Source organism: Mugil cephalus, chromosome 11 (genome assembly GCF_022458985.1).
Source record: "Mugil cephalus isolate CIBA_MC_2020 chromosome 11, CIBA_Mcephalus_1.1, whole genome shotgun sequence".
Taxonomy (NCBI): Eukaryota; Metazoa; Chordata; class Actinopteri; order Mugiliformes; family Mugilidae; genus Mugil; species Mugil cephalus.
The window spans coordinates 23,680,076-23,923,868 of NC_061780.1; the positions used below are offsets into that span (position 1 = coordinate 23,680,076).

Consider the following 243,793-nt stretch of genomic DNA (forward strand, 5'->3'; position numbering starts at 1 on the left):
GCCGTCATGTTTATGTGCGTCTGGTGCACACCAACGATGTACACGATGAAAAGCAAAATGCTAAATTTGCCCATATGCTTTTGAAATTTACATTTTAGATTTACAAGTTATAAAAATGGTTCGTTAAACATGTTTGTGGTTTTCACGGTGAAAACTTTTTCCTACTTGGATTTATTGATTTTAGTGTGGTTTAAGGTCCAATGTGTTTATAGAATTTGTCAAAATGAAAAAAATGTTGTAAAATGACACAGGTGAGGTTGTGCTGAAAAGAATGACACCAAACAAGGCAAGAATGTAAACCGCTTTTAAGATGACATATAAAAGATAGTAAAAGTAGTCAATTATATCAACAGCCAATTATACTCTGGATCCCAGAGGATTATATAATAATAAAGAAATTTCACTCAGTGTTTTCTGAACCCATCCATCCAACCCAACAACCTCCCTATGAATGGAACAAGGTCGGTGTTAATCTGACAACCTGCACAAATGATGTAGCCTTCTCTAGAGAAGCATAAAAAAAATGGATTTTAAATAATCAAACCTGTCAGCACTGATTAAGGCGCCGCTGCTGTCATGTCAATGGAGTGGCCCCAACTCTGTTAAATCTCTTAAATATCAACAGCCTTGTTACTAAACTAATTTACCACTGTTAATATAGAATCTGAAATGACTTCACATGTTACATTAGGACCTTTTACATTGTATTCTGTGCATAGTGATTGTGTGTTTTGTGCAGTTTTTGTAGCGTGACATCATATGCATCTCTGTATTTTACAGATGGAAATTAGCTTTTTGCTAAATGTGATGCACACACCTATTCATGTCTTTAACACTGTTTAATGTATGTGCATATTGTCTATAAACCTAAAAAGAATAACATTCTTTGGATGAATAAACTGCTGTGGTGGTGAAGTTTTACTTTTTTTTTTATTTAGATTTTTTTTTAACTTAACACCTGCCAAACAAGACCTAAAACAGCCCAGAAGAAAGGCATACGATTTGATTCCCATCCCCTCCATATGTCAAAAGGTTCCTCGGGCAAGACACCGAGTTCGAAGGTATTCCCGGCGGCAGCGTGGCCGTTGGTTAACAAGCACACACTATAGTTTGTACAGTTTTAGAATGTAGAACCACTTTTATAGCATGGTTAGCTGCATCATAGGTTAAAAGGTGACTCCCATTTCTGCAAATACCACTGAGCATGTGCTCATTCAGATATGCTCTAGTGTCTAATAAGAAATGGGTGTTCAAGCCAGATCATTGGAAACCACAGAAATGTTTTTTTTTTTTTTTTATAAACTTATATAACACAGATCTTTTATTTGTGTGTCTTAAATGAAAATGTGTTAAAAAAACGACAGGTATCTATGTAAAATACTGTTGATCGCCTGTAAAAAAAAAAAAAAAAAAAAAAAAGCTATAACAAAGCGCTGGTATAAATGTGAACCTCCAAGCCTTAATCAATGGATGGACAGAGTGAAGGAAATGAGTTCAATGGAAAGGACGACTTTCTCTCTCAGATTTAGAGGAGCGACCTTTTCCAGGAAATGGGAGAAAATCGACTGCTATTATCAAGACAATAGAGGACGCTACACTACACATGTAAAGATGTATAGACTCTATATTCTAGAGGTTATGCACATGACGTCACAGCAAGTGAAGTCTCCGTGGTTACGGCCACTGAGCAGCAAAAAGTGGCAGCTGAACATGGAGAGTAGCAGCATTAGCTTGAAAATACATGAAGAGAGAGCTGTTGTGCGATTGACTGTACCAACTGTACTAAAATTTAAATTAAATGAAACTGAGGCTAATCCACTTTTCCAAATCCATAGTAGTTTGTGTGGTGTGATTTTGTGGTTTTCCTTCCTTGACAGCTTGTTATCAACTTATTTTTCCTTAAATTGACTAAATAATAAATAAATACTAAAAGAGATAAAAGATTAAACACAGCACGTCATGTTGAGACTAAAGATGCCATAAATGCTTATGAATGTAAACCCACCGACTAATCTAGTTTAAAACACATGACTTTGCAGAGAAGGGGACTATTGGACATTTGTTTGAGCATTTCAAGTCACAAAACCATATTTTTTAACATTTCATGTATCTCCAATTTACTGTAACATAACATAGGCAGCAGTCGTACTTTGTTTTGGGGATGTATGTGTTTGCCACAGAGATTATTCCATGAAAAGATGCAGTAAATGTCTGGACTCTCTATTTTCTCCTTTTGTGTTTTTAGCCAAAACAGTATTATAGCTCTGACTTTTAAATGAGATATATTTAGGTCAGGTGTTTAATTACTGTAGTTAGTTATTTAGCTTTATGATCAATTAGCTTCAGAGTCACCCTCAACTTTACTTTAGCACATACAGAAGTGGGATGAAGGTATTGTAAGCCTCACACCTGGTAGAATTCATTATCAGGCACATTTTAGCCGTAGACTATAAACTGTAAAATAAAGATGGATGAGAAAAGTGAAGCCAAAGCGAGTAGAGCTCCCCTAGTGGCTGGCTGCAGTACAGGTCATAAGCTCCAACGTCTCCATGTTATTGAATGGGACTTGGACTACAAAAAGTTTATTTTGATGTATATTTTACAGAATGGTTTCTGTCGTTTTGGTTAGTTAATATAACTCCTTTGAGTAGCACTGATCTCAACTGGCTCCACTCTCAGACTATACTGTGCAGACTTTGGCTCCAAGATGGCGACGCCCATAATCACTGCACTGCAAAAACAGCATCACTAGAAAGAAGCAAAATATTCTCATATTCAATATCAATCATCTTGTGTTAAGAAAAAAAAATCTGCCAATGAGTTGAGCTCTTTTAGCTTGACAACTTATTAAAATAAGCACAAAGTTCTTGTCTCTGAACAAAATATAAGATGTATTTCTTTGATACAAGGGTGTTTTGCTTTCTTGAAATTCCTTTTTTACAGTGTGGAACTCTATTTGACATTGGAAGGAAGTGGAGATGCATTGTTCATATTCCACCTTATACAGAGAAGAAAGGAAAGAAACAAAAACCCTTTGGCGGCTCTGATTGGTGGTCGGACTGTCCAGTTGCACTCAAACTATTTGACTGGCCCAGCAGATATTTCCTGGAGCATAATCAGTTCCCATTGTTTAGCGTCTAGACTAAAAGCCACTAGCATGGCCATATATTTATAATACAATATTTCTGATGCAACACGTTGTTGTGACTGTGTTGTTGGTGCTTCTTCATAGGGTTTAGGGTCACATCCACATCCTTGTTTAGGTTTGACAATGTCAGCTGAAGTAGGTTTGCAGCCACGGGGGCCGGTACAGTATGTAGTCTATCACAAAACACAGAAACTGCATGTGCATCATCCTCAAACAAAGTGCTTACCTTTTTTTTTGCAAAGACCCTGTCCCCCCTCTGGCCTTAAATCCTATTATGTTTTAAGACGGAGATGAGAAGAGGCACTGAATATGTAGGAAGGTAAAGCTGGAGCAGCTGCCTTCTAAGAGACGGAAGGAGAGACAGAGACGAAGAGAGAGTCAGACTGACATAGTGGAGGATGAAGGGGAAGAAGGTTACAGCAGTGGGAGACGATTAGCATATTGCTACAGGGACCGAGTTACTTTTCCTCACCCAAGTGTGCTTTGTTATTCATAAGTTTGGTTCAGGGAAAACACGCTTTAATGTGATTTTAAAAAAATAAATATTAGTAATCGCAGTGCATGGTCTTGAAAATGTGCCCCGGGTTATGGTCTGTGTGAGAAAGCTTTTAGAAAACACTAACAGCCTACAACCTAAAGTTTAAAACACTTTAATAAACTCGGCTCCAGTACACGGTTTCAAAATCAATACGATGCATCTTTGCGGCTGTATACATTTAACCTTATGCTGAGGTTAAAGCACAGTACTATGGATTGATAAAGTATTTACATATATTGACAAAAACAGGCATAGTTATTACCATCATGGTGTCATTAAACAAGCTCCGTACGTGTGTTAATTTTTATTGGTATAATAAAACAAGCTGCTATTACACCAACAAAACAAAGACACGTTTAATGGAAATAATGCTCAAGGCAGCAGATGTCCTCACCTAGGAGGTTACACACCATAGTTCCTACGTTGCTACAAAAAAACACCGCACAAATGTTTTCACATACACCGATCCGCCACAACATTAAGACCACTGACAGGAGAAGTCATCAACATAGACCAGCTTATAGTCAAGGTGTTGATCTGGCCTCCAAATTCACTAGATCCTTAAATATCTGTGGGATGATCCACAGAGTCCCCTCAAAAGTTAATAGACTGGACCTGATATCGTCGATTTTACTTCTGAAGACGGCGTCTGTTGGCGTGATGGGGGACTTATTTAAATGGTGCTGGTTAAAATGTCGTAGGTTTTGAGTTGGTGACATAATATTTCATAATGAATTGTTTTTCTACATTTTCTTTCCTGCATTTTCTTTTCAATTTTATGCAATCCTCATTTCTCCACACAGGTGTAGGAGAAACGAGGTGTAGGTTTTGCCCTTATTGTTTTAATTAAAAGTGGAACCACAGAGTCCAGCGTTCTCTTTAGTTTACTGTTAAAATTGTCCACAACTGCTGGTAAAATTTCAGTCAGAGTGTTCTGTGAAACGTCAATAAAATTAGTTTTTTGTAACTGGGGAATTCCGATGGCTAAAACTAGTGATAAAGACCGTAGTGGTCAGACAAGCAGAGGAGAGACCATGAGTTATGACCAGGTCCAGAGTGCGTCCTCTGTTATGAGTCGATCGTGTGACGTGTTGTTTAACATCCATACAGGTTAAAATGTTCTAAAAGTCAAAAAGTCTCTGAACATCAGATCGAGATGTTATAATAACTGGTGATTTTAATCTGCACTTTCATAAGTGTATTGTAACCGGAGTGTGATTGATAATAACTCTGCAGACCACCCCATCATTCCACTTCTTTTATGATTGAATTCTCAAACTGTGCCCCACTGTTAAAAACAAAAGCATGAAATTTAAATGATGAGTTCAACAAATTCATGATGATTGATGCAGTTCTGTCTCCTTTTTTTACCTCCCTAGTTGAAAATAAGAAATTGAAATCAGGTGAGCAGGCTCTGGTGAGAATAACTGGAGCGCCAGTCTCAAGCTATGTCTCTGCTAGTAATAAAATGTTTATTTTACTTTATTTGTAAGGATCAAAAGGAAATAGATGCATCAAATGGATATACAATTGAAAAAGAAAGAAAAGACAGAAAAATAAAAACACTTCCAATAAGCAACTTAAATTACTGTAATGTTTGAAAAGGAGTGTGTGTGTGTGTATATCCATATATGCACATGCTTTTGTGTGTTGTGCGAAAACAGCAATGTTTAAAGTTTGAATTCCCTCTGAGATTAGCCAAAATGTCAAACTTATTACCTAAAATCATATCATTTGTGATGAAGGTTTTGTTTGACGTTCAGCACGGCCGGAGATCAAAACATTGCAGTGGAACCATTTCAGAGTGGAAAAGAAGAAGAAAGTCCTGTTTCAATAACTGTTGCTTTGGGATATCATTTGTGCATATGTGCAAAATTATTTTGAGCTTCAGGGTGAGATTTTAGTTTGTAGATTTTTAGTTTGTCCAAGAACAGTAGCACCTGAAAACGACAGGGTTTTTGTGGTTGTAAGTTTTGGCAAACCTTTGATCGCAACTGCACGTTATGTAATTCAGAGCCTATGTCCGTAGCTACTGTCTCGATAGTGCTTGAACCAACTGTGCTGAAAACGGAGAACCCCATTTGACAGTTTCAGAACTGCAATGTTTAGCTTGAACTCTCCTTTGGCTGCCACCCTGCCTGAGCGTATCACATAAAATATACTAACTACCAACACACACTAATGCTTAGGCATCGTACCGAATAATAAAATGAAAATGCACTTTCCCCTTGGTAAATACGAGACGCCGGAGGCACGATTTAATTATCGTGCATGAGCGCGAGAGGGAAAAAAAAAAAAAAATGGAGTCCCATCCCTCCCCCACCCACAGTCAACGCTGCTCATCTGTTTCATAGACCCGCATTGTACTACAGCCTAGCACATGTGGGCAAGAACAGGAAAGCTAGAATTAATAGAGACATGGAATAAAGAGGAGGGACTTGTGGTAGAGGACGACTTGTGTCAACTGTTGCGAATGGACCGTTATATTTTAATTGGTCATCATGATTATTGATCCCCATCTAATTCTACACCCTTGCTTCTGTAAGGTGTGCACTTATACAGATCAAAAACCACCACACATACGTATGTGGTCAAATAAAATCCCCCCGAACTGAGATGGTGGCATCCTACAGACATCCCTTCACAGTTTGTAAACAGTGACGTTTTGAGGGGCGTGGCTTAACTGGAGGCACTGTAGCTTGTAAACACCAGTTAGCATATTTCAACGGACTGTTTTGGTACGGATGGACGAGGAAAATGTATATTTTAAAGAATATACTAATACACTCACTGCCCAAGACTGTGAGTGTGATTTTAAAAATAAAAGCCGTACACTCACTGGGTGGACGATTTGACAAAAGAAGGACACAGAGGGGACAAAGTCCAGTCTGTCCTTATCAAGTGAAGCCTCTCCAACAAAGATTTTACGAGAAGTAGAACAACTATGGAGAGTAACATAGCAAATGCAAGTTCTGCTTGGACACACCTGAAAACATACAACTAATGTAGTGCTAGCTCGCAATTAGCATTAGCATATATCAAGAATCCTCCAAATAACAATTAACTTAATTTCATGCACAATTTAGTCTAACCCATGACGTTATCCAGCCTGTATGTGCTGCAAATAGAGAGTTGTTGAGGATTGTTTCACTCAAATCTTTTCTTTTAATCACATTCATCCAAAGTTGTCTACGACTGCTACAACTGTTTTTGCTTTTTTGGTTTTGGCACCAAAAATGTGGTTGCCAGTGACAGTGTTCGCCTCAAGCCTCCCTCCGCTTTGCCTCCAGCTAACGTCATAACGTCACGGTGGCGTAGGCCGTGAAGGGGTCTATAGAAGCTGATAATGTACCACAGAAACCACTGGGGCCTGTACCCAGTGCACCAGTTCATTAATCCATGGCTTTGAGGAAGCTAATTGGTGTTTAAATTAGTTATGAATGAAATCTATTGAGTTATTATTTTTTCATATATATATATTAGAGGCACAGAATAAATCACATGAATACTTGTTCTGTATCCATGCCCCGTGGGGAACTTTTCCCACCTCTCTTTTGTTTTGTTTTTTCCTTGATAAAAAGACACAGAAACCCATACGGTATCATATTTTTCATCAAGTAACAGACACAGTGGGGACAGACTGATGCTGTAGAATCCTCCGTGCTTTGAGCACAGCAAGAAACATTTCATTTATGTCGAGAAAACGGAGCATCGACACAGATTTCATTTCAACAAAAAGCAGATAACGTTTGGATGTGGAAATCTGAATTCCCGGCTGCCCTGTGCCGTCACGTCTTTTCCCTTCTCGCCTTGTTCTGCGCGCTCTGCTGAGAGGCAGCCCTTTAAAATAAAAAAAGAAAAATAAAATAAACACTGTAACCGAACAAGCCACCGGAGGACGCTTCCCCAGCTACTATTACTACTACCAGCACTGCTCTATCACGTTTTTGTCCACACATGAGCGACTGTATTTGTCGATATCTGCAGTGAAAGCAGCCACAGTTTCATCGTTTCCACGGTGACATTTTGATAGACATGCTTTATTTGCTTGCTGGGGTTCACTCATCATTTTCTTTTACCAGCATTGATTTTTTTTTTTTTCCTGATTCCTTCTGCTCCCGTGGGGCCAGAGGTCAAACACTAGGAGGAAAGCGCTATTCCTCCTCACCATTTTGAATGATGCATTTGTTCACAACAGATAAACAGGTTGACTATTAAGCGGACATGTATCGGGTAATGGAAGTAATGAAAAGTGCAGGTTTAACAGGCTTCAGTTATCTTCTTCCTGCAACAATGGCTGAGCTGCCAGGCTGATGGATGACTATTCCACCTTTCCATCTTCCTCGCAGTAAAAGCTTTTTTCCCTCCCTCACCTCAGAAGTCAATTTAACCGATGCTGCTACTTAAATACACGTCCTGTAATCCTCATAGTCCTGCAGAAATCTGAACAAATGTCTTATACATATTGTATATGCATTTACAGATTTAGTTTCGGAGTACAAGTATTAAGAGTGCAGCTTCTTCTCCTTCCTCCTCCCCATATCCTCCCCTGCCCACCGCTGTTCTGTTCTAATCCAGGGACTGGTCTGTGCTCTGCCGTCATGGTCCTCACTGGGATTGGCAGTTTAATTAACTTCATATCTCTTGCGTGCTGCTGGAGCAGCCACTTCCCTCCACACAAGAGCATGCGTGTGTGGGAGCCGCTATCTGCACGTCTGTTACGTGGAGATCTCCTGGAGCTGTAACAGTTTAAAAAGGTACGGTCGCGTATTCAGACGAGCACAAGACGATTGCTAAACTTCACCGCTCAGTGTTAATTCAGTGCACAGATACATGTGACTAAAAAAAAAAGAAAAAAAGAATGTGCATCAGGTAGGATGTAGAATCCTTTCACAGAAAATTCATCACTGCTCACATTTGGAGACAGAAGAATAACCTGCAACATTATGGTCTGTGGGGAGATAAGAAAATACCCGATCCTCTGGGACGACTCCAGTCTACTTACAAGAAAAAAAAAAAAGCTCAGTCAAAGGATGTGTGGCAGTTTGCTTTAGCTGTATAAAACGAGTGCACAAGCTGCAATGGTTTCCTCTTTTTTTGTGGAAATCTCATATTTATCTTTTGCAAATGTGTGACAGAATGAACTGGTTGAATGTATGTTAAAGGATCATTTCATCCAGTAAAACGGGCTTTGGGGGAGTTGGGATGTCTGGGATCTTTATGTAGACAAAATATTTATTGCGTAAGATTAGCAGACAGAGGCCCTGTTCACACATGACTGGTTTTATCTGGGGAGGTTGTCTATGATCTTAATACTCTGCGAATCATCCGTAATTAGTAAAATAAAAATTATGCAGCAAAATACCTACTCTAGTTTTCACAGCAGAAGTCCTGTGGCATCCATAATGTTGCCGTTTTGCACAAATTCATTCCGTTTTTCCTTTATCACTTTTATTCTTTATCTGTATCGTTTTTATTTAGTACCCGTCTACTATAGTTATAGAAATAATAGAAATAATCCGGGACCTGAGTGCATCATTTCATTCCATCTCATCCCATTAAATATCCTTGAATCCTATCAGCTACATATTTTAAATAAAAAGAAATTAGAATTAAAAATCTGGCCATTTTGATAAAAACTAAGAGAGACAAAATGAAAAAATGTGGAAGACTATTGGTAGATTTTACATGCAAGAGTTTATGAATCATTACAGACCTACTGTTTGGGATTTAAGGGGCTCTATGGAGAGAAATGGAGCAGAATATTCATCATAATGCTTTAGCGTATGATCCCCTGTAATTATGATTTTCCAGCTCAGAAATGTTTCTGCATTGGAGCAGAATGAACCAATGAAGCAGTAGATGTTTCCTTCCCACCTGGAAAAGGAGCGTGAGGTGAGGCTCGTCTCCCAAGAAGTTTTTCTTGGATCTGAAAGTGTATTAAATGCAAAATGTGCAGGATTTTACAGCTTGGACCTTTGTTCAGAACCCAAAATACGAAAAATGTGTCATTAGCCGATTTTCCATTACAGATTTTTGCAAAATAAAAGTGATATTTCTGAAATTTTGATAAAATACAATTGCATTTTGTACTTGTTTTCATTGAAAGGTGTTTTGTGAATGAGCTGTAACTCTCCTAAAGTCTCATAATACAGTTCTTGTTTGAGGAAGATGGACTTCAAATGAACTGGTCACATGCGTCCTGCGTCATCTCCGGTGAAAGGGAAATGAGGAGTGTTTCCATTGTAGTTTTGCGATACGCAAATGGAAGAAACCCCCTTATAGGTGTGTAAAAATGTTTTAGCGATATGAGGTTTTCCAATTGCCAGTTCATTAAAATTTTCCCTTTGGATACCTGTGATTAATGGACTGAATCACGTTGGCGTCCGCGGTGGAATAAGGAACTGAAGATGATTTCAAAGACATTTTAAAAAAACGTGTTGAATCGGTCAAATTTGAGTTTTTTCGTCAGAGTGGGACTCTGAATTTATACAGGATGAAACATTTGTTAATTAAACGTGAGACACTTTACATTCATGATGGTCTCTTGAGGGCTAACACAGTTCTGGTTTGTATTTCTCGTAAGATATTAAAGGTTAACTACAGTCCTGAAAACATCCCCCTTGTGTGTGTGTAACTTTGACCTGAAAAGGTTACATGTTACAAAGTTAAGCCTCCCCAACAAAGATAATACAAGTAGTAAGTGGAACCAATGTGGAGGGTAACGTAGTAAATGCAACTTCTGCTTCGACACCACTGAAACATACAACTAATGTTGTGTTAGCTTGCGGCTAGCATTAGCATGTACCAAGAATCCTCTAAATAATGATTAACTTAACTGAGAGGTTTTTCAATTATCAGTTGTTTGTGTTATATTTAGGTTTCTATAGGGAATGGAAACACATCATCTGTTGCCTTAGCTTTTTCCACTACTGCATTTTTCATGTCACATGAGTTTGTAGAGACGTGATTCTCACCATTTTAAAATCTGTAAGTTTTGGAATCGATTACCATTAACAACTTTGAGTTGACATGTAGCGCAGTACATTACGTCCTCCACAAACTCAAAAGATCTAGGTAAGAAAATGTTGACACATTTCTATAAAATCAGTTGTGGCTGGTGGAAAAAACTGTTTTATCTCAAACCTTATCACATTGCTGTAAGAACCTAACCAGAAGCTGCAAAATGAATAAATAAACGTTGATATAAATCCTTATTTCCCCTTTAACCCCAACGTAATGGGCAGCCATGACGACAGTGCACTCTGCTCTATAGTCAGCTCCATCCAAGATCAATATCTCTCTTAGCAACATCATGTAATTACCCCCGATAGCTCCATGGACTCACTGACAAATAGTCTGATGGCCTCAGGAAACCATTTTTCGCCCCCTTTCTTTTGCCGTCTGGAAACCTGTAAATTATTAACCAATGCTGTGAAGTTGCAGCAAGATAAAGAAAGACAGGCAAATGTTTCCACTGGTAATACATTCTATACATAAATATAACACCACAATACTCAGAGGACTGAACCCATTAAAGGCCGTTGACCAGGTTTTCCCACAAGGTTCACGTCAGGTAACGCTCCATTTCTAAGAATGAAAAACAAAATAAAAAATTGTCCACTCAGACGCGGCGATAGAGAGATCAGAAGAGGAAAGAGACGGCAGCCTTCTGCGAGGACGACATTAGGTCAACATTCATCACAGAGATATTCCCTTATATCAACTGATGAGTCTGTTCTGGGCTTCAATCCTCCAGGCCAACTCCCAGCTTATCAAGAGGAGAAAGAGACACGGAGAGGGGAGGATGGGGGAGGAGGCGCAGGATAAGGGGCGAAAAGGAAGGAAAGAAAAATCTTTGTAATTAAACTACACTGGCTCCTAATTAAATATTGCGTGGTTTAATTAGGAAATTACTGAAGCTAAATCCATCTCCTCAGACGTGCCATGAGAGCCGATTGTGGGCAGTGGAAATAAAAGAAAAAAAAGGAAAAAGGATGGGGTGGGGGCAGGCGCTAAAGAGCCGGTCAACTACTGCGAAAATGTAATTTCCTCCCATTGTCCAGAATTGTCATTGTCATTAAGAGGGGAATTAAAATATGAGGCAATTAGGGGGCAGCTTGTTCTTCAGCCGAGCACCTGACAAGAGGCGAATGAGTGAAGGGGACACGGGAGGGACTGAAGGGTAGCCTCGGATAATTCTGAGCCAGGGGTGTCGTATTCATTTTGGTTCGAGGGCGGGGGGGCACGCACAGCCCAAGTGAGGTCATTTTGTGGGAACACATACATCAACATGTTTCAATTTAATGAACATTTCATAAAACCTTAAACATCCTGAAGTGCAGACATCTACAGTTTAGTTCTGGGTCTCAGTGTTTCATTATTTCCACAGCTCTTATGAAAACAGTGCCCCTAGTGGACAAAGAATAGCAGTTACTTGCAAAGCAAACACAGAAACAAAAAAAAGAAAAAAAAAAAACATCTGATGTACATTTTCACCCTTTTAAAACTGATCCAGAATAGACCCTCTAAGGGTCTTAAACATTTTTCAGCCCACATACCCCCAAACTGATGGAGAGATTAAGTAGGGACCCCCATCTATTGTATGTGTTCTATATTAAACTCGACCTAAGCTATTAATATATGTGATCATTCAGTATTATTTATTTATTATTATTATTTTGCATTCAGTATTAAGCTATTCAAACAATGTACAGCTTCAAACAATTATTTTTTTTAATTTCAAAACGTGCAACCCCCCCTGCAGTACTTCCGCGTTCCCCCTAGGGGGCCCTGTCCCCCTGTTGCAGACCTATGCTCTAGCAATCTGCAAGTTTGGGTGCGACTTCCGAAAGTAGCAGTGAGCCATTGATTGCTAGCAAGTTTCGTTTCCCGTAGTGGTTTATTTGAACGTTTGACTGTTTTACAAGGACTTTGAATTACACTTACAATTAATCAATGCCTACAAAAATAATAAGGTTGAAAAGAACATCAGCAGGTGTGATTTCATGTGTGTGGAGGTAGCATCAGTCAGGCAACAGTATTACCTCAACATTTAAAATAACATGCGTTTGACTGCTGGTCAGTATTCACCTCAAAATGACATAATTTCAGCACAGACAGACATAACAAAATGTTCAACAATGCAGTGTTTTAATCTTAATCTAAATAATAAATGCAACAAGTCTTATTGTTACATCTCGGAGCTTTTAAGATTGTTCACTCCCTGACTGATGAAGTGACAGGGTTAAGAAAGCAGCTAAAAATGCTTCTGTATGTCACCTTTGTCCACATGTCATGTCATCCGCCCACTCCTCTGCATTAGGAGGCAGCAGGATTGTAACGTTGTCCTGTTTGAGCTGCAACAACTGGTGTTTTCTCATGGTTCGCTCACATAAAGTGGATTTATCACAAATAGTTAACATGTAGATAAACGCTGGTTCCGGTTCATACTCGAAGTCGCACATATAATCCACGCAAGGGCTCATGGGGGCTGGGAATAAGGTGGATGGTGAAATACACTGTGTCTAAGTGTTAATTTGTCAGCCAGCTCTTTTGTCAAGATGTCACGTAAATAAACCATTTAACAGCATTTTTTTTTTTAATAAACAAACATCTATATGCATTACAAATTGACTGAAATGTAGTAGGTGTAAGGGAAATAATGAAGCCCGTCATCAGACAGAATGTGATAAATGCAACGCGTGTTTTTTTTTTGTGTAGTCCAGAACTAATAGCACCATTTTTCAATGTTCAGTGTACCATTTATCCCCCCATTGAGAATTTCTGCAATATTTCTGCACAGCATGACAGCGCTTGGCCTCCTCATTCTTGCCTTGATTGGGGGAAAAGGTCACTTCCTTGGGTAAACTCCACTTTTTAGGCCCTTGTGGGCAGCGGAAACAAACGCTGAGTGCAACACTTATATTTCCCATCACTTTATTATTTATGGAGTCTCCATCATAATACGCAAGTCAACTATGAAGTTAAATAAATCTAATCCAAGTACTTTCTTTTTAAGTTGTTGATGCACTTCATGAAGTTATTGTCTTATTTTATTTTTTTAACATACACATTTAAGCACTGTGCAGGACAGTGTACAACGTATAAATTGTCAGATTTGCCATGTTAGCATCATGTTAGCATCATGTTAGTGTCAGTTGGGTTCCAATTGTTGTGTGCCAACAAGAACAGCTCAGAGAAAAGAGCATATCTCCATGTGAATGCAGCCATTCATTGCATTCCTTCATGTTGACTCACAACTAACACAGCTCAATTGACATGAGAACAAGTTAAGGTGGAGAGATGGGACCCAAATGCAGAATTCAAAGTTAGGAGGAGCACAAAACAAAATATATAAAAGAACAAAAGGTGCCGCATGGCAGGCAAGTAAAGTCAAAGAAACAAAAGAAAACAAAGGAAAAAGCAGAAATTATAAAGAGCAGGAGCAAAACAACAAGTAGGGAAGAAAACACAGGCAATTCAACAGAGACAAACTCACAAAAGATTTGACAAAGGAAAAGGCAGAGTTATATACACACACACACAAGGGCTGATGGTAACGAGAGACAGGTGAGACCAATGAGAGGGAGGAGACACAATGAAAGACAGGTGAGTGTAATCACAGAGGAAAAGGCAGAGGAAATAAAACTTAAATGCAACAACACGACATACTGGCCATTCTGATATTAACATTACCATCCAGTCAGAAACTTGATCAACGTAGTGTTTTGACAGTAGAAAACAGAATAGAAAAACAATTGAATTAGAGAAACGTGTCACAAAGTATTATCACATTTGATGAGATGCACATACGATGAAGCATGATGTGGCATATACATGGTGGAAAGGCCAAATAAGAACCGGGGCCTCTTTTCTTTTATTTAACTGACATGTTGGTACAAGTTTAAGTTTAATTTTTTTTTAATGTATTTATTCAGCCCCTTATTTAATCAGGTTAGTCCCATTAATATCAAATACCTCGACGTTGGCGGCAGCTGCACAGTTTCAACAAGAATTAACATAAAAACACACAGAGTTACACAAAATAAATATGCCCGCGTAAAATGTTTGCACACAGACAAACATCTTTTTGAACTCGTTCGGGGACACCAGGCGTCGAAGCCTGAGATCAGTGATTACCACATGGCTCACGTTGGAACAAGGCTGAACAGGGTGAACAAGGCACAGTACAAGATGTGCTGGCTTGGCACACAAAACACACTCCACATTCTCCAAATTGCGAGCACAATTTCGAGACAGATGGAAAGTGAGTCTTAAATAAATGGTGGCGGTTACAAATACACTCAAAAAGCAAAGATGTTTTACTCAGTTGGTCCCAAACCTCAGGCAGTAGAATCACCAAAAGCTCTGAAGCAGCTGAATGTCTCATTTGTGCCTGTTTGCTACATGAAATCTTGATCATGATCTTGTTAAATGTATTAATCTATCCCTCAATACAACTAGAGCCATTTCAAGTGCATATTACTTATATCTTGTCTGGGACCTGTTTGACCGGTTCTAATTGTTAAAGCTGGAAAATGTGTGTTTAGTTCTTGTCCTGTCTTACACCCTGTTTTTGTAAATACTTATTACCAATAAAATGTTGTGACAAGAAAAAGAAGCGAAGATCAACCGGCAGCTCCTCCACTTTGCAGACAGGTGTGATTTGAAGATGCACTAGAGCTGAAGTTGTAGCCTGTAGGGTCTAAGCAGCTTTATTTTAGAGCTGGTTTCAGTTACAGATGATGACTGAGAAGAAACGCTCTTTCTTGGCTCTGAAAGCAACTTTGGGCAATATTAGGGAAAAGTTATGACCACCTTTCTAATATTGTGTAGATCTCCCTTGTCCATTCTCTGACTCATCAGAGAATGGACATGGGCCTTCTGAGGGCGTCCTGTGGTGTCTGGAAACAAAATGTTGTTTGTGGGGCCTTTGGGTCCTATAGACCCTTCATGGCCTATGTCACTGCAACATCAAAACATTAGCTGGAGGCAAAACAGAGGGAAGCTGGAGGCGAACACTGTCACTGTCAGTATCGTCTTGCTGTATTGTTGGTGCCAAAACCAAAAATTCAAGAACACTAACTTGAGCTTTTATCAAGTAACGTTAAGTTGATCTGATTTTGGATGTTACATGTTAATGCTAATGCTAACCACTAGCTAAAGCAAGTAGTTGCATGTTTCAGGGGTGTCCAAGCAGAAGTTGCTTTACTACATTACCCTCCAAAGTGGTTCCACTTACTTCTTGTAATATCTTTGTTGGAGAAGCTTCAGTTGATAAAGACAGACCAGACTTCATCAGTCAGTCAACTTTTTAAAATAACACTCGCGGTCTCGGAAAGTGAGTGTATTGGTATACTCTATAAAATATGTGTTTTCCTCGTCCATTCTTGCCAAAACAGTCCGTTGAAATATGCTAACCAGCGTTTAAAAGCTACAATGTTTGAGATGTTTTTCCTCCAGTTAAGCCCCGCCCCTCAAACACTGTTTTCAAACTGTTAATGCGTTTGTAGATGATAGTAACAAATTACGCCACGCCCCTATTTGGGTGAAAACAAACCACTATAACTAAAATACAAATCCCCTCGTAGTCAGTGTTAATTTTGCCTTGCTAGCATTCATTGGCCGGAAAGCGGACAAAATGGCTAATGTCAGAAAGACACAGGGGGGTCGCAAAATTTTTGGTTGATATATTTTTAATTTTCCCCCACAAATTTAAAGAAACTCTATTCAGTCCCCAGGTGAAATCCCATGTGTGTATGTTCATGTCAGGTATGTTTATGTTTACGGCAGTTGCACAGCCACCCTAATGTTTGAAATAATAAAAAAAAACTATTTTTTTTTAACCTGTTAAATGTTTGAATAGCTTAATATTGAATGCAAAATGATAATAATAATATATATTTATAAACAGCACTCAGCCGAGTTTAATATAGAACACATATAGTAGGTAGGGGGTCCCTACTTAATGTTTGTATCAGTTTGGGGTCCTTGTTGGAGTGAATTTGGAGGCCAGGTTCTTCATGTGTTTTTTTTAGTTGTTCCTAAATTTTTGTGTGTGTCTGTGTCAGGCTGCTGCCATCAAGGAGTACCATTGCTATGGGGTGGGGGTGCCTGGTCTGGTCTGGTCGGTTCTGGGTGGGTGCTACATGTCTAAGTAACATCCACACATATGCCATAGAGGACAGTCCTCTATCTCTAACAACAGTGCGAAATGTATCCTGGCAACTACAAAGTCGTGCAGCAAAAGGTCACTCTGGACACGCACTAGGATGACTCACTACCATGAATTGTAAACATGTCGTCCCACTGATACTCTGGCAACAGTTCCAGGCTACAGAAGCCGTTCGCTATCATCACGTAGATGTTCAGTAGCTCTGCCTCGTAACAATTCTTGCAATTATTATTATTATCATCATCATTATTATGCATTTTATTATAACTGAAACTTACATGTTTTGTTATGAGCAGCCAGGACCCTTAAACCTTCTTAAAACAATAAATGTCTATAATCCCTGACTGCTCGTGATATAACACACACGCACAAGATTACAAATGAGGCTATTCAGAAACTGGATTGCAAGACGGACCCACAAATAAACTATACTGTGAAATAAAGCATTATTGTTTGGAAGTAATTCCACAAAGATCCAGACACTTCAGATAATATCCATCCATCCAAGTATTAAAGTTATTCACAGAAGCATTTTAAGACAAATAACTAGGAAATTACTTTTTTCGAGGGTCCTCAACAAATCCTTGAGCAAATAATGTGCTTTTTTATCCTTCCAAAAAACAGTAATTGCATTTTTGGGAAGAAGCAAATTGAAATCCTGACTGAATGAAGGTTTTCTGCCCGTCCTCCCCTGTAAGACGGGCGGAGGGAGACACATGGCGACAACATCAATGGGCCAATCTTTATAGGCCGTGAATGAATGCCAATGAGATAATTATGGTTAAGAAGTCAAGTTTCCGTAAAATGCTTCGAGTGCTCTGAGCGGTTTGATAAAGTGTGCAGACACACCTGAATCAATGGAACAAACAATAAAAAGAGCAGCCGCCCCCCCTCCCTGAAGAAATAAAATCTACACCCACCGTATAACAGCATTATATAAATTTTATTACATTGAGACCTCCGAAAACTCATTTCAGTCTGGAATTGCTGTCTCCTTTTATCATATTTATGAGCTGAAACATGTCCCGTTAAATCACATGCTGAATATTGTCTCCTTCTCCTCCTGTCCCTGAAACGCTGTCTTACAGTATGCTTGCTGTTACCTCTTTCCTTCATGTAGCCCACCTGGAGTGCAACTGCGGCGATACTGATAATTTTAACAATGTGTGTCTAGACACTGTTCATCATCATGAAAGCCGTGCGAGTGTGTCGATGGTTGTCTTTTCTTCTCTAGGGGTGGTTTGGCGCTTTAGTCCCGGCTGCGCATCTGAAATCCCAATAGGTGACCCACCATGGATTTTTCTATCTCCTGCTGATAGCTTAAAGGCTGGGTTTTCTCCCCCCCCCCCTTCCTTCACCATCAAAGATGAACACAAGAGAAGAGCACAAAAGCTATGGCCAGGCGGACCTACACTCCTCACCCACAAAGACGGGTCAAACCCTGGTAAAATCTCAGATTTGTCTTATCCGATGGCGGATGTGACCTATTCGGCTTTCTGTTAGAGTTGTTCACTGCTCAGGTTAAAACAACACCATGACATTGACAGTGTAAAGATGGAATGGCACAACTGGTCCTCAAAAGTGAAGCCAAACCTGCAGTACAGGTCATAAACTCCATGTTAGTGGATGGGACTTGGATCAAACTGAAACACAAAAATACACGTGAAATAGATTTTTTTTCATCCAAAGATGGCTTCTGTCATTTTGGATAGTATTAGTTTTGGTTTAGTTATTTGACGCTAGAGAAACAGGATGTGACATAATGGCGACCACCAGTTGCTATGTCAACTGCTTTGTGTGACCGTGAGAGTTGTAAAACAAAACACTTAAAAACAAGTAAAGTGAATAATCCAACATTTTTCTTCTGACTGGTGCTGGTAGAGCTGAGCGTCAGGCTCAAAACCAAAGCACAAGATGTTGTGGTCAATGTTAGGAAGTGGCCACATGTTGTCCATATTTATATACAGTCTATGCACTTTACACACAGTGAAACTATGACACAAAGGCCGAAGCACTTGATAATTAAAAAACAGTCTTCCAGTTAACGTGAAGCTATATATATATATATGTATATATATATATATATATATATATATATATATATATATAGATATATATATATATATACACACACACACACACTACAGGCCAAAGATTTGGAAGCAACATCAAATTTGTACATAAAAGACCAGTTTCACTGGTATACTTTGCATCAAAATAAACATGATTAACTTGTCAGAAGGCATTTTTATTATAATTATCAGGTATTGGAGTTTTTCTTGCTTAGACTTTGCTTTCCTCAGAGTAACCTCCTCTGGCTTTAACAGCATCATGGCATATACAAGGCATTTGTTCCACAAGGAATATTTGTATGCAGACTCTCAAAAGCCTTAGATTTTAAGTGAGTAAAGCAAACTGTGATTTGTTTTGTTTTTTTACTTTTGCACTGAAGTTGTGACTCTTGCAAATCTTCTCAACCCTAAAACTAAGCCCTTCTTTTCTTTTGGTGATGTTTATTCAGCAATGGTCTGATGACATTAATGTACACCTAAAGGTAAATTGAGGAAAACTGTTCATATCAATAAAAGCAAAGTCTGATCATGCAGTAAATACGTCCCAAAATACATACAACTCATGCTGTTTTTTTAAGAAAGACATTGCGAGCAGAAACTTGAAGATGCTTCCAAACTTTTGGTCTGCAGTGTATATATACACAGAGAGGAAGCATTTAAAATGCATAATTTACAGTGCTGTGCAAAAGCTTGAATTCAATCCAATTCAGTTTTATTTATATAGTGTCAAAAACAACAAAAAATGTGACCTGAAACCCCCAGAACCAGCATGAAGGCAACAAAGGCTTTTTGAACTTTCTAACTTTCTAACTCATCTCATATGAGAGGACTCATCTGCTGGAGATCAGCCGGGTAGAGAGAGAGCAGGAGGTAAAGCTGCCGGTGACAGTAGTACTTCTATCTGAGGTGAATTAGCTGCTATAGTGATTGAATATCAGAGGCATCCTAGGCCGATTGGAGAATGACGCGTGACTAACTGCAGGCTGTGAAGACTGGGCAGGCTGATGAGGCCAGGACAACAAATGAGTAAGTTTAGGAAGGTGTAAAAAAATGATGTAAACAAAGTTTGCCTTCAAAGCAGCTTTAGTTCTTATATGTGCACTTGTGCAACGTCAGAGGTTTCGTAGGATCGAAGGTGCAATGATCAGCCGAAGAAACTTCAAGCACATCAAGCTTATTTCCCTTAGAAATCCGGAGATGTCCAGCAGTGCCTTCAGCTCAAAACCTGCAGGAACAGGTGGGACCAAGGTACACCATCTACTACATGGAGAAGTCTGCCCAGTCTGCAGTCAAAAATCCATCCCTCTGACATGGAAACAAGAGACTCACTTATGCACAAAAATGTAGGAACTGAGGTGCAGCAGGTGCTCTGGACTGATTAGTCAAAATTTGAAACATCTGTCTTTGGCAGAGTAATGAGTGTCTGCAGGGAACAGTGAAGCATGATGAAGGTTCCTTGCATGTTTGTGGGCTGTATTTCTGCAAGTTTGTCCAGGATTAATGGTGTCCCCAGTCCTAAGAAGTACAGGAAGATACTTATCCACCATGCAAAACCATCAGGGAGAAGCATGATTGGCCCCAGATTTATTCTGCAGCAGGACAAAGACCCAAAACATACAGCTAGGGTCATTAAGAACTATCTTCAGAGTAAAGAAGAACAAGAAGTCCTGGAAGTGTCATGGATCATGGAGTGTGTCTAGGATTACATGAAGAGACAGAAGGATTTGAGGATCCACAGAAGATGTGGTTAGTTCTCCAACATATTTGGAACAACCTACCAGGCAAATTCAAACAGAAACTTGGTGGAAGTGTACCTTGAAGACCTGATGCTGTCTTGAAGGCAAAGTGTGGTCACACTGATACTGATTTGGTTTAGATTTCCTTCATCTTCATTCATTTTGAAAATAAGCTATTAGCACTTCCATTTTTGAAAACATTCCCACTGTGGGATAAGGAAAGGATTAGCTTACCTTTTAGTGAAGGTTATTTATTTGTATATAAAAGCTCTGAAACAAGTGGTTGGGCCTTGAATGTGGCTGTTTCCCAAGCTGGGATCAAAATGTCTAAAAACAAATATAAAATAAAGCCACAACATTATGACCACTGACAGAAGAAGTGAACAACATCGAACATCTCGTGACAATTCAGTGTTCTGCTGGGAAATTTTTAGAGCTGGCTTTCGTGTGGATGTTACTTAGACATGAAGCATCCACCTAGACCAGACCAGGCAACCCCACCCCATAGCAATGACCCCCAGCAAGATGCAGCCTGAAAAACTAAAAAAAAAAAAAAAAGCACAACAGCACAAGGTGTTGACCTGGCCTCCAAATTCACTAGATCTCGAACTGATCAAGTATCTGTGGGATGATCTGCAGAGGCCCCTTCCCTCAACCCATAGCACCCAAAGGCCCCCACTAACAACATCCTGTTTCCAGACACTACAGGACACTCTCAGAAGGTCCATGTCCATTCTCTGATGAAAGTGTTTTGAAGGCTTAAGGGAGACCTACACAATATTAGGAAGGTGGTCATAATGTTATGCCTGATCGGTGTAAATGGAACTTTTATAAAAGTGAAAATGTGTAATTTATTTTTTATTTATTTGCCATTAAAAGGCTTCTGTTGTTGTGCCTTTTTTACTAACACATCCCTGAACATTGATTAATTGCCTGAATTCTGTGTTGTTTTCAAAAGTTGTTTAATGTATTTATGGACTTTTATTTTATTTTCATGTTATATCGTAATGCAAAGTGTTTAACCTTTGTCAAAAGGTAGCCATGCCCCATGCCGAATAAAACGTAACCTTTAAGAACTATTGCAACATTAGCTTTCCTCCACTGAAAGTTTGCCCTGCACTCACTCTGACATTTGAAAGAATAACAACAGAAATAATATGCTCTTGTATCTATTTGTAACATGCAGCTCATTTCTCATTTCTTTCTGTTTTTTTTTTTTTTCAGTTGTTTTGGAATCAACAGCTTCACAACTCATATTGCGCTTTCTTTGATGGTATTGCTGAAAAATGATTGCCAGCGGGGAAATGCTCCTGTCCTTGTGAACTCCTTCGTGCGTCTGGACCTCATTTATTTCTCTTGGGTGCATTTCAGACGTGATGTACATGCATGGCTCTAAAAGAGGTTCATCTAAGGACCCACAGACAGACAGAGAGAGAAAATAGAGATTATCAGGTGCTTTATTCACATTTTTAACTTTATCTCAGAAAATAAAAAAATATGAATAAGTGCAAATCAGCCGTACAACTGAACTTTGACCCTTTGTCTTGTCCATTGGATGGTGTTTTTACAGAGCGAGACAGACTGATGATGGTGCAGGTATAAATGGCTCACACCAGCGTAGACTACATTCGTAGGTTAAGCTATCTATGTCGTGCAGAGCTTTTAAGCAGGCTTTACACTAATTTCCAGCACCATGCACACGACAAGTTACTGAATAATGAGGTACATGTTGCGGTTTCTGTGCATCTGCAGGACCCTAATCGCAGTGCAGTCCACTATAATGTACCTCCCTTAATATATTCAGATTATTTTTTGAGAGCTTAAGTAATGGTGTGACCTAAAATGTCATCAGTAAATACAGAGAGACCAGGAAAAATGTGGATTATCAGATAAAATTAACAATGATCCGTACGAACTACCAAACAACAAATGGTCCATGAACATTGATATGTGTCCAGAAATCAGTTCTCCTGATATTTATATGGACCTGATTTCAACAGTGGGAAATACTATACTTGTATAAAGTACCAAAAGATTATACTTTAGTATAACACAGCTCCAACGGCCTTGTACTAGAGTACCCCCTTATTTGGAAAAGTGGATTAGCCTCAGTTTAAATTAGTTTAAGTTAGTTTTAGTTTATTTCAGTTACGATAAATGTAGCTAAATAAAAGATGCTAACGCTAAGAGCTTTACTGAGAAGTAACGTAAGCGATTTAATACTGTAACATCTGACAGGATGTTAAAAGGATGACGAGGAGTGATCACAAATATTCTGTTTATTGTTTTATTGTTATTTATTGTTGAAACTGAAATAGTTACTGTCAAAACAACAACATCCACAAACTTATCTGACAGCCCTGCAGAACTTAATTTAAGAAGTAACTTAAGGTATGACTTCATCAAAAAATACAGCATAAACTTCTCTTTCCTTTAGCTTTCAGGAGCCTGTAAAAATATATCTGACTGATTTTCAAATCTATTGGTACAGTCAATCACACAACAGATCTTCCACAACAGATCCCTTTTTTAAAATTTAGTTTTACAGTTTAGACACTATTAAAGCCTATGATTAAAACTAATGCTGCTAATCTCAGCGGCTGTAACCATGGAGACTTCGCTGTGACGTCACGTGCATACCCTCTATAGTATATTACATGTTCATGTGTTAACTTTTCCTAATGGCCAAACATAGTCTCTACCATAGACTAGTATAAATATGGTCAACGTGTCGCCACTTCCTTGTATTGGCTGAACTTAAACTACTTTCCCGGGGATATGGAGCCACGATATCGATGACCTGACCACACTTCCTCCAGACTCACTCACATTTTTGTTCAATTAATACCATGCTCTGCTCTACCTCCACCAGTTACAAGGAAATGTTGGATTATACACTACACATCTCACGATTTCACAACAGAACTGGTTCATGATGATGTTGGCATGGCAACTGGTAGTTGCTTTTATGTCGCATCTTGTTTCTATAGCATCAACTAACTACCTAAAACGAAACGTATCCAAAACTAAAAATGAGCTTGGACATGAATCAACATTATATTAACTACCTAACGCGACAGAAACCATCTTTGAAAAAAAATGAAAAACGGAGGAGATGGAGCTTATGACCTATACTGCAGCTAGACACCAGGGGGAGCTCTGCTTGCTTTGGATTCATTTTTGAGGAGCAGTTCGTCATCCATATTTATATAAAGTCTACGTTAGAACAGCTGAAAGCTAGTCCATTCAAACTGCTTCCACAAATAGCTGCAGTTGTTTTCTTATTGTCCATTGTTATATTTTCTTGTATATGGATCCCTTACTGTGCAGGAGGCCGCACCCGTGTCCTCTAAAGAAGAATGTTCTTGCTAATCCCTGCATTTCTATTATATACCCACATCACTTTATAATTTGTTCACATACCACTGGCATGAAGCTGCCATGCAAGGTGCTGGCTGACCATCTGGAACCATTAGGCTTCAGTGACCTGCCAAGGACACTTTGAGATGAGAAGAGAAGAGGCAAGGGACTGAAACACAGTTTGGTGACAGGACGCTTTACTTCTTGAGCTTGGTCCAAGACAATTATTTTTATGTCTTAATTAAAGCGCAAAAAATATATTACCAGAAAGCATGTATGCGCTGCAGTCATAGTTCTTTTTCTCGTGTCTTTCTAAAATATGTTTTGAGTCAATTTGTCAAATTAATACATGTCTAGACGCCACTATATCACACTTTCCCCTCCCAGCCCCCGGTCACCTTGACCTGTCTGACACTCCTGCTGTTATTCCTCACATTTAAGTGGAGAGTTTATAGAAATACGGCTCTCTGATTAATATATTATATAGTGCATTTTAAGCTGTTTGGGTAAGAAGAAAAAAAAAAAACACGAGACGACCCTCAGCTGTGATGAGGACATGGAGCTTCTGTGACAATGTGCTCATTATATTTCAGCTCATGCATTGTGTCAGCGCTGTATTTTCACGCTGCCCTTCGTATCATTGGGAAGAACTGACTTTTTTTTTTTTTTTTTTACGCACATGGGTACAATTAGTTTAATCAGGTCACCCACATTTTAAGATTGCAGAGCATTTCGCTGTAGCGATCCCATTATAGCCGCTGAATACGCCCCTCTTTCTTAAGATTCATTTTAGATCAGTCACTGATAATCACTAGGTGATAAAGAAGCCACTGGGAGCAAAGAAGAATACACAAAGGGCACGAAGAAATAGAGGCTTTGCCGTAGGTAGAGCGCCGGATTAGAGCGCTGCTTCGACTCATTTCAGAGGAACTAATCAGTGCAGATGTACACTTCCACTGACAATTGAGTCTTCCACAATACAGCTGATCAATCTTTTGAGTGTTTAAAAATATGGTTAATGAAGTAGAATAGATATTTATCAAACCCTCTTATGATTTTAAGCTAAATTAGATTTATGGACTCTCAAAACCACCAGTATGAAGGACGTCCTTGGAATATTAAATATGGGAATAAAATGTTTGTATTTATGATGTTATGCCTGATCGGTCTGTGTGTCAGAACTACTTTTACAACTTTGTAACATCAAAGGATTTTTCCCGTCACAGTCTTCAGTCACACATGGAATTATTCAGACCAGATGTTGCAGAGACATGGGGTTCAAGATGAGCACTGTATGACTCGGCTACAGTGGCCCGCAGTGTGCAGCATAAACACGCTAAATACATTTTTTTTTTAATTCATTCCAAAGCTGTTATATAAATGTGCCATGAAACTAATATTCTGTGGTGTTTAACTTGGAAGTCAGAACCAATTGAGCTGTGAAACCGTGACAGATCAGTGAAATTAAACGAATGTCTTGTTTTTTTTCTGTTTGGTTTCTGCGTGCAGCAGCAGCAGCAGCAGCATTTCTCAAAAAGCCAGTGATGAGAGCATGCGTGCAGCCTGGCACGCTTAAACGGGAGGCGAAAGGTTTTCCAAATAGCTCTTCTTCGCTGTTCTTTGGCAACTCACGTAGCTTCATCTGACTCTCCTTGACACATGCAGATGTTCCCCCCCCAACCTTTTAATCTGCGGTAATTAATCAGGTAGAAGGGCTGTGCTCTGTCAAGTGGCTGCTTGGAAACCTCCTTATTATTCAAACATGGATGTGGAGAAAAGGGAAATGAGGACACTGTTGGAGACAAATCCTCAAATATAAGTTTCTTGTGATAGCTACTGAACTACTGATAAAACAGGCACGTTTTCTTGAATATTTCTCTTCACAAAGGAAAACCTATTAGGATCATATAACTACTAATATTTTCTCTAATAATCACGGAGGAAATAAAAAAATAAAAACACAATCTGTTTCAGTCAATACTCGTGTGCCTCAAAATATATAACACACATTTTTGAGGATCTTTGTAGATCATCTCAACACTCTTCATCTCTTTATTTCTCCATTTCACATCCTGTAGCCGATGGTTTCCAGCCCAAAAGTTGTTCAAACAAAATTGTCAAAATGTGCACAAATGCGCCCCAAACAACGGAGTGATACTACGGAATACACACAGTTCATTACTATTATAAAGTTCTACATACACAGGATTTTACCTGAGGGTGTTTGGCACATTCACGCAAACTCAAATTCACGGTCCGTTGTTGTGGCTCTGCTACTTTCCATCCCACTCCACTGGGTGTCAGAGACAGTTTTAATTACTTTGCAAATTATAAGGGATAATAAAAATAGATATTTGGAAGAAATTACCAATGACTGGTCAGTTTTTAAATGAGCTCCTCCTTTGTTGATGAACACATTAATGATCGATTTATATTTTATTTTATTTTTTATCCTTCATAATTCTTAAGTGACAAGAGGCAGGAAAAAAGCTGCGAATCAAACAAAAGTCACAAATACGTAAAAACTCAACCCAAAGTCACAGAGATGTCAATTCGCACTGGATTTGTTCAGAGAACCTCTGTGTGAAGAGAAAAGGGTAGGTAATTTGTGGTATACACAAATTACCTACACAGACGATCTCTGTGATTATTAGAAATTACTGTAGGTCCCCAGGTAAAACTAACGAGGGCCACAGTCTCTCTTTAGAAAGATATGCAGTAGTGGCTTAAAAAGCATACGCTAACTGTAAACACTCACTATGGAGCCACTACATGCACCACTGATAGGCCCATGGAAATCGTCCAACAGCATTCACACTTGGAAAAAGTAAATGCTTTTTGTTTTGTTTCGAATAAGACACGATAAGATGAGATAAAATTTGCCTTTATTCATCACACAATGGGGAAATTTTCAGTGTTAACAGCAGCACATTCACCAATCAAACTATAAGAGAGGAGAATAAAAATAAAAAAAATAAAAAAAAGTAAAATAATAATAAAACTTAAAAGTAATTCCAATGAATGCATTGACTTTGATTGTATTTGAGAGTATTAATGGAAAAATAACTATAAATGTGGAGCTTTTGACCTATGCTGCAGCCTCCAGCCACCAGGGGGAGCTCTGCTTGCTTTGGTTTCAGTTTTGAGTGGTTTTCAGTTTTGAGGAGCATCCCATAATGTACGGTAATTTGACCCCTTTAATACATAGCTATTAGCAAACACAAACAGTGCCATTAGTTTATTTATTTAAGGGTAAAACTGCATTATAAGCTATATTAGATGGTCTGTGGTAATGTTTTACTGTAGCAGATGGTCCTGAGCAAGGTCAAATAATAATTTTCCTCAAAATATGATATTGTACAATAATTTGTCATTTCCCATCTGGCAACACTAAGGAACAGCTCCACCATTTATATTTATTCTATCTATGGTGAAAACTGACTGCAGCTTCTCTCTCCATGGAAAAGTATTATTGGGGACAGGAATATCATAAAATATTTAAAAATAAATTATCCTGACGATCCCTATTTGATTCCATCATGAAACTGCAGAACCTTGGAATAAGCTAATACGAGTACAGTATCATAAATTATAACGTAACTTCCGTAGACATACATCCAGTCGTTCATATCCACCGTAACGCGCTCAATGTGCTACGCTCAGTAACACTCTCACAAGAAATATCCACCTCATCACTGATTCCGCGCACGCTTTGTTTAGTTCATATGAATCCAGACGTCTTAAGGTTTAATTGGGAATTTTACGTCACCTGCAGATGACAGAAGACGTATTATTCCCCCCCTCTAACACCTGTCGTCCACCAAGGTCATCCTCAGTAAGGCCTTGCACGAGGAACCGGAGAGGCTGCCTGATTTGCATGCATAATGTGGCATTTCTATGTTAAATGCCTTGTCAAAAGGGAACACTTTCTTCAGGAAAAAAATAAAATAAATAATGGCATCACTTTCAATGGCACAGCTGGGTATGTTCCATACACTGCAGAGAAGTCCAGGCTCCTCCTGCTCTGTGTTTTTACTCTGACAGCCTTTTTTTTTCAGGAAGGAACGGGTAGGAGCTGGAGTTTGAATATTAATGAAGTTCTAAACTTTGAACAATGTACGTGAGATATTAAAAGCCTGCTGTTCTAAGTATTAAATTGAAAGCGTTCGCCCCGGGCAGCATATTTTCAGAAGGGAAATGAAGCTTAGTCACTGTGGCGGTATAGTGCAGGCAATGAAATGCCATTTTAGCCCACCGAACGTGACAACTTTTTTATTTTCTTTTTTTTTTCCCTTCCATCCACCTCTCCGTACCTCTCATAGAGGAAGTTTAGAGGCATGACCTTTTCTAGTTTCCTTGAGGCTTTGCTCGGGCAAAATGCCCTTCGATATTTTGCTGCCGCATCTGAGCTAATTGAATCTAAAAGACTGCGTGTTGGACCCAGGGCTGTGGTAATGAGAGCAGAGCTGCCGGCACACAAAAGGTCTGTAAATTGATAGAAAAGGTGGGAGAGCCTTCTGACAATTTGCCTCAGACGGAGCCTCCAAAGGGCAAGCTCCCACCCTGCCAGATCCTCGGCGGGAGCCAAAAGGGCACCGAGGGACGAGCGTTGAGCCGCAGCCTCTAACCCACTGATCCAGCAGTCCGCCTCATCAGACATCATTCTCATGCTCAATAGCAAATTCACAAGTGAAATTATCGGAGCAACAAAGCTTAAATCGGGGTATTTACTCTAGCACAGCAGGGTTAAGACATGTTCAATCATTTTCAATTGACACAATGGCCGGGCAGCACATTTACTGCATTCATCCCTCTTGTTTGTACTTAAAGCTCAAAGCTCTTTTTTTTTTTATTGTTGTGTGGTTGTGACGCTGCTCTCTGATTGGCTTCTTCAGCTTTTTTGGAATGAAAAATATTGTCATGATTAATAATGTCTGAACCTACAATGCAGACACCCAGACACAAGTAATAGTTTCATTTTTGTCGCTTTGCTGAGCTGGAACCGAGGCCGGAGCTGGAGAGTGGAGTTGGTAGTTTAAGTCTCGGGGAGAAGCAGGCGAAGGCAGGAACTGAGGACAGCAAGCGGCGGATTAGTTGGATGAAAATGCAAAAACGTGGCGCTACAGAGCCGACAACCTCCGGGTCTGAGCTCATACACAAGTGCAAAAAAATTGCAGTTCATCAAGTTGCCACTTGAGACTCAAAAAGGGAACAAATCCCTTAGGTTATGTTGTTAGAGTCTGCATAGACCTTAATAAAACAGCCAGACGTGGACCTCACCAGAAATGTAATATGATAATAATAATGATAAGAATGTTATTTGTAAAGCACTTTCAATCAGAGTGCTGTACAGGCAGGTATAGACTCACATGAAGCAGTAAACAAGTGGGTCTTTAACTTTGCTTTAAATACGTCTATAGAACATGCCTGCCCAATGTCTTTAGGAAGACTTTTCCATAACGTGATCCATTGAAAGGAAAAGCAGAAAAAGAATGGTTGTGGGTTGTGTGAGTGGTTGTCATCCCTTCAATAGTAAGGGTGGGTATTGGTAAGGACTTCACGATACGATACGTATCACGATACTTGAGTCACGATACATTATATTATGATATTGCAATATGTTAGCATATTCTACATAATTCACTGAGAAATTTTAAAAGCAGCTTAAATACATACTGTATATGTGTTCATCAGGTGAAATTCACATTTCCAATTTATTGAAGTCGTTCACGATCGGCCCAAAACATTACTTTTTCTTTTTCTCTTAAAATCGATATTAAGACATTAAAAATCGATACTTTATCGGTACAAAAAATATCGCAATATATTGCCATATCATTTTCCCGCCCCTAATTAATAGACCAGTATAGTAATATTTGGAAATTTGTCTTCTGGTCAGAGAGATCATTTTCAAGCCTGTTCAACATGTTTAATGAAGAAAAGAGATGCTGCCTCTCACATCTGTCCACTTCCACAGCAGACCTTTATGGCGGCGCCTTCATCTCTCAGCCCTGAAAAGGAAGTGTCATTCTGGGGGGGTATCTTGCTGGAGGGTTGCAAAACCCAACGACAGTGGGGATCCAACTGTGGATCCAAAAGTGCCAGCTCAATAAAATACATGTCATTAGTAGGCTCAACTTTACCTCTGTTTACTATGGTGAGAGTTGGCAGTGGATAACAATATATTATAATATGAGATATAAACCCCTTCAAGGATTCAAGGATTTTTATTTGTCATTTGCAGCCATACAGAAGTACATGGAACGAAATAATACACTCAAGTCCCGGATTATTTCCCGTAGTAACTATTTTTATTCTTATCTGTACTGTGCTTTGTATCTATATATTGTAAAGTGGAAATATGAATAAAAACGGCAACTAGGCAGCATGAATTTGTGCAATTTTGTGGATAGGAAATTTGTGCAAAACAGCATGGGTTGTGCAATTCCACAACAAGAAATGTGCTTGGTGGAACTAAATAGAACCATTTGCGCCATCACAGGTCTGCAGATGCCTCTCAGTGTTGCCAGATGGGAAATGAAGAAATACCAAACTGGTAATTTAAATTGATAGTATCTTAAATAACCTGAAAAAATTAAAAAAAAAAATCACACAATAGGACGTTGCATTTAAAATCAAAGATACACGTGCATTGAACTGTAATAACTCAAGAATAAACATTGTCATTTGACAGTTGTTTCATTTGAAAGGCCAAACTATTGTATATTTGCCCATTTACATCATTTAAATACAATAATTATCGTATATGTGGCAACATTGATGCCTCTACTTCCTTTGGTGGATGGCGTTGCTGATTATCGTAGCAGCAACAAGCACTTTACTTTGAAAGAAAACTTCTACCACTACTTACTTTTCAAACAGGTAATACTATGTAAGGAGATTTTATGTCCCTGTGCCTGTTGAAAAGCGCAGTTACAGCTCTGTCCTCATTCATGTACACACTGGCCCAGTGTTGTTAACTCATAATAACCATGTTACCTTGAATGCACCGGCGTGGGGAGATTTGCCAATAAAGGCTTTGTGCCCAGTCCTCCCAGAGTAGCACGGTAACCTGTAAAACACACTGCAGTAAACCAGCCTGCTGCCGCTGACCGTAAACTCTCCTTCAGTTATTACACTCGGTTTGACGTCGGCAGGACACACAGGTTCAAAAGCAAAACCCCGAGCTCTTCTCCTGGCAGGCGAGGTTATGATACAGTGCAGCTGAACATCTGTCCCTCTGGTGTAGTAGATAGAAGGAGAAACACAGCTCATTGCTGAGTAAAGACATAAAAATCCCATTACGAGCAGACTGCCCTCACATACACTGAGACTTGTAATCAGGCAGAGAATCACAGAACTCCTGCTGACCCCTGTCCACCTGGACCAACCTCCTTATTCGCCTGCAGGACATTGGATTCTGATACGACCGCTTCCTGCTCACGTGCAAATGACGATGAAGAGAGAATTTGTAATAACTGCACATTATGATGCATTAATAAAACATTAGTAAATACTTTATTCATCATTTATAAAGCATCATCTACTTCCACTTTTAAGGTTGGTTTAATATGAAAATACAATTGTTCGACACCTTATAGAGACCAGTGTTGTTTTTAGCAGCCATTTCAGATTCATTCTTAGTCTTTTGGACGAAAATACGTATTGGTTTTAGTCACATTTTACTGATAGTTTAGTTTTAGTCAATAAAAACACAAAAAGGTTTTAGTCAAGTTTTATAGCAATTGCGATCATTTAGAAAATAATGTTTTTCCATTTTTCTTCATCAAATAGATTAGATTAGATTCACCTTCATTGTCATTGCATATAGTCAAAACAAAATGTTAACAATAAAAAGGAACAAACTACAACTATTGTACAGGTAAGTAGGTATTTTAGATGCACCGATCAGCCACAATATCAAAACCACTGACAGGAGAATAAATACTGTAACACTGACCATCTTGTGACGATTAAATGTTCTGCTGGGACGAAAAATATAAATATTGCAGTACTTACTATACTATTGCATCAGTGGTTCACTGGGTCCGTCACCTTTGAGCTACATCATTTGATAATAGTGACTTAACTGACTTTCAGTCGAGTGAAATCTTCAACATTTCCTAAGTAGCAGCAGAGTGTAGAACTTGTCAGTAAGTCAGTAAAACAAGAAAATGTAATGCAACATGCAAAACCTCTGAGATCCTCCAGCTTCTCCCTTATTTCTCTACTTCCATGTGTAGCTGGGTGAGAGAAGAAGAATGTGGATTTCTCATCCCAACCACTGGCGTACAGGCAAACACCCAGGAACCATGGCAGGAATCTACATCGGTCCATCAAGGATATCTGAGATCTGCTTGGTGCTTGTAATATGCAGCAACGTGAGCAGACACCAGTGATTAAAATGACATCAGCACCATGGAAACTGTGCATCGTGCTATTCCCTCAAGAAAAATCGCGGGCCTATTTCCAGCTACATTTCACTCCAGATAATTTAATATGAATTTCAGCGCCGCAATTAAGGCCCGATGTGTGTTTTGCTGAAGAGCACAGAGGAGCAGAGTGGTCCAGCGTTTACATAAAAATAATGATGAAACATAAGGAAGTAGACATATAGGCAGAAATTACAGGCAGAAAAAGTAATTATTATTTCTTCCAAGGGGCTGTAGACGCATCACGCCTTTAGAGAAAGATGAAAAATTATCATTTAGGAATTGCACAGACTGCAACTCAGCCAACTGTAATTTTGGTTCATCTGTAACTCGTTGTTTGAAACATCAATGTTTGCAGCAGTGTTGGTATTTTAATATGTGTTTTCATAACTTTAGAGGACACAACACTAACTTTTATTCATTTTTTGCGGGTTTAAATCGTGCATAATCCCTAAAGTTTAATGATCTATGCTATAGGCTGTCCCTCTAATGTAAGTAATATCAGTAAACATGCACACACACTTTAGAGTCTAAATGGCTTGAAAATGAGTGTGTAGTGGTAAAAAAATAAATAAATCAGCTGAAGATGGAGGAGACTAAAAGCAGCGCTAAAACAGACTCCAAGTCTTTCTCTGTAACTGGTGTGGAAATACAATAAAAAGGGGGCGCTGTGACTAAAAGTAAGCCATGTGCACTAAGTGCCTTTCTGCAGTCCAGACTAGCCACATGAGTCCAGGGAAATCATGTGGAGCACCTTCACTAAAAGGCTCAGAGGACTTCAGCTACAGGAAATCTTTCCTCCTCATCTTAGTGCGACAGATGACACTGGACTGATTGTAACTGGAACATTTTTGCATTTTTCTCCCAGTCACATTAGGGGATGAATTGCATCCAAGAGCAAATGTATGGAAAACTGTGGATTATATTTTTCTATTATTTCTATTTTTGCATTGAATTGACAAGTATAAGGATTTGTCAAAATATGTGAAAATATTAGTTTGGTACAATTACAAGATTTTATTTCATAGTTTCCACATATTATATCGTCTTATATCTTTACTGCATTAAATACACATTATTTCTGTTGAAAACACATGTTGTCCAACTGAGTGGACGTGTAAATAATTCTATGAAAAGTGCATGTGTGTGTTTTTTTATTCATTTATTTATTTTTTATAGCCTTTAGTGCTTTAAAAATAAAGATATTGACAGAAAACCATTCTCCATGTATACAGAAACCAGAGTAACATTTTCTGGTCTTATGTTGCTATTTCAGGATATTCTGAATTTAATTAGATCCCAAATGGTGTCAGACATAAAATGTCAAACATACTTTTTATGGCACTTTTAAAGTACTGTGGGACTAGAGACCGTAGCCTACGTACGTAACTTACGCACTTAGTTTACATACGTAGTTTACGCACTTAGCTTACTTACGTAGCTTATGCAAGTAGCTTATGCAAGTAGCTTAAGCAATCAATTTATACTTGTACACTAGGGGTGGGCAATACTGGGAATTTTGTTATCGATCCAAGTAAATACAAGACTAGTAACGCCGATACTTTTGACTTAAAATGCCACGATCATTGAATAACTTCGTAATTTTGCCTTTAGTTCATTGATTATGATAAAATACAGGACAAATTTAGTAAAATTAACCTGTTTTCATTAAATAATTATAATATAAAACAAATTAACAGTGTAATAATTCCTCTTTTACTACACACAGGCCATTAGTGCAAAATAAAAAAGAAAAGGAACAATATAGCAATATACATGTAAAAATTTCATCCCATCTCATGCATCCTGTCTAATCAATCTGACACCGATGCAAGCCATTTTATCAATACCATTGATATTTAGATCCATACACCCAGCCCTATTGCGACTCAGTCTGTCTCTGTAACAACACCACCCAAACACTAGTCGGCGCTGTGTCTTTTTTGCCAGTTGGGTTAATTTTTGTTTCTACTTCCTGCTTCACTTTCAACAATCAGTTAACTTTTCCTTGATGTTTTCAATTTTAACTGATCCAAAATAATCAATTCAAAAATTGCAGAGATGGAGAAGGAACAGAAAAGTGGAAACATGCTACTACTGAGCAAACCAACCACAGCTCTTGTGGTCTGTGTTGATGTGAGGCGTGTTTACATTTCTGGGGAGGTGCACGTCAGTCTAAACTGCCTATTAGCCCTGTGTCATTTGTGCGCTTGAAGAGTTGAAGAGTTCTTCCTGCACTGTCAAAGACAATTTGCTGGAGGAATTTGCCAACGGTTCACAGATCCATTTCATTGTATTTGTTGCATCATCTGCTTTTGGAAAGTTAACAGACAAATCCTGTTGTCAACAAAGCTGGTTAAATACACAACCAGCTCCCGATTGGCCCAGCCTCACTGTCTCACAACCCGTGTCAAATATGTCCGCTTGCCTCCTCCATAATTCCAATTTGGCTTTGAATGCAAACACTTTATCTGTCAGCAGACATTAGTGATTCTCCGCTGCAGTAACAAATTGAGTTCAGTGTGCGAGCTAAAGATGTCAGGTAGGCAAATTTACCCATCTACTCCTTGTAGTGTTCTCTAAAATGAATCTCTGTAGAGCCTCACAAATCCTGTCAGGTACACTCCACCACCACCACCACTTTGTGATGAGGGGAGAAAGTTTAGCACAGAAAGAGTATTGGGTGTTCAATTCATGAAAAGCTAATAATGTGATCAGGCATAACATTATGACCACCTTCCTGGTATTGCGTAGGTCTCCTTTGTCCCTTGTGACTCATCAGAGGATGGACATGGGCCTTCTGAGGGTGAACTGTGGTGTCTGGTATCAGGGTGTTAGTTAGTGGGAAGCCTTTAGGTCCTATGGATCATAGTTTGGGATCTGGTGAATTTGGAGGCCAGGTCAACACCTTGTGCTGATCTTCATGAGTTGTTGGGTGTCATTGCTATGGGGTGGGAGGTGCCTGGTGTGGTCTAGGGTGGGTGCTACATGTCTAAGTAACATCCTCCTGAATACCAGGTCTGAAAGTTTCCCAGTAGAACACTGAATTGGCAAAGGATGGTTAAAGTCACAAGTGGTCATCAATTTATGGCTGATCACTGCATTTATTATTCAGTTGTTTTCAGCCAAATGGATTTCTCACGTCCAGATGGCAAATGCTTTGCCAGTGGTATATACAGACATCTATGCGATAGTTAACTTCGGTCTTAAAACATTTCCATCTTCATCATTCTCATTGACCTTTGATTGTATTTTATGATTCTCTTCAGAGTGTCAGAAAGCATCTGGTCCCCGCTGTTGACATCGTACTTTAAACACTGTTAACTGGTCCAAGGTCGACGTTATTAAAGTTCTGTAGCATGCCCATATTCCAATCTATCCTCGGGGTAAATTACGGCCCTGATATTATTACAGTATAACTCACTGTTGTAACTTTATCTATGTCCTCACCGTGATGCGGCCACCCATGCTGACCACGAGGCAGGCCGACTCATTACCTCATTTTATAGCCTGTCACAACACCGACAGCTCCAGGGATCGCACCCGACACCGGAGTACAGAGAAGGAAGCAGGTGAGTGGTTTCATAAAAACTAGATTATATCTGTCAGATTTTGTTTTGCATGGCGGTTTAGTGTCTAAGTGGAAAATAGCAATTACACACACACAGTTTGTGCGCCGCATCGCGCCGCAATTACAGCTTCTCCTCCGAAGAACTTTCCGGGGAAACTAAGACTGTTAGCAGGAGTGATGCCGGCCGGATGGCTTTCTGATCTGTTGTGGTTGTGTGAGAAAGCAACAGTGATTATTTAGGAGGAGAGAGGCATGAAAGTCAGTAAAATACCAATTTGAAGGTCACAACCTTTCGTTGATCTGAGCAGATGGACCGGTTTGTGGTGTGAACCTTTGCAACGGAGGGTCGATGAGTGTGAGTGATGCTACACTGCACATCCAAACAAACAGAACCCCCAAAGACGGGGAAGTGTTTCTCGTGTGAAAACTGTGAAAACGAATGAGCCCCATTACGCCCCGTTTAACCGTAATGGCCACAGCAATGGGACCAGTGAAACAGGGTTAATCCACTTTGTCGTGAAATAAAAAGATTCATATCGTTGCAGCCCTCTGTGAGAGAAATGAAACCCTGGCAGCCAACGTAACCCTAGAGTCTGCATCTTATTTGTATAACAGCACTCAAAAAGTGAAATATTAAATCTCAAAATAAATTATCTTGACACTACGACTCCATTCACGGAGCCATACACAATAAAAACTACTTGTCCTTCAGATTTGTTCTTCTTGGGCATCATCGAATGGAGTGGACTGCATTCAGCTTCCGTGGAACTGCTTAATAATCCTTTAACAAAGTGAGGAGCTCTTATTGTTTTCTTTCCTGTGCAAGGTTGGATATATAAGTCTTGTTTTTAATCTGAGTTTACGGGTTTGCACGTGTTTGCTAATATTTTCAGGAAAGGTGAAGGTGGATGGTAAGTGGTTATATAGTAGTTTACGTTTAACAGGAGAATAACAGTTAATAACAGTGACCATCTTGTGACACTTGTGAAACTTTTGGACCTGACATTCATTCATGTGGATGTTACTTAGACATGTAGCATCCAGCAGGACCAGACCAGACCCCCCCAGAAAATGTTGTTTCAAACACTCACAAAGAAATAAGTAAAATACTAAGACCGTTAACATAAATTATTGTTTAACTATTAAGAACTACGATGAAAAAGTTACATCTTAATTGTGAATCTGTTCTCTCCTCTTCTGTCCTTCTCATCATAAATGTCTCATATTCTGTGTTGTGGTTTAACCTGAGGTGTTTCACAAGATTAGTTGTGTTACCACAACTCAATAGTTTAGTTACTTTCCACTGTGTTCCTACATTACCTTGAATGATTGAAGTATTGAAAGTGTTGATATTTTGATTTAAGAATCGATTTCAGAGCATAAAGACTTGGTATCAGGAAGTATCGATATTTCAGCATCGATCAGCACATCACTACCATATTATCAGTGTAATCTTTCTTAATAGTTTGTTTTTAATGAGACACAAGATCAAATATCCTGCACTTAAACATCAAAATAATACTTCCAAAGATGATACAGACTGACATTACTACACAGAGATTGCTGGAAATATCACTATATACGTAAGCATTGCCTACTTTAAAACTTCCCTTGTGTAATCTATAAAACCCAACATACAGTCTAGTCGTTTAGTTTAATTATGACTCATTCAGTCGACTTGTGAATTGCGCCTTTTGTGTAAAGCCAAATTGAGAAAGCTGCTAAAGTCCAATCATTTTTTTTCTTTTTCTAAACTCAGAAAAGCTTCTCATATGGGTAAATATGTTTTATTGGAATGCTTGGGTTTTGTAACAATGAATGCCTCCTATTACATTCTTAAAGCTTAACTTGAGGAGGCATTTTGGAGAAATTGTAGACATGCCATGAAGGCAAAAGAGTGGCACAATGTCATTTAAACAAAACACAGCTTCTAGTTTGGATTACGTGAGTTTCTTTCTATTAATTTGAACAAATGACATTAATTACCAACTTTGTTCAATTCATTTGATAGATTAGTGTACACAGGGGGCGACACTAAGTGTTTCAGAAGTCGCCCCACTGAGATATTCTGAAATGTTAGCATTAGCTGTTGAGTAATTCGAATCATTTATTTAAGTGCGACAATAACTGTCATATTTTTTCAGTTATCTGAATGTTTTTAGTCTGGTTTTCTTTTGATTAGGAGGCAGCTTTTCTTCTTTTATTTAGTTTTACTGGTAAAGTCACAAATAGCAGACTGATGGAGTCAGCCCGGTGGATCTCATTTTCAGCCTGTGCCATTACGTGCTGCGACAGCCTCGATGCAACTTTTAATTGCATCCCTCTGAGGTTTTTCTCTGATGCCTGAGAAAAATTGACTTTGGGCCAAAAGTCAGATGGTGTCATAGATTTTCACTGCAGTCCCCCAGAAAATAATCTTTTGTCAATTTGATCTGTGGCCCACAAACAGTGAAGAGTGGGCCACAGAGGAGCAGATTTACACGCTCGTCCACCTTAAGCCCATCCATACCTGTCTGTACGAAGGCGACAGAGCTGCAAGTGAGGAATATACAGCAAAATAAATAAATAAATAAATAAATAAAAAAGAACAAAAGGAGCAGGTAAAATACAGACACATTTACGAAGATGAAAATACATCCAAACCTGTTCAAGTTCATTGTATCTGCTTCTGCCTTTCAATTCTTTCATTTTGGAAGTCTAATTTATGTTTTATATTTTTTTTGCTTTTATTTTCATGCTTATTTAAGTGCTTTGCACAGTTTTCCATTGTTTACGCTTTAATTTTTACGCTTATTTAGGTGCTTTGTACAGTTTTCTATTTTTTTACGATTCTATTTTTATACTTATTTAAATTTTTTGTCTTGAACTATTGAGCAAAGGGTCAAATTCCTAGGCCTTACTTGACCAATAAAGCTGGTTCTGGTTCTGAAATACTGAAATAAAAGGAAATTAAGCATCTCCACACTTTAAGCCTGGCGAACATCTGCAAAATGTAATCTGTTGTCAAGTGCAATAATTCGGGTAGTATTCTTATTCCAATGCACTCGTCACTTTATCAGTGGTCACTTCTTGTGTTTATACTTTTTCTACAGTTTTGTTTTTTTGTTGGCAAAAAAAAAAAAAAAAGGCAAAAAAGCGAAGTCTTTTGACTTGGACACTGATGTGGATGGATGGGTTGGACTGGGTGGATGCAGGGAGAGGGGTGGAGCAAAAATAAATGTTAAGTGTTTACTGCCTTTAGACAGTTTGTATTGTTATTGACACTATACACTCACTTATATATATATATATATACACACACTCACGCCACTGCCAAATATCTAATCAGCCAATCACATGGCTGCAAGTCAATGCATTTATTCATGTAGAGGTGATCAAGACAACTTGCTGAAGTTCAAACCGAGCATCAGAATGAGGAAGAAAGTGGGTTTAAGTCAAATAGTCATCATCAGGGAGATCTGGTGTTTTCTGAGGCATTCTTTAATTTTCCTTATGAGTAAGAAGGAGTGATTGCTCAAAAGTTTGCTCAGCACATTATTAATACCTTGCTATTTTAAATTGAACTTCTTCATTCTTAAATGAAAATTGGGCTGTTTATTCCTTTTTTTTTTAAATTTATATTCCAGGTTTCATTTTGAACGTACAGCAGGAAGGTAGGAACCTAACGCAAGATACATGCAAGGACTGGAGCAGGAGAGCAAAAGTCAGTTAAATAAAGCCTGATAAATTAACAAAAGAAAAGCTGCTGTAAATATAAGGCAAGGTCAATCCAAACAGCATCCGGCTAAAAAGTGATCCAACAGATGTCTGACCTGAGAAAAAAAATCTGAGAAACACACTGACAGATGAACAAAAGAGGAACACAAGACACAAAGGCTAATGAGGCACAAGCAAACAAAAGGAAACCCAAACCACACTCTGCATTGATTCACAAAACAAATACTAACATTTATAAAGTTTGGTTTAATCTGTGATGTTGGTCGTTGTCTGATGTAAAAATCCACTGAATGAACTTCAGTTATCGAGCAGAGATCTTAGCAGTAGGACCTCGCACCTCGTGACACGACGTGACATGCTGTGATGAGAATGCTAATAAAGAAAGCTTTAAAGAAGAATCATTTGGCTGAATGGAACCGTAGAGCAACAAATGCAGCAATAAAGTGTAATCTGTCCAATTAAAGCAGACGACTCACGTTGTTCCTGGAACTGTCCTCCCACTAGCCAGTTAAAAATGAAGTGATACTCTCATTTAGCACCGCGTGACAAGCTGTTGTGACAGTTTACGTCAAGTTCTGCTCTCAGATTACGAGCGTTTGAACAGAGCAGTTCGCTTAATCAGTGGGCTGAGCTGTAAGCTGAGAAAAACTATGTACAAGAAGAAGATGTTTTTTTAGATTCACTGTGCACATATATAAAGAAAACATCTGACGTAGAGAATTGTCATCCTGGTTCACACTAAAGGTTAATGCTAATTTAAACAATCATGGTGTGTTATCACCACATGAAGTGTCTGTGGAGATGTCAGGTGATGAGATGTCCAAAGTTCCCTTTGCTTTCAGCTTTCCATCATCTCCACCAACTGATAAATATTTTTATCTTCAATGCTTCACAGTGTTGACTGAATAGATGTCAAAGATGTTTTTTATTATCAATTCGACCAGGTGCAGTTAGGGTTGCACAATTAATCGAACTTTACATTTAAAATAGAGGCTCTGCTGCATATTTAATCAAGCAGTTTCTCAACCGGTAGTCAGCCAACCACCAGGGGGCGAACTCATGGTTCAGGCCAGATCTGTTCTTTTTTTTTCTCAAACTTTATTGAAAAGTTTCAAATACAGTCAAAACATTGACCTTGAATAACACAAATAAAGTCTGGCAACTCAATTAGAGAATACATAGATATAGATACATAAAAAAATAGATAAAGTGCAAATGTCAGTACAAGAGTTAAACAGAGTCGTATATTAGAGAGTCTGGCCAATTAGGGAATGGACCGTCTGAACTATCCCTTTATGCTGATTGGTTCTGAGCTGGTCACGTGTTTCACGGGCGCCCAGTGGCAATAACAGAATAAAATTGGATTAAAAGTTAACGGGATCGGGAAAACACGGTGAAAACGTTTCCCCAGTGAACAAAAACGTTTGTGGAAGTAGAAGACTTAAAGGAAGAACTGGATGTCAACTGATTTCTCCCTATTATTTGAGGTAAATGTCAATGTCTCCATTTGACGTATGTTGGGATTTTATAAAGGAAAAATAGAGTACAGCTCGACCTCAAAAACTTCTTTTACAAATTAAGGTCGAAGTTAACCTAGCCTTATGCTAGTCTTATGCTAGCTAGCTATCTAGACTAAAAGTTTAGAAAAATAGCAGCTACCGTCTGTGAAATCTATGTGCATGTAATTTATGTCCATGTAGAAAGACATTTAATTGTAACTTTGCCTCCGTTACTACTAAGTCATTATGGCTAGCATGCTAATGCTATAATACAAAATAACAGTAAGACTAGTTTAATTTTCAACATTTCTCAGTATTAATTTTTCGGAATAATTTCAAACTTTAAACGGTGATGGATGAACTTGAAAGAGACATTGGCAATAACATTTAAAAGTCCATTAATGGCGAAAATAAGCGATTTATTGACTGTAGAACCTGACCTCTCATGTAGCAAACATGGCGCCCATGATTTCAGTTGGCCAGACAAAACCATTTATTCTAATTTTAAGTTTTACTTTGAACTGAAAATGTATTCGAATATTGTTTGTTTAAAAGTAGTGCAATAAAAATACAGATGTTTTCCCTAACATGATGAATAATCGTGATTACAATATTGATCAAAAATAATCAATGATTATCATTTTGGCCATAATTGTGCAGTTTTAAGTGTAGTACATAGTAAGATGAGAGGACATTTCTCCCGGACTATGGAGCTACATGAAGACAGGACTAATACAGGAAACTGGGCATCAAGTGCAAGCTTATGCAGACGATACAAAACAGAACAAACAGTGCAAAACATTTGGGAAATAGAATAGAATAGAATTTCCCCTGTCGATATCTAACCGTTAAAGGCTGGGAATGTGCGCTGCTGAACTGACGGCATGTTGCAATAAATAAAGCGGATAAAGAAGATGAGCGTTTGTTCTGCTGGTCGTCTTGCAGTTGCAACTTGAACTTGAATTAATAGTGACGTTTCTCCCATTGAATAGTTCATTCATGTCATATTAATATAAACACATTGATTTGCAAATCATTAAATGAAATGTAGGGATTTAGTACTTTCGTGTCCAGCTCATGGAAAAAAAAAAACATTTTACAGTCCACCCACACACGATGCTTGCTTATCTTATTACTGTTACGGTGTACAATGCTGGACTCCCATCATCCATCACAGCCTACCGCACCAATGCCAGATCAGACAGAGATATATAGTGTAATGCTTTGACATTAAGAGAAGCTAATTTCTCCAACATCATACCTTGACTGTATCCATAGAAACTGTCTGATAACTAACATTTTAAAACCAGTCTTCAGATCATCAAATGAAAGGTCAAGTAACGTTAATTTCAAATACAATGAAGAAAAATAATGCTTCATGACCTTTTTTATGTTGAATCTGAAAAACACTGTTGTAATTAAGTCAAGAAAGCCCCGTGGCTTGGTTTTCAACATTTACTTTTGATTATAAAAGGACAATAATGGAAAAGGAGGACTTATAAATTAGAAATCAATCCGAGACTTTATGGTTGTACTGACAACTAATAGTGCCATCCTGATCCCATCACCACGGAGGCACAGTTCTGCAGCCCAGACACATATTCTGCATAATTTTACAAATTCCACATGTTATAGCAACTGTCACAAAGTAATCACCTGACAGGGATTATTAATAACTCATTCTGGTTAATGTTGTCATAATAAAATATATAATAAGGTTCTTAAGTATGTGAGATGAATGTCAAATTAAAATTAAAGTATGGACACAGAATCAGAATATTTTATTAATCCTTCAAAGAAACAATATAAAAATATGTAGAAAAAAAAGTTTTGAAGCATTCACAGTTACAGTAAGAATTTGCAGTGGTGAACCTTTATGCAAAGAATATTATTTAGGAAGAAGTGACAAGATTATTTAGGAAGATTTGCTGCATTATCGCTTTTCTTTCTTCCGTATTATTATTATTTTTAATTCATTAATTTGTGTTTTAACCCTTTTTTTTGCTTGTCGTATTTTTTCGTGCAGTTTAAATATGCTCATTTATTTTACCATATCTGGTGACATAATATTTTCAGCTGATAGTGGAGCAACTGTGTAAAATCACTGCATTTCAGAAGGACTTTTTGGTTTCCAAATCATACAGTAGTTAAATGTGAATTTACTGTCGCACCTTCATTTTGTTTTTTAAAAATATATTTCTTTGAACCACAATCGTGTCACGTAACATTGAGAATTAGGCCAAATGAACGTGTAAACGATTCTTTCCTTGTTTTAAAGTTCCCATCAGCTCAGTTTTCATAATACTGACAAGAAGTGATAGTAATATCACAATGAAACTGACAACATAGGAGGAAACGAGGAGGAGCTGGCGCTGGATGTGGAGGCTGCAGGTGAATAAGGGAGAACGAGGCTGGAGAGAGGAGGAGATTGTGTGGAAAGAATGGGAGTGTTGAGGGAATAGAGATGGCATTGTTAGAAACAATGCAAGGGAAGAGAAGTGATGGAACTGATGAACCCCACAGTGACACTTCAGTGGAAGTGACGTCCAGTGAAGAGCCCTAGAGACAAATGAGACATATGCTGTCTCCATTTGCTATGCTAATGCCATCAGGTATTCACTGGGGGGAGATGGGGCAGGGATGGACTTCACGTCTCCAGAGAGACATCGGAGAGGACACCTGAGGTTACGCTGAGCCACTACCAACACACAAAATGCTAATGAGTCCCAGTATCATCCCGGCACGTTGCGACGTTTCAAAGAATGAAAAATGGCCTTTTGATGCCGCCACTAGAAAAAGCAGATGGCTCGCCATAGAAAATAAGGCTTGCTTGAGTGCCGTTGCTCTCTGTAAAAATGCATGTATTAATTATAAATCCCTGCCTCTAATTTGCACGAGCCGTACAAGGCCTTGCACTCCAATATATTAATCATTTATTGGTTCCAGAAAAACACAAGCATTCCATTCGCGATTCAGAGGAACCAACTTCCTGTCACTGGAAATCACACTTCCACCAGCACAGAGTCCTAGACCCTTTTTTTTTTTTTTTGTTTTGTCACATGAGAATTTAAGAAAAGAGAAGTCTGTGCAACAACGTAAAGACCTGGCTCCAGACTAGGAACCGGCCAAGGCCCAGAAGCAGGACTGATCCCTGAAGAAACAGGCAGACATGAATATTTTTAATTTCAACATACTTTACAAAACACCACGTGTTCTATTAGAATTAAGGATATCTCAGTTTAGTTTTTTTTGTCTCAGCCATTTCCGATGTTGAATAACCAAAATTTAATCCCCTACAGATTTGTAAAGGGTTTTCTCATCTTATATTTTCCTTGATCACGTGTGCACTGGAACTGAACAACTGGATTCAGTCTATTAAATAGGGCTTTCAAAGTTAATGTAGCAAGGAGAGGGTAGCTCATACCTTGGCTCCAGAAATGCTCTGGTCATCCAAGGCCGTAAACTATTACAATAGTTTGCTGTGTATATGATGACAAACTCTCAGAAGGCCCATGTCCATTAGAGTTGTGACGTTAGTGAACAACCCGGCTCTTAAAAAGCAGTGAAGCTAACAGAGCTGCTGTGGCAAGTTCTTCAAAAAATGTATATCACAGTATTTTCTTTCATGCGTAATCACGTGTTCACAACATTTTCTACTGGTTGAGACAAGAATTAATGCAGTAGATTGACTAAGGATTAACTATTTTACTGTGATCATGAGTAAATATTGTAGAATAATCCCACACTAGTGGTAAAACAGATGGAAATCTGGGGACATTTACAGTTCGTTGTCAGGAATGTTGTAAGTTTAGGTGAGGACCAAAACTGAGGCAGGGAGTTCAAACAAAAAGTACTTGATAATTAACAAAAAGTGCTGCATACGACAGGAAAGTACAAAAATCAAAAGAATCATAGCATAGAAACAAGGAACATAGCATGGAACATTAAGGAAGGTAACACAACGACAAAACAAGGACCAAAGGCAAAGGCAGGGTTATATACACACAAGAGGGCTCAGGGATGACAAGACACAGGTGAAACTCATGAGGACAATCAAACCAGGAGAAACCAATAAGCAATCAACACACACGAGGAAACACAGCTGACAGGAAATCAACTACTTAGCAAAATAAGACAGGAAACACAGAACATGACACAGACAGACGTGACAGAAACACGAGGCACGACAGGCAGGAAACTAAGAAACATGACAAAATAAAACCGGAAACTCCAAAACAAGATCACAAAATAAAAGACCTTGACACTCGGAGATAAAAAAAGAAAAGAAAAAAAAAGATCAAAACAAAATGGAGACACAGGGACAATTACGATTTTATTTATTTGGACATGTTTATTCTTATTTAAACATATTTAAACTACTATGTCTGTAATGTCAATAGCATTGTGACAGTAACAATTGTAGTCTGCACGCAATCTTTTTTTTCATTCATAAAAAGCTAAAATTGGGGATATTTTCGGGGACTGCATCCAAAATAGGGTCTGTTCCCAGAAGTCAGACATCTGGTCACCCTAAAAAACAAAACCCAAATGAGCATGTCTTCTCGTTCTGCAGCTTAATTTTTCAAACCATGTTCACTAAACCTCGCAGTGTCGCACCATGTTTCTTAGAAGCGCTACATTGAAAAAGGTCCAGTCTGAAACAGTGTCTCGTGGTGCAATGTTCTGAACGTTGTGTATACAAATACACCAGTATATATTCATAAAAATTCATGTCACAATAAACAAAAAATACCGGTATTCGGTATGAACCTAGCCCTAATATCAAAATTAGCCAGTCTTTTTAACAGCTCCCTTTAAAGAGCCATAAATACCATCTTTAATGTGAGTCACAACTGTTTTAGAAGCACAAGAGCGACCTACAGAATATTAGGAAGGTGGTCATAATGTTATGCCTGATCTATGTATCTCTCTGTGTATATAGTCTTTATATAAAATGTAGAATACCTCAATGCACCTAAACATATAGCAGTCTTTTGGTATGCATTAAACGAGTGTGAAACCAGCACACCCTCCTCCTGCTGTTGTGTGCTTTACAATCCAAAATAAATCGGGTGGAGAAGGTGGAGAGGACTGTGGCCCATTGTATTCTGCAGAAATTGTTTCCCGAAAAAGCAGTTTGATGTTTGCCACAGCAGCTCTGTGATCGGAGGACATTTGGTCTCCGTGCAGCCTCTCTCTGCTGCTCCTGATCAAACTATTTCCATTCCAACTCAGAGACACAGGTAAACACTTGAATTCTGACGCCGCTCGCATTTTCAGACCAGGATGTTGCTTTTCTTTTTTTTTTTGTCTTTTTTTTCCCCGTTTGTTGAGAAGATTTGAGAAATGCAAAGAGACAGGCCGGGGAAGAGTTTGACTTTTAAAGATGGAACAAACTGCCACGCATGTGTGATTCATGGTAGCTGCCCTCCCGAGCAGAGAGATGCTGCGCTTTGTACTCCGCATACTGTCAATGTATTATTCAGTAGTTCACGGTGAGTGGTTGCTCCTCTCAATGGCACTGGGAGGTCAATGGCTCGTGGAGTGCCATTACCATCTCAACCCGGGCCTGGGTGTGCGTATGATGGGGAAAGAGAGACGGAGAAAGACCTCTGACACATTCAAATGTAAACATTTTTCAGGCTCTCTGCAGGGAGATTTATTCCATTTCTTCAATTCCACCTTTATCTACACAGAGACTCACTGAGGGACCACTCTCTTCCCCATATGTGCAAACAAACAGAAAAACACAAGATAAATAAGGATTCTCTGGTGTAGGTGACAAAAGAAAAAATGTAGATAAAAAAAAAAGGTCTGAAACCAACAATAACAGGCACTAGTTTCCATTATCCAATATTTCATTAAATTTTTGATGTACTACCAGTTTCATGAAATTGCAGATTGGCATTAACTGAAGGCTAATTTAAGGTACTGTGGGACACAGACGCCGTAACCTACGTAGCCAACGCTGGTGTGAGCACTTTTTACTTGTCAGGCTCTGTGTAAACGACACCCAAACACTAGGTCATGTGACCAGTGAAGTCTCGCGTGAAGAGAATTATGGGATATCATGAAACTTTATGAGAGTTACAGCTCATCTGCAAAACACACAATTGTACTATTGAAATTTCAGACATATTGCCTTTATTTTTGTGAAAAATTAATGAAAACACAGCCAGTGTTAGTTGTTGTTTTTGACAGTTGGGATAGTTTTTGGTTCTACTTCCTGCTTAACTTTAAAAAATGGCGACTACAACAAATGTTTGTTTATCTCAGTTAACCCTTTTCAGTTGATTTGAAAATGTGAAGATGCACGGAAGCTACAGTGTCTTTACTAAATAATATTTATTTTTTATTTTATTTTAATCTAATATTATTATTGTTTTACTTGTGGTTTTTAAGTGTTACTTTTATGTGCAGCTAAGCTACTGCGACCAAGTAATTTCAATTGTGGATCATTAAAGTCTAAATCAAAACCGCCTTTAACCCAGAAGAACGTTTAGAGTTCCCAATTAAAACTTACCCACCTTCTAACCCGTTCACTGGGAGATCATACACTGTAAAAACTACTACTTTTACTTCAGTTTTTCTAGAACGTGGAATGTCTAGAATATATGCTGTGACTACAGGTCCTCAAATCTGGTCTATTGGCGATCTGATTGTCCAGGTAGGATGTTAATTCACAGTCTGAACAGGTCATACTAACGCAGATTGAGCTTTATGTCTTGAAATAAAATCACAGTAACAAGCAAGAATCCATACTCAGCGGGATGCAACAAGGAATCAATACCGCCAGCAAAAAGAGTTCAAACTAGACGCAATGGATCTTGTAGGATTCAAATCATGTGTTATATTATTGGGTTAATTTGCCCTCTCCTTTTGTTTGGGTTAGTTTTTCCTTCTAGCCCTCATGACATGTTGACATGACATTTTTTCAGTAAAACTCCCATCAGTCAGTTTTTTCATCAGTTTCTTGTGGGTTTATCTACACACCTGATTCCCTGCATTTTCCCCCTGTGTGTTCTTGAGTATCTTCGTGTCTCAAGGTCTGCCCATCTTTTGCTCTACGTTCACATTTATTCTGCCTCGTCTTTGCGGCCTCTTCTCTGCTGAAGAAACTTTTCAAGCTGCTGCCATCAGGCAGAAAGACCCAGAGCCAGAAGATACAGGTCGATGAAAACCAGAACCAACAGACTGAAAAATAGTTTCTGTCCGACAGCTACTAATGTATTAAACGCTGCTAAATCATAATTAATTCATATTCCTTAAGGGATTGTGCAATAACTGTGGAAAGTAGATGTCTGAGTGTGTTTGTCTTTCTTGTCGTTGAATGAGAATAAAATCTAACATAAAACATGTTTTATTCCATTTAATTTTTGGACTACACGTAATTTTATTGTACATATTAATGGAATTAAATATATTCTGTTCTATTCTTTACGCCCAATTCTATAAACATAACCATGTGACTACTGGATCTGTTTGTGATCTAGTGAATTTGGAGGTCAGGTCAACACCTTATGCTGTTCTTCATGGTGTTAGTGTGTGTCTGTGTCAGGCTGCATCCATCCATCATGGCTGCTGCTATCATTTCTATGGGGTGGGGGGTCCTGGTCTGGTCTAGGTGGGTACTACATGTCTAAGTAACATCCACGTAAATGAATGAATATCAGGTCCAAAAGTTTCCCAGCAGAATTCAATTGTTGAATTGTCACAACATGGTTGATGTTATTTAATTCTGCTGGTTTTAATGTTGTGGCTGATCGGTTTATACCATTCAGAGCCTTTAGGTTAGATGACTAGTTTTAATAATCTGGTTAAACGTGTGTTTGAGGAGAAGTACGATGGATGGACAATTTGGTAAGTGGGATAAAATTCATTGACAAAACATTAAACTCGCTGTTTGTCTCGTGGGACTAACTAGCGTTGTTATGGCAACATCTCGAAATCCTCCGATCCATATTTATTCAGACCACGCGTGGAGACGTGTTCAGTGAGATCTTACAGACGGGATTAGTGCTGACGTGGAGTTTAAGTGGCTGTAAATTGTCAGGCAGCGTTTGTTGGAGCAGCTGAGCCGTATTGACTGTCACCCTCAGCCCTGGTCTTAACTCCCTCTGGTTTCAGGTCCACTTTGAAGACGAAGACAGACGGGGACACAAAGACGCCCCTCCGTTGGGTTAAACCGCATAGCAGGTAATGAAAAAGCAAACACAAGACGTACAAACAGACCCACTAACTTTACATTGACAAGTACAATTCTCAATACTAATAGTAAGCTTTCATTAATTTAAAGTAGAAAGACATTTAGTTGCTGTGCAGGCCCCAATTTGCTAAAAAGCTGCTGCATTATGTGTCTAAATAGTGTCTTATAGGGACGACTACAAAATGCTCTGTCGCCCTGATTCCACCTGTTTTTGATATGATGTGACTCAGCTACTGTGGATTGAACACTGGTCTCTGTGTTGGTTTTCCTCTTCTACCCGGACGAATGGTTTTGCTAAATTTACAAATTTAAAACAGGATGTCCTGTAGTTTGCATTATTACGCCAAGCTCGTTCAGAGCATGGCGACGAAGAGAGATCCACACACTAATGATTTTATTAAGCTGACAGTGTGTTAATGGTATCTTAAAAAAAAAAAAAAAAAAAAAAAAAAAGCCCAAGGGGATATGAATAAAACTACATGCGGCGTATAAAGAGCGCAATCAATCCAAACCAAGTGAAACAGAGTCGGGTGCAAGAACAGCACCGGGTCTTCCAGATGGGACATGTTCACATTTATACTGATTCTATGACTTGGTGAGGTAGGAGGAGCCGAGGATAAGGACATGAAGGAGGAAGTAAAAGGCCGGCTGATTAGGCAACTACGTGTACTCTTACCTGAATCTGTGTTTGAATGTGGTTCTGTTCTTTTGTTTTTCTTGAAGGATTTGTAGTGTTTAATCCTGTATTATTATGTAGCAGATATCTGAAGGAACTGTACACCTCAAAGTAATTTTCTTTTCCTTTGATTTCATTTCAAATTTGTGTTTTTTTCTTTTTTCTTTATATTTTTCCTTTTTTCTGTGCATTTTGTTCTTTTTTTCTTGTGTGTATATATATATATGTATATATATATATGTATATATATATATATATATATATGTATATATATGTATATATATATATATATATATGTAAATATATATATGTAAATGTTGTATTGGTTTGTTCTACTGACTGAAATAAATAAATCCCTTAAGATGTAAGGGATGTAAGGGACTGGGCAGAAAAATGTTCTACCCAGCTGATATTGGCCAAAACACTGAATGAAGAGAGGTACTACACTTGATGAATGTATTTAAACTTCATTTAATCAAATCAAATCAAATCAAATCACACTTTATTTATATAGCACTTTTCATGCAGACAAGAAAATGCAACACAAAGTGCTTCACAAATAAAACCATAAAACATTACAGGAGACAAATCACACCCCACACCCTCCATGTGTGAACATACACACACACACACTCACACATTTACACACTAAAAGTTGTTTAAACCTATCAGGGCACTGAGGCTTGAAGCAAGGAGGACACTACCTTTAAGGGGCCTGTCCAGGCCGAGGGGGGGTCCCAGACCCTTGACCAGAGGGGCCACGCTAACCCCGACCTGAGCAGAGAGGCAGAGCGACCATCCACCCAGGCCAAAGGAACCCAAGCATATACTGCGTATTAAAAGATCAGTGACGTCCTAATGACACTGATAAAGAGTGAAAGGGTTAAAAGGGAGGAGCTGGGGTGGAGATGGGCTGCAGAAGCTGCTATCTGGGTAATCAGTAAGGTGGTCCACGTAAAACAGTTTTAAATAAAGCATCCTGAACGAGGTCTGCTAATGGATGCCTCAGCTGAACTATCAGCAGATATGGGCTGGTTTATAGATTAACCATCCGCTGGGCGCGTGAACTGAGCTTGACTCCGTGGCCCGCCTGAACTCACGCTACGCTCAATTTAAAAACAGTTTCCAGTCAATGGGAGCCCATTGAAATGAGTTGAAATCAGATTGGCGAGTTAGCCGCTGCAGTTTGAAAGGCAGGAGCAGAGGAAAACAGGGCTGCACCGTCAATATACTGTACATGCAATAAATAAAGAAAAAGAAAAGAGTACATGTCACAGGATGCTTCTTTCTGGTCCCAGACAGAAAATCAAATGCTGCCTAGTGTTGTCCAAGACTATCAAACTAGTAGTCACAGTAGTATTCCTAGATATGAATATTAGAATGTCATGTGATTCTGTAGCTTTGTGAGTGCTAGTTTTGACGATTCGTCTGTGGATGAACTGTTTGAGGAGTGCAAGTTTTAAGAAGATGTTTACATAAGTGATGGCTACCAATAGTCCGATTTTTGGGCTAGATAACCAGTCCTGTGAAGGCGCTAGCTAACTAGCTGTATATGTATTAACCTGTTTCCCCTGGGAGGCCATCAAACTCAAATCGACTACACACCATCTAGCTAGCATGTGGTGGTGCTACAGCTATTGGGTAAAACAGGGCCTGCACCATCTGTAATTTAAGGTCTGCGACCCGACTGAAACCACGGGTGTCTTTGAAGAAGGATGGAACCGGACACTGTACAAACTTGGAGACGTTTGCTCCCATACGAAATGTCCTGGACTTCAACACGCCTGATTGTTTTAAATTTGACGTCCACTGTCCGCCTTCATACATGTATGCATCCATGTATGTATATGCATGTATGTGTGAGATCTAAATGTTCCATTTTTCATATGCTTTCATTGTAAAATACATAGTCTGTTTGTACCTGTACAATAGGCAATGACAATAAAGTTGAATCTAAAATCTGAATCTTGAATCTAAAAGAGGTCTGGCTGCATTATCACCTTACAGCCTTGCCTCTGTTCATCAAAAAAAAAATAAAAAAATAAAAAGATCACCTTCTCGAACATGAATATGAATGAATAAATAAATGAAGGCTTTAGTTCAAACATGAGAAAACACACAAAACTGACACAACAGTATTGCTTATTTAATCCAACCCCTTGTCCTTTCTCTGTGATTTCAATTCACAATTTAAAATGTATGTAGCAACATCACCACATATGTGTCGTACATTTTTACAGACAAAAGAAAGTAAGTGAATAATCTGTGACAACACCTGGTGATCATCAGTGCCCCTCATTCTCCCTGTACCCTGTGAAAACCGTATTTTTGTAGCTCCTTTTTTTCAGTTTTACGTATAATTTTTGATTTTGTTTTAAGGTGAGGTCATAAAGACCATCTGAGGTTGATGTCACTGTTATATCAGTGTTGTAGAGTCGGCACCATATGATTTTCTGTCTGAGGCAATGATTACTTTTTTGACCATCATGCATCTGTCTTAAATGACTCATTCGTCATGGCTCCCCAAACTATTTTCATTTTTCGTCTTTCTTGCACTCACTTGGAGACGGCCTGACCATGTGTTCATATTGCATTACATTCTGCATATCTTATGAGCATGTTTTAACAGCCCTTGACAAATTTGAAGTTATTGAGCAACTTGAAGATGTGGTGAGGAGGAAAGTGAGTGAGTTTTGCTATCGACTCTTCGCAGTGCGCTGCCCAAGATGTCATAAATTTCCATTTTAATAGATTTTTTTATAATCTGAGTATTCCTATTCCTCGTCCCAGGGGCCAAAACACAATAATTCTCAGGATCAAACACACAGATTATGGTACATTTACCGAGCATGCTTGTTGTGCCAAAGACATGGACCACTTTAGAGCGACCCCCATGACCTTCCTAAAACTAATAAGTGGTTTTAAGTTTCTACGAAAATTTGATGCCGTAGCTACGGTGATAGGATAATGCTGTTTCCTGCTTTAGTGTTTCCATCTGTTTCGTCGAAATTTCTGTTAAAGTTTCGCTTGTCGTTGAATCTGATCGGCAAACTAGTAAAATACTGGTATTTGCACTTGTCAGTCCAGCTTGTCCATGTACACCCAAACTAGTGATGTGCGGATCCATGCTGACGATACCAGGTCTTTATGCTCTAAAATTGATTCTCAAATCAAAATATCGATACTTCGGTCATTTGAGGCAATGTAGGAACACAAACTATTGAGTTGTGACAACACAACAAACCTTGTGAAACACCTCAGGTTAAACCACAACACTGAATACGAGGCATTTATGATGAGCAGGGCAGGTTTTCATTTTATAGTAGTTCTGAATGGTTTGTTGTATTAGCTCGGCTATGTAGCAATTGAGGCCGCTACCTCAATATACTTATAATAGTTTAAAATAAATAAATAGATTACTTTTCATTATTCTTCTTTAAGAAGCTATGATTTGAAATACACTACTTTTTTTTAGGTTTACCAGACACATTAGGGAGTATTTACACCAAGTATCGGATCAGTATCAGTGATACCAGTCTGAATTTTACTTAGTATCGAATCGGTAGGGAAATAGATGGTATCGAACATCACTAACCCCAACGCATAAATAAAAGGTTACGGCGTTTATGTCACGTAGTACCTTCAAGTCTTGAGAAGAGCTGGATCAGTATTTTACCTCAGACTTTGATGATTCCTTTACATAAAAAAAAAAGCAGGATTATGCAGCTTTGAATAACCGACCATTTGCTGAGGAGGAGGTGTAAGGAGAGTTCTATATGTGAATGTGACACCTGACAGGATGTAACAGACGCTCGTCTTCTTAACTCTGCCGCCCGGCGACAACCTGCAGCTGTGTCACAGCCAATGGCGGCACAACAACAGAGAGGCTTCTCGGTGGATGTACAGCCCCCCCCCCCCCCCCCGTCACCGACCGACCACAACCCTTCAGTCAGTCGCTGCCACAAACACACGCACACACTTAAAAACACCCCGTGGGGGGGAAACTGAGAAATGATCTCCTTTACCAACCACCCACATCAGCGCTGACCTCTACAGAGTCCCCGAGGGAAGGTTTTTGCCACAGTTGGCATTGATCTCCCAGCAGACACCATGGCTTTGATTGCAGGTTGGGGGGGGGTCACAATCGATACAGTAGAGTTCCTGCAGCTCACTGATATCAGAGGTAATGATGTGGTGCTGGAAATGACCAGACCTGCTTTGTATCAGGCAGATACGGTTCACTTTTAATTCTAAATTTCCTTACACCTATGGAAAGAACCACATATACACGCACACCAATCAGGCATAACATTATGACCACCTTCCTGATGTTCTAGAAAGTTTCCTTTTGTGTCTCCAAAACAGTTGTGACTCATCAGAGAATGGACATGGGCCTTCTGAGGGTGTCCTGGCTGTACTGTGTTAGTTAGTGGGGGCCTTGGGGGCTTATGGATTGAGGATGGGGGCTTTGTGGATCAGGATCTAGTGAATTTGAAGGCCAGGTCAACACCTTGTGCTGTTCTTCATGTTTTTTTTTTGGCTTTTTGTCTTTTTTGAGTTGTTCCTAAGGCGTTTTTGTGTCCAAACGCTAATCTGTAATGAAGTCAGGGTTGAGATAAGGACTTAGGTCCGTTGTCCAATCATCAGAGCCCTCGTTGGCCCTGACCAGAAGACCGTCTCCCAAAATAGTTTGGTGTCCTTCATAACAATGTCAAACTACTTGTGCTCGAACTAATGGCAAACATCTGACACAGTTGTAATTAACGTGGGGCTGAAGAATCGCTCGGCGGTTAAATATGAGCGTACAGTAATAAAATAATAATGACTGATGTTGTTTTTCGGCGACGTGATGGATGCACGTGTTACCGCAATCTGCTCGTACTAATGCGGGCGATTTAGAAAATGAATGCCAACATATAAAGAATGGGCGTGCAGGTAACCTGCGCTGCGTTCAAGTGCCGTTAATCATTTCAAACGAAATTCATAATCCGCGAACAAACATCTACATCCATAATATAAATGCGGCCGCCATTAATTCCCAGCATATGACTCCACTCGTCTGTGCACGCGACGCACGTGACACTCGCAGAGAAATGTCTTTGGTGTTTTCATTAAAACTAATGATGGTCCAAACTGCTATCATCTGCAGCCTCTATAGCTGGCTGCGTGCAATTAAGATTTATAGCGTGCTGCAGGAGTAATTTATACATTAAATATCTAATTGCGCGCCTTTAATGTATTACGCCTCAGATTAGGCCATATTGCCTCTGCTCTCTAAGAATGTGGTTTCTGTCTTGTTTCTTGTGTTTGGTAATGGTAAGCAATTAATGAAGAGGGGGTGTCTCCAGGTGATTAACTCATACAGTGCTGAAAAAAAAAGACAGAAAAAAAGAATTCCTCTGAAACAAAAGCACAAAAAGAGAAAAATAGCTCTTAAATGACCAAGATTTTTGAGTTTTTTTCAGTTTCTTGGTTGTTTTGTGTGTTTGTTTTTACTGTTTACTTTTGAAAGACTTCGTTTATTTAAGTAATATTTAAGTCTAATGCTGACTTAAGCAAACAAAAAGCTGACAGGCAGGGTAATCCAAGAACCTGACGCAAAAACAGGAATCCCAAGTGGTAGAACAGAAACGCAAAGATACAACAACGCGCTGGGAAGGAAGCACAGGTAACATGATGCCAGATGTATGATAATTATCGTATTTATACGATGGTTTCAGGGCCTGTATGATAGAAAAGGGTAAATATACAATAGTCTGCCATCTGATTGTCAATGGATAAAGTAGTTGTCTCATTCAAATCACAGAGCCTCCATGTTTATTCCTTAAGTTACTGCAGTTCCGGAGTTGTTGTTTTTTTGTTTTTTTAAATAGTCTATTTAGGACATACCTAAAGTAAAGTGAATGCTGTTCATAAACATTTTGGAGCTCATGCTTAGTCTTGGTCTCTGTTAAAAGCCAAGAAGGTTCTTTCACAAAAGTCAGAATCACTCTTACATTGTACAGAAGGTATGCAGTGAAGTCACTGCCGTCTGTGGCCACACCCCCGAGTGCCAAAAACATGGTGAAATGTATCAGTAAATACAAAAAGACCAGTAAAAATGTGGATTATCAGATCAAATTAAGGACAATTGGACTCGACAATGATCCATATGAACTAGTATGGTTTTGGAAAAGTGGATTAGCCTCAGTTTCAGTTAGTTTTAGGTCATTTCAGTTATGATAAATGCAGTTAAATAAAAGATGCTAACGCTAAGAGCTTTACTGAGAAATAATGTTAGCCATACAATACTGTAGCGTTAAAAGGATGATGAGGAGTGATCTAATCTCCATGTTTGATTGTCACTTTTTGCCACTTAGTGGCCACAACCACGGAGACTTCCCTTACTGTGACGTCGCGTATATACTCTCCATTGTTCTTGCGTAATCACAGTTGACACACAGTATAAGAAGTTGTTGGGTTTGCCTGAATATTTTTGCTTTGAAAAACATGTTTCTTGGATCCTCCTACAATGATTTTATCAGTGAAATCAGAAGAAAATTACATATTGCATCATGCAGCATTTCCTCAAACACAACTCGTGTACAGAGCTCTGGTTGGTTCAAAACACTACTGCTGTCTCTAAAGGGTTAAGGGTGAATACATGTGATGGGGTGAAGGAGCATACAGACAAAAGACACATGGCAAGGACAGGTGTGTGGAACCGCAGACAAAGAAAGGATGTAAAACTTAAATCTGACAAGAAAACTGATTAAAAATAAAGCTGTGAACACAAGAAAAAACAACAGAACTATTGTTGTTAGAATAAAGAATAATATCTTCGAATCAGACGTGCATTCATGTCTACATAAAAACACTACCCTGCGTTCATCAGACACTTCAGAAAGTGGAAAACACTTCCCCGAGGCATTTATCTAGTTTATTCATTTCACAGTTAATGCATTTTTTTTTCTTTTTTTTGGGAACATGTTCACAGCTCTGCATGCAGATTTCCAGATTAATGACTAATGAAGCTTGGGAAACCAGCACTAACTTCACAAGTCTATAGCATCTTTTGCCCCGTCGGGAACTAATTATTCTTTGAAGCAGAAGCACGACATAACATCAGCAGCAGTATCATCACCTCAGACATGACGCACGTTATCATTACATTTAATTACGTGTGTCTATACCAGGAAGGTATTGACCTGCTTGTAGCCCTGCCTCAGTCTCCACCGACTCTCTTTCTGTCTGGCTCTAAATGCTCCACGCTTCACAAGCCGGCGGCTAACTTTGTCCGTCTGCCAAATGTCCTCTGAAAAACAGAATTTCTTTTTCTGCAAAGAAATACACTTGCAGACACATTCCAGCATAATCTTTCCCAAAGCTTAACCAATGTTCTTATGTGGCCTATAAAACCGAACACAGGAGTCCGTATGAGAATCTGTCCACTGTTGTTTTATAGTTATAGACCAGACCAGGTCAAGAGGTGCAGCAGACGATGGTGCTACTTGGTGTCTTGAGATTCCTTGGTCATCGTCCTCTTTAAATCATACTATGTCTACTAATCTCCAGATGGGATGGTGCGCTGTTAGAGCTTCCAGTTTCCACAGCCACGGCTTTATCCACAGTGTAGATTTGATAGTGATAAAATAGCATTCATTCATTCATAAACGGAATCAGAACCTGGAGAGGCACTTTTCTCTAAACCCTCCGAAATCCTCCATCACTGCGGTTGCTAATCGTGCTAACGAAACGTCAACATTAACTTGCTAATCTCGTGTAATTCAAATCAGTGGCTGATGGTGGTGATGATGATGATGATACTGGCCTGGGGTCAAGGGAAGCCAAAGAGTGGGTAGCTTCCCTTGACACAGTTCTGGTCATGACAGCAGCCTCACCTCATTGGTTCATTCTTCTTCTTTTTTTCACCAAGGGAAATAAGGAAAGATTGGTGAAACTGTTAACAAGAGTGTTTTATTTAATTTCAGCTACAGTCTGATAGAAAAGAGAGGAACCGTGGCTGAAAAACCACTGGTTGAATGTGCCTTGAATTCTTAGACGTTGACTAAAGAAAACCCAGTGAAGATACTGACTACTTAAATCTCAACTTAAATCTCAGAACTGATGGTGTTGGTGTAACGCCATGTTTGAATGGGAATGCTTACTGGCTCAGATCACTGGAGATCACTGCAGTTTTCCAAAAATACCGGACACTTGTTGTTTTACCATCTGATGCAGTAACTGAGGAAAAGAAAAGCTTTGACTTTATCTGAAAAAGAAACTCCAGTCAGGAGATGATTGGTACTATTAAACATACCTCTGTTCCTGGTTATTCTAAGGTTTAATCCAATATTAGTTTAACTTTATGTGGATTTAAGTGTGAGCCGCCATATTAGACTAATGTTCACCTCGCCTATAAATATAATATATGAAACATATTTAGTTTGTTAAATGATTCCCATTTGATCATTATTATATCTTTAACAGTTTTTATCCAAACCTTTGCCTTTTTTTTTTATCTTTACAGTTCTTAAGGCTGCAGATTTAACTCTGCACCAATATCTCGACATAATGACCTATGAAAGCTGGACAGTACGGGAGCGCGTGCATTCATCAGTTTGAGACCTCAGCCCGAGAACAGCACGGAGCAGTGGGGATGGCCGGGGGTCATTTGGATCTCATTATTGGGAACAAGAGTCATCTTTGCTCAGCCAGCACAGAAGCCTTGTGACTCATATCATTTCTGCGATTTCTAATCAGCATTATTACTATGAAAGCTTTTCTGGCACAGCTCATTCTCCTGCCCCTCCTTTAACCCAACCCCCCCCTCCAGTAAAGACACACATCAGCGTGGATAGAGGCAGTGGACGTATCAGGTTTACTTCTTCATTTTAACACGGTCCACTTAAACCGATCCTTTGGCCTCTATAAAAAGTGACGACCGAAAAGCGAGTTTGTCTAATTAATCTTTGATCCGATCAATTGCAAACCCATTTGCAGAGTATAAGGACAACAGTTGAAGCCTGGAGCGCTTCCCAAGACTGATGGTACAGTGTGGTATGAGTGCCACCAGCTTAATGTTATCTCCTGAACACGCCTCGCTAAAGAGGGACGCTCGTTTTTTACGCCTGCGACACTTGTAGGATAAACTTTCCGATTCCTCTGGAGCCGTCGTGTCTCAAATGATCCGGCACCTGATGTCTGAGTTATTATGACTGTACGGCTAAGCACTGTTGTTGATTCTTTTTTAATGAGTTTCCCAATTATGTAAGCAATAATATCCATTACATGTTATCCACGGGAGCCGGCTGTGCATTGGGTCTGCGCCGTGCAACTCGTGCTTTCAGCTGCAGAAATAAAAAAAAAAGGAACAGGTGTGGATGATCCTGTGCGTTTGTTTGCATTTCCTTTGTGTCGTGTTGCCATCCAGGAACACAACCGGCTCTTTTAACATTTTAACTCTGTGAGCGTGTGGGTGAGCGTCTGTGTTTGTGTCGGTGCGAGTCCTGACAGGAACATTAATCACTGACTGTGGGCAGACACAGATCAATGTGGAAAGGTTTGCGTCCAGCCCCTGCTGGGAACATTTCTCAGTCAGAGTCCTGGAGTGACAGGCTCTAAATCAGGCTTTGTTTGTCGGATCAGTGGCAGATTTTAGCCGTTCTTGGTGGTGACAAATGTCAGAAACACTTAAGCGCGGGGGGGATCCCCAAAATACACAATTCTCAGCCAAAGTGACTGGGAGGGTTGGACGGAGTCTGGAGTTTTCTTATGGTTTGTAGAATGTAGAATGTGTGTAATGTGTGTTTTTAAGTGCAAAAGTCTTAACTTTAATAAAGAAGTAAATGTTTCTACAGTCTATAAACATACCTATTTCCATTTTTTTTTTTTTTTTTTTTACCACTTATTGAAGCAAATGCACAAATGTTGTGTTTCCTGAGTTTAAGTGGCTCCCCTCAGTGTCCAGGCTGCACATCCAGCTCTTAACTGCACACTGAACACTGACTCACTTATGGGCACGAGTGAACAATTTGACCATTTATTTTATTTTATTATTTTTAAAATGTCTTTCAAAATGGACTTTATGAATTATTTGGGAATGCTGTACTGTGTGTGTGCTGTTTTTGTGCCCACTGATTGTGGTTCTGCCTATTTTTAGCAACTTTATGCTCTTTAAAATTGCCCTAATCCTAATAGAATTGAATTGAATTGAATTGAAATGCAGGAAAACCAGAGTGAAGTTCTCAAACAAAAACAAAAGAAAAAAAACCATAGGTTGCTTTTGCATGCAGTTTAGCACATTTTAACCTGGCTTTCATTTGTGTGGATGAACTGGTTACTAGTTTATTCACTGGCATGGTCCAACATGTGGCAGGCTACAGTTTCCTCCTGCTTCCAGTCTTTGTGTTTGGCTACAATAAACAAATGTTGATGTTGTAACATCTTGCAGCACATTTTCCAAACTAGATTGGGAGTATTAGAGGGAATTCTGCATTAAAAGATCGACTCTGCCCACTGTAATGTTGTACTTTTGTATTCCAAAAGTTATCAAAGGTGAGTCTACCTGGCCAGATGTTATTGAATGAACATGTGATCAGTTGTCAAGGCTGCAGCAGGACTGCAACATTCTAATTTACCCAAACATAGATGGAATCTTGGACCTTTGATCACAGAGGTCAACATTCTAGAAGGAAACATATTTCAGTCAGTTTTAGTTCAACAGCCGAACCAAAGCACATTTCAAGACTTGGAGACATTTCACCACTTTGAGAGTTTTCAAGATTTCAAGAGATTTTCGAGATTTCAAGACGTCAGAGTTCACAGAGAGAAGAAAAAATGTTTTGCTTGCGATTCACCAAGGTTTGTCCGACAGACTTCCTGCACAATTCCTCCAAAGTTTTCTTTTGTGTCAGTTTGAGGTTTGAACTTCATATCGAGCGTTTTAAACGTATTTTCTGTGGAACCAGCACAGTGTGTGTGTGTGTGGCTTCATCAGCTGTGAAGATGCTTCACTTTTATGCAAATTTTCATGTGATTGTTGTTTGTTCTTCACAGAAAACCCGCGTGCAAAAGTTTGAGGCGGATGAGAAGCTCTCCAGCTCTCAGTCGAGGTGAGGAAAAACATTCAGACGTTCAAGTAGAACGTAACTGGAGTCCATCTTTATAGAAAAGAGTCCAACTTTAACAGTTTATTGAATTTACACTGACAAAGGAAACTTTTCAGATTTGAAGTAATAACAAACTGAGATATCAGTTCAAAGTTTTTGTGTGAATCCAGACTTTAGTTTTGACCACGTAACAACCTGTTGAGTCCAAATCACAAGTATTTAGTGTGTAAATATATTAACACGAGATTTTGTCTCAGAAAGTCTTGAACTCCATATGTTTTTCATTTATTTTGCATAGTTCATATTTATTCCAGACTCATAATTATCAGACAATGTATATATGTGGGTCAGTGACATGACATGCATATGTTTGTGTCTGAGCGAACTATTTCTTTTAAAATAATTGTATCAATGCATCACATGTATCACTTTATTCTGTAAACACTATTTAGTTTAAATACATTTTCAGCACATTCCAATAATATGTAGTTTCTTTATGTTTTGTCTTCTCAAACCATCAGAGCACATGAACAGACAAAGAAAACCTTTAAAAACAGTATTTTTATGATAATAAATTCAAAGTCATGGCATGATTTTATGTTTAAAACCATTAGTATTTATAAATGTTTGCTTATTTGAAAGGTTTTAAAGTTTTTTTTGAGATTAGTTAAAAACTTTGTCCAATAACTTTTCATTTCAGTTTGTTTCTGACTCAAAGGTAAACTGGTATTTTTCAGTGTCAGATGATGTAAAACTAGGAGTATGTTATTGTATCATAAAACTCTTTAATTTATTTAAAAAGTGTATGTATTACCATGCTAGCAAATGCTAAAGCTAATGTAAGAGTACAGGTAGATGCCCGTTTAATTTGAAATTAGTTGCAAAATGTCACAATAAGACATAAATAATGTTATTTAAAGCCCTAAGATGATACATTACATTTCTAAAATGTTCATGAGCTTTAAGTTAAAGATGTTTTACACTTTCAAATATTTTTTCATGATGATGTTTTTTAACTTGCTTGGAACATGAGAACATCAAACTCTTGACTGAGAAGGTGCATCAGAAAGGCTTTCTCAAAACTTATAGCATTTCTCAACTGTTGAGTGCAGTTGTGTGCAGTCCAGACAACAAGTCATGCATGTATCGTGTCTGTGCTAAATGCTGCTACAGTGAGGTAGAGGTTGCACCACCCCCAGCAGAAGAGGACGTCACCTGGCATCAGTGGATAAGAAAATCTGTGTCAGAGGGGAAGAAGACTTACATACATTTTGTCAAAGAGGCACAAACTGGAGCATGTGCTGAACTGTTGAACGCTTTCAATCAGAAGCTCGACAGCCGAGCCAAACACCAATATATGTGTTTTTAATCACCAGTATTCCAGCTACACTCGCCGCCTCCCCAGCTCCAGCCCCAGCACAGCCAGCTGAGACTGGAGGAACCCAGAAGACAAAGAGGAATTGGAGGAATCGTCTCTTCAGCATCTTTCAAGTATGTTTGACTGATCGAGTCAGTTGCAACTTTTGTGGTTGATGGTGTTTCTTTATCATGTTAATTTTCTTTTTACTCTACAGAGAAAGAAGAAACCGAAGGAGACCCCCCCGGCCTCAGTAGAAAGGTAAGTAACTGCACAGTGAACACATTTTAAAAGTTTCTACGGCTTCTTTTAGCATCGGTCACGTAGCAGCGAAGCACAAGCAAAGACCTAACTGTGTCTCTGTTCGTCACCAGCAACATCTCCTCACACCGGAAAACCCCAACCGGACGGGTCAAGAAGACATCTTGCTGGCCTTTTAGATGCTGCTGGGTAAGTGTCACATAAGAGGCCAAAGGAACCACGTATTTAACAGCCGTGACTAAACACCAGTCATGAAGACTGTTGTTCTCCCTTTGTTTTATTCAACCATGAATATTTGTCTTTCCTCCAACAGAGAAGTAATCGGGTCGCTCCATCTCCAGAACCCAAACCACAACTGGAGCGTAAACCAGGACCCAAACCTGAACCCCAGAGATGGTAATGAAGCTCATTTAACACAGTTTTCTGTTCCTGTGAAAGACTATTTAATTATTTATCTGAAATTCTCATGTCATCATCATCTCTCTGATGACCTGTTCCTTCTTCCAATAGCGACGCTGTCAAAGATGACAAGAAAGTGGAGTTCATACCACTCAACGCTCCCGACTACGAGACTTTCTGGATTTCCGAAGAGTCGTTGCCGTCCGACTTCTCCGACTACGCCGCCATCATGGAGCAGTTTTTCCTGGAGGAAATGCTCTCTGACTACTTCCGCACGTAAAGACAAAACTACCTCCATACTTTAAACTGGAGTCTTAGGCTCCCAAAGCTCAGCATTTAATCCCGAGTTAATTCAGTTATTACAGTCGACTTCTGAGCTGATGGAATTTGATGTGTCATATATTTTGTTAACACAGTTTTCCCTGCAGGCCTTTAACCTAAACAGTGTTCAGCTCCTTGTTTTGTTTTACTGACTCTTGTTAACTGACTGTATTTTTTATCATTCTGTAGCAAGAAAACCAACATCAGCGATGTTCAGATGAGCACAAAGGGGACCGTCGCCAACTTTGGGTCAGTGCATCACAAGAACCAAAGCAAGATGAGAATTCATCAAGTCACTGTTAGAGATTAGGAGCTCCGAGGTGGTGAAGTTGACACAGACTCTGACCCGTTTCGTTTTCTATTTCAGATTTCCAAACATGGGGCAGACGTGCTACCTCAACTCCAGCCTGCAGAGCCTCCTGACCCTAAAAGACTTGTTTGCAAGCATCCAGTCTACGGAGCCGGTCTGGAGCTCAGTCCCTGGAGCTCAGCTGCTGAGGTACAACAACCGTGTCACACTCATGTTTCACCCCAGGGGGTCTGAGTTTACTCTTTCCCCGGGAAGGGAAGGGGTGGGATGAGGATACAGACCCTGGTTCTGGTAGGGGATGAGGATTGAGGATACAGGACTGGACCAGTTATTAGAAGTTGTATAAAACTATTCAGCTAGCCTTAGCTTTATCATGCTAAACAGATCTTACAGAACATCTGTATTGTGTTTGCTTTCCACAGACACCTGAGCGAGATCAAAGATAAGCACGCATCCCCAGATTTGACAGAAAAAAGCAGCCTCCTGCTTAAGTTTAAGGAAGCGATGTCGCTGCAGGCTCCCGAATTCAGGGACAATCGACAGAAAGTGAGTCACCTGACCTTGTTTTGTTATTCTACCTCATGACAGTGTGCTCAGTTTCTAAACTCCTGTGTGTTTCTTTTTATTCAGGATGCTCATGAGTTCCTGATATCGGTCCTGAACCAGATTCAAAGTCTGTCCCCTGCGTTGAAGGAGGCGGCAGCACGGTTCGGGACGTCATACACCTGCCCTGTGGAAGACAACTTAGTCTTCTGGATGGAGAACAGCAGGACATGCAAGACGTAAGACTACACATTTCAACACAAGTCTACTCTGTTAAAGAGTCGGATAAGTGGCATACAATGATGCATTTTATTGGATTTTAAATCTGTTGTTCATTTAATGTGCAGGTGTGGAGCCCAAACTACAAAACGAGAGAAATTCACTAATATTTCTCTGGACGTGGTTCTTGGGGCTTCCATTGAGGAGATGCTGCAGGCCTACCAGAACGTAAGACCCACCAGTCCTCATTCACTCACTGATCTTAGCCTTCCTGACCCAAATTCTGTTTGTGTGTGAGCCTGTGGTGTTGTTGCGGTTTCTAACACCTAACTCTTCTTTTCTGTGATGTCCTGAAGGAGGAACTCTTAGAGTACAGCTGCCAATGCGGAGGGAAGATTTCCAGCCGGAAATCCAGCCTGGACACCCTGCCAGGGTATGAGACACTGTTCATCATAAAATAAACTCTCCACAAAAGACGCTCCCAAACACTTCTTCACAATTGTCCACTTCCTCTCCCTTTTAAAACCTTTTTCTTGTTGGTATCTTTTTTGCTACAGGGTCTTCATCATGCACCTGAAGCGTTTCCGCGTCACTCCATGTTACACCCTGGAGAAGGTGACTGACCCCGTCCAGATTCAGAGGGATGTGGTAGTGTCTTCTAATCAAGTAAGGAAATGAGAATGTACCAGATGACCAACAGATGTCAGGATGGTAAGTAAAGTTGTGTTTCCAGTGTGTTCATCAATCTAACCGTCATGTATTTCTTCTTTCAGGGCGGCGGCTGCTACAGTCTGGTCAGCGCCATCAGCCACTTTGGCAACATAAAAGGAGGTAAGGAAATCACAGAGTAACACTTCAGTAGGAAGTTAATACGCAGTTTTTTGCTGAACAGACCATTGCATTTATACAGGAACCAATTATATATTATCATATTGATTTGTATTGTTTTCCTGGACAGTTTTAGTGACTAGTTGTCTTTGCTCTAGAGCTTTATTGCTGGCTTAGACTTCAGAATGAATCAGATTTTGCGGCTGCAGACTTGTGACGTCTGTTCTGTTTCCAACAACCACTGCAACTACTATTATGTCCTCATAACTTGAATTATATATTGCTGCACATGCCTCAAGATATGAACTGTCTTCTTGTAGGACACTACATCGCGGATGGTATCCATCCAGACGACTGCTTGGAGACGCCGATCGACCGCTGGCTAACGTTCAACGACTCCAATGTCAATGAGACGGCGGGCTCATCTGTATGCGAACACCTGGAGAGTTCGGCATACGTCCTTTTTTATAAGAGACACGTAAGTATACGGCGCCATGACATCCTGAACTGAGGTTCAGAAGGACAGAAAGACAGACACAGTGTTGGACTGTAGGTGTTTTCTTCTTTGTCTTTAGGTCTAGAGCTGGATGGATACGGGGGGAGTGGAAGACATCTACAAGAAGAGCCCCAGGACCCCGCGGATGGGGAAGGAGCAACAACTCCCACTCTTCAGGAGCAGGGACCTGAAGACGGCAGGAGCCCCAGAAAAGATGCCCCTACTCCTGGCATCATTGTGGCCAGAGGAGCAGCCACAGGGACAGGGTAAGTAACTTGTTAATTCTCTCATCCACACTGGAGACTCCAGTACCTGAATGCACCACGAACCACAGCAACAAGAGAGCGCGAGGATCTCAGAGGAGCAGCCATTGTGAGGGACAGTACAAGCAAGGTGTTAATCCTCTCTGTCATTACTGTACAGTAGGTGAATGTGGAGGGTGACCCAGTATCTAGAAGGACAAGGAGGTAAGTCACCCCACCGTCACACCCCCTGCAAGGAAGATGCACCAATGGCCAGGAGCAACTGGGGGCCCCACTCCCCCCACCCTCAGGAGGAAGGGTCCCAACAGAGAGCCTGGTTCCTCCCAAGGTTTCTTCCCATTAGGGGGAGTTTTTCCTTGCCACTGTCGCCCCATAAAAGCTGGACAATGAATGACCAATATTTTTATACAACATAGATATATATATATTTTTATAACAAGAAAATTAATGATATTGTAACATAAAATTACCCCCACCACCAAAAAAAAAAGGTTGTAGGAGCCAGAATGTTTATTTTATGTGTCTCCGAATTCTGCCTTCTCAGTCCACATCTTTTAGCGCTGACATAGCGCTTTATTTTGAAGCATTTTCTCGGCTGACACTATTTCTTTGGACGTACGAGTTAGATGCTGCTGGTTAGCCCCCACTGTGGTTATTTAGGCCTCAGAAACCCAAATGGTCCTCCTTGGTTCTGGAGAAGATGAGGATATCATCCAGATAGACAAAGACCTGGCTGTTGAGCATGCTACGGCGCACATCCTTGACAAGGCCTTGGTAGATCGCCAGGGCGTTAGTGAGGCCAAAGGGCATGACCAGGTATTGGTAGAGCCCCGTGGATGTGTTGAAGGCCGTCTTCCACTCATCCCCCTCTCTGATGCGGACCAGGTGGCAGGCATCGGTCTAGTTTGGTGAAGATGGTGACCCCTTCCAGTAGCTGGAAGGCTCGCGAAATGAGAAGGAGGGGGTACCAAGTCTTCACAGTGATGCCATTAAGGCCCCGATAGTCAATACAGGACCTCAGGGTCTGGAAAAAGAACCTGCACCAGCAGGAGGTGATCAGGAGTCACTGATGTAAGCCTTCATGGCTTCTATTTTAAAGACTCTATTGCGAGCTGGATGGACCCTCTCGCACGGACAATGTGGGGGTTATGACGACGGAGCCAGGGGCACCCCAGAATGAGTGGTGACCTCAGGAAGTGGAAGCTTATGGTCTCGTGGTTGTTCCCGGAGAGGAGCATCCGTACAGGTCTCGTTTGATGGGTGACAGTCACCAGAAGGTCACCATCCAGGGCACTGGCAGGGACAGGCTAAGGCAGTGGAACCCTGTCAGTGTCAAGCTGCTGAATCAGTCCATTTTCGATCAGGGAGACATTTGCCCCGGAGTTCATAAATGTAGCCAGGGCATGTGAACTCCCTGCCAGCAGTAAGCGAGCCTGGCAGAGTGGATGTTCCTTGGGGAACAGTTCAAGTAAGCTTCACACTGAGCCTGGATGTTCCAGTAGCTGTTGCGTGATCTGCCACGGTCTGGCCTCTCTGGTGTAGACTCAATAGGCCTCCAGTGGGGTCTGGGCCTCAAATATTATATTGCAGAGCTCAGAGACGAAGGCTTCAGAAGATGCGCAGGTTGGAGTCCTTCGTTCCCATTCAGAGGTTCCCCACAGGCGAGTCTTTCCAGTGAGGTGGTTGATGGCGAAAGCGAACAGTTTGTGAGGAATGGATTACAGTTGTCAGGGTCCCCTGCATAGCGCTCCGGGGCCCCCACATGTGGCTGAGATGTTGGTTTTTATTGAGTCTTTAGCAGGAATAGGGTTGAGCTGAGGACTTGCAGGGTTATTAAGCTGGTGCAGGAAGTTAACAGTCTCTGAGGTTCTTGAGGTGAGAGGAGGGCAAAAATCTGCACTAACAGAGTGCAGAGAGTGAGTGTTACCGATGGAGGGAGCAGGTGAGAAGTGTGGCCAGGCAGGTAGAGGGTCCAAAACTGGGTGTAACTGAGGCACAGTGGAAAAAAAAAAAAAAGAAGAGAAGAGTGAGCAGGTGGTGGGACCAAAACAGGTCGGCAGCAGGTGATCAGTCTGTAGAAAAGTGCTTGAGAGTCTTGCACGGGTGGTGAAGACCTGGAGTTTAAATGCAGGGCTGCACAGGTGGACTGAGTTGGCTGATGAGGAGGCAGTGGCTGGCAGGTAGATTGAGGTGGAGGTGGGGAGATGGAAAAATACTGAGAGGCCACAGATCAGTAGAACTGTGGCCCAAATATTTATAACTTATTATGATTGATAATTATTATTTTTTTTTTTATTTGATTATTTTAGATTAATTCAAAATCTAATTTTGAAATCAAATTATGTATATTAATATATATTTTTATAAGCAAATTAAATAAAATTTATTTTTTTACGGTCTTTCATTGTACCAGCTTTTACCGGCTTGCTCTCTAGGTAAGTTCTTTATGTAGAACAAAAAATAAAGACATAGAAATTAAAACTGTTGTTTGGACATGATTTACTGGTTTAAATGTTTAGAAACAAACACTGACATTAATTAAATACAATATTCATGTTTTTGGTTTAACTATGGGTCCTGTTCCAGTGGTGGTAGTAGTAGTAATAAAGATAGTCAACTTTACTTAGACTCCAGAGATGCAAGACGTCAGAAGGACTAGATTTCTGCACATGCACCAAGTGTTTATGTAATAATTCTCACAGTCAGAAACAGACGACAAACGTTCTGTACTGTCGGGTCTCTGTAATTGACAGAGGCATCGAGTTTTCTACAGAGAGACATGAGTCTGAGGTAAATTGTGGCGTTTATTAAAAGCACTCCAGACACCAACAACAAGCTGCCTCGTACACCCTCCCTGCTGCATGTGATTAGCAAGCACCCTAACCCTGATTCTACAATGTTTACATCCTCTGTAACTCTACTCCACCCCCTCATACTGCAATGATTTACTCATGGAGCCTTTAAGCAGGTGTTGGGCCGACCTCACACTTTGGAAAGATAACCAGGAAGAGGTGAGTACTGACATTATTTTAATTAGCCGAGCATGTGATGATGTAAATTTTGGTCCAATTGTCAAAAGAAAATTGTTTTAAACTAATAAAGTTTAAGGGACACATGTGGCAACGTTCTGGTGTGACAGGTTTTATTAAAAATGCTGAATAATGTGGAGACTTTCAAAAGTTTAACTATCATAGCTTCCATTTCCTCAATGCGTTGAGGAAATTTCCTCATAATCTGTGGCGTGCACACTAACACTTGGTGTAGATTTCTTCTAGACTTTGACGTCTTGACAGCCCAGACCACACGCAGACCCTAACTCTGTATCCTGATGTGCACCCCCCCAAAACGTAACTAAGCATTAGAGCTGTGATTGGTTCTCTTGCTAGAAACATGCTTCCACTTTACCATTTCCTGTTGCTTCTCCATCTCGACAGTTGTCTAATATATTGTTTTTGGATCAATAAAGATGGAACACATTGAGGAAATGTTAATTGAGGAGGTTTGGAGCTTCAAACATTTGTATGACTCGTCTTGGGCGAAATTTTGGCCGTTTTAACTGACTGAACCAGACTCTCGAGTGCACAAGTATAAATAGTTCACACCGGTGAGGCTACATGCATAGGTTATACCATCATAAACTGCACTAAGACTCTGCTTGGCAACTTCACATGACCCTTCACTGCATAACTAGCTACATCACACACATTAAATGCATCGGTTAACTTATTTTTTCACAAATTCCTTGAGTAAACTGGCAGAAACCCATGTGTTCTTTGCACATACAGCACAAGACTGGATCAAAAATATTGTTCTCTCTGTGCGACCTCTTGACCTAGGCCTACACTCACCTTTAAAAACACATATTTTTCTTTTCATTAGTTTGTTTGGAATCAGGAGGATAGTCAGCGGGATTACTCTGACAAAGACTGAAGCTGCTATTTCCAACTGGATCTTATTGATTCTATTTGATGTGCACACATGTAGGCCCTGAGCAGGATCCTGCCGCCTGGGGACAAATACTCACACAGAGAGATATAAGAAGAGACGGAGCGAGATATGAGAGTCTATATATGTCCGTTCATGCGCAAACTCACAGCACAACGGGAACACACTGAGCCTTAATTTCCATGTAATTGGATATAGGCCTCTCCTGCAGATTAGCTTTACAGTAATTAGTCTTCTCATGTGGAGGGAACACAGCCAGTGACTCCACATTGCATTATTAAGCCTCCTCCTTATTAACACTGGTAAACAATAAGGAAACCACAACAAACACACACAACATGCGCTCATCACACAGTCGAACTGCTCCTTTTTTTATTTAATTGTTTTTTATTATTAGGGATAATCTGCAGTTTCCTCTCACGCCACAGGTTTCTGGTTTGTTTGGGGATTAAAATACGTTGCAGAAGAGACGAAGTATACAACGGCAGCAGGTCTGCTTGGGGTTCGAGTTGTTTTCTGTCATTGGAAGCGTTGTTCCAGAGATAAGCTCCTGGCTATTATAGCCCAGGCCTGCATCCAGCCTGTCCGCCTTATCGGCTCCCGCTATAATAACCCAGCCACATCATCAGCCTGGACATGGATAAGGGTGTGAGTACGACTATGAATGTGTGTGTGTGTTCAACCAGCACTGAAGCTATTTTTAATGTTGTTTTTTCCCCTCCCACTAGCAACAGTATTGATTGTTTCCGTGTCTACAATATTTGCATTTCTTGTCGGGTTCCTATTTTTTTTTGGAACTGCTGGAAAATTAAAATTTGGTTTGGTGTGAACTGGGAAGGAATGCTTTGGTAGATACATACAAGCTCTGATGAGTTGGAGCCAGACGAGAGTATCAGCATTACACTAGGAATCAGCTAAGAAAACAGCGTGTTTACACTGACTGACAAACCCATCATGACGTCACCCATTGGACTCTGAACCTCGAAAATGAAGCCCAACGTGGGCAAAGCCCGCAGTCGCCATGTTGGATGAGCTTTACTCCACCCACACATACTCCAAATATGGAAATATGGGCATAGGGGTCGTTGAGACCCTCCCCCCCAACTCTCTGCTACCTGTTAGCTCAGGCTACCGCCGGTCACTCGAAACAGAAACACCCTTAATTTTAAACCTTAACCGTAACCCTTCAGACCTGAACATCTGTCTGTGCATTAAAAAAAAAAAAAAAGCTAGCGGTATTTGAATTGACCGTAACTCACTGATGGACAAAATTCAAAGTTTGAAAGTATTCAAACACCGGGAAGTAGCCCTTTCTGGGGCCATTACGGTAATGATGACACACCACTGCTGTTGGCTGCAGGTTGGGAAACGACGTAAGACGGGGAGAAAAGGGAAAAGAGAGTTGTTCAGAGGAATTTGTTGGTAAAAACGAAATTAATTATACCCTTGAGATGTCACGAAAGTCTTCCAGATAAAAGCACCACTTCCCAGTGTTCAGCGCAAACCGGAGTTACGGTAATTTGTAGACCCCGTGTTTTAACGGATCACCCGTGATACGTTCAGGCTTTAAAGGGTTAATAGAGAAAAATAAACATTACAAAAAACATTGACCCCCCTGTGTAGCTGTCATGAATAGAGAAATTTGTACCAGGCTGTAAACATGTTAAATCAAGTTTTAAAGTTTGGAGTCTATGGGGATTTGCTCCCTTTTGGAACCAGCCTCAAGTGGCCACTCGAACTGCGTTTTTTTGCACTTAGTCGCTCGGACCCAAATGTTGCCGCTTGTGTCAAAACACTTGGGTAAAGTTAGAGAACTAATTTCGAGGATGTCACTGAGCTCGGCAAATTTAATTCTTCAAAAATCTTCAAATGCAGAGGCCACCTCGAACTAACGTGACGCAAATTCAGTCTGCTGACTCATCATCATAAAAGGTATTATTTACTGCAGAGGTAAAAATGTTCTTCGAGTTCTTCTAATTTCAGTCTGACCCGGTGGTGGGGACGAAGCTGGTGTCGCAAATATATTCAAGACCTACCAACCTACTCATCCGTCGCACACTAAGGGCTGGTTAGACTTTAACATTAAGATCCGATCTGGAAGTAAGTGACCAGTGTGAAATACAGGTGCAAACACCTCCATGACGCATGAAGTCAAATTGGAGAGATTTATAATATCTCTGACTACATTTGGAGGTGGTCTCTTTGTATTGTGTGTGTTTGTGTGAACAGACAATGCACCCTGAGTCACATTAAAAGCCTCCTACTCAACAGTGATAACCAGCACTGCCGGCATCTAATAATAGTAAAATCATGCAGTGTGCAGTTTAATAGGCTACTGAGCAGTGCAGCCTCCAGGGATCACGAGTCGGGGGTTTAACTTTTTAAATCTGCAAATCGCAGCAACAAGGCAACATATGCTAGCATGTGTCTGTGTGTTTCTTTAATCTTTGTGCAAAGTTTTTCCTCTGCTCCACTTTCAATTAGAAGTCCCGTCTAATCAGTTTGCAGCTGGAGTCGCTCGTAATTGCCAAACACGGGACTTGTAAAATGGAAGCTGCAAAAACAGATGTCCTCATGAATTAGTGAGGCACCCATGAAAAATTAACAGACGACCTAGGACATAAAGCCAGGGGGGCTTATGCTCATTTAATTCTTCCTTCAACATGCAATATGCTGCCTCCAGTCATTGTTTTCACTGTCTGTCCCTGTCCAGCTGCAGCGGGCCTGCTTTTAGACGTGACAAATTAAGAGTGACAGAAATGTGTCTGTGGAATAAATAACAACACGGGCTCTGGGGTAACTGGCTCCGTTAGTCTCACTGTTAAATGGCACAAAAGTAGTTTTGGACAAGTTATCTGGAGAAGTGCTTGTCAGCTGTTTGGGCTACTTGTCTTACATCCCTCACCTCCACATGTAACACTCCACCTGTACACGAGGAGCCTGTGCATCTTCAGAGTCATGTTCAATTTATTTAGTCTGCACACTGTGGCAGTTTGTTGTGTATCGCTGCATGAGTGCACTTTATGTGCCCTGTATCGTACTTAGCTATGTCTTCATGTAGCTCCACGGTCCTGGAGGAACGTCCACTCATCTCACTACGTTCTACACCGGCTCCCTATGGTTAAAATGACAATAAAAACCTTTTGACCTTTGATCGTAAGGCAGTTGTACAGAAGAGAAAGTCTTGAAGTGTAGATAAACTAGACCACAGATAAGCAGGAGGTCGACAGATCGGAGCGGGCGCTTCACTGGTCCGTCGTGGTGATCGGAGCGGTAAGCTAAGCCCTCACCTATGGTCATGAACTTTGGGTAATGACCAAAAGAACAAGATGGTGGATACAGGGTGACCGGGTTAAGCCTTAGAGATTAGGTTATGTAGCTCGGACACACGGGAGGAGTTCACATGTCGAGAGGAGTCAGTTCCTTACTTAGTAAGGATCCCACCCACTCGCCTCCCAGACGTTAGAGGTGTTTCAGGCTTGTCCCACCGGGAGGAGGCCGACCCAGGACATGATGGAGGGATTATATGTCCCGTCTGGTCTGGGAGCGCCTGAGGATTCCTCCAGAGGAGCTGGTGGAAGTGGCCGGGGAGAGGTTGAAGGTCTGAGGTATGGTGCGTCCCAATGTGGACGTCCACACTTCACCACACTATTCCAATAATCTGACTTAGGTCGTTTTCACGTCTGACCAAGAGGACTCGGTTCGATTGGACGATGCTATGTTTGAAGCACACCAAACTTTCTGAGCAACGTCATGTGGTTGAAAGGGGCACTTGCTGATGAGACGATGTCTGAACCCGTAAAAACAGACAATTGGTCGAAGGAAAGTCGACACCCAGCAGCACTGAATGCAAATTTATAAACATGGAGCAGCATATGAAGAATGAAGAAAATAAAACAATAACAACAGAACATGACCGGGTCCGACATGCGTGTCTGTCACCTTTCAAACTAAAGTCACATGGGTGCTTCACAAAATACAAGTGGAGGCTTTTCTAGAGTGGATGTTAGCCATTAGCATGCAATGTTTTAGCTTCAATACAACAGCTGCTAGTTATTAATGCCACACAAGATGCACTGCGTATTGCGTCGCTTCATGCATTTGGTCCTGTGTTTACTCCAGTGAGCAGTCACGCTGCCTACGAACAGCACCAGAGTTCACATAAAGTGAAACAAGACCCCCGTTTCCAAGCCGACCAGGGTTTGGTTGAGCTTTCACACCTGCTCAAATGAAGTGGAATATCGGAGGAAACGAACCCTGGTCCATTTAAAGCCGATCAAACAATCAAACAGCTCTGGTGTGAAAGCGACTCTAGTTAAAAAGTATAAAGGTTCTCACAAATGTCTCGTCCCTAATTTAATGCCTCTAAATATGTTGTTTTGTTTTCATAGTCAGTGTCACAGTCAGTAGATTTCCTTTCCAGGGTCCATTTCAGAATCATCAGTAAAAAAAATAATGTAAAAAGAAAATAGATTATAGAAAACTACTACTGCTATTAAGTTGTATTAAATCTCCATTTTAGACAGTTCAAAGGAGGCCAGCGTTGTTGGTGTCAGAACACATTTGAGTTCTGAAGGCAAAAATCTTGTTCTCAAGCCTGAACAGCTCAGCAGCTTCAGTAAACGCAGTGACACGTTACATTTGATGATTCTATTGGGTGTCTCACCCAATTAGCTGGCTTACGTCTTATTAAAGTGTATCTGTAAGGCATTTAAAATGTGTGCGTGTGTGTATACGCGTTAGTTCAGAAGGGAGTTTTATTTTCATGCATCTGCACATGTTTTTTGGATACAGGCTTTAATGCCTTTAGAAATGAAACATGAACACTTACTGCACATGCACCTGCAGGCACATGGAGAATAAACACTGTGCATCAGCCATAAAATGTCACACATCCACCCATATGTGATTATTGCACATGTAATTTGGATATCATGGGTCCACTGGACATTTCACCAGTCCACAGGGAGTTGGTCTAATTCAGTCACCATAGCATTCATTCATTCATGTTGGGTCATAAGGTCTGGATCATAGTCACCATTTCACATGATTCTAATGTTGCTCTGTGGGGTTAATGCCAGGGCTTTACACAGGCCACTAACAGGAAAACAAAAGCCAAAAACATTTCTTTATGAGATGTCTCTGATTACTTTGTGCACAGGAACATTCCTACATTGAAACAGAGGAAAAAATACACAAACGTCTGTTCAAAGTGTCATTTTGTGTTCTTTTTTTGGGGGAAGTGAGCTAATTTGGAATAATCTGAACCTGGGATAATAACAGAAGAATTGGCGTTTAATTCTTTTAGTAAGAGTCAGGAAGGTTGAGTTTAAGTTGAGGAAACAAATGCAGGATCGATAGGAGAGGCAGAGAGTTCAACAAAAACTTAACAATTAACAAAAAGCACTGCGTACGGCAGGTAAACACAAAAATCAAAAGACTTATGGGTTTGACATGGAGCAAAATCATGGAGACAACATTAGTAAGTAACATTAATGACGAGAAAGGAACAAAGGGAAGGCAGGGCTTTAAATACACAGAGAACACACAGGTGAAACAGATCAGGGCAATGACACCAAGAGAAACCAATTAACAATTAAGGGACACACGAGGAAACACAGACAGGAAATCCAGAATTTAACAAAATAAAACAGGAAATGAAATGACCTGGACAGACATGACAAAGACACAAGGAAGCACGACACACAGGAAACTAAGAAACATGACGGAATAAAACTGGAAACAACAAAACATGATCACAACATAAAAGACAGATAGTAAGACACTAATAATAATAATAATAATAATACTTATGGTTTTCCAACTTAAACCTAATTCTGTCAGAGTCCTTAATATTTATAATGTTTCCCTAGAAACGACAGGAAGGACAGTTCACTGTGGCAGCAGATGTTCTTCTAGTGTAACAACACACACTTAGAAAACAGCGGTGGATCTGTGTGTCTGGGTAACATCTGTCTGTAGGTCTAACTATGTTTAGATGGAGGAGAAAAATAGAATATAGCTCATTTCCAATAAATAAACACAAACAGTTATTAGTGAGAGACTAACTGCTGTGCATAATATTGAATGTACTTTGAGGTTTCCCTCCAGCTAATGAACGATTTCGCTTGTCAAACTCAGTATTTACATATTTATGCTAACAGCACTGATTATACAGAGCGACCATTTACCAGTTTTAACCAACCTGGAACCTGATTTTAAACGATCGACTTGCAGTTTAGATTTTATTTGGAACATCTCCCACCTGAAATACACATGACACATGACCAGACACTCACCTGAACCTGGAAGAAAAATCTGTTCGACTGGTTCTCTAAGGACTGTTAATGTCCAGAGACTCCAGAACAGCAGTGTAGACACCTTCCTTTAGTCCTCTTTCACAAAATGATTCTGTTTTGTGAATGGAGACACAGACCTTGTATTTGATTTCAAGGTTTTTATGATAAAGTGTGGATCGGTGCACAGCAGCAGAATAAGGGGGTGTAGCCTCAATTACAACCCTGCTGATCTGAAGAAAACACTTTCTTACTTAAGTAAAATAACCAACAATCTCACAAATCATCGGGTTGAACGTATTTTTAATGTGTTTTTAGTCAGAAGTCATCTGGACCTGCCATCTCCATTGACTTCACTGTTACCATGGTTTCAGCAAGGGGGAGGGAAACTGCTGCTTCTTAGAATGTGCATCTGACTTCATGATGGTTATAACTGGACCATAGCGATCCTGGAAGCTATAGAGGTAATGCAGGTAGGTAGGGCAGATTTGTTATCGCGCTGCCAGCAGAGAACAGACAGATCAATGAGGAGCGACTGGACTGATGGAACATCAGCTGCAGAGTCTGGTTATTAGGTTGGAGATAATAACTCTCTGGCATAGAGAGGAACGTATTTCTTCAAAGAGGACGTTTTCCCACTGAGAATGTGCACCTGAAAATGACTGTGGCGTAGCAGAAATAATGGCATAATGCGCAGACACAATGAAAAGGAAGAGTAAATCATCCTGTTGTAGCATGCATCAACCTTCTTATTACGGATCTCATCGTAGAGAGTCTCTATTGTTTGCACATACTTTGGCGTCAGCACATGTTTTTGCATTTTCTTCCAGCTTTAACCCACCTGCAGCAATTTAACACTCAAAGGCGGCCAAATGTTCTGTTGCGCTCTCAACGTCGTCATCCCAGTTCAGGTAATAACGAGCTATTCTGAGCAAAAATCACGACCCAAAATCAGGTTGTTTTTGGGCCTAAGACCAAACTTTTATTCATTTATTTTCTCTAACCGCTTGTCCTCTGGAGGGGGGGCTGGAGTCTCTCCCTGAAGGTTACACCCTGGACAGGTCACACCAGACAACCATTCACACCATAACGAACACGTCTTTGGACGGTGGGAGGAAGCCGGAGAAATTTGAACCCAGAGACTTGTTGTTGGCCGGCCCCAATCTAACAAAAAATGACCCAATCCTGGATCAAAGTCCTGTGACTTACACCTCCACTAGCCTGTCAACCTCGCACCTTTGGCGCCCCCTTTTAAACCGGGCGAAGGGATGGTGAAGGGCAGCCTGTTCGGAGCATGGGCGTGGGCAGGAGCTCAGGGGCCCAGGTCCAGGTCAGTCAGAATTAAACCTAACGAGTCCAGTTGCTCTTATTTCACCTTTGTTATTTTAGATACAGGCACCAAAGTGATAAGAGAGTCGCAGAGATAAACCCAGAAAGAGGAGAGTAAAGGCCACCACATGCAGGTTAAATCAGCTGTATGTGCAAGAATGACACCATTTATAGAAAAAGACTTAAGCCCGGGGGGCTGGAGGAAATGCGATTATTGACTTCAGAGACAACACTCACACGGATCTCGGATGAGTGCTTAACTGTCATCTTAAATGTGATAATAACACCGAGATTATCGACAGACGTGGCACAAGAGAGAATCCATTCGAGGAGGAAGCTGAACTCTTTTTTAAATTACTAAGAGGGTTTTAAGTCACTTTTATTGTTTGCTTATCAAACGGCTTTTTTTTTCATCCGTTGGCTCGATTGATTATCCATTAGGGACGAGAAAATACTGTACAGTGTCATCAGCATCTGCTCTGAGATCACACAAAGACAATCCCTCTTAGAGAATAAGGTGAAATTAAACCAGCCTCACCATGTTCATGTGACTTCATGGTGATGTGTTCAGGCCCGCAGGAGAACTAATAGTAGCTTTCCTAAGGCCCTGGATGACCGGTGCTACCACTGGCGCCACGACCAGGTGCTCAAGGCAGTTGCTGAGGTGGTCAGCTGTTCCATCCTCGTCCTCAAAGTTAGTGAGACTCCCCCCAACAAAGTCAGACAAGACAGTGTCTTCTTTCTAAAGCCTCAGACTGGCAGCTGAGAGTGGATCTTCGGTTCCACAACTCCCCGTCATCTACTCCGACTTCACCGAGCATGTGATCATGTGGGAACTTGTGGGGCCTTCGAGGTTGGCTGCTGAGTCTTCTTGGTTTATTGCTGCTGAGGTGCAAACCTGGACCTCATCAACCCTGATCAGGTCACCTGTGTGAGGAAAACCCCTGATGCCATTAGTTTTCACGTCTGCGACCTATTAGGTTGACGTGTTGTAAGTTAATGGACGGGTTACGCTGCAAATAAATCGACCTCGACCAGAAATTTTGCATATTTGAAATAAAAATATTTATGGGATCTTCGAGGGTTGAATGGGCCTCGGAGCACTTAACGCCTCTGAAAAGCTCATTTAGTGTTCGGGTGGTACAGCTCTGTGTGAAAGGTTCAGCTTCAGTGCAGCTGCTGGTCATCGGGATCCTGCTCCTCCTCGTCCATCACCCACGGCCGCAGAAACACGTCAACTGGTAGAAGAAACCGGTGAAACGTCATCAGAGGGCCGGTTCGTTAATGGCCATTGTCAGGTCTTCGCAGGACGAAGGACGAGAGGAGACTGATGTCGGGTGATGGTTGAATTAACAGCGTGAGGTTAATGTGACTGGATGGGTACTAATGATGTTACAGGCCACTTTTTTTACTCTCCTCACGCTATGTCACTGCACCACTGAAAGCGCCGCAGCTGGAACAAAATAAAAAAAATAAATAAATAATAAAAAGGACCTCTGAAGCGAGGAAAATCAAAGTGAAGTCATCGAAGTCCGAACAGTTATTACACCACGAGTCAGGAGTTCGTGAGCGGTGAGAGGATACGTGGGTGCGTTTGACACAGCGGTCGTGACAGGCGTCGCTGTCCTAAACCGAAGCGCTGTGAAATCTCTAAAGGTCAAACTGCCCTCGTCTCCCAGCTGAGTCTGTCACGAATAGACGGCGAGACGGAGACGAGAGAGTCAAATAAAACGTCTAAACGGCGTCTTAACAAAGTCACTTTCAGGGTTTTCTGAAAGCTGCACGGGAGGACTGAGTTAACTGTTAACATATAATGTGGTCTAATTCATTATTTTAAAGCACTGTTTTATTAAGACAAGTGGACAGAATGCAACACTGAGACCCAGACTCATGTTGCACTTATTTTTCTTAAGAAATTTCATATTTTTTCAGGATAGTTTATTTAGTTGTCGTTCTTTGTGCTAAAACAAACGGCAAAAGAAGATTTGCTTTACTTTTGATCAGTGAAGTTACCATATACGGTTCCCTGTCCTTAAATGTTAAACTCGTAACGTAAACATGAGTTAATGTTGACAAGTACCTGAATCAGCATCAGCACATATGTTCTAAAATACATTGGACCAGTGATTCTCAACCGCGGACTCCTAGTGGTCAGTACTGTAATTGCAAAGTGTCCAAGAAAAATCATTGAAAATAAAAACCTTTAAAAAACATCATATAATATTTATAGAAACAAGATTATTTTACTCAGATGTGACTGAAACTGTTATCTACCTAAACTACACAGGATATTTTTTTTTTCTCTAATTACATCTGTTTCACTAGTGTAATTTACTGTATTTTATTAAGAGAACTCGCTCCGGTTGCATTGTTCAAAATTACTGCATGATGCAGTTAAAATGTTGAGGCTCCTACTGTTTCAGTGCACATGCACCATTCATTTTATGAAACATCTGCAGGGGGCTGTTGTGGGAAAGTCATTAACGTGGATGTTCAGTTCAGCACTTGAAATTAAGCTATGCTCATTTCTGATCTACCTGATCTGAGGATGGAGGTAGTGGGGGGTTCCTCAGGGTACATCAGAAATATGCAAGGGGGGTCCAGGACCCCAAAAAGGTTGAGAATCACTGCACTTTGACCCTGATTTGATCCAATTTGATCTGAGATCAAACTGTCTTCTTTAATGTAAACTAATGTAAACCACATGGTTCTAAACCTCACTGAAAGGCGAAGGGACGCAGTTTAAAATGTGCTGAAGTTACCAAATATGGCTCCTCGTCCCTATAAAGGGGTAAACCACAGATTCATGCATAATACATAAACTTTCATAAAGTGTATGAAAACAACCACTCAGTATTTTCCTCAATGAGATATATAATATGCTTATAAACTCAATCATCTTACTGTGTTCAAACCAAAACATATATTATATCTATTTCACTATATTTTCATATAAACAACGATAAAATAAAGTAACACAGAACTGGAAGCCAACCTTAATATGGGATATTTAAATGTAAGTGGCTGCAGAAAAAGCGTTGGCAGTGGTATTCACTCAGCTACTTCACGTTCCAGAGGAGAACTAATGACCCAGCAGCCTCTTCTGAGTCTGGAGGAAGTGAAGTGTGGTCAGGTCATCGATATTGTGGCTCCACTCTCGGACTGTACTGATCAGACTCTGGCTCCAAAGTCGCAACATGGCGCCGCAACGAATCCCTGGGAACTTCGGTTTGGTCAATGCAAGAAAGTGGTGAGATGTTGTCCATATTTAAATATGGTCTAATCCTGTGTAGCTGAAAGAAATTCTCAGACTAATGACAAGAATGGCTCAATGGACAACATCAGGTTCTGTGAGGAGGGCGTTGTCCCCACCAAGAAGGCGAACCCCTATCCATCCTTGAACATGTCCAACCTTCTCAATATTCCCAGTTATCACACTCATCACGACCACCAAGCTGAGACTCGCCAGGACCAACGGGAGGTCCTGACCCTGGGCTTGTTAGTCCACAATAACTGCATGAGGCCATTACCGAGATGGATGCCATGTGGCGAGATGTGTCTTTAATGACTTTGACCTGGTTCTTCTGTTCAGCTCATGTCCTGCAAACATTCACACCTCAGACCGTAAACCACTGGTAAACACATCTTTACTGGAATTTATCTTTTACTGGAACTTTGTCCTGGACTCAGGCACGATCTGAATTTGGTCAGATTAGGAAAATGTCCAAATGTGGAGGTCGCTTTGCCCTCACACACGTCTCCTTCTTGTGAACGCGATCAGTATCTGAGGAAATTTCTTCAAATTTGCACCTGGACTCAGGTCTGAGGTCATTGGGGCTGAACCATCCTGTTTTGTTGCAGGTCACATTGACCCATCTTTAAATAATAAAGTATTTTTTTAGGTTGCTGCTTGGTGTAATTAGTGTAATCAACATATATGAATTTAATGATTATATTACATAGATACTGTTTGGATAAATACGATTTGTTTTTTTGTTTTTGTAACTGTGACTCACACATTCTGTTTACCATTTTCACCAACTTCCTGACTTAGGTAAAGGTAAAGTTGGATTTTTATGCACCAAATCAACACATGTGGTTCTGACTCTGTTCCACTCTTCATGGCTTGTACCACTTTTATTCTACGGTTTAGCATGTGTCAGACAGGCGTCGTAAGGTTTAATCTAAACCGAGGAGAAGCTTTTCCTGTAATAATCCCGTTTTAATCAATTAACCTCCCGAGAGCCTGTGTCCTCATACGGGGACGTTAACTTTCAGGTTTGTGGCAGCTTCTTATTCTGCTTCATTTAAACTTTTATCCCCATCACTAGATATTAGTTGGTCTAAAAACATGACAGTGGATTTATTCTGCAGACGATCACGTGACAAAAGTGGATGACGTTCAAAACCTCATCAAATTGACAGTTGAAACTTGTGTTTTTCATGCTTATTAACTTTTCTAGTTTAATATGACAAATTTTACTAAGAGTAACAGGCTATAACTTCGCTAATTAGCAAGTACTTGATAGAGGATATAAGGACCTCATTATTAGCTATTCTGCCATGTTCAGATATATATTTTATTGTAATACTGAGTAAAATAATCCCTGTGTCCACACATGAGGACATATTTCCTTTACAGTAACGACTTCCTGTTCAAAGACAATGTTTAGTTTTTTTTTTTTTTAGTTCTTAGGTCCTTCTAATCCCAAAGAAAGACAAATGGAGAAATTAAACCAAACAACAGCTCAGGTCTCAGGAGGTTAAACAAACAACCCACAGCTCTTAATGTATCAATCAAATGTGAGGAAACGAGAAGAGTAGTGCTGTTTTATTATATAGATATGCTTTTATTAGAAATAAGACACATTCATTTTGTGCTCTGAAAACTGTACATTAACAAAGAGGCGACCCCAGTAAAATAAAAAGGGATGTGTAAGGGGGGGTGGGGGGTGGGGGGAGGTGTGTGTGTGTCAGTGGTCGGAGGGATGTGGAGGTCACGGGTCGGGGGGGTCAGGGGGGTCGGCGGGGTCAGGGTTTTTTGACAAATACAGAGCTGCAGGAGTGACTGGCGGTGATATCAAAACACACACACTGTTACATTGCGATACAGAACACTCGTATAGTCCAGTACCCTGAAAGGACGGGGGGGTGGGGGGTGGAGGGGGACAGGGAGGGGTGAGGATAATCATGTATTAGAATAATCGTGTTCATATTTATAATAATGATAACAACTATCCCCAAGCACAGTAAGAAAGATATTTATAGGCTAAAATCCATTCTGTAGAACTCTGTTGAAATAATTACAATGCTGTACATCAGGACTCCAAATGAGCCTTGTGCTTTCTCTGTGTGCAGCCACCGTACCTCACACCACCACCTCTGCCTTTAATCATCTCATATTTATAGAGCTGCTCATTTACCCACGTTTCCATCATTCAACACACGCACGTACGTACAGGTCTTCATCCTTAGCATCTCATGAAACACCACCGTGTATAGCGAGCACTGTACCAAGCCTGCTTGTACATCGAGAAACTGACCCACGTGTTTGTTGTCGTGTCCGCGTCCTCCCGCCCTGAGGGGGAGGGGGGGGGGGGGGGGGGGTCACGCTGAGGTTGAGGGCCGATTAGAGTGCAAAGCCTGCGCTCCAGCGTCTTTGAGGTGTCTGTCAGGGAGAAGGCAACCTGCCGTTTCGGCTCAGGGTGATCACGTCTTCATATTTTTTTTTTTTTTTTTTTTGCCCCCCTCTCCATCGCTTGTCACTGCAGGGACAACCTCACCCCCCGCTGGGATTGAGGGGGAGGAGGAGGAGGAGGAGGAGGAGGAGGGGGTCGGTGGGTTGTGATATGAAGTTGCAGCCAAAGTGATTGGGGGTGAGTCGCTGAGGACGGGGGAGGAGGAGGGGGGAGCAGCACGGAGCGGCACATGGATGAATGTCTGGAGTTCTGCCTCCTCGAACCCTTTTTGCTTTTTTCCTCCCGAGGCTGATTTTGAGAAAGAAAGAAATCCAGAGGCCTCTCGAGAGGTCGTGTGCAACGTCAGTCAGGAAAAACGAGAGAGAGAGAGAGAGAGCGGGACGATAACGCAACAATACTCAGAACGATGAAGAAAAAAAAAAGGAGACATAATCATGATTATTACACTGTAACCATTTAATACAGGGGGAAACATTGCATGGATACCGTTGCTATGCTGTTTAATACATGACCGTATGATGCACACGTAGTCGTAGCTCGACGCGCTACCTCGGTAATCCGTCTCCCGCGTGAGTCAGCGTACGTACGAGAAGATGATGAGCAGGTACTTTTGCTGACATCAAAACATCAAACGAAACAACACAGGAAAGGAGGACACGGCGTTCCCGTTCTCTCTTTAATTGGTTAAATTGATTTTCTGATATTGTGACTCTCTCCCCGAGTCACAGCGGTCGGCTCGATCCAGTCTTTGAGTAGAAGTTCAGAGCAGGGCAGTGTGTGTGTGTGTGTGTGTGTGTGTGTGTGTGTGTGTGTGTGTGTGTGTGTGTGTGTGTGTGTGTGTGTGTGTGTGTGTGATGAGTCTGAGAGCGCTGGAGGAAAAAATAAAATAGGGGCGAGGTTGTGGGGTGTGAGGTAGGAATCACACCTCCGTCTGCAGGTCCATGATCTCCTGGCCCACCAGAGGGATGGTGGCGCTGTTCTTTTCCCACTCCACCGTTTGCAGCTCCAGGGGGGAGGCCGCCACCGCCTCCAGGTCCTTTCTCACCCAGGACGGTGGGGAGTGGGTCTTCCGGATGCCCTCCCATGCCCTCTTACTCGGGGTCTGCTGTTTGTCCTAAAGGGAGAAGGAGATACGGGAACAGCTTGTTAATCTCATATATGTTTTTTCTTTTTTTATGATACACTCTCAGAAAAATAGGTCCTTTTGATGTCTAAGAACCTTTTCTCACTGTATAAGTTTTGTGGGGAACTGAATTTCAAAAAGATTCCATTAAGAAAACATGATAAATGGTTCTTTGAAGAACTAAGAGGCAAAGGGTTCCTTACTGCAGGGGACTTCAACGTTTTTCAAACCAAGGATCCCAAACTTATATATGTTCTATATTAAACTAGTGCTACCTATAAATATACATTATTATTAGAATTTTGCATCCAATATTAGGCTATTCAACTAATACACAAATACTATTATTATTTTTTTTATTTCAAACATGTATAACAGTAGAGTGGCCGTGCATCTTCCATAAACATAAACATACCTAAATGCTAGATTCAAGTTCTAACTTTAAACATAGCTGAACCAGTCATTCTGGCCTGACTGATGGGGGCTAGCTCCACCGTTAGCTTCTCTTCTGCTAATATTGCAGCAGGAAAATCACCTGGGCACTAAACGGGCTCTGGGCCAATTGCAGAGTCAGCAAAATTTAAATTTGTGCAGGAAATTTATAAATCAAATATATATAAAAATGTCTAATCAACCAAAGATTTAGCGACCCCCCACCCCCGGCAGTAACCATCACAGACCTGCAAGGGGTCGCGAACCCCCTGTTGAAGACCTACGCCCTATGGCATCAATGCGAAGAACCACTTTTGGTTCCAATTTCAACCCTTATTTTTACGTCTGTATCTGTTTTATTACTTCACTACATCCTTTTAACTCGTCTCACAAGTTTCTGAGGGGATGTTTTAATCATTTAAATAATAGATGGTAGAGAGAAGATCACTGTAATTAGCTTAGCTTAGCTCTGCTTAAAGACCCTTCTGCTTCTATGTTTTACATATTTACCACTAATAACTAAATGGAATAAATTTTTATTAATTATTCTCTGCTCGTAATTACGTACTGGTTCTGGTAACAGATCCCATTGCAATATGAATAAAACAAGAGTTTTTAAACTACTGCATTTAGTGCGATGTGCTAATTTGAATCTGCATGTTTTCGGTTACTGGTCAGGTCGTGTCAAGTGTCTACAAACTGTAGCAGCCTGCATCCATGCACCGAAGGGCTGAGCCCGTACACAACCGACAGAACCAAACCATAGTTTTGCAGGAAGTTATGAACTTAAATTATTTCTCTCGTTGGCCTCAGTGAAACGCTCGCCCCAGTTTCACTCATCAAACTAAGCTAGGTTAATCACTCCAGCTGTCAGCTTAAAGGACCAGTGTGTTGGCGTTCGGGGCATCGAGCGGCCAATTTTGCAACCCCCTGCACTTTTAAACGTTAAGGAACTACGGCAGTCATGGGTTTGATGTTCCTCCTTAGAGCAGGTGCTTGGTTTGTCTGCAGCTGTAGAAGCAGCAGGTTCTACCAAAGAAGAAGGGGCCAAAAATCAAGTTTGAGAAATAAATGAAATGGCTACTTGGGTCAAAACCCCTTGACGTTAATCTTAAAAGTACAGCAGAAATAAACATGCTGGAGGGGCTGAATTCTTACTGAGCTGAGAGTTTGCAGTCATATTAAGGCTTAAAGTTAATCATAATTAAGAGTTAGTCGACTTCGAGTGAGAGGTTCACGGCTTCGCTGGTGGTGAGCATCAGTCAGGATTAGCCAGGAGTCAGGTGAGGTCAGGAACCGCCAAGATGGTGCCAGCAGGAGCCGCCACACTAAAGCACGGTTTATACGTGGCGATATTTCTCTCCTGTACACTTGGGTTAGTTTTTGTTTCTGCTTCCTGCTTCACTTTCAACAATGGCGGCTGAAAGGGATGTGCATGTGAGGCTATAACGTTAGCATTGATGGTATAAACGATGCGTGAGCTTCAGAACTGCTCATCAGGAATTTTTGGGCGATGACACGAAGGGTTTGTCCAGATTTATACAGGTTCAGATGATACACGCTCATAACCACATATGTATAATTTTTTCTATACACTGGTCCTTTAACACAGTCTTTGGAGTTCTCATCTGTTTTTCAGCTAGCAATCGTAAATACACCAATGCCTCTTAAAAAACCCAAAAATGGCTGTAGACTGTAGGGATTCAATCTAATGCACAAACTAACTCTATGTACTAACAAGGACTGAGATGCATGTGCAGTTCATCCACAAAACACACATCTTGCGCCACCAGTGGAGAAGCAGAGGTCTCTGCCTCGTCCACGGGTCACGATCATTATATCAGAATGTTTCTTGCTGTGCACGTGTCTGATCAGTGAAGTTGGACTTCGACCTGACTCCAAAGCTGTGAAACAAACAAGAGCTCGGAGGCTTTGGAAGATGAAAGGAGATGGAAATAATCAGCTGTCATGAGATGAATGCAGCTACAAAGCCGACATGGGTTCTCTTCTGTGTCTGCTCTTTGGGAATTTGTTCGACAACAGCTACAAACCAATCCATGTGTGTCGCTAATATCTCTGCTAATAAAGACACAGTGAAAGCTTTAGCCCTACACAGCTAATAACCAAATATCTTGAAATCCAACCTGGAGAGTTGTTGCTGGAGATTTTGGAGGCTTGAGTAGTAAGAAACTCTTATTGACCAATGAGACAAGCAGCTGGGTTGGATGCATAATGTAGGAGGATGTACATTATGTATAATGTATGAAATAAAGAGTTTTTAATTCTCTGATTTTCTGGTTTTGTAGCCACCATCAATGAGGAAACTGGGTAAGTACCACAATAAAACAAATGCTGCCTCGAATTTCATCTTAACACAAGTTAAATTTCTAAAAGTATGGTATAGTTTACTTAAAGGCTTGTGTTTATGTCTTGAGGAGCGCTGAGAGTAGCGCTAAAGACTGAAATGAGAATTTAAAATGGTTTTCCAATCCAAGGGCTGTTAAAAGTTTATAATCTTGGTTGTCTGGACCAAAACTAATGGGATTCTTTGATTCTCAACATCAGATATGATGAACGAATCAATGTATTTTGACATAAATTTGTTCCTGAACGTCTGATTTAGTTGTTGTCGTCCAATATCTCCAGCAGCTTCTACGCTACCTTCAAGATACCATAGAAAAGCAGGCCCTGTCACTTTTTCAGACTTTGTTATCTTATTAACCAATGAGACAAGCCACTGGGTTGGATACGTAATGTAGGATGTACATTATGTATTATGTATGAAATAAAAGGTTTTAATTCTCTGGTTCTGTGGGCACCATCAATGAGGTAACTGGGTAAGTACCACAATAAAATAAATACTGCTTCAAATTAAGTTAAATGTTTAAACGTATGGTATAGTTCACTTAAAGGCTTGTGTTTATGTCTCTAGGAGCACTGACGATTGTCTTAATATGAGACTTTCAAATGGGAATTTCCAATGTCTTTCCAATCCAAGGGGTGTTTCAAGCGTATAATCTTGGCTGTTTGGACCAAAACCAATGGAATCAGCTTTAACACACTGAAGTAAATTTATATACGAATCAATGTATTTTAACATAAATTGATTTAATAACTTTTGTGCTTTTTTGTCGTCCAATATCTCCAGTAGCTTCTTTGCTACCTGAGCAACCACAGGCCCTTTTTTAAACTTTGGATTCGTCTTTGCACTGAACTAAAACTAGGTCCTGTGACATACTTAGGTATTTCACAATTCTAGTTTTTACTTGCTAGCTGCTACATCAACATTTCTTTATTTTCCTCTAAGCCTGTAATCGTAGTTTGAATGTTGAACCGCCAACGGCCCTGAATGCTACTGCAGTTTGTTCTGGGGCTGAGGCTGTTCGCAGATTAAATATGCAGCACGGCATAAACCAGGAACTCCCGAGTCTCAGTTACAGGAGGGAAACATTCGGTGTTGGGGAGGGGGAGGGGCAAAACAGAATAAAGTTAAACTCTTTACACTCATGTTGGTCTTGTCACTGCTGGCTGAGGACACGCTCCATCTTTTGGCAGCTTTGGCATCAACAGGTGGAGACTCTCTATCCTTGTCTGCATTGTGAATCTTCCTGTTCAGGTCCTGAAACATGTCCTGGTGGCGTTTCCGGGTGTGCATTATTTTCTACACAGGAACATTGCACGTTACGGACAGGGTAAACAGCACAGGCGACCATCAATCCTCCTACGTTACCCCCTTCACATTGAATGCCTCTAACACTACATGTCACACGCAAATTTGAAAAAATAAATGTATGCTAGCATCTAGAGGTCTGAGATAAGAGACATAGCAGCTTTTTTTTCTTTTTTTTTTGGCAAACTCTAAAAAGCTCTGTAGGAATCAAAGAGACTAAAATTACCTCAAAGTCAAGCTCTGCATAGCGTGATTTTCGTCTCTGGGAGGGGGGGAGATGAGACAGAGAGATTAAAGATGTGCCTTGGTATCGTGTGCCTCGTGAGCAGAAACGCTCAAGAGCCTCTTAATTATTTCATTGTGTATCTCCACATCAGCCAGTTTGGAAAAAAAAAAAAAAAGTTCCTAGGACTCAGCGGAGAGGAGTGAGTCATGAGGGACGAGACAAGATTTGCTGCTGGTCATTCTGACCCCGTTGGCACAAGTTTGGAGTTAACAGATTGTGACCGAGCGACCTTTAAGCCCTCCGTCACAGCGCGGTGAAGGAAAACCTGACCTTCAGGCCGCCCGGTTGCTGTGGCAGCTGCCGCCTCGCACGGCATCGCGGAAAGTGTGTTTTGCCCCGAAGTGAAAAGACACCAGCAGGCAGATGTCCGGGCCGCTGTGTCCCTCTATCGCCACGTCGCCTCATCCTGCCGCCGCTGTCTGCGCTAGGAGCTGAGTGTAAACTAACCTTTTCAAAGATGCTCTCCTTATTATATTAAACTCTTACGGCTAGAAGCTACCGCGATGCACCGTTTGTTGTTGGTTACGATAAGAGGGGGCGGGGCTTGGTGATGTTATGTTTAGCGTATGACATGAGCAATGAAGAGATGGAGGACAGGGCCGCTCCGTGGAGTCCTACACAATCTCTTTCCTCCATCTAATGAGCGAATGCTCGGCTTATTCACGTCACGCCTCCCTTCTCCATCGTCTAACACCGTCCGCTAGCTCACTGTGTGAATGGCTGCAGTCCATGCAAAATAAATAAGACAGCAAGATGTCATGATATGAGGCAGAAACACAGCAGCAAATTGAGAGTTACTGAACTCTGATGTCCCTGTATTGAGAGAGTGATAATAAAGAAGAGATATGAAGTAAAGGAGGTGATGTTTACCACAGTGATACTACCACCGTAAATTCTCAAACAAACAAATAACAAGAGTCTCTGAGGCTGAGTTATAATATAACACCTGATCAGTTCTGCATAATGTCCTGTTTCAGAGCAGCGAGTCATGTTCTCACCACCCTGCTGTTAAACAGGAATAGTCTTGTAATTTTTTTTTTTTTTTTGCACCACGTCCTGCAGATGTTTCACATTAAAAGCCTTCCAGGAAAGAAAGGGATTATGGTCTGTAAGCTGCTTGAAGTTCGAGAAGAAACTGCAAGCATTTATTTACTTCGATAAATTACTCATTTGGAACAAATACTACAGTCTAAATTACAGGTGTTAAACACATGGCACGCGGGCCGAAAGTGGCCCAGCAGAGGGTCTAATCCGGCCCAGCGGGATGAATTTACAAAGTGAATTTGCATTTGTCCCAGTTTGTCCACAGTTTGAGGCCACGTTCACACGAATATGATTTTTAGGTGAAACCGCATAAGTCTAAGACGTTTAGGTCGATCGTCATGACGAGGGGTGAGCGTCGATAAGATTTTATTGATACCGATGCCATTATCAGTTCTGCTTATCGATCCGATTCTTTATCGATTCCCTTATCAGTTCCTCGTGTGAATTTTTGGTTTAAAAAAAGAAGACTTTCATGGTTTTATTCAGCACTTTTGTTTGGTTTTAACAAGAGGAGCTTGAGTAAGAAAGCAAATAGGAAACTGGTCAGTGGATCTTTACTAGCTCTGCTCTGCTGAGACTTAGCGATAGCTGCCCATCGTTGACCAGAGAACACATGATACTCTCCGTATTTAATGCCGTGCGTTGTTTACAAATGCTTCAGCTTGTTGTTGGTGTGGCCGCCCTTGCTTGTAATGCCCACCCCTCTATTACTGTTCGTTTTGGTGTGGCGTCACTTCTGGAGAAGTGAAGCCACACTTTGGACCATATCAGCCTCTCCGTCATTGCGTCTTGCTTGTCGTCACTTTATGTGAATGACATGCTTCAAGTAAAGATTCTTCTTCTTTCGTTTTATGGCGGTTGACAAACAATTTTAGGTGCATTACCGCCACCATCTGGACGTAAAGATAGGGGAATCGATAAGCATATCCACGAATTGAACCAGTTGGAAACGGTTCTTTAAAAGAACCATCTCCATCCTTAGTCAAGACAGATACGGAGCCTGTGCCTGTGTCTCATAACAACATCAATGGCGGACTACAGGACGGCTTAAATGTAAACGGCTGCATGTAATCTGGACTGTATGTTTGTATACGACACGCAGCGTTGACGCGCATGCTAAACCTCTTCTTCTTTTATTGGCTGAGTTCAGTAGCAGAAACAGTGCCACGCAGAGGCCTGTAATATGTACTACAGCCTTTCTATAACTAGATGCAGTTTTGCAATGGATCCATCTTTATGGAGAAATTCTTTAAATGACGACAAGGAAAACTGGAGAAAAAACGATTGTGTGCACGTGGCCTTAGTAAGACTAGGACGATATAACAGCAATGTGTCCGAATTGTATGTATTTTTCCTAAGATTTATATAAAACAAATGGAAAAACATCTGGAGTTGTCGTTACTTACGGGTCATTATTCTGTTTTGTTACTTGAGATTATCTGAACTAAAATGAGTTTGACACCCCTGGTATTAATGGTGTTCTGCTGGGACTGGCAAATACTGTTCTATAATGTGATATGATTCACTTAAAACTCAGATCAATTGAAAACTAAAGGTCAGCCTCTACTATAAACCAGACCGGGTGTTTGAGAATTTATGATAAGTAGTACAAAGCACAACTCTGCATGCATGTCTCGTTTTTAAATATGAGATATGAGGCTTATAAAGCATTTCAGTAACACAAATATGCTTGTATTATATATATATATATATATATTTGTTTAGGTCTTACCTCCAGTGAGCTCATGGACAGCGTGGAGACGGTCTCACTCTTGGACATCACGCCGGAGTTTCCGGACTCTCCTCCGTCGCACATGTTGTTGGCCACCTGGGAGTCTCTGGGCATGTTCTGCAGGTTGTGTGCAGGCGAGTCTCTGTCAGAGCATGACACACTGACCTGGTCAGCAGGCAGGCTCTTCAGCCCAAAGCCAGGCACCGGCTCTCCACTGGGAGGGTTAGCCAGGTGGATGAGCCTAGTCTGAGGCAGCTGCTCAATGCTGATGTTATATTTGGCCGCCTGCTCCTCTTTCCCCTTGGCGGGTTTCAGGGTGCCTGTGCTGTTTGTGGGCAGGAGGACGTACCCCGGGCCTTTGCCAGGGCCTTCGTTGCTGCTCCCCTCGCCGTTCCCCCGGGGCAGATCTCCGTCCAGCTGCTTGAAGAGCTCGCCGTCGCAGATGTAGATGGACTTGGCGCCGGGCAGCTCGGTGCTGATTCCCTTGGCGGCGCCTTTCTCCCTGCGCAGCGTCAGCGTGTGGCTGGTGTAGTCGGCCACGTTCTGGAGGTGAACCTTGGCCATGCTGGCCGGCATGGTGTTGAAGTTAGAGCCCTTCTGAAGGGTGAGGGTTCCAGATGAGGCCTTCTCCTCCCCTTGGATGGACGAGCGCTTCATCGTGCCTGGATCAGGGAGGCGAAGAAATCGTGTGAGGTCAAGGGTCAAAACCACCTGGGGATCTATGTATCTATATGACCAGCCACAACATTAAAACCATGACCATTCCCTACACAATGTTAGGAAGGTGGTCATAATGTTAAGCCTGATCGGTGTATGAGTAAACTGTATACAAAGAAGTCAGTTTATGGCTAATTCAGAAGATGTGAAGCCTTCGTCTTTCTATATTTGTCGTCCAGCTCCATGTATGAGTGAGCTAAACATTATTTGTAAAGGCTGCAGTAATTTAATGGACATCACACTGTGAGCAGTAGATAAAGGCAACATCGCTCCAGCACAAAGGCAGTATCAGCCTTTAAAAAGCATCCGCATCAGTTAAATCAAGCTGCTTGGTCAGACAAGTCTCCAACAGTGAGCTCTTGTTGTGTTTTGCAGATGCCACTGATGACATTAGGGCTCAATGCTCAGACTCATTCCACCGTAACAACTGTTGGTTTATGGCAGCATGTTCAAACAACGCTCCCACCAAATATCCAACCATTACATCCTGAGGTTCCTCCTTTTATTTGACACAAAGAAAAAAAAAAACAACAACAATCTCTCTCTGTTCTTTTCTTTCCTTCTGTCTATGTTTCAATAGCTTTAATGCTCCAGATGCTTTACTTGATATCCTGTCTCGAGAGATAATCAGATTGTCACTCACTCAGGATCTGATGCAGCTCTGTCGAGAGGGACTTAATTATCGAGCAGGAGAAGGAGGAACTCAGGCCTGTTTGTCAGCGTACAGCTGTTCAGCCCACGTTCATCCCTGTCTCACCTAAACTGAGTTAAGCCCTAGTAACGTGCCGCATCTCATGTCAAACCAGCTCGTTCAGCGAAGAGAGGAGCTGCTGTGATTCTGGCTGTATGAGCCACGCACAGAAATGAGGAAAGAATCTGCAGCTTCTGAGGAAACAAAGTCAAACAACCCGGAGCTCACCTGATCTGCAAGCCATGTCCACGTCTTTCTCGAAGTCAGTCTGAGGACAGAAACATGAGAAAGAAATATTATATTATGTGTGCACATGCTGCCATTATGTAATGGTGAAAATACACACATGTAGGCTGTTCATACCATGAGCTGAGCGTGGCCGTTCTGGAACGATCCTCCCGAGTCTCCGTTAGTGTCTTCCTGCCGGTCGACCACGCGACACTTCACCGCTTCCTGAACCTGCACAAGACCACGAGACTGACTGAGTGGCCTTTTATGGACACAAGCAAGCAAACGTCTGCAGATTTAGTATCAACCTTTAAGAGCTCCAGCGTTTTTTGGTCATTAAAATCGAAATTCTTCGCCTCAAAGGTAGCATGGACGTCCTAAAGGAATGTCTCCTTGTACATGTCTGATACATTCTGAAGCATCTTGGCTATTGTCTAGAACTATGGTGTCAAATTTAATGTCAATTAAAGGGCTGGACCAGTAACATAATAGCATAATAACTCCAGATATTATCATTTGTTTTCTGGCCGAGTCTTTGTCAAGGTGCTGGAAAAGTCAAGAATCCAAAGAGGAGAAAAATTTTCCGCACACTTGAATGTGTGCAATGGTATCACTTCAATATTTTAAGCTTCAAGCTTAAAGGAAGAAGGTGATACCACTGCACAAATTCAAGTGTGCGGAAAATTTTCTCGACTTTGGACCCTTTCTTTTAGTGCAAAGAAGTACATTATGAATTTTTGTTTAAGAAAAATAAGTCAAATTTCTGTGCATTGCTGCCATCTGCTGTTTAGCTCTGGGTCTCTTTTAAGATCCTGCAGGACACATACGGCGTAACCTACTCACTTAGCCGACGCCATTGCCAGCCATTTATGCTTTAGTTGGTGCTGTTTCTATTCTTACTAAAATAGTGAGACTCCTAGTGGACAAATTAAGAATAGACGCCAGTTATATTGAAAAATTGCAATAAACATCTTTGCATTTTCGCACTTTGGAAATTCATCCTGCAGCCTAGATTGGACGCTAACATCTATGGTCTAGAATTAATGTCATCCACATCCTATTTAACATACGAACCGACTGACACAGCTACTTCTTCTCAATTGTGGAAGCTGATCAAAAATAAAAACAACAACCTTTAAATCTGAATTCAACAGATCGTGGAGGAGGTAAATCGTGAGGTACCTCTCTGCGTAGGATGCAGTGGACCATGACGATGACGAAACCTTCCAGTGAATCAAATACAGCGAAAAGGATCTGGAAAAGCGCAGAACGCCGGTCGGTGATGGCCAGGACAGCTGACATCCACGTGAGGGCCAGAAGTGGCAAAACCACGCAGGAGCTCCACAGTGACGCCCTGCAGGATGGGAGGGGAACCACAGTCAAGGAGAGCACCAAGAAACCTTTGTCAACAAAGACTACAATTACACTGTAAGACATAACTCTTTCATTAGCTAAGGTTATTAGTTGTGTTGACATCTAAGGCATTTTTCTACACAAAAAACTACATTACTTTTCATTTGTAGCTTCAAATCAATCCATCATTAACCCTGTTAGCGTAGTAGTGTTAGCAACCTTCAAATCTTACCATGCATAAATAACGTCACAACAAATAACTATGTTACTATCACGGACAAAAAAAAAACATACATCCATTATCTGCAGATATATATGTTTGTAATTCACATATATTACATGCATGTATGTTTAAAAGATGGTTCAGTCAAACCATAGAGGGTCTAGCGCCACAGGAAAGAGAGGGAGGGAGCGAGGGTGAGCAGTGAGGAAAAAAAACAAAAACAAAGTGTAATGAGGCTGAAACAGAATGCAAAGACAAACAGGAGAGGTAGAGCAGAGGAGGTCAGACAGAGAGAAAGAGGAAGTAAGAGAGTCTGTCATTCCAGCCACTTGTGCCCCCACTCTCCTTTCTTACTTTTCCCTCATTCATTCCATTCGTTCTAAAGTGGGTGTTATGGGTTAATGTGTCCTAAATCAAATCCTCTCGCTAAACACATTTCACCTCCCGAGACCTGAGTTTTTATTTGGTTTGGTTTACATTTTTATTGCATTTCTCCATTTCTCTTTATTTGAGATTAGTAGGACCTAAGAACTGTAAAAGCTAAACATCGCCTCTGAACAGGTAGTTTTGGGAAAAAATCACGTCCTCATGTGTGGACGCGGGGATTATTTCACTCAATATTATAATAAAGTCACCAATATGTAGCAAAATATAAAAAATGTTCATGTCTGAACATGGCTGCGCAAAAGCAGAACAGCAAATAATTTAGTCCCAACGTCCTCAATCGAGTACTTGCTAATTAGTGAAGTTATACCTCGTTACCACTGATTAACCTGTAATATACAACTAGAAAAGTTACTAAGCATAAATAAAGAAGTTTCAACTGTAAAATCCACCTTTGTTACGTGATCGGCTGCAGAATAAATCCACTGAAATGCCCACTAGCATGTTTTTACACCAACTATAATCTAGTTATGAGGATAAATGTTTAAATGAAGCAGATTATGCCACAAACATAAAACTTAACGTCCCCAAATGAGGACGCAGGGTCTCAGGAGGTTAAAGGTTTTATTCATAGAATATATCAGAGGTGGGAAAAGTACTCGAGACCTAAAACATCCAGTTGATTTAACTTTGCTATTTTTCACAGTGTAAAATTGGCGTCAACAAAAGAAGCAGAAAGAGACAAAAAAAGCTTTACAGTGTTTGTCATCGTTGCAGATCACTGACGAGAGCAACGAATAAAAACAAAACAGCAAAGTAAAAGAGAATTTAGTTACCGAGTGAGAACAATTAACACGTTTGTGTTGAAAAACCCTCTCCACTTGAAAAGGCCTCACAACACTTCTCAAAAATCAAATCAAAAGTATTTAATCCTTTTGTTTGTTCTTCTGTTTACTGCTGGGACTGAAGAGAAGCAAATAAAAAAACTAACACACGGCGCTTCATATTAGATTAGAGCCAGAAGTGCCAGGAAACACAATTTTCTCCCTTAAACTGTCTCATCATCATCATCATCGTCATCGTCATCATCCTCTTCATCCAGTAATTATGACTAACGTCTCCTGCAACACGCCGCTTATTAAGCCACGACGACACAATCGCTACAAAGACTTAATGCAACAATTCACTGCTGTCTGTCAAGACACAAAGACAATTTTCTCATCAACAGGACAAAGAGAGTTTCATGAATTTATTCTTAATCAAAAACCTTTGACGGAAATCACTTACATTTTATAGCGTACAGCTTGTTGTGAAGCCGTTTTTGCTCAATGCATCACATTTTCTAAAGCTGGTTTGCATTTAATTTATTATTCAAACATATTTATTCATCTCCAGAATATAACATGTTAAGAATAAAGGGTTAACAAATAAGAAACGTGCAAAAAAGGAAGTGGAATTAAATCGGAAATTCTGCAGTACTTAATTGAAAGTCGTACTTTCCCCCTCTGGTTGTGGCCTATGCCAGCACGCCTACACTGTCTGGTTGTTGAGAAGAATAGTGATGAAATAAAGATGGCACCAAAGAAAGGAACTTGTAAGCAGGTATTAGGATTTAACCATTAAATCTAGAAAATGAGTCTATAGTCAGCAAAGGAAGTATTTAGGGATAATATGCAGATTTATACGAGATAAGAAGAGATTAATCAGTTCTACTGGAACTTACGAAGGGACTGAAAGAAACTGTATTATTTAAATGTTCAGTAGATCTGCCAAGAATATATAGATACAGATACATCATAAAAACATACACTAGACATCCAGAGTTAAGTCAAGACAATACGACTGAAGCAACGAGACCACGATTAAATAAACCAGAAACAAAAACACGATGGAGTATTTTACATACTGTTCATATTTAGGCCGATCTATTAGAAAGTGTCTCTAGTCAGTATGAACAGTTGTTTACGGACACACCTACTTCTTCAAGGGTTTTTTCTTTTCTTTTTCTTTTATAAAATCAGCGACTGGGAGGCGACTACTAATAAATGAGACGGATAAGAAGAAGAGAACTCCTTGTGCCAATAGAAACACAAGTAATTGACATTAAGACAGTGGAATTTGCACTGGAGGACAGATGTGTCCACATGCAAGATTTTAATCTCCATCTTTTCCATCTTTGTGACATTCAGAGACGCTGAATATAGGAAAACCCACTAAATCATAAATGTTTGACCAAGAAACCAAGTGATACGAAGTTGCATGGGATAACGTAGCCCAAAAAAGGATAAACAACTGACCCTAGCTGAGACTAGTCTTGAATGAGTTGAGTAAATGAAAGTAGCTGTTTTTTCTATCAACAGTAAAATACAAAGAGAGTGTCTTAATGAGGAGCTCTGCCCATACTTTTGAGAAGCGTTGTATATATATATATAAAACTGTCATAGTGTCTAATCCCGGTGTGGATGTGGGATGTGCCGGGCGACTGTGTGATTGATTAGATTTTATCAGCAGCAGTGAGTGTGTAGATGTCAGTCATGATATCATTTCAACCCAGGAAGATGCCGTCACAGAACTTTAAATGGAGGAGGATGAACATGGGTTTGTTCTTTTTGTGGGTCGTAGCCGAGAGCAACGCAACACAACACAACGCACGCAGCAAAACGAGCAGATAACTACTCAGCTAACGTCGATAGCTCTAACCAGATTATTAGAGATTAACACAGTACTGCAGCAGCAGGAGTAGAAGAAGACGTCCCAGAATGAAAACAATGGAAATTAAAGCCAGGTACCCACAGATCAGAGCTAAGAAAACCACAACTGAGACAGTAAATGTGGACTCATCCAGACTGTGAAGGCTAAAGAAAGGCAGCTGGACTTTAAGAGTTTCTTGAAGACGTTTCGCAACTTATCAAAGTAGCTTTCTGAGTATATATATATATATAATTGAGGTATATAATTGACGTCTGTCTGTCTGTCGGATATATCTTGCATACATTTTTAATTAAGATATCACTAAAATGTTAACTAAATATTCGTCCAAATTTAATAACAACCACCTTCTAATTAGCTGAATAATAATAAAATGAGGTCAAGTTGTTTTGTTTGTGTTTTTTTTTGTTTAGTTGATATTTAATTTTTGCAAATATATAAAGTTATATGTGGAAAATAACAATTGTATCGAGAAATGACTTTCTGCTACTCATTACAAACACTTAATACTACACCTCTCAAGGAAGTGTGTTAAATCCAGATCACATGAAACTGCTTCAAATCATATTCTTTCTCCTCTTTATTAGTTATTTAATATAAAGTCGTGTGTAAGTGCCGATTGATCACATGTCAAAAGTGTTACTACAATATATTTATAACTAACTTTCAAATTCAATTTACTACGTAATATTTAGAAGAATCTTTCTGTATAAATGCCATGTAGTGATTGGTTACAGGCGGCCATGTTGATTTTAGGCCTGATAACAGACAAAATGTCAATTATGATAAACTCAAAAAGTCCTGCAATTATATATTGACCCACACACAGTATGTGGGTGTTATTCATCAGAGTTAGATGAATGATGAAATGTCCTCAAGAAACTCTACAAGTCCAACTCTACACTTTTGTATATTCCTCTAGTCTTTACTGCATATATATCATATGTGATCTAATCCTCAGTGTGACTCTTTGTATCATAGACTGTAAATAAAAATGGACACGTCCACACTTTCTTGCATTGGCCAAACTGACACTTTTTTCCCGGGGATACAGGTGGCGCCATCTTCGATCTCTATCTTCATCAGGTACAAGGAAGCGTTGGATTATACACCAGAGTTACTTTTTAATTTAGTTTTTAACACTCACAGGGCTGTTTTACTGAGGTGTTGGCACAGCAAATGTAGGCACATGTCACATCCCGAAAAATAACTAAAACAAAACTCATCCGGAAGATTTAGACTTGGACAGAGATCAACATTATATTAACGACCTATCCTTGGATAAAAAATTATGTGTATTTTAGTGTTTTAGTTCGGTTCCATCCACTAACATGGAGGAGGCGGAGCTTATGACCTATACTGCAGCCAGACACCAGGGGGAGCTGTACTTGCTTTGGCTTCACTTTACAGGAGCTGTTCCATCTTTAAACAGTCTATGCTTTGTATCCTAAGACACAGACACAGTCACACACCCGCTCTCATTCACTCACCAAGGACATATGCAAAATTATTTACACAGATACAGTTTTTTTTTTGTTGTTGTTGTCTTTTTTTTTTCTATCAGAAGCTTGCAGAGCCTTTTAAGATTAGAGAGTAAAATGTTCCCTGCCAGGGCATCAATGAGAAGAAAATATGACAGTGGGATAAAGGACAGAGAACCAATCAAGTGAGGGAGAGGAACAGTAGAGGAGAGAACAGAGGTAAGAAGAAGAAGAAGAAGAGTTAAGGAAAAATAATTAGCGGGACTAACATGGCGTTACTGGTAGCTGTGGTGGAAACGTCAGCCGAAGAGATAACTCCGCACTTGGCACATTTGAGCGTCATATTGTACAGTGGCACTGTCATCTGACTGCAAAGTCAAATTAACACGCTGTAACATTCACAAACAGATACAAATGCACCTACACACAGACTCACACGGATGCATGTGCTCACATGAGCGCATACAAAACAGTCGTCCATACACAGAGTCACAGGGTTCTCGCACAATCTCTCTCTCAGGGCTACGGTCCAGCTCGGAGCTCGGTGTGCGCTCATTTTTTGGGTTTGCCTGTGTGTGACGTGGGCGGGGGGGAGAGGGGGGCTCGGGGAAAGGGAAAGCGAGGCCAGTATTTATTCACTGTGAAGTATTTCCTTGTACAAATGGTGTCTGATTCTCCTGACAAATGACTGGAATCTGTCTGTGAGTTACCAGTGTTTCTCTGAATGTCTGACACTTTGAAGGTTTTTAATCTCCGCTGCTAGTCCGTGCTAACTGCTGTAGCTCTAACGCGAGGTTTACACACACGTAGACACATTTCAAAAAGCTCCACCCTCAAAAAATCCACATGTGGGCTCCATCATCTGCCATTTGAGTCGACATTCACAAGTTGATTAAAAGCTGATACTAAACCCAAAGTCCTGGAAGTAAAAGACCTGATCTTATCACATGTTCCACGCATGTACTGAGAGGAGCTAAGAGCTGACTGATTTGAGAACATGCATTAAAAGGTAAAAGCCAACAAGAATTGCACAAACATGCACAAATTCATGCTGCCATGTTGCTGTTTTTATCTGTCACTTCATTTTATTCTTTATCTACACCGTTTTTGTTTGGTATCTATCCACTATACTTACTTATGCATAATTTTCTTCCATCTCATGCTTCTGTGTGGTTGTCAATGACAAATAAATATCCTTGAATCATTGAATAAAGGTGTTACGCTTTGACAATAACATATTTACCAAAGTAATTGCTGAGGTCAGGTCATAACGTCACTAAAAACATGTGCTAAAAAGACAAATAAACAGCCAGACGTTCTGTTCCAGATCAGTTTGTCTGACGTGGTTTTCAAAGAGAATCCGAATTGTCTAAATGTTTTTTTTTTTTCTTTTGCCCCGTCTACCTTTTATAGCGCTACCCCAAGACATGAGCAATTACACAAGTTATCATGACTAATAGAACAAATAGTCAATCTGACATCTCTTTTACAGTATGTGTTGCCACCATCGACGAGTGACTAAAATGATGATCCTGTCTGCTGCAGCTTTGTCGAGCTTCTCTATTTATTCTGTTACCTTCCATTTAGATCTATTTTAGATTAGGTTAAAGTGAAGGTTAAACTGAATGCTGAATTTTGAGCACTTTTAAAACTGAATGAAAACTTTTTTTTTTCTTCATTGCTGGGAAGAGTTCACACTTTAAGAACAATCCTTATCTACACCCTCTTGAAACAGTCCTTTAGATTCTGGATACATTTTGAGTTTTTATTATTCTCCAGCACTGATTTGCATCATAGACTTTTATACAACTATGAACAATGCGTCTCCACTTCCTTCCATTGGCTAAACCGATGCTATTTTCCCGATGATGTGGGTGGTGCCAACCTTTGCGTTTGGATGCTACGGTCTGAGAGTGGAGCCACGATATCAATGACCTGGCCACACGTCCTCCAGAATCACTCTCGTTTTGGTTTAATTAATACCACACCCTGCTCTACCTCCACCAGTTACAAGGAAACGTTGTTCTATTTTCTTTTCTCACACTTTACAGAGTGGTTGGCATGGCAACGGGTCACGCCATTATGTCACATCTTGTTTTTATAGCATCAAATAACTAACTAAAACAAAATTTACTCCACAAAAATCACACTTGAACATACATCAACATTATATTAACTACAAAAATTTATTTGACGTGTATTTTAGTGTTTTACTTTGGCCCAAGTCCCGCCCACTAACATGGAGGGGGTGGAGCTTATGACTTATATTACAGCCAGTCAGCAGGGGGAGCTCTACTTGAGTTGGCTTCACTTTATTTACTGCCTATTATTTACATGCATAACAAGGATCTTCTCTGTAGCCATGTTGAAGGACAGTTTTTTTTAATTTTTTTTTTATGAAAACTTGTAGAGAAGACGGCACCGGTGGCTCCCCACTTTGTAAATGCTGAAATTGAAGTGAAGGAACTATAATTCCTGGAGTGTTTATCTTGATTCAGCCTTTATGCATTCTGAAAGGCAGTCTCAAGTAAAGAAATGTATGTGTGTGTTTGTGTGTCTGTGTGTGTATCTGGAGCCTGACAACAAAGCCCAGTGTTTACTATTGATTTTCTAGATCGGTGAAGCATTTTCTGTTTTCAAATTCCATTATAGCTCCTAGAAATATCACGGTGGGATGCTGCATTGTCTGTGCAAGAAAACCCAGAGCGGACTTAAATGCGTCTAATGATGATTATAAAAACCACTAAACGATGCAGTATTGACTGTTTGCATATATTGCTATAGGTATATTCTTAATCCAACAAACAGCACACGATTTCTACCTGAACCAGATCAGTTTATCTTTCTTCCAACATCCCAAATTCCCCAAAACTTCCGCACACACAATTTAAAATTCTATATGTCTCTCCAACACTGCTGCTAGACAAAGACCGACGACAACGCTAGAGATATTGACAAGTAATAACAAACTAATCTGTTACCGTACGGGCCTCCTGCTAAACAACAATTAGAGCCGAGGAGCTGAGGGAATCGATTTTTGTAGCCTCTGGACAACCGGATTAAAAATCACATAATGGAAGAAATTCAATTTCAAGTAAAAGGGCAATACAGCTGCTAAATGTACTGCTGCAGGCAGTGATATTAAAAAGCAATCAACACGTTTTGAAATACACCATTTCACCGGACTTAAGGATCAAGAGGCAAAAAGGTGGGAAGGGTTGTTGGGAGGGGGTGGTGGGGGGTGGGGGGTTCAGGGGTTGCAAGACACATGAAGCTAAGTTAATAGATAGATATCCAATATGGAGGAACATCACACCGAAAAGATCTCATTCGGGTTAAAATAAACTCTTACCAATAAACTTTGAAAGATATCAAATGGAACGCTGGGCTAAGATAAACAGATAAAACACTTAGAACCCTATTGACTGAATGATCCACTATGGCAGCTTGTACACAAACAGGCTTAATGATTGAATCCAGTGCTGGTTTCAGTTGGCCGCACTTGTCTGTTTGGATTTTCTCACAGAATTAGTTTTTAATTTTTGAGAGAAATGAAAGGAAACGAAAGGCTCAGAGTCCGGCTAGAGTGGACTCTGAGCCAACCGGCCTGGTGGAGACGCTGCCACAAATTTAACAAATGAATCGTCCTTATTAAAAAATGTTGTTGCATGTGTGGCGTCAGTAAAGGTAAAAAATAAAAAAGTTTATGCAAAGTCTTTTCATTTTTGTTGTTGTTGTTCAAAATGCAGATAAACTGTTCAGTCCAATCAACCTTGAGAGAGATTCAGATTCTCCTATTGTGTAGAAGTTGTGGAACAAAAAGTCAAGGTTAGTTATGTTTCAACGTGTTTGGTTCAAAACTGTTCCTAATTTGCACCGGTGTGGGTCCTTACGAGGTCACATGAAGGCCAATACCTTCGAACTCTTGCACCTATGATGCGTCTACAGCAGGAAGTAAACACACATGGGGGTGATGGCCCCCCAATGGCCGGAGGTCAAACCACCAACTTGTCATATGCCATGACCCCCTGCTAACTCCTGCTCAACTGACTCCTTGCTTTTTAGGCTAGTTTGTAAAGGTCTTAAAATCCCGCTGGCACCGAGGGACGATTTGACCTACGAGCGGATGATTCTCCAAATGTGGAAATTTCACAGAGAGGCAAGTAAAGCAGCTCAGAACGGATGCTGTGGAGGAATAGCCGCTGTGTAATATCCTTGAGATTGTACAATCTGTTAGACCTGTCTAACAATACCCGTCACTGTTGTCAGTTCCACCGTTGTACCATTGATGTCAGTCGGGTCTGTTTCCGACACCATCGTGCCAGCTGAGAGTAATCTTTTCAAAGCTTTTGTCAAAGCAGAGACTAAGCTTGTTGTGATGGTTCTATCTCTGATGTGCCGCTCCGTGCCAAGAATTGGGACACACATTTCAACACATGCAAAATACATCACTGGCCGACTGTCAGCGACTCTAATAGGGGCATACGGTAAAAGATATGACGAGATTTAACAAATTTGGACCCTGGGAAGGTAATAGAAAGACAACGTCCACGTTCACAGGTGGAGGGATCATTGGTGGTGGAAGTCAAAGTTTTTGGACCATTGTTTCTGGAAGTATTCTACAAATCTTTGATAGAGTTTAAAAAAGGGATCAAGGTTTGGGTCAAAAAAAAAAGCCTTGCCACCTATAACATTCACTGATCAGCCACAACATTATAACCATCTTCTTATTATTCCATAGGTCTCCCTTGTACGTCCAAAACAGTTATGACTCATCAGGGAATGGACATGGACTTTCTGAGGGTGTCCTGTGGTGGATGCAAACACAATGTGGGGGTCTCTGGGTCCTATGGGTTGAAGGGAGGGTCCTCTGTGGATTATCCTATGGGTACTTGATCAGTTTCGGTTCAAGTGAATTGTGAGGTCAGGTCAACACCTTGTTATGTTTTTTTTTTTTTTTTTTTTTTTAGTAGTTCCTAAAGCGTTTTTGTGTGTCATTACTATGGGGTCGGGGGTGCCTGGTCTGGTCTGGTCTGGTCTAGGTGGGTGCTACAGGTCTAAATAACAACCACACGAATGTCAGGTCCAAAAGTTTCCCAGAAGAACACTGAATTGCCACAAGATGATCAATGTTATTTACATCTCCTGGTTGCAAACAAACATCTCCACCTTCTTGCCTAAGATGCTCCCAACAGGGGATTAGATGATGACAGGCTATAGGACAGATATCTAGCAAAGAGCTCAAGAGTTGAAAGATGATTCAAGTCAAGCTGATGGATGAGAGATCTGCTCACCCCAAACCTTTAACATCAATATGTGACATAATGATCAAAATATGACCAGGTCATAGCAAGTAGAAGGGAAATGGTTAACTCTGTCTGATGGTCTGGTCTAATGTGAATGTCCTCCGTGATATTTCTCAGGCCTGACACTGACTCAACACATCCTCGTACATAAATGATAACTAAGAATTGAGAAAAAACTTGCAAGAAGGTGAGGTAGTGAAAATCACACTCAGAGGTGCAGAGGTGGCAAAACATCAACACCATTTTACAATTATGCTCATTTTCAAAAAACTTTTTGCTGCTTTATCTACATATACGTTGTAAACTCTATTTTATTTTATTGCTCTTTTAATACTAATCATCTTCATCTGCTGAGCACTTTAGTGTAACGTCTGTCTTTATCTGTTGGGCCTTTTTTTCGATTCATTTTGTGGAAGTGAAGTTACTAGTTGATCACTGATTGAAAACAGTTTGTTGTTTGTCCTTCTTACTGTGTTATTGTTAACCACAAAGACAGTGTTTCTGTTGAGGTAATTACTATTTCCTTCTGGTGATTTGCTGGACATGAGTGCCTAAGAGTGATGTAAAAAGAGACACTGTCTAGGTCTTTGATGTCAAAGAAAGAGGTCTTCTATTGTTGTGTGACACATTGTTATAGGATTGTGGTTTAGTTATGGATGTAACGTTATGGTCATCTTCATGAGCACTTACGCCTAGTGGTCATGTGTATTCTTAACTTTGGGCAGCCACCCAATCACAGGACAAACTTATTGTACTTTTAAGATCTTCCTTAGTGTGTTGAGGTACACTGGTCTGCTATTGTACTTATAATATACTCTAATACTTTAACTCCTTCAGTATTGTATGATTATTATGTGTCCACAGTGCGATCTTTCAGACTATTTCCACCACATTCTTCTAAGTCTGGTACTTGTGAAGAAACTGACAATAGCTGACTTTGACTTTTCAGTCAAGCAACTGAACCCTAGTTAACAAACCCAACACTAGTACTTCAGCTGTTCAGTAACATGTGGTTCAGAATAAAATAACAGACCCTTGAACAACATGTGGTAAAAGGGAGGCGTCCCCCATCACAGAGAAGCTCATCAGTTTTTATGTTCTTGGCTACCTGCCGCAGATGGGAGATTTTATATGTACTGTTTGACCTTTTAGTCTGGTCTACAAACGACTACATCTGTGAGCTAATGTCTGCTTACTCAGTAGAGACCACTTGGATAATGGAGTCACACTTTCGACAGCAGGGCCGGTACGGACCATATAGGCTGTGTACGAACACCGGACCAAATGGTGAATGGATGCAGAGGTCGGTTGAGAGGCAAACCCTGAGGAGGAGTACTGGACTGGACTGGAAGGTCGCTCTGGTATAGGGCAATTTTTATCTAATATACCGGACATACTGGACATTCTAATATGAGTATTTAACAGGAAACTATTCAGCCGGTGGAATCTGCTTTAGAAGGACTCTAGTGAAAATGCTCTATGGGCCACAACATATAAATCTGTTAAGTAGTCTAATGGGGCATCTTAGCTGAGGAGTACAGTGAACAAGGTTCATAGGAATGAAGGGTGTGGCATCTCGGTATGTGCCATCCAGATGTCCTCAGTACATATACTAGGGTTGCTGTGTTTAAATTGTGCCTTTAAGAAAAATCAAGTCATCTGAACTGAACTGAATACATATTAATGTTGGACAGCTAGAGAATAATCACATTCAAAAACCAGAGACGATTTTCTGACTGAGACCATTTGTGATGGTTTCTTTCCAATCAGTGCCACTTGTCACATAAATACATAGTTAAAAGCTCCATTACACCTAGTAGGAGGACTGAAAATTCAGATTGCTCTATCTAAAAGTAAACAGCTTAGAACTGATTGTCAGATATTATTTTTCTTACCACCAGACAGTCTGCTTTTTTTTTTAATCACTTGCAGAACACAAAATGCAAAGATGCAATCATGACTACCGTACTAGCTCACATGCACACCATTCAAAGTTAATAAAATAAAATATTAATATTACTGTGCTGCAGCTAGAATGTGTTACTGAAAAGTGATGGGGTCTCTAAAAGCATTCCAGAAATTGTCCTAATCGGAGGCAGTACTGTGTTATTTTCTAGCCAGCTAACAGGAGGAAGCATAAACTGGAGATAGTGAAATAGTAAAGGGAATAGGCAGGAAGTAAGAGTAAGCCAATCAGAAGGGGGCTTGCTAGAGGATTCGGCAGGTTTGGCGATGGGTAGGGCTGGTAGCCATACATTAAGAGGAGGGTGGGATGGGCAGGTATTTTTTTACCCAATCACTGATGACATGGGAGGGGGCTTCTGAGACTGATGTGTTCCTGATTGGAGAGCCCTGAGTGAGAGAGAGGGGATTCTGTGCAAACTCAAACATGACATTTCAGACAGCAAAAACAGGTACAGTTGAACAGAGAGATCATTGAAGAAAGCAAACATCTTTTCAGAGAGAGAAAGAAAATAACATTTGAATGCACCAACAATGCCGATGGAGACAGAACAGCCTGCAGGGTAAAGGGGAGCAGAGGGCTTGAGAGCTCTAAGGGGTTTGGCAAATGGATTTTTTTTTTTTTTTTTTGGCAGCCGTAGGTACGGCAAGTGACAAATGCCACTCTTTGAATATAAATATTTCTTTAAAAAACTACACAAATATATTGTGACATGTTTTCTGGGTTCTTTTAGCGGTTGTAGTTATAATAAAGAAATACTCCAGCATATTGTAAATCATGTTTGTTTAGTTTGCAAACTTATTATGACTTAAGTTTGGTAACTAGACTGTTGTATTTCCCATGCTAACCTTTCTCTCTGTTCACCTCCGTTCTCAACCACTAAAACCCCATTCTTCTCTTTTCTTTGGTCCACCTTTCATTACAGAGATGTAATGTGACTAAGTCTCAAAACCTGGGTTCCTCCTATTTCTCATATTCATCCTTTTCATCCATCCTCTAGTATTTTCCATCCCTTACCTTCATCCCATCCCCTCTGGCTCCTTTCATCCCATCCCCTCCAACCCCTTGACCGCATTTCATCCCATCCTGTCCTACTCTTTTCATCCCATCCCCTTTGACCCTTTTCATTCTATCCCCTCCTAATCTTTTCATCCACTCACCTCTGACCCTTTTCATCCCATCCCCTCCTAATCTTTACATTCCAACCCCTTGACCACATTTCATCCCATCCCCTCTGACACTTTTCATTCTATTCCCTCCTACCCTTTTCATCCACTCACCTTTGACCCTTTTCATCCCATCCCCTGCTAATCTTTACATTCCAACCCCTCCTACTCTTTTCATCCCATCCCCTCCTAATCTTTTTATTCCATCCCCTCTGACCCTTCCCATTCCATCCCCTCCTAATCTTTTCATCCCCCTCCTGACTCTTCTCATTCCATCCCATCCCCTCCACCCCTTTTCATCTCATACCCTTCTCATTCCTTATTTGCATCAATTAAGGCTCGGTCACTTGTTCGTGAGAAAAATTAATGAGTCGCTGAGGGGACCGATGCAATTTTTGGTAAGAATTTAAAGCAAAACATCAGCATCTGCAGCTTCTAGCGAATCCAAAGTGCCACATTAACTTGTTAAATACTGTTACTTAGATAGATAGTCACTTAAATCCGAGTGTTTTTCTAGAGTCCAAGAGTGCAACTGTTGCTAAATGCATTAAACCCAGAGACAATTGGGAAATAAACCCTGTTAAATAAACTGCAATATCTAGCCCTGTGCTCGTAATTCAAAGTTGTACAGATCTTGTCTTATTCTGCAGGTATTTCTCAAGGAGGGAAACCTTTATTACAGCTTCTAGCTGAAGTTAATGTATAGAATTTCAAAGTGGTCCTGCAAAAATCCAAGCCTACAAACTTTAACTAAAGTGCAGTAGCCAGAATTGGTCAATGCAGAAAGCTCTAACATGTAAGAGAAAAAAGTAAGTGAGGGAGGTATATTGGAAGGTATATTTTCCCTCAAGCCTCTGGTTCTTCTGCTATAATACCAAACGTTATTTATCAAAATGCTGGAGTGTTTCTTAAAGAAAATATAAATATCATCTGCATGCTATACTACTAAATTGCTGTATTGGATTTGCTCTTCTTTAAACACTACATCTACCATGATTACTTTTTTATTTAAGTTAAGACGACACAACGCCCTCAAAAGTAATTGATGTAAATAGTCAATGACAATCAGATGAACTTAAAATATCAGCATTGACTTGGATGAATCAGTGCTATCATAACCAAAAGAACCCATGGCTAGACTGGTGAAGTTAGCGCCTTAAGTAATCCGTTTTAAAGCCTTGCTTCCCTTTACTAGAATCAACCAAACAGGAGAAAAAAAGGACATGGATGGATTTACAGAATTTTACATCAAGAGCAACACCTGCAAACGAAGAGCAGCTGGAGGAAAATGCAACACTTTTGAAACTTAAAAGGAAGCAATGAGATGGGTCATCGTCTTGCTCAGTCTGTGCAGGACCAATAACCAGGCGGCCTTCAATCTCATTTTTTTGTTTGTTCTTTGAACCAATGTTCTGACCTGAATTTAGTTCAAAGTCAGAAGCAGTGATTGCAGTCTGTAAAAATAAAAAAAAGAGAACAGGCTACGTTTTAACATTCATTTCCTTTTGGTGTCTGGTTTCAGAATAACAATAAAGATTTAGAGTCGTCTTCAACCAATTTGCCACCACGTCCAATTATGGCCTACAGTGTAATTTCAGGCCAATCACTACAGTAGCCTCAGCCCCTATCCGAGCCATCAGCTGGTTAGAGGTCACTGTGTAAAATGGATGTGTGGTATAAGGCATACCCCGCCCTCTCCTTTAGTTTCATATCAGTAATGCCGTCTTTGGACACCAGTTTGTTAAAAACGAGAATCCCAATAACCATGTTAACCTGTCGAAGAGAGAAGAGGGACAAGATTAAAGAAGAGCAAAAACAGATTTGTTTGTTTCTGAACATGCAGCACTAGTGTCTGGTCATGATAAACATGGAGGGCAAACCAGAGATGATGACGATGATGTTCACCCTGACGCTAAGATGACAGCAGCATGCGCATCAATGAGTCACTGTACTTACTGTAAGCTCTGCACTGCATTTTAAATGTTAGTGACTGGCACCAAAAATAGCATGAGATGTAAAAAAACAAAAACACTCGAAACGATGTTTGATGATGAGGAAGTTTGACTCATTAACTCGAGAGCCACATACAGCCCAAGTTAATACGCTATAAATAAACTGGACATTTCTTTTTTAATTCTAGGTCTCTGTTTTGTGTTATGTTGTGTTATTGCTAAAATTGTGTGAACCCTTGGAATAGTAGTTCATTTTATGCAAAAAATTGCAGTTAACACCTTCAATGTAATTTTTGGCAAATTCAGATTGGACTCTTTGCCGCGTCAGGCCATATGTTTGACACCTGTGCTGTAGACTCTAGTAACTCCCACAGATTTACTTGTTCGCGGATTCACAGTCACACAAAAATAACTCTTCCAAACCACTCTGGTAGCGCTGGAGCAGAATGACCTGGGCCAAGAGCAGCAATAGGTCTTTATTAGAGAACCAGCTTGAGCTACAAATAAATAAATACATAAATAAAAATAGGAACTGTGAGGTGAATCTGTGGTTAATGGATTTACTGTTTGTCTGTGATTTAGCTCCGGTTTAGGCTGAATGCGAGTTAGATGACAGTTGAATAGGAAATAACCTCTGCATGATTTTTATAGTTTATATAAGGCTGCCTTAATCAAACAAAGCGCTGGTTGAACATTTACAATACCATATGAACCATATGAAGCATTTAAAAGGCCTGGTGGTGCAGATTCCTAACTGCCTTCTTAAAGGGCCAGAATTATAGCTGAGGTTTCCTTATAATGAGTTTAACCCTTTAACATCTACTGCACACTTTGGATTAATGTAATTACGTCACGGTTTACACTATTGGAAAAATTCCAACAATTTCTGAAAGCTCAGACGTTGCAACTAATATCATGTCATTACAGTAATTTCACTTGCGGCTCCCCCAGAGGATTATTAGACTCTTATAATGTGCAGTAGATTAGTAAAATACTGACTGATATCGAAAGTTTCAGGTATTCTGTAAAACTCTCCAAATGTACTTACTCACAGGATATTTTTGGACCATTTTAAAAGTTAAAACAAGCAAAAAGAGCCCAGACGGACATTTTGAGGTTAAGATGTTAAAGGGTTAATGTCTGCCATTCAATCAAAAGCTTCTATTTAACTAATTATTGATGTCTGTGTTGTAAAAGACAGACTGACTTAATTAACTATTATTATTATTATTATTATTGTTATTATTAATTGCACTGTGATATCAATATAAATACCACACTAAAATGTATTCGTTCAGCACCCAGACCCTCACGCAAAGTTAGAAAGGCAAAAAAAATAAAGAATTTGGGAAGTTTAGAAGAAGTAAATAAAAACAATTAAAAAAGAAAACTTGGGGGAAGCCGTGTGTAATGAGAAAATGAAAAAAAAAATGCAAGAAAAAAGGATGAGTGAGGAAGAAACCGAGAAAGTAGAGAAAGAAAAGGAGAAAATGAGGTCGGTTAATAAGGCAAAAAATCACAGAGCAAATGGGGAAGAAAGCAATATATTGAATAGTGGGGGCGGAAGAGGGGGTGAAGGGTAAAGAAAAGGGAAATATCAGCAATCAAAGCAGGAACCAAGAGGTGGAAGTAATATTGGCAGGAAAGAAAAGAATGAAGGCAAGGTAGAAGATTAAGTGAATAGGAAAAAAGGAAAGAAAAGAGAGTGAGGAAAATGGGGAAGGAAATAAAAAGAGGTAGGGGATGAACGTATGAGGTGAGATAAGGAAAGGAGGAGATGTGGGCTCTTATTTATTTAAACCGACACAATGATGCACTATTTTTGCACTATTTATATAATAATATCTTACAAAATTTTATTGTAGTGTCAGTCATGGCTAAATAAATAATTAACTAATCATCTGCTACAATTATAAATCCTTTGATGGATACACATTAAGTTCTGCTTTTTAAAAAAGGAACACTTACACGACGGGGGCACTCGCTATTTTGGATCTAGTGCAGAGCTTTTGAGAGCGAGCAAACACAGACTAAAGAGGAAAGAAGAAATACCAAGACTACAGCGGCGGCGGGTCCGACGAATGCATAGAGAAGACCTCCTTCCAGAGACAGCCAGCAGCTACGGGAGAGAAAAAAGCAGGGAAATACAGATGTTGAGAGATATAATTAGAAAAAAACGAAGATGGGGGAGGGACGTGAGGCGAGGAAAAAGGGGGAGGAATGCGGAGGGTTGTAAAGAGGCGAGAAGACAATAATGAGGATGGTAAAAGATGGATGAGACAAGAGGAGCAGATAGGTTAATTATACTGCAAACACAAACCTGCAGCCATTTCTAATATCCCGGCATGAATAGTTAAAGAAGAGGAGCTGCACAGTGACCATGAGGAAAAGGAAAACACTCACTAGCTCGGTGTTCCATATCCCTTTGCCTTGGTGAATCCCACAGAGATCGCCACAACTAGAGCAGGGAGACCTGGGAGGAAAATAAAAAAACTGATTTTAGCATGTGTAGGGGGGAAAAACAGAGAAAGACGCTGGATAAGAGAGTGAAGGCCCACCCCAGCCAAGGCACAGGAAACGCTTGCGTATGATGCGGTTTCGGAGGCGACCCGTCACCGCCATGTACGACTGCCACGCCTCCGTCAGCACCCAGCAGAACGACGACAGGAAGAAGAAATGGAGGAATGCAGCAATCAGAGTACATAAGACCTGGAGAAAAACAGACAAATGAATAACTTTGATTATCGTTAAAGTGCATCGCCGCGGCCGCGCCGAAGAGGTCGGTTCTTACTTTGTTCCTTGTCTGCGTCTGTCCGATGAGAATAAGGGCGTTGGAAGAGATGATGGAGAGGCAGAAGTTAATGAGGATCACCGAGCGCTCCGACCGAATGTACCTGCAGAGAGACGAGAGAAACCTTTACCAAGAGTGAAACTAGCTTCAGTTTTAGCGATTTGCAACTCTAACACAGAGTCAAGCCACATGCAGAAGTTCTCAGACGACACTGTAACTGTGATGTTCTATCAGAGATGAGCAGGAGAACAAGAATCTAGTCAACAACTGTGTCTCATGGTGCAGAACCAACCACCTTCTGGTCAGTGCAGCTAAAACCAAGGAGATGATGGTGGATTTCTGGAGGTCCAGACCCCACCTGCAGCCTGTAACCATCAACATGGAGTGTGCAGAGGTGCCTCAGACCTATAAGCACCTGGGTCAATAGCTGGATCACAAACAAAAAAGGTCAGAGTCGTCTCCATTTCCTCAGGAGGCTGAGGTCGTTTAATATCTGCAGGAAGCTGCTGGACATGTTCTACCAGACTATTGTTCTAGGCTGTGATGAGCTGGGGAGGAAGCGAGCTCACAGCACGATGAACTGATACAGAAGACGGGCTCTGTGGCTCTATCCATCCATCTGTTTGTATGGTATGTGCATTTTTTATGTGCTTTTCACACTGGAAAAATGCAAATTAAGGTTGGGCAATATGGACTTTAACAACTCTTATATGCGTCTTCAGAACAAAAATAAAGTTTAATTCTATAAACTACTGAATTTGCTTCAAATCTTACATTAATAAATCTACATCTGACGCTCAACGAGCAGTAAAACTGACAAGATGGTCTTGTTTTAGTGCTTAAAGGATAAAACTTATTGGTTACAAACATTTAGAATTAAGATACCTCCAGAAGTATTTTCTCAAGTATTAAAGAGGGTTTTACGTACAAAGCTGTCAGATTATTTATTGTTTATTTATTTAGAGAAGCATTGACCACACTTAAAGTCTGCACAAATCATCATGTGCTACTAAAAATACGCCATCTGCACCACAATATAATGTGAATTATTTCACGAAGCGGACTTAATGTCACTGTTCCCTCAATGAGGAACGTGAGTATAAAGATTTAAGATGCTCATACAAAGACGAGTGAGGCTTAGACCTCTCGATGGTCGTCCTATGAGTCTTCACCTGAGGTCTCCTTCAACCAACTACCAAATCCTTCTTCTCCACCACCGACATCCTCTAGAGTCCAGTGGATCTTGTCCATATCTACTGCTTCTCTCTGGATTCACCTCTTTTACCGTTCATGTCCATGTTTCCTCAATAAATCTGAATTCTGTACCTTCTTGACTTCTCCTTATTGAACTTTGTTTTAGTTGCCTTTGTTTGGATCTACCATGATGTGGATGACCAGCATAATGTTACTTATACGATTAAAGTCAGAAAATAACACCAATAACAATAACAAGTGGATAATAATCACATCTGATGACCAGATGTTCTGTTTCTACACAGCTTTCTCTTATTTATGTTTTTCATTTCTGTTCCTTTGTAGTGAACATAGAACCTAATTGCAAGTTTCATCGTCACTCCCTGTTAAGTTATGTTTAGTTTTTAGGCATCAAAGCTACTTTGTTCAAAAAAGCTCATGGGTGTTGGGTCGAGAGTTAAACAGAAGATTTGGCTTCGCGTTCAACGTCAAAGGCTTTGAAATTTTTATGTCAACAGAATGTACAGCAATTTATATAAGAGGATCAAACCGTTAAGAGTTGTTGTTTATAATCTTAATGTTGCAAACCTTAAATCAAATTCAGTATTTTTAAGACTTTGTAAAAATTAAACCGTCGCCTCAGTGGGTAGAATCGCACTCTGTGATCGACATGGTCGTGTCGAGCAGCGCTACATTCTCTCACCTCCAGACAGACACATAGATGATGATGAGTAGCAGCAACGTCAGTGAAGACACTCCACAGCCCACGATCAGCGTCACAGACGGGAGCTGTGTCTTATCCATGTTCTGAAAATAAACGGACACAAAGTCAAATCATTACACACACTTCGGTTTGGGGGTGTTGTGTTTGCGGATCTGTGGTGTGCGCGGCCTTTGACGAGAGCTGTCAACACGTGAAAATGAAAGAAGAAAAGAACGATTCCCCCGTCGGATTTATTTGTTGAGAGCTCACTTCCTAACTGGGTCATTCGTGGGTCAAAAACACGGGACGACATTTACGTCAACGTCAGTTCAGTTTCTGATTCTTTTCCTCAGATTTTCTGCTGAACTCAAGGGAATCAACACTGCTGCCACTTTAATAGTGATTATCTCAGTACACTTCAGGGCTGACCCCAAAGGACCACCCACATAAACCGATCATCCATAACATTAAGACCACCTTCCTAATAATGTGTAGGTCTTAGGGGCTTTGGGTGCATATGGTTGAGGGGAGGGTCCTCCTCTGTGGATCATCCCACAGATACTTGATCAGTTTGGGATCTAGTGAATTTAGAGGCCAGGCCAATGAATGTGCAACATGAATGAATGCCAGGTCCAAAAGTTCCCAAGCAGAACGTTGTATTGTCGCAAAATGGTCAATTTATTTACTTCTCCATGAATGTTGTTGGTCACCTTCTCCTGCCAGTGGTCATAATGTTATGCCTGATCAGTGTTAGTAATCCACAGACCTATATAGCAAAAGCATTACCCATTTTACATTGTTATTGCTGTTGTTAAACCTGTGAGTGTGATGAGGTTAAGGGTTTGTTGGTTGCAAACAGCATTACATTTACTCAATGTGCTTCTCTGACCCGTCCATCCGCCCCAACATTCATCCACCTGGAAATTTTAATATGGGGGCTGATTTTGGTTGTAAAAAACAAAACAAAGAGTATTTAAGGTGGTAAGTGAAGATGCAAAGATTAGCACACCTACAGACAAACCAGACAAAGCCCTGGATTGCCTTTTCCGGGTTTGGGGAGGATCACTGTCGCAGTTTTCACATGTGAGGCTTTTATTTATACACTGACAAGAAAAGCATTACACAAACACACACACACGCACACACACACACACACACACCAGTATCTGGTATCTTTGGCTTGAGAGATGTTGACAGGCAGCTGCTTTTTGGCCTTGCCTCCCGAGCAAGGAGACTCGAAGGTGATGTGCAATACTTTGAATCAGCAGAAACACACACACACACACACACACACACACACACACACACACAGACCTAGTCATGCATACAAAGACGCCCAGTAAAACTGCACACGGTAAACAACTGACAACCTGGTTTTTAAAATAAAATAAAATAAAATGAGTTTGACGATGCTGACACTATAACTAACTTATATACCTGTAATTTCTACTCACTCTAGGGCTGGGTCTCACATATCAGTCTGATTCAATATCGGTTCATTTAGAGATATCCTGAGCTAATGTTACTTCAAACTAAAATTCATGTTCATCTTTTGTAGCTATTTATTTTAGGTCTGCCATAAAACAAAACCATGTTACTTGTGAGGTCAAAACAACTTAGTTCTTCGTAGTGTTAGTTCTTATATTGAGTATAAACAAGCAAAGGCTGCACTGCAACAACAAAAAATGAACCTATTGTTTAAAAGAAGAGAATAGACTCCTTCATACAGAGTCAAGGAAAAAAGATTCTCCGGAGAGGGTTTATGGAGTTTACGGAGAAGGGAGAACACAGGTGTTATGAAGCCAAGGGATGAGCTACGTTAGCTTTAACAGCCCTGTTTATTGAACCAGGCCTCTCAAATCTCACACACTGAACGTAAGACACACGTATTTCAATAAGTTCACCAATAAACGATAAAACTCGCCGCACACAGACTTTAAAAGAGATTAGTAATCCATGAATGGATGAGGTGGAGGCAGGCTGCTCTGCTCCAATCAGAGACTGATCAGAAAATATCAGGGACAAATCAGCCAATCAGAAAATAGCATTTGTTGTTGCCAGGTGAAATAGGAGCGCCTTAATCACGCCTCGCACAAATGCACGAAAATGTGCACTCGCCAAAGAATTATTTGTTTTACAACAGCTGTAAAAGTCTCCAAGTTCCAAGCCAAGCTCTGACTGAACTTACATGTGATCCAGGAGAATGAGTAAGATAAGAAAAGCCTTTATGAATCTGCAGGAGAGGACTTTTTCTAATATAATTTAAGATCGGATCCGGACTCAGATCTTAATATTAAAAGATCGATGGGATCGGGGCGCGACAAATCTTGATTGGGACATCGCTGCTAATACTGTAACTGTTTATTTATTCATTCTGATGCATTAAAATAGTAGACCGCCTCCTGAGCGAATGTGCCGCCGCAATCTTCGAAAAACCGCATTTCTATAACTGATAAGATCGGGTCCTGGTGCCACATTCTGCAGGGAGGACTGGAGTAATCATCCAAACCCAGCAGCTGCATCTGGAGCTGCAGCAGCTCGTCCCCAAAGCTATTTTATGTCCAGGTGAAGAAAGTTAAGGTGAGAAGGAGGAGTGATCAAATACGCTTTGTGTCTTTCAGGGTGGGTGGACACGAGCATGAGGGGACCAGGACATGAGGGAGTCCCTTCCACCCATCCACCCCCACCCCATTCCCACACCTCGAGCAGGAGATAATTGGCTGAGTTTATAGCCTGTCTTGTCTCCAGGTCTGATGTGTGTGCTGGGGCCAAGTTAATTAAATCCCTCTGATTAATCTGCACTGCAGTGAGTTCCTTCTCTAAAAGAAAAGGGTGGGGGAGAAAGAAAAAAAAAAAAAGATTACGAGTGCAGCGGCATGGAAAGGCGTCTGCTGAGACAGACAAACTTTTACTTCCTCTTCAGCCAATGACGGAGCCTGGCTGGAAGTCTCACACAGAGTCCAGAAGAGAACATTACTACACACAAGGAAGTGACCAGACTGCATTATTCCACATGAGCAGAGACGGATACGGCCACCGAGGAGGTCCACGGGATGTCATCCCTCCAAGGAATCTACCACATGACGCTGCTGCCAATAACAGCACAATTTACACAAGGATACATTTTACAGAGCAGCTCAGAGAGAATGGGTTCTGATCTAAATAAAAGGTCATTTGTGCTCTCTAATAAGAAGCCCCGTCTTGAAGATTAAATACAGGAAAAACAGGAAAAAGCATCGATATGGGAATATATCCCGATACTTTAGCTTCTGAATTGGAAATGGATCATTTGGATTAATCTTGTTTTTTGGCTCAATTGGTCCAGTTAATTATTATTATCATCTGATGTACATATACACACTGTGTATTTTAAGCTGCATTTAAAATTTCTCAGAGAACTATGTAGAATATTGCAATAATGTATCGTATCGTGACTCAAGTATCGTGATACGTATCGTGAAGTCCTTGCCAATACCCACCCCCAATGAATTAAACTATTAAACTACAAGTTGACAAATAAAATCACACTGTTAAGGTTTAAGGGTGTACTTATAATAGAGGAGGGTTCACAGGTTTGTGGTATGTCCACAGTATTTTACCTCTACTTGTTACATCTTGCATACAGCTTTACTTCAGTGTAGCACTTCTCTATCGTTTTACTTTTTCAATCAGGTCCAATTCAGGTCCGATAGCGCTCTCAAGGCTGCAGCTCGTGTCTGGTTTTGGATCTCCATTACAACTGGACTCATCTTAAATCTGAGATTTGTGTGTGAAACCAGCACTGACACGAATGCAGCAAGATTTCTAGGATTTTTATGAATCAATTACAGATCTTTAAAAATCCAGATTGGTATGGCGATATTGCAAACCCTCTCCTAACTAATTTACGTATGTGCCACCTATATCAATAAAAGAACCACACAAAGACGAGCAAAGGTCTGAAATATATGAAATCACGAAGAAGTGTAAGTAATGAAGCAGAGAGCAGTCAGACTGCTAGAAATATAAAGCCATGCACATAACTTTGCCAGACTATCTGGCAAAATAATATTCTAATTTTTTGTGTGTCACATCTTATATTTCAAAACTACCATTATCAAAAGCTTCCATGTCCAAGAGAGTATGATAACCTGCAAGGAGCATGATACACAGCCATCAAAAGAGCCGAAGAAACTAGATTTTGGGTACAGACCACCAAGTGTGAATACAGCATGAGCCTGGATGTGATTAGCTTAGCTTAGCCTTGAATCATTGCCTTGAATCTTTTCAGACTAACAGCAGACCTTCTCCTGCCCATGAAATATACCTGAAAATATCCCAACACTATAACCTCTCAGATATTATAAAGATTAAACAGAAATTATATATATTAGTCATGTTTAATGGGGATGGCATTTGGAGAGACACAGCTTAGTTGATTCACCTTGTTTCTACACAGTCTTTGAGCTAAGCTAAGCTAACTGCTGACAATGTTTTGCCTGTGTAATCAAGCAACATTGTGTTTCTTACGTGTAAACGACGATTTATATAATTCAGCAGATCCACAGATGTTCCTCAGCATCAATTAAAAATGAATGCGTATCTGACAGGATGCAGAGCCACGGTCGGCCCTGTTTAAACATTTGTTCCTACACTAATGTGGGTTAAAAGGCCAAAAAGGCCTGTTACTGCATCTACAGGCTCCTCACAGCACATTCAGCCAGAAGAAAAGGCTAATGCAGGCTTACATACGCACAATGATTCAAGCACATTCATTCATCCGCTTTCGCTTCACCACTCACAGGTCTAGCAGTGTAAGCAAACTGGGTTCAGGGGGCTTTCACCTCTAACCGCAGGGCATTTCTTCCCCCGCGTTTCATCCTCTAAATGTCTGCGACGAAGCCAGACTAAACAAAATGGACACACGAGGTGGCAGTGGGAGAGTAAATGATGTAGCAAGGCGAGAGCTAAATGATAATGCCGCATCAGAGCATGAAAAATGGTGTGTGGAAATGACAGAGGGGTAGAGGGGTAGAGAGGAGAAGGGGATGGGAGGAGGAGGAGGAGGAGGACGGAGGCAAAGGGAAAGATGGAGAGGAAAACAGAGGTCCGGGTGTTTGTCATGCTGGGGCTGTAGGAGGCTAGCTGCAGACAGAGTGGCTGGGCCATTTAGAAGCTACCATGTGCTGCAGTAGGAATAATTAGCATGGCGGCCATGGCTGTCTCGCAAAATAATAGAACTGGGGGAGGGAAGGCAGGAGCGGGAAGGAGAATAGCTGCCTTTTCCTCCGTTTCTGGCAGCAGAAGCAGCCACAATTTAGCTTCCCTCAGGAGGGCATGAAGCTTCCAGGCTGCAACAGAGCAGCGAACAGGCTGTCGTCTGTACAGGTGGAGGCAGGCTGCAGGCAGGACGGCATGCAGAGGACGTCCCCTTTATAAATTTACTCATAGTTAGTAGGTGATATTCGTGTTCATTCAGACTGTGTTCATGCCAGCAGCAGTGTGAGGCAGAGCGGTGCTAAGCTAAACGCTAATGCTGCTGCAGGGTTTCAACGCGCTCATCATTGTCGTGTTTGTCATGGGCATCATGAGCCAACTCAAATACTGAGCAAATGGACCAAAATTCATAGTAACCTACTGAATACTTCAAGACATTTCATTCACAAAAACACCAAAAAAATATGTCACAGGATCATAGACGCCAACTCTCTGTTAATCTTTGGCAATAAAATAATTCATTGATCACTTTGATTGGTATCAGGGTTGAACCATGCATTTTTAAAATGATCAAATTCGTTTTCCAGTTGCCCTAAACCAAAGGTAAAATTAATTTTTAGTGGCCTTTAAGGGACATATGTTTCAGAGCATGTACAGCACAGCACAGTCTGCACAAAGAGCAATGCTCCAAAAAGCGGTGGCACTGTTTTATACTGATGTCCAGCAACTTTTCCTAAGACAGCGTGCTAATCTGTGTCTTAAGAAAGAAGAGTATAGAGTTCACTCTCCTTCTTTGCCTCTGCATAAAAAGCTAGCTACCAGCAATGAGCCAAGTTACAGAGGCAAAGCCTAAAAACACAGAGGTCTCCCTACCAGACAGATATAGATATGGAGCTGAGAATCTGGGAAGGCAGTCAGATAGGAGAAGTAGTAATGGTGAAACAAAACATTCACAGTAGATGCTTAAGAGGTTCCACTGGTCTTAAAGAGCTATTTATAGCTTCACATTAGGACATTAACATCACAGAGGTATTTTCCTAATGCATTGCAGAGCTATTCAGCCGTCAACCATATCGGTCTACATGAGATTTATTGACATGTAATCAGGACGCACTTAATAAAAACTTAATTTCAGTCTAAACCAAAGTGGTGGACCAAGAATAAACTTTGCCTTCCCTAAGGCTCTTTTAGGATACTGTGGGACATACGCATGCAGCCTACGCTGGTGCTCTGTGTCTTTTTTTGCAGATCAAGTAAATTTTTGTTTCTACTTCCTGCTTCACTTTCAACAATGGCGACTGAAACTTTCGCCCCAAATTTCGTGGAGAACGAGTCGTACAAATGTTTGTATCTCTGAACCTCCTCAGTTAACCTTTCCTCGATGTGTTCCATCTTTATTGACCCAATACAATCGACTGGACAATTATGGAAATAGAGAAGCAGACGGAAATACTAAAACGGACCAGTCACAGCTCTTGCTGTCCGTTTGTCCTGACGCATAGTTACATTTCCGCTAAGGTCTGCGTATGGTCTGGACTGTCACCATTGCTACGGCACCAAACTGATGCAGAAGCCTATTAGAGTCATACTGAACAGAGAAGAGTGTCTATAACTCAAAAGGTAAATCTGCTCGTCCACAAAGCAGAGGTTAGAGGTTTGATCCCTTGTAAATGGACCACATGCTGAAGAGTCCTTTAGCAAGACATTGAACCCCAAGTTGATCCTCGTGCATCGCACCAGTGTTTGGGTGTTTGTGCGCTCATGTGAACAAAAGGTTAAATGAGTCATTGTGATTGTAAAGTGCTTGGAGCACCAACCATTATATAAAACAAGACTGTTTACAATTCTGCTTCCACAAGTTTAAATGTTTGTTTCTCTTTAGCTGCATCTTTAAGCACAACTTAGTCGAGTTCTAAGGGACATATTCCTATGGCATTTCTACCTTTATTGGCTATTTTGTTGCCCACTAACATTCTTTTAGTGGCAGTGATTCTTTTTATGAATTAATAACTTCTTATTTCATCAATAAAGTGAACTTGGTTTGGCTTAATGTGACCCATCCAGACCCAACATTTGCGGATTTACACCAACACGTGACCTAAACTCCTTTCAAAATCTCGTACGTAAAGAAACGAATGCCACAGTTGTGTGTCTAAATGATGGTCAGGGGCTTATTGTTGTTCTATCACCTTTACCACAGACACAGTGAAGGGATAAGTTCATTCTGGCAGAGTTTGACGCCCCTGCTGCTGATGCTAGTGGAACTGTTCAGTGTGTCAGCTTGCAGCCTGTCAAGGTGTGACCTCCTGCCTCCCGTTCGCCCTGAGCACAGGCCCTGTCTCAATAACTGAACGCCAGATCTGGGACTGATCAGGTTGGGCTGTGATTAAGGGTCATTGCCTATTTAGTCTGATCTACTGATGAAGATTTGTGTAATGTCAAATATGAACCAGAGTAAAACAATGTCTGACATCTCAACGGTAACTTTGGCTACCACAAATGTATAAAAAACATTTTTTTTTTTCTGATACTGAAAAGATTGCATCATCTAACCAACTTTCAGCAGAGAACAGCTCAGTGTGGCATCACCGTTACCTTATCACATATTTATCTATTCCTATTCCACCTGGAATGTTTTTGCTGAGTCTGTACAATAAACCAGCCTCCATGTGGAGCACATGCGTTATGTATGTAAGCAGAAATGTCCTGCTTGGTTTGCTCATTGGTTACTTCACAGTCTTTGTCGTCAGTATGGACAAAATTAGAAAATGAGTCACACTATTGGCTTTGTGAACATTTTACTCTATGTTTTGCAGCAATTAAGGTCAGTGTCCTTTAATATTAAAAATATACAGCATTCGTGTTCTTTACCTGCATTATTATTCAACAGAAATACTGTTTCTTGCGTATCTTTTGTATTTGCTTATGCATCTACTACCATTGCACGGCTTGTTATTAATGAACAGTCTGAAGAACGTTTTCCTAAAAGCTCAAAAAGGTCATTACCACATTCCTGTTGTGCTGTCCATGCCCAGACTCCCATCAGCACCTTCGCCAGTTCACTCACAAACTACACAAGCATTCAAATATTCTTGAATCAAGGTGGCACAGCCAAAGCCGTAACCCCCACCCCACCCACCCCCCCCCACCCCCCACCACCACTTCATCCCCGCATACACACACACAGCACACACATCCCCGGCCTAGCCTCATCCTCTGGGCCACGCAGGGCGGCAGAATGAATAGCACACTGCCTCCTATGTCTTTAAGAAAGCCTCAGCGCCCATGCTGTTACCAGGGCAACTAGTGTACAAACTGCTTCTGAGGCAATTTCTAGTCTAATAATAACTAATCGCGCTGAATGAAAATTGCCCACAAAGACACTGCCCTGTCCCCAATGCAACTGGAGCACAATTGAGCCACTGGGTTTTAAAAAAAATTATATTAATAATGATAAAAAAATAAAATAAAAAAAATCACAGATATTTTTTTCATTATTTTACACACTACTGACTCTCTGTGTCCAGCTGCAGTCACAGTGTAAGGGCATCGTACCCTAAACCCTGCAGTACCTCCAAAATCGGTCTTTTCCTTTTGTACATTGTACAGATCACAGAATTGCCATGCAGCACCTTCTCCGTGGGGCCTGGTAACCATGGAGACACCATCGACAGTCCATGTTAAAATATGCTAATATGAACATCAATTGTTGGTGTTCACATGAAATAGGAGAGGGGGAAGTGGGTGGGAGGGTGGGTGAGTGGGGGGGCATGCAGGTATGATCATCAGCTACATCCTCAACACCATTTTAAATCCCACTCGCCATGTGATGTGTGCGAATATCAGTGCATCTGACAGTTTAATGCACAGGTTAGCACAGTGGTGCCCTTCCTGTGAGCATTTCCTCTTGGAACACACACACACACACACACACACACACACACACACACACACAAAGACTCCCCTCCCACAATAAAATCCTTTTGCTTGTCAAACCTATAATAACCCTTTTGCAGCATGGCTTTGGCATATCGAGACATAGAGAAGGAAGGGGGGGTGGAGGGGGTGGAGAGGGAGGATCTGTTGATATGTAATGACAATGACGCCCTTTTGGGGAAAAAAAAAAAAAGAAAAAAGGCTGATGCATTCACATTAAAAAAAAAAAAACACAAAAAAACACAGCGTCTCCGATACCCTTAGCGTCAAGGAAGTCAAGGGAGGATGTCGGGACTTACCATTTCGGGATTTAGCCGTGCTAAAATGGCGAAGGTGGACAGTCTGTCACACACGCATTTGGTTCTGAATGAGTCGACTAGCACGGCTTTGCAGCCCCTGGCAGACCAGGATCCCAGCAGAGAGGAGCTGCACGGGAGGAAAAACACACGCACACGCACGGACACGCACCGACACGCACACACACACAGGCAGACAGACAGAGAGGGAGAGAGAAAAGAAAGAAAAGCGATGCGGTGAATATACAGACTTCCCGGGCTAACAATAAAAAAAAAAAAAAAAAAGGCAAAAAAAGGAAAGCGGTTCAAATCCCACCGCGTTACACCTGCAATTTAATCCACTTTACATCTCCGCCGGCTGCGGCAGGCGAGGGCGCAGAGAGGGGAGAGGACGCGGCGAAGAGGCGGCTGTGAGGCGGCGTGCTGCAGGTCTCTGCCTGGATACATTACAGCAACAGACTGAGAGCAGCCCCACACATCTACACTATTATTATTATTATTACTATTATTATTATTTTATTATTATTATTAATAATAATATTAATACCGAGAAGCTATTTATGGTTTTAATTTAACCTATAATTATTACATATAATTAGTTTAATGTATGTATTGCGAATATTTGTGGTCTTTTGTGTTCGCTAATTAAACAGTAATTACGGTTGCAATTAAGGTGTTCCTAAAGAGAAGATGATACAGACATGGAAACCCGACACAAGTCAAGTTTCTTTCTTCTTCTTCTTTTTTTTTTTTTTTTTTTTCTGTTAAAGCTAAACGAATCGAATCAAAAAACAAATATCCAGACAGAAAACCTACGTGGAATGTGACACGTTAACAACGGCAGCGGTTTGCAAATTGTCCGAACATATCTAAGCAAAGAAAAAAAAACTATACTGTTGAACTACAGATTATAGTATAGTCTGCGTAAAATGAAGTGGGCGTGTCTTGAAAATCCGAGCGAACCAGTCAGAGAACTGCATCAAGTCACCTGCTTCCCAGCGGTGGATGAACGTCCTACAATAAATAGCCCATTTGGAATTTCACTGCCAGGGTCATGACATGTATATATATATTTCAACTATCCACTGAAGAAACAGGACATAAAAGTAAGTAGCCTTTCTCCAGGGGACAGCTGAAAGGGAGCGGCTGATGCTGAAATAGAGAATACACATGAAAACGGAATGATTTATTTACTCATTTAGTTTGTTTTCTGGTCAATGTATAACCAGGATGTAAAGCCAAGATGGCCGCTGCCATACTCGCGATCTTTGGGCTTCATAGCCACTCTACAGAAATGCTGTGGCTAACGTCACGGTGGACGTGTCCATTGTGTAAGCAATCAATGCAATCCACTGGGAACCAATTACAACCTGACAATGATCTGCTGAAACCATTGAATCTTTTGGGTTGGTTTAATGCGGTGATGGACGGAAGAGTAACACTCATACACATCACCTGAGCACTGCTGATTTGAATTAGCTGACAACAAAATGTCTGCACAGCTATTTTTCTCTTAGCATCAATTGAAACACAACCAAAATGAAAGTGTTAACACAATCCTTTCTTCCACCGGGCTTCGGTTCATATCTGATTTAGCATTTCACGAAGAAGAAAACTGCATCAAAGCTCTAAATTCACATTAGTTTGACATTTGTCCAACACTTAATTTCCTTTGAAAAAATGTGCATCAACATGGGCATCAATTTATTGAATAAGAATCACAGTTATTTCACAGTGTGTGCGTTATCATATTACTAGATGGAGTGGCCTAGAGGCATGGCTCATTTTTCAACAGCCAGTCAAGCAAATACTGTCACAACGCAGCTGAAAAGAACACAGCGATTCATTAAAAAATCCCACCGTACACGTCGGGTGCGTAAAGTGTTTTTTTTTTTTGTTATGTTTTACTGATGCAATGGAAGCGGTCTGACATACTGTAGCTTCAGGGTTTGATAATGTGACACCTCCCAGCAATTAGACGTTGTATTCGCCCGGGCTCCTGACTCGGACCGACCTTACATTACTCTGCTTCAGTGTACCGAGAAATTAAGCAAATAAGTCAAAGTGGTGAAAACTCAGCTGAGTGTTATGATTGGAAACAATGGGCAACAACGGGCGGCTGACTCCAAGTCTCCTCAAACAAATTTACTTCCACTTGATTAACTCAAATTTACAATCGACTTGATTGAGCAGCACGCAGCTTTTGACACAAACTTGTGCTCGGGCCATGGAATCCAAATTCATTTGTCAAGCACTGACAATAGTGGGCACTTGAAATGTCAGTCACCATGGGTTAATTTCTTTTTATTTATTTTTTTTTAAAGAAGCTCTGGGAAATCTATAGTCTTATGTATTCCAATCAAATAAGGAATAATGAATGAGCCAGTTAATTATGTTAATGTAGTAGATGTATGGCATTCTATACCTTAGTGTGAAGTGTAGTCATCACTTCATTCTCCCCGTAATGGGGAAGTTTGAGAGTAATTTATGAAACTATACGTGAAAATGTGAGTTTAACCACTGGCTGATAGTCAGAACGTGACCTGAATCAATAGAAAATAATCCTTGTTTCATATTAGACGCCATCATTTCCAATTTAACACCCAAAGCAGTGTTGCTAGATATATGATATTTATTTATAATTTCAGGGCCTAAGGAATATTAAAGGGTAAATATACGATAGTTTTCCATTTGACCGACAATGAATAAAGTAGCAAGTTGTCTCATTCAAACGGCCAAGGGTTAGGATTAGGGTTTATTCCTTAGGTTACTGAAGTTCCATGCACATAGAGTAGCTTTGATTTTAAATGCACTGTCTTAGTGTGTGAGTTTTTTCAGGTTCTTTCAGCACGTACAACAGTTTGCATCAAAACAGGTTAATTTAAAAGCGACTGTACGATATTTCTTCATTTCCCACCTGGCAACACTTGGTGTGTTTACATGCACAGCTTAATCGAGCTCTGCTCTAAATTTGACTTTCTGAACGCCCAGTTTACATCCAACGGAAAAAATCAAATAACTGACGGGAACATGTCTTCTCTCTCTGGTGATATGTGTCTTTTCAGCGAGTTAACACGGCCCCTTTCTGTTTGACCTATTACGTCACACAATAAACAAGAGTCGTTCATGCGGCAGACCAACATTTCATACAATAACCAGATGGATAATAGTTCAGTTTTTTTAATCGCGTACGTAATGTGTGCGCTAGTTATGGTGCAGATAAGATGGCGCTATCCCTCAGGTGGTTCTTCTACCGGTTTTGTTTATCTTCTTCTTCTGCGACCAGCTTTCTAGGATATTTGTTCCGGGATCATACGCCAGCGCAGCGGTTGTGGAACATGTGCACATGCGTTGTCCAGTTAAAGTCCGATTAAGGTGAAAACATGGCGGAGAAAATGGATTTCCAGTTGCATTATATGGATGTCTTAGTCCGATAAGGAGAACTTAAATTTTAGTCAGAGTAACGTGTTTACATGCACCAAGTTGTCCAGTTAAAGTCGGATTAAGGCAATATTATTTTTTTTCATGTGCATATAAACGTACTGAATGACCCGAAGTCCAGCAGTTCTCCGACTCGAGACATGAAGTGAACGGCTGCATCAACTTCCTAACACGTCCTCAGGTCTCAAAAAGTTAGTTCCAGGGCGCTAACTGACAACCACAATTATTTATTTTATTTCCAAAGACACCCACAAGCCAACCAGCACTCAAGAGATGAAATTATCAAAATAATAGTCAAATCACATTTTTTTTTCATCATTTCTAAATGGTTTCAGTCATTGTTTAAGCAGAGCCGCCAACAGTCTGAATCAAAAAGACATTAGAGGGTATTGTAATCGAATATGATGTGGGCTTCATAAATGATAATCATTATTACAAATTAATTGTGTAATAATTTATACACGCAATAAAATAATTAACTATTAAAGAAAAAGAATTAGCGGGGCGTTGGTGATGAAGAGAGTAAATGATGGTCGCAACCTCACACTGTCGTTATGACAGATTGACACTATTAGACTCATTTTTTTGTGTGTCAATTACTTGAAACACAAACTTCATGAAGAGTGAGCTCATTGAAAAAGTCTCGCACGAAAATACAAATTTTCAAAGTAAGATAAAAATAGTAATGAATAGCATTCTGTTATCCGTCCGTACAAAGTCCCCAAGAGCAGCAACATTAACAGCAAGTTATAGCGGATTATATTGAATACTAAGGGTGCTCTTCTTGGTTTATGTTTGGAAGTATTTGGTTTGTGTGTTAGAACCCGGGAGGCGACTCTGTGCTGACTTTAACACATCAACTCAAACACAAATCCAATATATTAGGCCTTGGTGCTGTTTCTCTGTTACGGCTGATGTGATTAAGCCTCTCCGTGGCCTGAAGACAGTCTTGCCCTGCCATCTAATCGGACCGTTTACATGCTGCCCCAGCAGTCCTGCAGTCTTCTGCCAAGAATAAGGCCACGTGGATGAAGCCAGCACAGAGGAAATAACATAGAAAACACCAGCCTTCACACCAAACTTTAGCGTGGGTTGCTAAAATGCCCTCATGCAGTGATCTGTGAATTCAAGCAACTGGTGAGCTAGCTGGCAGATTAAATGGTTCCACTGTAAACGGCAGCAGACCATGTGCAGTCCGTTCCTCTATTCAGAAACACTCCCCGCCTACTGATCTCCATCTCCTCCTTCTACAATTGTGTTACTGTAATTGATGAAAACTCAAGTCCGCTGATCACTTCCAACATCTCTGATGAACTGAGGCAGCTCCTCGACATCAGCACACCCTGCGCAAACCGGCCGAGACAGCAGGGGTTGATTTGTACGGTCAGAAGGAAAGTTAGCATTTAGTAGCTGCAGCCTGGTAAACAATGTTCAGCCAATGAGCCGTTCTCTCAGGGAAAACCAAATGAAAAAGGAAAAGAAAAAAGAATCACCCGTCTCGGGGTAAATGTCTGAAGTAATGAAAGTTCTTTTTGTTTCTGACTAAACAGCACTGGGCCAAAGTTTTAGGAACTTAAGATTCCTACAATCGGACGTCAAATTGGTCCCGCATTCATTCTTCAACTTCACAATAGGACTTTTTAAACAACAACAATAAAACTCTCAAGAAAAGCAGCTTTACGGAGAGGCTGCCATTATGTCACGTCCTGTTACTATAGCGTCAAATAAGTAAATAAAAGGAAACTTGTCCAAAAAATTGACATAGATCAACATTATATTAACCACCTTAAATGACAGAAACAATCCTTGGAAAAAAACAATAAAAAAATATTGTATGCATGTATTTTGGTTTGACCCAAGTCCACTAACATGGATGAGGTGGAGCTTATGACCTATACTGCAGCCAGTCACCAGGGGGAGCTCTACTTTCTTCATTCTCCAACTGGGCGATTGGTCTTAAACAACAAAACGTTTTAATTTAATTAATACTATGATCTGCTTTACCTCCACCAGTTACAAGGAAATGTTGGATTATACACTACTTATTTATTTCATTTTATTTTATTTTATTTTATTATATTATATCTCTCGTGGTCCCATGGGGCTTCTTCATGGAGCGACTGGTTTCTATAGTGTCAACTAACTAACGAAAACTAAACTTATCCAAAAAAACTGACATATATTTACTCCCTAAAATGACAGATTTATGTAGTTAATATGAAAAAGTTGGGAAAAAAAACAATGCTATATATTTAGGGGGTGGAGCTTATGACCTACACTGCAGCCAGTCACCAGGGGGAGCTCTACTTGCTTTGGCTTCACTTTTGAAGAGCAGTTCCGCCGTCCATCTTTATACAGTCTGATAGTCTGATGAGATAATCAGAAAAGCAGACTCCCATTGATTGTTAAATATCCGTAACCAGACCTAAATCTGGATTGGCTGACAGTTCTGCTTTGATGGCACTAAAATACTGCTTGGCCGTTCACTGCAATTCACTGGATGGATGCTGGAAGGTGACTGACAGACGTCTTGAAAGACAAGGGTCAACGCTGCAAATATAGACTCTTTGCATTAACTTAATACAACTGTCAATAAAAGCCTTTGATACTCATGAAATGCTTGTAATTATACTTTAATTATGTCATCTGACAAAAAGATTCTAAAAGACTGAAGCAGCAAACTTTGTAGGAAACAATACTTGTATCATTCTCAACACCGTTGGCTATAGTAGTAGGCTGTAAACTGAGTAATGACCTCTCATGAAGCTACTCGACATAATGATCTGCAGCATGCGGTGTGTCGCTGTAAGAGCATAAAACTGTCAGATGCTCTTCATGGCAACACACCACATTCAACTGTGCATTTATCGCACATCAGATAAGACGTACACTAAACTAAAGTAAGTAACAATGTCAGAGTGAGTGACGCTGACAGAAGGAGGTTGCTGATGTTCTTCTTATTGATTTCAGGAGAGCTAAGAGTCTGGAGCGAGTGAAGTTCGCAGGCAGCTTCACGGCTCTTATCAAGATGACAAGGACGGCTCCTCAGATTTCAATTTCTCCACCAAATATTAACTCATTAATCATAGCTGCTGTCCAAGACAGATTTTAATTTTGCATAGGACATGTCTCCCCCCTCGCCCCAGCCCCCAGCCCCCAACCCTCTACGCTTCCACCAGAAGATTGGATTATTTGTCCTTTCTTGGTTTCTGTCCTTGTCTCTCCTACTGTGTTGTCTCACAGGCCTGTCAGACTTCTTGACATCTGGAAGGCGACGGTTGTCAAGATAAAACTGATTGAGATACAGTTTTCAACTGGTATGAGACAAATATATACGCCATCATTTCGTTAGCCTAATAGGATAATTGCGTAATTCATATCTAAAAAAACAAAATTTTTAGCAGCACATTGGTATTTTTAGTGATATTAGAATAGAATAGAATAGAATAGAATAGAATAGAATAGAACAGAATAGAATAGAATAGAATAGAATAGAAAAATACTTTATTTGTGTATTGTAACAATGAGTCAAAAAGTGACTTAGGCAATTATAATATAGGTTTAAAATAAGGACCAATATAACCCAATCAGCCATAACATTAAAACCACTGATAGGTGGAGCAGCTACATAACATTGACCATCTTTTGACAATTTAAATGTTCTTCTGGGAAACTTCAGGACCTGGCATTGCACCTGCATCCCAAAGCGATGACACTCCTTGATAGCAGCAGCTGCAAGGTGTTGACCTGGCCTCCAAATTCACTACATCCCAAACTGATCCCGGACCCATGCCCGATCTCTGACAAGTCACAACTAAGGGAGACCTACGTAATATTAGGGAGGTGGTCATAATGTTATGCCTGATCGGTGTAAACTTTCAGCAGCACACCATAACTTCACCACTGCAGTTTTCAATCTGAAATTCAATCAGTCCTGCCATACTCTTTATTAAATCCTCTGTCAAGATATCTCCCCCATGATCCCCACGACCATTATTCTAAATTTACCACTCGCAAACTAATAAATACAGAGAAAGCGAAAAGTTTATGTCACTGTCATTTAAAATGTTCCTTCTGGTTCCTCGTGGACCTGATGGACCTGCTATTGTTTTAACTCTATCAGAGGATACTTCATGTTTGTGATCTCATAGGAATTAAGAATTAAATCAGTTTGGGCATTTTCTTTAACTTTCTGTGAGTAAAACAGGAGCAGATCAGAACTTATAACATGAAATAATAATCATTTACAGCTAAATCAGACTTACAGAACATCCTATATCAACACTGTAAATTTAGAATTTCCAACCCACTAATTTTACTAAGTTCTCTGCTCTTTGGGTATTATTTTTAATATATATATATTATCCATATGCTCCATGTTTAAATGCTGAATAAAAACTAAAATATAGTCCTTTTTGCTATTTAATTTAATTTTATTCTGTTTTTATTATCATTTTATTTCTCCACAAAGAACCTCAACACACAGCTGTGTGGGTCTTTTTAATATCCTGTATATACTACCCATATGATCCTTGTTTAACTATTGAAATAAAAACTAAAATATAGTCCTTTTTGCTATTTAATTTCACTCTTTTTATTATTATTTTATTTCTCCACAAAGTACCTCAACCCTCAGCTGTGTGGGTCTTTTTAATATACTGTATATATTACCCATATGATCCTTGTTTGACTATTGAAAAAGAAACTAAAATGTAATCTAATGAGAAGAAACTAATGTAATCTAATCTAATTTTGCTGTTTTCTTTTCTTATTTATCAAGAAAAACACGGTTTGGCTTTACTTTGTATATCTATATCTACATACAGACATACTGTCGTGAGTTTAACTATTGAAAAAGAAATTAAAATCTAATACTTAATTTTATTTGACTTGAACCAAATCAACTCTGTCTTCTTGCTACGCTCCAGGTCTATACTACACCACACCAAACTTCTTTTAATCCCTGGGCTGAGTTGCGATGAATGTTCTGCTCTTCGTTTCTGTAACACAAGTGTGCGCACCCATCTAAATGCAAATGTCCAAACCTGCATCGCAATGAGGCTGCAAAAATGTTTGCCTCCTTCCTTCTCTGCCTCCATTCTCAACATGCTCGCGCCCCCTTGTTTCTGGCATTAAACAAACAGGGCGACTAAGAAGAGGCGCAAATGAGGAGCGCTTTGAATCTGCTCAAAGAAGCATTAAACTTACACTGTTCAATATGTATCGTTTCATCTTCTCACTGCGCTCTCCTTTTACTCTGTCTCTCAGCAGACTCTGAGCTGGCCTCTGTCGTACGCGTTGATGTGGGTGCGTGGGCCGGCTGGCAGACGGGGAGGAAAGTGGTGAGCGACACTTTTAATTTTCCACATGCTGCATCAGTGTCGTAGCGGTGATAGCGCTGGGTTAGTGTTGTACCAGACGAGAACTGCCGAGCTGTCCGGCACACTCAGCACCTTTCACTAGAGAGCAGCTCACTGATTTTGTCAAGATTAAAAACACCGCAGCCGGCCGGGCAACTTCCAGAGAGAACACGGCATCTTAAAATGTCCACTTAGAGGACTTAGAGGAACTGTCTGGTGTTACAACGCCAGAGTTTATAAGGGTTTTACCGAACATTTACTCCGTCTTGCAGTGAATGTCAGAAGTAATGAAAGTTGTTTTTGTTTCTGACTAAAGTTTTATGGCCAAAGCTTTAGGAACTTTAGATTCCAACAATCAGACGACAAACTGGGTCTTGAATTCATTCTTCAACTGGGTGATGGGCTTTCTTAAACAACAACAAGAAACTCTCAGCAAAAGTGGCTTTACAGAGAGGTTGGCATGGAAACTGGTGGTTGCCATTATGTCACGTCCTGTTTCTATAGCGTCAAATAACTAACTAAAAGGAAACCTATCCAAGAAATGGACAACTTAACATGGTTTAACATCATATTAACTATTTAAAATGACAGAAACCATCCTTATATTAAAAAAAAAAAAAAAAAAAAAAAAAAAAAGCTTATGACCTATAGACTCCTTCATGACCTACGTCACTCTGACGTCACAATGTGGAGGCAAAACAGAGAGAAACTTAAAGCGAACACTATCACTGTCAATATCGTCTTGCCGCATTTTTGGTCTCAAAACCGAAAAAGCAATAACAGTAACTTGAAGTTTTATCACATTCCAGCCACTGTCAGTTGTAGGCGAAAGTTAATATCTAACACATCACCATTTTCAGCCTAAATAACGCTATGTGTTAGACTAAATTGTGACTGAGATAATGCTAAGTTAATCGTTATTTGGAGGATCCTTGATACATGCTGATGCTAGCTGCGAGCTAACCCCTATGTTTCAGGGGTGTCCAAGCTAACCGCTGTTTACAAGCTACAGCATTTGAGCTCTTTTGCCTCCATTTAAGCCCCGCCCCTTGAAAAACCTCACACTGTTTACAAACAGTGAAGAGGTCTATACTGCACCCAGACACCAGGGGGAGCTCTACTTGCTTTGGCTTCACTTTAGAGGAGCTGTTCCACCGTCCAAAATAGCAATACTGTAGTGAGCGCCAAAAAAAATGCTGCATACTACAGTTTACATACATAAATGATCCTCACAGCAGGGTGCAGACAAGGTAAGTAAGTGTTAGGGTCTTACCTGTCACTCTCGTCCCAGGAAATACACGTCTGGTTGGTGGTGCCCTAATGGACGGAGAACAGAAAACAAACCAGCATGATCACAGTGAAAGAGTACATGTTGTCAGTCAATAGGTTTATATCTCTAATATCGTTTAAAACTAAAAGGAAATGAGTTACTCACGTTGTAAAGATGAGAGAACTCGACCACAATGGGAGCGGTGAGGGAAGAAGCAGGGCTGGGCTTGATGGTCACTGATAAGACTTTGGAGTTCAGCACGGTACTGTTTCTACAAAGAAATAAATAAAGAAATAATAAGAATACATAGTTTGAGTATCTTATTCTAGCAATCTTGACTTGACATTTGAGCATTCAACATAAAGTGCAGCACAGGCTGGCGGGAATGTCAGTGTGACAGGTCATACGTAACATAACAGGAACATTAATGTTCCTATGTTTATAATATATATTTATTTCTATTTCTATTTCTTTTACATTTGTTCATATACACAATTTGCACTTTTTTGCTTATACTGTTTTATTTTACCAAATCCTTCTTTCCTTGTTATTTATTTATTTTATTGATTTTATTCTGGTCACTGGTTTTTCTCGACTTGTGCTGGTGTAACATTTGAATTTCGCCAACGGGGATCAATAAAGTATTATCTTAGCTTATTCATTTTTAACTGTCTTCACCTATTTTTCTTTATACTTGTGGTCGTCAAGTGTATTTTATGTGAAACTGAGCAACTGTGACCAAGCAATTTCCCTTCTGGATCAATAAAGCCTAAGACTAAAAGCGGTAGAGGAATCAACAACATCATCGGGAACTCCAAATATCTGTTCCAGATCGATGTTCAGTTTTGTAAATCATCAGCGGAGAACAATGAATTGCTATGCCACATTTAATGGTAATCTATTACGAAGTGGTTGAGACATTCCAGCAATTACCAGATACATTAGTGTTTGATCACGTGGGACCAAAACATATCTGTTAACTGTCATCCCCAACCAATAGTTCCTTGGATATCTAGTATGGACTCACAAATGAACCAAAGTGCAAAAAATAAAACAGACTACTCTCCTCAGTAACAACCACTTTCCTACAGTCAACACTTTAAATGCAGACTCAATCCATCTTTCCATGGATGCTTCCATGCTTCTTGTTCAAGGGGAGTATTTCCTGGTTACTGTTGCATTAGTGCCTCTTTCTCTGGGGGTTTCAGACTCTAGATTCAAGACAGATGAGTTTGAGGAAAGGGAGTGGACGGCTTTGTAGGTGAGAAGGAGGATTTTATAAGAAATGTATGGGGAGCCAGTGAAGGTGGATAAGTGTGGGGTTCTAGACATACTGGAGTCCATCTCGGGTTTTTCTGGGTACCCTGAACAGGACTCCATTGCAGTAGTCCAGACAGCCGGTGATGAAGGCATGTATGAGGGTCTCCACAATGGTTTTGGAAAGTGACGGCCGGAGTTGGGAGATGTTTTTGAGGTGGAAAAAGGCAGATTTGGTGACAGATTTAATGTGTGACTGGAAGGAGACAGTAGAGTCCAAGATGACAGACTTCAGGGAATGGAGAGATGGAGCAGCCATCGACCTGGAGGAGAAGATCCCCATGATATATATATATATATATATATATATATATATATATATATATATATATATATATATATATATATATAGCACCAGTTGTACCAATTGTTATAACTTGGTCCAGTTAACTAGTCAGACAAGATGGTCTTGTAGAACTCAACTTTCCTTACAAAGTAGAGACTCTGCTGGGCTTTTTTGGCATTAAGAGACCAGGTGAGGTTTTCTGGCAGGTGGACACTGAGAAATTTGGGGCTCTTCATAGGATTGGTTGACATTTGGCAAAGAAGGGTCACTCAGTAACCCTCATGTAGGGTTAAGGTTCTTTTTTGTCCAGGATGTACCCCACCTCTGGACCAGTGACAGCTGGGGTAGGCTCCAGCCCCCACATGACCCTCCAGAGGACCAGAAAACGAATGATTGAATGAACTGAGTCGAGTCGAATCAACTGACAAACTTCCCTTGTCTCAATTAGCGTGGCAAAATCATTTGCAATAATAGCTTGAGGGAACAACGTGACTGCCAGCAATGACATCCATAGATGACACAATGTAATATAAAAAGGCAACATGTTCCAGAAGGCTTCGCTGACATTGCTCGTCATTCAGTAAAGGTCATGCAGCTGTCACAGAACGATAAACCCTTTAAATGCTGACAGTTTGTGTCCGGCGCTCTCAGAAGTGAGGTCTGAGCTACATGAACCGTGACTGCTTAATTAACTGAATAATTCGTAACAGATTAGTGGCTATCCCAGAGGAACTTGCCAGTATCTTCCCCGGAACAAACATAGGATCAAGTAAAAACATAAAGCCGTTACAGCATCTGAAGCAGCACATTTTATCATATTTTGGTTGCATTTTATTTTGCACACGTCCTTCCTGCTTAGCATGCATTGTAATTTCTTCTTTCTTTTTATAGGCGCTATCAATCATGTGGAATGAGCCTATCAGGATAAAGTGAATTGGTGCTGGAGGTAGCGACATTGGAAGCTTCCAGTCGGCCAAGCATGTTCAGCGGCCCATGCTGATCCGTCCCCCGGTTACTCCCATCATCACTGTATCTTCTACAGTTGCCCTCTCACCAATGCAAAACACAATCAGTCAACTTAAACCTTCGTGTCACCCAGTCTCCTGGCCTGAACCCGTCTCATTTTCCACGAGAGGAGCATCAAATGCAGACAAGGAGAAGGGACGAGGATGAAAGGGAAAAATGGAATTCAGAAAACAGCAGCAGTCTAAGGACTCATGTGGGAGGACTGGAGAGAGCAAGATTCAGCTTCATTTCCCTGTTTTCATATGTCACCGGTGCATTATGTGCGTTCACCACATTATCATAATGGAAAGTTCCTTCCCACTGTAATTGCAGCCATATATACCAGGCTCTTACATATAATTACACAAAGCTATGCTGTGTTAAAATATATGTTAATCATCATGCTAGCAGCAAGTTTTTCCAAGAAAATCCTGTTACTGTAGGGGATGAGAGACGAAGGACGAGGACACCCACTGTAGGTTTACTACTGCTTCTGCATTAAATCCTTGTTTTCATTTAGCTGGAAATGTTCATTCCAGCAGCTGATGTAAAATGGCCTGACGGCACCGTGGTAATCCATAACTCCCACTCTGTAGCGCATCCAGAAACATGCTTTGACTTCTACAGTGGTGACACTTCCCACAGTATACTGTATGACAGCATGTCTTGGGTTGTGTGTAGTATTTTTGATCCATTTGTGGGTGAGTAAAACACCAAAGCTGCTCTCATTTGGAGTCTTTGTTTGATAGACAAAGACTCCGAATCCATGGTCTAAGTGACATCCACATGAATGAACACCAGGCCCAAAGGTTTCCCTGTTCCAACACTGAATTGTCACAAGGTGGTCGACGTTATTCACTTCAGTGGTTTTAATGTTGTGGCTGATCAGTGTAAGAGGGTGCAACATAGAATGAATTCTCTTGAACGTTGGTCTAATGGACACAGGGTAAATGCACTTCATTGTGATCATTAAAAGGTCCCCTCCTAATGCACTCTCAGTGTCAGGACCAGTTTATGGTAAATTGGAGCTTGTTCTTAAGACGTATTGTTAGACCCTGTTAGAAATAGAGTGTCATTCCAAACAGAAAACACTGGACGGTGGAATTAGAAACATGACATTACAAGAACACTGGAGAGGTGATAATGTTTAAAAGGCCAGGTGACAGGGCAGATTTTGGGTCAGTGTTTCTCTTTCCTTTTCCATTCTCTATCCATAGAGTTGCACTGGGTTATACTCAATGAAATGTTCCACAAACAGTTGCTGAAGTGAAGAAGTGAAGAAAATAAAAGAAGAGCGGGCTTCTTTCTCATCTCCACACAGCTGGCAAATCACAGCATGATGCAGACAGAATGTCAACGGCTTCAAAAAGGTAGGAGATACAGAGACTGGTCAACACAGCCACGCCTTATCCTATCCCTAAATGTATGGAGGGGGTGCTGTATAGCAAAAAACGCAGAGAGCATAAATCCCACTGATGAGATATGAGACAAAATTCACATACCTCCTTCTGTGAAAGAAATGTCAAACAAAATGTATCTGAAGCTATTATGAGGTTTCAGATCAGCAGGGAAACGCTGTTAAGGGGGAAGGAGGCAACTTTGGGCTAAAAAGACTTTGAAAGTTATTCACTCAATTAGACAAACTAAAAGAGACTTGGAAATTTTTGAGATAGAAGAAAAGGTAGAGTTTATGGCAAATCAGTGTCAACTGGGAGACCATGGATGCACATAAGTCCACTGTAAAAAATCAAATAGCTTGTTGAGACGTTCAAGACTGTTTGATCAACCGACCAACTTCACGCTTCCTAGATCCAGATGAGTAATGTGACAAAATACATTTGAATACATATAATGTTTCTTTAAATTACTCTGCTTTCAGGACCACAAATATAAACTTGAGGGGATGGGATCATTCCAGCCCCAATGCTCACCAACATATTTAATGTTCTCTCCCATAAGGAATCATCAGAGGGTACGGCAACCACATCCATCTCCAAACTCTACCTTCATTTTGACCAGACCAGACCAACCAGCCTTGGTACTTGTGTCCAAATTGTACAATACATTTAAATATATTTTACAACTTGCTTGTAAAATGCTGATTTTGGTGGAGTTTCAAGAGGGAACTCTGCTTAGCACATGACCAGTCTTCTAATCTGGGGGTGTCCAAACTGCAGCACTTGGCACCATTTCAAACTAAGGCCCCCAGCAAATTCTAAACATATAATGGAACATGGCCCGAGCATGGAACTTGTACTTGACTGTATTGTTACTATTTCATTTTAACAGTCTTAAATGCAGCAGCTTCTCCACAAAATGCGATTAATCAAAGAAAACTTTTGCCACAGGTGGAGCCAAAAAATGGTAGAACCAAAGAAACGCAAGACAGTAGGTGAGTGCAGTAAATGTGGATATGGACAATGAATATTTCTTCGTAGAAAACAAGGGGAAGTGTGTCTGTTTGACAAGAAATTAAACTGTTGCCCTCATGAAAGAGTATAATATAAAATGACACTATGAAACCAATCACTATGAGGCCCACACTGCTGCAGAGCGAGAGCTGAAAGTTAAGTCTTGACACCTAGTCTGCAGCTTTTTTTTTTATTGTTGTTTAATTCTGAGGTCTTTGACTCATTGCTCGACATAGGAAACCTTTCTCAGATGATAGCTTCATGAAAGTGTGGCCCACTAAAGTTGCAGGATTAATGTGCCTGGTTAAAACTTTGGTATTCAACAACGTTAGCATGTCTACAAACACCCACCAACCACCAAACTTCTTCCTGCCCTTCCAAACATCCTTCAGGCCAAAGCATCACTGTTCCCCCTGAACACAACAAATACTTATATTCCATAGTATTCATTTGTTAATAAATTTGCATAACAAGCTTGAAATATACCTCTTTTCCATTTCATATATTAAGCATAACTTACCGACATTAAATTGCCCAAGAAAAACTCAGTAGCTCAGCCCTTCGTATATTTGTCCTCATGTGAACCTCACTGAAAAAACAATTTGGCACCCCTGTTCTAATCTGTCAGATGCAGTTGTGAAGCCTCCAGCGCTCTTACCTCTGAAGAGTCAGAATGCTGCCCAGGTTCCTGTACAAAACGATGCCGGTGACGAACGTCGAGGAGTCGTCCGAGTCTGTGTTGGGGAAGAAGCAGAGGTAGGGACACACTTAGCAAAAACCTGGCTCTAAAGGTCAAAGTCAAATAAGGCAGGCAGGCGTGATGAGAGGTGTGTTCGTAGAGGCCTGGCTGGTTTATCCTCTGTTAGTACAGTGGCTTTCTATAGAGGAGAATGCAGGTCAGCCATGCGGCTTCCACTCCTCCAGCTCCCGAGAGCTCTTTACGTTGGAGGTGGCCTACATGACTACTCAGCTATAAACGCTGTCTCTTACACACTGATGTGTACAGTCACGCACACACACGGAACAGGAAGTACACTTTCACAACTTTATTCTGGCACATGCTGACATTTAGATGGACAGATACGAACAGATAAAGGAAAACTCTCTTCCACAACAGGCATAACATTATGACCGCCTTCCTAATATTGTGTAGGTCTCCCTTGTGCCTCCAAAATAGCTGTGAGCCATCAGATAATGGACATGATCCTTCTGAGGGTGTCCTGTGGTGTCTGGAAACAGGAAATTGTTAGAGGGGGTCTTTGGGTCCCATGGGTTGAGGGAAGGGGGCATCTTTGGATCACCCCGCAGTTAATTTGTCTAGTGAATTTGGAGGCCAGGACAATACTATTCGTAATGAAGATGGTTAAAAGATGTTTTTTTTACTCCTCCTGTCAGTGGTTTTAATGTTGTGGCTGATGGGTGTAAACCAGGGGATAACAGGGATAACCCAAAAGGAATAGCAGCTGGCATCAACAACATCTACTACTACTACCCCTAAGGCTATGCTCCAGTGTTCAACCCTGTATGTGCCCTGGGTAGTCTGATAACAAATGCGCAGCACCCAAGATGCATTGAGGCTACACTGAGATCAAAGACTTTGACCATGTTTAGAGGTCATCTGACATGATAAGTTACTCTCAGGTCCCCCACTAACCCAACTTGCACAGTTGTCATCACAAAATACCTACACTTTCCTTATCTAGTGGTAATATTGATCTGTGCACATGTAGATTTGGCTCCAGCCTTCTGTGGGTGAGCTCCCCCTGTTGGAGATAAAGGAGGGGATAAGCAGGCTTGTGCCAGGATGGGAAGAAATTTGTCAAAACCTGACTGCTGGACTACATGAAGGCACAGAAATGCCCGGGGGCGAGGAGAAGCCTTCTCTTTTCTGGCTGCAATGTCAAAAGCAAAAATAAATAAATTAAAAAAAAAAAAAAAAAGCAACTCCATCTGCACAGCCATCTGAAGACATCCAGCTCTTCTGCTCCAGCACACTACATAGCAGCCTGAGAGCACACAGCAGTGTGCCAGGCAGCAGGCAGAGGCTGTAGCTCGCGGGCAACAGCTGAGCTCCCATGGGCATCAGGGGGGAACCGAGCAAGACATGTGCATGTGTGAGGGGGATGAAGTATTATGTGTCCCGCTCATGCACTCTTTGGCTCGCCCATCCAATATGCTCAGCCAGATTGTCTGTGCCCAACAAGAGCTAGCCTGGGGGAGGCTTTAACCAGCCATTCAATAAGTTATGTGTCTGTGGGAGGGAACTGAAGCAAGTTCAGAGCCAAGTATCTGTCCATAAACATTTGCCTTTTTGATGTATGTGCAGAATATTTGTTTGCAAATGTTGAAGCGTGAACATGCACACGTGTGCAGTCACACGAAAGCCTCTTTACACGCGTGCCTGGGTTCGTGAAGCGGTGAAGAAAGGCTGAGCGTCGAGCGTAAACTCTGAAACATATTCTGTGGCTCCGTCTATTTCCTGCACCTTCACCAAAGCATGCTCCACACACCTCAGTTTGGTGGAGTTTCAGAAACATATAAGGGGCTGTTCATGGAAGGTGAACCAGAAAAGCTGTTAGCAGTAAGTGCACACTTGCGCTTATTTAATATATTGCTCTTAACAGAAGCACACTTGTCAAGAATGGAGTAAACCTCATACAAGTTTAACTACCTACTTTCTTCTCCATCAGATATTATTATGACATGAAAGCACCTCTTTGCTGTTATGTGCTCACATTGACCTTTTAATAGTTAGTGTTTGCAAGAATTTGAGGTCAAGTGGTCACAAAATAAAGAATGTTTTTTTTTTCAGTGCATTTCAATGTACACCAATCAGGCATAACATTATGACCAGGTGTGAAGGACATGGGCCTTCTGAGAGTGTCCTGTGGTGTCTGGTAACAGCATGTTGTTAATGGGGGTCTTTGGTTCTGATGGGTTGATTGGAGGTTCCTCCGTGGATCATCCCACAGATACTTGATCAGTTTGGTCTTAATGTTGTTTCTGGTAGGTGTGTGTTCTTTCTTGTGCACGTGATAAAACATCAGAGGACGTGTGTCTGTTGGCTTCCTGCTTGTGGAGAATTCAAAGTGTGTCCCACAGTTTACTCATTAGCCCTTTAATACTGAGAGCCCTGCACTGCTGTGAGTGTGACTCCGTGTGGAGAGGCACTGTAGTGAACGGAAAGTGCAGAGAGACTCCATGTTGTGGACCTGATGAATGTGACAATTAACCCTGTAGGATCTCTCATTTTCTACTTGTTTGTTATCTGATGCTTTGCACAGACGTTTTTGTCTCAAATAACTGCTAAATATTTTAATTACATTTGAACTTTTAACTAACAATATGTATATGATATAATAACATATATAAAAATGGCCCCAAGTTCTCATTTCCTTGTCTTCTAGAGGGTCACGGGATACACACTAAAAGGATCTTCTTAAAGAGTATTTTATATGAAACCTGTCTGTCTTTTTTACTGTTAACTAACAGCTAGTTTAGCCAAGTAACGGTATAAGAGGACACATGCTGTTAAGTTTGGACTAGGATGTGTCTGTTGAGAACTGATTATGCGCCAGCAAAGATCTGCCAGGCCAGTGGAATTGTTTGGATGGACTTTATCCAACGATGAATAAAAGAGTAACACTAAGCTAACTGTTTAGGGTCAGCTATCGCATCTGAAAGAAGTTGGCATTTGCGCTTTAGTTGCTTAAGGTCACACACTTTGTTGCTCTGATTGGTTGTAAACTATCCAATTTATGTTTGGAGATATCTGTGAGATATCTGATTCTGTGTAAATACAGTCCATAAATCCAAATCCAAACAGCTAGTTGAGCTTCTTCAAATATAGATGTGTAACAAGAAAGAAGAAATAGCTATATCTTCCTCAGAAAGCACTTATTCCAATCAGAACACACATGCTGCAGCCTTAGCTTAATGTGGCTAATGTTAACCGCAGAGCAACTAGCAGAATTTAATACAGTAATACTTTAATACTACTAGACTTTGTTAAAATGGAAACATATAAGGTTGGTGTAAAAGTCACGTTCGCATGTTCACAGATCTGTTTGAACCTAAGTCAGTTTGCACTGATTCTGAGCTTTAAAGTTAAAAAGACTTTAGATTTCACCAGTATTTAACTTTATTTATGCTACTGGTCAAACATTTTAGAACAGCATCCGTATCTGTTGGTCAGGGCTTCATCCTACAGCAAGATAATGACACAAAACTTCAGTCCAAGCTCTACCAGAACTACCTCAGGATAAAAACAAGATGGAAAGCTTGAAAACATGAAGTGGACCATGACCCAGTCTCTCGACTTTAACCCCACGGAGCTCATTGGTGATGAACTGGACAGAAGAGTGAAAGGAAAGCTCCCTACAAGTGACACACATTTCTGGGAACTCATTTCAGAGTAAAATGAGACATTAAACTGCAAACATTTCAATATGCAAGAAGGAAGAATGCATCATAAAAAACGAAATAAAAACACGCTGGACTGCGATCCACATATTTAGTCAAACATGTCTGATTTATTCTCTGACTTCCAGAGTTTAATTGGTGGTGACTGTTGCTGTGTGGAAGGCAAATCCGTTTTATGTTCAGCAAACACATGTCTCTCTGTTCCTCTGTAGCCTACAGAGCTGTTGCATTTTCTTTGGGCTTATGTGAGAACACGTCCATATAAACGTTAGAATGGACCAATCAATCAGTGTAAACAAGGCATCAAACAGCGGTTTTAATGCGAGCAGGTCCAAGCTGTATGCACAAAGAGCTGCTGGGATGACACTGCCACCACGGAGACACTTCTCCCAGCTGGGTAGGGAACTGCCTCTAATTGCTCGTGATTGGCTCCTGTTGACTCCTGATTAGGAGTGACAGCCTCATTAGCATGTTAGCGGTGTGGAGCTGGCTTTAATGGTCGAAAACATTCCGGCTGACAAACAACCCCACTGCTTTGGTAAAACTGTGCACCTAGCACCTGCCTGCAGACAGAAGTCAAACTCAGCTGGTTCTGTCAGCAGTGACACAGGGCCTGGATCGTCTCTCCGGCATTACAGCCAGCGTGAAGCCATTTCACTAGGCTCCACCAATAGACCAGAGAGATAGCCAATGGTACTACTTTTCCTGGGGAACCTCAAGCAAATTACAACAGCCATTATGTCAACTCTACCGCCAGAGGTTTCCAGTTATGCCATTGAAATGTCTGCCATCACTGCAATAAAATCAAAGTTAAAAGCAGGTGTGATTTCGGTGCTGAAAGTGGTAATTCAGACAAAAAGCGGCTGAGCTTGAAGGGAACTGTCGTCCGCTCTACATTCTTGTACATTCCAGGCCTCAGCAGTATTCACGGGCCTTGGGTACCGACTCAACACATTCTCTAGAACCCGACTCGTTCCCAGTGACCCCGGCACAGCAAATGAAAATGGCAATTCAGACATGGCAGCTACTGGCAGAGCTGCTGATGTCAGATCACATGAACATATGCAAGAGTTAGACAGAGCAAGACGGGATCCGACTGAAAACAAGCTCCCGCTGTCTGGCAAACTGCACCCGCTGGGTTCTTAAATAACAAACACCAGCCACGTCAGCAACTAACGTCGAGCCGAGGCCTTCCAAGACCTGTCTTGGGGAATATCTGCAAGTGATGACGCCTGCAAATCATCACCAGTAAGTGATACCATGAGCCAACTAGGGGTTGCACCACTTCAGATTTTTTAAAGTCGCCCCTTTAAACCACGACCTTTGCTGGGGATCCATTGATTCACATCGTTTCTGACATATTCATTAATACACAGGACGAGATGTTACACTCCCTTGTGCCATGATCTAAGGCAAAACTCCTTTAGAAGCCAGGTCCAACTGGACAACCAACAAGCAGCCCAGGGGTCAGCTACTAACTAACCAAGGCACAGAAATAAAACCCCAGCTAATTAGCCACCAGCAGTAGGTAATAGAGATGATGGGAATGCAACTACACTCGGACCAGGCACCTCTTCCTTCTGCCTGTGTCAGAAACGAGATACAATTAGCCTAGCCACAGAAATAAAACACCAGCTAATTAGCCTACATGTTGTAACTCACAATAATTTGCACTATTGACAGTATTCGAAGTGTGACTGAACACTGGGGAGTTGTGCTTTTGTCTGGAAGACCTTCGGCATCTCAAGGGTATAACTAACCTCGGTTTTTACCAACTAATTCCTCCAAACACCTCTCCCTTCCTGGACAGCAGCGGTGCATCATTATTACCGTAATGACAGCTTTTTTTTCCAGAAAGCGCAACTTCCCAGTGTTCAGCATCAGTGAGTTACTGTGATTCAAATACTCCTAGCTTCTTTTTTTTCATGTCTTAAAGGTTTAAGTGGTGAAAGTTGACACCGGCTAGTCTCTGGTGACATCACTCATAAAAATGCAGTAGAAAGTGAGGCAGATATATGAGTAATGAGAACAGACAGCAGATATGTATAGTCTGTATAAAAACAGGCTGCAACTCTGCACCAATCAGTAGCATTTTAATAGTGCTTCCCAGTTCTTCCCAGTTTAGTTGCAGAAGTTCCCAGAAATGTGTGTCTCTCGCAGGGAGCTTTGCGCTAGGCGACTAATGCTAGCTATAGAACAACTATCAGAATTCAGAGGTTTCTTCAACACTACTACAGTTTGCGGTGAAGTATTTCCACACACTGACACTGTAGTTTGTCACAATGACCGACTGTGAGAAGACAGGTGAGGAGTCCAGTGGAAGTCCACAAAACAACAAGCCGGCTGGTCTATACATCCCCTAGAGCCAACAGCCTCATGTTTTCAGTGAACACTCATTCATTCAGCATCGGATGCGTTAATGTTTGAGAGCTAGAGATGGAGAGCTAGGAGGGGGTTATATAGATATATGGCTATGTTTAATTTAAAATGAGTACAAATGGAGCGGAACAGAGATAACGTTTTCTCCCTGTGCCTGAGTGGGGTTTCTGCGGGTGCTCCGTCTTCCTCCCACCGCTCAAAGACGTGCTCGTTAGGTTAATTGTTGATTCTAAATCGGCCGTATGTGTGAGTGTGAATGGTTGTTTGTCTTTCTGTTTTAGTCCCGGGATTGACTCTCGCACAGTGATAGCTGAGATAGACTCCAGCCCCCCTCCTGCATCCCTCTACAGGATAACGGATGATGAACGGAGGCAGCATACACACATTATTATAAACATGACTATTGTCCATTGTCAAACATGTAAATGCTACCGTCTGCAATTTGGTGGCATCATTCTGTTATCATTTTATGAAACGTATACCAGCCTTATTGATGAGAACGTGCCTTTTTATTCTTGTGCATGTTTTATTTGCAGCATTAAATACAAGCCTCTCTGCGTGCATGTGTCTGAGCGGGGTGCACTGGGTTGCAGATTAATGGGAGTAAACACTGTTTTATAAATCAGCTGTTTTCTGTTTTTTTTGTTTTGACGGCCCCCTCCCGACCACACAAACACACAAACACACAAATACACAGATTTAAGCGAATGCAGGAAAACAGGCCTGCAGCGAGCTGCATTTGAGGAACATGTTTCAGACGTTGATTTAACATCTACAGATGCATGCGGCTCTCACCTGGTTTGCCAGTGGACAGGATGTTTTTGGGAATGGTGACTCTGTCCTCGGAGATGCGGGCCCAGTCCACCATGCCCCTCCAGCCCTTCATCGGGAAGTTGATGTCGGCGTGACCTGCCACCGGACGCTTGTGGATGCTCAAAACTGTCACAGAAAAAAAAAAATGGACACGACTGTCGCTCTTTGACACATCAACCAGGAGTGATAAACTTTACAGAGTGTGTTTAATGAGTGTGTTTCATATTGTCTGGACAATTGGAAGACCCTTGGAAGTGGTCTCAAAAGAAATGCATTAATTAAAATGTTGGTTTGATATGAATAAGTTTCTTTCTTTGAACTTAAATAAAACTATCGGAAAATTAATGGAAGTATACAATAAGAAAGCAACAATAGAGAGAGTATATGAAAATAAGTATTTGGGCCACAAGCTGGAAGGCCCACATTAAGTATTTGTGTTTGTGTCAGACTGCAAAGAACATTGTAATCCTGCATTGTAAATGCAGACACATCCTGAATAAAAACAACATTACGCTTATTTTCTCATACCCGATCTATTGTGTTGAAATACAGATAACACACACAACAGCACTTAACAAAGAATATGCACATTACAGAAACGAGCAGTGAGGAGAATAAATCATGCTAAGTATCTTGATCACACTAATCCTCTTTTTGTTTAATCACAGATTTAGGAATTTTTGGACTTGGTTAAAGTTAGAACATCATTAGTGTTATTTAAAGCAAGAAATAACATGCTCCCTGAAAACATTCAAAAGTTGTTCCCAACCAGAGAAAGTAATTATCAGTTAAGAGGAAAATTCAATTTTAAACAACCTGGAGTATGTACAGCTCTAAAAAGTAGTTTGTGTAGTCGCTCTGTGGACGGGAAACTCAAAGAAAGTACTATAGAATTTAAAAAGAGATTTTCTTGGTAATTATAAAACTGAACTCTAATCAACTCTTTTTGAACAATTACACAAGGTTCATCCTGTTTTTGTTTATCACACATAAGAAAATCCGACATTAAATTTAATTGTAAGCACTTCTGCTTCTTCTAGTCTCCTCTCAAACAAACTATTTATTTGTGGAAAAAGATGAGACTGTTTGTGTTTGACATGATATTGTTCTGTTTTTTTGTTGTTTTATTCTTGTTTGTTTTGTTCTTTTATGTTCGAGATGAAAAACAGCAATAATAGTCACAGGAGGTCATTCTTGCAGGAGTTGCTGTTTGTCTTCACAACTTCTGCCAATCAAATCAGTTTTCAGAGATCGGCTGATGCTAAATGCTAAGTTTGTGCTAAGTTTGCGCTCTCCGCCTCAGTCGTATAAGGTATCAGGGAACAAGGAGTCCCACAAAACAGACGAAAACAAGTGAATGGAGGTGTAATAAGTGCAGGCTTGAAATCTGTTCTAGTGATTCTAATCTTGGGGGAGTTGGGCTAAAATAAAAGAAGCAACACCATCAGACAGAAAAGAGAACAATAGCGGTTCAAACCTGGCGTCCTCCCACCTCCTGTACAACTTTAAGAGTTTGGAGGGGATCTAACTACATGTTGTCAGCTGATGGAGCGTTCCTCTCGTGGCTCCGCTCATGTGTGAGGTGTGGGAGGTAAAGAGGGGGTCAGCCGCCCCAGGGGAGGCGCGGTGCTGCCGGCGTGGGCGGCTATTTGGCTCCAGACAGCAAGGTGGCACCGCTATAAACAAGACCTCTCATCTGGCCTCAATTCCCACATATTCTCCCTCGACTCAGCTCAAACTCTGCCTCGTTTTTATGTGGAGGTCAAGGAGAGCAGCAGAGCCTCTGTGATGACTGTACCGTGTTGTTTTTTTTTCCTCTCCTTTGAGAAAGTAAGAGTGCCCACAGTCTTTCTGGGTGATGGAGGGAGGCAGCGGGTGGTTGTGAATGTGGATTTAGAATCTCATGAGACTCTTTTCAAACCCTGCCGCCCTGGGGAGTGCTAATATCCACAGTGGGGTTTTTTTTCTTCATGTAAATACTGGGGAACAGAAATAGAAATGCTATTGAAAGAGTTTTGATGTGCCTCAGTGCCATAGCGGAGGAATTTACGACATAGCATGATGCAAATCCCACTCTGAAAAACAAAAATAAGTGTGAAGTGCATATGTACCAACCATTCACTGCAGGTACAAGTGCAGTTTTACTCCCTGCACGTCTTTGTTCTGTGTACATTTAAATGGTTGCTTGCCGCTGTGTGTACTCGAGGTTGTACAGACTAATCGGCGCTTTAAGCATCACGCTGACTGGCCTCCTAGACGACAGGTGAGGAGCCCAGTGGGTCGCTGCAGAAAACTAGCAGCGGGAAACACTTCACTAAAGATGAAGCCCACGCTACCGTGACACGTCAGTCCTGAAATACAACAGACGTATCGTTGGAGTGGATCTGAAGAGGCATCTGTTAAATGCTACTGACGGTGCTGCGTTGCCTCTAGTTTTTATACAGGCTATACATATCTTCAGCTCACAGTATGTAGCACATGAACTGTCTGTTCTCAGCGTATGTGTCCAAAAGTCCGGAATATAGATTAAATTGTGGCAAAGCTTTACTTTCTACTGTGATGTCATCAGAAACTAGTCGGTGTCAACGTGACTTTCATCTCATAAAAGTCGACTTTAAGAAATCTGAGCTGGTGCAACTCCTCGTGTACATCATGTATAAAACATGCAAGACTGATATTAACAGCAGTGATAAGAGTAATAATAGAAGTATATCAAATAAGTCGGTCATAATAAACCACTGCAGATGAATACTATTTCATTATCTGTCCTTAGACTCACCTAAAGCCCAGACTAGACTGATTGCTGAGGCGGAGGTTGTTGATTTTTGTTTGGTCTTTGTATTTTTTATGACTAAATAACAGATCAGTAAGAACCTTGTGCTGTTCTTCATGTTTTTCTTAATTAAACCAGTTTTTTTATGTGAGTGCTGCATCCTGCTACCATCAAGAAGTGTCATTGCTATGGGGAGGGGGGCGTCTGGTCAGGTCTAGGTGTTAACGTCCACACCAATGAATGCCAGTGTCAAAAGTTTCCCATCAGAACACTGAATTATCACAAGATGGTGAATGTTATTTACTTCTCCTGTCAGTGGTTTTAATGTTGTGGCTGAACGGCGATAAGCTAAAATCAATGACAGCGTGACTGAAACTTGTCACTTAGCTAACAGGGCATATAGATTTTAACAGTGGTTTCTGGGGCTGATTTCAGAGGTCACCCTCCTCGCTCCTCTCTTTCATGGACAGATATCATAGTTATTGAGATCAATCTTCAGTGAAAGTAAAGCCGCGATAAGAGAGCTTCTTTGATGCGCCGTGATAACTGTGCCGATCCCCTGTAGATGGAGAGAAGGCTGACCTAGGTTATCGGTGACTTCATACATGTCTTGAAAGTCTTTCATCCTCAGGCCAATGACATCCACAAAGTCCTCCAGCAGACGGAACAGCTCCTTGATGTTGGGCCCCAGCTGAGGAGACAGTGACAGAAAAAAAAGGATTAGAGATTTAACATGGATATTCTGCTCCGCTGTTCAAACCCTTGGCGCTGTTATTTAAAGAAGAGCTTAGCAAGGCTTAGAGGGTTTGTTTAGAGACAACCGAATGCATGGCACTGATCATTATTTAATTATGTGAATGCACGGTAAACGGTTTGTATTTCACATGGTACCTTGTTCCAGACGTTTGTTTGCTCTACTGTTAAATAATTAAGAGCATTTTGAAATTGAATGTTTTATCATCCTGGGCTACTATCAAGGAAACGGTTCAATGGAGACCAGAGAATCTCAAATTTCTCAGATGTGTGGTTTAAGTTGTAAGTCAGTTTTTCCAAAGGGAGAAGGGCAGATGTCAACTTGTTGACCCCAGGGACTTGAGGAGCGGACCACCTGAGTGAGATCAGTTTTTTGGCAAGAAATAAAAGAATAGCTAGCAGAGGTCTGGTGTTAGTACCTGCAACGTTATCAGGTTTACAGTCCAACAAACACACTGAAGGTGACAATAGTGGCACAGGATATTAAGAAGGGAAGGTGTCACAACTCACCTTCATAACACAGCTAAGAGATAAGCTGCAATGAACAATGTGTATTTTTTATTACGTGTACAATATTATTAAATATGTGTTCAATACTCAGTGAACTGACCCAAAGAGACCAAACATTGTTCTGATACAGACTTCTGTGCCTATATAAGGTACCTTTTGGATGATATTATGTATATTGTATGTATATCATTCTGTCTCTATAAGTTCACTTTCCAACTTTAATACTTTTTAGTATTTAATCATTAAGTTTTATTAAACTTGATTCAGGGAAACGCACAAGAATTTCAAAGTACTGTAATGTAGCGGTGCAAATGTCAAATAAACTATCTATTCAGCTCTAAACCATAGACAATATAAAGATGGATGAGGGAAGCCAAAGCGAGCAGAGCTCCCCCTGGTGACTAACTACAGTATAGGTGATAAGCTCCACCCCCTCTGAGTAAGTGGGCGGGACTTAGGCTGAAATAAAACACTAAAATACATATCAAATCATTTTGAAGAATGGTTTCTTTCATTTTAGGGCATTTTTCTAGACCCTCAAACTGATGAATGATTAAGTAGGGACCTTTTCCCTCAGAACTGAATAGGATCTCGGGGAACCTGACAGAGTCAGTCTGTAATCCCTTCACTAAATTATGTTGGGTTCATGTTAAAGTGCTTTTAAAGAAAAAAATACATGAAAAATGTCTAATCAACCAAAGATTTTCTGCAGTACCAGCGTGGACGCTCTGTTGAAGACTTGTATTTTAGAGTTAATTGTGTTTGGGTTTTAGTTATTTGATGCTATAGAAACAGGATGTGACATGATGGCATCTACTACAACCGATCCGTAAAGTGTGAGTTAAAAAAAAAAAAAAAGCATGTTTCTTTGTAAGTGGTGGAGCTACAGCAGAGCGTAGTTTTAATTCAACAAAAATGTAGTAGTAGTAGTAGTAATAGTGTGGTACACTTTGAAAAGACACTTCTGTGGATCTTGGGCTTTTCAGTCCTGAATGTGACCCCAAAACTGCTCTCACAGCGGTTTCAAAGAGTCATAGGCAGAGGAGTCGCACTGAGACACATTTTTTCTCTTTAAGGGAACCTGCTGATATCAAACATTTTCCAGCTCCCACTAAAGTATTGCCATACTGTCCATTCAGTGCCACAGTGTCTCATATTCCACACAGCTACGACCAGAAACACCATTTACAGTTTGTGCATCATGGTCTTTCTGTAAAAAACCTTCATTCTGGTCGAGCTGGAGCTTTCACAGCTGAAAGTATTAACAGTCAGAGAAGCAATAACAGTTGCATCTCCTTTGTGTAACCACAAATTACATACTGGAGGATACAAACTTCTAGGTTGGATTATTTATCTGCGTACTTCTGTCTGTATGGTGACACTCATGAGAACAGGCGGGGGGGCTGGATGGCTGCACGGCGGCACGAATAGTGATGCACAAGTGGATGAGTGCAACAGATGGATGAGTGGGTGTTTGAGTTGACTTGGTTACTCATTAGCTATAGTTATTTCTGTTCTTCGGCTGTCCCCGTCTCTCCTTCCTCCTCTACCTCTGTCTGTCTGTGTGTCTGTCTGAAAAGACACAGGTGGGCTGCAGGTCCACCTGTGTCTTTGTTGCAGCGCTCCAACAGCGGGCTCATTATAATTACTGTACATAAAGTTCAACAGAATATACAATTACCGACGAGGGAACTGTGGAAGTTTTGTTTTTTCGAAGGGGGGGGAGATACTAACCAGTTGCGCTTCCTCCCATCGCTCCCTGTTCTCCTCCATCAACAGATTGCTGACTGACTGCACAAAGTTCTGCAAAACAGAAGAGAAAATGTTTAATGTTTTAGGATAAGGATAGTCTGTTTTATTGTTCTGTGTGTCCATTAGAGCTTTACTCCTATAGTTTTGCGCTTTCGTGTAAAAAATGCATTTTCAAGCCTGATGATCTCTAACGTTTGTTCTTCCGATATCTTCTCTCCATCCCACCTCTAAAACCGTAAGTCCAAAGAAACTGTAAGTGCACCACTAAAGACGTATATCAATGCTCAAACCCTCATGTCCGCGCTGCTGGGGCTGTAGTACGCCCTCCTGAAGATCTCCGTCATGTTCTTCAACACGTCCACGATGGCCAGGAGATCACCGCTGTAGCTGGTCCCGTCACTGGACGTCACCCTCAGCTTGGTCATCACCTCCGAAACGCCATCTCCAACAAGGCCGCGCTGTGCTTTGGACAAATGTTCCCGAGTCTGACGGAGAAAAGGGGCTCCTTTTAGTTTTCACATCGTCACATAAATCTTCAAAAATCTACTCCCTAATCATAAATCTTTCAAAATCTACACCCTAATCATCGTTTAGGGCTTTCAGAAGGAAATGCATGACCACTTTGAGGCTTCCAGACGTGTAAAAGAAGATTGATGCTCACTAAAGTTTGTATACTGCGATAGTCGTTGGAGATGCACTTCATGTAGGTGGGATTCTCCCAGTAGGCGATGCCCTCCTCATCCAGGGTGCAGCGGCGCAGGATGAGTCCTGTGGAGTAAGAGTATAAAGACGCTTTTAGGGTTAGGGTTAGGGGTTAGGGACGTTGATGCAGTAACCTACGTACATAGCCTACACCAGTGTGAGCCATTTATACGTTAAAACACCACCCATACAGTAGTTGGTGCTGTGTCTTTTTAGCCAGTCAGTTTAATTTTTGTTTCTACTTCCTGTTTCAGTTTCAACAATGGTGACATGAGCCATACAAATGTCTGCATCTCCAAACCTCTTCAGTTAACCTGACCAATTCTTTATTGATTCAAAACAATCAATTAGAAGATTGTGGAGATGGAGAAGCAGCCAGCATTACTAAAGTGGAAACACATTAAATGGACTAAAGTCCTATTCAACATCTCTGTGATTTAGAGGTGAGTTTTTACTTTTTTGTGACTGTTGTTTGATTTGTGTCATTTTTCTGCCACTTTTCACTTAAGAATTATGAAGGATGTGCTATAATGATAACATGTAATGGACAGATGTTAGAGCCCAAAGTCGAGATGTCGTTGAACTATTCACCAGTTTAGATGCGGATTAAATCACTAAATCAATAATTAAAGTGTTCATCTGCAAAGGTGGAGCTGATTTAATGGTTACAGGTCGTTGGTAATCTCTTCCCCCGGGGTTAAATAGTATCAAAAAAATAGAATTTTATATTTGCAAAGTAATTAAACCTGTCTCTGACACGCAGTGAAGTGAGACGGAAAGTAGCAGAGCCACAACAACGGAACGTGAATTTGAGTAAAACACTGAGTTTGTTTATCCTGTGTGAATACACCACATGAAACACAGACGTAGACGTAGATATTTGAATCACAGGACGTCCTCAGGTAAAACTAATCCCGCGCGAACAGGGTTTAAGAAGAAGTAGAAAGAATTTCAAAAGTTATGTGTGAGCGTACCCATGGCATTTGGAGGACAGCGTACTGCTGCTGTATCCCCAGCTGGAGTCATCTTCCACACCACGTTGGAGAAGTTGTCCTCGCCACATATCTCGTGAGGTTCTGTATTCAGAGGAGCAGATAATCATGAGTCACACTGGAGGTTTAAACATCATTTTTAAGCATTGCATGTTTAAACGTCCCCCTCCTCTGACCTGGACATCTCTTCTCGTTACAGCGGCGGACCTCTTCCCGTTCTCCGGGACAAGCCTGCCCTCCAAAAAAGGGCCCATAGCAAATCCTGTTTCTCTGCTGACTGCCCCCTCCACAGGTTTTAGAACAACCCGACCACAAGGACCACGGCTGCCACTTGCCATCCACTGGGAGAAGGAAAGGAACGAGAGGGACATATGTAAGAAAAACTTGATAATGAAGATGACACTGGCCTACACTACTTTCATCAACTCAAAGAGGCTTTTATTGTCATTTCAACCATATATAGCAGGTAAAATGCAGAACGAGATGAGAGGATGATCCTCCAAGGCCAAGGCAAGAAGTTTGTTCTGAAAGGTATGTCAACAAACACAAAGCTATTCTGTTATTTAGCTCCACAGAGTTCAGTGCTAGGAATATTGTAAATAAAGAGTTGAGAAGGAAGCAGCTGCATTAAGTGTAGACAGAAGTTGTGAGTGATTGGAGGATAATAGCAAAGCTGATGGAAAAACTAGTGCCACCCCCTTTCATGATGCTGTCTGAAGTAGTATTACCACTGGTCCTGACTTCCTGTTGCTGGACAACAGGACAACCTCAACCCAATCGTAACATATTGGTATAGGGTGAACTATGAAGGTGTGCACGAGTTTCGTACCTGGACACTCCCCAAGGAAGCAGTCGATGGTCTCCAGCCATTCCCCTCTGCACTCAGAGCCCCCGTACGAGGGGCCGTTGCACTCCCTGGTTCTCTGCGTGGTGCCATTTGAACAGGAGGTGGAGCAGGCGCTCCAGCTGGACCAGTCGTTCCAGACTCCATCCACTGACGACAATCGGGGTCAGTGACATCAGCAACAGAAAGACAGAGCGCTACGTCAGCTCTCTGAGGCAGTACACTGATTCAAAGAAATGAAGCTATGTACAAGTTTCCAAACCTCCCCACTCCCAACCCTGTCTGCTCTTTGTTCTTCTTTACAATGCCATTGCAGTAACAGGGATTAGGGGTTTTCCTTTCACTTATTTTCCTCAGGTCCTGTATAGCAATAAACTTCTCTGCATTGACTAACATGCTCTTTATTTGTGACTAATGTGTTGCATTGCTTGAGATCACTTAGCACTCCATATCCACGTGGTGCTCCTAGCTTCGTATTTCCACTTGAACCACAGTTCTTGGGTTATGTTATGGTTGAAATGGACACGTTTAAGTGTGCTTCAAATAAATTAGTATTATTAATGCTGGATAAGTGGTGCTTATGGATCAAAATGGTAACACAGCAAGGTATAGTGAATGAACAAGATGACTGTCTTTAAAGGTATTGCTAATGGTCCCAAGGTTCTGCTGTGTATGTATTCAGAAAGACGGAATCTAAAGTGAAGCCAAAGCAAACAGAGCTCCCCCTGGTGGCTGTTTGCAGTACAGGTCATAAGCTCCACCTCCTCCGTGTTAGTGGATGGGACTTGGGCCTAAAACTGAAGCACTAAAATATACGTCAAATCATTTTCTGCAGTTATCAGAAAAAGTCTTGTTTTAGTTATTTGATGCTGTAGAAAAAAAGGAATTCTTGGACCATACTGATCAGACCTGGCTCTAAAATCGCAAGATGCTGCCACCCATATACCCGGGAATAGTTAGTTTGGCCAATGCAAGCAAGTGAGGATGCAGTGTCCATATTTATATACAGTCTATGGTTCAAATAGGTTTGTTACAAATGTTGGGTTGCAACATTCAAAACGTGGCAGACATGGGAAGATGACAAAAAGATCTACACACAGTCTGTAATTTTTTTTTTTTTTAATTTAAAAAATAAAAATAGAGAAAAGTTAAATCGTTCTACTTTCCCTCCCTTCCACAATTGCCACTAATTGTTTGTTGAAGTGGATGTGATTGTCAAATTGTTGGTGTAGGTAACAACAATCACTGGATGCAGCCAACGACCCATAAGTACTGCTCCTGTAAATGCAACGATTGTCATTTTTCTGCAATGCATTGTGAACACATCCGTTCAGTCGAGCTAAGTGGTGCGCTGGGGTGCTTCCTCACCTGGACAAACGGCTATGTTGCAGAACTTGGTCTGCTTCTCTGGGCCCTCGCAGGCATCTCCCCCAAACTGTGGGGGGGTGCAGGTTCGTGTACGGGACCTGTAACCTCGGCCACAGGTCGACGAGCACAAACTCCACGGCGACCACTCGTCCCACGCGCCGTGAACTGCAATCAGAGCAGCTAGGGATATGATTTATAGACACACAAACACAGGCTCCTTTAACTGCACGTCAACAACACAATATAACCACTGTGAGCCAGTTATGAATTTTTTTCCAGGGATCATGTATTTGTTAAGGTGATCTGGGTTTCTGAGTTGAGGAGCCTCCCTGCCTGCCTGCTTGTGCGAAAGCCTGAGGAACATCTTGAGAAGGTAAACAGTAGGAAAAGCTCTATCTGTGAAGCGGGCGTAGAGATCATTGTTGGTGCCAGGGGTTAGATAAAGTCAGGTCTTGTGTGGGTGAGGCTGGGTCCAGGAGAGGGCTGGGCGAGCGCAGGGAGGTGGCAGGAGGAAGTGAATGGGGTCGGGAGGCACCGGCTTACCTGGACAAACGGCAGAGTTGTTGCAAGGTCTCTGCTCTCTCAGTGGCCCACTACACTGGGTGCTGTAGGAGGAGGACACACAGAAACGAGTGCGACTCTGCCAGCCCTCCCCACATGTGGCAGAACACACACTCCACGCTGACCACTCCTCACCTGAAGCTGAGTCTACTGAGGAGGAAGGGTGGGTAAAAGGATGGGAGGATAGGGGAGAAATAGGAGGAAAAGGAAAGGAGAGGGCCATAACTAATTATCATGCAGGATGCTGCCGCTCTGGCCAACAGAGGAAGGGCTGTGGTGGTGTGCGTAAAAGGTAGATTGTAGCTGTGCCGCATTTCGGGAGCCGCCTCTGTCAAAGGCCTAATGCAGTGTTTCCTGATGGATAAAAGATTTTCAGTTCAAGAAGTTCCTACGAATGTGTCTAATAAATGGGCTGACTTCTTTGCAGATGGACCCACTGCTCACAAAATAACCTGCATCACCGTGTACGGAAAGAATCAACCTTCCAATCAACTTTGTGCACCGCGTGCTTCAAAGGAGGCGGCCCCTGAAATGGACCCCAGCTTCGGGTCTGCTTGTCCTTCGTCATCTGTGAGGTTTCTGATGGCATATCCTTCGCATTGACTTCCAGCGGAAGTGAATGCCACTGGCTTAGAATATGTCATCTTTCCACTGGCCACGACTGCCGATCTGATGGGTCATCAGTGGACCGATAAGGGAAACTCGGGCAGTCTCGGCTGGGGGGGGGGTAGCAGGACGAGGAGAACTGAACAGGAAGTCGGGAATCGATCAGCAAGTTAAAGTGATACTTCGCCGAAAATCTGACAGGAAGTTGGAGTTTTTTTTGCATTTTGAATCGATCAATAACCACGGTCAGCTCAGATTCTATGTAGTCCTATGGATTTTGTGTAATATGATCCATTTCTGTTGCAGGTCAGTTTTCCTACGAGTGACTTCTTGAAAACACTGACATGAATTCAGACTCTGAGTATACAAACCACAATTCGTTTGCAGCCACCTTTTCAAGGAACGTCTAAAAATCTGTTTTTTTTTTTTTGCAAGAAAGGGATAAAAAATACTGATACCTCTGATTAGCCTAGCTTAGCACTGACCCTGGAGGCTGCAATGTGTCCTTTGAAGGAGACAGCAGCCGAGCCCTTTTTCTGACGCATTTTTGGAGTCTTTTCAGACCATTGTGCCTTTTCAAGTGAAACCCTGGCCAGACGGATATTTATTTGTGTTGTGTGCGGACTAAAGAAATGAGGCGCAGCCCACTTCCAGGCTGAATGCTAATCTACGGCGGACAAGTCCAAACTCCACATGCACGGACGTCAGGCTGATATCCACCTTCTCATCTAATTCGTGGAAAGAGAGGATTTGGTTGCTACCGCTGCCGATTTTGGGTAGAGTATCACTTTAACAGAGAGGGAGGACTCCATATGTATATATAAAATAATATAGTGTTTTACAGACAGGGCACAGTGTCCTGTTATAACCTCACATAAAATACAGTTTCACTATGTTCAGGTGGGGTCCATGTTGGAATCAGTCCACTGTGGACGAGGCACTATCATGGGAGATTTTGATAGATGTGCATATTTTAAGTGAGTGCTGGACTGTCTAGGCTGTGGGTGTCCTACGTTTTTTTTTTTCTTCTGCTTTCGTTTGTTGTGTTATACTGTTGTTTTTGTACGAGTGGTCACCCAAGCTGCCACAGTGACTGATGCGAGGGATCCCTCTGCGTCCCGTTGTCTTACCTGTCTGGGGGCTCTGCTGTCCGCCGCGGGCCTTGTCTACGTCGTCTCGCTTGCGGCTGTCCACCGAGCGAAGCGATTGGCTGCGAGAGGGGTGGCGACCTTTGCCTAAAGGAGGGTGAGGCAAGGCCGGGGGGAGGAGGAGGGGGGAGGGGGGGGGCGGGGGTTAGCAACCAGAGCTCCGTCATCAATAGCTTATATTTGGGACACAACCGTGACGTGATTGGTCACCCAGAACAGCATCAGCCAAACTTGGGACTTGTGTGGTGCTGTTTGTGTTAATGTGCTGCGCGTTTTTTTTTTTATATGTATATTGTTGTATAGTGTATCTTCAAATGTCTCCGATGGCTTGAATAACTAGTAAAAACACATAAACACAATGACTTCCTACTGAAATTCGGGCAGAAATGTCGAGTTCTGCACAAATTAAGCTAAATGTTTAAGAACAATTCGGTGAAAGCGCAAAAACGTCTTGGTGAATGGCTTCTATGTTGATTTCCTGTGTCCCTTTAGCCATTTGTGGGTTTTAACGATTTTGACAAACTGTGCATGCATGGTCTTCAAAAAGGTTGACCATGTTTTTTTTTGTTTCTTTTTCATCGATCAAAGTCCCCTTTCCAACATGCACTCCTTAAGTCAATACGCTGACTTATAGAGGATGGATACGCGAGCAAGATGAACAAGATGTAAGAAAAGGAAAGCCAAAGAAAGAGAAAATAGCTGTAAAAAGAAAAAAAACACTTTGCACACATCGCACACACTCGTCTTTTTTTTTTTTGTTTTAACCACAGAGCTGAAAAAGATCCGTCACTGCTGACGGACGTGGACGAGGAGCTCACCCGTGCAGGACTGCGAGTTGCAGGGACGGCCCTCCTCGACTACGCCCTCGCACAGGAACGACTCCTCCGGGGGAGACTGGCAGGTCCGAGTCCGTGACTGGATCCCGCCTCCGCACTCACTGCTGCACTGTGCCCACTGGCCCCACACACTCCAGCCACCTGGAGACATACAAACGATAACGCTAAATGTTAGACAGGTACTGTCAGAAGTTGGGCTAAACACGAGAACAAATGCACCAGTCTCTCAGAACTGAAGAAACTACACGGATGAGGTGCGAAATGTCTCCAAGAAACTCTACAAGTCCAGTTACTCTTCTTTTTTTTCTTTTTTTTTTTGGATGAACAAATGCAGTGTTTTCGGAAACAGTTAAGGGGCACAAACTAATGATGATTGCTGGGCTCTGCATTAAAAAAAAATAAAAAAAATAAGGATTGTTTGCCCTCAGTGGTTCAGACGACGCAGGGACATCATCTGCAGCTACGCGCGTTGCTCAAACCAGCACATTTCCATATTTAAATTGAACCAAACATCTCAAGGCTTGTTCAGTTGTACGGTCAAAATAATGCGTCAACCGCACAGAACAAGGCAAAGTTTAGATATTGTTAAGATGAGTTTACCAACATGAAAACTGCAATAATGGAATGCTTCGGTGCCGATATTTTTGTTTGCTGATGTAACCTGTGTGAAGTTTCTCATTTAAATGTTGATATTTCCACATACTTGCTGCCATGTAACTGTTGAGCAGTAACAGAGGAGAAAAGGAGCACAGAACGCCTTAGCTCCTTTAGCTCCTTCGGGACTTTCCCATCACAGCTGCAACTATTCGCGATAAGTGCATCCCTAGAAGTGAATGAATGGTGTGTGGTCAAACACACAAATACGGCACAGATAAACACCTTTAAAGAAAAAATAATCTTATCATTAGCCTTACAGAAGGAAAACATGGACCTAAAAGGAAGTCAAGACTTTATCCTGTCTGTACCAACCCAAGGAAACCCTGTTTTACCAAACTGAAGAAAATGTAGCTCCCTAAGGAGCCCTGAGTGTGTGGTTGCCCTCAGAGAGTCGCCAAACATGGTTGTTTTGTGACAGATGTGAAGCTACGATCAGCCTGTGACCACCGTGTTGTGTTGTCTGTCATGTCTCCGGGTCTTGTGGCTACAATAATTTATGGCTCAGTCTTATCTCATGTTATTCCCTGGCTGAACTGTATGTCACTGCTTCTAGTTCAAATATATTTATCTGCATTGATGTGTATTAGCTAGCACAGTAGCAACCACGGCGCACAGCTGATAAGAGGCACGGAGCACAGTCGGTTTATCTCAGGGGCTGCAAAGCCAACTGTGGCCCGTGGGCCATTTTTAATTGTCCCGCAACAAATCCTAAGCATCTGGTGGAATATAGCTCACACTCGAGACTTGAGCTTGACTGTATTGTAATATTTAGGGTCTTGAATGGTGCAGCTTAAGCTTATGGAAGATTAATCTAAGACGACTTTTGCTACAGGTGACAAACAATGGCAGAACCAAAGGAACCAAAGACACCAGTTTCACACACGGTGGAAACAGGAATGTTTCTTCACAGAAAACGAGGAGAAGTGTTTCTGTTTGGTACGAAATGAAACTGTTGCTGTGGTGAAAGAGCAGAATATACAACGACGCCAAGAAACCAAAACTCAGACCTACACTGGTGCAGAACGGGAGCAGAAAGTTATGCTAATGGCGGCCAACTAGCAATGCTAACATGCTAACAAAATACAGGACGATAGCCAGTTCTGAGGTCCTCAACTCACTGCCTGAGATTGTGTAACCTCCCTCAGATAATGACTGAATAAAGGACTAATGTGCCTAGAAAGAAAGGCGGGAATCCAACGTTAGCATGTCTAGAAACACAGCGGTGCGGCAAATTGAAGACTTGATGGCATGAGATGAGAAGACAGATTCCACCGATCTGTATCTGTGACGTTCTTCACATCTCATCCACCAAACTTCCTGCATCCCTGCCAACCATCCTTCAGTCCAAAGCATCACTGTTCCCACTGAGCACAACAATAAGTTAAAAATATATATTCCACAGTATCTGCGTGATAATAAGCGTGAAATATACACCTCTTCCCTCTCAAAGCAAACACACGGCGGATGAGACGAGCAACCTGCAACACCACGCCTGCGATGAACACAACAGACTGATGGTATCTCGCAGCGAAAGAGGATCTGAGGGGAGATTTTTCCTCTAAAACAGAGGTGTGATGAATGCCATTGTCATTGTGAAACTCCCTCTTCGACCATTCTGATTTAATGCGCTCCATTAAGATGTGTGCTGATAGAGGAGGAGCGAGTGAAGAGCTGCCAAATCTCTCTCTCCCACTCTCTGTGTCCTGCCTGCGTGCTCATAAATGTTTAATGGCACAGACAGATGCCTTTCAGCCCCCACAGGCGACAACAAATATGTATTAATCTGCATGAATAGAACATGAAGTTGGCCCACATCCAGACACACACGTTTTTAATTACTCGCAAGTCAGTGTCCTCTGGGGTAAGTCCAGGGATGTGGGAGGGCGCTGTGGAGAGCACTTGAGTCAGTCAAGAGAGTCAAACATGCGCACACACACACACACACACACACACACACACACATCCACACTTCCTTTTCCAGCTGTGCGTCATCTGGCCGGGTTGGTGCGATGAGTCAAACTTTATGGATTTAAAGAGACGGATTGTCGTGTAGAAAGCGCAAACCTGTAAATGATTTCCCTTTCCTTTTAGAGATGAAATTAACCGGCCACGGTCGACCACGGTCAATATCTGTTTGTTGTCAGCCGGCTGGCCGAGTGTCGCCCATGTGTTTACTTATGGCTGCGAAATTGGATTCGCTCACATAACCAGAACAGAGCAGGAACCGTAGGACCATGGTATGATCTGGAAGACCAGTCATCAATCACTGGGCCTGTTATGTAGTAATCCCAGGATGAAGCTGTGTCTGTTGTGGTGAATTCCAATCAGAGGGTTAAATACTTTATACACTGATCAGGTATAACATTATGACCACTTTCCTAATATTGTGTAGGTCTACCTTGTGTCTCCAAAGTGGTTGTGACTCATCAGATAATGGACATGGGCCTTCTGAGGGTCTTCTGTTGTGCCTGGCAACAGGATTTTGCTGGTGGGGGCCTTTCAGTCCTATGAGTTGAGGGGAGGGGCCACTGTGCATCATCCCACAGATACTTGATCAATTTGGGATCTGGTGAATTTGGCGGTCAGGTCAACATTTTGTGCTATTCTTCATGTTTTTTGTTTTTTGAATTGTTCCTAAGCTGAATCTTGCCATCAAGGAGCGTCATTGTGGTGGGGGCGTTTGGTCTGGTCTAGGTGGGTGCTACATGTTTGAGTAACATCCACATGAATGACTACCAGGTCCAAAAGTTTCCCAGCAGAACGTTGAATTGTCGGAGGATGCTCAGTGTTATTTACTTCTCCTGTCAGTGGTTTTAATGTTGTGGCTGATCAGTGTAGTGCCACCATGCGCCCCAGCAGTAATATTGATGAGCTAAAATCAATCAGAGCAGAATACTGCGTCGTCACAAGGCAGCGGTCACATTTGTTAACGTTTACTCTGTGTTCCATGGCTTTGTTTCAAGCTGGATGACCATTCATTTCTTTGTTTTATATTATTTTATGCAATATGCTTACAGTGCAACCAAAGATGGTGTCATAATACCGTACAGTAATACAGGGGTAGTGGACTTTAAAGAAACAATCTTGAATATTTCATTTTATATCTGTTAAGTCACCATTTGAAACGCTTTACAAAACCCAGCCTGACGTCACCAGAGCAAAAACAAGAGACTCCTTTTAACTGGAAGAAAACCTTGAGCAGAACCCAGCTCATATAGAAAGACCCATTTGCTTGATGCCGGCCGGGTGGAGACAGAAAAAGAGAGAGAAGAGAGGAGATAGTTGCTACAATGATTGAATATAAGAGGCATCATAGGCAGGTTGGAGAATGATGCATTCATGTAGGAGAGAATATCTGCAGGAGGCCATGAAGACTGTGCAGGTTTATGAGAGCACTGCAGCCCCACAGGTTAGAAACACACAGCTCCAGGCCACGTATGAAGGCAGGGAAGTAACATGAAGGCGACTGAGCCAAGCGCTTGCATCTACAGAGTTAAACTCCGTGTCTGTGGTGACGCTACCCTGCGACAATCCCCAAAGCGCACACGGTTAGTGGAGTGCATTAAATCACCGCTGAGAGGGCAGGCGGAACAATTGCAGCAGACTCGCTTGTCGGCTCACCTGTGCATGAAGCTGTTTTTAAATCCTCTGATAGACCTGCATGTAAATATCACCTGACAGAAAAATACAAACAAACAACAACAAACAAAAAGAGGGAGGGGCGCCCTAATAGCTCTCCTGGTTGAGTGGGTTCCCTGTGAACTGAGGCCGCACGGTGATGCAGGTTTGACTTCCTGCCTTCCAGCCCTATTATTTCCTGTCGCTCTCGAGTACCAGCCATCAAATGAAGGCATGGGAGGCCAATAAAAAGGTACAGGTTTGTCATGGTGGGCTGACCCAACTGCCAACGGAGAACTTTCACCGTTTAGATTCAAAAACACACCTGCAATCACCACGAGTGACGGCATCTTCAAGACTGTCACTTCGATGCATCGCGACTAATTTGCACAGATTTGTAGGTTTGCTGCGCTGTCATGGTATGTCAAAAGACCAACATCCATTGCGTGCAAAACAATGATAAACCTCGCAAATTTTTTAAAAAAGTTATTTAAAATGGAATTTAAATAAATTGCATACACAACGTATTGAGTCTGACAAGGGAAAGATGTCTGAAAGTTCTTGGACCACATATCAATGGCCTACATGTTCCTTCACCAGCATAAACACAAACACTCGAGTGGATTTATGTTTCATACAACACCCTCCTGCCAGAAATGCACAATAATCGCATGGGATTTGTATTACCTGGGTCTGCCAGGTGATTTAGCAATGACCCCCTTTGAGATCTAATAGTTTTGAGCTTGTTTTGGTTCTTTTCTGTGCATACATGCCAACCCAGCTTCCATAATTCTAGAGTGAGAAAGAGACGTAAAAAGGCCAAGGAGGAAACAAAAGAAAGAATGAAAAAAAAGAGAGCACATTACATCTGATGAGTAATTTGTGTCGACCACAGAACCAGTCAGTTAAGGTCACTGAGTGCCGTATAGGAGGGTTTGACTCCCACCCAGGGTCCAGAGCCAGTGCAGTAGGTGGACGGGGTTTGAATCCCACCGAGAGCATAGCCAGTAGGATTACATGACAACTGGGTTTGAATTCCACCCAAGAGGCAGCGATAGGACGGGAAGGCGGGGTTCAAGTCTCGCTCAGGGACGAATTCAGAACAACATCTGAGACCTCGGTCCAGAAAAATGAAGCACTAGGAGCAGCTGAAGCCCTGTTTGCACAGGATTAGTTTTACCTGGGGACGTCATGTGATTTAGAAATGACCCAACTTTCCTCCTGTGTTTCCTTTCATGTGGAGCGCTGGCAGGGATCTGCTACTACATGTCAGAGGACATTTTACACTTTAAAAGATCCTAATGGATAATAAAATATATTTCTGATACAACTGATCCCGAGGAAGAACTTACCAGCTGGCAGTATTTAAATCAGCCCGACTGAATGTGCCAGTGAACACATTTATGCTTTAGTCAATGATTTCATCCGTCTAAATGGGTGAATAGTTCAGTGACATCTGTCCAAACTTTGATTTATAGCACATCCTTCATAATTCTTAATTGACAAGAGGCAGGAAAAAAATTAATTAAACAAATCTTGAAAAAGTAGAATCACATCCCCCAAAATCACAGAGATTCAGATTGGATTAGTTTTTATCACAGGTTCTCTGCGTTATGAGAAATATTGGAGGTAACTTTTGCTTTTTACGAGGAATAAGATCATAGACGAGTCCCTAAACCTAACCCTAACCCTAACCCTAACCCTAACCCTAACCCCAACCCTAAACCTAACCCTAACCCTAACCCTAACCCTAACCCTGACCCTAAACCTAACCCTAAACCTAACCCTAACCCAGGTAAAACTAGTCCTGTGTGAATAAGACCCCAGACTTTGAGGGCCAGAGTTTAGTGGATGATATATGGAACAACATAGTGTTGAGTTTTTAAAGACGTTCATCATTCAGCACCTGACACCTTTGCTGGACTTAGAACTATTCAACAGCTGTGGTATACGACAGATTTATGATATTTTTTTATTCTGCAAACCAATTCAGGGGTTCAACATTTTCAGTCCTTTGTGTTTTGTGCCCATTTGATCTCTAAATAAGGTGGTATTTTTCAAACATACCATATATTGCGGTAAACACTGGTCGAATTAAATAATACAGAGTAGCAGTGATGTCAAATGTTTCTGTAGCGCTTCTGTTTTTTTGTTTTTTTTTACTCTAGAGTGAGCCTGGTGCATTAGTATAACCTTCAGCCGCACTCCTGAATCATTCTGGCTTTATTGCGACCAAATATGCTTTATGAATACAGAGGAAGATTAAGGGCAGTTTGGAGCAAAGGACAGAAGCTCCCTCTGTCAAACGAAGGCGAAGCCAGAAAGGAGGCGGCGGTTGGTTCCATTTACAGATAACATTCAGTCCGACGCAGGAGAAAAATAAAGAGATATCTTTTTTTTTAACTTTTTTTTTTTAAATATATTTCCTGCCCAATAATAACCAGGGTCGGGACGCAGTGTTGTCTTTCTCCCTCTGCAAGGACGTTTCATTGTGTTCTTAATAATTCAGAGGGGGTCTTTTGTCAGAATACCCCTGACAGCAGGAGCGGCTGCAGCGCAGTCCAAGGAGCCACAATAAGCCTTAAACCCGTCCTCCTTCAACGCAACCCCCCCCCCTCACACAAAAATAAAAAAATAAAAAAATAAAATCCCAGATTTACTTTGACCTTCACATTTCTTCAAAAACACGCATTTTCCCCTTCAATTACTCCATGTGAGGGTATAAGTGGCTTTACAGTTCAGTGAGCGCATACATGTGTGTGTCATGCTTTTTTTTTTTTTTCTTCTTTTTGCCAGTAATGAACTTTTTCAAAGTCACCTTTTCCTCCTGTTTGGAGTACGAGGGGGTGAGAGGATGGAAATCTCCTCTTACGGCTCAAGTTTCTGCACCACTGAAATTGTCAATAGCTGCCACTAACCGCACACTCACAGGCTCGAACCTCTTATAGATAGGGTTACTGCAGATTTATCGATTCAAACGTGTGTGTGTGTGTCTGTGTGTGTGTGTGTGTGTGTGTGTGTGTGTGTGCGTGAGGAGCAGAGATGGGACCGAAGAATGGGTGAAATATGATGTTGACAGCTGTTGTAGAAACAAGCAGGCACTTGAGGAGAGGGGAGGAGGGGAGGAGGAGGAGGAGGGGAGGAGGGCGTTAAGAGAGACGGAGACAAGAGGATGAGAGAAAATAATCACAAAAAACATGAAATGCAGGCAGAAAACGGGTGGTGGGGGGGGTGGTGGTGGTGGGGGGGTGCGGTTCACACAAAGCCGCACAGCCGAATGAAGGATAAGGCGAGTGCTGACACCCAGAGGACAGAAGCAGTCAACTGCACGGCGGAGATAACAGGCGGTGAAAGGAGAGAGTGGAGGATGAGGATGAGGAGGGCGGAGGGAGATGAAGGCAGACGGGAACAGAAAGAGGATGGAGGGGGGAAGAAAGGGGGAGGGGGGGCATTAGGACAGATAAGAGGAGTGTGGGGGAAGAGAGAGAGGGGTAAAAAAAAAAAAAACGGTTGGTTTATGTCAAAGCGAACAGAATGTGGAGGAATCCGCATGAAAGAAGGAATTATGTTTAATTCATTTTCATTTGCTGCGTGTTAACTTTTAGTAGCAGGGACTCGTGTTCCCTGTGGGGTGTTTTTATGGAGGCATTTTTGCTGTGTGCTCTGAACGGTTTGAGGGTTAGGGGCGGACTTAGGGCTCCTCGCGTTTTATACACTTGTGGCTGACGTATCTTGTACGGAAATCAGCGTCTTGTAAGTTTCAGTTAAACCTGATGTCAGGCTCATCGACAGTATAAAGAAAGACAGTGGAACAGCTCCTCAAATGTGAAGCCAAAGCGAGTAGAGCTCCCCCTGGTGGCTGGCTGCAGTATAGGCTCATAATGAAACCAATAAGTCAATATGAATCTATGGTAACTCGTTAAACTCGTTAAAACCAAGTACTTCCGTCTCTAAATTCAAAAAGATGTTGAACCCTAATGCAGTTAATAAATATTCATCTCTGTAATTAATATTAAGCTATTCAAATATTACACAGGTTCAAATACTGATTTTGCTACTGTCGTAAACATAAACATACCTGACTGGAAGGCAAAAATTTACAGGTAAAGAAAATAACTGACGGATTCAAGTTTTAATTTCACCTAAGGACTGAATAGGCTCTTGGCCAATTGTGGGGAATCTGACAGAGTCAGCGTGGAATATGCGGCCTCGTGATTGGCTCAGCAGTTATAGGGGCGGGGCCTATTGTGTACAGTAGATTGACAGGTCTCCGCACGGCTACTGTATCGGATGAGTGAAGTGCTGACTGAAAGATCACGTCTTCTCCCTCCATTTATCCCTTTATTAAATATGTTGGATTCATGTTGATGTGTATTTCAAGAAATTTAAATTTGTGTAGGAAAATTGTGGGAGGAAGTAAAAAAAAATGTAATCAACCAAAGATTTTGCGACTCCCCTGCAGTACTTCTGCGGACGCCCTGTTAAAGACCTATGATCTAAAACATCATGAACCGCAAAAGACTAAATTCTAATTTAACCAAAACTAAACTTCTGCCAGACAAGTAGAAATACATTGACAAGGACATGGGTTTGTCAGCATGTTCTTTGGAAGGTACTTGTTTAATCGGATGTGAATCGCTTTCATCCTTCAGGGTTCCAGCTGTAGGGACTAAATCTTCCTTTGGCTCCATGGCTGCAGGCCTGTTCAACTCTATTTTTTATTCTTTAACTGGCCTCTGGACTCGTTTCAGGGCAGCTGGACTGCAGGGAAATTCTTCTTCTTCTGTCCTCCGGAGGGAAGCTTAAAACAAGGTCTTGTCGGATGATGCTTTGTGTTTTCACCGTTAATTTACTCATCCGTTTTTATGCATCGCATTTATAAAATACTTCATAATATCTCCCTCCTCAACAGGTTGGACACATTCCTGCCGGTTATATTCAGGATTCTAGATATAAATAACCAATAAATACAATTAATCCCATCGACCTGTCTCTTCCTGTAGAGCGGGAGGTTTAACCTGTGGGCGAACCCACCACAGAGCACCTGGCACCCGATCACCTCCCCTGCCGGCTCTTTTGTGACATTAAGCAGACAGTTACCCACGTACCACGCCGGCTTCCAGCCTCGGGATGTGACTCAGAGTTCATCCGACACTGTAAAACACAGTGAAACCCTTCACACGTCGCACGTTCTCATGCAAAATAAAGGAAATGCAAGTGAAAAATGGCGGCCAGGTGGAACTCTATTGCTCTCACTTCAATATCTTGGAGGTTCAAACAGCTGACCAGTGTAGCTTTCAACAAATATTACACAAACAGATGGAACAGAGGAACAGGTCAGTGCAGCAGTGAGACTGAGGGATGGGATTTTAATAGTTTTTGGGAAATAATATATCATAAAAAATTTTATTTTTGTATTTTAATCATCATTTATATGACTTAATGAAGCACGTAAGTAAATTCTGTGTTATGGAAACAAGGTAATATTTCAGTTTGTCACAACAAGAAGAGTGAGCTGCAACTTTTGACTATTTTCATTATAGATTCTATACGTTTGTTTCTTTATCCAATGAGAAACATTTTCAAACAGTAAAATATACAAGTGCACCAAGTAATACCAAGAGATACATTGTTATTATTATTATTATTATTGCCTGCAGAATCATGTACACAGTAAATTAGTAATTAAATGAATGTAATGTGTTCGTACAGTAACTGCTGCAGGTAAAGAAACTGTTTAACTGAATGATCTGTGGAGGAAACACAGAAGAAGCATCACTCAGGGACACGACTTTCTCTGGATGCTCAGTTTCAAGCAGGCGAAAGCAGAAGCAACCATCGGCTACTTAACACTTAACACACATGTGATAATGTAAATGTTGCTTTTAGTGACGAACAGATGCAATTAGACGATGATATGTTGAACTCGCTGCCTGTTTCTGCCAAATAAAAAATCTCACAGTTTTACACGTCATTTTTTCTTCCTCCATCATTTTTTTATCACTTTTATTAATGCGGTGACTGTCGCCCCCGAGGATCGAGGGCGAACTATGAAAACAAGACCTCGGTTCTATAAACCGGACAATGTCCTTCAGATCCAGTCATCAGGATACAACACATGTCTTAACCTTTCTCTCTCTCCACACTGACCCGGCTAACAAGAAGTGGGAGTTCTCACCTTGTGTTCTCCACTATTTCACTCCTGTCAGGGAGAACAAAAAAAAAAAAGCTTGTGAAACAGCATTTAGAGCATCCTGGGACTCTAAATCTCTTAACTGAGAGCAGAAATTCTTTTAGGTGGGTTAACAGTTCCTTCAGGCAACTTCTCCGGGAGCCACTTCTCCGGTCAGAAGTATTGAAACAATGTCCGAGCAGCGACTGGCTGCAAATCAGGAAAGAACACCGGCTGAATATCAACGAATAACGCAAGCCCTTCTTAGGCATGCAACAGGGGTGGCTGCTCCGCCTGTGGAGTTAATGGCTTTTTGGGGGATTCAAACATTAATGTCTGGTAATGGTTTTGTTCACACATGAAGAGAGAAGCTATGATAAGAGCCGCCGTGCTCACACTGGCTCTTATGGGGATGCTGATGGAGAACAGTATTATGTAGAAATGCCATGAAAGCAAAAAGGGAAAAGAAAAGAAAAGAGTTCCACGGCTGCTACCTCGTTGGTATCACTATACCAGAAGGTGCGTTTGCTTCAATATGATAATATAATAAGAACTCAAATCAATTAAATCTGCATCCAGAATGGATCCACATAAGGAAAATGCAGCAGCACTTGATTAGTTAGAATCTGACTTTGTACTTCTGTTAACCCACATTACTTAAAAAAATCTAAAGATGTTGAATGTATACACATCACAATCAGGCATAACATTATGACCACCTTCCTAATATTGTGTATGTCTCCCTTGTTGCCTCCAAAACAGTTGTGACTCATTAGAGAATGGACATGGACCTTCTGAGGGCGTCCTGTGGTGTCTAGCATCAGGATGTTGTTAGTGGGGGCCTTTGGGTCCTATAGGATGAGGGGAGGGGCCTCTGTGGATCATCCCACAGATACTTGATCAGTTTGGGATCTATTGAATTTGGAGTCTACGTCAATACCTTGTGCTGTTCTTCATATTTCTTTCTCTTTAAATGTTCCTAATCTGTTTTTGTGTCCTGCTGGGGATCGTATTTGCAATTTAGACACAAGAGGCAACAGATGACTACACTTCTGCAACTAAAGAGGATCCTAAACTCTGTTGTTTAATTGTTTTTTAAGAAGTTTAGACTCATTTGCTATTATGAGACAATCCTTTTTAATTTAGCCGAGCACTGGGGAGGGGCCTCTGTGGATCATCCCACAGATACTCGATCAGTTTGTGACCTAGTGAATTTGGGATCTAGTCAACACCTTTGGTTGTTCTTCATGTTTTGTTGTAATTTGTTCCTAAAGCATTTTTGAGACGTTTATGTTGTATTTGTGTTCCTGTGTCAGGCTGCTGCCATCATGGAGTGTCATTGTTATGGGGTGGGGGTGTCTGGTCTGGTCAAGGTGGGTGCTACATGTCTAAGTAACATCCGCATGAATGAATCTACATGAAAGAATCATCACAAGATGATCAACCATATTAACTTCTCCTGTCAGTGGTCATAATCTTGTGGCTGATCGGTATATATATATAAATCTACAGTGTAAACATCCTGCACCGACACACACTCATCCACAGTCCTGATGCACTGTGTGTGACATTTCCACATTTTGGTCCGTCGCACCACGTCAGTCTCCCGTGTGACACATCAGACACTCATCCGTCCTCGCGTCTACACGACTCTCAGCGTACTCGCACTGCACGGGTTCACATCTTCATGCTTCAAGTCTACTTCCTTTCCGCTTTCTGAGCGTGTAGCTGCAGTGATTGTGTCCTGGGCTCTGAGTGCTGCCAAAACACGGGTGACCTACCGCCGAACACACAGGCATGTAGCGGCCGCAGCTCTGCTGACATTCTCCACCGCCCGACAACCGTGCGTGGAGACACGCGTGCGCCTTCCGCTTGTGCGCGAAAAGATGCAAAAAAATGCAGGAAGAAGATATTGAGTATATATAGAAATATCACAAAATAGTTTTTACACTCGCTCGAGGTGGGAAAGTCAGTGAATCGTGGAAAGCTAAATGTGACAGTGGAAACAGACACTGAGCGAATGACGCGGCGCACGGAGGAGGACGGGACCTCGGCACAAACTGAAGCTTCCGCTTCACTGGAGACGCAGGAACTAGAGAAACACATCAGATGTGTGAGGAGCGGTGATAAATTTTATGAAAAGTCGCATTTCCACCGCGTTTTCTAAATATATATTTATTTACATGGATCGGCCACAACATTAAGACCACTGACAGGAGAAGTGAATAATATCTGGTGACAAATCAATTTTCTTGAGGGAAACTTTTGGACCTGACGTTCATTCATGTGGATGTTACTTAGACATGTAGCACCCGTGGGTGCGATAGGTGCTATCCACAACTCATATGACCCAAAGGCCCCCGCAAACTTTATACTGTAGCCACAGGACGCCCTCAAAAGGCTCATGTCTACTCTCTGATGAGTCACAACTAAACTGGTCATAATGTTATGCCTGATCGGTGAGATGATTCACACACAATTGACAGAACGCTAAAAGACTGAATGAGAGGGACAAACACATGTAGGAACGTGTTGCAGAAACGGTCAGAGCTGCGACTTCGACGGAAATGTGACTCAGACGACTGATCAAACATGCGACTGTGGTGTCAAACGACCGGAACAGTTCAATGAAGTGTGCAGCAGAAGTTCACCCTATTTAAAAATGTGTCTAAAATTTTAAAAAAATACAGCCAACAGAAGCTGACGCGGACACTCTCACAAACCGACCTGGACCCGGCTCCCGTGCTCCCGCGGCTTCTCTTTAACCCTCTCAGCCGAGGAGCACGGATCATTACAGCCCTCCGCTCGTCCTCCAGCGGCGGCGGCGCCGTCCACGGGGCCTCTCTGCCCAAAACCCATTGTCTATGAATACATATCACGCGGGCCACTCTTTGGTTTCAGGTGCAGGTCAGCCAACCAGACATTTCAATTCCGAAGATGGATGCCCCATTTCAGAGGGAACGATAAGAAAAGGCTCAAAAGGTCTTTCACCGCGGGGATCAGATGCTTTTCTTACTTTTTCCCTGCCTGACTGACAGCTCACTGAAATAAGGCTTTTAACAGTTTTTTTTTCTCCTTCCTTCTCGACACACATCCATCACTGGGGGGTGGGATGGGGGGGGGGCGACGTCTGATAAAGCCGGCGTGCTCAGACGCCGATGTTTGTTTGCTTGTCAAACAACGCAGTGCAATTATTCTGGAAGTCTCCACCGGCAGCGCTGTGAATGCACCCTTTTTTTTTTTTTATTTTGATTTCCACAAAAGTTAAAGAAGTGCTGAGCGCAGGGCTGGGATGCTGTTTACAGGTTGTCTCCCCGCTCGGTTCCCCCGAACGCGCGATGCATCAGGCTAAAGTGTTCCTATGGGAACTGCCACAACTTGCTGGATCCTCCTTCCTCCGGGGATTTGAGTGGATCCCCTACCCCCTCAAACTACCGCTCCACATGCTTATTAGGACTAAAAAAAAAAAAAAAGTCGCCCCCGCCGCGCTCGGCTGTGTCCACAGCTCTCTGCAGCTCACTTCATTCACTCGACGGCTAACGAATGCGTCATTGTTTTCCTCCGAGTTGCTTTGGGAGCACATTAAACCGATCCATTTAATACCCGCACGGCATGCAACAGTATGTGGAACACGGTCAGAGGCGTCCAGGGATCGCTAACCTGGGAGATGGGCTGGCACAGACACAAACACATGCACACACACACACACACACAAACCTCTGAGCAATGCGGTTTATTCTTCCCACGCTTTCTACCACTCTCATACATCAGAAGCCCTTGTCTCCCCACACAGTGTGGGATGGTGACTGCATTGTGACTCAGAGACGGAGACGCAAAGTGAGAGAAGCAGAAAGAGAGATGGATGAAGGGAGGAGGCGGCACACGGGGGTTCTGCTGCAGGGTTCACTCTGGTGGGCCGTTAAGGGAAGAGCCTCGCAGGTCACTGTGGGTGATGCGCCGGTGGATGTCTGGAAATGGAAGCTCTCGGCCCACACCTCCGCCCCGGAGGTGGAGTAGCGCGCATGCGGACTCACTTCTCAACACAATAAGTTTTTATGGACTCCCTGAGAGTCTCTGTTCACCTCATGCCAGTATTTTGACGCCTGTAGTTCCAGTCCAGGAGACTCAGCTGGTGCACTTCAGAAGACACGTTCAAAACAGACACTCCAACGTGACGAACGATTCAGCGACTGTTCCGCATTATTTCTAGGTCCAATGGAAACGGCACTGACCAGCATTAACTACAAAAAGACCGTCAGAGATTTGTTAAATCCAGTGGGAAACATGGCTGTAGAAGTAAATGACAGTTCTCTGTTGCCCCCCTGGTGGGGAATGGAGGCATGACAGGTGGGACGTGACACAAGGCAGGAAATATTCAATTTATTGCACCTTCTTTTCTTGACAATAACCTCGGATCCACATGTGAGGGACTTCCTGTCTGAACGATGCGAGCATCCACTCATTTGTAAGAGAGCTCTGCATTCTCCTACCTTCTCCTCACATCTCAGCTGTTGCTTCGCTGAAAACAAAACCCCACATCCAAGCTCAACACTCAAGCTTGTTACCCTGTTTTGAAAAGATGTGCAGTGGAAAACAGCCTCATTACAGCCACTAATGCAGGGTTTTGACTTGTTCACCTGCCTTGACGAATGGATTCACTTTGTTGTTATGTGTTGTTTTATTGCAAATGACTTAAAGTGTTTCATTATTTTCTGCACTTCTGACTACCGTAATTTTACTTTTGGTTTTTCATGCAGATGATGGCACAACTGTACTTTTATTGTCTTTTGAACTTTGTGTCATTTGGCGTTATTGATTTTTTATTTGTTATGAAGTATATTATTACCCTGTGTTAGTTCAATAATTTTAAAAATGTGTAATTGTTTTTTACAGGTTGTTCAAAGTGAGGAATGACCAAAAAGACTTTGAGAGGCGACTGCCTTTCTAACAGGGAAGTTTGTTCAGTGTCAGGTCACTGCTACACAGGGGCAATGCACAATAACACAAGGACACAAGGCAAAAGTAGAGTAGGAAGACGAGTAGCATCACTAAACTGTTCCTAAGAACGATCAAACTGGAGTGAGCCAAGGTGTACCAGTACTTCAGACTGAATGGTGACAAAAAAATGTAATTTACTGATGAATCAAAGTTTGCATACTCTTACTCTCTCTTAGTTTACCGTGTCAAACTCAATAAACGCTCTCCTCGGCATGTAAACCAGCTCCGTATAGCTTGCAATATTTGATAATTAGAGTAAAAAGACATAAAAATTCAGGCCATCTGTCAGAAGTCGGCAGACAAAAACATAAACACATTTAGCAGCGTGAGAAGATGCTACAAAAGAGATGAAAACATACGACTGCTGCCAGCACTGTGGCAAAAATAAGGAGGAAATGAATGGCCTGACATGACGTTAGGAGACAGAATATAGAGCAGACTGCTACTGTGCAATGTGACAGTCACTGAAATGAGCAACTGATGAATTTAATTACTGATGTTTTCTCTTGTTGTGGTAGCTGTTCCGAGTCCAGTTGTTGGTGATTTCTTCTGTCTTAAAGAAGTTTTTACTTCGCTCATCTGAAACCGATGAAACATTCTCTGCAGGTGAGTGAGCCAAATTTATTTCTGTAAAACTTTTTTAAATTAAAAAGTTGTGTTTCCCTGTGTTCCCAAGTTAATAATGTAATGCAAGAATAACACGGCGAGAAAATGGCAAGTAAAGTGCAATTTACAAAACAGGGACGGCCGTGCATAACACTGCTCAGCAGAAACACACGGTTTCTAAAAAGCAAACACAAAATAACAAGCAAAACAAGATTAAACACGATGAAGAAAATCAATAGGGGTTGTTAGCATTAAATTATAAATGTAACAACCTCTAAGTGGGTCCTTAAAAGGCTTTTAAAATAACCTGCTGACTCAGCTGACCTAACTGAGGAGGAATTTCCCACGACTGTGGAGGAAATTCCATAAATAAAATGGTAATAGCATGGCCCATGTAAGCAGAATCATCTTGGATGTATGGGGGGCGGCTAATGCTGAATGCATGCAGCTAACTGCAGAAAAAATAATTAGGATTCTGCAATTGAGAAGAGATAAATTAAGAAGAGTTTCTTGATGTGAAGTTCTACTGTTGGAAATTTGAGCCGTCTTTTCTATATTCAGCTGCAAGAAAAATCTGTGTCTAGGTTTTCAAGCTGAAGAATAATACGACCAAGTAGGAGCACAAACAAAATGGGACCAAGGTTTGAACCTTGTGGGATGCCACTAATGATCAAGAGGGAAAGATCCCTTGGTACGAGTCTGTATGTGGAAAACCATTGGGAATCACTTCCATTCGTGTTGCCCCAGTGTAACTGGTACATTAAATATTGTAATAGATGGTGCCAGAGGTGACAGACCAGCCGAACAACAATAAGTGACAATAAGTCAGAACCTGGATTCACAAGAATCAGGTCAGTAATCTTCAGCAAACTGGGAATAACCAGACGAAAATGGGTCGAGAATCTTATTATCGTCCATTATCTCCAGTACTTGTTTAACAATAAGCCTTTTACAATGGTTTCAGCGACAAGGGTGCTCTGGAGGTTGGTCTTTAATTATCAGGAAGTACAAGATAAACACTAGCTGATGGCAGACTTGTTTGAAATAGTCCAGGAACACATTCGCCGGCAAAGACTCATTTAGAGAGAGGACAAGAGGCGGCAACTTGTGTTTCCTTTTTTTAAAAGAACACAGGTGGAGGAGGACTTGAGGACACATGCATGTATGACATGATATCGAACAGATTATTAAGGGAAAGATTAAATTAGATTAGATTAAAACAAGTTAAAAGGGGTAAAATTCACAAGTAAATTGATGTTAAAAGGAACCTCAAAGTTTTTTTTTCAGTCTCGTGTGAAGGGAGGTTTACTTAGAAACATCATCCTCTTTCATTTGTGAAGGACTGTTTGCTTCCTACCACATTGTACCTCTCGCTGAGCCTGTGATGGAACTGAACGTACCACGAGTCTCAGTAATGTATGAAATAATACGAGAGGAACCTTTCAGAAACACAACAATTAATGGTGATTCATTCGTTTTAAATCCGAGGCATATGTCGTCATTACGATTCAACACAGATGTCTCTGTGTGAGCAGCAGAACAATTTTTCACATGTTACTGCCTTGAACATAATTCTTGTAACTGCAGCTGGAGCCGCTGGGCCTTCGGTTGCCATTAAAGGGCATTTAACGCAGATGAACTGCTGGCTTCTGGTACTTAAAACTCTAGTGCCACATGGGGACTCACCAAGGTTAAGCCTGTGGGAAGCCCCGGGTGGACATGAATTTATACATTTTAGCAAATTGAAATCTGGAATCTCTCCATGAAGAGTGACGAGACAAAAAAAAAGGAAAACAATGGAATTGCTCTGAAGATGGAAGTCATTTAAGATGGTCTTTGAGTGTTTTAATTCAGTTTCAGTTTTCATACATTCAGCCATTATCTTTTTCACAGGCTGGAATTTAATGTGACAAAATGGAAAATGAAAAGCAGGCGGGGGAATCCTTTCTGCCAGTTTTATGGCAGGAAATCAACACTTTCAGTTCTGGCATCAGGCACTGCAAGTCAACAAGATGGAGACAAAAGCAAGCGTGTTTTGAACGCTGACAGACACGCAAAGTTGGTAAAGTCACACTGAAATCGCATCCAGTAAATCCCCAAAGCTAAGAAGATGATGAAAGTACGAGTTTAAATGTGATGGGATGATGATAAAGATATTCTTCATGCAACATACTGTGCTAGTTGTAGACTACAAAGACAAAGGCCCGCCCCCACAGCTACTGTCAATCAAACACAGACAGGGACACGCCCCCACAGCTGCTTTCAATCAAACACAGACATGGGCACACCCCCAGAGCTACTGTCAATCAAACACAGACAAGGACACGCCCCTAAAATTGTTGCCAATCAAACACAGACAAGGATGCACCCCCACAGCTACTGTCAATCAAACACAGAGAAGGACACGCCCCCACAGTTACTGTCAATCAAACAGACTTGGGCACGCCCCAACAGCTACTGTCAATCAAACACAGACAAGGACACGCCCCCAGAGCTACTGTCAATCAAACACAGACATGGGCAGGCCCCCTACAGCTACTGTCAATCAAACACAGAGAAGGACACGCCCCCACAGTCACTGTCAATCAAACAGACTTGGGCACGCCCCAACAGCTACTGTCAATCAAACCCAGACAAGGACACGCCCCTAGAGCCACTGTCAATCAAACACAGACATGGGCACGCCCCCACAGCTATGGTCAATTGAACAGACAAGGACACGCCCCCAGAGCTACAGTCAATCAAACACAGACATGGGCACGCCCCCACAGCTATGGTCAATTGAACAGACAAGGACACGCCCCCACATCTGCCGCCAATCAAACATAGACACGCCCAGATATTTTTGACCTGAAATGAACAGATGTGATATGAGCTGCACCAACTAAACACAACTCTCTACACATTAATTGTTCTACACTTTAGCAACTCTGTCTTTTCCTGTTATTTTAAGTTGCTAAAAAGTTAAAACTATGTTGTTGTACATCAGCACCACAGTGTACATCCGCACAAACCACACTTAGAAATAAATTAATGAATAAAATGAATTTAAAACAAAGCAACAACACCTTAGCCAAGCTGATTGATGGCTGTGGAGGTAATAATTTCCAATGGTTGACATGTTATTCCACGGTAAAAGTTGAAAATACTGAACAACGATGTCTCTGTAAATGATGTGTGTTTATAATTAGATGTAGGAGATATTCATGATGTCCTGGAAACGATTTGCTGTACAGTAAATTTTCAGAGCTCACGCAAATTCATCCATGAAGAGAGTAGAGATTTAAGGATACGATGTTCTGGTTCATTCCAAAAGAAACTAGCAAGACAAACTGCTGAAGCAGAGATGGAAGCACATGCTATTTTAGTTAAGCAAATTTGTGATTTCCTGAAATTATAATAGATGTTATTTCAGCACAAGCTGTCTCTCAGACTCATAATTCACCTTCCTTTTTATTAACTCCTGCCATGAGTTGAAGCTGAGCTCAGGCGACGGCTGATGTCTGCAAATCTTAGAGCTACCTTCAAGGATGGAAGTATTAACCTTCAACAATCAAACTATCAAAGCATTAAAACTACATTTATCTCCTAAACTGAAAGCTGAGGCACGACACGACACTCCTAACAGCCCAGATAAAGATAATTCATTAGTGAAATATCTGCCACACTACGCTGAGAGGAGAGCTAAAATCTGGAGAGGAGAAAAAATTTGATTTAGTCGGAGGCAGAAAAGATTTACTCTCAATGAAGCCTCGGGGGTTTGTGAGCCGCACTAGCAGGATGAGATTTTGAAAAACCTGAAAATTATTAATTGTAATTTTTGTTTGAAACCAGATTGAGCGGTGTGATCTTCAGTGGTGAAAGCAATGACAAGATAAGAAGTCTATCAGACACGTAATGAGACGCTGAAAAGGCACAGCCTAATCACGTTGTGATGCTTTGATGGGAAATAAACGAGTAAATAAAGCCATTTAAATTGTGAAGAATGGAGTAGCGGCTCCAAGAAGCTGATTATGAACTCACTGCTTTGTTCAAAGTTGACAAACAGGCATATTACTCCTGATATCATTACGTTCCCTGGTTATTTGTAATTGAGATTGTCTGGTATTACACAAGCAGAGCTGGGCCCGTGGCCAAGTGACCGAGACGAGTACGACACACGAGTCCAGGTTTGATTCAGATTCTGGTCACGTCTTTCTCATTCTTGAATCTGAATCTCTACTGTCACTTTTGACATCTGTGTTTCTTGACTGTAACATGAATACGACTGACAATTCAAACCACATTTGATCCAAAATGTAATATTATATGAGTATTACAAATTTTGGGTGATGTCTTTTTGTATAAAATGTGTCCACACATTAGAATGCTGCCATGTTTGGTAATGATAATGCTAACATATAATCTGCATTGGCCAAACTCAATTCTTATCGGAAAATGATCTGGATTTCAGGAAAAGTCTGCATACAAATGGATAGTCTGACAACCAATCAGTTGTTGTTTGATTGGCCCGTCAGATCTTTGCAGGAGCATAATCAGGAGCTAATGGAGCTAATGGAGCTAATGGAGCGACTCCAGAACAAAGTTCAGCTGCAAAACGTTTGTGGGCAGGGGGAGTTGGGTTGACTTCTACCTAGCTAACGCTCTGATCAGAGATATCCCCATCAAGTTGTTTTTGCCTCCCAATCCGACAGTGATCTTTTAACCCTTTAGAAACAACGGTGTCACCGCCGACACTTTAAAAGCTTGTGTTTTGAGAGTTACTGTAACTCACAGTGGTTTGAGCCATTGACAAAAGTGTGGCTGAGCCAAGCGGCAATGAAGCCCATGCGGAAGTGTTTTAAAAAAACACTGCAGTTCAGTGAGTGGCCACTTGAGGCTGGATCCTAAAGGAAGAAAATCCCCATAGACCCCCAAGTTAAAAAGCCCAACTTTTTAGCAATATTAAACTTCGGGCTTCATTTTCGAGGTTCAGAATCCAATGGGTGACAACACAATGGGTTTGTCCATAGTATATACAGTTAATGGGCTTTTTTTTTTATCTGATTAGGTCTTAAAGAATTCTCCTGGATCACTATGTGATTATATTAAATCTAATCAATAGGACAGTCTAAGCTATGTGGTGTGGAGATGGTAACTCGTACCTTAATTAATGGCCTGGTCAACCAACACCATAAACTCACTAACTAAGTTGTTTGTATTGAAAATCAATCTCCCACTACCACCTCATCAAACATCCACATTGCATAAATTACTCCAATTAGATAAGACATCATTTAAAAAATGCCTGGAACCTCCCTGATACCAATCCTTACATCCCTAATTCAGATGCAGGTATAATGGTAACCATGGCAAACCAGCTTGCTTTTGCATGGTGACATTCTAGTTTCAATTAATCATCACCTTTACAGGAAATGCCACTGGGATTAGGCTTTTTCGCACATCTTCACATATGAGGTCAATTTCAAGTTCTGTTGATGCTGCCAAATCAAAGCGATCACCAAATTAAATTCATCCTCTGGTACGTTTGGTTTCAAAATGTTGATTTAAAAAAAAAAAACACATGCGAAAAATTCACGTGTCTCTTGCCTGTTCACAACTCTGAACTTAAAAAAATAAATAAAATAGAATAAAAGAAACACATTTTAAAAACTGCTTGTCACGGTACAAACAAGGAAGTCAAATATTAAAGAAGATACAGACCACAAGGTGTGATTTCTCTCCCATCTGCTTGTTCATCGTCGTGGATCCCACGAATACAAATGACTCCTGAGCTTCAGCCTCACGCTGGATGACAGCTCACTGATAAGAATGACAAAGGACTAACAGCGCTCGCCCTGTATATCCAGTTGCTATTTATCAAGTTAAATATTGGAACTGTAATACGTAAATCCTCCCGAGGATAAACACTGCATTCTAATATTACCGTTCCCTACACTGGAAGACATCAATGTATGGTGTAGTGATTTAGATAAGAGGTAATATGGTTTCAGATATTGACTATTTCCATCTGGTATAAACCATAAAACATTCAACTTGGCATAAAATATTTCATCCATGTGCTGTTATATTTGGAATTTAGACATAAGATCATCATGTTAAGTGCTAGAAATCTTAAACTCTGTTATTTTATTGTTGTTTAAGAAATTTAGACTCAGTTACCTGAGCATTACACCGATCAGCCACAACATTATGACCATTGACAGGAGAAGTGAATCACATTAAACCATCTTGTGACAATTCAATGTTCTGCTGGGAAACTTTAGGACCTGGCATTCATTCATGTGGATGTTACTTAGACATGTAGCACCCACCTAGACCAGACCAGACCCCCCAACCCCACAGCAATGACACTCCATGATGGCAGCAGCCTGACACACGAACACAAATACAACATAAACGTAAACACAAAAACGTTTTAGGAACAAATGAAATCAAAACTTGAAGAACAGCACAAGGTGTTGACTAGATCCCAAACTGATCGAGTATCTGTGGGATGATCCACAGAACCCCCCTCCCCAGTTACAGTTGTGGCTCATCGGTGTAATGCTCGGCTAAATTAAAAGGATTGTCTCATAATAGCAAATGAGACTAAATTTCTTAAAAAAACAATTAAACAACAGAGTTTAGGATCCTCTTTAGTTGCAGAAGTGTAGTCATCTGTTGCCTCTTGTGCAAATAAATTGCAAATACGATGAAGTATTTGCTGAACGTTTTATGGTTTATTCTAAAAGGCCCATGTCCATTCTCTGATGAGTCACAACAGTTTTGGAGGCACGAGGGAGACCCACACAATATTACGAAGTGGTCATAATGTAATACCTGATCGGTGTAATTACACGTAATGACACGGGGCAGATCTGCACTTGGAATAGTTCATGCACGCTGTGTATTTTCCAGCACTTCCTCTGTATTGTTGTTTCAAAATGCTCACAGTTTGCAAGCAACTTTAAAAATAATTAAAGATTAAAAAATAAAATAAAAAAAACACAAAAGGGAACGCTTAGGTTCACGGGGCTAAGGCCGCACACACTGCTGCTGATATTTCTGAGAATCCAATTAAACCTCAGTGCAGCAGCTGTGTGGGTAACACCTCACACAACAACTCAGACAAAAACAAGACCCAGGACTGCATGAATTTAACCGCGTTACCGCAAAGATGTTAAGATTAAATTCAGCTTGAAACTGCATTAAAGGAAGTGGAGTGATTTGGTGTGTGTGCGCTGGAGTACATCGGCATTTCTCTGTGTGTGTGTGTGTGTGTTATTAGAAGAGTTCAAGCAACATGTCTGCACTAATGAGTTCTTTTCCTGGACCTGGCAGGCTTTGGCCAGGATTATTGTGGGTGTGGGTGTGCGTTCTGACAGTGTGTCACCTCTGGGTGTCATTCCAGGTGATATCGCCAAGGAGAGCAGCCTTTACAGCCGTCCCGCAGAGCCACCGCCTGCTCTTAACAAGGACACGCAGACACAACACACACACACACATATATATGCAGACGTAGTTTTTTTTGTTTTTTTTTTATTTTATCATCCAGCTCTGGTGCATGGCAGCGGTAAACCCGTGCACTGCGGTGAACTCAGAGGTAATTCATCTTCATTGTCCGAGTCATCAGATCTGAAGGAATACAGCGAGGCCGGTCGGACTAGCATTAAATGTCCCCACAGCCGAGGAGACGGGCGACCACAGCACACATACACTCGTATTCTCCATTTTCTCCCCCTCACACCGACACACACATGCAATTTCACCCTTCAAAGATACGACGCACTCTCTCAATAATGGAGTATTTCTCTAGTCTCTACTGGATTTCTTGAAAAAAAAAAAAAAAAAAGCGTGATGAAGTGTAAAACAGAGGAGGGAAAATGGAGAAGGAGTAGCCGTGGTCACAAGCTGCCTGTCAGAAAACAGAAGGATCCCTATCGCTTCCCCACATCATCAGCCGGCTATTCTCCCGCAGTCGCACATGACTGATGAGGGAGGCGAAAGAAGTTCAGCTTGTCTTTTCTCTAATCCTCACACTTTTCCGTATGTCAGGAAATGAATGGTCTCTCGCTTAGTATGGTTTTACTCGCGCACACACACACATCTCTCTGCCGCTCAGCCCTGAGCTGAGCTTTTATCATCTCCTCGTAAGTATCAGCGGTAAAATTGCTTAATTAAAGCATGAATGTTTAATAAACCCTCGGGCTCCTCGAGGAGGAACCTGAGACGGGTTCCGTCTACTGGCGAGCAGCCTCCGGGAAGGAGACGGACGATTCCTCAAGTCGTTTCCCGCTGACTTTAAACGGGACGGAGTTGTTTGACAGAGAAGAGGCGGAGCTTTGAAAGGTCAGGACCTGCCCTGAACCTTAAAAGGTCGCTCACTCCCCTGGTGTTTTATGCTTCTGGGCTAAAACTGGAACCTTCCATTGCCTTTAGGTACAGACCTGCCACAAACCCTCCTGGCAGCTCCAGGCCGAATGGGCTAAATGATAAAATGTAAAGCTGGTAGAGTTTTACTTGGGGTAGTAATTTGTAATAATACCTTAGGAATCGGCCATAATTTGTTAAGTAAAAACTACACTGCAAACAACCTGCCCTCTTTCTCATAACACAGAAGGTCCTGTGTTAATATTAATCCCGTGTGAATCAGCTTATTTACACCGATCAGCCACAACATTAAAACCATGGACAGGAGAAGTTGATCACATTGACCATATTGGGACAATTCAGTGTTCTGCTGGGAAACTTTACTTTTGGACCTGGCATTCATTCATTCATTCATTCATTCATTCATGTGGATGTTACTCAGTGTGTTTTCATGCACAGCTTCATAGAGCTATGCTCAAAATTCGACTTTCTGAATGTGGTCCGTGTCTCACTTTACAAATAACTGATGTGAACATATTCTCCTCCTCCACACTAGGTGGCGATATGTGTCTTTTCAGCTGGTTGATACGGCCCACTTTCCGTTTGACCTATTACATCGTATAATAAACGAGGCGTTCACGCGGCATACTGGCAGTCAAACAACAACAGTACAGCTTCTTTAATCCTGTACGTAATGTGCGCGCTACTTCTTTCCCCTCGGGTGGTTCTTCTCCAGGTGTAGGTACCAGATCAGCTCGGGTGAGCATCCGGCGCTTCCCTGTGACGTCACATAGTCATTAAGGATGGTGACGTCACGTTTTATAATTGGTTGGACAACAGGAAGAAGTGGAAGAGAGTCTAGCAGTTTTAGTGGTTAGTGGTTGTTATCGAGGCTGTGTTATTATTTAATCTTTTCCAGGATAAAATCTTGTTAGTGCCTACTATACAAATGTCTTCCAAAAAAAAACAAAAAAAAAAACACTGCATCATGCTACACCGGCACCGCTCTCACCCAGACTAAACCCACGAGTGTCACATGGTCTGCGACATGTAACCATAGTCCGTCTGGAAGCGACTCTGCAGACGTTCCTCCTCATTAGAGACATTCAAGTCTGAGGAACCATGCGGCTCGTTTGGGCTTTTCTCCTGTAACGTCCACGTCTTTACATGAATGGATAGAGGAGAGCGTCAGCGTGGCAATGATACAAGAAAATGGGCACTTAAGAGCCTCTGTAATATAAAAATAAACTTCTTATTTCATTTTATTTTTACCTCTCTCTTTCTCTTCATTCATGTGAGACAAACTTTTGTATCAGAGTTCAAACTGAAACCACTTAAGAGGTGACCCTCGCTGGAAAGCCTTCCATTTCACAGGGCCTGACACCAGAAAATGACAGCTGCTGATGTATTAGATCCAATTAAAAAACCCGAAGTCCAATTAAAATCCTCTGCAGACGTGTAAGGCAACCCTCACCAGCATCGTCACCGGCTCCATTCGACCGAGTCAGTGAGAAAACTGCTAAAACAGACACAGGACAGGAGCTGGTAGTTGATTTGTTAAAGTGCTTGAGTTAGTTTCCTGTGCGTGGTGTCTATATTCTGCTTCGGCTCGCTCAAAATGCATCAGTTAAATCAATATTAGGTTAAATCTTGAAACAAGAGCAAAGTAAGAATAAGTAAGAATATCATCCGCTACCGATTAAAGTCTTAAAAGATGTAATTAAACCATGTGAAACGTTTATTTAAGCATTATTAGCTTAATATATTAACAGATGAGACAATTTAATTCTGGACGTCGCCATTATGTTGCTTTCAAATGCTTCTGGAAATATCAGCGCCGATGGCTAAATTAAGATTAAATGTGACGGTGTAAAGTGCGATTTTGGATTTATAACATATATGAAATACAGACAAAAACAACTCACAGCAATAACCGCAGCTCACCCAAGAGATGAAATAAAAATAAAATAATGAAGCAGCAGCTGAGAAAACATAGCATAAATCCAGAAAAAAAAAAAAAACAGGAAAATAAAACCAGCAACCGTGAACATAAAACACGCAGCATCACATTAGTCTTACGAGGCGCCCACGCATTTATCCGTCGCACATAAACCCTCCGAACAAATGGCATCTTTTATTACGCGGGGTTTGGAGCCCCGATGCAGACGGCCCGCCCACATCTTGGTTGGGACTCTGCACTTTCCGCCAGGAGGTAGAAGCTTGAACTCGGAGTGCGGGGGACGTGAGCGGGGCCTGACATACATTTAATACACGGGCCAAATTGGGATTACGGCTGAAATGAGAAAGCAGTGACACCGTAGAGGATGATACTCGCTCAGCCCAGACGTTATGTTGCACAGTCTTTAACCCATACGTTAGTTTGGGTTTGTTCACTTTACTATTTCAACCAACTGTTTTTCCTTTTAACCTGAAACTAATCACAGCACAGCTCAGTACAAAAATAACGCCTGCCTGTAAAATAAGTCGCAGTCTGTCAAAATAAAAGCTACTAAAAGCTGAGAAGCTGTTATTTTCCCCCGTGATCTTCTTGCGGCTTCCTCAGCGCGGTATCAGGGTATAGAAAGCCGTATGGTTCCTGTGATGTTAAACTCCACAGCGGTGGCTGCAGGCTCGCCCGTCTCAAAGACGGGATCAGGCAGCTCGCGATACACCGCGATGAGAGCGGTGAGGATGTTAAACGTTTGACGCCGCTCCATCCTCTGAAAAAGTTGTGCAGAACACGGAGGCTCCGTGTCGAACTCTTTTCACTTTGTTTTGTCGAGGAGTGAACGGACGAACAGAATAACTGTTCATCTGTGGGAGATAATATTTTGGCTCAGGTCATTTTTTTACCACCGTGCCCTGCGGACTTTTCAAAAGACACATCATCGCTACCCCGGTGACCAGACGCTACGCTATGAATGCAAACTGTTCAGACCAAGTCTTCCTAAATTTCCAGGTGTATTTGGGTTTGGACACTGACAATAGCTAAGCCAGGGCTCCGAAGGTGGAGCAGACTGTCTGCAAACCAGAGGGTCAGCGACGCAGCAGCTGAATCCCAAGTTGTTCCCCCCAAACAAGGACAGATGTGTTAGTGCATTGACTGCATGGCCACATACTGTATAACACCTGCACAAATGTTCCTTCGATTTCTATAACCTAAACTGTCCTCTGGAGGGTTGCAGTGGGACTGGAGTCTATCTCGGCTGTTATTGGGCGTGAGTTGGTGAACTAATGTGCCCAGAGAGAACCTACACAGACGTGGGATTAATAATAAGGTTTGAGGGCAGTGCAAACTGCAAAGCTCTTTGTTTCTTTAGCAGAAGTGGAAGGCAGTGGGGAACAGCCTTGTGCTCGTGTAACAATTAAATTCTACACGCATGCTTTAGTTAGATGTATGTATGTATGATACACTTATGTTTATCTAATTCCTCCTGATCCTCTCTCATTTCCTTTCTCTACCCAACTGGACTCAAGCAGTTAAGGTTCTACTCAAGGATTAGTTCTGTTAAAGGGAGAACTTCTTCCTTTGTGCTTGCTCTAAGGGTTTCAGGCTGGGTTCTGATGGGTTTTCTGATTCAATTTCAATTGGTATTGATGTCTGTGAAGGTTCTCAGTCATCCTAGTCATGGTCTATCCAAATAAATGTTTAAAAAGGCAACTGGACCACTCATCCAAGTAGTGGATTGAAACTGGAATACCAGCCATACCTGGCTTCACTGGGTATGTTTAACCAGGCTGCTTTGACTTGGTCGAAAATAAATGCGGTGCTCTAATAATTAGACTAATCATTTAAGGGCTAAATAATTTGCTAATTGTCGCCCGCGCCCCACCTCAATATGAAACCTTCCCAAACCGCCCGCGAGGTTCCCTGCAGGCGCATCGACCTCTACACAGGCAGAGAGCATCTTCCTGCCATCTCTCTTCAGCTTGTTCCTGCCCACACAGGCGCCCCCAGTAGCGAACACCACACCTCGCGCCCTCTCTTCTCGCACACACACACATGCACTAAATCAGCTTTATTCTCAGTCAGCCACCCACACTCAGTCACGAGGGGCCGTGCGTGGTTGCTCCGGTGTGTGTGCCATTTTCTGGTGTGACATTTCGCCGTGTGTGTGTGTGTGCGTGTGTGTGTGCGTGTGCGTGTGCACGGGCAAACCGGCATCCACGCACAGGGGAGTGAAGAGGAGGAGCTAATGCATTAGCCTTGCTTTAGGATCCCTCATTGCTCCTTATGGAGGCGGCTTGGAAATCCCTTAGTTTAGCAACAATGCGCTCCAGCCACGCAGAGCAGAGGCTTGCAGGGAGAGACGCAGCGCTCACATTCATCTTCCTCTGCCAGCAGCTGGAGCAGAGACATGAGGGTTTTCTTCGTTGCTTCTTTCACACGAGTCGTCACTGTTTAGTTGTTTTTTCTTCAGCTGTCCACATCACTCAGAATATATCGGACGGCTGTGACCGACATCGTGCGACATCAAACACATGAAGCTAAAAAAAAAAAAAGCTCCATGGTCCCGGAGGAACGCCCTCTCATCTCACTATGCACCGCGCCTGATATGATCTTTGACCTTTAGCGTAAGTGTGATTTCCCCTGTTGCACACGAGGCTAAGGGAAATAATCCATCTTCATCGGGGCTATTAAGCGAGCAGCTGTCCCGTTAGCTGACCCCAGTGAATGATGGATACCTGTGTGAACATCTGTGATAAGGATAAGGAGCTTACACAGGGAGTCCTCCCGTCTTAACAGGTGCATTAAATGTAACGGGAGAGTGAGGGAAATACCAGCCGCGCGTTGTTTGTGCACATGATCAAATGAACGACACTGATGTTCTTGTTGCGCGCTAACTACACACGCTGATCAGGTCACTGTGGCTAAATGAGTCTGTATTTTCCATGTACTCTACCTGTGTGATGTGAGCTTTGAGTAGCCAGAATAAGGCTGCAGTTGCTCCATTGAGCCTCCAGATGGCACTATTCTTTTGTGGGCACTAAAGTTCTTGGGGAGACAGCGGAGAGGGACAACGGGAAGCCATATTGTTATATCCGTTTTGCACCAAATATGTAGCGTTAATAATTTTTCAGGCATCAGATGCACCCAGGTTCTAAGTTTTGTTTGCAAATATGACCGTATTTGTTGGACGTCGACAGATTTGTGAAGAGTTGTTTCAACGTGTTTGATTTACTGGCAAGAAATGATTTTGACTCATGGAATATCACTGCTGTTCAATCTGCTGTTTTTTTTTTTTTTTTTTTTGTGATTCACTGAGAACGCAAAATGTTAATGTGCAGAACACTGTGACATTTGGACCTGATATGTAAATATCTGCTCTGTTTAATGAGGAAGAGCCACGACAGTTATTTCTGTACAGTGTTTCAGCTTTTATGTTGTACTCTAGTCCTGTTTTACATATAACAACAATAACAACATGGACGCCTCCTAGAAGACGGATGAGAGAGTCCAGTGGGTTGCTGCAGCAAACTAGTGTGTGGAAATACTTCAAGATGAAGTCCGTACTACCATGACATGTCAGTCCTGAAATACAACTAAAGTACTACTGCATCTGAAAATGCATCTGCTAACGCTAGCAGAGGATTGGTCCGAATCCTCTGGACATCAGTCGGTAACAACTTCACCAAACGTCCTGTGATGAGAAGAGAGAAGGAAGCTGCACATCAACTATTTGATAAAGTTATTAGACCTTTAGCTGCAGTACACGGAGAAGTCTTCATAGAAATACCTGGTTATGTCGTACTGTTATATGCTACTGATGGTGCTGTGGTGCAGCCTGTTTTTATACAGACTATACATATCTGCAGCTCACAGTATGTAGCACATGAGCTGTCTGTTCTCAGCGTATAGATTCAGGTCAAGAATATAGATTTCATTGCTGCAGAGCATAACTTTACTACTGTGTTTATATTAGTGACATCATCAGAGACTAGTCGGTGTCACTTTTATCACATAACAGTCGACTTTAAAAATTCAAAACCTGTGCAACCCCTGTTTTGTATCCACACTGAAGACTGTACTATAGATACCAGGAGTCTTTAGGGTATTTAAACGTAATCCAGAATAAAGAAACCAGTGGTATTTTTGTGTCCTGTGCCTGCTTCATTTCACCAGGTTACATATACATGAGACACATGAGATCGAGTACCCTGTTTTACAGTAGGCCAGCTGGATAGCAGGCAGGGGGTGGTCATAATGCTTTGCCTCATTAACATATATATACTATATCAAGCTGATGCACAAACACACACACACACACGTCAGTTAGTCATATCTTTTTAACAGCTGAGTCACTGTCGCCTCGGTGCGTGTGACACTCGTTTCAGTCAGGAATCTTGGTTTGAGAAAACCGGGAAACAACAAGACGAGAAGAGCCGAGGAGGAAAAAAGGATTTTGGCTCCATCGTGTTACAGATATGTTCCCCAGGGTTCAACATGATGATAGAATAGAAATATACACACAGAGTGGTGAGTTGGCAGTTCTTGTCAAAGGCAGAACAGACAAGACAAGACCGGATCTTTTTTTTTTTTTTTTTTTTTTTCGCTTCTTCAAGCACCAGTAACAGTGATGGACAAAACAGACAGACAGCACAGACAGTTCACTCCATCACTTCACTTCCTACATGTGCTCATCCTGGATCCTGTCATATCAAATCTAATCCCAGATAAAAGCTCTGTCTTTGCGTGGGACGTCTAAATATTTACTACCTTCAGACAATTAGCCAACAATTGCTCCACTATAAGAATTAAAACACAACACGTGGGCATGACATAAGCCAATCAAGATAGAGCTTTAGAATAATGTGTGTTTGTATCAGATCAGATTAGGCATAACATTATGACCACCTTCCTAATAGTGTGTAGGTCTCCCTTGGTCCTTCTGAGCGTGTCCTGTGGTGTCTGGCAACAGGATGTTGTTAGTGGGGGTGGGGGTGGGGTGGGGTGGGGTGGGGGGGCTTGAGATCCTATAGGTTGAGGGGAGGGGCCTCTGTGGATGATCCCACAGATCCTTAATTAGACCTACTGAATGTGGAGGCCAGGTAAACACCTTGTGCTGTTGTTCCTTAAACCATTTTTGTGTGTCTGTGTCAGGGCTGCATCCTGCTGGGGTGTCATTGCTATGGGGTGGGGGGTCCCTTGTCTGGTCTAGGCGGGTGCGACATGTCTAAGTAACATCCACACAAATTAATGCCAGGTCCAAATGTTCCACTAAATTGTCAGAAGGTGATCAAAGTTATTCACATCTCCGGTCAGTGGTCATAATGTTGTGGCTGATCGGCGTAGATTAAAAACTGACCAATGCTTTTAGGACGAACGCTATTAACACAATATACAATTACTATGAAACTAGCCGACAGTTACTGGAAATTAAGGAAGGTCACTTATAGCACAGGTAATTGCATTTTATTCATTTTATTTTGTTTATTTTTGTGTTGTTTTTTTTTGCCTTGGTGTTGTAATGATGACCTGACCCCAGGAAGAGTAGTTGAATAGTAGGAAGTCACTTAGGTAGTGACTAATAGGGATCCAAATAAATAAATAGATAAAGCAGCAGAGAGTGGGATGTGATGGTAGTTTTGCTTCTTGACACCATTTGTAGCAATTTGTGTAATGTCTCGTTTGTGTCTTGTGGCATATTCCATGAGGAAATGACAGGACAGAGCCAGTGAATTCGGGTTTGACATTCTCATTTATGTGATCTGTACTCTGTGTCCCGTGCTGTGCTGCAGAGAATATTCCACACTGAAAACCCAGGTCAGAGTAGATTTCAGACGTGGAGATTTGCAGCGAGGTGACAATGCCAGTGGCTGAGCTTCCTCCTTTCACATGTCTCCCATCAGAGGAGCTTTGAGTCCGTGTCACCGCGCCCTTGTTTGGTTATTTTCCAGCTTCTCTGCTTCATAATAAATACTTCACACTTCAAAAACCACCGCGGAGCTGGAAGTGAGAGCTCCTCGCGTGAAGGGCCGAGGTCGCGACTGAAACGATCCCGCGGCGTCGTGGTCGCGTCCGCCGTCCCCTCACCTTCAGCTCACTTTCTCTGGCACTTTCTCGGTCGTGTCTCTTTTGTTAAAACTGAGTCATGTACTTTCTCAGCTCCACACATCTCCCTGATCCATCCTTTAATCACTCACAGCCTCCCCTGCTGTCCACTGAGGGATAACAAATGAATCCTTTCATGCTCCGCGCCACACGTCAGACCACATCCCCGCACACGCAGCCACGCTTTGGAGGTCCACCAACGTGGCTTATCATCCAAAATATATCTGCGTCGGATTTTTTTTTTTGTTTTACGTCAGATGGAAATAGTTTCTGCCTTCTGTGTCGAACGCTTTGTGATTGGACGCTGCCACAGAATGACTGTGTGGAGTCCTTCACCTTCAGCTCGCTTTGTTGGCATCGGCTGGCGCTCCTTCCGTCGCGTCTCTTTTGTTCAAACTGAGTCATGTGCTTTCTCATCTCCTCACATCTCCGCGAAACATCCTTTAATCGCTCAGCGACTCCCCTGCTGTCCACCGAGGGCCAACGGATGAATCCTTTTCACGCTCCGCGCCCGGCGTCGTGACACGACTCGCACGCCGTCCACGCGCTCGCCGCCAACCGCAGCTACACGCGGCCAGATTCTGGACGACACCTCCGCGCAACGTTTAGCGCGCTTGCCCCTGCAAAGACCCCCCGCAATTACTTCGTCCCGAACCTTTGACTTTCACCATTTGAATGTCGAAACGTTCCAAAAATAACCGCGGCCCTCTCATCTTAAAGGTCGAAGACTTCACACGCGGCGCAGGAGTCCACACAGCGAGCCGCGGACGGGGAATAACACCAACTGGTGCTGCACTGTTTAAGCGTATTAACAAACACTTTCCTCTTCAGAATGACACGTTTTCATTATCTGAAGCAGCTCACTGCTAATATTCAGTGATTAATTGGAGACACATTTGCTTTTGTGTCTACAAGGACACACACAAAAAAAAAAACTCCTCACTGAGAGAGGAGGGATATTTATTAAAACACACAGACGACGTTGCACCTTTTGAGTTTGATCCAAGGGTCACGTCAGAATCAGCGCAGGTTAAAAGCTTCCTATCGATGTTCTTATTGACAGAGTAAAGCAGACAAACAGCCGCATCTGCATTGCCAGGGGTCGAACACGCTCGTCTGAACGCATTCAAATTTGGAAATTAAAATCAGAAAGGTGATATTGACTTAATCTGGCTGCACGTCAATATGTCATTTCACCCTCACGCCCAGGTTTCAGACCGGGCTGCATCTGGCCCCGGTGAAAAGTCGATATATTGACGAGGAAGATGCACAAATAATAACATCCCCTTTTTACGCAGGTTAATATTTCCGTCAATGGTAGACTTCTTAACAGTGATTAATGGATTCTCGATAATCGCTGCGGCGCCTGTCAGGACTTTGAGAGGAAGGACGAACCGTGAAGCCATCCACCGCGACACGAGGAACCTGAGTCGATACGGAGCATGTTTCGTATCGTTCCGATAGCTTGAGATTTTAGTTTGAAACAGAAAAGAAAAGCGCTGCGGGAGAAATCCCCGTCGAATGAGCTAGTTTCAGGCCATTAGTGTCCCCACACCAGACACGCTGAGGAGAACAGGGGCGCAGAGATGACAAAGACGTCCATTACTGTTCGCCTGAGTCTGTGCTGAGCTGCTGCCCACATCTGCTGAACGTTCGGTGATTGATGGCTGCTCTCCCCTGAAGAATAAGCAGTTCAACCTTACAGGCGGAATAAAAAATAAAAGAATGGAGGCGTCATCTACATAGCTGGTGGTTTGGATAAAATAATAACGTAAAGTACATCAACACTGACACAAAAATGGTCGAGACTGATCATAGAGTCTATATTTCTTCTATCACCGTGATGAAAGTTAACAATCACAGGTCTTGTATCAACCAAACATAACATCGATGGGATGAATACATCATCTACGAGGGTGTTTGGGTTCAGTCATGGGGTGCAACAAAATAAATAAAATAAGGTTAGATAAGACTCTTGAAACTACTGTTAAATTTAACTCCGAGACATCGACATTAATTGCATCTGTGCTTTCCCACGTGATCGTCGTCCACCCACGGAGAGACTTCCTCCAACCTTCACCTTCCGCCTCGACGCATAATAGGTAGCCTGCGCAAGGAACATTAGCACTGGCTGCAAAATGTAAATATGATTTGCAACACTTTGCCCGGAGACACTGTCTGCAGTTCATGCACCAGCTAACAACTAGGGAGGTTTAATATCATTTTTTTTTTCTGTCCTCTCATTAAAAAGCTTCCAAAGGGCAAAGACGAGCAAATAAGTGTTTTTTTTTTGTTCGTTTGCATTTGTGTTTTGGTTAACTTGCACGCTCAGGGCACATGGGGGCCATGTGAGGATAACAGGTGGTTTAGACTTCTGCGGTAAATACACGTGCGTGTACCTGACCAGAAATGTAACCACGTGTCGCGGTGATGCAGAGGTACAAGCGCGTTTCCGGCTGCTACATTTGGGCAACTCGCCTTCAGTGAAATTTTGGCAAAACCTCAAAGAAAACTTAATCCGACTGGCAAAAAAAAAAAAAAAAAAAAAAGACACTGGGGTTTGGGAGTCGCTTTTTCCTGAGTGAGCCAGTACAAGAATAAATGGCTCACACCAGCGTTCACTATGTACGTGAGTTACGGCGCCTTAAGTCCCAAAATCACATCCAACAACGTCTGAGACGCCGTCTGGCTGATCTCAGCAAACAGACTTCCTGTTAGACACGCAACCAACAAATGTCCAACGATCAGCTGCGATGAGGATGAACAAAAGCATCTTTTGCTCGACTTCCTCTACCCTGGACCTTTTTAAATGCACACTCTTACGCATAAACTATGGTATAAAATATGTTTGACCTCCTCTGTGTGATTTGTATAGAAAAAGGAATGGTAGAGGAACTTAGAACATTCCAATTTTGTGAAACTATTTGTAGTTTTAAGGTAAATTGCTGAATCTGAATACAGCTGCTTAAAAAGGCAAAGCTCCCAAACTCCCGATAAGCAGCCAAACCTCTGAAAACCCCCCCCGATCGCCCCCGTCAGCCGCACACAAGCAGAGCCTGAGCACTGACAGCAGGTCTAACCCCTCCATCTGGTGCAGGGCGGGACCTCCTCGTCTCTCTGCAGACAGGGGGGTTGAAGGAGACCAGGACCTGTGAACTAATGGGAACCGAAAAGTCCTGATACCAAACAGGTCCAACTGTGCGTCGCTTGACCCAAAAAACAACCATCTATCCTCATCAAGCGGGCCCACCTCAAAGAGCCCCCCCCTCCGAGCGCTCGTCAGCCTCTTCGCTCTCCTCTATTCCCTCCTCCCGCCCTCTCTCCTATCTGTATCTATTGTCTTTCCTCCATCCATCACTCACAAGCGTCGCCCTTCCACTCCTCCACTCGCCACACAGCGGGCCATAACCGCTTGGCTCTCCGACCTATTTCCACACAGAATCCATTACGTCTCCCCGGCCTCTCTTTATCTTCATCCACCAATTCAATCCATCCAGTCGCCCATCCGGCCAAATATTCTCCGACTGTTTGCCTCTTCCATTTCGGCCGATCGCTGGGGTTCCGTGGCCGCGCTCTCACTCACCCTGAACCTGGGATCATCATCTAGGAGACGCTTCGCCTGCGTGGGCTGAAGCACATCGAGGGAGAAAAGCCGTAACGTGTCCTTCGCTTTTTATCTCGACATAAGCCGACGGTGGATGGTATATTTCTATTTTATTTTTCACACCTTGAGGCACAAGCAGCCCACACCCCGCTGTCGTGCACCATAAGCGGGATTACATAAGTGTGATAACTAGCGATGAGGAGGCCGGGGCGGCGAGGGGATATTAGCTGCTTTGGAGACTGGAGGAGGAGGAGGAGGAGGATGAGGCAGGACGGACCCACCGCAACATCTCCTCTGCTCGGTTGGCTTCCCACGACTGGCTCAGTATCAGCCCACTATCAGCCCAGGGAGGGAAAGATGGGGAGGCAGCGACGGCGGCTCGGAGGAGACAGATGAGGAGGAGGAGGAGGAGGAGGAGGAAGGCGCTGACTGAGACAGTGAGACTACAGGCTGATTAGAGGAGGCGACTGAGAGAAGGAGAGGATGGAAGGAGGGAGAGATAGATGGGGGAGAGGTTGGGGGGGGAGAGAAAGGGGAGCCGAGAAAATGCTCCAACCCCAGGGCCACAGTCCTGACGAAGCCAGGATAGAGATGTCAGGCCATATCCTGTCTGCCGAGGGAAAGGGAGGGGAGCCGGGATCAAGCAGCAGACAATTAGACTTCAAGCCACAGGCCCTTACCCCGTCGTATTTCTGCCGTTCCCTCCATCTATCTTCCTCTTTTGTCTCTATTCTATTTACACCCCCCCCCACTCTGCTCTGAGCATCCCCACAGCTATCCAGTATCAGTACTTGATTCTCCTCTGTTTCCAGAAGCTTCCCGGAGGCCGATCGAATGTCGCTTCCTGGACCTCGGAGGGACAGAACGCGGTGCCGACCTTGCGAGGTCACAGATCTCGCTTCCATCAGACGAAATCTTAAACCGTCCATTTGCCTCTTTCCTTCCCCTCTTTTCCACCCTCCAGAGCCAAAACACTCCACTCGCCAATGTCACGCGACTGCCCCTCGCTTTCCACAAATCACACACGGGCTTGATTGCTGCAGAAGACGCCATTTCTCTGTCATTTTGCTGAGAGCATGCTAAACGCCAGAGCTGACCTTCTGGGGTCAGACAAAACAAAACAACAAAAAAAAATCCATCTATTTTACCCGTATCTTATTCGAAGCGAAGCCCGACTTACCTACAGTTTCCCAGACAAGCAGATATAATTGTTAATCTTAGCAATTAAGCCCTTTTTGTGCGGCGGATGGATGAAAAACGGTGCAATTATTTGGCGGAAAAACAAATATCTTTTGGGAGTTAAACAACCATAAAAGTGTTTTTTACTCACCGTTTATCTCTGCATCTTTTCCACTCTCTTTCACACTGGGTAAACAGTTTTCCAGGTAAACTCCATTGTGATAGCAGCCGTCCCCCTCGCTGAGCTGCGGCGGCGGATCCCAGCACAGACACGGGGTCTGCATGATGCCGCACGGCCTGTTGGACGTGCTGGAGGCCAAGCAGTCCTCCAGCCACTGGCACAGCATCTGACAGGCCGCCATGCTCGGGTTGCGCTTCCCCACCACCAGGTACTCTGTTTTGAAATCCCCGTCGCCACCGGTGACGGGCGCGCCCGCCCGGGGAGGCCCCTTCCTCATCTGCAGGAACTGCTTCCCGGCCTCGAGGAAGGCCACGGGGGCGGAGGCGTCGCACAGCCTCACCACCTCGTCGAAGCTCTCCATGCCCAGGTAGGTGCGCGTGGTTTCGAGGAAGGACTCATACTGGAACGTGCGGAGCTGCGAGGGCGCGCAGTCCTCCGTGGGCTTGGTCACCTTGAGGAAGATGGTGTAACGCCGTGGGTCGGGGTTCTGTAAGGTCCAGGAACAAGGCACGGTGGGGAACACCGACGAAGACAGGAAGAAGCCGAAGAAGCGGTTCTGGACTAAAGTGGAGCAGGTATCCGACTCGGGGCCGGAAGGGGCAGCGTGACACCAACTCCTCATCAACAGGAGAGGGGCGAAATACAAGAAGAGCACTGGGAGTGGCCACCTCGCTTGGCCGGGAATCAGGAAAACAACGCTTGACATGGTTTGCGGATGAAGGGAAGGGGACGGTACCGTCGGTTGTTTCTGGCTTCAGGTGAGTCCACTTCCAGCTCCGTGGGTCGATGAAGGAAAAAGGGGGATGAGGAGGAGGATGAGGAGAAGGTGGAGGGGGAGGAGTAAGAGGAGGGGGGAGCGCAGGCCTTTTCAAAGATCCAACAACCGGTCCATGGCTGCGTCGGTCGACCCAGAGATTCGTGAGAACCTGCGGAAACGAGAGAGAACGTGATGTAAATTGGACGTCGTATCTGATTGTACAGTGGAATAGAATTACACTGATGCAATCTACCTCCACAGCGAGAAACCTTTTATCAGCCGTTATTGTTTGCGCTGTAAACCGAGAATCGTCGCCGTGACTTAGATGATGGAGAACAACAAACCAAAAAGAAGCCAAATCAGAGGAGGAAGCTGGAGATTTAGCTCAGTTTTTCTTCCTCGCGGAAGCAGAGATTGGTCTTCTCCTGAGAGAGAAGTGTTTTCCTCGCATGTCTGCTCCCATATTTCATCTGCCAGCACATTAATTTGTCCAATCATAAGACTATTAATTAGAAAGAAAAAGCTCAACACCTGCAGTCGTCCTTCACTCCAGTGCCATGATCAGGATCCGTCTTTGTCTTTTTGCTGATAAGAGTCAGAGCAATTTGATGATGTTTGCTTTTAAAGAGGTAATCAAAGTATAATTGTGCTGTTTTTCACTTCTGGTCCAATTCTGCTTAAACACTGTTTTTTTTTTGTTTGTTTTTTGTTTTTGTTTTTTTACATGGTACATGCAGAGATTCTTGTTATAATCAATGTTACGACATTAAAATGCTGCGATGTGGAAAGCAGTTTCTGAATGGTAAACAGTATAATTCAGATTCCTAATCTTTCTTCCCTGTTGGAGTGAAAACAGTAGAGTTCAGCTGAGCGCACCGATCGATTTGAAATGCTTGCCCATGACAGGGAAACTGTCATCCGTTGTTTAACTTATTGTGCAAAAAACAAAAGGCAGAATGTTTTTGTGTTAATCTGAATGAAAGAACTCATTACTGCTTCTCTACGTTACATTTAGAGCAGTATAGTGTGTAACCTCCATTTATATATGTCTCAGGAACACGTACAAGTTTCAGTAAAGTTATTTAAATGTATTGAATTTATCACAGTAAAAAAGATCCTGAGCGTAGACCAGACCATACACCCCATAACAAGTCTGACTGAATGCATAAATAAGAAACTGTACAGCTGAGCAGGTTTTAAGAGCAGGACACTGGTACTGGAGTCACACTCTGTAAACTAGCAAAACAGATTTAAACTGACACAGAGTAAGACAAAGTTGAATTGTGCATCCCGAAAAGATAAACTCTGAACTTACAACGTGATGTCAGCACAAACATTTGTTGTATTCCTAACTCGATATGAGCCACTGAGACACTATACTCTCCTATGCACGAGGGACACAGTCACTTCAGATTGTCATCGTACTCCTGCTGTGTTCGTACCAGATGCACTTAAACATCCTGATCCTACATCTGCGTCCTTAACGATTTCACCTGCTGCCTTCACTACCTACAGAGTGAATAAGGCCCCGCAGAGGGTAGTGATCTTAAGGCTTTTAAATGAGTCTGCACAGATCTCAGAGACAAACACCATTACATCCTGTCTGCACTGCAGTTGTATTTAAAACTAAATGGTACGAAAGCTTGATTTGTTTTGATTTGATTTGATATAATCTGGAAATGATGCTGCTCTCAGCGTCAGATCTGTCCAATTACTTCTAACTATACATGGACGATTTTTCCACGACGGTCAACTCCACAGGTTCTTTTTACTTTTGCGCTTCATAGTGTGTTGTATATAATCCTGTATTCTGCACACTGGTTAAAGCAGTTTTTTATCACTTTGCAATTTACAGAGTATTTGCACTACTACTAATACTGTCAATACTACATGCCACTGTCTTGCACTGCTGAATTTGTTCATTTGATTCTATGCACTACTCTGTATGCTGCACTGTACCCTGCATGCTGCTAAAATAAAAAAATAAACGAGTATTCGTAATCACCGCGGCCGCTTTTATACATAACATCAACACCACGCTGAGCAAACGCAATGAAATTTCATTCTGTCCGCACTTGTTGTAGACCTGAATGACAATGAAGTCTGTCTGTTAAAAGCTTGTTTAATTAAAGTTTAAATTACCTGAAGAGCTAAACTGTAATTCTAACAGATTTATAGACAGTAAATGTTAAAGACAGTTTCTCAGGTGAAAAAAAAAAAAGCTCTAATGACTGTTCCACCAAACCTCAAATTGAAAAAACAATGACAGAAAAGTGGCAGCGACGTGACAACAAGGACCAGCGGTTCACTGACCTGTGACTTCATATAGATTTAATATAGATTTAATACGGAGAGACCAGGCCGGTCTCTAGGTGCAGTGTAGCAAAATACAGGCTGTAGCCTCCCCCCTATTCAATCAAAATGATGTGTGGGCCCCCGTGGGCCCGTGGGGAGGCTTGGAGGTGGGATGCCATTAAAGATAAGTTGTTAGACGCCCATAAAAGTGAGTCGTCAGAAGCACTAAAACACAACGCGGAAAGAAAATTCAAAAAGTGCAGCCTTGTCTCTGCAGGATAAAGTTTCTCTCCAAGCTAATTTAAATAAAACTGTACATGCGGCCCTGACAACAGGCGTTTTTTATTATTAATAATTCAGCAGTATAATATAACTTCAAGCAGCTCTGGAGGTTCTCAAATCTTAAATAATAGCAGTAAATCAATATTATTTTGGTTTGTTTTAGATAAAAACACACAGGCTACTTCATCAAACTGGATGATTCTGAACAGTCTTCTGTTACGCGTGGACGTCGCCTTCTCTTAAAGCAGGAAACACGCCTTGAGCAGATTACAAGCTAAAAATATCAACACATGAGGGGGAATATTAGTTCTGGCAATGAAACTGGAGCACTAGAAAATAACAAATAAGTAACAGGTAGATAACATAAATACCAAAACTCTGATATACCAGTAGTAGTTTATTGTTTTGGTAATTTACTGCGGTGAAATTCATTGATTCATTGTCCTCTACAGTGTCACTGGGGGCTGGAGCCTGTCCCAGCTGTCACTGGGTAAGAGGTGGGGCACTAGCTGGAGAAGTCGCAGAGCTAACACAAAGAGACACACAACCACACTCATGAAAAAACCCACACAGACACACGGAGAACATGCAAACTCAACACGGAAAGGCTCCATTCGGCCGCTGGATTCAAACCCAGAACCTTCATGCTCTGAGGAACCAGTACTAACAACCACAAGTGGTCAGAAATTGTCACAGTTCGATGTTTCATGGTCCACAAGTTAATGATGACATTCACACACCATTTGTGTGTCTTAAATTTAAAAAAAAGTGCATGAAATAAAAATATTTGTTATAATATTTGTTCGTGTGCATTTCCACAATTGTTTTGCACGGTTAAATTCACACGCAGATCATTGTACACATTTGTCAATTTCTCGTTTGACTTGTGGATCACGGAACATGCATTTGTGAACATTTGGAGACTACTTTCACTCCATCATACAGTTCATGCTGTGAAACCTGCAGTCTGAAAGGACTCTCACTGCACCTTTTTTTGTCTCGTATAAGCAGTTTTAAATGGATGAATCATCTGAGAAGCGCTGTCACTGTGTTTATGACCTACAGTACATTTGGGTAATCCTTGCAAGCCGCCATTGTAAAACTGGTCCTGAAGAAGCAGGGTGAGTCTGACTTTGCCACTCTGTCTTGTAACAGGTGAAGATGACCAAAAGCAGCCCTGAACGTCTTGACACAAACCTCACAAGTGAACTAGGGAGTAAGGTCAGAATAACTACATTACATGACTTGGTGGCTTGATTCTGCATTGCAGACGTGGCAACTTGTGGACGTATTGTTTGAGAAGGTTTCTGGGGAATCAGTGCCTGTTTAAAGACATGTTTAAAGATAATTTCAACTGGAGAACCTGTGTGAAACAAAGGTGTGTGCGTGTGTGTTCTTGTACAGCTATCTTTCTGAGGACTGGTTGTGAGTTTTACACCATCGGAGTGAGGACACATCCGCAAAGTGAGGACACGGTCTGTTTGGTCCCTGTTTAAGGGATGTGGTTTAGGGTAAAGGTTAGAACTAAGTGTTTAGGATTAGGGTCAGGGATAGATGTCTGGATATCTGTCAGAGGAAGCCAAGGGAATATAAAAGTCTCTTAGCACCAACAGAACAACTGCTTTGTGAGACTGGGATGAGTCTGGGTTTGATTCAGGGGTGTCAGCTCTGAAACCACGACGCTGTGGAAAAGTCAGAATATCTAATATTACTCACTCCTGACAGGATTTCTTCGGGTACATCCTGTCTCATTTTATTTTGGCTAGCCTCGTGTCTCATCCCATTACACCCAACTTCATCCCGCCTTGGCCTGGCAGTTCTGTAACTTCACCCCATAGCTAAAAAAAAAAAAAGACAGACAGAAAAAAGAGGCACCTGGGAAAACTATGTGGGTCTCTTTCGCCAGACAAGCCTGACAGTAATGAAATGGATAGAGCTTTACCAGAAGATAAAGACCTGTTCTTTATTGACAGCTCCGCTTCTTCTATCGCCAGGCCCCCCCCCCCCCCCCACATTTCACCGAGCCCACACCGCATCCTCCCCTCCTCCTAACCGGCCCACGGGGGGAGTCTGATCACCCAACATGCAGCTCTCTACCGGAGCTTCCTGTTCATGTCAAGGCTCCCCTCATTACTAACACCCCACCACGCTCCGATCCTCCCCCATCCTCTATCGATCTCCGTGTTTGAGAAGCTAACAGATACAGAGCGGCTATTAACACACTTTCATCTCCTCGGCAGCGGAGAATAAGATGTGCCAGGGAAAGAAAATATCTGAGCCAGAGCTGCAGAGCGTCAGTCCGCTGAATAAAATCCGACACGACTCAGCGTTCGCTGTCAGTTAATCAATAAAGTTATATTAATTGTTTGATTTTCTACAAATGGCGATAGTAGGGTTTATAAAAGGCTGCGAGGGGCCTTTTTTTTGTTCCTGATGCTTATTCTTCGTAGTAGTAACACTCAGTAGTGATTAGGTGGAATAAAAAGTGGTGGTTTAACCCATCCCTCATCCCTTCTGATCATCCCGTAGTGCGGTGAAAGGCATTCTGCCAGGAGATGGCTGCTATAATCAAGGAGTGTCATTGATTTATGTGGGTGGTACATGTCTAAATAACATCCAAACGAATCCCAGCTCCAAAGTTTCCCAGAAGGTCACTGAACTGTTACAAGATCCTCAATGTTATTTACTTCTCCTGTCAGTGGTCATAATGTTTTGGCTGTGCCTGATGCCACATGACCAAGCCCGCCTTGCAGAGAGTTAATCGCTCATATTCATCAGATTCACCAGACACATGACTCCATGTAATGTGAGTATTTCTGCTTCTGTTTCAGCCACTTACATGATATGTTGCCTTTCATCTTGTCACGCTGCCCCTTAGTGGCCAAAATAGTAATAAATATAAGCGCTTGAAGATTAATATTAATATTTACCTACAAGAAGACTGAGTAACGATTAAAATTAATCAGCACAGTCGCTCATCCGTCTCATCCGCTGTCCCACAAGACTGGACGAATAGAAAAACCTGGGAGTGAACACGGGGCCTGGACATGTAGGTTTCGTTCATATATATATATGCGCAGAGCTGATAGCGTATATTCATATTCAGAGTGAGTGTTCACGACTAGCGAGTCGAAATTTCAGCGTTCTGTAGCGTGGAATTATTCATTCCTTTCAGCCCGTGGCTTTAACAGCAAGCAATTAAAAGAACAAAGGCGGTGCATTAGCCAGCAACCTAGGAGCCTGGATCCATGTAAACATGCCCAACACGCTGGCTCTGTGAGCTACTCGGAACAATGGCTCAATCACGGGGAAGCAACAGTCCCTCCGAGAGAGATGTGGAGGGAGGGAGAGATAGAGGCAGAGACAAAGAGAGCACTGATGAGTAAATGATAGAGTCGCATGGAGCATCACTTCTCACATCAGCAGCGGAGGGATTACGGGCTGATTAGCAGAGTAACGCACAGACCCAACACACACCGTGGCATAAACTACGAGGCAAAAAGCCACAGGGTTTGCGAGACGCAGACGGATTCCCTCTCCTCTGGAGCGCAGATTGGGTGAAATTGCCGCGCTGTGTCATCAAATTCTTTCACATGTAAAATAACGTGGCCGGGTCATCGTTCATTCGCGTTCTCGTGGCGGATACTGATCACGGAGGCTATTCAGTTCTCGCACACGAGGCTCCGGCGAGCAATCAGCGGCACGACAAACGGGAGAAGCGGCGAAAAGAGGGAATAAAATAAAAATAAGAATTTACAGCTGTACGGCAACTCATATTTCTGCAACACGACTTTTCATTTCAAAGATCCTCCATCCATATTATAGCACCTTACTTATCCTTCCTATTTACTTCTGTTTCTTTTTGCTTCTACTTTTATTTCTTTCATTATTTACTTTAATTTTAATTTAATTTAATTTTTTGTTTTGGAAAGTTGTTCTGCAGTCGTTCCATTAGGAACAAATATCTGAGGAGCCGATCAAATCATCTGGGTTCATGATGATGTCTGAAACCGTATCAGACTCCTGTTGTTCTTATTGATCTACAGTTAAACCCAGTGAAGCTGCAGCAGTGAATTTCTGTCAGGGACGATATTTATGCAGTTTCTAAACATGTAACGTCACTTTTAACGATCTTTTAAGTTTTCGGTTGTTCATAGCAGCCTTGAGAAAACCAGATAGTCATCCATCTCCTTAATTCACTGCTGAAAACTTTATCAAACTGAATCGCAAAAAAAACGAGCAGCTCTCTTAATTATACGTGTCTCAAAGCGATGGGGTTATAGGGAGTATTTTCAGAGGACGGCCTTCCTTCGTTGGAAGTAATGAAAGACAAACACAAATCAAATCATCAATCACATCTCACCACTGGGTGCAGTCATTATTGAGAAATTACCCCTCAATGCATCTAAATGTCGACAACAAGCGCTTTGTGAAGGAAACGATTTCTTTTAATCAAGCAAACAGGAGACGGGTTCAGTCATTTAGGCCTGAACACAAACACAATGTATATAAACTAAAACAACGTTTAGGCAGTTTTAATACAGACTGCAGCATCATTTTAAACTCATGTGTTTGGAGCTTAACCCTTTTTATCCATAGTGGTCACTACACCGGACATTCAGAAGCCATTTAATTTAATGTTGCAACAGCTGCTCAATCAGCCAATTGTCCCTCACATGGCCTCACACTGGCAAAAACACTGAGGAAGTTCTACCATACGGACATTTCTACGATTTGTCTTCAGTGAAATTTCAGTTTCTGTCACTTTTGTTGAAAGTGAAGAAAGAGGTGGAAATGAAAATGAACCTGACTGCCAAAAAAGACTCAGTGACGACTAGCAAGAGAGATCGATGGGCCCACAAGTAGCGCTGGGTGGTGGTTCAGACTGGACCATTTTCAATGTAGCGCTTCTAAACATGCTTGGTGCGACCGCACGGTGAAGATTCAAAGTTTGCGGCAGAATGAGAAAACCATGAAAACATGGAAGAACATGTCAGTTCTGAGGGTTTTTGTCTAGGGACAGTTCCTGTTTTCCATGACCTGTCCCCCGCTTAAAAATGTTCCTGATTTTAGCGTTTCATGAATGAGAAAAAAATGTTGTGCACAAACTAAAACAACAGTTATTACGGTAGCCAGTTGCGCTCCTACTGACATTGCAGACATAGCAGTTGATGTTTAATCAGGGCAATTCAGGGAAATTCAAAACTTGAGAGAGAGCTTCTTCATTTCATCTTGATAACATTTAATTCTTTAATATTTTTTTTTGAATCTCTGAGCTGTAAATGTCCCGAGATTTAATTTCAGAATGCATTGTGAACACGTTATTATGCATGAAAGAAAATACTGTGATAAACCACGATACCGTCAGAATTTTGGCTCAAGTAACAACTACAGAGTTAAATCATTGTTAAAAGGTTTACGTATTGATTTTATATTGGTTGGAAGTTACAATTATACATCTGTCCACTAAACTGGACGTCCTGCATTGCTGACTATGATAATACTCCGTCTGCAGTGTTTTGGTACGTACATCAATTAATATGACCTGTAAATTTGCATTTGTTTTTTGCAGAAAGTGCAGAGTTTACACAGTGCACGGTAAATACTCCAAGACTCTTCTACTGAAACCTTGAGTACCAGCTCAGGAGATGAATGCCAAAGATTAAAATCTGGTTGTGGAAAGCTTGCAGCTTCACAACAACAGACACTTGTTTCTGCAGACATTTCGGTCTCATTGCAGGAAGAACACGACGTTTATGATGACTGACTTCCACTTAGAAGAAGTCCTGATATTGTTCATGCTGGCTGACTGGAACAGAGCAATGAAGAGGCCGCCACTATGTGTGTCTTCTATTGTCGCCATGTCAGTTAGGAATTACACTGATGGCAGTTCTGAATGTTTCTAAATTCCTCCACAACCAAAATACAGACAAATGAATTCCAGGGTTCCCCTAAGCTGGGAAGGTCAGTATAGAAACAAGCTGGGGGGGAAACACAGTGGGATCTTTTCTCCACAAACTGCTGCTGTTCCCGTTCGGCTGCACCCTGGTGACTGCAACAACACAACCGGTGACAACTTGCGAGGCTCCAAAATTAAACAGATAATCATCTGTCTCTGCTGATGAATGTGTTTACCTTGGTAAATGTCAAAGCCCTTCTAATAAGCGGAGGGGCGACGTCACGCACGCGCACACATTTGCTTACCATTATTCAAAAACACATTTCATTACAGCTTCCACAGAGCTCCACGGGAAGTCTTACAGTGAAACAGGGAATGTTTAATTGATGAGAACACACTGGACAGTTTGAGGCACAATTCAAAGTAAGGGTTCTTCTCTGTGGCCAAGATGTCACCGTCCACATACAGTCCATCTTCTCCTCTGTCCCCGTAACCTTCTGGGTTAAGGCTTGGCTTTAGGGTAAAGGTTACACTTTGGTTATGGTTAGGACTTGGGCTGAACGATATATCGTTATCGTATCTCGATATGAACATTCAAGATATTAATATTATACATAATTTTTATGATTGCCTTTGAATGCACCGCTAAGGCTGGCCAACCACAAACCTTGTTTCATGCTTGCTGTGGATCGACAGCTGAAGTCAACCAATGACAACCATATGAGGGCGGGAGTGAGGGAGACGGAGACACTACAGACAAAGCGGGGAAAATAAAAAGAAAGAAAGAAAATGACTGCGGACGATAATGCAGTCGGTGGCGCAGCAGAATCTGACTTGGTGCCACAACATAATTCATCCTCCATTATTTTTAAGTATTCTTGATTCAAAAAGGAGGAGGAGGTGAGGTGTTGTGCAGGTGGTGCTTAGAAAAAATTGCGACGAAACAACACCATCGCGCAATGCGTGTACGTAATTTATTTATTCGTAATTTATGTTAATGTTGATGACTGGCAGTGAGTTCTTCAAAATAAAACTGCACTTTCCACATTTTTTTGTATTATGATGTTTTTATTTTTCTGAAAAATGCTCGGTTTTCGCTGAACCCGTAGTCATATCGTATCGATATCGAGATATCTGGCATGAATATCGAGATATGAAATTTTGTCCATATCGTTCAATGTGGGCAGACCAGTAACAAAATAACATAATAATCCATAAATAACAACAATTCCTGTTTTTCTCCCTTAGGTTTAGTGCAACAAAGTACAAGTTATGAACAACATTCAACTTTTTAAGAAACAAAGAGCGATGTTGGTGGATTGCTGCTATTTGTTGTCTAGTTCTGAGTCTCAGTGTCTGTGAAGGTTTCCAGACATCCAGGTCATGGTATATATCCAAAAAGCAATTGAAAACACAGCTGGACTTCTCAAAGTTCAGTCAATCCCGTCGCCAGTTTTGGCCCATGGGACGTATGTTTGATTCCCCTGGGTTAGGCACTTTGTTGAGATGGTCAGGATAAGGGTGAGGGGCTCGGGAATGCAGTATGTCAATGATATCCTCAAAACAGTCATACAAATGTAAGTGAGTGTGTTTGTTTGTGAATACACTTTGAGGTGGGAGTAAGTTACTTCACAGTGCAAAAATATGTAATGCAGTCTGTCTTGTCCCAACTTGTCCTTTCCAGTGGATACTATACTTAATTTATTAGCTAAATTTGGGCTTTATGCATCATGATTGTTGTTAAAGTCCATCCTTACACTATCCAAATGTATAACTAAAATGTCAACATCAATAGCAATTGCTGAGTCATTATTTGTTATCGGTCTCTTTAATCGACATTTTAAATTGGGAAGAATGAAGTTTTCAGTTCTTAGTCTGGCTTGTGATGGGGAAATGGAAACGCACTACCTTTCTAAACTGCAGTGGACAGAAACAGAGGTGGAGCTGTTACTAATTTCACAAAATAGCCAAGACCTCAAGAGGCCAAATGGGGATCAGTTTTGTCTATATTGACAGTACTGAAATACTGTATATTTTACACACATGATACATTTCTCTATGCTTAAGTGGAAGACGCTGACCATTTCAAATAAGGTTTTGGGAAGGATTATGTCAACTGAAAAAGGTTCAGCAACACAAGAATGTATTTCTTTCTGTGACTGGGGAGTCAAAAATAGAGAGTATTCATCTTCCTGGGGAACAAAACACCCATCCACCTGAGTTACATTAATGGCAGTCAGCTTTGGTCTGATAAAGGAGCAGCTCTCCAGCCAGGGGGACATGAATATCCAGTGTAAAGTCACTGGCAGTGTGGCCTGTTTTTTTGTCAAGGTATCTTTCCTCAGTCAGAGTTGGACGGACAGACACCGACAAACAGACTGACACTGTTATCTTCATGCTGGGCTGCTCTAGTAGTAGCAGAAAAAAAAAACTGTGATGCTGTCAGTGTGCATCAGTCAAAGCCCACAGTGCAGGAAGCAGACAGCAAACAGACATCTGCATTGTTTACAGCACTGTAACACTCGAGCTACTAAAGCACCACAAGTGTAATCGAACATGTCTATTAATAGGGTTGACTGTACAGACTGTGTAGTGTGTGAACCCAGCATAGCTCTGTCCTTGACTACGAAATGGAAGATGCAGACACACACAGAAATGACGCCATAGACAACAAACAATGACCTGAGTCCACAGTCAAATACGACCACAACTTGTTTCGCTTTCCTTTCAGCTGCTCTCTTCAGAGGTCACCACAGCAATCTCATCTCACCCTACCCTCTGGAGACTCTTTTCTCACACCAGCTACCTTCACATCCTCCTATACTACATCCAGAAACTCTTCTGTCTCTTCTTTGGTCTTCCTCTAGACATCCTACTTGGCAATTCCTTCCCCAGCATCCTTCGATATATATATATATATATATATATATATTCACCCTCCATCCTCTCAACATGTCCAAACCATCTCAACCTGGCCTCTCTAATCTTATCTCTTAACTTCTCACACTGCACTGTCTGCACCTTTTCCAATGTTCTGCCAGTTGTTCTTTCTTTTATAATCTGCATAAGCTTGCACATGCACACTTTATCCCCTCTCCCTTGTATTATATTTAGTCCCATGTCTTCATGTAGTTCCATGGTCCTGGAGGAATGTCCTCTCATCTCACTGAAATGACAATAAAAACTTCTGACTTTTGACCTATCGTACTCATTCCAGATCCTATCCATCCTGGTCATTTTCGGCTCTGCTACTTTCCTCCTGTCTTTTTTTCCTCAAAGCCAGCATCTCTAAACCGTACACCGTCGCTGGACTCACCGCCGCCCCGTAAACCTTTCCCTTCATCCTCGCCACGATTGGATTTCAATAAGATGAGAATTAACGACACGTGTAACCCCCCCGGATTACACCGGATTGCCACACATGGTGAAAACAACTAAAGTGTTTTTGCAAACACATTAATGGTCTGGTGATGGCAAACAGATCCTCTTCTTTGTTGGATTTTCAGTCCTAGCACTCATGGCTGCAGTCGCAGTGGTGCTCTGCCCACAGCCAAGACAAAAAGCAAAGCAAGATCAGAGTCATGATGCCTGTAACCGTGTGTGTTTGTCTGTGTGTGTGTGTTATCTCTCCCTCCTAATACCCATATCTCGCAGTGGGGATGTTACTGATGGCAATGAGATGGTCGTTTTTTTCCACTAGTGCCATAAGTCTCTGTATAATGGCCGCTTTGTTCTACAGCATAATCGCATTAATATGAAAGGCAATTGCTTTGGATAGCAAATCAAATCAGGCCAGATCGCATTCAGATGAAAATGAGTTAATCAGAAAAGCTATGTGTTTGCACAAAGGACAGGGGGATTAAAGCTGAAAGAGAACATCGTACGCAACTGACTGCTCTCAAATGTCATTTCAGCTCTGTTCCCATCCAGCTGTAAAATACATTTTACGCAACGCTTTGAAAGTTTACGGAATGTAAATTCCCTGTGGTTGCATCAGATGGATTAAAGACAGTTTCTTTATTCCTTCTTCTAATACAAACATATACTATATATGCAATAAAAGATAAGAGTGGGGAGTGCAGTTGATATTTGAAACATTTGTTAGGACTGATTTAAGACTGAGTTCAGCACAGACCTGTTTTTGTAAACCGCCCGCGAACACAGACAATTATATTAAGCCTGACACAGCCATGGATAATTAAACCATGTAGTGACTACTATAATGCTTATTTACTGCTCCCTTGTTGTACAGTAAATTACTGGTTGCACTGGTTTACCAATGGAGGTATCATTTTCATGAGCCAAAGCCAGATACAACAGTAATTGTTTAACAATTTGTGAATCAAGTCCCAATTCAGGACCAACAAGATCAGAAGTTGTAACTCAACCATGTCCTGAAACTTTGTATTTGAGAGGATACTGTATAAAGTCATGCCAAACCAAATACAAGTCTGTTGTCATGTGTTGGTAGTTAAACAACAGTTTCTTTCTGGCTTAAGGTCGAGTGATGAGTCCAGATCTGTAAAGGTTTTCAGGTATTTGGACATCAGGTCATGGCACAAAAACAAAACAAAACAAAACAAAACAAAACGAAAACTCTTGATTATGATGAAAATAAGAAGCTAACAGCTCCCAGCAACCACCACTGCAGCTTTCATGTGCACTGATAATGACATGGCATGAATGTCACCCACTAATGATTGGTTGGGGTAAACAAAGAAATGTCTAACACACAAATGTCAAGCTGAATAATCTAGGACAAAATGGCTGATGTCTGATTTTCAGGTTATAACACAGAGCACTGACACTCTTTGTCCAACACCTTACTAAGAGAACAACTTAGCTTTTTCTTTACTTTTTCACGTAGACCAATCAGCAAAAACATTATGACCACCTTCCTAATATTGTGTAGGTCTCCCTTGTGCCTCCTAAATAGTTCTGACTCATCAGAGAATGGACGCGGGCCTTCTAAAGGGTGACCTGTGGTGTCTGGAAACAGAATGTTGTTAATGAGGGGCCTTTGGGTCCTATGGGTTGAGGGGAGGGGCCTCTGTGTATCATCCCACAGATACTTGATCAGTTTGGGATCTAGTGAATTTGGAGGCCAGGTGTTTTTCATGTTTTTTTGAGTTGTTCGTAAAGTGTTTTTGTGCATGTGTCTATGTCAGGCTGCATCCTGCTGGGGATGGCTGCTGTCATCAAGAAGTGTCATTGCTATGGGGGGGGGGTGCCTGGTCTAAACAAGGTGGGTGGGACATGAATCCGCTGATTCCCATCCGAACATTGATGGTCAGTGTTATTTACTTTTCCTGTCAGTGGTCATAATGTTGTGGCCGATGGGTGATCAGTGCGTGTGTGTGGTCGGTAAGTTGTGCACCTAGTATTTCAGTATTCTTTAAATACATTTAACAATGCAGTGGCTCATTGTTTGTACTGATGATTCAATAAAAGGACGTTTCATTTAATGTTGGAAACGCTCCAACGGGCACTCACGTAAAATCCGTGAGAGGAATAAAAACAAGCTCAGGCTGCCAGTTACAAACCTCTCTGCTGCGCTGTCTGAATTATGAACTAGCTTACACCTAAAAAGATATCAACAAGTGTTACGGTCTTCTCAGTGACACTGATCCTGCTCTAATTCAAAGGTGACTCAGTTTTACTACTACTACTACTATGTTGAATGTTGTCGTATGTTAATTTATGTCTTTCATGGCGGCTTCCACATCAATAGAGAACAGATTCCTGATGCAGGTTAAGTGCTGCTGAGTGGATGAGCAGCATAAAAAAGGGCTGTGTCCATTACACCGTCATTAACGACGCATGCGAGTAGAATTACACGATGAGGCAGTTAATCATTTACACACACACACACACACACACACACAAAGAGACAGAAGAGTATTTTCATGTCCAGAACAATCTATTTGTTGCTGGGTGTCCATAACGCACATGCACACATACATCCAAAGGTCAACCATGACTCAGTTTCGTAGCCATTTGTGAATACGACCTTAGAGGATGACGCAGTGACACATCATCCACATATGACCTGGCCCAGTCTGACAAAATCTCGCACAGCTGACTCTCCATGTAACCCAGACAACTGCTCGGCAGCACAACAATTCTGCCGTTCGTGAACATAAGATATATTCAGTTTTAATTACAATTTAACTATCTCAAGTTTTATAGTTTTAATTATAAACACAAAATGTCAAGACAATGGTCACAACCATAATCTTCATCCCATTTAAAGCATAATCTAGTTTTATTTTATTTTTTTAGTTTTTGGCCTGTGAGCTACTTTTGGCAGGTGATCATAATGTTATGCCTGACTGCTGTATACAGGTAACATCAGCACTCACCCACTCAGTTTTACACCCCTTCTTTAGTTGATATAATTCAGGAGGCTAACTACTTAGCTCGCTGGAGTTTTGCAGCAGCTGACTGTGCATGCATGGGGAGATCTCAGACTGGCTGCCTGTCAAGTCGTCATTGTATCATACGTAAAAACCAAGTGTCAAATGTTGTTTGCAGACATTGTAGAAGTGGATTTTGTTTATGAAATTGACACTGAATTAAGAAGAGAATTATCTGACATGAAGGAAGCTACGTCTGTCCAAAATGCAGGACGTGCACAAAGACTGGAGCAGGATAACAAAGTCTGTTTGGTAAGCGTATGGATCAGGGGAATAAAAGACAGAAGAAAGGCCTATCTGAGAAAAAAACATGAGGAGCTTTAAAACAAACAGCAGGAAAGCACATCTGGCTGAGTGTTACCGGGCCAGGAGTTACGGCATCCGCAGGGGGGCCATGCCTTCCTGTTGGATCCCTCATGCCAGACCAAGGAGGGCTTTAAAACCAGGCATGTGCCAAGGCTTACGTTTTGCCATCATGTCCAAAAAAGACTATTTGTCTTTTTTATGGAGCCTCATCAACAAAAACTGTATCAGCTGGGTGCACAGTGACCAGTTCAGGGCCCCAAATGCTGGACACATTCAAGAACATCTAGGAAAGGACAAAACATAAACTTACAATCAACAAAGGGAAACACAGGACTACACTGATAGGATAAGAAGGACCAGGTAATGAGCGGAAGTCCAAAACAAGATCACACTGCTGATGGCAGCTGGTATCATGACTGACGAGATGCACTAAATTAGGAATTATGATCCAAAATTACAGGAGAAAAACAGGGTTTGCCATAAGTGACTGGAGGAAATTTGAATGTGTTTGGTATTTTTTATAAAAAAAAGATATATAGGCACATTAAAGGTGACATCAGATGCACATTTCCACAAGTTGATTCTTGATGGAATCTCTGTTACATGCTTCCGTAAAAATGCGTCAATGATTGTGTTAATATATCATTTGTGTCATTCAAAGAAAATCACATGTGTCAGTACAGGCCTTGAAAAACCCATCTCCTGTCTTAATCTATCCATCAAAGCACAAAAGACACAGCTAAGGGAGTGAGAAAAGCTAACAGGAGAATCAGCAGACTGTGTGTTTGTGGGAGATTCACACCGTCACACGTCAAAACGCAGCATAAAAAAAAAAACTGCAAGAACAAAACTGTGTGTTGAGCGAGCAGACATCCCGGCTAAATTCCTCCTCAGACTATTTCAGCCGCTAAAATCTGATTTCACAGGTTGTGTTCCTGGGGTTTTTCGACGATGCTGTCTATTTTGGGTCGGGAATGACTCACTGTAATTCGCTGACTGATGAGAGAGGAAGCCTGGCACCACACACACAATCATTCCAAAAAACATGTTGATGACCAGGTTTTGTCAGTCACACATTTGTGGCTTACTGTTCTTATTTTCCAAACCTTTTCTTTAAGCGTTACTGCCACAAACCTAACCTCACCTTAAATAATATGATGATTGTAGTGTTGATAGTAACATTTTACACACCTTTTTTTTAACATAAAAATAACAGCATTTTTTCTTTATTTTCATATTTGTCTAAGCATGTGTCTTAGGGAGGGGAACTGTGTAGTTTCAATTCAACCAGGACTTTCATTCACATTCTGCAAACCTGCAAATATTACATGTGGGGTTCCTCAGGGTTCAGTTTTAGGTCCACTTCTCTTCAGTCTGTACATGCTCCCGCTGGGATAAATTATCCATAGACGTAACATCTCCTTCCACTGCTACGCAGATGCCACACAGATCTACCTCCACTTCAATTCTCTCAAGTCAGACTGACATCACCTGAATGAAAAAGAGCTTTGAAGACATCAAAGTCTGGTTGGCTCAGAACTTCCTTCATCTAAATGAGGACAAGACAGAAGTCTTACTCTTTGGCCCCCCACATCAAACTACTGCTGCGCCCAGAACCTTAACCACCTCTCCTCCTATATCACACCGTATGTGAAGAGCCTGGGTGTCTTATTTGACAGTAATTTAAGTTTCCTATCACCCTCTGACCTAGAAACAGTTATTCACGTATTCATATCATCCAGGCTGGACTACTGCAACTCCCTCTACTCAGCTATTACTCAGACCACCATCGCCCGTCTCCAACTAGTCCAAAACGCTGCCGCCCAGTTATTAACAAGGTCAAAGAAGCGAGACCACATCACTCCCATTCTTGCATCATGTCACTGGCTCCCTGTTCATTTCAGGATACTCTTGGTATGTTGGCTGTGCCACATTTGGGGGAAAAAAAAGGCAGGGGGCCGGGCCTTTTCTGTTGTATTCGTATCTTTATTCGACTGGTCGCCCTGCGTGTTAATAGTTTTTCATTTCTTGATACACTGACGTGATGCTCTTTATTTTACATGTTTTATACGACGCTGAATCCGAAGCACTTCGGTGCAAATGCTCTTTGCTTTTAAGGTGCTATAAAATGAAATAAACTTGAACCCTATATTTTAAATATAAATCTTTCACATGCCGCTGAAAGAGAGCACATATCTAACATAAACCATATAGCAGCAAGAGCCACATTAATCAGAAACATGGCAGGTGGGAATTAACCAGAAAATGTTGTTTAAAAATTGTAAATATAATATTTCTTTCAACCTACCAAGCTGGAATTCACAACTGAGCTTTCAAGCGTGCAAAGAAACCTTGTAATCTCAATCAAAAATGCAGCATAATGACACACACACACTTCACCGCTCCCTTTGTGCAGTCTCTGAACTGGATCTATTTCACTGACACGCACCACGGATCCACTGAAAATGCGGCGAGGCATCTGTGTGTGTGTGTGTGTGTGTGTGAGTTCAGAAGGAACGACACTAACCTATTCTGCTCAAGCACAGCGATAAGAAGTCTGAATTCAGGCTATTACTGTAAGACCAAACACACAAAACCAAACAAACACGCGTCCTGTGTAGTGGAGCTTTAGAAAAGAGCTCCACTAATCATCAGTGATGGTGCTGCAGAGACTTGTAGTGCCGTGGTGGAGGTTGCTGTATCGGTTGAAACCAATAGAAAAACAAAAAAATAAAATAAAAAGTAAGTTCCAAGCAAGTAGGGACTTCTTACTGAGTAAAAAATAACCAGGACACTTTGCATGGGGAGCAAGAGAAAGGCATCTAATTTTTGCAAGAACCTTTCAGTCCTTTCTTTTTGTTAAAAACTAGCAATCTGTTATACAAAGCACCAACAAGATGTATTTATTGCTTCATTGCACTGCACAAATATTTATACCCGCACAGGATCTGCATGTTTACTTAGCTGCACCAACTACTACACAGCAAATATGTTCATCCTCTACCTGGAAATAACAGTTCCTCTTGAGGCGAAAGGATCTAAGCTTTTTACACTCCAGATCAAGTATTCAGCCCTGTACCCATTCAATGCAGCTCCATTGTCCATAAGTAGTGCTCACTCCAAGTACATTACAATACACTCGAGAGGGCTGTCAGGCTGTTATGCAGCAGCAGTGACAAGTTCATTAGTTCGACGTCAAATGTTTGGAGCGTTGTTGCTTTAATGTTTGATCTGTGCTGCCCCCCCCCCCCCCCCCCCATAGTTAATATGTGGATGCATGCATTATCCAAATTATGCCACGAAGATAATATATGCACTCAAACATGGAGGTAAAAACAGCTCCTACGTGGCAATATCTTCACCACTTTGATGAAAAAACACACTTCAAATACAGAAGCACTGCAGAAAATACAATAAAAATATGGCCTGCACATGCTTGGGGGCATATCTGTACGCATCGGACCAAGTTCAGTTGAAATGCCTGGCTGTGTTCTTGCCCTGCACGTTAACTGAGGATGCAATGGGAGGTAACTCAAGACCAGTTCCAGTCATGTAACGACCGTAAAACGTCCTCTTGTCAAGTCAAAAGTATTTGTTCTTGGTAATGACAAACATCTGAGCTCCACAGGCCACCAGAGAAAAGCCTCATGTGTCAGAAACTTTCATTGCACCAGAACAGAAGAAAGATTGTTAACCAAAAAAATTACAAAAAGCTCTTGCAATGCCTCAAATAATGTCTGCTTTACTCTTCATTATGTAATTTGATATATACCAATCGTCCACAAAATTGAAACCTCTGCCAGGAGAAGTGAATAATATTGACCATCTTGTGGCGATTCGAAGTTCTGATGGAAAACCTTTGGTCCTGGTATCCCACCTAGACCAGACCAGACACCCCCACCCCCACCCCATAGCAATGACACTCCTTGACGACAGCAGTCACACAAAGACACAAAAAAGATATAGCAACAACTTAAAAAACACAATGATGACGAAAAGGTGTTGACCTGGCCTCCAAATTCACTAGATCCCAAACTGATCAAGTATCTGTGGGATGATCCACAGAGGCCCCTCCCCTCAACACATAGGACCCAAAGGCCCCCACTAACAACCTTCTGTCACCAGACACCACAGGACACGATCAGAAGACCCGTGTCCATTCTCTGATGAGTCTGTTTCGGAGGCACAAGGGGAGACCCACACAAGAGTAGGAAGGTGGTCATAATGTTATGCCTGATCTGTGTAGCAGGTCATTCGGTGGCTAAATGCTCATTTCACATCCAAATAAATGTGTCGTACTTCAAATTTGCACACACTGCATAAACTCTCCAGCAGGATGTATAGAGCGACAGTTGTCGACTTGAAGATGTTTGTGTAACTTTGGAGGTTTTTATCAGAGCTGCATAGAGTCCGACTCTGGGAATGAAGAGAGAAGGAAGCTAGTCAGGACAGACCTGCACTGTCCTGTGGTCACCTCTCAGCTGGTGTGTGTGTGTGTGTGTGTGTGTGGAGTTTTCCCAGGGTTGAAGGGCTCCATTGAGATGGCCTCTCCTCCTTTCTCCTCATTGCCATGCAAAGGGGACCAGCTGCCTACACTCGGCCGTGACGGCTGAAATATTTACCACTCTGTTTACCGGGGACGTCCTAACTGACAGGCCCACCCCTTCGCCCCTTCGTCCCCCAGCTGCTCTTTCTCTTTCCCCCCTAAAAACTTCATCCCTCCTTTCTCTCCTGCCCCCGTCGGCGCTCGGCTCCGGGCGCCTTAACGCCGGCCCTGTCGATAATGGACTCCCTGAGTGACAGATTTTAATCCTGTCCCATTCTAATGATATTTGTGCTCCCCCACTGTGTCACCCACTATCAAAATGTCACAGGCAGATTTACAAGTGCATGAGCTGCCAAACAAAGCTTATTTTAGTCTGGGGCTTAAGGGCGGAGGGGGGGAGAAAATCCATATAGTATACTACAAATCAATAGGGGGAATTTACAGCCGGCACCTGTAGACTTAAGATTCCGAGCTGCTCGCATATGCACAAAAGAATAAACGACTTGGATGGATTTGATCTGCGGGTGTGAGTGTGTGCTCCTCTTCATTCTGTCTTTGTACTTTGTCTTTTGTGCATAAAAGGAGGACACTGTTGTGATGGTTTGGCATGAAAACCCAGCGCAGCGCATGAAGCTCTCTTCCTGCTCGTTGATGTGCTTTAGCTGACCATCCCTTTCAACTGAGCAAATTTTCTATTTTCTTTGAACCGCCGACATCGGAAGATTTGCATAAAATCTGACTGAGAGCTGTGGCTTTAGCGGCGTTTAAATAAATTGCTGTGTGAATGCAATTTATTTGCACCGAGTATCTTGAACTCTGTTATCTTGCATTCCGTGATTAATAAAGTAAATGTAAAAAGAAAATACTACAACGCAGCCTCGATTTCAGTGTTTAAATAGTTGTAAATTTTGATGAAAGTGATATATTTTCATTTACAGGATGTGTTTTGTGATCTTGAACCTGGTCTGTCACGTTCCTTTGTGCCACGAAGCTGAACTGTTGTTGCAAAAACTTGTTAAAACTTATCTGATCCATATTTGCCCCGAGTGACATTCTTTTCTTTTACCAAGGAGACTGTTGCTTCTTCACCACACCAGCTGAAAATTATTACGCCTTAACCTCCTGAGACCCGAGCACTTGTTTGGAATGCGTTTTAATGTCTTTAAGATAAGATTGAGATCTTCAGGTATTTCAGAAAATCAGAAAAGACTTTATTGCCGAGTTTATTTGTACATACGAGGAATTCGCCTTGATGTTTGTTGCATAAAAAATATAAAAAATATAGAATAAGATAAGACAGAATAAATAACTAAACTAAAATATACAAAATATAAAAAATATAACTGTGCAATACAACAAATGTAGAAAAAATCTGAACTGGAAGTGGTTTCTGACAATAAATGATGTGGACACAGGGATTATTTCACTGTCCTCAATGTGAACCAAAATATAAAACTTTATTTTAATGCAAAAGCAGAATCGGAAACAATGAAATCCTGACGTACTTGTGAATTTGTTTAAATTTTATGACAAGGTGTGACTGGTAGTGTATATAATGTAAAATTAATACCAAATACTGTCAGTATTGTTAGTGCAGTGCAGTGGTGGTGTAAAACCACACAGTCGATGTGTATTGGTTTTGAATTATGGGTATTTTCTGTAACTCTTTTTGTGTTGTTCCTGAGTTCGTGTCCTGGTTTTAGTCCTCACCTGTTTTTATTGTTGTGTTCCTGCCTCTTGTTCTCTATCGCTTTTTGTTTCCTTAAGCATTAAATTAAACTTTTATTATTTATTATATACAGCTGCCTTTGGTCCTACCAAACCAGAAACCTGCTGCGATGTACAAACCAAAATACATGAACAGTGTATGTGTTATAAAAATAAACAGCAGCTGTTATATTACTGTGATTAAGTGACATTAATGTATAATGGATAATAATTTCCAGCCTTAGAAACAGAAAGAGTCGCTTTTAGTCTGAAGCTTCTGGTCAGAATGTAGATATCAGCTCTATCAAGGTCCAAGCTGCGTCACAGACTTAGGACAGACGACGTCTTTTTATCACATGGATTCTGTTTATTTTAAATCCATGGTCCAAACTGAAGGAAATTTACGAGGAAACGTGTTTTATCAGAGCTGCTCACAGTAGGTTTCAGCACTCACACTGTAAACATCTAAAAGTGGGTAGGTTTTAAGGCTGAGATTCTGAAAAGTGTCCTCAGGGAAACGACACCCTTTGACTGTGTTGACACATTTCCACTGTGGAAAATGCCAAACGGCAGACAGTGAGTCCAAAGAAGAAAAAAAAGAAATCCCCACATGTCCTTCCTGTAATTACCACTAGGAGGCTGAGATGAATGCTTCGCCCTCAGCGGGCGCCTCAGTTTCACTGTAAACCCGTCATGACACGAGATCCTCTGCATCTCTTTCTCTTCGCTCCTTGTCGTCTCTTTCTCCGTTGCCTCCATCTATCTCGGCGCAGTTGCCGTCCGCGCCGCGCTCGTTTCAAATGCCCATGGGGTGTTGGTATGATTCCTCAGCGCGCAAGTGAAAAAAAACACGACGCGCCTTTAGGGCACAATTACCCAATGCCAGCCACTATTACTGCAGTTCCTCTGCAATCATTCCCCGAGGGGAAGGGGCTGTGGAGCCCACACGGCACCTCCCTCCCCCCGAGAGCAATGGATTTATGATATCCCCCCTCTCCATATGGAGCCATCGGCCACATATACATAAACAACCCTCATACCCCCTTTGAGCATTTCACTCCACTGCAGACATATGCTCATAACTCTTCCTGACTTCTTCAACCCGACTTGTCCGAAAGCATATATGCATTATTTTTTATTTTTTTTGCTACAGGGTCATGCACAAAAATTGTACACATCAGCACGGAGGATTAAGAGCGACACAGAAATCTACGATTTACGGGTTCCAGAAACTTGGATTTCAACACTGTTATGCATCAGCGTATTAAGTTCGATGCGTTCCAGGATTTAATTTCGAACCAGGTCTTGTAATTCACCATTAACCTGTCACATCTACCTCTAATAACAGTTACTTACAGCCCTCCTGAAGCGTTTAGTTAATTTCCTCAGAGCTCCCTTGGCTCTTTCATCCAACACGCGCACAAGCCTGAGAGTCCAAATCGGGATTTTGAAGATAGTTGCTGCAAAATATTTTTGACAAGTCTTTGGAGAAATGCTGTCGTTCCATAACCTGTAAAACATCAGTGTTCACGAGGAGTAAAGTCACGGTTGGAGATGGAACGCGTGATGGATGACGTGTAGACTGGGCTGGTCAATTTCTTAACTGATGTAAAAGTTGATTAAAGCCAAAAATTGTCTTGCACCACTGCTCAAATGTGAATTAATGTTGGTACTTTTTCCATTTAAATGATGGTAAAAACAAAACAAAACAAAAATTATGAGAGTTTGTTTGTCAAATACCACTATTAACGTTGAAACTATTTCAAGGAAATGATGCAGGGCATATACCCATTTTTCCAAATATCATTTAAAGAAATACTGATTAAACAAACCAATGGCCAGATTTCAGTGTTTCCCACAAAATTACAAAATTCTGATGTTATCCCAAACTATTCATACAACATACGGCACATATATAGAATAAGATTATGAGTTTTGTATCAAACCATCTTTAAAATGCTTGTGAGATGTTGCTTTGCTGATGGAGCAAGGAGCAATAGGTAAAACAACACAAGCGCAACACTGTTTGAAACACTCAAAAATAATCCAGATCTGTTGTGAGACCATGGCGGAGTAAATTAATATTATAATATCAACATTGTTCAGGAAAACCTGAAAGATTCTATTGAGTTTTAATTATTTTTAGTGCGACTCTGTTTGCTTATCCTTGTGTTTCCTGTTTCTAAGCTCTTCCTTGGCGTTTTGTGTCCTTCTTTACTTCCTGTTCATGTTTCCTAGGGTTTTGATTCTGTTGCTTGTGCTTCCCTTGGTCCCTGCTTTTGTTTTTGCAGAACCTGCCTACCCTGTGGTGCTTTTGGTTCCTGCTCCTACCATATACAGTAATAGGGATCTTAGGGATGGGCATCGAGAACCAGGTTCTTTAAAATGACTGGTTCCAATTCATCAACATGTTTAGCCTCCATGCTAATCGATTCCCTTTATCGATTCTTTTCGTGCTAAATCTTTACGCCGCAGCACATCACGTGACGACAAGGAAGACGTGATGGTGGAGAAACTGAAACGGACCAAAGTGTGGCTTCATTTCACCAGAAGAGAGTGTAACAGCGCAATGTGCAACTTATGCAGCGCCATAATTTCAAGCAAGGGCAGCAACACCACCAACACGCGCAGCATTGAGAACAGAGAGTGCCATGTGTTCCACAATCTCCGGTCAACAAGTGCAGCTGCCGCTAGCAGAGCAGCGCCACTGAGGATCCAGAGACCAATTTCCAATTTGTTTACTTCCACAAGCTCTTATCTCCTGTTTAGAAACTCAATAAAATTTCTGTTGTCTACACGAAACCACGAACGGGAATCGATATTGGCATCGGTATTAGTAAAATCTTATGAATGCCCATCCCTGGTCCTTCCTACTATGCTGCTATGTGATTTTTTTGACAGACTAGAATAAAAAGAAGACATTTTATACTACTTTTCATACAACTGAAGCGGCGAAAATGACAATATATTTCCAGAGCAGATTCTTCTTGGAGACTGGGCACATAAGATAGAAGACCCGCCACAGCCGATATCCTCCTCGAGTGGTGCAAATTTGCGAACAATCGAATAATGTAGTCAGAAAAAGATTAGAGCAAAACCCGGGCAGCTTCCCAAATTTAGCCTGGATGATGCTCGAGCCCGAATGTCTGCAGTGAATTATTGAATCCTGAGTGAGGAATGAAGGGGCTTTTGTCCGTGCGTGATGTGTTCCATTGAGAGGGAGTGTGTCCCTGGTGGCTGGCCACAGTCTACATGGCTGATTACACACACTGACAGGCCTGCTTCATCACTGTACACTGAGACCATGGCAGCTACCTGCTCCCCTCTCTCATTCACCAAACATTTTCCATTTACAGCGAGCTGTGTCTCCGTTTCCTCGCCCAAACTTTTCTGTTTTTCTTTTTATCTGTGTTTTATTTCCACTAGCCCCACATTAAAGTAACTGTGGCATTTTCATTTCAATTAAGGTCTGTTTCGCTGCTTTCCTACAGCTGCGGGAAAGTTTAGTTTAGTTCACGAAACTTTTAACATTTGGTGTTCTGAAAATGACTCTTTCACCAAAAATATAAAATCATTTGGTGCACAGCAAGCGGAGCATGCTGCGTTTCCCATTTCTTTGGCAGAAATGAAAGACTTGGGTAGTTAGCATGAGCGCTGGCTGCACAGACAATGAAAACAGTGCCAGCTGCAGAAACTCAAACTTCATCAACATTAACAAAAAAAAAAAAAGGCAAAAAAACTAATCTGATCTTCCAGCACAGGCAGAGATGAAGCTTTCAGATATTCCAGACAGAAAGGGCAGATGGTGGAGAGGGTGAATTAAAGGCCAACAACAAAAATCACTTCTAACACATTTAGCCTCTTCATTAGACGCCCGGGAGGGCGGGGAGGTGGGAATACAGATACTTGACTTGGTATTTGTCTGTTGTCAGTTTTCGTCTACTGCTCTTTCTTTGACCCTGAGCCAAAACCAAACAACGGCTCTGTATCAAACGGCCTCCTGACAGGCAACTTTGTATTCCGTCCAACAGTAAATCAAAGCGTCCAAACCTGTGTTTCTTTGCAGCCTGGGGAGCGAACAGACCTGATGTTAGTTAAGGTTAAAATCAGGTTGGCACTGCCTGTGTCAGCAAATCCCTCTAAACCTTTACAGAGCCAGTCATAAAAGAAAGCCTCTTTGAACAGATCCATTACCACGTGCAAACGCAAAAAGCAGATACGTGCTCACTGGAAAGCAGCGACTCGCCAGTATCGGTGGGCAGACCAACTCCTAAGACCAGCAATTTCACTACATGTTCGAATGGAAATCAGATACCGGCTTTTTTTTTTTTTTTTTTAAGTAACTCTCAGATCGTTGTTATTTCGGTTATTTCGGTTTTACCAGCCTCCTCTCAACCGCCTCGCTTCCAGCTGCAGGCAGGTGTTTTCTGAGAAAAGCCTTCGATAAATCCACCAACACACGACACACACACGGGTTAGAGACCAGCTGATGGATGTTGTTGGGCGTTTAGAAGATAAAGAGACAAACGTTTGCTTCAAAACACTTGAATCCAAAAGCAGTAAAACAAAAGACAACAACTCCCAATAAACACTATGTGATACGGTCCTGTTTAAATTAAGCACAGGTGTGTGTGTATACATCGATCAGGCATAACATTATGACCACCTTCCTAATATTGTCGTGACTCATGAGAGAATGGACGTGGGCCGTCTGAGTTGTTTCTGATGTTCTTCATGTTTCTTTGTTCCTAAACTGTTTTTATTTGTGTGTCCGTGTCAGGCTGCATCCTGCTGCCATCAAGGAGTGTCATTGCTATGGGGTGGGGGGGTGCCCAGTGTGGTCTAGGTGGGTGCTACATGTCTAAGTAACATCAACACTACTGAATGCCAGGTCCTAAAGTTTCCCAGCAGAACACTGAATGGTCACTAGATGCTCAGTGTTGACGCTCACTTCTCCTGTCAGCAGTCACATATAGTTTAGAGCGCATCACCATCAAAGCCAGCTTCCATTTAAGAGCTTATTTATCCATCTTCTTTTATTCATCATGTTGGTAGTCACCACATATACCCTGCTGGCTGGCAGACATGAAAACATCTGGCCTCATCCTAGACTAGCGGCAAGATGCTGAGGCAAAGTCAGTGTGACCTTTACGCTCCATTACTGACAGTCACTATTAAATTCACTCCTTTTCCCCCCCTCAAATGTGCATATTTATAGCGAATTACTATTGCAACTTTGGATACTTTGGGTTCACCCCCGGACGGGGAAAAACAACGCGGGTTTACATGAACTGTTCAGGAAAAATGGAAAAAAAATAAATAAAATGCTGCAGCAGCCATCAGGATCGAGTACATCTGTCAGGATCAAGTGTTCTGATGCTACAGTGAAGTTAAAAATAATTTAAAAATGGAGACCTTCTCACACTGTTCGCTTCAGTCAATGATCTGGGAAGACTGGAGGAAAAAAAAAAAAAAAAACAGGGAGAAACGGGGGAAGAGATAACACTAAGCGCCACAGATTTTGACCGGTGACAGAGGCTATCACTGTCAGGGGGCTGGAAACTGACCCGCAACATCCATCACAGGCAGAGGAGAGGAGGCGAGAGGAGGAGTGCAGAGTGGAAGAGAAGAGCTGGAAGGGGATGAAAGGGCAGGAAAGGATGAGAGCGCTGAGTTAAAGGGAGGAATTAGAAGAAAAGAGCACAGGAGATGAAATTTGAGAAGAGATCGCATGCGAGGACGAGGGGGCAGATGATGAAAGTGAGAGGCAGAGAGAGCAGGATGAAGCAAAACCGATCTAAGAAGAAGAATGCAGGAGAGGATGGAAGAAAGAGAAAGGAGATTTAACAAGACGGGAGCGGAGAAAAGAGAAGATGAGGGATTGGCCGTGAGATATTTTGCAAATAAAAAAAAAGGGGCTCAGGTTGATATAGAAGCAACGGGACAGGAAGAGACAGTATGGTTTGTAAATAAACGAACAAATGAAATGCGACTGGCCAAGTACAGTATCTGGTCTCAGGGAGGAAAAAGGGAAGAGCTTTTAAATCGCTGTCGCCGGCTTGTTTCCTTAATTCTCTTTCTTCGTCCGTCATTAGCTCCACATGAAGGAGCATAACAGCAAATTAACAAGTGCTCAAGTAGACAAAATATGCCGAGCTCAGAATCCAGCTGCAACGTCCTCTAAGTGGAGAAAAACAACATTGTAGATGTAATGAGCTGGAACATGGAGGGGTCACAAATAAATGCTTCACTTCAGCAGGGCTGTTGCACAACACAGCTGACAACGGCAGATTGGAAAGTCAGCACTCCGGGGCCACGTTTATTTTTTTCTTTCCAGTTTGGAGGGAAAAAACTTTACAAAGATGTTTCTCCACTGAAGAAAAATTGCCACCAGGTGTATTTTGGTCATGTGGATGTACGTTAGGAGAAATCCCAAGGTTCGCCCTGACAAACATCTGCTTTAGGAGGACAGCAGAAGGACGGCGGACATGGCCAACAAAAACTCCAACAACTTGTTTTGAGTGAACCGTGTAGATACACCGATCAGGCATTACATTATGACCATCTTCCTAATATTGTGCAAGAGAATGGACATGGGTCTTCTGAGGGTGTCCATTAGTGGGGCGCCTTTGGGTCCTATGGCTTGAGGCGAGGAAATCAGTTTGGGATCTAGTGAACTGAGTTCTTCATGTTTTTTGAGTTGCTCCTAAGCAGAACATTGAATCACCACAAGATGATTCATGTTATTTACTTCACCTGTCAGTGGTCATAATGTTATGCCTGATCGGTGTACCCGCAAAAGCAACTAAAATGACTTTTCTTCTTCCTGCTCCGAGACTTGGCCAACATGAAAACCAACTAGAAGCTCCCCCTGACAGCTGAACTCCAAAGACTCCACTTGAACCTGTGACCTCAGATGTGAACCTGAATTTGACTTTATAAATAAAGTGTCTGTCTGTCTATGAACGTGTCCCAAAAGCCATCACACCAGCTCAGTGGAGAAGCCTCCTTATGAATTTAAGGGTCTGAGATTTCCACTCTACAAGCAAAGAGAATCATTCAACCTCTCAACGTGTATGATTTCATTCAATTGATGTTAAATATATGTTGTGTGACTTCTGGCTTTTTTCTTCTACAAAAGTCACATCATTTTGCAGCAGTTTGTCCTTTTTCCCCCCCTCATCTGATTGAAAACTCACAAGGAGGGTTCACTGCAGGAGAAATCGTTCAGTAATGAACTCTCCAATCAAACACACGATGTCAGGAACATTAAATAAATATGTCGACAACGAGCGGCAAAAACATGTCAGAGGCGGTCCACGTTTTTAGCATCAGCTCAATGCATCCCGCAAGCAGGCTTTACTCGATGTGCCGCACAACACGGACGTGAAGAAGAATAGCGGTGAAAGTGGTCCCACATCTGGAGAAGTGTGCTGTTCTGTGGGGAGAGTGGTAATAACCCTGATTAGTTCCAGTGTTGATGGCTGCTTATGGAGCTTCCAGGGGAGAGTTGAATAGAGATGGAAATCAGGGCTCAGCTACGGATGATTATCTAGCCACTCCAGATCAAAGATTTCCCTCGGTCTCATCACAGAGGATAAAGAAAAGATAATTTCACCGCGTGCTATGAAACTACCTGCGCCTGTTTTATTGAGCTACGGCAAGAAGAGCAGCAGAGCTGTCAACATTTAGACAAACAGACATCAAACAGGCGCAGCGTGCATCTGCATATGTGCACACTGATGCCACATATGGTCATCAGTTTGTATGTGGCTACACAGTCTCAGAGTTGATTTGCAAAACAAAAGGCCTCCAAAAAAAAAAAGTATAGTACAGGGAAATTTTATGTATTAGTTATTCAACTTCCAGGATTTTAAAAAGTACAGAAATTACAGCATAACGTGTTAATAGGAACTCATATTTTCAGCTAAAAGAGGGTCATGTCACTGCTGAGAAAGCTGTGGAGGAAACAGAGTGCACCATCTGTGAATGCTCAAGTAAGGTGTCTATGTACAGTATGTGCGTGGGGGGGGGTGCCATGAAGAGTCCTACGTGCATGTGGCTAATTTCTGTGGCATTTCTTCAGCTCGCAGCGTGTCACAGTGGGGGCTGGCATGGTTGTGAATTGGAGCTTCTCTTGGGATTTTATTCTATGTTCAAATAACAAAATACACTTTAATGATGAAGTCACACTCGAAGGGAGAAAAAAATAAAAATAAATAGACGTTAATAAAGTAAAGGCTGAATTCCCCTGAGCTTAAAAGTCTGAACTGAAGAAATAACCCAAACTGCTATAGTAAGGATAAAACAGACGAATCCGTCAGCTGATCTCGCTGCGTTTCACAATCTCTCAGTGCAAACAGGAGCCTGTGAATCCAGACACTCCTTCAGGTGTGACCGACGGAAAAATACTGAAATACTGTGAAATGTATTTTTGAGTTTCAAATCAAACAATTGGCGAAGGAAGATTATATAACATAAAGTAATTTTTACATGACTGCATATAAGAACCCAATATCATCACCTGTAAATTATTTCACTAACATGTGTGTACTATGTACTGTTTATGTACTTGCAAGACTTTTTGGCAAATTAAATAATGCATATTAAAGGTCAAATGTTTTAATTACTCTTACATCTATGCATAGTTTACTATATGCAAATGCAGGCATATAACTCGTGGTTGCTGGGTCTTTTTTTTTTGTCATTACAGGCTTTGAGAGGAGCAGACTGAGGTGTGATGGTGTTCCCTCTGCTTCTCTCACACTTGCTAACATGGAGATAAAAATAGGAAACAGGCAAGAGAATCCTGCTAATTGAAGATCTTGACTCAGCCATGCAACGAAGATACTGACAACTGCTACTACACAAGGATTCCACCGATTATGGGCTTCTGATCAAACGTCAGATACGTCAAATGATTGTTTAATGGTCTACTTCACACTACAGAAAGCAAAACTGTATTCTTTTTTCTAAAACTATGGGAAGAATCACCCAGAAAGAGCTTCTGGGAAAGGCTCTGTTATATTGATAATCACCTGAAGGCTGCACTTTCGTCTGCCAACAACCTTATTTTAGCCTAGGAAAGTGTTAAAATGTAAAAGAACATCCAGCTAATCCATCTAAAACGGAAAGATTCTGCTGACTTTTAAGGTGAGATCTGCCCAAGACGAGAACAACATGAATATGGAGCTATTAACAGAACAAGATGTTACAATATCAGCAAAAGCATAGCATCGCACAGTGCTTGAAATGCAATTAAAATAACTTTAGTAATGCAAGTTTTTATAGATGAATACATCAATGTTATTTATTCAGTTCAGTTCAAACGTAGAAAGGGAGCTTTAACCTCAAAATGTACTGATGTGCATAGAGTGGCGCCATAAAGACACACAATTAAGATGAGGACAACCTCAGAATGGGCTTATAAATAAACGTCAGACAGCAAATTGATCTGTGCATATAAAGAGACGACTATCCAACCAGAGCATACAAATCACAGTGATGAGCTGTAAATTCGCTACCGGTGCGCATTGTGAAAAAGTCTCGGGCGAGGATTTTATCTTTTTTTTTGTCTTTGTTCATTTTAAAATAGGGAGTAGTTAATTCATTATTATTTTTTTTTACCACTGAGGCAGCTCAACTGGTTTACATTTATGATGTTAACATTTATGGAGGTTATACCGGAGTCTGTTCATGGTTCCAGAGAGCAGCGTTTACTTTCTTTCGTCAGGATTCAAGGACAGCCTGCTTCACACAGCCGAGACCGAACACTTTCATGACAACACAACAACTACAGCTGCTGAATAAGTGTTGTCTAATTATAGCTGAGATATAGCTGAGTGGATGAATCCTGGTGTCATCCATATTATGACTAACGTCCATGATAAACTAAAGTGGACCGAGTACGGAACCCTGTGGTACACCTGCCAAAATATCACAAGGCTTAGACATCAAAATTTACTGCTAATCCCTGTGTGTTTTTGTGTACTGCTTCATTTGTCACATCCTGGATGTTTCTTAACCACTCAGTGTCACTGAATATTATTAATACTCCTGGTGTTGTGCTTCAATAAAGATGGAACCTCAGATAACCTCAATCAGTATCATCATCACTGGGAAGAGTCTGAGTGGTCAAATTATCTTGCTCTTTGTTCAGGTAACTCAATACACCAAGGCCTCCTTTGTTCAGAAGGGTCAGCGGTGTTGAATGCCTTGGACAAATCAATACCCAGTGCTGCATAGTATGTTTTCCTAACCAGAGACTTAATTATACCACTCACTGCCTAGAAATCTTAGTTGTGTTAGTGATGCTGACATGCTTGTTTGGTTGGTTTACTGACACACTTGTCTATATTTGCAATTGTCCAGCACAGCTAATTGTTTTATATGGATACTTTTATTTTGTATTCTACAAGAATTAATACAGTAATTTGAAAGTTAAATAAATGTGAATTAAGTCAAGATTAAACATCTACGAGTTTTTCAAGATGGTTTTTAGATATTTTTTTTTGACTTCTCTTCCAAAATCGAACTGTAATTTTAAATTTTTCACCATGTATTTACTCTTTATTGCAGGTCGATGATCACACTCAATTTAATTTCCCTTTGGTCACTTGTTTTCTTGACTCGTGCTGCTGTAGCATTTGAATTTCCCCAATGAGGATCAATAAAGTATTATCTTATCCTTTCTTATCTTAATTCAAGAATAACATAACATAAAATAACATTTTCTCTGTAGAAATGTTAGTGTCATCACTTTATCGAAGGTGTTTGATTGTAATAGTTCTGAAGAAATTTCTTAAATAGCGGCTTTTCTCTGAAGGGTAACAGTGTTTTCTCATAGAACTTTAACTCCCATCCTTTTATCAAAGGGGTTTATTTGTAATAATTTGCGGGGGAAATTAATTTCATTAATTAATTTAAGGTGTTTGCTTGGCTGTGATTCATTTGACTGTTTCATTTTTAGGAATTTTCTTTTTACAGTGCACTTGAGAATTTACAAATAATTGAACAGTCACTTTAAGGAGTGGTTTATTTCCCAAAGGAACAACAAAATCTTTTAATGTTTGTAGGTGTCTGCAAAATCTAGATTTTAAAAGTATAGTAAATCCATATTTTAAACATGCTGTATACTGTACATTCACAAAGCTTCAGAAAATCTAGTTGTGAAATAGGATTAGAAGAATGCTGGCAACCTGAATCCTGGTGACAGGATATCAAGTGTTCATCTTCACAAGGTGGATATTTTCACGCTTAAATCCATCCTTTATCAACCTGCCAGCTTTAGGTTCAGTTTATGCTTGGCTGCTCTCCTGACAATTGTTTCAATACATAGACATAGCACCTTGCCCTGCTTTTATACCCTAGCAACAGGAATGATTAAGCGTTCGGTTTCTTCCACACCGTGGGCTCTCACGAGACTCCTGTCATTTCATTCATGAATGAGCAGAGAAATAAACACAGGTGACATGTATGGTATCACCAGTTCAGAAGTCCATGTTCATTTCTCTTCTTGGCAAGTGGGAAGTTTCACCCTGACAACCAAATATCCAATCACTCGGCATGACGGTCAATGACGTTATGCATAACATTACAAAATTCTAAGCAACAGCAGGAGTTGTGCCTGGAAACGGGAAAAAAATAAGTCTGTGCCAATGAACTACACCACATGCTCGAACAACACGTACCCATTCGACACAGTTTGAGTCCACTTGGGACCTTTGTTATACAGTCACTCTGTCTCTGTTGTCAACCCATCACAAATTACTTTTGCCAAACATATCTTATTTATAGGACCTGCAACAACCTATGATGAAACATGACAACAAAAAACATGTGATTTGGGACCACGGGAAAGGTCCTGGTGAAAAGCTCATTGGTTAATTGGATAAAGCTGCAATCATTTTACATTACCAATTCATGTATGTGATATATGTTTATTAAATCTTGTTGCATTGTTTGATTATTTGGTGTTTTTGACCCTTCAATTTATCTGAGCATAATCTTTACACAATGTCATATCTCCACTAACAAGAATTAAAATGAAAACTGACATGCATTAATGGAAAAATTATTTGGATAAGGATACAGGTTGTTAAAGCTGTCACTGTTTGGAATTTGAAAATGACTACGTTAGCACTTCTCCACAGATTAACACTTTGTACATGTTTCACTGGGTTAAGATTAAGGTGCATGATTCGAATCCTTAATTCTAGACAATCGCAGCTAAAAGCAACAATTCAAAACTGAGCCTGGGGGCTAAGGTGTGGATGTAGCCATAGAGGCTCTTTGTGTTAGACCTTATTGGCTGTTACATGGTTGTCAGCCTAAGGTCCTGTCTCACTGCACACATTGGCCAAGCCTCATTAAGCACCCTCCCAAGCTCCTCATTTTGTCCTTAATTAGGGGAACCAATGGTTTTGCTGGATCTGGTCAACGTCCAAGTCACTCCAAGCAAATATATCCTCCCCGTAGTATTGTTGAGAAACCATTAGGAACTGTCAGGGCATGGGAATATTAACATATTTCACCTTTTAAAGTGCCTGTGGTTCAAAGTGTGTGACTGGCTCGTCTGCGTTGAGCGATCGCTGCGTATTTACTCCGAAGCTGGACGGCATGACACACGAAACATTCTGTGGAGCTCATAGAAAGCAGAAAAGCGCAGTCTGTCTGCGTCACACACAGCCCAGTGTCTACAGTCCCTCTCTATCTCACCTTTAATCCATCTTACATCGTCCCAGGGACTGTCTCCTCGTCGCCCTCCCTATTCATCTCCCCTCTTTCAATGACCGCCTCTGTTTCCCCCTTCACGGTCTCGTTTTCATCCCTCTGATGTCATAAATTCAGACATGAGGTTCCCTGATCGCGACGAAGCCTCGGACACTGCGGCCTTTGAAAGAGGAGTGATCAGAAGATGAGAAGATGGAGGGAGGGCGAGCGAGCTGACAGTGTGGGTATTTTCCGAAGCTGCGGGAGGATGTAAGATGCAGAAACAAAGGAGGACATCTAGGTTAAAAAAAGAGCATGCATGAATGCCTCTGAAAAGGCCTGTGTTGTATCGCTGGCTTGTCTCATCCCTGTGACTCTGAGCCAGCCGTGCCTGTCAGGGCACTACTGTTTAGTCTATTTCTGTTCTCTGCTCTCTTTCTTGCGGATAAAACAGTTGACTGTTAATATCCATACCTCGGGGGGGTGGTGATGGGGGCTTCTCAGTCACTGAACCTGGCACTATCCCAGAAATGCACATGCTGTCATAGGATCAGACAAGTCATGTACTCTTGGCTCTCCTCAGAGTCTCTTAACAGGCCTCACAGGGATTTAAAAGCACGGTGACAAACAAATAAAATAGAAGAAACACCTATGGTGCTATTGCTTCTTATTGTTTATGGATTTAATGTGTGTTGTATGTGTTCATTTGGGGCCTTCATTTAAACATTTTAATTATTGTTGAGGGGGCAAAATGTAGTTCAAACTACTGGACCGCAACTGTGACATTCTGGGTTAATACAAACATAATTAATTTGGGAGATTAAAAAGTGGCAGCGTTTTCTAAGATGGAAGGGGTCATTTGACGGGACGCCATGGAGACTGGGAGAAAAGGGTTGGGATTTCACAGTACAGCGACATTAAAATGTGAATTTCACTCGTCTGAGTTCCAATAGAGCGTTTCAAGTTTTTCCAAATGATCTGAGTGCAGAAATGTTGACATCAGCCTTAAGATCCCATTAATGTGCCTTAATTATGCTTTCATGGACGCACCACCTCATATTGAACCAGACTGCAAGCAGGCAAAGCTCACATATTAACCACCAAAGATCCTGCGAAAATATTTTGATGTCAAGAGCTAAACCCAAATCCGTTTGCATTAAAGAACATTTTCACCCGATGAGATTTCAACTCTTTGTTCAAATAAATATTAAGGCTTTTATTTCTCTTCACCTCTACACCACTTAGTCTAGTTATAGAATGATCAGTATGCTATATATATATATATATAAGTCACCTGACCTCATGGCTCGAGTCTTATCCTATGGATTGGCTGATGCGTTTCATAGCGCCCCCACCAGAATGATCCGTGCATATGAAAACTGGATAAAGATGACACATGTTGTGACCTTTTTTTTTTTTTTTTGTCACACACACGTTAACAGCAGGAGAGGCAAGTGTCATGAAAACAACACCCCACTGCGTCGTTCTTCTGGTCGTCGTCATTTTTCTTTTTTTTTGTAACCTGCCCACACTGCATGCCACAGATCGGAGATGAAGTCCAACTGCAGCGCAGAGAGAGTTTTGGGAGGCTCCTCGCAGCAGAAGAGAGCAGTGACTGACGAGCCATGTTGCGGTGAACGAGGCTGCTGGCCATCACCAGACTGACTGAAAGTGCGCCACGGCCATGAGCTCCAAGCGTTCATCTGCCTACTCCACTGCAAAGACATCAGCTACTGTACGCGACTCTGCCCCCTCACCCCTCCACCCATTGGCATCACAGGGCATGGCTTCACCTCGCCTTGCCCCGAGACGCGAATCGAGCACATTATCCGTGCGTTCCAGCGGAGATTTAAAAAGATAAAGTTGACTAAAAAACAGCAGTTTTAAGACTATATAAATATATATAATCGATGGTACCAAAAATGGGAACGCGTAAAATGAAAGGTTTGTTTCATCGGAGTGTCTATTATTTATTCATGCGTTATTAAATAATAAAGTACGCAAACTGGTCTTCACCAAAATAAGGGAAACTCCGGTGAGCCATGCACCAGGCTCGGTGCGTAACGCCAAACTCCATTCAAACAACGTGCGCATAAATGCCCGTTTCCCTCGCACAGCTTCACACAGCATTGAATTCTACGGTTAGTTAAGAGACAACTTCAATGTCAGTGCGTTCAACCAATTCTAAAAAAAAAAAGTTAAATCTATTAAAGCGCTGACACGAATTCTGCTTGGTTCTGGGTGTGACAACCCATGCCGATTTAAAGAGTTGCAGCCATCCTCTAAATCTCTTAAAAAACGTTCTTGTGCGTTTTTAACCTTTGCGAGTGGACGAGGAATGCTTAAACCGCGTTGCTTTGTGAATGGAGGTTGGCGACGGAGGGTCCCTGACCGAGGCGAGCCTCCTCCGTCCTCTCGGGCTGAGCAGGAGACTCGGCCACCGGTCAGGTGCGAGTCCCCGGCACAGACCGTTTGGATACAGTGCTCCTCGACCAGAATGAACGATGAACGGCAATGCACGGGGAGGATACGTCTTCAGACAATTGCCAACTTGATTTTATTTATTTATCTTGCTTACTATGTCCCCAAACCGCCCCAGTTACCAAACCAAAACGCACAAGCGCCAAATAACGAGCCGTGTTGACCAAGGTGAATCATCGCAGCCAGATGTAATTGTGACAGATTAAAATATAGTAGTAATTATAATAACAATATTCATATTAAAAATAAATAACAATTACCTTGAGTAAGTTACCAGTCCCTTGGATGCATAATGTCAGCGGTCAAAGCTCAATTCGTTCCCGGGGGCATTCACCAATTCCAAAAAAGGGGATAAGTCCTAGGATAAGTCCACAAAACGCATCATTACAAACGGAACTGTCGTCTTATGTTGAGGAAAAAAATAAATTAATTAATGTCACGTTGCTGGGATGAAGATGTGGGGAGAAACTCGGAGAGGAGTTCTGGATGTCTGGTTAGTTCCGACTGCGCTTCCAGTGCGTAAAAGAGGTTCAGAAAAGAAGAAAAAAAAATCCCTATTGCAGGCTGTTCCCCGGCTGTTATTTCTCACATTGTTCCAAAACGAAACGTCCTCCGCTCTTCTTTAGTTCTGGAAGAAAATCCCTCTTTCCCTCAGACAGCTGTGTTTTTGTTTGTTTATTTTTTGCCTGTTTATTTTGTTGTTATTATTGTTTTTAATTCCGTGAATTCTTATCTCAAAAAAAGTTATTATCCAAATCTGAAACGCTCTCCTCCAGCAGCTCGCGCCTTCTCCCCAGGTGAACGCGAGGGCTTTAACGAAGCTGCAAATCAAGAGGGCTCGTGCGCGTCTCGGGAACCGTCGTCCCCAGCTCGCGGCTCCTCGTCTCGAGCGTGTGTGTGTGTCCGCGCGCGGCAACAGCCGGATTCCTTATTTGGAAGCCCGGGGCTCGCGCGACCGTCAAGAGACTCGAACTACACCAAAAAGACTTCCAGGCAGCTCTTTTCAAAATAAAACTAACGTAATTGGCTGAGGTGTCTCAGTTTCTTTAAGTAATTACGCAGCACATGAAAGAATTAGCCATTGAGCCCGAACATTACAGAAAGTAATCTCCAACTTAACGGCCAATAAAAAAGACTTATCCCACCAACATTGTCTCCTTACTTTTATTTTACGCTATATTTTAAACGGTGCTGGTCTTTGCAAATGAAAGTGTAGATGTGCCTAAGTGTTGGGAAATCAGGTGACTAAAAAGGAATTTACTGGAAGTAAATCTTACACACATAAGAGTGTAGGAAAAAAAAAATCAGCTTTCTGTATTTTCTAGGACTCCCTGACAAATTGTAACACGCTGAAAACGTAAAATCTGAAAACAAGGTATCCCACCTATATTATGGTCTCACTTTTATTTTAGACTTTATTTAGAGTCACGTCTTCTAAATGGTGTTTGTCTTTGCAAATAAAATCATAAGTGTGCATAACTGATGGCAAATCATGTGGCTAAAAAGAAATTTGCTGGCGTAAACACTGTGTCATAACAGCGCGATGCACTGGAGATTTCTCTTTGTGCAGTATTCACATTGTTGTGTCCAGAAGTTTCGTCTGCATTTTAAATATGCAAATGTACTGAATAATAAAACAGAAGCTGCTGTAAATCGCAGCTGTGACTGAAACTGAAAACAAACAAACAAACAAAAATAAAACACACAGCAGGCAAGAGGAGTCTCCCTTGGGAATGCTCTTATTTTGAAGGCTAATTTTTCCTGTCACATTCTGCCTTTACTGCGTTCAAAGTGGATGGAGGTGGGGGTGAGGGGGTTCCTCCGAGCAGAAAATCCACCCATCAGCCCCCTCTTCTGGAGTCAAACAGCGTCAACTGGATATACTGAGGCGTCAAGGCCGTGGCACCAGCATATATTACACAAATGCCGAGAATAAACAGCCACTGCACTTGTTTATTTATTTATGTACACAATATAGAAATCATTCAGTGCTGCACCAGCATATGGAGGAGACACATCATCATCCAGTTTGTACAATTTTCTCCAAATTATGGTTTGGACGAGGCGATTCACTCAATTAGGCGTGTGTTGAGATGAAGCTACTAAAGACAAACGGGATTGAAACGTATATGGTTGTGTTGGAGGCAGATCTTTCTCCTTTTACACTAAACCTTCAACATGCATATTTATACAGCATTTACATATTCCATTTAAACTTGTGTTGCTGAGTGTTTGTCCAGGTTTGATGTGTGTTTGTTTGGAAAATGCATCATGGTCGTTCTTTTAAATGATCCATCCCATATATGGCATTGATGGATCATAGACAAACATTAGTTGTTGACCCAGTGGCCTAATGGATAAGGCATCAGCTTCCTGGTGCTGGGGATTGTGGGTTTCAGTCCCACCTGGGTTACATTTGAAGAAGTTCTTTCTAGAAGTAACAGACTAAAGAACAGCTTCTAATCTCAGGCTGTCAGATTCCTCACACCTTGAGCCTCTTCTTCACAGGCTTCACCCCCATATTTATTCCTCAGCCCACCTACAGTCAACATCTGCACTTCCATGGACACCATTTGATTATTGTTTACGGATTAAAACTCTGCTACTAATTGCATTAAATTGTGTGCTACTGGGTGCTTTGACTGTACCTATTGTGTTTTATTCTGTATAGTTGCTATGGGGTTTTTATATATATATCTTTATTCTGCTATAGTATAGTTTTATAGCAGCTGCCAAACTGTATTTTGCTGTTCTTCACCAGGCAATGACAATAAAACGTCTTATTCTTAGTTGAGCATCATTTTTCTTTGTCGGTTTAACATAATCTTTTGCATAATAGAGAAAATGTTTGTGTGCCTCTGCAACATGGTGCGTCTTGCAAGATAGTGTCATTTTGCAGCATTCTCGCCCTGAGCCAATTCTCTACCTATAGACACAGAAAAAAAAGGAAAAATGTACAGAGCAAGTTATAAATATTTAGATTGGAGAGAAAAAAGGGCCTTTGCATGTCTACTGTGTTAAGACGCTTCATATGTTCAGCAGCTGATTAATTAGCACGTGCATAATGCCAGCTATGGGTCTGGCATCATTGTTCCTTCACTGCGTATATTCAGTGATTTTATGAAGAGATGGGGATTAAGAAAACAACGTACGTGGACACGTCATAGCTGTGAAATCAAAACATCTGACTATGCCCTACGCTCTTCTGAACAGAGTCTTCATGGCCCGTGATGCAACTCAGCCGATGACCACTGAGTCAAAAGTACAGATGTGTTACGTTAATAGCGGCTAATGCAGCCCTGGGCGAGAGGGAAAGATGAGACGACCATTTTATGACTTACGTCGTGACACTCCAAAGGAAAACGTCTGTTTATCAGATTTGTATGGCCAATATAGACTGTATAAAGATGGACGGTGGAACTGCTTCTCAAAAAAAAAAAGCCAAAGCAAGTACAGCTCCCCCTGGTGACTGGCTGCAGTATAGGTCATAAGCTCCACCAACATATTGCACGTACTAAATCTTATACATATAAAATGAGTGTGGAAAAAAATAATCTCCAAATAAATATTTCTGTATGTTCTAGTACTTCCTGCCACATTTTAACACATTGTTAAGTGCAAAATATGTGTGGTTCTCTCTTTAAAAACACAAATGTTGGACTTTTGACTAGTGCTGAAACATCACATTCTGTTTATAATCGTAAAAATTAATAAATTATTCTTCATTGTCTCCATTGTCAGAGCACTGAAGTATAACTGGTACGTCCTGTCATCTTAGACTGCTAACGTGAACTGGAATAGTGGCTTGATATTTTGTGCTTTGTGTGACCAATCTATTCCATTCTTTGGATCTGTTGAGTTTCTTTGTTCAGTTTTTAGAGAGCCATTTGGAATCAAGCATTGATTGTTAAAACTGTGATTTCCGACCGTCTGCTGCATCCTCTAGGCTCCAGTAGAAAGATGTTCACACATTGTGAAAGTCACAGCTGGAAGAGGTGAATGAACAAAAAAAGTTGTTCTTCTGATAAACTCACTGTTGACACTATGTGGGAATGACATCCACTCGTACGTCAATTTTCTGCCACTTTCCCCCGGAGGTTATTTTGGCAGCAGGCTAAGCAACGTAGCCCAGACATCCGTCTTCCTAGAAATGTTTTCCAGCTCTTCCTGGGGGATTCTGAGGGGGTTTCCACAGTAGAGGAGATATACGGTATAATCTCACCGGAAAATTCCTGGACAAACTCAGGGTCTTTGCTCTGTTGGTCTGGCCAACTGGAAACCTAAATGCCTCAACTGGAAATGTCCAATTGTCTGAGGTAGAAAGGCTCCAGCCTCAATCCCTGGTGTCCCATCTCCTGGTTTTCAGTCTCATTCCTTCAGTCAGTATGAAAAATGATAACCCTATGTGAGGGTCAGAGCATGGATCCTTCTTCCCAATAGTGCTGATGCAGTAGTTGGGGTTCTTCCACATCTATAATTCAGTCAAATTCAGGGAGAATTGACGCATTTGACCCAGTATGTACACTCCAGGCTAAATTTGGGGGTTAGGTGTTTCCTCAAACAACTTCAACCCCTACGCCGCAGCTCATCCAGGTTTCGAACCTGCACCCAACTGGATTTAACCACTCGTCAAGCTGCGATGGACGAGTGGTTACCTGATAATAATATGTTGCATTAAACCCTGATTTGGTTCATGTTTACAGGGCAATCAAGTTATCGAGACAAAGTTGTGACACGTCTCCAAGGAAATAATCAGATCAAACATGTAGCATCAGCAGCAAGGGTGGACATTTATTGCTCTTCTGTGGTAAACCCACCGCTGTTCTGTGTAAGAACAACTTATTGAGTTTGATCGAGACACAGGCAATGCCTAGAAGACAGCTATTTATGTTTATAAGCCACACAGCTGCTGCCAGAAGCCTCAGAAGGAGAAAAGGCACTCTGGAGTCAATCAGTGACCTTTGCAACTGCACCAATTGGTCATGGTCTGAGGAAGCCACCACGTGCCAAGAGTAGACATTCTAAGGTCCCTGAACCCTGATGAAGGCCACGAGCCAAAACACTTCAGGTTTAATAAAATTGTCCCATACACAACAAGCTTTTGCTGGAGTCTTGACTTTCCTTGAGATTTTACTTCCCTACAATGTCCGTGAGAAGGTTTTAGGTTTGAACAGTCTCATACAAATGTTTGAAAAGAAAATGTTTAAGACTTCATAAGAGCCGACAGTCCCTCGAGCTATTCAAACCTGCACATGCTGACTTCCGTCACTTCGAACAGCCTACTGGTGCCCAGTTTCATAACCAATTAGTGTTATTCTGGCCACATTCGGAAGCCATCGCATTCTACTGAATAAGATGGAGTGTAAATAAGATGCAGCGATTGGAATCTCACCTTGAACAGAAGTGTAATTACTGACGTAAGGGAAAGTCATCATTACATCACTGCACTGCCATATGGGGGTGGAAATGGAGACAACACACCACTCTTCAGTAGGCAGACTGGTGCAATGTTCGAAGTCCACAGACAACAGCTTGTCAGCCCTAAACCGCAAAAATCAAAAATCATCAAGAAATCTGTGATTACTTGAGTAAAAAATAAAAATAAACAAAAACATTTTGATGATGTGCAGAAGGCAGCCAGTTCGGAGCAGGATCAAGTGTGTTTTGATTTTAGCAATAATGATAATACTGATTGTCAATTTCCATTGCTTTTTGGCTGTCACTTAATTTTGAGTTTTTACCACACTTAATTTCACTGACTTCGGAAACACAACTTAAAAACTCAACAATAATTTGACAGCATTATGCCGTCTAATTACTGAGCTTGAATCTGTTCTTTGATATAATACAAACAACAAAAACAACAGCATGGAGGCACTGAAATGGCATTTATTCTGTAGCATGAGCCAAAACCTGCAACCAGACTCTTGTTTTGTACTAAGAAAACCTTTAAAAGGCAGCGTGCATACTCGTTAACCCTTTACGGGGTAAAGGGTAACATCAGCACACACTTCAAACCACATCCCTGTGCCTGGTTTTCACACAGCCAATCACAGAAGATCGAGGCAACAGTCAAATTCTTGTCAAATACGGTCTGCAAGGTCCACCTCTGCATGAACACTGAGCACAACTGCTTTATTAGGTACCATGAAGACACCTAATGTTGTCTAATGTGATATTGTGTATGTTGACAAGTTCCTGAATCAGTACTTATGTTCTAATGATTTAAAATAATGTTGATATTTGTTTATCACTTAAGGGCAGGTATTGAATTTCCAAGTATTTCAATGAGGGCCCTATAAAGGGTTAAACATCCTGCAGGTGGGGTTAAAAGAGGCGTTCATTCATCAATGTATCATTAATCAATAGCTTGGCCTGTCATTAGCATGTGGGTCACTTGTTTTGGTTGAGTTCATCGGACATCATTCATTCAGGCTTGATAGGATCCATCATGGCCGCAGGGAACCAGAGGGTAAATAATTACGTAGTAAAAAAATGTACTAAGCTATATTATTTTGGAAAATGTGCACAGGCAGTTTGGACGTGGCTGGACAGAATTTCCCACTTATGGGAATGATCCTACTGGAGTGATCAGGAGAGAGCAGCCAGAGTTCAGGACCACGGACAGCTCCACACAACGCAGGACGCTCTTCATTCCTTTTCCCACTTTACCCTGCGATGTTCCCACCATAGCCCAACACCTGAATACCACATCCAACAGTACTCATAGCACAGGCTTATTAAGCTTAAACTTATAAATCTATTAAAAATAAATAAATAAATAGATTTACTTGTGTTTCTTGTTTAGATCTTTTCTCAGGGTGGACTTTAGACATGATATACTGTGTTTTAGGGGAGGGGGTGTCCATCCCAAAACATCCGCATGAACATTCACATCCCATTTCATCAAACATGCTCGTGCAAAGGTCACTGGGTTGTGAAAATAATTGAAAATCAGGGATCTGGTCTTTTGGGCAGGATAAGTATCCAAAGCAAGTGTGACAGCTTTCACATCTAAACACAATACAGCATGATTAAAAACCGAGCCAAAGCGGCAAAGAATATGTGATTTGATCATGGTGAAGAGAGTTTAAAATGCCTGACGGACGATGTAGCCAACATACAGCTCTGGCTCTCGGTCCATATGTGCCGCACACACACAGGCGGGGGTTAGTGTAGCAGTAGACGGTGCCCACTTAAGCACCTTGACCCTAAATCCTCATGGACAAACAGTGACAGTCGAGTCTGCATTTTTCCCCCACTAAGTCTCCCGTTCTCCACAAGCTGTAGGAGGTGTGTGTATTCAGGCGTTGCCCTTCATATCCAATATCCCCAGCACACACACTAGCCACAGGGCTCAGCCGCACAGATGGGAAACCCCTCTGATGTGAAACCCGGAGAGATCTGAGAGGCTTCTGGAGGTGAAAGCACAAACAAAGGCATCTTCCCCTCCATCGCCGTCATTGTCTCCACATCAGCCAAACACAAACAGGCGTGTGGAGGTGCGCGTGAGGACACGCACAGGCATGAAAACATTTCAAGAACACCTCAGCAAACAGCGCTGACAGGGTTACAAATGAGCGAGCTGTTAAAAGGGAGAATGTTTCACGTTGGACTTGAGCCGCATGAATGAAACGCTGCTGTTTCTAAACCCTTTCTTCACCATTGTTGTGTCTGATCATGCTTGCAAACATATTTCGGGTAATTTCCTCTTCCAAGCCGCAGAATACTACCACTGTGTTTCCCGAAACGCCTGCCAACAAATCCTCTTTCTGCCGCAGCCATGAAGCAATCCAGTCCCTGGCACAATCAAAGTCTTCTGCAGCCTCGTCATGAATTGCATCTACGGGAGGCTGAGAGTGCATTTTTTTCTGAGGCCCTTTGTGGTGGAATTATGTACAGTCCAAGAGCACGGGGATGAGTATGAGGGAAAAGCAGCTGTGTTAGCAGCTGAACTAATAAAAGAGCGTTTAAAACGAAACACCCCATCACCTAATGCCTCGCGCTGATGTGCGGAGGAATTAACGATTGCTAAGTTTCCAGGAATTCATTAATGCTTGGCATGAATGGAAACAGCTATTCAGCATCACTTTAAGGCGCACAAAAAGCTGAGATATCAATGTTTCCTGGCGTCGTATTTTCGCAGAGGAAATTAAGCCGTAATTCTGCTTTAATTGACAGCAAGCTCCATGTTCACGTGACATGATTTCATGACCTCACTGTTTTTGATAAGGAATATTCACAATTAAAGTGGAACATCAGCAAGGGTAAAACATGCAAATTTTTGCTTAAAGTCAACAGGGCCCAATGACATTCACTCAGGTCTGACATTTACTCAACTTATTTCAGGATCTATTTGTAGGTATGGATCTTGTATCTTGTTAACTCTGACTTTCATTCTTTATCCATCTATTTTGTGTATTTGTGTGTGTGATCTATACTTTTCTTTGTCGCATAAGAAAGTCGGTAAACACCGTTGTGCTGACCGGGAATCGAACCCCTGTCCACTGCTATGCTCGCCACTATAACAGCTCCGTTGCCGGCACCGTCTCAATGCAAAGCGGGCAAAGCTTCTGTGTGAAACTTTAGCAAAAAATAAATAAATAAAATTAAAAAAGAAAGAACGTTCTGTAAACGACTCTTTGTATGTTTTAAAGAGACGGTCAAAAGAACTACAAAATGCGAAATTAGCGACTTGAGCTAAACTGACTGCTCACGCTTGCAACTCAACCGAGCGGTCACTCACGTTTTCTGAAGGGTCACGGATACATTTTAATTAATATCTTCGACTAAAATATTACTTCCTCACCTCCTCAAGGCCTTGAAAGTTTTGAAAGAGTGAGCTGGGCAGCATGGCAGCAACGCCGAGTCAGTCACTTCCGGGTTTGTCACCAACTTTCTGAACAGCAGCGCCACCCGATGGATATGATCGGTGTTGCATAAAATACTCAACGAGGTGAATCGATAGATTTTCTTTTTTTTCCCCAACCTGGTGTATTTTCCACTTATCTGATTCAATGCATCTACACCGATACAGGCATAACATTATGACCACCTCCGTCTGTGCCTCCAAAACAGTTGTGACGGATTAGAGAATTTTCAAGAGTCTTTTGAGGGTGTCCTGTAGTGTCTGGAAACACAATGTCATTAGTAGTAGTGGGGGTCTTTGGGTCCTGTGCGTTGAGAGGAGGGGCCTCTATGGATCATCCCACAGATAAGTGGGATGTAAGTGAATCTGGAGGCCACCTTGTGCTGTTCTTTATGTTTTTTTTTTTTAAGTTTTTGTGTGTGTGTGTCTGTGTCAGGCTGCATCCTGATGGTGTAGGAGTCTAAGTAACATCCACACAAATGAATGCCAGG

The 243,793-nt window shown here is 41.6% G+C and overlaps 2 protein-coding genes across 14 annotated transcripts; one reads left to right on the top strand and one right to left on the bottom strand.

The window, feature by feature from the left end:
- Positions 1 to 60,787: 60,787 nt before the first annotated feature.
- LOC125016637 (ubiquitin carboxyl-terminal hydrolase 37-like) lies at positions 60,788 to 66,611 on the top strand. Of its 2 annotated transcripts, XM_047599247.1 has the most exons (17): positions 60,788 to 60,974; positions 61,170 to 61,225; positions 62,599 to 62,713; positions 62,797 to 62,840; positions 62,954 to 63,029; positions 63,154 to 63,236; positions 63,351 to 63,515; positions 63,750 to 63,809; positions 63,928 to 64,059; positions 64,293 to 64,416; positions 64,501 to 64,652; positions 64,761 to 64,860; positions 64,989 to 65,065; positions 65,190 to 65,463; positions 65,781 to 65,938; positions 66,036 to 66,222; positions 66,380 to 66,611. In XM_047599247.1, exons 1-14 carry the CDS (start codon positions 60,951 to 60,953, stop codon positions 65,308 to 65,310), a joined length of 1,329 nt encoding a protein of 442 aa, XP_047455203.1. In that variant the 5' UTR covers positions 60,788 to 60,950; the 3' UTR covers positions 65,311 to 65,463; positions 65,781 to 65,938; positions 66,036 to 66,222; positions 66,380 to 66,611. The 2 variants fall into 2 exon arrangements, with proteins under 2 accessions (XP_047455203.1, XP_047455202.1); XM_047599246.1 differs by having other exon boundaries at positions 60,788 to 61,225.
- Positions 66,612 to 82,623: 16,012 nt separating this feature from the next.
- On the bottom strand, positions 82,624 to 243,294 carry adgrb1a (adhesion G protein-coupled receptor B1a). Of its 12 annotated transcripts, XM_047598666.1 has the most exons (34): positions 243,243 to 243,294; positions 239,826 to 239,974; positions 234,694 to 234,791; positions 197,004 to 197,959; positions 159,596 to 159,754; positions 158,760 to 158,864; positions 157,006 to 157,173; positions 156,463 to 156,642; positions 155,080 to 155,244; positions 154,427 to 154,591; positions 154,233 to 154,334; positions 153,218 to 153,324; positions 152,847 to 153,041; positions 152,539 to 152,607; positions 150,124 to 150,232; positions 146,751 to 146,894; positions 139,813 to 139,888; positions 134,301 to 134,406; positions 134,139 to 134,182; positions 124,068 to 124,194; positions 114,637 to 114,740; positions 112,740 to 112,842; positions 112,507 to 112,657; positions 112,352 to 112,421; positions 112,001 to 112,067; positions 109,684 to 109,769; positions 99,831 to 99,929; positions 94,594 to 94,765; positions 93,547 to 93,642; positions 93,412 to 93,451; positions 91,776 to 92,437; positions 88,940 to 88,975; positions 88,546 to 88,704; positions 82,624 to 84,602 (listed from the first exon to the last, which is right to left on the bottom strand). In XM_047598666.1, the coding sequence occupies exons 4-34, from the start codon at positions 197,737 to 197,739 to the stop codon at positions 84,408 to 84,410; spliced, it is 4,797 nt and encodes a 1,598-aa protein (XP_047454622.1). In that variant the 5' UTR covers positions 197,740 to 197,959; positions 234,694 to 234,791; positions 239,826 to 239,974; positions 243,243 to 243,294; the 3' UTR covers positions 82,624 to 84,407. The 12 variants fall into 12 exon arrangements, with proteins under 12 accessions (XP_047454622.1, XP_047454623.1, XP_047454624.1 ...); XM_047598667.1 differs by lacking the exon at positions 234,694 to 234,791; XM_047598668.1 differs by lacking the exons at positions 239,826 to 239,974; positions 243,243 to 243,294 and having other exon boundaries at positions 157,006 to 157,170; positions 234,694 to 235,339.
- Between the last annotated feature and the right edge of the window lie 499 nt (positions 243,295 to 243,793).

What these genes read in the sequence shown, in the direction of transcription:
- LOC125016637 (XM_047599246.1), top strand. Translation starts at nt 60,951, where the DNA reads ATGTTTTGCTTGCGATTCACCAAGGTTTGTCCGACAGACTTCCTGCAC. An exon ending in CCTGGAGCTCAGCTGCTGAG is followed by an intron (nt 64,060 to 64,292) that starts GTACAACAACCG and finishes TGCTTTCCACAG; the next exon opens with ACACCTGAGCGAGATCAAAG. An exon ending in AGCCTGGACACCCTGCCAGG is followed by an intron (nt 65,066 to 65,189) that starts GTATGAGACACT and finishes TTTTTGCTACAG; the next exon opens with GGTCTTCATCATGCACCTGA.
- adgrb1a (XM_047598667.1), bottom strand. Translation starts at nt 197,739, where the DNA reads ATGTCAAGCGTTGTTTTCCTGATTCCCGGCCAAGCGAGGTGGCCACTC. An exon ending in ACAGCAGAGCCCCCAGACAG is followed by an intron (nt 157,174 to 158,759) that starts GTAAGACAACGG and finishes CTTCCTCCTCAG; the next exon opens with TAGACTCAGCTTCAGGTGAG. An exon ending in CCTGTCCACTGGCAAACCAG is followed by an intron (nt 139,889 to 146,750) that starts GTGAGAGCCGCA and finishes TCCCCAACACAG; the next exon opens with ACTCGGACGACTCCTCGACG.